We start from the raw sequence: 288,358 nt of genomic DNA, 5'->3' as shown, positions 1-288,358 counted from the left end.
TAAGACTCGTTTTAAAATTTGAATCATGCAAGTCAAGCATTTAAAACGCGTAATATAAATTTGTAATAAAGCTTATAATTCCGGATGATGCATTGCAATTTTTAAGCAATTCAAACTGTTGCTACAACTAAAATAAAAACAGATTTATTGTAATCTGTCTGCTTTTCCGGACGTATATCATATTATTTGCCTTCTAATAAAATCTTGAAAATTCGTATATTAGTATTAGAATTGTTTATTTAGATCAATATGTTGTTCTTGATAAATTAATAAATATTAACTAATCCAATGAACGATCAATATTATTAGAGTTCATAATTTATACTGTGTTGATTTAATTACGAGCAGTTTATTATTATATATAATATTATATATTTGCATAAATTATATAGATTTGTAGACATTTATATATAATTTATATTTTTAAAAAACATTTTAATGACACATCCGGGTTCTGACGAGAAAGCATATTAACGGTGTCAACAAAAGTCGCACACTGATTTTAATATTTCTTTTTTTAAAAAGTGGATCTTGATGTTTAGCTTTAAAGAATTTGTCACTCAAATACATATTCTAAGAAAGTGCCTTTTAATTTTTTTTTTAAAAATCGCATGAATTATATTTTATTTAAAGCTTAAGCAATGTCAATGAACTTAACTATATGTATAAGCTTTCATTTATTTTATTTTACAGTCAATTTGTATTATTATGCCATATTTTTTTTAAACCCAATTATTTAATAATAAATAAGGTCTAATGTCAATATAATAAACAGTTTTAAAATATAAAAAGTATATCTTGATCTCGTGCAAGATTAAAAGATAATATCAAAAATCATTTAAAAATATTTTAAGGAGCACCTCAAGATTTTATAGAAGTTAATATTGTTTTACTAGAAAATATCCTAGTTTATCTAGCCCCTATGATGTAAAGCATCTTATATTTTTACGCCAGGTTAGATGATGCTCTATTTACTTTTACTAGATATTTACACTCAGAATGTATGTATATTTATATTTCCATTTATACTGATATTTCTAATTATGGCTTACATCACCATGTGATTGAGTGTGAATAATGCATCCCCTTGCTTGACATCCGATTTTATTTCAAACTGCAGTCCTTTAGTGTTGTTCAACCAATCTTACTTAATTATCTGGGAAACTCGGTATTTTAATAACATATAATATCTATTTGAATACTATCAAAAACCTGCTTTAAGTCTTTAAATATGTGGTGAAGTGTTACATCTCATTGCATGGATATGATTTATGGTAGACCTGTTGCTTCGGAATCCAGACTGATATTTTATCAGTATTTCATTAGCATATTTTTTAGCCTTCTATATTAATACTTTGTATGTGGTGCTCCTTAGCAAGATCCTTCTATAGTTATTGCAATTTAGTTTATCTATCTTTTTTTATATGGAGACAATGATTACCGTCTTTCGGTCTTCTAAATATTATTTTATCATTCCAAAATGTGCTTAGTAGGTTTTTAAAGAACTTATACTATATTTCTATGATTTCGTATTTTTATAACCTGAAGAAACAAAAATCAATGTGCAACAAAAAATAAATATAAAACAACTAAAAATGTAGCAACACATATAAGCATATTAATAGTATTGCAAAAACATAACACCAGAAAAAGACGTTTAAATTTATATTGAAAAGAATGCACGGATATTGTTTAATCAGTTGCAGATGCATGCCTAAGATTAAAAAGAAAGAATGGTTTGCTGCAGAACGCCAAAAACCAAGCCATGCAAAACAATGCATCAAAGAAACTCTTTCTGTTGAAAATCTTAGAGAAAAAAATAAATCTCCCAAGTAAAGAAAACATGCTCAATGAAATCAAATATATATGCGATAAAAAAAAAATATATTATCGCGGAGTGAACCAGATAAACAATCCATAAATGAGGTATGCAGGTTCTCCTTCTTGATGTATTTTACAATTGAGTGTAAAAAAAGGGATCACACAAAAACCCTCGTTACACCCAGAAAAAAATTCACATAAATAATACGAAATTACTCTTCAATGCATTGAATGAATGTTTCTTTATTGCGAAATGTGGAATGGAAAACAATATATCACCGGACGATAAAAAGCAATGTAAAATCACAATATTCCCGTTGTACCATTCGACCTCAGACGCATCTCCATTAAGCAAATGTTATACATATTTCGATGTTCGAAGAAAGGAGTGTAACAATTGGCTGGATGGTTGCTGCATGTTAGTGAGTTTTGCAATTATTGATATTTAAGGCTGGTCCTCAATTAGGAGAGGTCAGATATGGACCGACTCCACCATACGATCGCCGTAGCAGAGAAAAACGAACATCCATTACACCATCGCTGCCACAACTACAAGACTTCTGAGGATCAAATACTAGACATTATCCCTCCGCCAGATTCTCCACCACTGCTCGGAGAAAAACGATATTCACCCACTATAGTTTGTCGCAATATATATAATATTATTTAATAAATTATTACCTGTCTGCAGGGCTAGAAACGTTGAAAAAGTGAAAAATCAATAAAATGTCTTGATAATAATAAAAAACTCTCAGAGATTTTCATAAGGGGTAAAGAGGAGATTCTGCAACGTATTTATAAAGTAATAAAAAGCATCTGGCATGAAGACATTATGTCTTCAGATTATTAGTCATATTATTTGACTGTTGTATAAAAAGGGGATCCAATAGAAAGAGAAAACTAAGCGTCCTAGTAATAATATTCCTAGGACGATCCGAAAAAATAAAAATGTAGTGGGTTTTCTAAATGGAATAGAGAAACACCTACGTGCATTAAGAAATAAATTATAACAATAAGTTTTTTATTTTCTATTTATGTTTATATTATGTATGTTTGGTTAAAATTTATTTATTGTAAAAATTAGCTATATTAGCTAAATAAATAATATTAAATAAAACATTGCTCAGACATGTGCTGACATTGTATGTACATAAATACATTTTATTATGTATATATATATATATATATATATATATATATATATATATATATATATATATATATATATAACAGAATCTTGTTATACATTGCTTTGAATCCCAAATATTAAATAAAACATCTCTTAGGTATGGTTAATTTATTTCTTACGTTAAATATAAATTCATGATGTATTATTATTCACTTGTATATTTTTTGCCATCTTGCCATAATCCAGTTGCCCGCCGAAAGGCAGTCCTCCAGTCAAAAAGCAAAGCGGATGCTGGAAAAAGGGCCAACAAAAACGAAACCATATCCAGAATAATGAGCACATTTGAGAATTGGGTGTGAGGCCGCATAGGGAATAGGTTTTGCCGATCGGAGTGTCGCTCAAGCGTTTCGCTTCATCTTCAGAATATGTGCTTTGCCCGTCGACTGCGATCGTTATCTGCAAAGAAGGGATACAAGAAAAATATTTTTAAGAAGAAGAAGAAGAAGAAAAGAAAAAATACGAAGAGAAGGGCAATTTAATTAGGATATGGGATAAATGAAAATAGCGAGCGTGTAATCTGCGAGTGTCGTGTTTTGTTTTTGGTCAAGACGTACGCTTTCTTGCACAAAGTTGCTTTCCGTGTTTTCAGCTTAATGTATATGCTTGTTTAAATTTCAGTTGTGTAATGTATCATTGTTAGGAGTTTAAATCTCTTAGTTATTTAAATATATTTTTTACATATTCATAGAATTACTAATTCTATTTATTTATGATTCTTAACTACTTACATGTGTTTAACAAACAAACATATTTTTTTTTTCATTAACTATCGTTGATTAATAAAACCATATGATTTCAGTTGCAATAAATATCAAAACTTATTTTATTTAAATAAAAATGAATCAATAAATATTTCACAAAATATAATAATTTAAAAAATAAGACGAGTTTGCCAGATATGTATTTTCAACTTAAAATATTAATAGTTAAATCGAAATTTCATAAAGTTTTAATATAAGGTCGCGTTATTAATTTAATTGAAAACTTAAGATTTTAGAAGTTCGTTATTTAAATAGTTTGATTAATTTAAATATATTTAAACTTAATGAATTATTTATTAGATAAAAGTTAATATTATTATCGATTTCATAAACTGTAATTGCTATCGAAAAATACGAATATAAAGTTAAATGTGAACCTTTTATATATCTGTAATTTTCTATTAATGTTATAGCAGGATTACATAGGCACATAAATATAGTAAATTAATGATAATTATAATTTAACTAACTTAATACACAGATTCCAGAAACCACGAATTACAAATACATAAACATAAAAATACTCGAAATGTATACTGATTTTAATACATTGTCACAAAATTTGAAGGCAAAAGGACCTACCTTTATGATATTTAAGAACGGTTCAAACAGGTTGTTTTATGTCAAGAAAAGTTATAAAATATTTTTATCGTTTTGATTTATGTCTATAAGGTGTTAGCTTTGAAAATATCCATATTAGAGTCAATAAATATGGATAAGGAACTAAATATTATTGTATTAAGCTAGTACTGACTTATATATTTGGGTTACCCGGAAATAATGAGGTTTTTATCGATAATATTTTTCAGTATTTTCGATTTTTTTCATCTTTTTATATAATTTATTACTGCCTTGTTAGTAATAATTTTCCAGTAAAGCAAATGATAATTATTCGATGGTTACTGTTTCAACATATATGACTATATTGTATATATCCATAAAATTAAAAACACAGATTTTTAAAAATTATTTCTGGTATTTTCTGACATTTAATATGCCGCTAATAATTGCACATATATGTTTTGTATTACATGTTGCATTTCTTTTCATACAATATGAAGTTCCGTATTATTTTTTTTAATTTTTTTTCGATCAAGTGAAAACTTTAAAATATGTGTTTACTACTCAACAGTCCTAAACGTAGCTTTTGAGTACCCCTAATATAATATGATCAAAACAGTAGTATAAGTTAATGCTACACAATAAGTTTTATTCATAACTTTTCTTTTTATCTTTATACATATAATTTCAGTTAGTTAAATAAATAAAAATAGCATTAAACTAGTCTACAATATAAAATATAAACCCGTCAACACAAACTAAATTATTATTAAATTTCAAAGCTTATTCAGAGAAACTTTAATGCGAGCAAAAGCATTATTTAAATTTCACAGAATTGCTTTTAATATTTAAATCATAATATAAGGAAGTGCATTTAAAAGTTTTATTTGATTTAATATAGTTTTTTAGTATATATATTACACTGATAATAATTGTTGTATTTATGCTAAAATGTGTAAATTAAGCTCTTCAAAAACGTTATAAAAATCTATATTTGCATTTAAATTTAATACATAATATACATAATAACCAAAGTACATACAAACCTACCGCTATTAAACACACAGAGTAGAGGAATATCGATTTCAGCTTCATTCCGATTTATTTCTGTAGACGCTCTCGGATAGCAAGTAACAATTTGACTTCAACACACGCTTCTTTTATACATTCGTAGCTTGATACATAAATTATCTTAGCCGAGTGATAAATTTGAAGAGTTTATTACTTTGCAGCCTTGTCATTCTTGACATGGGCATGATTATCTCGACTAACGTTAGCGCTGTAGTGAATATTTAATATTGCACAGTTAGTAAAGCTGATTAAAAAAAAACGTTATATGAAGGATATTTGTACAATACACTATACAAGGCTATTAAATTAAAACAATTTTAAAGGTTTATATGACCTTAGTCGCAGAAACTAAGTGTGTGAAATGATAGTGTTAATTTACTATTTTGCAAATTAAAAAAAAAAAAATTGTGTAAAAAAATAATCTTTGTTTATGTTAATAATAGTATGATCTAAAATAATGATGTCGTGAATTTAAAATTAAGTTGAATCACTAATTGTACATCATTGTTTAAAAAGCCTATTTGTAGGGGTTATGATCATGGCCCAGATTCAAAAGCATTTGAATTTGAACACTTGTAATAACATTCCATAACTCTGTATTTATATCATCTTCATATTCTGTATTTATGGCCCATAGTTAAAACAAAAATTAAAAAAAGCATGTGTATTAAAGTTTGATTAGGACACACCGATAAATATTACAGTATTTTTTGTATGTAATAATAATATAGGTAATATGAAGTGTTTTTAACATTAAAACCAGTGAAAAGTATGAATTAAAAATTATTTTCCGCGCGAAGTAAATAAATTACAAAAATACGTAAAAAAATTAGAAAACTCCTGATGATGCCGGAAACATCTTGACGAAATATATTGAGACTGGTTTAGTATGAGTGTGAACAGCAAATTGATTTTCACATTTTAAAGCACCATATAACTTCACTAGTGCGTATCAGTTATATTATATACTTGGTATACCAGAAAATATTACAAAAAAATCTCACGAAATCATATAAGCCCACTATTCTCGTGTATCAATGACTATGATAAAAACAACATTAAATTTAAATACAAGAACAACATTAGAGACCAAAAGGCATTTAGCAATAATTCCAGTTCTTCAATGAAATGTACTCAAATCATCATTTCATTTATTGCTTTTTTTTGTCTCCTGTATTTTATTTTTTTATTAGCTTAAATTGTGAAGGGTTTTGTAATCTTTTCCCTTAAATTATAACACTTTTTTTGTATATGGAATTTAGCTAATAATTAATTGTAAACACGAAAATGTGTATGAACCAATAACACGTGTCTGTAAAATTATGTATATTATTAAAATAAATTTATTTAATAAAAATATACTCTGCATAAATTCACTGGTAAAACACTTTCACTGTAGCATATGTATAATATATACCATTAGGTACTTCATTTTACGATTGTTTTTACTACGTTTATTTTTTTATCCGTTGATTTTGAACCGGCACGTTAGTAGCATTTGTACGTGCTCAAGTTATTTACCCAAATCAAACATTTGGGTATCATTGCTTAATTTATATTATATTTTTATTTTGTCTTAGTCGTACTTAATGTTAAGTATGTATTTTATGATAAATATCTTGTGATAATTATATAAAAAAAAACTAAATTTATACGACTATTATGTAAATTGTTTTTACGCAATTTTGTCATGTTAATTTTTTAGTATTACATTTACATTTTTCCGTTGCAAAATTGCTATTCTTGGCGTTGGTTTGTTTATCTCGCCTATGGCGTTTAAATGCACGGGCACACTAACTGAAATAAATAATTAAACTCAATACACACGGCTGAAAATGTAATTGTATTTGTGTGTGTATATAAATGTTATATCTGTGGTGTAACTAGATTTATTTCCACTGCACCGTGGTGCACCTAACGGCTCTGGATGGGAGCTATTCCATAAAAAGGCGCCTTTGTGTGGAAAGCGAGAATTTTTGTTTGCACTTTTGCTCTAGCATTAAACGCGAAACAAAGATCCGCAGTTTGAATAGAAAAGAGTATTATGGTTGAATTTCTTTCCATCCTTTAATTGTAATTGCGATACTTTTTTGCAGTTAGATAAAACACGCTCGCCGGTGGTAATAATAATTGCAACGTTGAAACATGCTACTACATAGTTGCGCTATCCGTAATTTACGGGGTAGTACCACAATTAATCTGATTTTTAACGTTTCATAGTGCATATTAATGTTATAACAGATAAGTAAAAGATAAAATTAAAAATATATATATTCAGTTTATTACTGATTATTTTTGTTAATATATTTGAAAGCAAGAACTAGTATGTGTAATTTTTACCCAGACAATATCTGAAATAAATGGGTTAGAAATACATATGGACCATAATGTTTTTTGAATTGTTTTAAAGATATAGGAATTAGTAATTAATATATAATTTAGTTCTAAAAGATGGTCAAGGATTAGGTTTTTATGGCTTTTGTGGGAAGTAAACACAAAAAAAAAATTGTGTATAATATTTGAGTGATAAGGCACAAATTTATAATTAAAAGAATACTTGATAACTTTCAATAAAAATAATTAGAGCAGGACAAATCCAAAGTACGTGAATTAAAATTGGTTTCAAAAAAAAGTAGAGCATTTAATTCTATTGTGTTACTAATTTGCATTAAATAAATGATAAAAAGTTACAATATATGTAATCATTTAGTGTATAGCAAATAAAGATATTTGATTTTATAAATAATAAAATAATTTGTAAGAAATATTATTTGCAATATAAATATGTGACAATGCTAAAAATACCTCTTGCAATATATCTCATTATTTAATTAGTATTTATTAAAAAACATATCTGGTAATAAAGTTGTATTGATTATTATAAGTACCAAAAATGGTATAAGTATTAAATATAAATTTAATAGCAAAAATAATAATTTAATTTATAATCTTTGTGTTACTAAAATCTAGTTCATGTTATTTATTATGAACATTCTTGAAACTATGCAAAATATGAGTCATACAGGCAAAAAGACCAATTAAATTGTATAATAGTTTTTACACCAGACTTTAGAAAGTACTTCAAAAGTTTTAAGTTTATAAAATTATCGTTTAAAAGGCATATTTATTATTAATTTGACGTAAACTGTTGATAATACCCAATTGAAAAGTAAATGCAAAAAATGTCATTAATGTCAACAATAAAAGAATTCGGCCGAAACCAACAAGCGTTTTCCTAGCGATGGCATTTGTTTCGCAGTAAAGAAACCCACATTTAATCTCTAATTGCTAAAATTGACGTAAGCCCCGCTTTTTATTTTTATTATAAAAAAAATCAATTGTAGTATTTGATTTATAATATAATAATGTGAAACTGTTTAAAAGTTTATATATTGCTTTATAAAGAACAGTCCAGTCTTGAGTTCTTAGGTTCTCGCTTTACTTCAGTCTGTAACTTGACTTCTTCCATAAGCATCTTCATAGTTCATGTTCCGCAATCCAGGAGATGATCTATTGAGCCAAGATCGAACAAATATAAAAAAGATCGTCATAAATATGGTTATAAATACAATATATATTATTTAGGCCACTTTAACTACCACAAGTGAATAGACAACCTAAAATAACCATAGTTTTATCTAAGAATGTAACCTAAAATAAACGTATAACCCTTGCTTTAATGTTCTTATTTTTATTTATATTAAAAAAATCACATTATTAGATAACAGTATAATAATTACAAATTAAACTTAGTATTCACTATATATTGTTTAACAATTTGAGCGTCGAATTTGGAATGACTTAACTTTGTGATATTTTGAATAGTAAAATGTATATCTTTCAAACTAAAAAAATAATAAATTAAATTATCTCAATTATTTTTAATTTAAAAAAATTTTATAGAAAAAAAAATAAAAAAAAATAAAAAATTAAAAAGTAAATTTTTTGTTTAATTTCTTAAATTTTTTATCACATAAGATTTTATTTATTATTATAGTTCTTAAATTAAATAAAAAAAACACAGTATATTTTTACAGTTTGTAATGTAAAAAATAGTATTTATTTATCAAATACATTTTGTTTAATTATTTAATTATAAATATTTGCAACAGTTAAAAAATTGAAAATTTACTATTTTAAAAATACATCAAATTATTTTATTTGCAACATATTATTAATCAAAATTGTATGTACAGCCATTAATAAATTAATATAAAATATTAAACTTATTTTGTTTGTATTCAGAAATGAATTTTGTTTTTATTCCTGCGCTACTTCACTTTGAAAGTTCGTGACCTGCAATTGAATCTTACATTTTTTACTGCAGTAGCATCGAAGAGAGACTTACTCTTGTCAAAGTAGTCTAGGTATTTTATTTCTGTGTAACTTTTTCAGCGAATCTTCGCTTAATGATGTGACCGTAATATTTTATTTAATTAAAAAAATGTTAGGTGAGTAGTGGTCATATTAAAAAGATTAATAATATTTTATTGCAATAACCCTTACTTTATTTTACATTAATTTTAATAAAAATTTCACGATTCAACAGTGTTCGGTTAATCTTTCTATTAAATATTATGAATGAACGTATGCAATTAAATAACTGCGATAATGTGTTATATTAATATATTACTTAGCCGTTTATATTTCGTTTGCCTTTCTTTCTTTCCTTGTTTTAATAACACTTCATACGCTTGGGAAATTACAAAACTTCCAGGTAATACGTTAAATTTTGCACGGTCGTTTTTCCGTAAAGGATTAACCTACATACATACTTACCATCGCGATGAATTATTCGCGCTTTTTAAGTACGCATCTGCAATATTTGGCGTAATATAATAAGATTATATTTTTTTATGTAATTATATGTATAAAAAATAATGTTATTTTCAATGAACGCGCGAACAAATAGAAATATAATTTTTAATAAGCTTTCCGACCATTAAAGCCTTCATCTGGAAGCCTGCGGATTCTCTAGGGGTAGTTTAGTCAAGAGTCGTCGGAGAGAAAATAATTAAATCGTGTAAGTAATTCGAAGGCTTCATTCTTTGTGTGGGATGCGAAGGGGCAAGTAGAAAAAGTTTTCTACATCCACACATCAGTATTAGGGAGAATGTTCTTGTATATGTGAGTGTGCGTTTGCTCTATTTACTGTGCGAAATTGTAAGGAATAAAAATATAGTTTTTGCTTGTTTTAAATAGTATAGCAGACTTTTATAAACACGTACCAAGTAATCGGTTATTAATGATGTTTTAATAGTATACAATTATTATAAATCAAGTTACAAAAAAAATTAAATATATATAATACAACTAGACTTTTGTCACAAATATACATAATCTGATTTAGTGTAATTTATGATGGTATTTATTTTTTATTTAAAACAAAACACTTGCACAATCCATATGGAAATCTCGTTAAGGAACACTTTGACTGGTTTCATGCTCTAAATCGTTTATTTACTGGAACACGTTTAATTACTAGGCAGTTAGTCGACACGTGTCAAAATTAAATGGAACAACTTTCAGACGTGTATTACTTAAATCGAACAATGCCTTATTGGAAATTGTGCCATACAAAATTTTAAACAATGGATAAAGCAGAAGACAATACAACTATGATATGTTCATTACACAATGGACATGTTTTGCACAATAGAAAATTAAAGATCGTAAAATGAAATTCTGTACGGATAAACAGTGTTTTATTAATACTTTGCAGTCTTACATTAATTTATATATATATATATACATAAGTTATAATAAATATTGTTATTTATTGTTTTGTGTTGTGAATACAATACAGTCTTTATATATTTTTAAAAATATATTTCCTAGAAAATGAGTTTTTTTATTGAATGGTTTTAAATGGTATTATCAATATTCATTGTATGCTATATTTTATTAAATACATAAAATAAAATCATATAAAGCGACAAGGAGAATAAAGCGAGTTAATTTATATACCTCGTCGTAGGAGAGCAAATATAAAAATTCGTTTCATAAAAATGGGCTAACTAATTAAAAGGCTTTACGTTTCGGACTTTTCTCGAGCAGGGAAAAACGAGCTACGTTTAAGGTTTTGAAGGCAGTATTCGTCATAATTCTAACCGCTAAGTAAAATCTTGATAACTCGGCGGTGATTTACGATTAACAAAGCTTCACTCAGGACCGTAAGCCACGTAGATGGTTTTAATGTTTTAACTTTAAATTGCTTTAAAAAAGTTACTTTTTATTTTTCGAGTGCGCCCTAAGAAAAAATTGCAATATTAAATATTTTACTCGAGGTAAGTAATGTTTGAGTTTTTTTTTCTTGAGCGTCGCCTGGATAAAAGTTTTACAACACACGTTTGGGGGTAGATCGAGATAGTTAGTATAAAATTTGGCTATCGCAATTAACGTCATGGAGTTTTTTGATTAAAAAATTTAAGATATTTTTGTTAAAATTTTTAAACTTTCGCCCGTTAAGGTTGTGGAGTTTTTGACGCAATAGTTAACGATGAAAACGCATGTATAAAAATTATATACAGGCGGCCCTCGACTTTCGCACATAATTGGTTCCTTAAAATGTGTGCGAATGTTGAATGTACGAAAGTCGAGGGAAGTAAAAAATTTGAAATTGTGTGTATTTTAAAATATTTATTTATCAAGTAAATATAAGATGTTTAAGAGGCGTTTAAGAGACACGTAAGTAGGGTTTGCGTGTTTTCTTTACAAAGTTATCAAGAGTTAACTGTTTTCCACTATTCTTTTTCTTTTCTTCATATAGTATTTTATAACATGCTATGTTTTTAATGATCGCCCCACGCACTTAATATATGCGTTCTTCACTGGGATCACAATCTTCCATAATATTTAAAAATTTGTCAAAGTGCGTGAAGGCTTCAATAATATTTTTCATTGTTAAAGAGTTTTCCAAAATAAACCTGTCTCATCTACATTAAATATTTGGCTAGAGGAATATTCTACATCTTCAATAATTTTCGATAACTGGGAAATAAATTCTTTTGCAGCATCTTTATCCGCATTAGCCGATTCTATAGTAAATTTAATATTATGAAAAGAATACCTCATTTTAAAATTGTAAAACCAACCGTTACTTGCTTGAAAAACCGTGTTAAAATATTTTTTTAATCTATCCTCTCAATCTTTGTGCAAATTAAGAGCTTTTGTTTGAATAATTGAAATACTCAGAGGGACATCTTTTTGTTGTTGGTCATCGATCTACGATGACAAAGATTTTCCATTTCATCTTTTTTTTTTGCTGTGTTTTTTTGGAAACATATCATTAAAGATTGTGGAAATATATCTTTATTTTCCACAATTTTGAACGTATTCTTTAATTATATTTTTATTTTGCAAAATTGAACATATCGTAGACCTGTTTGTATCATACGAACGTCCGATTGAAGCAAAAGATTCACCGCTATCAGAACGTTTTTAAAAAAAAAAAAAAATTTAAAAATTGTTTTTTTTTTTAAATGTGCGAAATAGCGAATTGTGCGAAAGTCGAACGTTCGAAAGTCGAGGGCCACCTGTACACATGCTTTATTTATATGAAAAATATATGTATGTTCTATTTAAAATATATAAAATTTATTTTATATTATTTATTTAGAAATACTTGTTGAAATAATAATACTAATATTTAGTTATAATATTTAAAAAATTCTGATCATCAGTACTGTAAATGGACTCTGATTTTGAACATCTTAGTGTCAATGGGCCAAAAGAGGTTGACTGCTCTCAAAATCTTAAATTTCCCGATGCGTCGTCCGCACGCCGCTACCTCTCGGCAATAATAGCCGGAAAGGGTTTTTATATGGATGGGTATCGGTTGTCGATTTGAGGGTTCCATAATGCGAAAACTTAACGATGACGTCACATCGACGCCAACGTTTCGCACGTTTCGTAACATTTAATAAAATATGCGTTCGGCTCTTGTCCGCACATGGTGCCCTCTGAAATTATAACCGGAGGTGGGGGTCGATGGATTTAGGAGGTTACCGAGAGGATGAGAGGGTGCCAGTAAACAAAAAGACCCTGGCCATATAATAAAAGTCCGTCACCGGTATGGAAAACGCAAACGGTCAATCGTACGCCAAACCCATGCTTCACGGTACAGACAAAAGAGCGCGGCGTATGCCCGGGGCGCGAATATGCAAATTCCGGCAAATCTGCCCCGGCGCTCTTTATATATTTGTATATTTGCGTTGGTGTGGGATGTAAATGGAAATTTTACGCGTCGTCGACTCCGGGGCCCAATATTTGGAATATACGTTTGTTTAATTTATAAAATATTTAAATTGCATAAAACGCCTGCGGGAGGGAAGAATTCGAATGTGTACCTATGTATATATTTTTAAGGTTTATCGGTTGATTAAGAATGTAAAATTAATTACGCGTTTTGATTTGGGTATTCAATAATATATTTAAGTATCATGCTTAAATAAATTTTATATTTTACATTGAACACGAGCTACCGCTAGCTCATGGTTCATTAAATTTTTAATAAATTTTATCAATCATAGCTAAAAAAATCAGTATTTAATTAAAACTCTTTTACAATTTAAGACATGTGACACTCAAACTCAAGTAAAAAAACAATATATAAATAGTTTATTTATTTTAAGCTAAAAGCTAATTTAAATATAAACCTTAATGTAAATGAACTTTCTTTGAGCAGTAAGGTGGACTTTAAGTTATTTTATAAATTTATATTTTCGTTTCTGGTAGCTTATTATATATTTTAACACCTTTGTATATTATATTTCTTACGTTTTATTTTGTTTTTAACTAATTATTACGTGTTTAATATTTTTTTATGTTCTGATAATAAATCATTATCTGATTTAAATAAGCATACAGTATTCTCTCTCTACACTATTTTTGTTCTATGGGCCACTTTGCTATTTTGATTAAAGCAAAAAAAGCTACCTCTTCTTGATATTTTTATTTTTTAAATACATATCAATATATAGACTGCTCTTTTTATATCTGTGGTATTTGCCAAGACAAGACGCATGTTGAATATGTAATCGATTTCGAAATGTTTTCTTTGTCACAAGTGTTGAAAATTACAATTTGCATAAATACGTTGAATTAAAACTGTAGTAGCTCAATTAATAATACATACTTTCAGGTATTACCAGACTTCTTAAAAAAACTAGAGCTTTATAGCTCAATAAATAAGTTATAGAATGTTTGTTCTAAGATTAAAAAGTTTATCTTTGATAAGTTTATATAAAAAAGAAAAGGATGCGACTAAACGGTTTAGCATTGATCCTTATAAAGATGGACATAACTTTTAATTAATTATGATATATTCACAGATATCTCTTTCGAAAAAATTTACAGAAAATATTATATTTTAACTCAAGTGCTTCTTTTAACACTGAAAAGTTTCATTAATGTTGGCCTCCACTTTTTTCTTCTAAAAATGCAAGCTTAGCCAAGAAAGCACACAATAATTTATTTGTGAATATCCATATTGGTGACTTCACAACTTTTAATAAAAATATTTTAGGTATGATAATTTACAGATAAAATTCTTTTATTCAAAATATCTTTCTTGTTCTATATTTACTATAGAAAAAGTAAAACATTTTGCCATAGCTTTAATAAAAATTTTGTAATAAAATTTGTGTATGTTCTGCTCACTTGATTCATAAAACTGTTATTCATAAAATTAATAACCTTAATCTGTTGACAATTTTTCTGGGTTGTTAAAGTGTTTTTTGCAAACTCATATCTGTATAAAATTTAATGAATGGCGAACACTAAAAAATCATATTTTTGTACTTAAGTAGGATTTAAATATGATCTAGTTCCAATTGTTTAACATAATTAAGACAAATCGTATGAAATTAAAGTATTTTCAAGATTTGTTTTAAAACAAATTGACAGAGAAACAATAAGTAAAAGCGGTTTTTGTGTTTACAAAAACCTTTATAAATAATTAGCATAATAATCTAGACTAAAATAATAATTTTTAGAAACTGAAAAGGTTGTATACAGTGGCGTAGCTAGGGTATGTGCCGCCCAGGGCGATCCTTAAAATTGCCGCCCCCCCCCCATACAATTTTTGCAGGGTCATAAAATCAGCATTTCTTAAAATAATAGATTGGTCATTATTAAGCTCTTGTTATTGGAGGATTTATATTTGTTTTAGTGTATTCAGGGTTAAGAACCACACTAGACAATCCCATCGCGAATATGCCACCCCCAAGCAAGTGCCGCCCGGGGCCCGCCCCCTCCGCTCCCCCATAGCTACGCCACTGGTTGTATATTAAGGTAATAACTTAGGTTAGGTACTTAGTTGGGTTATGTATCACATATAAAAATGAAAAAAAAATATTAACAAATTAACAACTTTTTTTAATAATAAGTAGATTTTATAAATCAGTGAACTCAGACCTTCACAAATCTTTGTATGAACCTCATTGAAAGAACACTTATCTTACATTAAAGCAGCTTAGCTTTGTTTTAAAAAGTGTATTTTATTTGTGTGAATAGTTGTGTTATATGTACAAATATATTTATATTTAACTTGCTTTACAATTTTAGAATTTTTACTTAAGTAATATATTACAAATAATTTTTAATTTAAATTTGATATAAACATATAATATTTATTAGTTAATTGTAACTCATTCTATTTTGTATCCATATATCATCAGTTACACAATATTTTAGTTATCTCTCTGAATATTTGCTAATATATGTTCAGTTTTTTATTTATATTATTTATTATTTATGTATTTTTTTCCACACTCACATGAGCTAAACTGTTTACTTCTATAATAATTCATAATATTTCATACTACTACGTATCTTATTATTTCGATTATTATTTGAACAATCAGTTTTCTTGATATTTAATTTAATTTAATGTTTTTATAATTTTTTTTTAATTTAAAAAAATCAAATCTTTTCTAATATTATCCCTTTAAAATGTTGCTAATTTTAGTTATGTACATATATATACACTGTATCAAAAATTATCTGTATAAAGAAGAAATAATATGTTAAGAGTATTAAATAATACGTAGTGAAAATAAAACATTTGTAGCTATTGAATATAACTTTTAAGTATACCATTTGAATAAAAATCGAGTCGAAAAAAAAACGATTTCGAAGGAAAGGATGTATCGAGGGCTGTTTTCATCTTTTGTGAAAACAGCCCTTATACTCTTTTCTATTTGACCCAATGCCGTTTCAAACGACACACTTTTCCATCCGTCACCATTCAATGTGAGAAATGTTCCTGTTTTTGTCTCACACTTTACGGAGACAAGGTTCAATAGGTTTGAAGCCAATAAGTCACGCATGATAGTATGCTGGAATCGACTCCCATATGTCGTACGCGTGTACATCGTTGATGTAATAATTATTTATAATATTATTAGTGTTCTAAAATAGTATTTTCAATATATACAGAATTTTGTCCTTTCTATTATAATTTTTAGCAATTATACAATTTCATCTTTGGGTAATCGGTAAATCATACATTGACCCAAACTGTATAAATATATCGATTCAATAAACCTAAGTTTTATTGATACATGATATTCATGGATTATAATACTTATTATTGCAAATACATAAGTCACGTATATAACATAGCTGTGCTAAGCTTGACGTTGTATCAATAAGAGGAAAAATGTATGTATTTACACATAGTAAATATATTCATAAGGTGTCGTTTATTGTGGTGCGCGCGCGTATAGTGTAAGTTTAATCAAGGACTAGATTCAAGGTGAATCCTTACGACTCGAAAAGCCCCTTCTTATCGCGCCAATGAATATTTTCCATGCTCGCTGTGGTTTCTCCGACAGGAAAGGTTTTCCGCCAGCCATTGCGTCGCGCCGTTTTCTGAATATTTAATCCTCGCGCCTATACAACGGGAATATCTTATCAAATTAGGCGCCTGGCGTTACATCCAAACGTGGAGTGCACGTGCGAAAATGTGCTCTCGCTCACATAATGCATGGCGATCAATAAGTCTTGATTTGGTATAATGGAATGGGAAATCGTGAGCGAGCCAAAGGGGAAACGCAAAAGAATGTGCAAAAATAAATAATCCACTTGTATCGTTTGAGCTTTCGCGAGCTTTTATGCGCGAACGTGGAAAGCTGAGGGTGTCGCGAGCACGCATCGAATACATACATATTCAAAGTGTCATTAAATAATACATACTGGTCCATTATGGATTTTATATTTGGAAATCAATATATTTTTGTGAAAATTATTTTGCTAACTAACGATACCATTAATGAAACATCTTTATTTTTCACTTAATTTTTTTGAGTTGTGTAATATCAATTCAGTTTTAATACAGTTGATATTCCAGGCATATAAATTGATATTTAGATTCAAATGCGAGTTAAGACGTTCATGCTGTGGTTCTGCATCGTGAAATCTATAATTATATTCTAAGCTCAAGTCAACTTTTTGCGTCTTAAGGCCTCAAGCAAAACATAATAGTAAGTTCAACCAACTGTCGAAAAACTTTGAGGTTTATATTATCAGAAAAAATATAACGAATTTTAATAAAAATATAACGGTAAAAAATATTTTAGATATTTTAATTTTGAACACAAAAACATAGGTAAAAACTGTTCTTATTTTATAGTTGCTGTATTTTATCATTTATTTTAGTATGCATTATATTTGTTTTTAATGTTTTTTATTTCTATTTTTATGATTCTATTTTATATATATATATATATATATATATATATATATATATATATATATATATATATATATATATATATATATATATATATATATATATATATATATATATATATATATATATATATATATATATATATATATATATATATATATATATATTCGTTGCGCTGTTTTGACGTGGCACCATTCTTTTTACGCTGTTTGACAATGCGTTGTTTTTTCGGCGTTATTTGATCCTGCGTCCTTTTTACGGAACATGACATATTCATATGTATTTACAAAAATAATTAAAATTATACATTTTGCTTTTTTATATGTTTATATTAAGCTAATGAAATTATTAACGCTTTAAACTATGCTTCATCCTCAAAAGCTTATAGCGAGCTGGGAGCAATAATGTAATAATATATTAAACCTAGTGCTAGTGTGTGCTTTTGTATTTTAGACGATGCAATATCATTATCGTACTTTTAATTAAAACATTTGGTGTCAACATTATAATTTGATTTTTATCAAACCCGTTTATGTAGCGTACTAAATAAATCTATTTACCATATGAAATATTGTATATTTTTGCCTTTAATCGAGATAATATAATTAAAATGACATCAGTAAATTAATCAGACGATAGTGAATTGCTATGCTATTTGCATTGCCGGTTTTTTTATCGGATGAATTTTTGTCGTTGAAATATATAAAAGCTAATCATAAATTAAATATTTTCGTTAAGTACTTAAAGCATACACAAGTCAGGTTTTTAATCAATATATTATCTAATTTATCTGTTCCTGGAGCTTTTAAAATTGATAATCGTTTAACAATACTGAGAATTTCTGATATGTTGGCTTTGTTATTAATTTTGAGATCTATTTTTATCATTAATTTTAGTATTTATATATAAGTTAGAAAATAATATATTACATGAGCATTTTATTAAGTATTTAAAAATAAATACAGATAGATTGATACTAGAAATAGAGAAAAATTAAGGATAGTTAGGTATAAGAAAACGAGTACGACCAGGTGAATTATGTACGGAGGTGTGAATTTGTAAAATCCGCAATAATATAACTGTAATTGGTTTCCTAAATACAATAAAAAACACTTTCATGCATTAAGAAATAAATGAAAATAATTAGTCTTTTTTTATTTTCTGTTTATGTTATTATATGTATGTTTAGTTAAAAATTAGCTACAAAGCTAAATATATAAATTGACCAGTTTTGGTTTTTTAATCAATTGAATTTTGTGTAAAATAATAAGATATAGAAAAGGCTTCTAATCTTCTGAATTGTGTTAGTTATGTTGTTCCCGGATTTTAAAGCTGGTATATTTAAGTTTTTATTTTTAAGTGATTTCGTCATTCTCAATATAGAATTGTCTCCCGGTTTCAATGTTTTTAAAAAACGCGACCACGAAACGTTTTTAATGTTTTAAATTTTAACGCGAGTTTTATCATTTAGTTTATTAATAACAATTTTAAGTTAAAATGATTTATTTTCATGCCGTTGCTGTATCATATTACTTTCAATTTCAATAAATTCAATTATTTCTGGGATAAGTTCTATGTTATCCCAAATATTTTGGCTTGCTCATTTTTGTGGGTGTTAAATAGTATATATCATATTCAAAAGTTTTAGTGTCATTTGAGGTATAAGTCTCTTAATTATTATCCAAGACTCTACTATGCTCCTAAATTGCTTCCAATCAGCCTTTTCATAATCAAAAATGACCTTAGACACCATCTCAACCTCAAGTGCATATTTGAAATCCGGGAGTAACTCTTGACTAACGTAATTTCACACCGGAGCAATTTTAGTGCATGCGTCTCGTGTTGAAGTCTCGAATTAACATCACAGATTCTGCAAGACTAAACACAGCATCAAAATCGCTCCGGAGCACCCCGTCACTGTGGACTGCGTAGTTAAGATAAACATTTTTATGTTATATAGCAAGTATTTCTATATTACTATTTCGTTGTTTTCAACATTACTTCTTTCCCTAATACTATTGTATATATTTCATAAATACATAGGTTATTTAAATAAATTATTACAATTGTTTATTATCATTTTTTTAATTTTTTAGAAATTTAATGAAAATTTACATAAAATAAAATCAGGTCGCAAATATTTTTGCAATGATACTTGAGGTGTACACTACTAACTGTAGCACAACTGTCACACGTTTTATTGAAAATCATATTTTTTTATTATACAAAAAAGTGTAAGTGCAAGCACTCTGACCTGACGTCTAAAAATAACTAAAAGTTGTGCAAACATCAAATTAAAAGTTTGGGTTTTGACGTCTCACGGTGCGCTCACATAACTTGGACGTTCATCCCTTATCAACCTCGGTCGAAACAATTCCACCTACGATGTTTGCTACCCAACATACAGTCGCTACTGGATTTAGGACAAACGTGACAAACACTAAAAGTAAATGTAATATTTCACAACACACCGAGTAAGCCGAGCGTTCTCACAATTGACACTCTGAGATTGAAAATGTTTATAAACAGAGAATTTCAATAACACATATGGTAGGTGAGCTCAAGAAACACCATTATTAAATGTAATACAAGTTATTAAATAACATGATACACACAGTAAAATAAAACTTATTATTATGCCGCTTTTATAAAAAAATGTTAAAAGAAGTTGCTTGAGCTCCAGTAGGATAGTTTGTTAATTGAAAAAACATTTTAATGGCAGAACAATAAGAGTTTCGGGAGAGACATGTTGTAGACAGTCTAACAATTAGTGAGCAATAACTTAACTCAATGGTAGCAAAAATAATCGGGTAAAGTTTTATAAAAAAATACTTTTATAAATAAATAATTTTAATATAAAAGCTCTAAATTAAAAGCAACATTATATATTGTTTGAACTACTACAATTATTACAATATAAATTATTTTATACATATACTTTATTTTTCCTTAATCAAAAATATTATATACTTCGCTAAAATCACCTAATTAATTTTGAGATAATGATTTTCTTAGCTTTTAAGATAACAGAGACAATGTTTTAAATAAGACGTAAACGAGTTATGAAAACGAGAAGTTATTTCGTTGAATATTTACGTTTTCGTTTTAAATGGAGAAAGCTTTTATTATTATTAAAAGTATACAATGTTTTATTCAACTGAAAAATTGTTATATATAATGTGTTAAATGAGCGTATTGCAAAATATTCAATATTATAATATGAAAATAAAAAAAGGATTAGTTTCTTATCGATACGTTTCAATATAACTTTATACTGTTACTATATAAGCAAAGCTCATATTCAAACTATTTATAAATTACTAATATGAAAATATCAAATCGTTTTATGTCACTATATATTTTATATAAGTTGATGATTGATAACATACAATAAAAAATAAATATAAAAAAGTAACATCTTTAAAAGAACGATACAAAATCTATGCATTGAAATGACGAAAAAAATTCACTAAAAGGTAATGTCATATTCGACAACAAAAATAAATCATCTGCTAATTTGATAATTTAATTAAAAACAAATAGTGACCTAAAAAATACATAAATATAAATAAACCGTTCTATTAATTCAAATTTTAAGAATTTTATTTTGCTATTATGAAAATATCAAATCGTTTTATGTCATTATGTATTTTATACAAGATTGATCATGATTGATAATATACATTAAAAATAATTGAACAATGATACAAAAGCTAAAATGATAAAAGACATTCACTAAAAGATAATGTCATATTCGACAACAAAAATAAATTGACAGCTCGTTAGCAAGTTTAAATAAAAATAAATAGCGACCTAAAATTTGCATAATTATAAATAAACAATTATATTACTTTAAATTTAAAGAATTTTACATATAAAAGTGAATATTAACCGTTAATACCCAATTAAAAACTGTTTAACATAACAATAATACTATTTAACACATATTTGGCTAAGCTTAACACAAATAAAATAGGAACTATGGAACACCCAAACATAAATTACACAATAAGCTGTACGTTTCTTTTGTCATTATTGAACAGTCGCCTAGTAATTACGTTTTCACTAATAGATGTGCTGGAGGCAGAGTTTAATAGTAACACGATTGGTTAGAAATTTGACTATTCTTTCATTTGTCAAAGCTTCGTCAAAGAATTACTATAAAAATCTTTCACTTACGATATAAATTTACTTATTATATATTGAATAGGCATCACTTACAACATGAACTCGCTGCTCAACAAAGACTCATGACTCACTTACTCAAGAATTAAATAGTCACAAAAGACTTGATTTTCACAACCGTAAAAATCTGCGACTCTTCAACATGTTTATTGTATATCAGTATATTTTAACATTTACATAAAAAAGCTTTTTGAGCGTCTAACTAGCTGAATAAGTTACACCATTCATTCAGAAAAGTCTGAAAGGAATTTTGTGGAAATTCAATTAGCGTCCCATTAGCTCTAATCTGTTAAAGTACACAGAGAGAGAGTAGCTTTTAATTTCTTATTTTAAGCAAATATTTGCCGAATTAAAGCTAATACTCCACGCTAGAAGCAAAATTACATTTCGATATTTGGATTCGGATTTTTTCAATGAAGGGTTACTCCCAGTTATATATATATTTATATTATTGCGTTGTTTGCAGTATCAATGTTATTTGTGTCAATCTGGCATTAGCTTCACTGGATACGAGTTCAGGGGCATACTTTCGTGTATTTAGACAGTTTCAATATAAATTAAGAAGTTATTTAGCTATATCGGTGTTACGGATTATATACAATAAGGGATATAAAAATAAATTAACAAGTCTCCTCTTTTTTAATTTATTTAATAATCTTTGGTGAGAACTAAAATTAAGATTAAATCATTGATATTATATATAACTCAAGGATATTCGATTTGATTTTAAACTGTATTATATCAATATATGTATGTATTCTTTGCAATTACATTCAATATAGATTACCAAAACAAAATTTTCAAAGGCGGAAATATTTCGATTGATGTTTGTGTTTGTTATAAACATAATTATTTTATTCCTAATTTATGTTTGTTCAGAATCAAACGATACGGATGCTATTTTTCAATCTATATTTATATAACGTATAAAATTAAAACAATAACACATTGGTAAACGAGAGAATTGGTTTTAATTATATCGTTTGTCCAAACGGTAGAAATAAATCATAAATTAATATCAAAACATGGTTTACGGTAGTCGATCAAACAGTCAAAATATTGTTTGACGTATCAAAGGTGTAATGGTTTTTGGCTAGGTAATTTAAGCGGTACATAACAAATCAATGTCGAAATAATTAATCCTCTCTCTCTCTTGGCGAAGCGAGGAGAATATTATAATTGAATAAAAAGGCGGAAAAGCTGCCGGGTAGACTTGAGCGAGCTTTCGAAAACTTATTTAAGTTCGAGCAAGCCAGGTTCAAAACTTTTAGAATTAATTACTGCGAATGTGGATGTTTTATATTCAATAACAATGCTGAAATACGAGGATCGCTCCTATTTGAAAAATCTTATCCTTGTTTTTATTTTTCTTTGTGAATAACATAAATAATTATAATAATTTAAATAAAACAATCTTCTAGTCTAAAAAAAATCAGCCACATATAATAAATTAAAATGCTTCTTTGAATGAATAAATTAATATGCTTTTAATACAAACATTATTAATTTATACTAAAAATATTAATTTATCTAAAAGTTTGTTCTCAAAAATTACTGCTTATAACATTATTGTTTTTACATCAGATAATTCATATTAGATTTGACTTAAGATTAAACCAAGTAACTAATTGCTCTAAGATCAAAAGTACGTCTACCCCCATTACGTTCCGACACGAATAAGTCTAGTTTATCAAAGTTTATTACTTTAGTTTAACACAAATTACAATCGACTTATTCATGTTTAGTTATGCGAGAACAATCACGGGTTAAATTTGCCAAACTTACCTAAAGCCGCGATTGAATCGAATTGAAACCAGTCCAATGTAATGGCTGCACAGTAGAAAATTTGCATTTGTGAATTATTTGCTGAATAATATATTTTTAGTATTGAATTTATATTAAATGAAGCACAGTTTTATCAATATTTTTAGCGACAGTCAGCAATGGTTTTATAGAAGAAAATACAAATGTCAGCTTAAAGTCGCACCGACTCAAAAGGCAGTTAATATCGACTAGATATCGTTAATACTAAAATAATTAAACTAGAATTTACTCTTGAAGACATGTTTTATATAATTATAAAAAATATATTTCACAAATATATTACACGTAAAGATAATTAAATATATACTATATTGAGTCTACTTACTACTAATTGTACTTTTAGGTAGTGAATAAAAGTTAAATTAACTTAATTGATTTTTAAGTTGAATAAGAATACATTTTTTTATTTGCACTAATATAAAATAAAAAATATTTAAACACAAAATAAATTACGCGACGTAACGCGAAGAAAGCGAATTTGCAATAAATTATGATAATAATACGCGCTCCGCATAACGAAATGGAGCATCCTCAACGCCTTAAGCAAACTTAAGCGATGTGCAATTTCTTTTTTATCCTTATTTGTCACTGTTTTCATCCAAGTATTTCGATTTTAAAAGGATTCTGCCAGGTAATGGGTTCTGAAAAATGTAAGAACGTGACACTTGGTAAAAGGTAGTTAATTTTTGCTGGACAGCCTAACTTTCAAACATCTCCACAAAATGGAACACGATAAAGTTAAAAGTGACAAATTAAAAAAAATAAGGTGAGGAAGAAGAATAGCTTAACTTTCCTTTAATATAAATTCAAGTCTTGTGGTGCTAGATGATTGGAGATTCAATCAACACTTAATTGCAATCGAGAGCTGCAGATGATTTTTAATAGACGGAGTAAAAATACTCCGCTAAAGCGTCATGCAAAATTCTTATAACCATAACAAGTTTTTTCCTCGCGATTTACCACAATCTCTAATTTTTTGAGATCACCGATTAAAAGATTTCTACATTCTTTAAAATTAACTTATTTTTAATCCATTATTCTTTTAGCTTGAATCCAGAAGGTATGAAACTCTGTTAAACGAGCAGGCGCTTAAATGTCTTCAAACATGTTTGGAAGCTTTGTGTCAGTATTCTATTTTAAGCCTGTTTTTGATTTATTACTAAATGTATTTGCTAGTTTTTATGATTGATTGATGACTGAATCTTTTGAATTTTAAAGGCGACTAAAATGTCATTTGACATTTATAAATGTTTGCATTTTACACGTTCTCTTTGATTTATGTTGTTGTATTATTTATATTAAATTATTGTGTACATATTATGTAAATTTTTATAAAAAAATATGTTTTTAGGCATCCTCAGGTGTTTTTTTATGTTTAATAATTGTTTATCATACAGCAAGTTAGTTTAAAAAACTATGTACATATGTATGTAGATATTTAATTTAAGAGATTTATTCTTTAAGGGTTCACTGTTTTTATTACTTTATTATCACAATTATTATTTAATAATTATTTAATAATGGTTTTTCAACAGTAATATTAATAGACAAGCTTTTAAAGAGATTTTAAGGTATACCAATTTACTGGGTTGATATTTTAAAATATTTTATTCGTCGTTGCAATTAGCTCAACAGCTTTCTGATTAGTCAGAATAAGGTTTTTTTTTATTATATTTTAAGGTCTTTTAATTTTCACGCTCTAATGTTTAGATGCTTTCTTTCTATCCTTATATTGTTTTCTTTGAAGCTTGCAAATAAAATAGATACCATGAAAATAATTAACCATACACTATTCTGTAACGCCTTTAAAGTTTTATAAAATTATTATTCAATTCTCAGACACAGCTTGAAGAATATATAACATCATTATGTACAATATAAGGCAATAAAAGCTCATTTAATTTTTTATGCGATGTAAAATAATATGTTACGTATGTAATAATAAATAAAGATTAACATAGATTTAATTTAAAAATAGCAATAATTTATGAAAAAATATATACGACTTAAATGGATGTTAGGGTTTATTTAATAGTATTCGTAAATATAAAAAAAAAACATAAAAACACATTTTTATGGGTTTTTGGAAGTTTGTGGAAGTTTAAATAAATGTCTGCCCATTTTTTGATAATTGCATTTTGGAACGCCAATGGCTTGGCACAACATAGTCAGGAAGTAAGAAAATTTATACAAATAATAACATAGATATAATTCTTATAAGTAAAACTCATTTTACAAACAAAAGTTTTTTTAAAATGCACGAAGAAGAAGGAAATATTATGAAGTAAAGGCTAAAATTATTTCTTCAGTTGCGAAGTGGCAACTCACCCACCTGTCACTAAACGGACAAAAAAATTGTTTAATGTCCTATAAGGACAGATTACAAATTTTTCATACAAAAAAAAAAAAGATTTTATACAAACGAAAATAATTAGGATAAAAAAGTTGTGACATAAAGTCAAATACTAGAGCTGCTATACGTGTGATAACTAATCGCACATATATTTGTTTGAAAAAATATGAGTAGTATAGTATATTTATAATTGAATATGTTTTATAACGAAACAGGTGTGATGGTTCATCCAACGATTGAAAAATATAATATTTGTTTGTGTTTGTATTGTTGAGTACACACACAGTCATTTAAGCTGCTGCGACACCTGGCACAAAAGGCAATGTTTAAGATTATTCTTTAGTCTATAAACGCTAAATCAACTATATCGACGTGTTACATACGTTTATACTTCACATTTGTGTGTGTGTGTGTGTTCAAATATGACAAATAAATGTTCAATTAGTTTGAAGTTAACTACGTAGTGGTGAAGTTGTGCGATAATTACTGTAAGCATGAAGGTGGCAAGGTTATTCGTTATTTTGGGAGTTTTGACGGTTGTGAGTACATTTCTTTTATCTTGGTTGATATCAAACGTAAAAAAAACGTGATACCTAATGTGAAAGTGATGATGCAATGGAAAAGGATTCACGTCATATCAAAAATAAAATGCGTCTCACATATTCTCATCGATATTATCTGAGGTGGACAATTCTCCCATCCATAAGTATAGTTTTTTCGTTGAAATATTTAAAAATGTTTGTTCAATCAGCTGTTACTAGGTGATATTGTCACATTGTCTACTGCAATAACATCTGTGCTAACTTTTTGTTTTACGGTAAATTTTGTCTGTTCAACCTCTTGTGTCAAACCATTTGACTTGACCAGCGAAATTATAATCTTTTAATATATATTAAATGGCCTAATTAGTGAAATTATATTTATCAATTATATAAATCGTCATCAATTTTATGTCTTGTTTTTTAATCTTGTTGTATAATTTTATAACAATAGAGTCGTATTAGATTTCGAAATAAGTTTATTAATTTATTCTAAATAATAAGGCACAATCACCTGAACAATTTTACAGCAAATAAAAATTCAGAATATTCTTTTTGAAGAACTTAAAAGACTTTTAATCCATATGTCGCCAATCAAAACAATATAAAAAGTTTGGGTAAGAGATAACAAACAAAAAACCTACACTTTTGCAAACCATATAAGGGAAATCTTTAAACCTTTAAGAAATTTAAATACAGGACAACGACACAGGAAGGGAAATAGAAAGCCATGAAAACGAAGAAAAAAAATGTTACACCAACAGAAGAAGCTATAGAACTCATAACAAATATTAATTCAAATAAAGCAATCGATAGTTGAACTAACATATTTAATTAAGGAAGTATTAAGATTAAAATATGTACCCAGTGCCTGGAAAATAGCAGAAGTAATAATGATTCCCAAGCCAATAAAACCATTATATGATTTGATGTATGATTTGCCACAAATAAAGAATATCTCAATTGCAACATTAACTGATGATAAAGCAATTCTAGTAGTGGGAAAATAAATAACAATTCTACCAAAAAACTTAAACAAAAAATGAAAAATAAAGTTGAATAATATAAGTCGGTACATATCTATTTCACTAATAAAAATATAACTAAGCAATTGAAAATATTCATAAAGTGCTAGTATAAAAGGGTTTGCTGTTAAACATGGAACGAGGCTTCGTCAGCACATCAACATCGAGACAGCAAGCTCCGCAATATGGACAACTTGATAAGACGGCTGAAGAGGACAAAGCCCTTTGAACTAGTCTAATTATCATTTCTGAAACTCATTTACTGTTAGTGATTGTGTAGTGTAGAACAGAAAATTTTGTACGCTAATGGGTGAACCTAATATTTAAAACATTAGAGTAAAATTTAATGTTTGTCATAAACAAGATCAGTATAAATTTAAAAAAATATATTTTATTGCTAAATATATATTGAAAAATAATTTCGTTATTGATAAAATTTTATAAAAAAATTAAATATTTAATTTAATTTTAAAATAAGTTGAATCATAGTTATCTATAATAATGTTGTCAATCTTAAACTAAGTTGTGTTCTGCGTGTTTAGGTTCAGTACAGTTTGGTGTGTCACGTTTAATTTTTTTGGTACATGGTCATGCGGGCCTACTGTGTCCCCACCACGTACGTTGGTAGAGATAGCTACTAGGACCGTAGGCATGTAGTGTCATGTAGTTTCGAGAAAGTTTTAGAAAGATAATGTTCATCTTTCTCAAATTTGAAACCTTAGGCATATTAAATACAAAAATAATATTAAGTTAATACATGTTAATTTATTATAAATACATTTATTTTAAAAAAAATGTATAATATTTTAAATGTATATATTTATTTATATTTTTAGATTAAAACTACAAATGCAGCTAAAACAGCGCCCCCATCAAAAACCCCAATTCTACCACCACCTCAAGGCAAACCTTTGATCAATAACATATTTGATGCATTCCAAGAAGATAGCGATTGTGCCCAACCGAGAACGTGGAAGGAGATTTACAAACGGATTAAGAAAATGGGAATACCGTTAGATACAAAAACTGTATATTATCCACCGGTTTGGAAGTATTGCATGATAAACCATACCAAACCTCGTTGCAGAGATTTTTTTATTAAGGTGCAAATTTACTGGCCTTGGTCAAAGAGGTTTTTGCCTAAATTTGTGTACTAAAAGAACGAATTTATATATTATATAAACGTGTGTGTATGTGAAGATACTAAAGTGCCTCGTCGAAGATTGATTAAAAAGTGGAAGGACCAAATTGAATTGTTCCATTGGAAATTGAATCGGCTTTGGCTGGGTGTTGATTGTCTTTGTGAAATGAAAGAAACGCATTTTAACGTTTATGTGAAAATTTGAAAAGAGAGAAAACATGTGCAAAGTCGAGTGCAACAATAAAGTTCATAACTTTATCGACATTGATAGTTTCATTGCGCTAAATCACATTTTAATGACAGAAGTATTATATTAACTAAAAACGTGTTTTAATTTATTGATATTTTTATGCCTAAATAAATTGTTATTTATTGTATATTTTTTAGCATATTTACATACTCGAATGCCGTATCAGGTTTTGTGATTATGTAATATTTTTTTGTAAAGAATGAATTTATGAGTTGATAGAATAAAGGTCTTGCTATCTGTTTATGGCTCATACATTTATGTATGAAAATTTTGTTTCGAGCTTTTGAAAATTGTGAAACCCCACGGCGCTATAACACCAGAAAAGAGATTATGAGTCAAATCTGATTTTTCTTTGGAAGAATGTATTTGCTACAGATTACACGTATTTTTTATATGTATATAAAATTGCATCATTTAATAATGAGATATTTTGTATATACTGTTTTAAATAAAACTTTATGTTAATGTATTTATTAAAATATAAAATATAGTAAAAACGTGTTTTGTGTGTTTTTCTGGTTGTTGTGAACATAAGCTTGAAATGTAGATTAAAATTATGTTTTTGAAAGGTGTGAGCTTAAACACTTAAGCTTTAAAAACATGTGTATAATTTGTTTTATTTTCATTAAAATAAAATTAATAAATATAGTAATATTGCTTGTGATATTATGAAAAATTGTGCTAGATTTTTTTAATTTAGTCACGTATACAAAACATTTTGTTATTATAGTGATACATATAACGATGTAATTTGACATATATGTATTTCAACTTATTTTATTTTAATCGAATAAATCTAGTTGTAGAATATTATTTGTGGTATTAGTTATTAATACGTATACTTATTTTATATAGTTTTTATTCATGTATTTGATCATTATGCCACAATTAATAATAATATTGTTTATTGTTTTAACACTGTATCTATATAATCGCACTATTATTATTTATATTACCAGATACTAGAAACGTCTAACTTGTTTTGGCTTATATTTCATAAATACATTATTACGACATAATTGACAATATGCTTCCTAGAAAAAACAGCTTGGAGATATCTAGCGTTGTATTGACACATGTCTTATTAAATCTGTACGCACTGCAGTGTGGGACTGTCAAATTTATTCCGCTCGACCTAGCGGAAAATTCTTGAAAAAAATCCCTAAGATCCGACGGGATCTTGGGTAAAAATGAAAACACGATATAAATCACAAAAAAGAGAAACCGAGAGGAATGCGCTAGTTTTGCCGCTATTACTGCCCCCCAGACGAAGTGAATTTACATCTTCATTTCGGGGTTTTGGGGGCTCGAGTCGCCTACCCCCGTCCGGCAATAAATATCAATAAGATTTGTAGGTTAAGTGACCCAAAAAAAGAACGAGTCCTTTGGCGTTTTGCCTTGTCCCCTTCGGATTTGTTACAAATATTTTCGAATATCCCTTACGGAGGTCCCTTGGCGCCGTTCGTGCATGAAGCGATTTGGAAAAGTCTTGCCAAGGACGCGGGTATATTCGCATTGTTAGAAATATATGCGATTGGAATGATAAGTACTTTTATTTTTAGAGAATATGAAAAAAAATGTAGCATTTTAATCCTAATAGTCTTCATTATAGTTTAATATAATAAAAAAAACATTTTTCTTAAACATGAAATAATATTTAAACTACGAAATTTATTAACTAGAGGTAAAAATAAATCTAAGGTAGGTTTTGTAATATATATTTTTAATTTTAAAAACTTGTACTTACTTTGCTATTATGACTTTATTATTTATGAAATAAAACACTCTATCCTATAATTAAAGTAAACTAGATAAAAAATGCATTTCCGACATCTTCTTTTCTACGAATTTAGTTGTGGCTGTAGTGCTTCACAAGCCACTCATAAAACTAGTGTTAAAATAAGTTTAAATAAGGCGATTGCAGCTCAAGTAATAGTCGCAGGACTTGACATCAAGCTAATTTTAGCGAAAAGCGTTTTGAAACTACATTTTCAGTGGATAACAACGCAAAAATGAGCTAAAAAATCATATGTTTACTGCAAACAGTGCTAACTTAAAAAGTTTGTTGTATTGATCTCTCATAACTGTCAAAATAGCGTAGTCTCTAAGACCTAGACTGGTAATCTAAAGGCAACGGGCTCGGGCCCCTGCAGCAGACTCAAATTGTTATTTATAAATATGCGCTATTATCAATAACCAGCACGAAAAACAAGTGGAATAAGTTTCTTGCTATTGACCTGAAAGTCCTGGGTTCGAATCTTACATGGACCTTGGTGTTTTTTCATTTTTTTTATCGTGTCTGAGAGATTAAAATTAGTTATTTATTTTCATAGATTAAGTTTGCCTGAATTTTCCTAATCTCACGGATGAATAACGTGATAATTAATTAAAATAGAGATAGGATACATTATACAAATTATTCAGAATTCTCTAATATTGAGCTACTTTTGCTTATAAAAAATATGTTTTATATGATAAACGAAAAATTATAAAAAAGCAGCTTTAGCTGTAAAATGACAATTATTATTTTTTAATTAAAAAACACATTATTATTTATAAAGATGTTACCAATTCAGTTAAAACTGATTTACTCCGTTGTAGCTGAGGTGGAAAAATTAAAATAAAATAAAATAAAACAGAAGCAATTATATTTACAACACGCTTAAACTTTGCCACTGTCCCCCTAAAATAAACAAGGCGGTAGCGTAAAATGAAAAACAAGCGGTAAATACATAAAACTTACACCTGGACTTTGAGCCTGATTTTAATAAAAATATTTTGGAACTTTGCTCTTTAGAACGAATTATTGTCCTTAGACTGATATTTAATAGAAAGAGCATGTTTAGTACAAAAAATGAAATTTTTGTGTTTAATATAATATTCAGATCTATTTTAACATATGCTTGCTTGGTGTGGAGTAACACTAGTGATAATTTTATCCCATATAAAAATATTTTGGAACTTTGCTTTTTAGAGCAAATTACGGTCCTTAGACTGATATTTAATAGAAAGAGCACGTTTATTACAAAACATGAAATTTGTATCTATAAAACAATATGCAGATCCAACTTAACATATGCTTGGTTGGTGTGTAGTAACACAAGTGATACTATTTTCCTTAATTGCAATTCATTCAAAATAAAAGTATGAAAATTATATATAATATACCTCTTTTGGATTTGAGGCCGAAAGGATGTAACTTTACCGCCTAAATAGACGCTGAAAAAGCTGGTAACAGTTTATATTTTATTATTTACAAATTACTACAAAAAAGTAGTTAGGAGTTGTATTTCATTACTTAAATATTGGTGAAGAAGCTGATGGATGACAAGAAAGGTTTTCTGATTCGCTAAGGTCTTTCGTGTTTGTTCTTGGTTTGGTTACTTTTTTGAATAGGTTGATCGTCTCGAATCAATCGATTCTTAAATCGTAGTGGTCATCTTGTCGCTCGATCGTCTGCTCTCGAATCGTGACGATCGTCTCTCGTCTGTGTCTGTGTAACATGTTTTTTACTTTTACTTTAACACGTTTCTGTCAAATCACAGATGCGGATGTTAGTGAGCCAAATGCATCGCTTGCATATTCAACCAGCAAAATATTTTCAAGCATTTAATTTATAAAGTGAACTTTTGAAATCATCAATTTAAATAATATATTACAATAGCGGTTTTTACGCTAGAAAGACGCATTGTATATCGCATTCTTTGCGCACACTAGGGTAGTTTTTTTGATGATTACAAGCGGTTTACGGGTGAATTTACTGAATGTAACCCAACAATTGCAATTTTGGTATTATGTATTCTCTAATTGTTTATTAAGCTTTTTGTTAAAGCAAGTTGCAATGTCTTTTTTATAAGTTTGAATGACCGTAGAGTTAAAATGCAGCTGAGTGGATCTCCCACACCTTTTTATACTTCAATTATCAACAATAAAAGAACAATGTCATTTTTATACCAAAAAAACTATTAAAAGATTTTGCATAACAATACTTATGGTTCTAGAACTAAAACTAATCGTACTCAAATTATCACTTTATTTATTGATTTTTTTTTCTATATTTTTACTTAAATTGTAAAAAGTTTTTTTTTTTAATTTTTTTAAAATAAATTGTAGCTATAAAAAATGTAAAAATTAAATGACATGTATTGTATAATAAACGTTTTATAAAATCAACGCAACGCATCAACAAAAATTTAAAAAAATTAGCTCGAGTCAAGTATTGTATAGCAATATAATATGAAATAAAATGGTTTAAGTTGTAGGTTTTTTAATATTTTTTTTTATGTTTAGTGTAAAATAATGTATGTACCTTAAAATTCAATAAATAAATGTATCAAAATAAAAAAAACGTTTTTTGTCAAATTTTCAAGTATATAAAGTTTCATTATCAAAAACAAAGATACAATGTATCTGTTGTGAAAATTATGTTTTAAATTATATAAAATAAAGAGATTGAAACTTCTTTTTCAAAATTAAAATACAACAATAATGTAGTATATTTATGGTATCACATTTTTTAATTATTATCTTTTTATTTAAAATATATATTTAGGCTAAACTTTAGGATTCGTATATATGTATATCCATATAGATTTAATTAATGTAATAAAAAAATATAATGAGAGATTCGTAGAAGTTATGAAAACCATGTTATTTAATTTGTATGGCTTACCGTTTAAATTTAAATACAAGTTACTTAAAACGTCTTAAGATTCGTCCAAGAAGTTTAAAGATCTGTAACCAGGTGATTACTGCTGTGACACCAGTAAGTCCCGGAGTAAGTTGCTCGCCGTTAGTTCCAAGACTCGTACATAAAACTTTTATTTTTTATATGTTCACTACTAGAATCAAGGACATATAAATAAATTAAATTAATTATTGTATTTGTAATTTTTTACGATTCACTAGAATTTATTGTGAAAAAATGTATAATAGAAAATAAATTACAATTTATTTGGATTTAAAGTAACTATCTAATATTATAATTATTACAACGTCTCTTATATATGCCAAATTTATTGTCCATTCTTTATCATATATTTAAAAAAAATAAAAAGAACTCGTCAGTCAGAAAAATAATTGTCTCTTAAATTATGATTTTAAAGATTTCAGCAAAGTTTTTTGAAAAATAATAATTAATATTGTGTATAGCCCTGAATAAAAAGTAATATTTTTAAATATCAAAAGATGGTATCATACTTGAGTATATGTAAATTGATAATTAAATACATATAAATTTATAATTACATATAAAATTAACATTTACATACAAAATATTGCTAAAAAAATCAGTATATTTCTACAAAACATAATCTTGCAAATCAGCTGTACTATGCTTTCTTATTCTGAAAAAAATAACTATAATTAAAAAGGCAAAAATATATTATTCGAACCTGATTTTAAGATCGAAATCATAATTCTTTAATAGCTTCTTTAAAAGTTTAGTTAGACTTGGTATTTCTAAAACACCTAAATATGCTTTTATCAAATTTGTTATTAATATGTTATGCGCTTTAAATGTTTATAAAATAAATTTAATATTTTTATAAAATACTGTGTGGTTATTATTATATTTGAACTGATTTTATGAAGAAATAAATAAAGTATAAAAAAATCATAATTTTTCTTAAAACTATATTATAAAAGTTAGAAGATTTTTATTTGAACTTGAAAAAATAATATTACAAATATTGCTGTATATAAGAAAAAAAAATTACTTATATGATATAAACGGCCGCGAACCATGTTAAGAACACCGTTAAGTATATGCGCATGTAAGGGAAACGGGTAAGATAAATAAACAGGGCTTCCTACATACTTATGTACATAAATACATCGTTAGGATATATATGTCGGATCTTTTTATACGAATGTTGTACGTATTACATATATTATCGTACGCGCTTATATCGAGTATGGGAGATATGTGCAAAGTGATAAATACGAAAAGTGGAACAAAACAAATTTTCCACTTGCGGTTTCGGCTTTGCGGGGGTGGTGGGTTTTAAAATTTATGCGCGACTCATCTTGGCCGAATTTATTCGAGTTTTTGGCTTTTGCGGTATTCCCCCCTTTATTTTAATAATGATGGCAATATTGGCCTGGGCCAACCCCTATATATCACCCCCCATACGGACATGATGTGGAACGGGAGCGGGTTATGGCGAACCGCTATGTGTCGTTGCGTGAGGCAAACACGTAAAAATCTCGGGTATTTGCAATGTTCGTATCTACGAATAGTTATGCGGTTACTCACGACTGAATTTAAATTATTGAAAGTGTTGCTGAGAGCAATGCTCCATTTCTCTGCTCTCATCGTAGTCTTTCAAAGGTCAACTGCTCGAGTAAATATTCTATTGGCAGCTGTATAAACTATATTCAGCTGAAACAAAAAATGTATTGCCTGAGAAAGACATGTAAAAAATAAATAGTTAATGATATAAGTATATTTTTTAATTTATTAATTTTATATATTAAAAATTATGTCATTAAAATTTAATTTTGAAATAAAAAATATATTGTTTTTATATTTATTAACTTATTTTAAATTTGTATAATTCAGTTTGATTCACTCGTTTATATATAAACTTGTGCAAAATCGTGATATATTTTAATCGACTCCTCGTGCATTAAGATGAACTGTAAGGCGATCCCCTGAGCGTACGTGGTCTAATCCGCGGTATTTATTTAATCTGAATTGAAAGAAACAAACGGAAACCACCAGACAAAAAGGATTCTCGGCAACTTTAGCAATAGCGAAGGAGAAGTAGCCTCAGTATCAAAAAGAAACTTGCTTTATAAATCTCCACTGCTGACATATGAACCTCTTATATTGTCCAGTATATTCGATAGTTTTATAAGGAATTTTATAAAAGGTGGTTTTAATAATATACTAGATCTGAAAATATCAACAATATGCAAGATGAGCTGCTTACATCTAGTAAGGGCATCAGATTTTTACATGAAGCGGTGTCAGTACATCTACATCTATACTAAAAACATTAATGAATATAATTTGTTCCACAGATAAGCGTTTAAATTAGAAAAGATTCATACATGTCTCAATGATTTTGAAGAATACAATGTACGACTTACCGTTATTATGCAAAGACAAGTTACTTAAACACGTATTTAGAACTGTTTGAGAAGTTTAATGATCTGCATCCAGGTCATCACTACTGTGATACCCGTAAGATGGTAAATTTTTTTTAAATGTTATTAATTATTTGTAGATTTTAAATTTAGTATGGACAAAAATGTTATTAAAAAATATTAAAAATAACACACCTACAAGAGTTTATTACCGACTTTTTCACTACTAAAAAAATAATAAAAGGGTAAGCAAATAAATATATTTTATTTGAAACTGAAAAGTATTTTAAGCTAGGTACTTTATATTATATATTTGATCTTTGTTTTTAAATTATTAGTAAGTTATAAAGATATGAATTAAATTCAAAGTCAAAGGTTCAAAAAAAGTATGTCTATGAAAATATGTATATAAAAAAATTAAGCAAATTTATAAATGAGTCAAATCAGTGAAGAAATTTTATAATTATATGTACAGCTGTATGCAACCAATACCCAGCCGACAAATATTTTTGTATAACTAATAATTGTCGTATAGCCAATAAAAAAAATTAACTGTAATATTTGCAAGGTTAAATATTTAAGACGGATTTTTTACATTCATTATTTTTTTCATGTACTAGATTCGAACCAATTTATAAAAAAACGTATTTTCTACCAATTATTTTTATCTGATTCAGACTGACGTATTGACTGGCGTAAAATTGAGCTACGGGTTTGTGACACTTTGATATTCGTGCGCTTTTTTCGGTTTAGGTTGTTTAGGTTTTCATTCAAACGTAAAGTTAAAATAAATATATAAGCAATAATAGATAAATCATAAACACATCTAAAGCGAAACTGGATATTTTTTTTTATCTTAAGCACTTTAACGAATATTGATTTTGATCTTGAATTTAGTTGCCCTTTCATATTCTTAAGTACTTTAGTGTTTTTTTAAAACATTAAAAGACAACTAAATTTAATGTTTTAATCGATATTCGTCTACTTGTGAGTATTGAGTTCGTAGAGAATTAATAATCATTCTTTTTATGTGAAGTTTAAAAATTTGATTTGTTATTGCTTTTTTTATTTGGTTAAAATCATTTTTTTTTAACATTTTTTACACCATGATAGATGCAAATTATTATTAAAGAATAAAAAAGTTACTATATAAAGTTCACACTTAATATTCTGGACGTCTCATTTGATTCATACATTATTTATGATATGTAAAATATATAAATATATACTACATATGTTGAAACAGATGTCCATTAAATCTATAAAAAAAACAAATTATAGATATATTATTTAGGAAAATTTGTTTTGAAATTCTGCAGTATGTGCCTAAAATTAAGGTCGTATACTTTATTTATTTAAGCAGCATTATCGAACTTTTTGAGCTCACTGAAAAGTTGTCTTATCATAAAAATTACAATCTGTGACAGTTAAAATCATATTTTTTTAAATATGATTATATAAAATTTTAATGTAATTTTTGTATGTCATTATTCTTAATATTAAAAAATCATTAGTAATACTAATTTTGGGATTTATAACCCTAAGGGGTGTGACTTTGCAGCCAGTAAGACGCATGTGAAAACTAGTGAGAATTTTATTGGATTATATTACATATTGCGAGATCGTTATTCTCCGAGCGATGTGGAGAAGCTGGCGCAGAGATGGTGTGCGTGGAGTTCTGGTTGATGTGGCAGCGACAGTATAGCAGAGATTGATCCTTCTTTACAACTAGCAACCGCGTTGCGTAAAATGCACCGGAGAGTATCACACATCCAGATGCACCGATAATCGGGAGAAACCAAATGCTGCAATTGCAAGAAAGTCCACCTTGCAAACTTTAGCTCCTGTAAAGCTAAAAGCCATTATAAAATTTCTGGCCGTCCGCAGCAACTACTAGAGACGAAAGAGAAGGAAGTTCGCCAGCTAAATGAAAGTGAGGAGAGATCAGTGTTAATGGGCAAGATAACGCACTTTCAGCCAGTTTCAGGCAAAAAAGATTGCAAAGGCGGCTCCTCAGAAAAAATAAGAGACAGCTCTCTCAGTTATCAGCCCGGAAGCTCATCCAACAGCATGCACCAACCTAATGGAAATAAAATAGTTGATGAGTTAGCTTATCGTACTTAAATATCGGTTACGCGATTGAAAATCGCAATTTTAAAACATGGAAATCTTACTAGATTTTCTTGACAAATTAGATTAAATTATTATTGGTTTAAGAAAGGTAGACGAAATGATGCAGATGGTTCACGACTCGTGCGTCGATATTATAATGCTAACCAAAACGCGTTTTAAACCGAAACATATTAATAAAATCGCATGTTTTTACTACTACCGTAATGCCTGTACTACACTCTCTGGAAGTTGGCCAAGTTTGGCCAAGGACGGAGAAGGTCGAGTTCGGTTCTGCCCGCTCTAAAATCTCTCGGAAGTTGTCCGAGGTTACCGAGAACGAGAAGTAAAGTGGGGGTAATTCAGTCGACTTGGCCAGATTCGAGCGCTTCCGAACAATGTCGGCAAACGGACCGAAGTCGGAGCTACTCTTTCGAGCGCGAGCGGTGAGCTTCCCCTTTCGCTTTTTCGCGTGTTAAATGACGACAGTGATATGGTTTTTTGCAAACTAAGATAGAACTAGTAACTCGGTTCAATTTCAATATGCGCGTAGGCGTCCTATGGTCAACACGTATATCGAGCGCTGCATCGTAGTCAAGTGGTCAAGTTATAATACCACATGCTTATCGGGGACTTCAACAGACTCTTACTGACATCTTTGAATATTTTAAGGCATCAAAAAGGATTAATTATATTTTTGATAGTATATTCTTCTAACAAATATCGTTATTATATTTTTTTCATATAAAATTTTATAATTAAAAAATAATTAGTGGTACTTGATTTTGTTAAAAAAATCGTTTCGAATATCCTTATGTTTTTTCCTAGATCGGTTTATATTAATGTCACACCATAACGAATTCTTATTTAGAATCGATCGCGACAATTTCTAGGATAGTCACACAATGTGGTGTTTGTATTCTGAAGTATCATTTTTATGCCTTATGGCATTTTGCAAAAGCCGATAAAGATTTTGCGTTAATTGAATATTTACGACCGAAAAGTTTTCACTGATATTGTATTGGTGAGTGTGCACACAAACTTTTATAATTATTAGTAGCGTAATATTATTAATATGACAATTCAAAAATGGCGATTATTTGGCACATTTTTCGATCGCGCGCAAATATGCGGGCTGTACGTGACAAAAGCCGCCGTCCGGACGTCATTCACGACCGCCGTCCGGACGCTTACTCAAAGTCGTAGGTCAAACAACTTCCAGAGAGTGTACAGGCATAACAATAAACCTAATGGAATCAGAGGCGGGTTCGTGATTCTAATATGAACAGAGATTAAGCATCGCGAGATTTCAACACAAGTCACTCGTTGTAAGACTGTTTAAATCAAAATGGCAATACCTTGCTAGATGTATTATAAAAACGCGACCAGCATTTAGAATTTCCTGACACGAACACATACTATCGCAAAGGCAGGCCATCAACGCTCGATTTAGCTATATGTAAAAACTTTCCCGGCTTGGCGTTGAATATCTTATAATCGGATCATCTGCCGGTTACTTTGACGCTAGGCGTTACTGCTAAAATAAATATATTTTTTTTGTATATTCTAAAGCCAATTGGCCCGGTTTTAAAGAGCAGCTTACATGTTAGTGCTTTCTTACTCTTTCGTGATAAATTTAAATAAATGCTGCAATAATTTTTTTTATTACTATATGTAAAAATAAATATACGTGTTAAATTAGATTTAAACTAAGCGTATCAAATTTGTTAACTTATAATAAAATTTACAGCAAAACAATTATTTATATAAAATATTATTTGTTTTTAAATTTATATACAGATTTTTATAACAAAAATTAATGTTACAGTTTTTCATCTAAATATATTTGCATGACTTAGTTATTCAGTTTCATGCTTTTTTACGAGCATTTTTTATTATTTATGTATGTATGTTAACAAGTGTGTTTTGATAGACATTTATGCGTACCATTGTATTTTTAGTGTACATTTTAAATATTCAGTTTTTCAATTCAATTCAGAACAGTGCACTTATTTGCGCTTCCTCGCGCTAAAGTTAACACACGAAACACATTTTTAACTGGGCGAAAAATATCAACAAACTGTAAAATAATATTTAAATCGTAAAGCGATTTGTTTACTTTTTCTTTTTAATAAAATATTCTCTTATGAAAATTCAATGGCGATTATGTGCAAAGTTGAAACACAGACGTCCACGGCCGCGGACAGATGGTATTTCAAAAAGTTGAATTTGGGTAGAAGCACCAGGTGGTGGCACACGGTACAAAACGAACGAAAAATGATATAAATTTTCAAATATCCACTGTGGAAAGTGTAGCACGTGCCGCCACTAGCTTCCCATAAAACGTTGATTAAATGTGAAAATAAACACAATGACTGTCTGATGAATTGCTAAGTGAACCAAATATAATTTCAAGTCGTAAATAGGAAGTTTATTTCGTTAAGACAAAGTTTATGTTATTATTTGTTGTGCAAAAATTTAAAAACGTTTTTCGTGTGCTTTGCACTGAATCAGTGCATGCGAAGAGAGAAGCGGAGGTCTGAAATTGGATCGGCGTCCAGATTGAGGAGCTCTCGAAGTTTGGATGCCTCGTAAAAACACCAACACACTAGACTATAATAAAAATAACAATAATTTAAGTATAATCACATATAATTTAAATGCTAAAGACAACTTATCAATTGTCTTATCAACAGATTTTCAGCTAATGTATTGAAATGGTTTTGCCAATCTTTTTATTTTTTTGTGTGGTGAAGTGATTCAATTGATAAACCTGCTAAATAAAAACATCGAAATACTATATTAACAAGCTTATTTTTTTTAGATATGATACTAATAAAATTAACACTTTAATAATTTTACAAAATATACACTAAGGTCAAGCTTAAAATTTAATATTTGAACCGTTCTAAATTATTTTTTTATTAATAAATGATTATATAACATATTTTTGCTAATGTTGATTATTGTTTTATCATGAGTAAAGTTAGTGAGGATTTTAAATTTAATTTAGCATTTTTAGTGATACTAAAAATAGTATTTTTTGCAAGATACTCTGATTTTAAATTATTTATATTTAATAATATGTATTTTTTAACTATATTTTTATTATTAATGTACTTTTACTGCTATCTACGTATCGATTAGTCGTTACAATTAAAATATTTTTTAATTAGCTGTGAATTAAAAAAAGTTCATTAACTATGATTTATGCAATAAGGCACTTTTTCTTGAAATAAATATAATTTACTTAAGGCTAGATTTAATCCAAATGAAAGTGGTTGCCTCACGCGTTACTTTCCTTAACGCTCCGTAAACCATACACTGAACACAAACATTTATCAAAGGACAACATCGAAGTTTGAAATATCGCGTGTGCCAAGAGTTTTATCTTCTTCAACAGAAGTTCGCCATGCTTTCAATTCGCGATATGTAAAGAAGAAAGAGAAGCATTCGCCCTGAGGCGAACGAACGAGCATCATCAGCCGGCTCAGACATTTTAATCTTCTAAAACAATTTCTCTACATTTTAGCTCAATTGCCTTGCCGTTTGTCATCTGAAAAGTCACGGTCGCTCACAATATATAACTCAGGAAATGATAAATGATTATAAGAAAGCTGAGTTCATCTTATACACGTGCCATATATATTTTCGTCTATCAAAGAGATTATTTTTTTAAATTCAACAAATATTTTATAGTCTGAGGCTGATGGTGTAGGCTTTATGGATCGTCCAAAGGAGGCTAGACTCGGAGACAAGTGTATCAGTGAATTGAATCTTTGCTCAAACAAGGAGCTTCATAGCATACAAAAGTTTGACATCTGGGTCAAGGGGTGATGATCAATCGATATTTAGAAGTAGTCAACTAAAAATATAAATAAATTTGTATGGTAATTTTATTTGTAAAGTATAGCTGTGTTAAAAGTAATTTTTATTACTAAATTATATAAATAATATATATATTTGTAATTTAAAACCTTTTTACAAGCATCAAATCAAATTTTACTCAGATAAATTATTAGTTTAATTTAAATGTTTCGGGAAATACGAATGATAAATATAGTTTTCATGCGATTTTTATTTGCATTTAAAAAAGTTTGTTGGATCCTAATAAAATCACAATGAAAATTCATTATCAGCCGTAGTATTTTGTTTAAATAAAATGCATATTTGACCCAACTTTATTGCCTAGTATGACTATATAAAAGTATGGCTTTTCGGCAAATTTACAATATAATAATAAGTTAATAATAATAAACAGTCATTAAACTACAAAATGGCAAACTTTTAATTGCAATAATATTGTGTTATTATAAATCCAAGCGTAAATTATATTTGGCATTTAAAACTAAAATGGAAAAATCACGTCATTATAATTTTACCATATTGGTATACTGAAAGTGTTATCAATTGTTATGTTTGGCGTTCTTACTATTGTATTTTTGGATATTTGACAAATTAAATCAAAATTTTTAACAATTCACAAATACACGTTGAGTCACAACTAATGAAAAAATCTTTACGATATAATTTGTATTTATCTTATTTGAATCATTACTTGTGTTAATTTAATCAATCAAACAGATATATGTTCAGACTAAGATAAAATGTTTAATTATTTTTATTTAATATTATTTTAATTGTCATATCCGATTGTTATTATAAATTTGCATTGAATATAGAATTTCTATTGAATTCCATGCAAGTAGACTACGCGGTTGAATTATTTCGGTTTAATTTTCAACCCGACTAGGCTCCCATCTAAAGTTACCACTTAGCCGAATTTATGCGCGTCCGCATCCGCAAAGTCGTCGGGTAAGCCATCAATTTCACTTTTCGTTTATTTTTCCGCGAAAACCCCCTGAAAAAAGCGGATATCCTGTACAAAAAGCGCTACACGTGCCATTATGCACGATAATAAATATGTCAATACGTCACGTTCGCATGAAATGTTGCCTTCTTACGTATAGATTTCAAACGTAAATAAGCGAAAATGTGAATTTTCATATTTGCCATTTACCACCCACAGAATATAGAAAGCAGCGATATGGAAATTGTTTTGCAAATAGCAATAAAAAAGTTTACTAATTAATTGTTTGCAAAAAAATGTGAATGTTAAATTAAAAATACGGAGAAAATAAATAATATATGTCTTTTGTATATATATGAACATGTAATATGTATGAAAATTATTCTGAAAATAAACAACGAAAATCTAGAATATTTTTATATAATTTTTTTTATAATTCATTTTTTAGGAAGTTAAATATAATTGTAACACTGTTGTAGTATCAATAATAACATTTTTCCTTGATTAAATTTTTTTTTTACTTTAATAAAAACGTCAGCGTTTTTTACATTAGTAAAAGTTATTCGCTCAAATAAAGTTTGTTTTCTATAGACTCACTAAAATTACTTAAGAACATTTCCCGTGCTTATTAAAAGTTAAAGTTTATTATAAATATGAAAAAATATATAAAAGAAATCGTAAAAATTTGAAATTTGCAATATATACATAATTAAAGAATTATTTCAGATGACTCAATGTGATAATATTATACTTAACATATACTATATTTCCACTGTGCCATCTGTCGATTTTCATGTAATTTATATAAATCTAAATAAACAGCTAGACTAAGAGGCGAAATTCAAGACTGATAATCTTGACAAATAAGTACGAATCTAAACCTATAATATTTAATTTTAAAATTGGAGTGCTTTTTAAGAACTATTAAATATTTATGTAATATAAAAAAAAACTCACTTTTTGGCCTTTGAGTCCGTCGCTGGGAATTCAAAATTTGATTTCATTACGAAGATCGTTTTATAATTGTTTATCTAATTAAATCAATGTATTCTTCTAATCCTCAACACATTATGTATATATTTATTTTCATAGTTATAACACACCTAGTTAATTTGCAATCCAATTATTTATATTCAGTAAAATGACGAATTAATGAAAATTATTGTCGCGTAGCAAAATTTTATTATTAAATAATAATTATTTAAAACTGTTGTCATGGTACTGTCGTCCATCTTGTTTTATATTTATATGCTTATTTTTCATTGGTCGAAACAACAGAATGCATTATTGGCGGCACGAAAATCAATCAAAGCAAATTAAATTTTTATTTATATTATTATAATTAAATATATATTTTCTTTGTTTTCGTGTATTATTATGTACCGTTCATACAAAGCAATACGATTTACAGAGTATTATATTGAGCATATAATGTTTCATTTTAAAACGTGCGCGTCCGGAAGCGAAAACGTAGAACAATAATATTATATATAAGATAAGTGTTTTTTTCCTATATATTTTTGACTGTTAAAAATATCGTATAATTCTTCTGTAATCGAACAATCAGTTTAATAAATCAACAACCATAAAAACACTATCCACAAATTTTTCATTTGATAGGGAAAGTTGTTGTAATAGTTTCTCTCAGAAGAAATAAATGTAATTTTATTTCATTATTTTTTTGTCTCTTTAACCAGTTTCATTTAACATTATATTTTTGTATTATTTAACGTATTTTATTTTAATTATTTTCTAAACTGTAGCATTTCTGTGATTTATTAGAATTTTTTTTAATACTAAAAATATTTTTTGGCTTTTCTTGCAATTTAAAAAAAATATAAATGTGAACTTCATTATCTTAAGATATTTAGTTTTTTTCTGTTTTCTTTTACTTATTTTGAGATATACTGCAAGTCGATGCAAAATAATATAGTAGTAAGTCTTAAATTCGGTTAAAAAACAATCAGCAGCATTACTAAATTTATTCAAAAAATGTTATCATACGTAGTTTTAATTACACTTAAATATTGGGATATATGTAGCTATTTGCTTAACAATCATACATTGTGTATATACAAATATCTTAGCGTAAGAGTTTATATTTGGTATATTCAAAATTTGCACAAAAAAGTATGCGGCGAACATTAAGAAATTGTAATAAAACCTTCTGCATAAGATAGTTACGTTACGTGATCCTTGTCGGTGGAAGCACATTGTGTATTTTATCTTTGGTACATGAACGGTTACGCTGAGAGGTCACGTCAGCCGGGATTTTCCCTGGGTCACCCGGTCTTTGGGTTCAAAAGCTCAAAGCTCGTGACCTCAGAGATAATAATTTTACAGCAATATAAATTCAGTATTAGTGAAAATTCATCTTGAGTGTAAAACAAGCGACCGACAATTAGTTTGTTCAAAGATTTAATAACAGTTTAATTGTGACGGTGCTGGAATTAAAAACTAGCTTAAGTTTTTTGCTTTAATAATATAGGATTATATAAAGAACGACATCTGTTTTATATAATCATAAATCGTTTGTAGAATGAAACATCTGTTTTTTGTACTAACATTTTATATAATTATAACAGTTAGTTATTTGCAACACAGATTACCTTATTAATTGAAATAATAAAAATATAAAACAATATATTAAAAATCATTTTAATATTGCATTGTAAGACATGCGTCTAATGTAGTTAGTATTGTAATTGAGCCAAATATGAGTTCCACTGCATCGACAAAAATGTAACTTGGACCCTGAGGTAAACAAACATTTAAGAAACAGGTCAGCGATATCAAATACTGTTGAATAATACAAATTGTTAATACACAATTAAATATTTGTGTTTTTATTTTAACGACAAATACTTATTAATTACTATATGTGGTCATTATGGCAGCTTCTCAATTTGTGACAATAAACGTAGTAACTTGAAAACTATGACAATAAAAAAATATCTTTTAATTTACAATGAAATAAACAATTTGTATTTTTATTTCCTGATAATTTTAAAGTAACTGGATGGATTTAGAAATGTTTATTTACTTTTTATAATTACCTTTACTTATTTTAATCTCATCTGTATGTTGTCACCACTCATATTTGTGAGCATATCTTCATTATTTATTTATTTATTTTATAGTGAAGAGCTTTCTCAAAACCTTGTAGTTAATACACATATTTATTTGTCTTTTTAAATTCTTTTGTCAAAATTATATCAACAATTGCGTACTGTCTATATCAATGGCCTCTACAAAAATTAACAATTATTGTGTTTTCTAATTTTCGATATATTCAGTCAATCATATGCAATAAAATTATAATCGCCATTTTAGTTTTACTTGAATCGCGTTTTTATAGCAATTTTAAATGTTTATTAAATATTTAAAGTAAATTATTAAATAAAATAATATAATGGCAAACAAAGGCCAAAATTGCGCCTAAAAACATCAAGGTCGCATAGGTGAGACTAAACAATTAAACCTGCACTCCTATTTTAAAACTCAAGTGAGCAATAAAAAAAATTTATAATGTTTTGTTTTAAAAACTACCGCTAATAGTACCTGCTAAAATATTTCGGTTAAACTAACAACTTGTAAATTGTAAATTGAAGGTGCCCCGTTATTAAAGTGAGGCACCCAGGCTGTAAATTAAAAAATAGGTCACAATTTTATTTTGAAAAATGAAGAAAACTATCATGATTAACAAACTAAGCAAAAATAAATACAAAATTTATATTTAAAATTTTTTTTTATTAAAAGTGCCGCAGTAATCGTGTTTTAAAAGCAAATAATTTAATAAAATGTAATATAAAATATTTTTATTTGCTGTTATTTTTTATATAAAACATTTTTGTTATTTTCATTTTTACTTTGAAATGTTTTTTAACGAAAATGCGACTTTTTATTTTTTTTAAAAGCCACCATTTTGGGACTAAGTAGTGGATATATCTCAATAATAAATATATTTGAGATATTTACAAGGTCTATTTTTTGGCAAAAAATTATGCTGATATAATAAAAGCAGCAAAAGTTGTCAAGTCCTTAATTTTGAGTAATTTCCATATTTAAACCTATTATTTTTAGGCAAAATGTGTTTTTATAAGGAATTAAGTTAGGTTAAGTTAGGTTATGCTATGATTTATCGTAGCATAACCTAACGTAGCCTAACTCAATAGATTTTTGTTTAAGAGAAAATAAAAATGTATGTACACGTGTTCTCAATTTTATACCTTAAGGTTCACATTAAGACGGTCACCAGGCATTGCAGTTAAATTTTAAAAAAAATTATAAATATTACAAAATTCAAAAAAAAATTTTTAATTTAAAAAATCTAAAAAAATATATATTATTAATCTTTTTATTAAAATTTTTTAATTTTTTGTTTTTTAAATAAACTTTTACTTTGCAACCTTTGTACCTTGCACCTTGTTGCACCGCCCTTGTTAAGGCCTTAATATATAAATAAACTTATTTAAAAATATGTAAATTAAAAAAAAAATTAATTAATAATTTATAAAAAAAAATAAAAAATTTTATAATTGGACCCCAGTATAATATGCAGCCTGAGAATCTTGCACCCATTGCACTGCACTGATGATCGCTCCCTTGTCTACCTGAAGATATAAAATTGCGAAGATGTGTACATAAATTTATATTTTTCCTTAAACAAAAATCTTATGAGTTAGGCTACGTTAGGTTATGCTACGATAAATCGTAGCATAACCTAACTCAACCTAACTTAATTCCTAATAAAAACACATTTGGCCTTAAAATAATAGGTTTATATATGGAATTTACTCAAAATTAAGGACACAATAACTTCCGCTGCTTTCATTATATCAACAGACCTTGTCAACATCTCAAATATATTTGTTAGCCAACTATATCTACTATTTTGTTTTAAAAAAATGACTTTTCGAAAAATTAAAAAATCATAACTTTGTTAAAACACTTTAGGGAGAAGAAAGTAATAAGAGTAAAATTGTGTTAAATTAAAAATAAAAGTGAAATAAAAATTGCAAAAAATTTTAAATTTGTTTTTTAAACACGATCACTGCCGCAGTTTTTAAAATTTAATTATTTTTTTTAAAAAAATTTTCTATTTCTTTTTACTCGGTTTGTTGAGCATTTTAGTTTTTTTCATTTTTTAAATTATAATTGTGACCTGGAGCCTGGGTGCCTTGCTTTAATAACGGAGCATCCCTTAAAATGGTGTGTAACTCTTTACAAGTTGTTATACTGACCGAAAGTTTGCCCTGTTGTAGGCTGTTGATATGTACAAATATATCATTTTGTACTCTCACTTAGCATTTGACATTTCTTATTGTGAGTTTCACTAAGGAGATTAGTTTTTTTAGTACACCCTACTCTATACTCCTTAGATTATTTCACGCATAAAAAATTGCGACGAAAAAATAACTACAAATTTTTAAATACCCACAATTGCGGAAAAGAGTATCATGTTAAATATAATATTAGTTTACTTTAATTACAATAATATGTTTAAGGTCATGTATTGAGTTAATAAAGTATTATTAGGAAGAGGTGCGAAAATATAGTTTTTGTCTAGGGTGCCATATACTCTAGGGCCGGCTCAGACCGAGTCGACTCTTAGAAGACAGAGAAAGCAGCCAATTCTCACTTCTGATGTTAGACAAAGTTTTCAGAAATTTAAGAGTATAACCTAGAAGCGATAAAGTGACGAAGTACTATCACAATAACAAATTCGTACATATACTTTTAATTGCCTAAATTGTATAGCAAATTTAGAAATAATCTTAGAACAAATCTTTGTTTTATTAAATAAAAATGCGTACAACGCAATGTATAGCTCTTATTTCTTTGATATGAATAGTGCAAAAAATACTTTTAATTAATATAAATATAAAGTGTTTTACATAAAAAACTAGTTACCAAAAAGCAAATATTTTTTAAAAGTTTTACTCTATATGTTAATAAAAAATTATACAAATATATTGTAAATAAACAAATATTTTTTTAACATATATACATATATTTTATAAATCTGTATTAAAAATTATTTTTTAAGTATATGTTAATTATAATATCACTTTTTATATGCACGAGTCTTAATATTTTTACGATTTTAAATTAAACAAAATTAGCCTAGACATGCAAAATTGTCTTATTTCCCGTTGAATTTTTCTAATGAAACTTTGTAAATAATCGACCAATAATAAATACTTTTGTAAATTTTGTTGTTATGTTGAGTCTTATAAAATGACTTAAAAAAATACAAGAATCATATATTAAAATAATGCACTTTTTTTTAAATTCTTAGAATTTTCAAAGCTGTTTATCCTGTTCTGAATCTTACCTAGAATAATTAAAAAACGTTATTTTTAAGTCGCTTGTTTTTTTTTAAATATTTTAATAATAAGTACTTAGTTATTTATGATTATTATAACTATTGTTTTTTTTTTTAATAATTTGTATAACGTGTCTTCAAGAATATTTATTTCAAGAAAATATATACATATAGATCAAGATTAATTCAAAATGTTCTTGAGGGGGCAGCGGAATCATTAAAGATTTATTCAGCCCCTGGTCCAGCAATGCCACCATCTCCAGCATGTTCTACTCCACGGGAAACGTCTCCAGCATTGTCTTACCCACAAGAAGAAACATCTACATCTTCTGGTCCACCAATATCTTCTACAGAACCCAAACCACATTGGATATATAAATCCAGGTGGAATTGGCTGAAGAGAGTTTGGATCAACAACATCTGTTGGTGGAGAACCATAAGTTTGTTTGTTTTGGGTCGCAGGCGGAGAATCTGGGACTGTCGGTTCAGATTTCAAGTTAGATTCAGAAGAAGTAATTACATCGTCGTCCCCTTTTGCTAATTCCAGATCATTTGGGAGCTTCACTATTGCTATCGAGGATTGAATCTGTAGATGTACATGTAAATATATTAAAAAGTACATTCTAGCAAAACACCATTATTTTATATATAAATGACATATTAATTTGCAATATATTATTATCAAAACTTGCCATAAAGTAGCATCCTAACAACACTAAGGCTATCTTGAGTGCCATGATTGCAAACTAAAAAAGAACTGTTAGAAATAAATTGCAGCCTTTGCTTAAATATGAATCAAATTATGCAAAAAACATTCTAAAACACATTTCTTTAAATAAATATTGACTTTTATAAAGATAAATTTTATATTTGAAATGTATAGTTGATAAAATTTCTTTGCGTATGGCAAATAGAGATGATTAAATATTATTTTTATTTTCTATTGTGCAAAATTACTTTTAAAATTATAAGTTATAACTATTAAATTATCTTAAACTAAGTGTTTATATACATTCATACATACATTACATACAGACACCTAGACATATATATTTGTATGTATATATATCTATGTATCTGTTTCAATTTACCGTTAGCTCACGTTCTTTGACGTATATATTTTTTTTATTGTATTATTTTTAGCTTTTATATTTTCTATTGTTTTCTTGTTTACCATAAAATGGTTAAAAGTTTGAAAACTTTATTTAATTTTAAATTTTTTGGACCTAATTCTTAATTTAGTATAAACGTTTCTAAAAACAAATACATATACAAATAAAAAACTATTTTAAAAAGTAAGTAAATCAATAAAGTGAATTAGTTTAAATCATTAAATTGTTTTATTTTAATATTTTTAATAAATCGTGCAAAGTTATAAATATAATAAGTATTTTTTTATACTTATCTTAAAATTTTATTTGAAAATATATTTATTAAATACTAAAGGTTTAATTTCATATAAAAAAACATGGACAATTTGCATTGACTGCATTTTGATTTTAATTTCAAACAATAAAGATGTTAATTTAATTTTTATTATGTAACGTAAGAGTCGTCATTTTTGTAACGAGATTTCGAATGAACTTTTGTAGTATGAATTTTTCGTTGTTGTTCAGGTGGTCATTATGGTGACTTTTCAGTTTATTACTATAAACGTAGTTAATTTAAAACCACCACAATGATAATATATCATTTAATTTACAGTGAAGTAAATATTTTATATTTTAATTCCTTAAAATTGTTTCATAACTGAATGGATTGAGAAATGTTAATTTAACCTTTAGAATTAAATTTCTAGTTTTACTCTCTTTCTTCATATTATTAATAATGCATCGTGCTCTCTAAATGATGAATTGAACTGCATATATTAAATATATTAATCATTCGTTATATGAAAATTGATATGTGTTTTGTAGTCGCCAGTCATATTTTTTAGCAAATCATCAATATCTATTTATTTATTTTACAATGAAGAGCTTTTGCCAGTGCTTACAGTTTTTTACAATTTCAAAAAGAACCGAGACTACTCAAACAAATTTAAAGGCTCGGTGCATAATTTAATGGAATGAAATAGTAGTATTAATTTCCTCTCTTACGCAGATTTCAGTGTAAGGGTTATTTGGTACTCTACAAAAGAAAATTTTGTTAATGTTAATATATTAAAAAGTGCATTTTAGCAGATCAATATTATTTTATATAAAAAATGACATATTAATTTGCATAATAATATTATCAAAACTTCATTCTAACAATACTAATGTTATTTTGAGTGCCATGATTGCTAATCAAAAAAAAACTCTTGGAAATAAATTGCAGCAATCGCTTAAATATTAATCAAATTATAAAAAATACATTCTAAAACACATTTCTATATATAAATATTGACTTTTATAAAGATAAATTTTATATTTGATATTTATAGTTAATAAAATTTCTTTGCGTGTGACTAACAGGAATGATTAAATATTATTTTAAATTTAAATTATCCTTAACTAATGAGTTTATATTCAAACATGCATAACGTATATATGTCTAGGTATTTGTTTCAATTCACTGTTAGGTCAAAATCTTAAATGTTCTTATAATTTCTGTTTACGGTTTTAAGAAGTAAATATTTTTTATCAAAAAATTAATATTCATGAAAGTAAAAAACTTTTATACTATAATTAATATCTTGTGCAAAGATCTGTATTATACAAATTATAATGCAATAAAAATATTTTCAAGGAATATTTTTGTTCAAAAAATAATATTTTAAAAATAACGATGCTGAAAAATTATAACTTAAAGCACTTGTGACACAAAAACAATATTAATGTATTTATTAATATTGTCTTCGAACAATAAATCATTGCTTTAAAATTTAATATCAGCGATACACTTGATAATATCGCAAGAAGCTATAATTAAAATTAAATTAAATTAAATTTATTAAATGCACACACATTTTCTCCCTATACATTTACTTCATAAAAAAATTCAATAATAAAACAAAAATTTTATTGTAAATATAAGTAAAACACATGCATAGAATAAAATAGCATTTTCTCCAAAAATAATTTAAGACTTCCAAAGTTAATTATGATCGTAAAAAATTGGCAAGAGCCTGGGAAAACATTCGCAATTTATGACGAATTGTCTAATACAGCCGCAGCAGGTTGTGCCAAAGGTGCTTTTCGCATTCTTACGATAAAAAGTAAGAAAATAAAAAAAAACAGTGTCTAAACCTTATCCATATTTCAATATGGTTCGTGATGTCTCCAAATAGACGCTTAATTTATTTTTTCTCTTTGTAGATGCGAATGTGCTGATTTATGCGAAGGGTTTAATTTAAACCTTGAAGTTCTTTGAAAAATATTTATTTTATTCTGAAAATAGCGGATCTGTTTGATGTTAACAATTTTACACTGCCTTAAAAAGGTGTAAGTGATATAAATATATAATATAATATATCCTCATTGTATAATAATAACCTCATTAGCACAATATTAAAAAAATACAAGAACAATTTAAATTTTATTTATTATAAAATTTCTCAAGAGTGCACAATAACACAAAAGCTGACCTTTTACATTTATACATAATATTTGATATTGTTTTTATGACTGGACTTAAAAGTATACAAAATGTTTAAATTGTTTTAATATTTTCTACCACCCTCATTTTTTAACAAAGCCAGTTAAAAATAGAAAAAAAATGATTTTAAGTAAACAAAAATGTGATTGATTTTAACTGTGTATTAAAATTGCAACAGAATGAAGGACAAATATTTTTTTATTTGCGTTTTCTACTAACATAAATAAATAATGCCTAAAATGTTTGCTTAGGGATTTGTATCTGTATTTGGTAGCACCTATATAAAGTTATCTTGAAAGATGATATAAAAAAAACAATTTTAGGTCAGCATTAAAGGATAACCACTTGTTATAAATTTTGACTAAAGGAAGTGACGAACGATATTATCTAAAAAGAAAAAAAATAACATTTTTATTAGTAAAGCTTATTTGATGCAAAAATTTTAATAGATTTGAGTAAATATAAAAGGATAATATATTCAAAAATACGCTAAAATTGCAAAGCTTAGAGAAAATTACGTTTTTTTGAGGCTCATTTTAATTTTGCTTTCTGGTCCGTCAAACCTGAAATATTTCTGATCCGACCCTTTACAAAAAAACTTTGCTGACCCCTGGTTAAGATGATATGACATGAATACAAATTATAATTGTTGTATGTACTGTATATTTTGAAGTGTTGAAAGGTGATATTATTATACTTGTTATCCGAATTGTGTTTCCGCGAGGAACGTGCAAAATATACACGAACACACACACACATAATAAATAACGCGTTTTCTTTCGACGACAATATCTACCATTCGTTCTGGCTATATATTTTCCTTTTGTGCACGCTCAATAAGGTATTTTCATGGAAATTTTCCGAGTCTTGTAAATCAAATAACTCGGAGTTTTCCACATTCACTAACAAAGTTTGCTTTTTGCTTGCCGACTGCGCCTATGTTTTACCATTGTCACACGTGCGAATTATTTAAACATCGTGAACGCTTACTAATATCCAAAAAAAGAGCGAAAGTTGGCCATATCGAAAAATATATAAATAAATAAATGTTGCCTCCTTTGGGTGCCCTGCGACAAGAAGAAAACTTTGATTAAATAACTTTATATGGCACTTGTACATAGTTTGCCCGTAAACGTTGTACGTTTTTGTCGAACATTCTAAATAAAATATAATTTGACGCACTTGTGACACTCGCGCCACATTTTTATGTCACAAACGTGACAGTCTCCCGTTTAGGTTTTTTCGTTTTGTAATGAAAATATGTTTTAACATTAGCAAGTTGTAGCCCAGATGACGTTTGAAGTTAAGACTGTTTAACTCATATTTTTATATTTTTTTTGTGCACTGCACAGTTAGGCGCATATACATATTTTATGTCAAAAGTCTCCGAAGCTAGCATTATATATTATATAATATATAAACATATGTTATTTAATTCATAAGCTAACGAATAAAACGTTTTTTATTTTTTATTTAAGCCATTTGTGTGTATGTTTTAGTTTCGTTTGATTTTGCAGCTGTTAATATTTTTTTGATCAACGTTTCTTTTTCGTTGTCTACATAAAAATCTATTATAGTATTTTAGTATAACATACAAATAAATATAAACTGCGTTTGTTTTACTGCTTTGCATCAATAACTGTATAAAATCATAGCAACATCTTGGCTATTAAAGATGGAGAGGAAAAAGCATAAAATGTATGTGCTTTAATTAATAAAAAATAAATGTATCAAGTATTATTTTTTTTTTAATTTATTTGAAATAATATTTAATGTATTTTTATTATATTAATAATTAAAATGTAACAAAAGAAAAAAATCGCGATGTTTTTTTCTGATATGAAAACTATTTTTTATTAGTATGTATGTATTTAAATGATTTTTCACTAATAATTTGACATTATATTAGAATTAGCATTTAAGTAATGCTATTTAGGCTATTATGTTATTTTATTATTTTTAAAAACAAGAGATTATATATTTTTTTCAATTGAAACAAAATTTTCATTTGAGAGTAGCAATTGATTCTTTACATGAACCAAAAATAATCCTAAAAGGGCATTGCTGTTATTTGTACAGTTCATTAAAGAACGTTATTATTTTACTAATATTTATACTGAAAACCACATAGGCATAAATTGTGTAAGTAAACACCTGTCCAGCCACTAAAGTGGTCTTAAAAAATAAAATTATAAAAACAATAAAAAATATAAATAATAAAAAAATAAATATCATTGAAATGTATAACACTTAATCCTTAAAATAGTGAATATAGATACAAAATTTTTATAGAAATACAGCATCAAATACAGCTTCACATTATTTACCTAAGATTATATATGTTAATTATGATTTTCGATTTTCACCTGCGCTGTAATCTAGTAAGCTTATTATCTTAGAAAGCGGAACGGATTGCGATAAATAAAAAATCAAGTATAAAACCTATCGAATAATTTATTAGTGGTAAGAAATATTTTTTTAATAAATTAAATATAATTCATTATCAAACTGCAATTCTTAGGTAAAAAATCCTAAAATAATTATAATATTTACAACCCTGGTTAAAATTGATGCGCAATTTTTTTATCATCTCTTCGCTTATTTGAGAAATCACACACACGGTAGGAGATTTTTATTTTAAATCCCGTGATTAGAATTGCAAAGTGTCAAATCAAAACGGTAAAACCTTTTGCGAATTTATTTTAAAACAAATAAAGATTTAAAAGCACTGACTAAGCTTATACATTATTCTACGCTACGAATAACAGATATTTATTATATTGCTATAACAAGCAATTTACTGAAAGCAACCGATATTGAAGTTAATAGTAATTCTTCTTTAGACTATAAATTATAAAATTTCTCATATCTTAAACCATTTAAAGTGAGTAAAAACTGAAGTGTGAAGAATTATTGTATTCCTCATTTTTAAATAAATCTTTCCTCTATCCTATCCTAGATCAATGTTAAAATAAGCCAATTTACTTAACTATCAAACAATCAATCAAAACCATTATAATTAAAAATATACTTTAAAAAAGATAACCACTGACTAAAACTAAAGCTTAAAAAAAATTAAAACGAGACTTGATAATTTAGTAAAATAATGTTTTAAAGAAGATTGAAGCAATGCTTACCAAATATTAAAATTCAGGAAAATAAACCCAAAAATAATTTCCTGTTAAACGTTACAAAAATTTCACATCGCAAACCTCGATAAATTATAAAAACATCAACCCCATTGCAAAATGTTGTTTAAATTAATGATAAAAAAATCTAAAAATATTACTGATAGTCTTCAAAATCAATGTAAAGTAAACTTACAAATAATGACTACTTTTAAAAATGCGTTTTGCTTATCTAGATTATCAAAAATGTTTAAGATAGCTACATTTTGTTTATTTAATAGAGCATAACCTTAATTGTATCATATTATTGTCGACCAATTACAGTTAATCAGAATTTGGTTGTTTTCATACAGATTCCTGCAAAGAGATTTAGAGTCGCTATTATAAATAAAAATGCTTCACTTTTATCGTAGAGCTGGGATTTACGTTCGAGAAGAGATAAAAATTTAGTATACATATCGACAAAGTATTCAATTAAGTGTCAAGGATGCTTGGTTACGTATTTGAAGAGCACATCACTTTAAAAATATATCAGCGATTTACATTTTGTACGATATGCCACTTATTCTCGTCTGATCTGGATTTATTGTCTCACTGAGATTAACTACTCTTTATTGGCAATAGTATCATATAAAGCAAATTTATTCGTTGACACAAAATCTTAGATTACCAAGAATGAATTCGAATTATATCTGGAGGCTTTTTGTAAACTTCGTTGTATAAAAAATTACCTAATAAAGTTGCGGAGGGGTGGCATTGACAATCTGGCAATGATCAGTGACCAAGCAAGTTGCGATTGCGTCCTTTATCCACACGTTCTAGTCAGTAAATTAGCGGATTAGGATCAGCAAACTCAATTTATCTAGCTCGCAAAAAATAATATGTTTTGAATTAAAGCTACTAAAATGTATATTAATGATTGTAGCATCTGTTTATATAAAATTTGCAAGCAAATGACATTTGGTGGTCGACTTCTATTAATATATTTTAAGTGACATAAAACAGCTATGTAAATCGTTAAGTGCATCATGTATGTAAAATACAGTATTTATATACCATATCCTTTGTTAGAATAATTTAAAATTCTTAAACAAAGGTACCTATAAATATTTAAAATTGTTTAGTTTTTAGTTCATATTTGGTAAAGAATATTTAAAAATGTTTCTTTGTATTATCAATATAAAAAATATAATTAAAATAAAATGATAAAATTATATAAAACAAACTGGACCAACTCCTTGTAGCTGACATGAGTCCGCAAGAATGGACGTCTTAGCCCCAACGGTCATCAAAAGAGGACGCGATCGTGATTCTCGAACACGTTTCGGAAGCCAAAACTGGAATACCCCGAGAATAGATAGATTGTCGACAGCAACCTTTAGCAATTTGAAGAAATGCTTAGCGACACCCTTCTGCGAGAACTCAGCGAATCGTATCAGCTGTTAAAAATATACGGAAAAAAGTGTCGAAAATTTTTGCCTATTATCCTCCAGGCGAAGAGTTGTTGAATCATCTACATGGATAAAAATTAAATGTGTAAAAAGTATTATATAATACGCAGACTTTAAGTTCCTTCACCTTTGCTTTCAGAGAAATGAAGCAAATGTTTTTTACAATATAAAGGAGTGTTAGGTAAAATGATAAAATGAAGAATTGGTTAATAAAATCATTTTTATTTTACTATTTATGCATAAATAATTATTACATCCATTATTTACTATACCTTTATAAAACGGTCTTTATTAAATATAATATGTACACAGTTATAAACAATTTTTATTAAAATCGTATATAATTAACCATAAACCCACAAGCTTAATATGTATGAATTTATATTCTGTAAATGATATTAAACTAACATGATATATTATAAACATATTCACATTTTAATCAAAAAGAGCTTGTGAGTTTTTGTAGTGGGATTATTTCATTTGGTTTAATACTTTTCAACACTTATACAAAAAAATTGAACAATACGATTTCGTGACAGGACATATTTAAATATATACGCATATTTACAGTTTTTTCCTTATTAATATTTGCAGTTAAAAAAAATTGTTACGTTTAACCTTGTCATCTCATTGTTATTAATATTGATAAATGTTTAAATATATAAATTAATATTATAAAATTAACTACTGATGCTATTTTTTTATCGCATCCGCCGTATTGCATAGCGTCAGCATGTTCACCTGTAGAAAAAGTATATAAAAATATGTTTTGTGTGTTTAAATAAAAATATAAATATAATTTTTTTACCACTTAGTACGTGCACTGATACTGTTGTCATAGCGGCTTCATCCAGGGAGCAGGTGTAATTCCCAGAATCATGTTTGTTGGTGTTCGCCACATAAAGCCTGCTGATGGCACCCTCTGGTTTCATTTCAGTTTTTACGCTATTGAGTAAATAAAAATAACGTGTATTATAATTTAAATTGTAATATACTAAACTGTAAAACAAAACATATATTTACCTAATGCCACCTCTCGTGGTGTCGTAATTTAAAGTTCTTAAACCGTGTTTCCATTGTACGTAACCGTTTGGTTGTGGAACTCGACTGATTACGCAAACAAGCTCAATTGTAGACCCTTGCTTGTAAAATTTGTCGTTGATGAGAACTCCTCGATTGTCTACGATTTCCACTCTTGGAACTATGAAAAAAATAAAAAAATAAAATTAGTAAATTGTAGTTTATATATTTATAAAATAAATAAATGTCAGCGATTAAAAAAACGATTTTTTCCTAATAATGTCTCAATTTATTTTAAAAAGCAATTAAAGTTGCTTAATTATATAACTTATAATTGGATCATAATGTAGAGGTTTTTCATTTGTGGAAATGTTTCTTAATATTACCAAAATTATATACTTGTACAGTCATAAATATCTATTGTTATTTTTTTATTAAAAACATAATATTTGTACGCAGTAATTTATACGTATTACACTAAAATTAAAAGTTAATGATTTTTATGTTTACTATCAATTGTAAATTTAATAAAAAAAATAACCCATGTTTTTCAAAATCAAAAGCAAATATTTTCACAACTGAAAAAATTGAGTCAATAAGGATAAAAAACAAATTAATAATAGTTTCATATCAAATAAGTATTCTACAAAATAACAACTAGTGTATATTTGTATTTTTAAATTAACGATTTGTACAAAATTTGTTATTTTCCATTGCATTACCCAAGTGTTTTTCATGGCTGCAGTATTTGTTGATTGCATTGACAATGTTAGTGCAAATATGTGTTTTGCAGAAGAAATTTAAATGTTCATCATCAATCATACATACGTTTATACACGTGAAAGTGACTTTATGCAGAAATATATTTTTTAATAAAAGGTTTTTAGAATAATCCATTAACTATTTATTTCGAAAATACAATCTTTAAATTACAAAGCTTAATAAAAAAGGGATGTTGAATTTTTTTATAAACACAAGGCTCTTCTTCTTTGCTTTCAGTTATTCTACGATATTTATTCATGTTTATAACCTTATATACTCCACGCTATGAATTAAAATTGTATGCTACAATTTTTTTCTATGAAATATCTTATCAACGCGCTTATATATACTTAAGTTGTATTTCAACCTATAAATTCACAAGAGTTTTATTAAGACAGGGCTGTACAGTCCGTCCAAGATATGAACGCTCATCGTCATAGTATTGGTGAGAAAATATAATAGGGTGACCACGTGAAATTACAAGTGCAATTAATTTTTACTTTTTTAATTTAATTTGTTGAGAAAAGTGTAAAATATCACTTTCTTACTTTTTTTGTTTATTTATATATATATATATTTAACTCAAAAACATGAGAGCAGTTTTGGTATCACTCTCCAGGTTGAATATCTGTTCAATATAATATTTTTTTAAATACCAATAGAATATTACAGGAATTGTTTTATTGATTACAAAATACCACAACATGACAATAATTTATAATAAAAATATAACACATTATAATTTTTAGCTCAATTTCCAACGTATGGTCACCCTACTCTTAAAGCAGCCCTGATTTAGTACTTGTAACGTACTCCTATCGGTGTAACAAATTCGCGGAAAAGTATGTATGTATGCATGCATGCGTACACGCACCCTTATTTCCAACACAACGATGATGAGCACTAACTAGGGCTTTCGAACCGGGTAGAACCGAAACCGGGTACCCGGGTACCCGCCATGTTTTTCATGGAACCGAAAACCGGGTAACTTTCAACGGGTATCCGGTTATTTCACTTAAATATTTTTTTCCGATTTAAAAATAAACAAATTTAAAAATACATTTTAAAAATTTAGAATCCACTGGCAAAAGAAGTCCAGTTTTGTAAAATCTGTATAATTATTTTTATGTATTTTCCGTGGCCAACAATTTTTGTTCAAAAATTAGAGGTTCAATGAAATACAACACATTAGATTCGTTAGTTTTTTTAAAATACTACTTTTTACAAAGAGAACATCACTAAAATATACTTTGTTTCTCTACCTACATATGATACATATAATAAATACAATCATCTAATTTCTTTTATAATTGTAATAAAATTTATTTCCTCTGTATTTTTTATGTGAAATTTGTGTCAAAATTAATATTTCGGTTTTGTACTGTTACACATGTAAAGTACGCTCGGGATAAGGATGCTGGTTTTTTATTGTGTGCGTGTACATGTATATGAGAGGGAGAAGCGATGTAGCGTGTACTTTGTTGTCTCGCTTTCTCTTTTAAGGACAGTCGCTGATTCGTCGACGCTGGTATTCTTCATTAAAGTGCAGTGTGGCACAGAAGTTCGATCTTCTCTAGTGATTTATTTTAAATAATTTTGTGTTGATATTACTATAACCCAGATATGCCTACTGTCCCATGGGTAGGTCACTAAATTCGTGCCACTGTTTTTTATTTATAAATGAAATTTTTGATATCAAGGCTTCAAATATACACTGTAAGTTATTCGTTCTTTTACCCGTAGATTAAAATATTTTAATTATTTTTCCATTAATCCCTACGTTGTTGGTTTTTTTACACTATTCTCTGTAGGGCTTAAAAAGTTATTATTCTTATCGTTGCGCCAATGATAATTTTTTAATTTATTCAATGCATTCTAATAATTTAATAGAGTCGTCCAGCCATTAAGCAATCTGCGAATAATTTTTTTCTCCATTTTATATCTTTTTGCTTTTGAAGAATAGCTAAAGACTTCATTATTTTTTTGACTAGTGAAAGATTTTGAATTTTGCAAATATTTAATTAATGACATCAATGTCTGGTTTCTTCGATTATATAATATATTTTTAATTGTCCGTTGAAATTTCCAGCTTAACTCAGATGTATGTATGTTAAATAAACATATATTTTCTTTTTAAATAAAAAAATTAAATATTCTGAGCGAAATTGTTTTGAGCCACACAGTTCACGCACACAATAACAAACCAGAATCCTTATCCCGAGCATACTCTACGTATGTAGTATGTAAGTATATGTATATACATATGTACATACCGATGGAATGTAAAAATATTTCGATTGAGTAAAGTATTAATAATTACATAATATATTGATTTTATTTTAATACACTATTTTTTTTTAAATTATATTAATTATTAAAGTAAAATTAAATATATCACGTCATATTTAATCAAAGATTCAAATATAATAAAAATTTGACTCTTAACGGCTTACAAAAGTAGTTTGTTTAATAGCTTACAAAAATTACCCGGAACCGAACCAGGTACCCGGTTCTTCATAAAAATCCCCGTATAACCGGGTAATGAATTGGGCCGGGTATTTGGATGCCCTAGCACTAACGTCTTGGATGGGCTATACGTGTATTTAAAACTTGTTTTTATTTCTAGTCCAGCCAAAACACAAGGCCAGGGAATTTAATTAACATAAAAATATGTCGTTTGTGGTTTTTTATAATAACAATTAATAAACTAGACTTACTAAAAACTTATTTATTTTCGCTGGAATCTTATCATCGAATCATATTTTTATCACACAAAATATATTTTTTTCGCAGAAAATAATAACTGTTCGTCATCTATATATTATCTATATATTTACATGATTATTAAGGTATATTCCTGAGTTTTTTCAACATTTTCTGAGTTTTGTCTTGTAAATAAAATAATTCAAAGTTTTCCTCATTCACTAACAAAGTTTGCTTTTTACTTGCCGGCTGCGCCTATGTTTTATTTACCATTGCTAGACGTGAGAATTATTTAAACATCGCAACCACCTACTGACATCCGCCAAAAAGGGTGAAAGTTGGCCACATCGAAAAATATATAAATAAATAAATGTCGCGCCCTTCGGGTGCCCTACGACAGAAAGAAAACTTTGATTAAATAACTTTATATAGCATTTGTACCATAAACGTTGTACTTTTCTGTCGAGCCGTAAATGTTGTACGTTTCTGTCGAACATTCTAAATAAAATATAATTTGACGCACTTGTAACCCACGCGCTACACTTTCATGTCACGAACGTGACAGTCTGTAGTTTACATTTTTTTATTTTATTTTTAAAATACAATCATAAACAGTAGTAATAAGCACAAAAAAGGTTTAAACGTATTTTTGTATACATGTATATTATATATGGCATTATAAACATATGTATTGTGTGGAACTGCAAGGTAAAAAGCACCTATTAACCGTGAGGAAGCACTTGTCGCACATAAACGTTAAAAGCGCAATAAACTAAAATGCTAATAATATTTACAACTAGCCGACAAGTGTAATTGTTATGCTAGGAATTGTATGCGTTCGTGACGACTAAAGATTTTGAGGGATTAGTATCACCAAATGCTAACAACAGCTGTTTGTTGCTATTATGAATGCTTTTATATTGACAGCAGATTGAACAAAGAGTTGATATTCAAACGGTTATGCATAAAATCATTAACTTTCAAATTAAAATCTGTGAAATTTAAATACGCGTTAAGATGAGCTAAATAAAGAAACCTCGCCGATCAGGACTAATTATTTAGGATACACGAACATTTATCTTAAATTGCATTAAGCTGAGCTACGCTGACCATCAACTGAGTTTTGCTTTACATCAGCCTTAGTCCAGCTACAGGGTCAAAAATCTGGAGTTCAACTTAAAATTTGAAGATAAATAGAACCTTTGACAATGCTACGAGCACATCCCCTACGTTTCTACAAGTAATTTAATGAATTGTTGCAGTTTTATAATAAATTATTATACATTAATAAAAACAAACAAGCTGTCAGCTAAATTCAAACAGTATTATTTAAAGCAAAAAAAGAATAGACTGCAGAGTCATGATGATACAAAGCTTGTTCTCACAAATAATTTTTATGTTTTTCGTAGACACTTTTTAAATTATTATAAGTTTGTGACGGTCAACATATGTTACATATAAAGAAAAAAACAAAATTTTAGTAGCACAGTGAGCTGACAAGATCAAAGAAACACTTATCCATTGACATTATGATAAGTCTTCCAAATCATAAAACGTCACGTAAGAGTCGATCGACCCACCGTACATACGCTCATAAGACTTGCAATTTAGTTGAGGTCAGTGTGAGCTTATTTATACATATTTAAAGTTGAATTTTTGTGACAGTATAGAATTCTTAAGCATCCTGTGTATGTTTGTTAGCAAAATCCAATGTGTCAATTTTTTGCAAAATGGCGACAAGTATAAAATTTTAAGCACTCGTAACACAGTAGGTTTAAATTTTAACGAAAAGATTGCTATACACGAAACGTTTAAAAGCATAAACTACATCCAAATAAAATATAAAAAAAATAGTTTTTTGCTTCAAAACAAGCGATGTATAAGTTCGATCGGACCGCCATACGAGCCATTTTGAGAATTTCAGAAGAGTTAACGCTCTTAACTGCTTGGTTTTAAAGATTAAAAATTAAATTTTTAGTATCGTATAGAACTACCGAGCACCCCCTATACGTTTTGTATGAGAAAAATATATATTTTTTTTTACAAAATGGCGGCCAATGTAAAAATACAAAGTGTCATAACCTTGCAAAATTATATCCTACTGAAAAATGTCGTATGCAAAAAGTGTTTAGAAGCTTAATTTGCAAAAAAATAATTTTTAATTATTTTTTTAAAAAAAACGAGTATTACTGTATATCGATCTCGACCGCCTTTTTGGATCACGTATGGCAGTGGTCTCCAAAGTATGATACGTTTTCTCCAAAGGATACGTGAGCTGATATTTGGAGGTACGCCAACTAACAATTATATGATTGTAAACATAAAAGATGCAAACGATGCAAATATTTTTTTAAGTGAACGCGCTTTATTTTTTCCGTTTAAAATAGTTTGACGACCATTGACATATGATATTTTGCGACCTGATACATTGTTTACTTCAATATAATTCAAAAATAATAAAATAAGGCTGACTCATTAGTAGACTAATTAACACATATTTAGAAGATACTAAAAAAATGTATATTGTGGTTTATAAATAAAAAATATGACTATGAACTAAATCAAATATTGCTTCAACTGAAAAAATATGTCAATAATGGTATAAAATTGTTTTTGTTTGATATTAACAGAAATATATTGTTTTTTTCCTAACTTACAGATTCATATGATATTTTTTCTTTACACAATATTTGATTGTGGCATTGTTAATGTAGATGATTTATATTGTATGCAAATAAGTACTATTAAAGGGAAAATATATTGTTCTTCATCAATCATATCTTTGTAGATAAAGGAGTGTCTTACGTAAAAAGTCGACTTCTGAATAAAAACGCGAGCGTCTGATTCTTCCGTATCGTTCTCAAGCAATAATTTATAAGATGTCGTCGCTCAAGATTATATTTTTAATTTTAGTATGTATTGTAATGATAAGTTAGAAACTTTATAAATGATGAAAAAATAATGTTTTATTTTAAGTATTTTAAATTTAATTATAATAAAAGGCTTTTTTCTTTATTTTGGATTGTATGTACGTAAGTTGAATTTTCAACTGGTCAATCCTATATTGACGACATTGATGACGGTGATAGTTTACCAGGAACTGCTTTATATGAACCATTAAATGAACCATTATATGAACCAACTCATTAAAACTAAAAATTAAGTAAATAGATTGAGAAAAAAGTAAGCATTTGGATTCAATTTGCAAAATAAGCTCATGAAAAATTTTATGAGTAAATGAGAGATAAGAGCATGCGGTCCACATGCCCTTATCTTTCATTCACTCTCGTCACTTAACACGCGAGTGATCGAGAGGATAAGTATTTCACCGCTCGCTCGTGTTGTCATATTTTGGGGTACGCACTATGTTTTAAATGTTTATGGGGTAAACGAGCAAATGAGTTTGGCAACGACTGACTTATGTTGTTATACAAGTTTTTTGACACGATACATTGAGCTTACTTCGATATTATTGGAAGTAAAAAATACTAGCTTCGCTTTTTTATAAAGTTTCCTGATTAGTTAGCTGATTAGCACTTATATCCAAAAAAATACAAAAAATATTTATTATGGTTTATAAATAAAAAATATGATTATGATAAACCAAAGCAAATATTGCTTCAACTGAAAAAATATAGCAGTAATGTTGTAGACTTTTTTTGCTTGTTATTACGAAAAATATATTGTTTTTTTAACTTGAAGATTTATCATTAATGTTCTTTTCTGCCGCATTACTCAAGTGTTTTTTTATGACTGCAATATTTGATGTGACATTGTTAATGCGGATGATTTATATTGTATGCAAATAAGTGCTATTCAAGAGAAAATATACTTTTCTTCACCAATCATATCTTTGTACATAAAGAAGTGCCTTTCGCCAAGAGTCGACTTCTGAATAAAAACGCGAGCGCCTGATTCTTTCGTATCGTTCTCATCCAAGAATTGATAAGATGTTGTCGCTCAAGATTCTATTTTTAATCTTAGGATGTATCCTAATGGTAAGTTGGAAACTTTATATATGATGAAAAAATAAAGTTTTGTATTATAAATTTAATAATTATTTTTTGTTGTATATCCTTAGGTTGAACTTTCAAATGGTCAATACTATGATGACGAAATAGATTCACTAAGATTTAATTATTCACCAGGAAATATTGATCCAGGAAACAATAATTTACCAGGAACTAATGAGACAGAAGAAACTAATGATTCACCATCAACTAGTGCTTTACAAAGAGCTAATACTTCACCAGGAACTGTTAATATTCTACCGGAAACACAAGGTGGTGGAAGCTGGTTTCCAGTACCACCAGAAGTCAAGAGAATACCACAGCCTCCAGCGAAAACTGATCATTTGTCAATCATGGACAAAAATGACGAGCAAAAATTAGCCTTTTTTGGTACAAAGCCTGCTGAAACATTTGATGTACCAAAACCACCTGAACAGGTTCGTGGTGTTTCGACTCGGTTTCCATTTATGAATATCTATAGATTCTGTAGCAGATGGTGGTGGTATCCTCCATGCCGATGCTTCTTTAACTGGATGATGTTCTGCTATCCATGGAACAGTAATCCTTGGTGTTGGTACTGGTATGGATGCTGGTGGTAATTTGGTTCAACATAAACACGATATTTGAAACATGTTTATCGTCTGCATTGTATTACACAATATGTTTTAATATATCTAATATAACAATATTGTTGACATATATGTACATGCTATAAGTTTTGAATATAAACCGTTTGCATTATACTATATTTTATTTATTAATTTCATGAAACTATTCAAAATAAAACGTATTTTTTTATTAGCTGTATATAATATATTATTGGAAATTAAAAAAAAACACCATTAAAAAACATTATATTTTCAAAATAATTTTTACAAATTATATCCCGGCTATACAATATTTTTTGTATATGTATATGATTCATTATAGTTATTTATTATAATTCATTTAAATTTTCAAAATCTAGTCAATTGTAGTTAAATCACTTTTGAGAATAGATTTGGAATTCAGAACTATTGAACTTTTTAGTTTTAGTTGCGCCACCTTAGACCCCCCAAAAGGTTCAAAGAAAATCCTGTCTCACAGAGATGTCTGAGGCCCTAGAGTACCAGCAGAAACAAACAGAGAACCCGCCGTTAAGCCTGCGCCACAGAGACTAGGCTACTAGATGACCTGACCCAATTAGAGAATAGCTGCATTATAACTCCTAAAACCTCTTAAGTTTCGACAACACTATTCCGTCTACTAATTACCGCAGCTTTCAAATGAAACGTTACCAGACAGCCTGTAACTCCGAGTTTTTGCTTTTAACAATAGTTATGTTTTTATATGTGTTCTAAGAATGCAACAATAATTGATTGCGTTTCATTTGGTAATAGTATTTTAAAATTTAAAAAAAAATACTAGTCACAACATGTATCCTTTAAATATTACTGTTAGTAATCTAAAATTATTATGTTTTTAGTTATTAGTAGTGTTAAATAATCATTAAGCTAAGACAGTTACAATATTTTTAAATATATTTTTGCTTATTTTTGTCATTATGAAGGTTATAATTTTTTTTATATATTTTGATGAGGAATTTGCCACAAAATTATTTTTTGGTATTTAAAAAAACAAACTCTTAAATGCAAAGTATCTCAAAAAAATTCAAAATATTGATTTCTAATTTTTTGAGAAATTTGCAGGTTTATCAAAAATTTTTAATAAATCTTTTTCTGTTAATAATTCATTTCATATTTTTTATTATTTAACAACCACTGTAATTAAAAAAATATTTTGTGGTTGCATACACAGCTGCATACAGAGCAGGTAGTGAGAGCGGTGTATCGGAAAAGGACAAGAAATTTATGTTATCACATCGAATATATTATTTAAGGATGATTTAAAACTTTGTCTATTTGTAAGCACATCTGTTTAAATTAAATTAGTAGTATTTTGATAAAAAAAAACTGTGGCTTTGCACACATTATTTTTTATTGATATCAAAAAACTCTTTTTTTTACATATAATGACAAATTTTTATATATTACTCTTGCGTCTACTTTAAGTTGTTGTAATTTTATTTGCTTTTCAAAAAAATATCGCTTAAAAATAAAAACTCAAATATACCACCCTTTGAGTAGTGAGTTAATTTATAAACATTTAGGAGTGAGTTAAGGCTGATTTAGCACCGTGTAAACGCTTAACGCCAGTCACTAGAGACGCCAGCGACAACAGAACAAATATTTTTGTTTTGCTGGCACGCCAGCTCCCTCTTCCACCCCACTACCGTACTGGCGCAAGGTGAGTAGTTCTTTTTCGCAACAATAATTCTATCCCTTTCTGGCACTGTGTAAACGGTAAGGCGCCAGTGGACTGGAATGCCAGTCGTCGTTTGCCAGTGACCTGCCAGTAAATTTCCAGCTGGCATGCAAGCAACTGGCAGCGTGTAAATCAGCCCTAAAATTTACGTATATTTCCCTAATTTTTTCTGTGGTTATTTATTTATTATTGCATTTATAGTAAATGATAATAAAAAAATCAGTGATTCTATTAGTTTTATTGCTTTAATTTATTTTACTTTTTTTGTGTCAGTATGTTTCAATAATTTATTTTAACACTTCTATTATTAAATATTGGAATATATTTCACATATTTATTATATATTATTCGGCTTTTGTCGATTTTTTTATATCAATACAGAGGCTTTCAATCTCTATTATAAAATATTTTTGCTAATATTTTGTATAGAAAGTATTTACAAAAAATATTATATAAAAATGTTTTTTATTTTTTATTTATTTAGTTTTATATGTAAATATATCACATTTATATTAAATTTAAATATATAACTATCTGGGCAGCCTCAAAGCAATGAAAGATCAGCCGCATGTTTTTAACCCTTTGAGAAGTATCGCCGTACATGTACGGCGATACTTCTCAGAGGGTTAAAAACTTTCAATATATGTTTAAAAAAATATGCAAAACCAATACTATGATGGCTTTAACTCGTTAATTCAATTTAATTAGGGGATTTAATGTAGTTAGTAAATAAAAATCATATTTATTTAAAAAAAATATTTTATTCACATTATATCACTATGTCAGTATATTTTATCAATACATACCTTATCTGTTTTTATAATATATCTTTATAAAACAGAGTTAAATAATATATACATATAAATAGTTATAAATATTTTAATGGATACTTATATATACATAATACCCAAAAGCTTCATATGTCATTTTATTCTGTTAGTAATATTTTCACATAATATTAGATAAATATATTATCAATTTAAATTGATATAATTTTGTGAGTTATGTAGTAGTACTTAATTAATGTTTCACACCAATCAAAACAATATTTACCCAATGTGATCTGGTGATAATACATTTAAATATATGTATGTAAATTCATATATTTACAGCTTTTTTCTTACTGTTATTTTCAGAACAAATTGTTTAACCTTGTCATCTCATTGTTATGAAAGTCATTAGATATTTTAATAAATATAATATTATAATGAAGTTAACTAATGACGTTATTTTTTTATCACATCCGCCATATTGCATGGCATCGGCGTGTTCACCTACGTATAAAAAATATTAATATATTTTTTCTATTTGAATAAATATGTTATAAAAACCTAAATAATATTACCATTAAGAACGTGCACTGATACTGTTGTCAGAGCAGCTTCGTCCAGGGAGCACGTGTAATTTCCAGAGTCGTGTTTGTTGGCATTCGCCACGTACAACCTGCTGATGGCACCCTGTGGTTTCATTTCAGTTTTGACGCTATTAAGTAGATAAAAATGCAAATTTGTCATGCGATAAAATTTAAATATTTAACGATTTAACAGTCAAACAAAGCATATGTATATACCTAATTCCGCCTCTTGTGGTGTCGTAATTTAAAGTTCTTAAACCGTGTTTCCATTGTACGTAACCGTTCGGTTGTGGAACTCGACTGATTACACAAACGAGCGCAATTGTAGAACCTTGCTTGTAAAATTTGTCGTTAATGAGAACACCCCGATTGTCTATAATTTCTACACGCGGAACTAGAAAAAAAGAGAATAAATAAAATTATTACCTTTTAGTTTGCTTTATTTTATTAAATTCAATTTTAAATAATTATTAAAATTTAAAAGAATTATAATATTACATAGTGAGATTAAGTAATGGATAACTATGTAGATGTTAAAATTGAAAAATCTCTACACTGTGGAAGTTAATTTCCATCTACGATTTTTTTTAAGGGAGTGTTTTATATTATATTACATCACAGTCAATCAAATCAATATAAAATATATTTTTTGTAGAAAATAGTGTCGTGTTATATTTACCAATTTAGGCATATTAGAAAAAAAAAGTATTTTAAGTAATCAAAAAAATTATACCAAATATAATTTTTTAGGCACAAAAAGGTCGTATGTGTTTTATTGTGCTTATTTTCAAAAATAAAACAATTCTTAAAAATGTTATACAATAATTATTTAAAAAACCACCCAAACATTAAAACTTTATTTTTTTTACTGTGTACACGAAACCAATTTATTCAATATTAAAAATCGATTAAAATTATAAGATTGCAATACAAATTTTATTTTCTGTCTATATATAAACAAAATATTTTATTTCTTATCTTTCTAAGATCGCACCATACAAAATTATATTATCATGGATATCACATACAATGAGTAAACTTTCAAAATGAATAGTAGAAAAAAACAAGGATTGCGCGGATATTGAATATCCGCGATTCAATCACCATATATCTTTGAAGAACAATGTGTCTGCATCATCGTGGGTCAATCGATTTTTGCAAGGATGGACTAGGCTTATTGCGATGAAAAGAAAAAAATATTCCATTACATACATGCGACGAAAAGAAAAAAAAAACAAATTAATAGCTGGAGGGAAATCGTATTAAAATTAAAAAATAATCAAATATATGTACATATAAATATATATTAAAAGTACTGGACAAAAATGTCACGATTCAAACATGACCTGTTGGTCATTAGATGTGTTTTTTCCATCGAATCATCAAAATAAATTCATCAGATAGCAGACAAATAAAAAATAAAGAATTTTTGCAGCGGAAAAAATCCATGCAGTAAAGTAAGGAGTAATTTAATGTGAATAATAAAATAATAAAAGTATTTAAAAAATTGCGTATGAATATTTAATATATAATATTTATTTAAAAATAATACATATATTTTAGGATTTATTTTGTATTTTTCAAATACTGTTTGATAACTTTATGTGTGAGTTTATCAAACATTTAGACATTGCCGGGTTGCTGGAATAATATTTTTTTTTAAATTACTGAAGTAGTGAGATCACATTGTATTTTTTTTATTTCTCGTAATGTCGAACTTTCGACATTTTTAATAGGTGATTACAGGACTTTCCAAATTTCTGATTTGTCAAATTAAAGTGGTGCTTTTTTACAATGTGGGAATTTCTGGCACGATGTATATAAAAAATAAATAAAAAAATACCGTTACCATGAAAATGTTTTCAATAGTAAGTAAACATTATATTTCAAAATAACTATTAGTAAGTTTTAGGGGGCGTAGCTCTAGGTGTGGTTAACCTCGCGACTAATGAAACTCTTGTGTGAATCCCAGTAGACTTTTTATTAGTTATAACTGACAAGTGACAATGGACGATTAACGGCGTGACGTTTCTCCCAACTGCGGTGAAGGTGGCGCAGGTGGTTATGCTCGTAGATGATCCTCCGGAGTCTTGTGTCTGCGTGTGGTGATAGTGTCAGGTGTGATTCTTCGGACGGCTGGTGATTTGGGAGTTCCTGTCTGTCGGTGAGGGCGCGTAGCTGGTCTTTCCGGATGGCTGCTGGTATATCGTCTCTCTCTACTGTCTCCGGCCGTCTGCTTGTCTGGTAGGGTGCCTCAGACCGTCTGCCATCTCCTCATTGGAGCTTATATTCTTTAGGGGCTGCACGCTTGCTGGCCAATCGTGTATGTGCATTGATTTTCTAACCAATCGCTTGTCCACAGTCTTTCAAATTCTTTGGAAAACAATCACGGGTGTGGTCATTTATGGCATCCGTAGCCGTTTTGTCACAAAAGAACTGTCTTAACGACTCGTGTTGTGTGATCAAAAGAAATTCTTCTTGTGCCATGATATTTGTCTCATTGTTAATGAATGAACGTTTTTGGTCACAGTCATTAACAATGAGACAATGGCAAATTTAAATGTGGATCTATCTGTGTGGTGGTCGCCACAAAAATTTTATTATTTAAAATCTTATTTATGGATTTTAAGAATAATTCAAATATCACGAAAAAGAGAGCTAATATTTTTTTATTTTTTGTAATTTGTAAGAATATATATAGTATTTTTTTTAAATATTTTTAATAAACAATTGCATTTAACTGTTATATTATTTCAAATATATATATACATTAAAATATATTTTTGAATAGTAATATAAAATTATTTATTTCCTACTTGCTTGTCGTCGGACTTTTTTAAGAATCATTAGTCGACCAAAACCATAGTATTTTATTAAAATGCGTAAAATTGTTCGTTTAAATATTTTTTATGTAAATATACTTAATTTTAAAATCCAAAAAATAATAAACGTATAATTTAATTGCTATTTTTAACGAACCACTTATTAAAAATTAAAAAATAATAGTTAGAATCGATGCATTGATAAAATATTAACATCTTAAAAAATCATTTAAATATTCACATTGTATCAAAAGATATACACATTTAAGTAAGAAATATTCATATTGGTCTTTTGAATGTCTATTTTGGTGAAATTTCAGTCGCCTATGCGGCAAACAAACATTTACTTGAGACTAGCTTAGTAATTCCCTGAAGTTGAATGTGTCTAGGTTTTTACAATATAATACGCGAAACATCGATTTAAATATTTTTTCAAATCCATAGATTTTAATTGCAGTTTGTTTGAATTCTGATACGCTAATTTAGTTTGAAGTTTATGCTCCTGATAAACATGCAGAAAATTAAAAAAAAATGAGGGCAATGTTCCGTGAGAATAGTCCGTTCATTATTTTATTCAAATGGTATCAAAAATCTTACAGATAGGTCAAATAATGTTATAAAAATTACTGAAAATTATATGAGAGACCATTAAATATTAAATAAATGTTTTATTTGTAATATTGTCCTTTTATTTTAACCGCTACATTTTGGTCCTGTATTTCTAATAAATACATATATATATATATATATATATATATATATATATATATATATATATATATATATATATATATATATATATATATATATATATATATATATATATATATATATATATATATATATATATATAGAGCCTTTGCCACAATAATAGGGAACTCATATGTTATATCTTTAAAGATCGTGAAAATGTAAATAAAAAAAAGGTTGATAAAAGAGTTTATTTTAAGACTATTTATGTATAGAAAATATGTAATGTTAAAAAATTCTTTTTGTTTGATATTAGCAAACATATATTGTTTTTTTCAACTCGAAGATTATTTGTTTTTTTCTATCGCATTACTCAAGTGTTTTTAATGACTGCACTATTTGATTATGGCATTGTTAATGTAGGTGATTTATATTTTATGCCATTAGGTGCAATCGAAGAGAAATTAGACTTTTCTTCATTAATTATATCTATGTACATAAAGAAACGACTTTTGCCAAAAGTCGACTTCTGAATAAAAACGCGAGCATCTATGTTTTTCGTATCGTTCTCAGGCGAGAATTGACAAGATGTTGTCTTTTAAAATATTATTTTTTATCTTAGGATGTTTCTTTATGGTAAGCTAAGAACTTTAAATTTAAAAGATATCGTTTTAAATTACGTAAATTTATTAATAATTAAATGTTTTTTGTCTTTTTTAATTGTATATATAGGTTGAACTTTCAACTGGTCAAGGTGATGATTATGGCAATGAATCTTTTAATACTGTTGGTTCACCGGCACAACAAAGTGGTGAAAGCTGGTCTCCCATAACAGCAAATGAAAGGGAAACACCACAGCCTCCACCAAAATCTGATCATTTGTGGATCATGGACAAAAATGATGATCAAAAATTATCCATTTACGGTTCAAAGCCTGCAACTTCATTTAAACCACCAAAAGAACCCGATTCGGTCCGTAGTTCTACATCTCGGTTTCCGTTTAGGAATATATATAGATTCTGCAGTTTATGGTGGTGGTTTCCTATGTGCCGATGCTTCTTTAATTGGATGTACTTCTGCTATCCTTGGAACTATAATCCTTGGTGTTGGTACTGGTATGGATGCTGGTACTAATTTGGCGTCTTGCACATTCTTGCACAGTATCGAAAATATATTTTTTGTTTGCAATATTTCTGATATATTAATATTGTTGTTAATTATGTACATGTTGTAAATATTGAATATAATTTGTGTGAAATTTATTATGTTTTATTAATTATTTGCCCAAAACTTCAGGATAAGACGTATTTTAAAATGACTATTGATAATATTTTTATTTTTATATTAAAACAATAAGTAAATACGTGTTTATTAAATTTACATTTTTTTTTAAGGTTATAATCTAAGCTATATAATATTTTTTATATATGCAATAATTTAATACAATGATTTTGCGTCAAAGAGTAACTAAAAGCAAGTTTTTGATTTCTCCTAGAATTTGGTTATTAACAAATCTGATAATAGGATTGTTTGGTTTTTAATGTCCTAATTTCGAAGGGTTGGACTAAATCGGTAAATTACTAATTTTATAAGCAATCCATACTCTTAAAGGGGATGATCTAGCGCAGACTTTTTATCTTTATACTTTTTCAGATGAGGAAAGAAGAACTTTAACAAAAAATGTTGCGTACATTATATTCTAGAAAATTTATTTCATTACGTTTAGTGGACTGTACAAATGTTGTTTAAACATATAATTTTTTACTATATTATATGTCAAGTAAAATAGTGCAAAATTTAGGCACAGTATAAACCAGTGTTTCCCATCTTTTTCTCACCGGTGGATCACTGTTAATATAAGAAACATTTTGCGGACCAATAAGGCAGAAATAAAAAACATAATTAAATAATACAATCTAAATTATCCGGCGTTTGTTCGGGAGGATAAAATGTAACTAATAAAAAATATATTTGTGTATTTTTTACAAAAAAAAATTAAATTTGTCGGTTTGTTGTGAAATCTTATCATATAAAACAATAATAAAAAGTATCAAACATTTACCATTTATGATCGCTTAGTAAATCAAATTAAACCATTTCCCACGTTTACTCTCAGCGGCTCTCGACAGAGAAGAGCGGTCATTAAAGAAACGAGCCATGGTTTTTAGGCAACCGGGAATTATTTATAAAGGAGAGATACGAGTATTACCCTTCTAGATATAGAAAAGGCCTTTGACACTGTTTCACACAATTTAAACAATGCGTCTTACCTGCGTAAAAACCGCTATTGTCATATACCCTTTGCATTAACAAAATTTTAAAGTTCGCCTGGTATTTTTACTTATTTAAGGCGTATACATCTTTCGTTGCTTAAATAATCAAGCGATGCAATTAGCTCACCGACATCCGTATCTGTGGTCCAAAAGAACTGTTTTTAAGTCTTAGTATGACATATATACAGAAAAACTAAAAGAAGACAAATTAATAAATTTGAAGTCTGTTTTTAGGAAACATTATAGACAGCAAAAGTATCGTAAAAGTCAGTTTTGTTATATCGGAACATATAAATAAACTTTTAAAATTTCTTTGTAGTTGTGATTTTTTAAAACAATTTTTGCTAAGAACTGCTGATATACGTTTCAAAAAAAATGTTAAAAGAATTTAAAATACTAGCTGTCGGTATCTCACTACCGCGAGGTACCGCAGCTAGTAAATGTGTGTAGGTACCGGACCCTTAACTTTTTGGGTTTTAAATTTTATTTTTGCTTCGTTCTGATTTTTGAATATGTTCTTAGTATTTTTTTGTTATTACTTATTTTAAAATCATTTTAAAGCTATTTTCAATTTTGTGAATTGTAAATAAGATAAAAGGCATTTTTACATATTTTATTGATACTCATCGGTTAGTTCAATTAATAATTTAAGTGCTCATATACTTCGGTTGAGATCAGAGTTTATCGTCAGAATAATTGGTCAAAATAAAAGTGGCTAATATATTTATGACAGTAATCTACATACTAGATATTTATTTCCCACTAATAAAAAATAATGTTATTAGCAAACTGAAATATGCTATAAAAGTATCTCGCAAGAGCATGCAAATTTACTAATCGCAAGAATCGTTGATTACGACAAAGCAAAACTTAAATTCAAATACAAACATAAAATGCCTAAGCACATATTGCTTTGATACAGTTAAGTCTATTACAATGCCATTAGTTTCAAGTCTACAGGGTCAGGTTTTTTTAATTTTGTATTCTATATTTTATCTATGTATATTTTTATTACTCCTTTCTTTTAAAATTTGTAAAAGCTTTTATGTATTTTCCTTGAATTTTACTTTACTTACGGTTAATTTTTATTTTTTTATTGTACAATTTTACTAAATGTAAATAATGATTATGAGCCAGTTTGTGTCTATATGTTATTGTACCTATGTATATTTATGAAATAAACTTTTATAAAAAAAAAAATACATTAGCTTAGTAACAGAACATGAACTAAGAATCTAATTTTAATTATTTCGGCTATATTGTTGTTTTTAAGATGATAATGCATAGTCAATGCTAGTGCATAAGAGAGAAAAAATATAATAATAAAAAAATTGTTGATAAAATAAAGTTTTAAGTTTTAATTATTTACAGAAAGCATGAATTTTTCAATAACAAAAATATTTTAATGAGTATGTGATTTAATAAATAAAATGATCTTTAATAAATATCATACATTAAGCACTAAAAAAATAAAAAATAAAAATATTATAGATAAAAACAGATAATAAATAGCATTGTATGAAATATTTTTAAGTGATAGTGAATAGAAATATATTTGTTTAGTTTCACAATATAATGATTTACACCATATTTGTTCTTCTCTGTCGCGTTACTTAGGTGTGTTTTTATGACTGCAGCATTGTCTATGCGGGTGATTTATATTGTATGCATATACTATGTGTTATTGAAGAAAAATTATACTTTCTTTCATCAATCATATCTTTGTACACAAAGAAGTGACCTTCGCCAAAAATCGATTTTTGAATAAAAAGACAGGCGTCTGATTATATAGTATTGTTCTTGATAATAATTAGGACGATGTTGTCTTGTAAAATAATATTTTTTATCTTAGACTACTTTTTATTGGTAAGTAAAATCATTAATACATTTTGATAGCAATGGAGCGTATATTATACATATATCTTAATTTAAATATACTGTACTTAACATCTCAAAAATATTGTTGTATTTCATAAAGCACAAGCGTGATTGTCAAATGCTCATAATAGATTATAACGTATTAAAAAAATATTATTAGACCAAGGTGCATACCATACCTTAAAATAAAAAATATATAAAGGGCAAAAAAAATTTTGGACGATATTATAAAACAACATTTTAGGAATAATAAATTTTAATATAAAATTATTATTGTGTGTAGGTTGCATATTCTACTGGACAATTTAATGGTGCAGGTTCACCAAGATTTACAGGATTACGTGACGGTCGTCCAAACAAAACATATGGTGATGGAAGTTGGAACCCATTACCGCCGAATCAAAATATAGCACCACCGCCTGTACCCAATATCACAGACAAAATTTATGATCAAAGAAAATCCCCCTTTGACTCAAGGCCAAGCGAATCATTTCATGGACTTCCAGGACCCTCTACGGTTCGTTGTGATCTTACTCAGTTTAAGGTTTTGGGTATATATAAAATGCTATGCTTCTTTAACCGAATAATATTCTGTTAATATTAGTGTCGGCACTGGTATGTATAATAGTACAAATTTTAATTAACACATTAACAGTATCTATTTTTATGCAATTCCTAGAACAAAGTACGTTTATACTGACAAACATCGATTTTTTCCCTTCCTCCATTAATATGTTTTAATTAAATACTACTAATTATGTATTTAATATAAATATATAAAAATATGTAGTGCTAGAAAAATATATTATTAAAAAAAATAACAAAATCTGAAACTACGATAATATTTATAAAACTTAAACTCAATAGTAATAACTTTGCCCGATAAACAATTTGGCTTTAGATGCTTCCATTCCTTAACCCAATAACTACATCGAATCGTTAAACTTATCCTTAGATGCTATTACATGAGAATGTTCACAGGAACAATATTCCTGGATAAAGTTAAAGCATTTGATCATGTTTGGCATGCAGGCATTAGATTACATTATATTGATATTGTTACATTCCAGGTTTTAAACACTGAACGTATTTTTTAGTGATTTTATTTTATGTATTAATCATATTATAAAAAAAATTAACCAACACTCTTAATCATTTAATGGTAATATATTAAAATATGTGTGAAAAACAAGTATTTTGCTATCTATCTAGCATTAAAAGTTTTTCACACAAAATATGTGTGAAAAATGTTTGATGTTAAAAAATATCTTTAATTTTTATTGGTGTGAATTTATTTGATATATATTAGAAACATTGGTTTATTGATACTTATGCAAACAGCTTATGTTCCTTTTAAAGTTATTAATAGCAAATAATCATAAATCTGCACGAAATTCTTATATATTTATGTTGTTAGGAATTTTTAATACTATCCTATTTATTTTTGTCCCTTAATAAATACACATACAATAGTAATAAAATCATTTTATATAAAAAAAAAATCAAGTGTAGAAGGCAGCAATAAACCATTTCGCCTAGTTTTCTATAAAAAACTTAGGCATTCAATAATTGTAAATAAAAGATACCTTTGTAATGAAACACATACATATAAAATAAATATTTGTTAATAGTAATAATAATATATTTTGCAACCTAATGTAAACTTTACATCGTATGTTTCGTACATCTGTTTCATGTTGTTTTGAAGATGCTATATTTTAAGATCATGTATAATACATAAATATATAGTAGTAGCCTATACAAATTACTAAAAAATTATGTATGTATTATTTGTATTTTAGGTTGATTATTCCACTAGTCCAAATGATGGCGGTTATCCAGGTGGCATGGGACAAACTGGTAGTAGATGGGCACCACCAAAAATAGTGAGACCACCACCGCCTCCAGTGAAAAATGACAATTTGTGGATTATGACCCAAAATGCCCCGACAATATTAGCTCTATTTGGTCGACAGCCTCCTGGAAAGCCATTCCTACCCCAGCTACCATCAAATGGAGTTTCATTTCCGTACGTGCGTATACATAGGTTTTGTACCTACTGGTGGTGGGTTCCTATGTGTCGATGTTTTTTTAACTGGATGTACTTTTGCTACCCAATAAAAAGTCATCCTTGGTGTTGGTACTGGTATGGATGCTGGTACTGATTTTAAATATTTGTAATACCCACACTAAACATATACTATTTGCATTACACTTGTTTGATCATTTATTATGTATTTCAATATTTATCAGATAACTGTGACCCACCAACAATCAGATTTTAAAAAGTAGTCTGTCATCAATTTATTTTACAGCAAAAAGTATACCATTTAGATTCATGTACTTTTACAATAAATACCGTAGCTGACCAAATTTATGATGTAGCTATAAAAAAACAAGGTTTACCGTAGAGCACATTTCATAAGTTACTGCTATGTTTTATTAAGTCGTAATTATTAGCGAAATTTTGTAAAAATATTTGAATAAATAAAATATACAGAATTCTATTATTAATGTCATATTGGGACCAATCGGCCAGATGAAAGATGCATGGACCGTGAAAAAAAACTTGTCGCATATACATGTTAATTCTTACTATTAATATTTACGACATCATATATCATATATTTAATGGGATTATAATTCATAATTGGACTATCAACAACAGCCGCATATATTTTTTACAAATGATATTGTATTGAATAAGAAATTACAGTGTTGCCAAACCCTTCATGTGCAAATTTAAATGATCGCAAATGGTTTATTTTATTACAAATAAATATACAATAAATATAATTTAACCCCAAATCGTCGCATTGATGCGCACGCGAAGAGGACCTCAAGAATTGCACCAAAAATTCTCTAATTTAAATAAAAAATAATTTTTACTTGGAAGATAAGTATCGACCGAGAACGAAAAAGCAGCCGCTTTCCTCTTTATGTCAATCCTGGCTCTACTGCGACGTCCAAAGTAAATACAACTAAATTTTACAGCTACGAGCAAGCCTACTGAGAATTTTTATATTTATTTGTAGCATAAAAAGGTTAACACCTATCTATTATTATTTATTCGAGAAATTATATAGCGATGTTAAAAAATATATAAAATGACATTTTTATCATGAGGCCCGGAATCATTGTTTTTCGAGGGCCCTGGCTACGAGAACAATATAAATAATTAGGCTGGTAAAATTAAATATTTTATTACACTATATACATATTTTATTATACGCGTATGATTTAAATTATTTAATAAACTCATAATTATAGACCAGCAAATTTTAACTAGAAATAATGCTCTTGGGGTTTATTAATAATATGTCTGACGATGTTAAGGTGACACTTAAGCACACAAAGTACCTTCCTGAAAAATCAAAACCCGTTTTGGTTACGTTAGAAAAGTTGTATAAATTAAGGTTTTAAAAGCTTAGAAAGCTATATTTGCAGTAAAGTCTCTACTCAAACGTTTGCTCTCAAATAACTCGACTGTAATTGTCTAGATTTTTTAAAAAGTGCAAAAGCGTTTTGTATTACTTTTAAAATTTTATCTTTTATTGAAAAAAATATATATTTAGTGATTATGTATTGACAAACGCTAACATGAGCTATTTAGAATTTAGAACTATTTTTTATGTGCGAATAAAGTTAGGGTCTCTTGGGAAATACGGGAAAAAATAACTAAACATTTGAAAGGACTGAAATCAGCTTACAAAAAGGGTTTTACAAAACCAGAAGAAAGAAACAATTGGATTGTAAATTCTTTTGAAGAGGAATACTACCGGGCAGCTAAATTATCAATCAAGAAAAAAATCTAAAATAAACTTTCAATTACATTACCGATATAAACTTTTGCGACATCAGCAGAAAATAGAATAGCTTTTTAACATGCCTCTAAAGTTTCTGTTACTTTTACAAGTACAAAGCTTGTGAAAAGAGCATTTTCTATTCTATTTTCAATAAAAACAAATACCATAAGTAGATGAGTTTTAAAGTTTTTTGGTAATATTTAAAAAACACAATAAAAATAATTATTAAAATAATAACAAATTATTTTATAAAATTAAGATGTTTATAAAGTTTAAAGAAGCATATTTAAAAAAAATTCTTTGGACCTTGTCACTGAAGTTGTTCTAGGCTTTTACTGATGAATCAAGGAATATGAATTTACTCAATTTTTATATAGTTTACTCACTGACTTACAGGTGTGTGTACTTTTGTTTTATGTGATCAGCATATACTTTGTCTTCTGTATATTGATCTTTATTATACGTTCAATCTCCTTCTGGAGGATTTATTTTGCGCGTCCAATTGTATAAATATCATCGGCATAGTCTAACAGTCTCATACAAACAGATTTTTGAGTCTCTAACAGATTTTCTAATACAATTTTAAACATTAAACATGCAAGTAAATCGCCCTACCTATGCCATTGGATGCCATAAAAGCTATTATTACCTTTTTTATATATATATATATATAGATTTTTTATCTAAATATTCTTTTATCCAAAAGTTAAACTGTATCATCTGCGAATGTCGATGCTGTGGTTATTACAATAAGATATCTCGCAGAACTTCAGAATTTATTGTATATAGTGATGGGTAAAAAATATGTATAAAGAAAAAATCAAAATCTGTTTCGTATCAAAAGTTTGCCGACTCCTGGTCTAGACGTATAAGAGTATTAGGTGCGATTTGTTTCGTTTGATAAATTGTTCCGAGTTAGTCGAAGATTGAAACAATTCGCAAGCACCTGCCTATTGGGAGTAACGAACGCCAATTAGTTAGTTGTATAATTATATAAGTGAAGCAATATTATCGCTTGAATTATTTTAATTTTTACTTTATTATAAAATCAGTATCAAAATAGTCAATGACTAATTGACTTTTTTATCGCTTCAAAAATATATCTCAGGACGTATTATAAATCAGATTGTGTATTTTAGCTGAAAATGACCCGATGACGTCACTCTCAAAATATATGTGATACAGTAAAATGTGTTTAAGCATGTACAAGCGCAGTTAATAATGTGTATATCCGCAAAAGTGTCGTAGCATATAGCCACAAACGCGTTCACAGTTGGCTAATGTTACATTCGAAGTATATTAGCCGTGAAGGAAAAGCGCCTGGCCGCTTCCGTACACTTCCGACTTTCCCGGAAAGTATTTCTGGCGCAGACGCCTATTCGATTATGTTACGTAACACGTAAGTAATTTGAATAGATTAAATTTTATATCTGTGCCGTAACATAAACGGTGAAATTATTCATGCCATATACCTTTTTACGCGAAACACCTTAACGAGCTTATAATATATGATGATCTCATTGCAACACATACTTATAAAAAATCCAAAACCCTGCGCGTGACGTCATCAATAAGAGGGACACGAATCGCTCTTATGTATAATTTTTGAACGTTTTTATATATGTATATAATGACTTTTAGATACTGTTTTATTATTAATAATATTAAGTTATGAATGTGAAATTAAATTAAAATTATGGCTTTGAATCTATTGCATTAAAATTAATACATATTCAATAAAATATCGGCAATTTATTTAATAAAAATTCAGTTTATTAGTGCAAATTTTTGCTCTACGCTGCCAAATAAATTTCGACAGCTTAGAAGGAAATGTAACACTATTTTAATTTTTACGCTCGTTGCCGAGCGTTCCCACTGCGACGGCGCCGACGCGATTTTATTGCTTTTGACGTGAATTTTTGACTTCTGAGAAGTGTTTTAGATTTTTCCTATCAATTTAAATATTATTAAATTTACTATTTAAATAGATAAAAAAATATTTTTTTATTAACATATTTAATATGTTACTGCACAGTAACGTAAAAAATATATTATCAAAAATTATAGTACATACAGGATGATGTATATATTCAACATTTGTAAGAATTTATTGGTATGTTCAGTACCTCCGGAATTAGTCGATCATCCGACAATGATTTATGGACCATGATGTGGAGGCTGTCGATAACCAGTCACCCCAGGGCTACTTTGAAAAATGACGTTTTATCAAGATGTAAAAATGTAAGGGGCCCTCTGAGAGAACCCTAGGTGTCCCTTCATTTTTTCACCTTTCAACACCGACTGTCGGCAAAAATAATGAGAACTGCGCGATAAAAAAGATGAAATCGTTTTTCACGCGTCCATGGGTCAAGGGTTATAAACAATGAACCTTCGCTTTTTACGACCTCAGACTGTCGTATATGCTCGCTCGCCTATCCATTACATGATTTTTTAAATATTTTTCTCATATTTAAATAAGAAAAAATATATTTATTTTATTTTTATACATATATGTAATGTGAAGACAACACGGCAACAAAGTTAATTTTTTCTCTGAAAATAGAAAGCGAAACGAAACAAAGTATTTAATGGTACGAGGAATCCACAATTTCATTTAGATTTTAAAAATAATTATATTTTGCGATTTTGAATTCTTAATGGACAGAATTATTTATATACCCAAAATAATATTTTTGGTAATAGATTAATATTGCTATTTAATAATGACAATTTTACTATCATAAATAAAAGCTTAAAGAGAGAATTTTAAATATTACAAAAGTATAGATTTTCATTATTTTTAGCTAATAAAAAATACATATTTTAACTTTAAAAGTTTCATAAGAAAAGAGAATACTGTGTTATTGACAATATTTATAAAATAATGTTACTTATTTAATTTTATATCGATTTAATGTCACGATTATTTGTGCAAATTGTACAAATTATTTGTGGCACACAAAAACCTCTATAATATAATATATTTTTCAAGGTTCAACCACCTTAAAGTAATAAAAATACTCGAAAACAATTATTATGTGAAGTTACTTTATCATATGTAGCCCCAAAGGCCATTATATATTTACTGATATTTTTATCAAAAATGGGCTATAATAATAATCAAATAAACTAAATTTATTATGTATCTTTCAAATAACAACGGCTAAAAGATGTAGAACCAGCTGGTAAAAAATAAATATTTTTAACATTTTTTTATGTGAAACGAATGAAAAATACAGCGAAAATATTTTAAATTGTATAAATTATGCTTTGTATGAAAATTTGTTTTTAAAACATGTCAATCATAATTCCAGCAATAAACTTTGTACTGTAGGGATCTAGTGATATTAAATTTTAATTAAATTTCACAATTTATTCGTTCATATCAATTAGCATATTCTAGTTATTTTTTATACAAATATTATATTTTCTTTGAGTTAAATTAGCTCAATATTAGAGAAGTTTTAATGCTTTATATATTTACCTGTGAGATTGAAAAAATATAATCTGTGATGATAGATCAAAATTATTAATCTTCAAGGTACCATATATAAAAAAAAACACTTACACATTGTATAAATTAGGACACTTTTAAAAACATGTTAAGAAATATTTTTAGTAAAAAATTGTGCCCTAGTATAATCTTAAATATGTACATCAAATAGCAAGTCAAATACACACTCTTTATACAATATAATTACAGCTTCATTCTATATATATATATATATATATATAAAATAATGTAAAATATACTATATAGTTTAAAACTGAGTATGAAATATGTGACTATTTTTTCTTGCAGTTTTATTATTGAATTAAAAATTGTAAATGAGGGAAAGCAGTTATTTATGAAACTAACAAATAGTACGTTATCGAAAATAAATAGTGACAGATCTATAATTAAAGTTATTGTTCAATTTAATACTAATGGCAATTTAAATATCTGTATTCTATTCAAAGTAATAATTTATAGTTCAATATGGGTATAGCACCCAATCTGTCACTCGCTCTCGAGCAATATACCAGCTGCAGACTTAATCCATTGAAAAGTTTCAATATAGCATTCATCTTGAATCTGATTTCAATTGAAAGTAGGTGATAAATTCTTAAGTCTTTTTACCATTCAACTGAATACCACTCTTTTAACCAATAAAGAGGAGTATTAAGTTCGTTTCGAATCTTTAAATTTAAAATTGCACTTGGGAATAAAACGTAATCTCTTCTGCTGTATCCGTCGTGTTAACTTCCCATAAATGTTGCAAGCGACGTGTCTGCTGTTTATACCGGAAGGGGATTTAACATTTCATAGCCGAGGTGAGAGAAAGACAAAGTTGCATTTCCTTTCTAGTGTCACGTCATCTCTCATCCTGTTATTTTCGCTTATGACCCAGAAAGGATAACGCTGAGATTTTTAAAGGAGCACATATATCAAATTGGAGATATTTTCATTGATCTATATAACCCTTTTTTATGCGTCATCAATCACGTTTAAATTTTAGTGTTGCCGTGGGCGAACCGCAAAAGAAGAGAGGGTTTCTGTGTAGCTTTTATATAATATAAAGATTGTGTAAAAAATGGCTTCATGTTGGGCAACGATATTAAAAAAACTTCAAAGTTCAAGATATAACGAAATACATATTTTTGCTTGTTATAAAAACAATATATGTATAAAGTATTTAGATAAATTTTATTTTGAAAACATAGAACTGTAATTATTATATTTTTCAAGCTTTTTTAATAAAACATATTATTCAATAAATATAAATAATGCTTAAAAATAAATGCAAATATAAGGAAGTTAAAATATTTTATTCGGTGTAAATTAAGGGTTGGATTTTTTTCGATTGACTTCGGTAAAAATATTTTAGACGTCATAACCAGGCGATGTTGTGATTCGAAATATTATACATGATAAAATGCTAAGAACTTTTTATTCAGAGAATTCATAAAACTTTATATTTATTTTGTATATTTTCCATTAAAATAAATTCAACTTTATCCATAGATAATATTTTCTAGAAATATATTTAATATGCTACTTTATTTACGAGCATGAGATATTCATTTTATTTTGCACTTTTGAATTTTATTTGATTGCTATTTATTTTGAATCAATTCAGGTAAATAAGTTACTTTTTATAACGCATGACAATTACTATTAAAAAGCGCGTGTTAATAAAAAACAATATTGACAATAAAAGAGTAATTAATAAAAAATACTATATTCGAAAGGCTGAAAATGTGTTCATTACAATATCCTTAAAAATGTAAATCTGTCAATCTTGTAAGAGTTTATTTTGACGCTGTAGTCATATGGTTATTAAAAATTAAATAAAAATATAAATAACGAATTTTCAGTATACCGAAAAATTTTCTTCGGTCCTGTGAGCTTCGCTATACTGAGATTTCACAGTATTTAGAAAATTTTTATACTCGATGGTTAGCCGTTAAATTATAGCGCATATTTGAATATTCTAAAGAGTTTGAAAATTTTAAATTTATTTTTAGCTCAAGGGTCGGATTTGGCCCGCTGGTTATAGTTTGATGACCCCTGGATTGGATAATTCGTTGTTTTAACACCTTTAAATTTTTTACTTCAATATCTTTTGGGTTTTCTCTCACGATTTAAATACACAGAGATACTAAAATTCTATTAATTATCAACGGATAAGGTAAATTTGTAACTACTTACTTATTATTATTATATTTTAGCAAATATAAATAGTAATAAGCCAGAAATTTATTTAGCGTATATTATTATGTTTGTAAAAATAAATATTATATTAATATAAACATTTTATTTAAACAAAAATATAATCCTGACGTATAGTAAGCCAATAAGCAATAAATTAAATTAAGGATGGAATAGCGTAGTCGGCAACGTCTCAGACTATTAACTCTGAGGTTGTGGGTTCGAGTCCCGGTGGTGGCACTCGAATTTTTATTTATAAAAATTGCGCTATTATTAAAAATCCGGCCTTAGCTGCAGTGACATCTATTGGTTATACCTTAACTATATTACACATAATAATTTATATTTATTATTATAGATGCCACCGATTCCCAGACTTTATCTAGTGGTTAATACTTACTTGTAAGTATTCATTATATATGATTGACCTACTCAGGTGCTACAGATTTACCCCGTTATAACGCATTGGGCTTAAGCCTGTCAGGTTACAACATAAGTTTTAATAAAAAATATCAATAAATAAATAATTGGATATTTTTATTATTAAAATAATATTTATTTAATAATAAATTTCAATAATATTTATTCTTTGGAAGTAATTTTGTTTAGCTCAAATATTATTAACTGATAATCCGTTTATGAGTACTTTACTATGATTAAATTACGCATTTAAGATGCAATTTATAGCATACTGTTAATCTAATTGGCGCAAAGTTGCCAAAGATGGAATCGGTTTTTAATTGCTTATAGTTGGCACAAAATAATATTTATTTACATAATAACTCAAACTTTCTTGATCGTTTTAATTGATATACAGTACATATTTAGCAAATTAACGAGCTAGTATTTTTGTAATAAACATGATTTTTAGCAAATGTTTATTATGTACTCTTTTTATTGTATGTTTTTATATATACGGAATCCTTACTACGTTGAAGTCGAAAACGTTTTATTACAAATATATTTTAACAGCAATGTGTTTTTTTTCTTAAGCACACTTTTTTATCATCACATAATGAATTTTTCTTAAAAAAATTGAAACTTTTATAATACGTTTCTTTCTTTATCTGATAGTTGCATTTCTATTTCACGCTTCTCTTTATTTTCAATGTTTCAATTGTAGTACAAAACAACTCGTGCCACTTTATACAAATTGGACGCAGAAATAGACAGCAAAACGCTATCACGCGAATGGCAGTAGTTGGACAAATAACAACGTACCGATGTGAATTTGATTTTTTTTATGAAATAAATATTTAAAAAACAATTTACTTACCAACAACTGTTAAAAAGACGTAAAAAACGAGCGGAGGATGACTTGAAACTTGACACTCGTAAGCTCCGTCGTCCCGTTCGTTGGCGTAGCGGATTAACAAGCGCCAGTCGTTCGGCGCCTGATAATCCAGAGAATATCTGTGCAAAAAAAGAAAACATTTATTTAATTTGTAACAGATCGATAGAGTAACGAATTTTGGCAACGAAACTCGCCGAATCGTCGGAAACTCCCGCAGAACACCTATTAATCAGAAGCACGGTAAGTTTGGTCGTAAATTCGCGAAACGCACGCGTGTATGGAAAATTAAATTGTTGAAATGAACAAGTTAGCAAATTTGCGTAAAGTGTGTATTTTCTATCGTTGGGTTGAGTCTGGAATGCGGTTACGAGGAAAATATAAAATCAAGTTATAATTGAGCTTGATTCTATGGTATATACAACCCTAATGAAATTTTATTGCTTCCTGATTTGTGGAGATTAGGGATTCCAATCCCGGGATCCCGAATCCCGGGATCCTGGGATCCCGAACGATTTTCAATACCCGATGAGTCCCGGGATTATAAAACATAATCCCGAATTTTTCGGATTGGTTGATTTATCAAGCACAATCGAATTATTATTGACAACATCGTTATATTTCGTGTACAAACTTGCGCAAGTTGCACGTGTCATCTGTGAATCTTTGAGGCTGTGAGTCTGAACGTGCTTTTTCAGCAGCAGGCTGCTTAGGAACCAAAATCAGATCAAGGCTAAATGATAAAACACTTGATGCTTTGATGTTACTTCGTGAGTTTTATTCAAAATAATGTTTTCAATTAATTGTGTCTATGAATGTACATACCTATGTACATACATTGTCAAAAGCTCATTTTTTTCTTCTCAAATAAATATATAAGACCTTCCCTTTTTTTTTTTTATTATATTATTTTCTATTTTAAGTCCAAGACTAAAATTATACGTACTTTATACATTGTACGTTATAAAAAACAGATGTAAAAATATATTGTATTATTTATTTTAAATTATTTTTATCGATAAAATAACATGAAAATTATCCCGGGACTGGTCCCGGGATCCCGGGATCGACTAATTGCAATACCGAAATCCCGGGATCAAAATTTTGGCCCGGGATTGGAATCCCTAGTGGAGATGTATGAATGTCACCTCAATCCACAAAAAGGGTAATAAATCGTGTATAAAAAAACACCAGACTGGTACCTGCTAAGTTTTTTTATATAATTATTTGCAGATATATTCACAATCACTGTCGGAAAGCGCTAGTAGACCAACAACACGAGTTTCGTTCGCGTCATTCCTCGGTTCTGATTCTTGAATCCTAGGACATTTTTGCAAAATTTGCAAGCCTTTGTCAGCGTTTAACAATAAATTACAGCATTAACTACAAGTAGTTTATTTGTACAGTATGATATCTAACTTACGTTTTTGTTTTTTTTAATATTATAAAATATATGTTTTGTTAACAATTATTTACTTAAATTAATAAAGAACAAAGTTTTTAAAAACACTTGTTATATATTACATATTAAATTTCAATTTAAACACAAATTTTCCATTCAAAATTTTGACAAATTATTGACAAAATTATAACGAATTAACATAAATTATTTACAAAATATGTAGTTGACTCAATAAGTTTACATGCATAGTAGAAAAAATTTAAAACAAGTGTCTGAACCAAAGTTGAGCGCTCCTGTACGAATATACAATAGACCAAATAGCGCTCCTACTTTAATCAGTCTTACAGGTGTCACAGAAGTATTCACCTGGATGCAGATCATTGAACTTTTCCGTCGGTTCGTTTTTTAAGATGTAATAATTTTTGTTGCTATTTTAACGTTGATTCATACAAATTATGTTTGTCAACATCAGTGAGAGAGGTGTTACTTTTCTTTATATTAATTTTTATTCAAAAAAAATATATTTTCAATGACAAGACTTGTCATTGAAAATATATAAATTTTGTTTATAAATAAACTTAGAACATACTCATTTTGGATAACACCTGTTTTACTAAAGTAACCATCAAAAGTGCTAGACTAAATAAAACTTCCATATATTAGCTATATTTTGATTTTAGATGTAAACTGCTAAAGTTTGTTTTTGTTGTTAAAATGGCTTTTTTTTCAGAATAATAAAGCTTAAACCGACTTTTTGACTGACATTTATCGTCTGTTTTATAATAAAGATTTAAAAAAGATTATTTTACAGTGTCAGGTTTATGAATTGAACCACCCTTTAAATTAAAAATGTTCTTTTTAAACCGTTAAAAATGGGTTTCTTTGTTAAAATGCGACATCACCACGTGAAAATAATAATCAGATTAAGTCAAAAAGTACATGCTAAAAATCATAGAGGAAAAAAAATCTGTCGATTAAAGAAAAGCGCGAAGATTTTTAATATATTTTTACAAAAATTGAATTTGAAAAAATCGCCAAACTTTTTTGAATAAGTCATTTTGCTCTAGAAGTTATGGATCACAAAATCTACCATGAATAATAATACTAAAACGCGGGTTATCAAGAATAACTGTTTTTCAGCACATTTTCTCACACATGGTTTAAGAAATCCTCATAAATATCCTCACAAACATCCTCACTAAAAATATCCTCACAAACGTAAAACCTATGAGCTATTTTTAAGATAATATGTATATATAATACATATGTATATATATATATATAAAGTCTAATCAGAAATCCCTTAAGAGAATTCTCGCAAAAAACGTCTCGTTCACAAAAATCTTCAACGGAATGGTTCCGCGTGTTTTTTTGTTGATTCATACGATTTTTCGGAATTAATTGCAAGGATTAACTTAATCAAGGCATAGCTTAATCACCATTAGTAATTACTTACGATAAAATATTGTGTGCTGACCTAGCGTTCTTTCGTTTATTTTTATATTATAAAAGGCAACGTTTTTTAAATCCGTACAATTAATATAATGATTTATGAATATAGATACGCAATGTTCGCATAGCATTTTCTACATCTCACAGAACCAGTCGTCTCCAAAAATTTCGCTAAAAATTGCCTGCTTCTTCGATTTTTTTAAATCTCGGTCAATGCTCTGCGTAGCACCGCTTATTGATAGTTCGAATAAACTCGCGTGTTTATTTTATATTAAAAGTACCTATTATAAGTTCGAGATGAAAGATCTTAACGAAAAGTTTTCAAGAAAGTGTCTGATTAGCGTGATGAATACACTTGTCTGGCAAGTCACAATTATTTAAATGAATTATGTTTTTTTAAGTATTTGGTTTATTAATACTACTTTTATGTATTATTTGTTGGTTTTAGCGGGTGAAATATTAGTTTAGCATATTCAGTAATAAAAATACAATACAATTTTTTTTCCAGTATTATGGCAAAGTGAAAGTCAAAAAAATCTATGAAATTGTCGATTGTTTTAAAATCGATCAAAAAACTTTTTTATTACTCTAATTTTTATTTTATTTATTACACATTGCAATTGCAATACATTATCACAAAATAGAAAGGTTTTTGTTCTATACATAAGTTTGAGTACATGTCATTAATTTTATCATAAAAAATCAGTTAAAAAGCTTTCTAGCGAAACCCTCATGTAAGACATATTATACATAGATATATTTATTTTTGCGGACTCTAATCCCGGCCAGAAGACGTTTTAGGACTCTCTAGAGGATTACGAGAGTGACTATTGAGAATTTTGAACAGTGAGCTTTGTTAAACAAAGTCAACAGAAGTTCCGTAGGATGATACGATTTGTTTTAGCAAAAGTTGTTCAACAGAAACTTTGCGTTATAAATAAATCGGTTACTTCCAATGAACTATATCAAAATACAATTATTTTTTATTAATAATGTTAATATTGCTTGATAATTATATTCTTGTTTTAATTAGTAATATTATATTTAGAATATGATTATATTGTGTAAATTACCAATTAGGTTATTAATTTAATTGAATGTACAAATTCTACAGAAATTTGAACCAATAATTTAAATGCCACCGCTATGTCACAAAACGTTGTTACGAATTAAACTAAATTATATTCACACAAAAGCTAACTTAACTTTAAGCTTTGAATTCGTCATTATTTGAAATGTTTGTAATAAAATCAAATATTTTATAATACAATTAAAATATTATAACTGTCTTAATAAACATAAATGTTTTAAGCAGACTTCAATCAAAAAATAGTATATATGTATTTCATAGGATCTCTTCTGGTAATGTTAAAATTTTATTGTACTATTTTTAAACATGCCTTGAAGCTCTAGATACTATTTTTTATTAAATAATAAATTAATATATTAAAATATATTTTATTTAGCTTAAGATAAAATAAAAAGTAAATTGTATTTTTTACTATTCGGTATCCTTCGGTTGTTTCTAAACTTTATTTGGTTAATTTTCGACTGACTGGTACATTTTTTTTGTCAGCGCTTGACTTTGATGTGTTGTTTCTCATACGTGGTTTTCACGAAATAATTAACTTTCTTAACATATTAAAAAACAGCCATTAAATTGGTTGAGTTTTAAGCATTTGATTTTTTTTTAATTTTGTAAAACTTTCATGGCAGTTAATTAAAGATTCAATTTCATATCTCGTATTGTCTAGTAAACATTGTCGTGTAAAATTAATTGTTTTTAATTTTATAAAACGACGCTTTAGATAATCATATATTATATATGTTTCTTTTATATTGCCAGATTATGGATTACAATAGAATTTTTAATAGATAATTGCACTATCAATTGATATTTCACGGTATTTTAACGTGGATTTCATTATCCTGTACTATATATTTTCTTCGGCAATTATAAAAACAGAATCTTAGTAAGCAAAAGATTCGATTTCGTCAGATAGCCCGTGAATAATCCGCACAACCGATCAAATCGACAGCGTTTCTTTCTTCTCCTCTCATCCCTAAAGAGGAAAAAAATCATTGCCGATTACACAAACCGTAAAATGGTCGTATTGTGTCGACACAATGCAGCCGAGGAGTGTCTCCTTTGTGTTCCTGCCAATCCGTCACAATAAAACGCCAAATAGACGATTCTGACCAATCAACCAAATTGCGTTCTATAAAATCTATCCGGCGGGGAATTCGAAAGACGAGCATTTTTTTGTCAGTTGAACCTCAACAGCCCCAACCCCCAACTGGGACCCAGCGGCCATTATTATCCCGTTTCACCACGTCTAAGTGGAAAATCGAATGAGAGAGGCGGGAAAAATAGCTGAATGAGCGTAAAATCAATTTATACCGTCCGAAAGCTCGGACGTTTAAAAATGAAGAGAGAGATTGCATTGGAATCCGCGGAGGTTCAATTATAAAACGTTTTATGGTAACCCATAAAAAAAATTAATAGCTGTCAAGTCAGATTTTATGATATTATATTTTAATATAATAGTTAATAAATATGTAATTAAAAATAAAGCAGATATGAATCTATGAAATCTAAAATAAAATATTTATTTTTATATACAAAATCCGTTTTTCATGATTATGAACTTTTCGAAACAGCAAAGCTATATAAGACCTGTAAAAATGTAAGCTAGGGTCACAGAGTATTTCGATAACAATAGAAAAGAGATCTCGTGACCAAAAATTTGAGTTAATAATCAGAAATATTGCAAGGAATACTTAATAGCATATCCGTTCCGAAACGTTAATCACTAATAAGTACTCCTGAAAAAACAACATTTTGTTTGGAAAGGATGCGCGATATATCCTGCGCATAATACTATTGCTCTTCTACCCTATGATTAGCAATCGCATCTAGACCCTTTTAATTTTAAGGCAAAACTACATTTCTGGAGTGTGTATAAAAAGCGATATAATTGGTTTGAAATTAAGCTAATGCTTGCATCAAAAAAACTCGACGAGAAACACCACAAAGTCACAGCAGCATCATCACGGTAGCACATTACATCAAATTACAGCAGACAATAATACAACTCGACACGCCAGCGAAGACTCCATGGCGTCCATGATCTGCCATTTTAACTCCTTCGCTTGATATCGGCATCTACATTCCTATAGATATGTGATAATTTATATATGTTATTAAAAACATCTTAAAAATGTGTTATTTTTAAGAAAAACTTGTGCCTGTATTTCTAGCAAAAAATATGAATCAGTTATGTCGAGCGTGACAAAAATTGTCAATATAATTATTGCTAACAAGGAATTAAAATTATTGTATTGAGATCTTCTCTTATTTAATTAAATATTATGTTAAAAAAATATCATCAACATATAACTTAATATTTTAAAGAATGTAAATTTACAAATGTACTAACTAAACTCATAGTTTAAATACATATTACTAAAATTCTAAAAAGATTGTATATATTTTAAAAAACTATCTGAAATTATGGATTAAGTAGCATATTTGCAGAAATATTTAATAATTTACAAAAATAATCACACATTTTATTATTAATAATCACACACATTAAAAATTCAATATTTAGATCAAGACTTTGTAATATGTAACAATTCTGAACTTTAAAAATGCCAGAATGAAATTATGAATGAACAGTGATAAATATCTTGACATAATAAACAAAACGTGACATTAACTTCCACAGATTTTCATGTATATATGATAAAAGTTGCGTTTGTTATTTTAAGTGAGCAAACATTCTCAATGATATACAGCAAATTATTATATGACAGTATATAATTTATTTTTGTAATTATATACATATGGTCTGACAGTGCCATTAAAAAATATTTATATTAAAAAAATGTTTATTTTATGTAAATTAAAAATTATTAAATACAATAAAAAAAATCTTTGATTATTTTAATATACATAAAACATAGATTTACGATTCTAGAATTATTCACAGAGTCGTAAAATAAAATATTATACATCAAGGACCATAAAAAGTAATTACGTTTCACGTAAAAAGTATACAATATACGAGATGGGCATGTGATTTAAACAAAATAACGATCCGATTGGATAGAAGTGATACATGTATATATTTTAAAGACAAAAAATAAAAGCGAACTGATTGGATTTCGCAGGTGCAAAAATGGGTTAAACAGAAGATGGGTTTTACTTTATTTATAATAGAGATTTATCAGAGCAATTTTCTCTCTTGGGTTAAATTGAAATATATATACGCTTTATATACATGGTGATGAATGCTTTAAATACATTATTAAAATATTAATATTTTTTAAGTAAGTACAAACTAACCGTAAAACAAACACTACTTTACATGAGTAGGTAAATTATCAAGATGTTTGACTTAACAATTATGTACATACTAGTTACGCAATTTAGTTTGTTTTTAATATTCGGTTAGTTAAAGTGCGTAAAATATTAATTTAGAAAAAATAGTCAAATATGTATGTATGTTATAATATAATATTATACCTATAGATTATCTGTATAGTGATAAATGATAAATACATCGACGTAATCGTAAGCAAAACATCAAGCGTGAGAAATAAGCAAAGCGATTTATCAACATGAAAAATGATCGTATGAAAGCAGCATCGAAAAAACATTAGACCTTAGAGAGGAAATTTCTTAAAAATACTCTACGAGAGTCAGTGGTGCAAAATAAAGAAAATCTCTTGATCAAATAACACCGCCTTCACGGTGATAAATTCTATTATTGTATCACTTTTTAGCACAACAACGAAGGATGTAAACAAATTAATTTATTTTAAAACGTTAGTAATAGTATATAAACGGAGTGATAATGGTGACTCGTATGGGATTAAATTAGCAAAGTTAAAACCAATGCAAATGAAAATTGCTGAGGTCAAAAGCCCGAAACTTTATTAGGGGATTAGAACCGGGCAATAAAACTAAATTCACGATTACGTTTCCAAATTTACGTCCATTATTATCGTTTATATTTAAATTAGATATAAAGAGGCGATTAATACTTATTTATTTTTATAGTGCAATTCTTGGTTTAGTGGTTTATTTATAGCACGGTAAATCTAGTGTAAAAGTATTGATTATAATAGTTTCAGTTTGACTGATAATAATATATTTTAATATTTCAATTAAATTAGATAAAAACTTAATAAATCGAATATAATGTTTAAAACAACATATTGTTAAAAAAGGTTTTATATATTTAATATAATAGTATTTTTAATTAATTCATAATAACCGTTCAAAAAATATTTTAAGTGCTTAAACTTCAGTAGTTAGAGATGAAGTTTATCGTTAAAAACACGACATTATTAAATAATACTATTATGTCCCATTTAATGAAATAAAAATATTTTTATAGCACAAGTATATTCGTAAGGCATAACAGAAAAATATTATCAATGTATTTTAGTGTTAAATTTATTTAATATGGTCACAATAGACCTCAATGATTTAAGCCAGCCTGGTAACGAGTGTCCTGCTTTCATTATCATATAAGTCTAACTCCTACTCTATATTCGGCACCCAACGCGTGCAGAGTTTTTTTAACTGTTTCATTGAGAATTACAAGCACAATATTGCTGCAACTGTAGCAAGGTGAGCTTGTCCATGTCCTGCGGAAACAGTCTTCAATTTATATCAGTCCTGTATCTCTACATTCCAAATAAGTCTCAAACTATATACTTATATAATTTATAACCTTCAGTCTATTTATCTTATTGAAGCAAATAATCGTTTTTATATGCTTGATTTTGTTCCCATTTTATTTTGAAGGGTTGCAAAGCAAATCTCGCTGCTTTTCTAAAGCGTATTTTTAATTTGATTTTCAAGACTTCATCATTTCCTGATCTTTGGAAATACAGAAAAGTATTTATAAAACAAGGAAAATGGTTGTCAGCTCCTGTTTAATTGTTCTAAATAATTATACATAGATACGTCTTTAATCACTTTCGGCATTGTTAGACCAACGGCATGGGTTTCGTCCCGCCCGTTCCACTGTTAATAACCTTTTGTCTTTCACCCACACGGTAATAAAATCTCTCAATGCGGAAATTAGAATAAACGTCGTATATACGGATTTTGAGAAGGTCTTCTAAAAGGTTTGTCGTCAGCTATAATTGAAAAAAAAATTGGACCTCGGTTGCTCGGATGATTTAACTCGGTTATTGGGGCGACGGTAACATTTTGTAAACTATGGAGGCCGCTTGTTAAAAAAGTATTTCACCTCTTCGGGTGTTCTTCAAGGGTCCAGCTTGATTCCTCTGCTCTTCATACAATTACTAGTATGCAGATAATTTACATTGTTTTAATGTATTCGATCTGTTGCAGACTTTTTCTCTCTACAAAGTGATTTAAATTCTCTATAAAGATGGGCTTTCGTCAACCGTCTGCTTTTTAGTGTCGGACCATCGTGACGATGGTCTTAGTTTAATTTAATAAATAAATATATTTTTTCAATAAATTAACTATGACTTTTTATTATATTTAATATAAAATATATTTTAGAACATTTTATTAAAAATCAAAAACACCAAAAGCCTGCTTTCGTTTACATTGCGCTTAGTTCAGAACACTCGTTTCCTGATGTTAAAAAAATAAATATGCTTCGCTGTTTTTATTTAATTAAAAAAATTAACTCATAAAATTCATACTAAATCTACGTTAATTTTCAATTTATAAATTTTTCAAAAACCGCAATTGATGATTTCATACAAAACATAGCACACAATGCGCACCGCTATATTTTTTTAGCTTTAAAATAACGCCTTAGGGGACGTTTTCATTGAGCGAAACGTATTTTTTCGTTGCGGTTATTTTAATTTCAAACAAGAAAAACACAGTGCAATAAATACAGATAGGAATTAGGGGAAATTGCGTAAAGAAGAAAAAAATATAAGGGATACACCGAAAAAACACGCTCATTTGATAGGCGCTACGACAATCGCAATAATTACAAAGACTTTGAGATTGTTTTAATTTATTATGTAAATATTTTTATAATAAAAGTACTAAATTAAAAGACCTATTTATATTTTTCTCTTGATCATTAATTTCTCTTAAAATAATAAGTAACAATATTTTTATTATTTTTTCAAGCAAAATTAAAAATACATTAACATTATTTTCGCTATAAATATACTTTTATTTAACTTGATATCATAATTCTTACTGCAAACAGTACGAAATAGTTTTTCAGTGGGAAAATATTCTTTTATATCAAACATACTTTTTTCTCCTAAATATTTACTTTCACTTTCACTTACTTTATCAATACAATTAGGTATAAAAAAATATTTTAAAAACATTAAATTCCCTTAATATTGATACAATAAAATAAAAACAATTTTACATAATTTACTTCTTGTGTGAAATATATATTTGGATATTATTTAAAAATATATTTAAGCTAAGCTAATTTATTTTACATTAAGCAAGTTCAATTGGGAGAAGTGTTTTGTAATCAATGATTGTATACAATTTCCTGAAATTGTTTCTCTTGAATTGCTTCAGAAGGTTAGAATAGTGCAATGCTTAAGAGATTCCTAGATTATTAAGATTAATTAAATTTGAATACAAATTAATTTTCACCATTCAATTCCTAATGATAGCGCATATATATTTCCTAATTTTAGCTGAATATAAATAAATCAGAAAATTTAAATTTAGGAAGTACATAAAACCATATACTATTAGGTATTCCCGAGAAGAGTGTTGTTTTTCATTTAAATTTAAGTTTAAATAGTCAATCATGCTCTGCCCACTGATACAAAACTGCATATTATTGAATATAATTCTCTTTAAAAAACGACCACTAAAAACATTTTTTAAGCGGTAGATGATTTTTTAGTTATTCTTAGGTATCAAATATTGTTTAAAAAAAATAGAATACGAAATTTCATATGTGGAAAACCAGCAAAGATAGACGATGATGTCCTGGCTGTAAAAATATAACCAAATTAAACAATCAGCTGGCCGATAAACTAAACCAGTCTAATTCAACATATAGAACAATTAGGAAGTAAAAATTATATCAGTTATACAAGTTTGTTTTTACTACTAATGCGAAGCCACTTCCCTTTGTTTCTTGCAATTTAAATGGGGGTCAAAGTAAAGACCTAGGTAGTCAACTGAGTTTGCCCAGGGGATCGCTTATCATAATATACGAGGGAAAGATCGCTTTTGATGTACGAGAAAACATAATATTATTTGTCTTATCGTTACTTATTTTAATTTTTCATTTGCTGGTAAAATTTTGTCGTTATCGCAAGCCTTTAAACAATATTATTTCTAGGTTAATTAAACAGTTATATGGTGCTGAAACGTTATGAATAAATAAATACAAAAGACAGAGGCCCAAGGATGTCACCATGAAGAACCCCTAGAACTATATGTTTGTGTAAAATTAGAATTAATAATTAAAAATACTACAAAATCGATATCAAAAGACACCAACAGATCACTAAATATATAATATATTTTGAGTTGAAGTGGAAATGTGAATTGGTGAAGAGAAATTGTGAAGTAGGAGTGAGATCGAGAAATGTGAGATTAAAGAACCACATAAAAAGACATTTATTAAAAAATCATTCAAAGTAATAACATTGATTTAGCATACATTGGAACTAACTATATTATTTAAAAAATAAAAATAATATTAAAAATTTCTGAAATATCATAAACTATTGATAAAATAAATTATTCACCAAAGCTATTTTTTTAATATTTATTGCCTTTTACAGTGTTATTTTACTTGTTAGTTTATAAATTTAATACATTAAAAGCATCCCACTCACACCTACTTATTTTTCTGAAAAGCTTATATATCATACAAGGGGTAATCCTAAATTCTATGCTGATCACACTAACCATAGCTAGAAGGTATTAGTATAAAATTTTTAGAGTTTTAATTAAAATTACTATTTAGTAAAAATAGTATAACTGTTGTTACTCCACACTAGACAAATATATGTAAAATGAGTTTATTTTATTTTTTTTAAATTAATATTTCATTTGTCATAGTTAGTGTGCTCTTTCTATTAAATATCGGTCTAAGGGCCGCAATAGTAGCAAGCTCTTTAGAGCAAAGTTCCAAAACATGTTTATTATATGTTTACGTTATTGCATTGTATATTTTGTATTTCTATAATTTTTCAATAAAACCGTCATGCCAAATTGTGTCAAAAGCTTTTTCTATATCTAACATTAAAAGACCCGCACTCTTTTTCATATTAAAATACGCTCTGTCAAATTATTAGGTTAATGTGTTGTCGAATGATTTTTGCAAAAGCCAGACTGTATATTAATTATTTTATTCCCCAAAGATTATTTTAGACGCTTAAGAATATTTTTTTAAATATTTGATTGAATGACAATATTAAACTGATAAAGCGACAGATAATCGGATTTTTTTAACAGATAAATTTTAGTGGTTTTCCAAATAGTTGGTAAATACCCGAAAGATAGATAGAAAGTTAAACATGTTTATTAAGTGATAAATGAAAATCCAGGATGGTGTTTAATCAATGTGTTATCTAATCTGTCAATTACAGAACTATATTTTTCAAAATTATATTTACCTTTCAAATTTTCCGTGGGTTTATTTTGAGATATATTTAACAGTGTTAAAATGTTTTAGTGAGTTCGTACGATATAGAAATAAGCTAATATCTCTACCCTGCCCTGTTCCGTGTTAGCTATGATATTTTTAGTTTTAAACGGTGGAATTTCTGTGTTTATTTTTAAGCGATTAAGTTACTTTCCAAAATTATGTGTCTGATGGTTCTAGCTTAAATTTAACGCAACAACATTTTTTTATTTTTAAAACTATATTAATCGATTGAGTAATTTAACTGTAATTTTATATATTTTTACGCGTCGGTATTAATGATATTTTAGCTTGTTCTATTACGGTTGTTAAATAATAAATATCATCTTTGATTGTCTTAGTGTCTGTTAGGGCATAGTACTCGACAACACTCTTGCAACCGTTTTAATCAGCATTGTTATAGTTAAAGACTTGGATAAAGATGTGTTATGGATAGCCTTGAAATAACCCATCAGTGTAAAAACACAGGAAGGTGGTCCGAGGACTGAGCCTAGATGCATTGTAGCATTTCCTTTAATTAAAGAAATATCCAAAATTGACGGGAAAGTAATTCGTTAGTGATTTTGGAAAGGGTACCCATCGTCGATATACGCTGAAACAATTCCAATGCACGTATCTAGCGTTGAGCAAGATTTGAACAGGTCAATTCACATCTTGGTGAACTATACTCTGCGACAATTATTATTATTATATTTTTATGATTATTTTTTACACCTAACTATTGTATATTTATTGGTCCAAATTATTTAGCTAAGTATAATATATCTTTGTTAATATTATATAATCCTATGTTACTTTTTTCTAATTAAAGTAATGATTTTAGTGATTTTAAATTGTTTTGAATATACAAGATTAATTAATTTTTTCGAGCTATGTTTGTAAATTTATTAACTTCAATGATAATGCGTGTTAATAATAAAATAACGCAAAGGGTGTGACCTCATAGATAACAATGGCAGGATTTGATTTAATAAACTTTTTAAATAAGTAAGCCCTCAAGTACAAAGCAAAATAGTTAATAAGAAGAGAAGCGAGAGTTTTGTTTGTACCTATGTATATAGGACACATCAATTTTTCTTTATTTTGTCGCTGGAATTGGGGTATTTCTCTGATGATTTATATTCGTCGACGTAAATACTCCCCGCATCCATATTTAAATAAGCCTCGCGCCTAATAGACAAAGGGTTTTTGTGTTATTCGCTGTCCGTTTTGTGTGAATGTATAATTGGGGTTGGGATAGCGCGGCGCCTGCAAAGTTTAATGCGTGAGAGTCGCACGTGTAAAATTGCGAAATTGCCGCACATTCTCAGCCAATTATTTCACCTGCAAATAGTTTTACAAGGGGTCGAAAGGAACACCTTGCAAGGGACAACCCTTCGCTGCTGGCCCTCTGTGAATCTAATTCCGGACCCAGACCGCCCGAAATTTCACTTGTTAATTGCGCCAAGGCAAATGATAATAATTTTCCATTTCCGTATTAATAAATTGAAGAGTATTAAAGTTTTGTTTATATATTTTTAAATTCCCGTGTGGCTTTATATTTTTTTTGGGGTTTTTACCGGATTTATTTAACGTGTTACTTAGCTTTTTGAGATGTGAGGTCTTTTGTATTGCGGCTTTTCTCACTCGCACTTCGTTTCGACCACTGATGTTGGGGGTCATCATCTTGAGCGTATTTATAGTTTATTATTTAAATGTTTGTTTGTTACTAAGGAAACAACAAATGAATTTATATTTGTATGAATTTTGTTGAAATTTAATTTAGTTTGCCTTAAAACCGATAACCAATTATCCAAAATTGCTTTCGCGTCGCTTCTTTAATTTAGTGCTATTTTTATTTTAATTCAGATTTTATTAGCATCTCTATCAATTTTTACAATTGAGTTTTTAAGTTGCCCTAAAGTTGTATTGAAGTTTATATGCTGATTTTTATTAAAATTTGCCAAAGTTGATTTTTCATCAGAGCATTTTAACGCGTTTCTATGTTATATCTTTCTGTGTAAAATTCTAGTTTGTTTGACTAATAAACTATAAAATAAATTAACTAAATATTTTAATAAACTAACTACTTTTATTTATTTTTAAGTAACTGTCCACAATCATTTTTATTTTTATTTTTACAAATATCAATATTATATCAACAAAATTATCCAGATTTTGCTTAAAAATGGTATTTATTTCTATCTTTGCTGAATGATTAAATTGTATGAGATAAATTAACAACATTACCCTAATGCTTACAAAAACTTTAGCAGACATTACTTCCCTTAAATTAGTGCTTTATACTAATTTTCACTGAAGTAAAGTGAGGAGTATTATATTTTATAACGTATTTTAAAAATTCAATATTGCCGTCGTTTTAATTGATATTTTTTAAGGAACATTTTTTTAGATATTATTTTTAATACTTAATGTAGAAAATACAGATGAGAACCGCTAAGTAGATTCTTAAAACAGTGACACCGACATATTATATTCATGTCACATATTATAAACGATTTTATATTTGCCATTATTTTATGTTCAGCATTGTTATCAACGTTGCTTATTTCCGACATTTTGCATTAAAAATAAGTTATTACCATGAATTTTCACATTAATCTTGATTAGATTAAATCTCCTATAACTTAGTTTGCCTTTAAAAATAATGCTGAACATTATATAATATATTATATTTTTAAATCATTAAAATATTTATTTTTATTCAATTTCTAGATTTCTTAAACATTGATATAGATATATTATTAATAACGAATTATAAAATAATACGTACAATTTATTTTGAAGGATAAACATATACGTAAGTTATGTTGATAATCGCTTCGCTCAAGATATAGCGCTAAATATTACAATATTATCTTTTCAATTACATTCTGGAATTCAGCGTGATCAAAGGCAAACTGATAAGATTACACTATAAGATATACGGATAATAGCATATTATGGTGTACTAAAACACGATTATTTTACTACTATAATTTTATATTGGAAATTCAAAAACAAGAAATAATAAAATATTTTATTATACAATATACAATAATAATATGAATTATGTAAATTTTAATAATAATTGTTTTTAGTAATAATTTAATTTATTATATTTATTAATTTAACATGTTTTGTTGCATCAAATAATTGCAATAGTTATCATACATTTATTGTAGTGATAAAAGAGTAATGTAAAAAATAATTAATAATAAATAAAATGATTAAATAATTTCTTAAATGTGTTTCCTATAATCTAAACCCGGTTCTAAGCCAATGACATCGGTTTATAATATCTGTTTTCCACCTAGCTATCGTACTGGTTTTGTATTATATTAACATTATGCAATATGTTTGATCATACTGAGACGAATTGGTAAGTACCAATCTCGATCAAGGCCGAAGAAACTGGTTTCGCTGGTACTTAAAATAACTTTCGTGACCCAAATATTTTAACCAACCTTTTAAAAAGTTGTTATTAGTAATATATTAGATATTTAATAATTTTAATATTATATAAATGATGTCTTTTATTATTTTCTTAAAAAACTTACATCATTTCAATAATGCGATTCGACAAAATACGCATAAATATTGTAAAATGTACGTAATACAGTATGATTTACACATATTGCGTTATATGTATTAAATAAAAAAAAGTGAAAAAATAATAAAATTCGTATTGTAATAATTTGTATGAAGATATATTTTCTATGATTAGTTTTTAATTAATAACTAATTTTTTTAACAACAAATGTTGCTATACTTTCTGATCAGAATACTATGTTATATATTTTTATGCATAATTAACAAGAACAAAAACTGTGCATTAAGATTATCAAGATTGGTAATCTATCTACATATAATTTTACGATAATTTTCATTATGTTTCAAACAATATTTCGTTTAAGGAAGATTGTTATTATTTTTTTTTAATTGATAAAACTTCCAAAAAACATTTCATTTTTATAACTAAATATAATAAAGTATATTACAAAGTATATTTATAACGCATTTAAACTTATAAAAATAAATTATTTTGTCAGAAAAAACCTTGTGTGAGACAATCTAAAATAATAGGCAGAATTAACCCTTTCTACGTCTTAAGCATGTTAACGCGCTCTATATGTCTGGCGCATGAGGGCAGCCATACATGAGCGCGCTTCACTTTGTACTCATTTTAATAGCTAATATCAAGTGTTTTATGTGACGTAAAATATTTTAATACATAGTGACATCTCTTAAGATAAAAAAAACTGCTCACGAGAATAATTAATTACAGTTGTAACTCACGCTTGGCATGTATTTACCGTTATTTTATATTTTACTATTTTTTTTTTTTAAATATGTAAATATTTTTTCACTAAATTTTATAATTATTATATTGTGACAATCCTGGCAATTGTTTTTATATATCTGTATTATTTTTTTTTTGCCACGTTGTATATTTATTTTTTATGTCGTCATAATATACCATCAATACATTTTTGACTAAAAAAGTTTTAATAGATTTTATTTTTGCTATAAAATTTCCGGTCTGTAGTGCACGGTCGTACTAATAGTTTGCGGCATTTAAATGGTTAAAAGCAAACATTTTAATTTTACGACACAATAATGCACTTGCTCACACTTTACTAATAGTATACATTTTTTCCAAAAACAATACCGTTATGATGCTATATATATATTAGATATGACCCTCTGCGACTATTGCATATTAATTTAAAAAAAAGCTGTAGCCATCAATTCTAATAAGTGCTGCACACAAAAGTCAACTAAAAGAAGCAATTGAGCGGTATAGTCTCATGGTTTCGACTATTAGTTACATTTATGGTGTGAATTTACTTGATCCGAATTACTTCTAAAACTATTCGAATCAGTTTATTGTTTTGAAGTATTTTAATACATGGACTATGTCATCGATATAAATGTGACATAATTCACAAATATATTACGATCCAATGTTATATAAAGCATAATAAATGTATGACGCTTTTCATACTTTTACACAGCTTCATTAACTCGTTAATGAGGTTGTTTTCTTTTTTAAATTATGTATTATAAAACACGCGATTTAATATATGTTCTCGTGTGATTTATGTTCAAAAGCGAGCGTGTTCCTGGCAAAATTTTAATTTTCAAATCTTGCACCGTTGCGAAACGACCGTCTCATAATAAATTATGTATACTCGGTTCCATGTAAACAAGGCTCGAGCACCGACGGTTCGCTACACCCGATAACCATATCGCAAACATGCACGTATGCGAAAAAAAATATACACACGCCTCAAGCAAGACCTTTCGTCAAATGTGTTTCGTAGCAATTAGGCTCATTATCAGTAAGAAACCGAGACGATTCGCATCGCCATTCGATAATTGCCCGTCGTCGATTTCGCTCGTATTTAAAAAATGAGATCAAATCTCAGTTGATTTTCAATAAGATAGTGTTGAATGGTTCAAAACCAAAATGGTGCGTTTGTGTCCGCTGTTTAAGTTCAAAGAGAGCGGTAACATCAAAATCACTTCTGATGTTCCATCGTCAGGAAATGGGGAAGTGAACAATACCGTTGGACATAAAAGAGGAACTTTTAGAGTAAGTAACTGATTTTTATGCAATGTTATCAAAATAGTCATGTTGGTAAATAATAAAACATATCCTGGTTTATGATTTTTATCGCTTGACATTGAAACAAAAAATATCATAACGAATCAGATTATAACTAAACAATCATAATGCTATTCTATAAAATGAATTTTGCTTTTGGTTGATGTGAATGAGTCATTACATTCTTGAACCAACTAGTCTTATCGATACAGATTGAGTCACTCTCAGATGATTAAGACGAATCACTTAATCATCTGAGTGTGACTTACTGCCATTTTACTATTTAGTTTGGTAAGAAGTAAGGGTGTATTATAAATAAAATATCAGTGTAAGTTGGTTCCTGATACTTAAAAGAAATGAATTAAAATACTTTATAGACCCTATTGTTTTTATTTTAGAGATCAGAATTAGTTATTATTATAAAATACTTCGAATCGATCATAACGGATTTTTTTAATCTTTTATGTGAATATGGTTCTTCATAGTGACATAAATTTAATGTAAGCTGCAATAATATTTTATTTATAATAAATACGCAGTGTCTAATGACTCTCATGTTGTTAAAATAAAGTTAATCATATATTTTTTTAACATTGTATTTTAAAATATATTTATAGTCTTTATACACCACTATAATTATTTTTCAACATATTTATTATATATACTAAAATGCATTAAGGCATAATAGAAACGAGTTTTTGTATTAAGAGTCATAGAAGAGTGTACTAAGCTTTTCATAATACAATACACAATACTTGTTTATGAAGTATAGTCTAGCTTTTAGCTGATTTATATACAAGAAGAATAGTCTAAACTTTTTTCCAGTATTTTATAATATTTATAAACCATAATTGTTGAATGCTTAAATAAAATAACTGCCGATTAGATTACCTAAAATTAAATGATTAAACAGGGCCACTTATATTGAAAAACAAGGCTGTTGCTATATTATATTATATTGTAATCTCATGCACATGTGAAATTACGCATTGGTTATATATTTTTTTCTTTGTTCGAATTTTGATAATAGTCACTGCTTTGTAATAATCGCGATAAGTTTTAAAAATTAAACAGATAATATTTATTTTGCATTTAATTGTAATTAAATAAATGTTTTGTAAATTGAGTACTTAATCAATATAAAAATAAAATAAATACTGAAGTCGATTGTAATTTAAAACATATAAGATAAGGAACTAACTATTAAAGCATTTGTAGTTTGAATCACGCTCTTGACATTAAGATTAATGAAAAATATTTTAATAACTTAGATAGCTTTTTAGCGTAAGGTAGATCAATTGCTTATGATGATTCAACCTTATCTTATTTGATATTTAATACAAACCGCTGCTGTGTTGATAAAAAAAAACAATAGCATTCTTCTTATCCTAATAATTTATCTAATAACATATTTTTAAATTAAAATTTATCTTTTACATTTTATTAAAATAAAATAACTGATACTGATTAGGGATTACTGTAGGTGTAAAAACGAATTCTAAAACCATATAACTGTTAAACCTAAATATATTGAAATACGGTTCATGAAAAACTTTTATAAATATTTAATAATAAGATTTTAATTATAATTATCGGTGTTTATGTAGATGTTAAAATAACGGGTGCTTAAAATATAATAGGTAATTTTACGCAATTATTTTTGATGTTCAGATTATTATGACTTTTAGTACTTTAAATAGCATTTTGTCATTCTTATTATATAATATTTTTTAATCAATTAATACAAAACAAAAATGAAAAATATTAAAAAAAAAGAACGTAAAGTTTTCTAAAATATTAGGGAATTTAATATATGTTTTTCACTAATTTTTTTTTTAAATCAGCAAAGGCAACAAAAATAATTTTGTTTTCTGAATATGAAAATAGGTATACAAAAATATTTTTTATTTAAAAAATTATTATACTTTTCCTCTAATTTTTTTTTAACTAAGCTATGATATTTTTATATTGCCGCCATTTTGCTACAAGATGATGGATTAAGCTGACAGATTAAACTAAAATATTATTCAAGTATTTTAAAAATAAAGCAACTACTATGTTCTAAAAAAAAATCTAAAATATAATTGACCTTTTTTTATACAAAACATATTTTTAAATTAATAATGCTAATTCCAAAAATTTTATATTTTCACTTTTTTCTTATTTTTTTTATAAAGCCGGCATTTTTAAACAATATGGCAAATACGACTGGCTAAAATTTTGAGCTAAGATTTATTTATAGGTACAATTTAATGCTAATATGACGAAAAAAACTATTTTTTTATCTCATTTTTTTACTTTAGGAAATTTATTCCGAAGTTAAAAATATGTATTTTTTAATTATAATCAATGTCAATTAAAATAAAATAGTATTTAAAAAAAATATTTTATATTATTAAAAATGTTGATAAAATTGATAATATTATAAAATCATATAAATGACGTGTACTGCTTATTGTATTATTAATATTACATTTTATTTAACGGTTGTTTAAAAAATGGTTAATTTGAGTAAATGGTCTGTATTTTTAATAAGCTGTCAGTAACATAAGTAGTTTTTTTACCTAAACGATATTCCTTATGAGTTCAAGTAGCTCATTATTAGATTGTTTTATATATACGTTCTAGTTTGTTTTAAATTAATCATCACAATATTCATCCGTAAGATAAGACAAATCTTAGAAAACCTAATCTGCGATGAGCAATCGGAATGTTGATTTATCTCTTAGACACGATAGCAATAAAAAACACAAAGGATTATATTTAATTCGTACCCAGATCATTTGTGTATTAGTCACCGACTTTACCACCCATCTATTTTGCTGATAAACGTTAGACAATATTTTGACATTATCATAGTTGTGTTCCTAAAAAATATTTTTATACAAAAATTACATAGTTTATTGTTGTATTTAAGGGATAGTATATTAAGTATTCAATTATAAGGTTTAAAGTCTTAACTAAGCATATATAAAAAAATGTTACATAATTTAAAAAGATTTTCATTTAAGAGTAACTGACTATTATATATTATATTATTAAAAACTATGTAATCTAGTATATATTTTTTAAATAAACAATGTTAAATTATTTTTTAACAATATTTTTAAAATTACAATCAATACACATATTTACAGCCATATAAAAAATAAAAATAATATCTCGTTTATCAACAGATCATACTTATCTTAAATAAGTCTTAGCTATGATTGGAATTTTGGTATAGCTTATGATTATATAGTATCGACGCGTTTTCAGCTGATAGATCACTTTAAATTACAATTCTAATCATAAAAATGCTATTGTTAACATGAAAAATATGTATATAAATATTTTTATCAGATTCTACATGATGAGAGCACTCAAGAGCAAGTTATACCTCCACAACCGATTAAAGAAGAACAGACAAAAAATCCAGCCGAAAATCAAGATTTAGATGAACTAATAGAATCAAAACCGATCAAAGAAGAACATCGTGGCAGAAAAAGTGGAGTAGTCGTATCTGCTATAGATTCCACAAAGACGTCCAAAGATATCAATTACGAGAAGTTTGAAAAAGATGACAAGTAGGATATATATCCAAATATATCAACGTAAATATTGGTACATTAAGATATAATTTATATTTTCAGATCGACAAAACTAATAAGAAATGCTCTCGCTAGTAACGAATTCTTGAGGAACTTGCTAGATGATGATAGATTAGAGGCTGTGGTGGAAGCAATGCATTCAGAAGAATACGAAGCTGGCGACTACATAATCAGGGAAGGTGAAACTGGATCGCATTTGTATGTCTCAGATTCCGGTACCTTGGATGTTATCAAAAGCAATAAAATTGTAAAGAAGATTAGTACTGGTGAAGTATTTGGAGAATTGGCGATTTTGTATAAGGCTAAGCGATTTGCATCTATTAAAGGTTTGTTGAGTAATTATTGTGCTCGTGATTTTTTTGTATTAATTGTTTGTTAAATTTTTAGCTAGTAACGGCGCAAAAGTATGGGTGCTAGAAAGAAGGGTATTCCAAAAGATTATGGTTAAAAGTGGAAAACAAGAGCTGGAGGATAATGTCAGATTTTTATCTTCTGTTCCTATTTTTGATGGCATTCACGAAAAAGACATTATTAAAATGTCAGATTTCTTGAGAAGGGTAATACAGTTTTATTAAATTAATTTATGTACGTTGATCAATGTTTTCCACTCAATCTAGTTATGTTAATTATAAATTTGGTAATCTTGATATTGTGAAATTCAATTATAACGTTCTAAGAAATTTGAGCCTAAACCTTTCAATAGGAGTTTTTCATCGCCGGCACAATGATCGTCAGGCAAGGTGAGAGAGGAGACAAATTTTACATTATCCGAGGAGGAACTGTTGTGATAACTCAACGACCTACTAACGGAGGGTCAGATAGATTTATAATGGAGGTATCTAGAGGAGGTTATTTCGGAGAGCAGGCTCTATTACACGAAGATCGACGTTTAGCAACAGTGACAGCCAAAGCTCCCGGAGTAGAATGTTTAACTATAGAGAGAGGGTATGTATTGTATTATACAATAAAATTACATAATCTAGGCGAAATTTATTAAATACCATATAAATATCTAGCTACATGTAGATCCATTATTAAAAATATATATGCTATATATTAGTATTTTTTTCTTTGCATATTATTATTACTAAGTAAGTCCTTATCTTGCTTTTAAATACAGATGTTACTCTTTTTAAATCCACAGATGGTTATTAATAATTGTTTCACTATATCAAAGTTTTTTTAATAAAATACAATAAATGCTTTATTGGATTTATTATAGATTAACATTTTTCGTAAAGTATGCAATAAAACGTTGGTTTATTGCATACTTTACAACAAAATATCATTTGTTCAATTAACAAGTGTCCGGTCTCTCAGACTCGTATATTATAGCTTCTGTTCAAGATTGTTTTAAACCTATCTTTTAATATTTCTCTTAAGTTTTGAGTCCAAGTCTTGTAACTTTATCAGTCAATGATCCTTCTGGTATAAATTTTATTGACATATTGCACAAACTAAAGAGAAGGCAAATTTATAACCTATCAAGTTATTGTTTAGCTACAATATATCTCCGCTACATCTTTTAATAAAAGCGCAACCTTAAAAGCGATATTTTAATATACAAAAATGATTTTTAAAACAGTTTTTTGCTGTCAATGTAAATTATAAAATATCTGCATGATTCTGATAAAAAATTCTCGAAGGTTTCGAAATTCATATTTTACTTGAAATAATTAACAAAGTAATATTATTTATTAGGAGTAGTCCTGTATTTATTTATTCTTTGCATTTGAAAGTTTTTCGAAATCTATCCAATGTTTTTTTGAATAAAATTTCCATTATGTAAAGAGTATATGCCACACAGCACATAGCAGTGAAGTTTAGTTCTGTCTATACAATTACATTGTTACGGTTTGCGAGTGTAAACAATCAGTTCAACAATCTTTTCAACTAAATAATCTACTGGAAAGCAACTATCGGTTTGCTAATAATGAACTGAATATTCTTATAGGACAAGACCTCGCATTAGCTGACCGGAACTTAGCAGATAGTAAAGCTATGTATCTATATCTAACTCGATTGCCATTGGATATTAAGATAAATTCGTAGAAATTAATGTTTAATTAGATTGCTGTTTTAATGATAGGCAAATGTACTTATATTTGCAGATATTTTTTTTTATTTGGTTGGCAAAAGTATGTAAAATACTTTTTTTAATTTTAATAAAAAAATAATTTTGAATATTCTGAATTTAGCAAAGTTATTGCTTGATTTTTACAATTCTTAAGCAAATTTTTTGCAATTAAATTTAAGTCTGTTCATTATAAATAAAATATGATGGCTTCTTCTTGTGTTAACATTACTGGTTTTCAAAAGTCTTTGATGTACATTTTTTGTGTTCTAATATAACTATTTATTAAGCACGTCGCTGTATTTTGTCTTTCAAATTATATAAACATTGTATGTTTATTTAGGAATGCTATAAAAAAAAATTTTATGAAGAAAATATGATTAATCCGAAGTATGTTGAGGTAGAAATATATATTATTTAATTGCGGAAATGCAAAATTTAATCTGTAGACCGATTACTGTTAAAGTAGTTTTAAAAAAGGCAAATAATACTAATTTGTGATGTAGCTTTTAATTAAAATTTATAGTTGTATATACATTATATATTGCATAGTCTGTGCATATGCAATTTAGATCGAGGTATAATTTTAACTTCCTATACAAATTGCAACAGAATAAGCTTCGTTATTATTTATATTCTAGTAAGCTCGGTATATAACAAAAGTTAGACAGTTTTAAAAATTGTTGAATATTTTAGGCCCTTTATTGAATTTTTGGGTTCGATAGCAGAGCTTCGCAGTAAAAGCTACGAGACGACAGTAAACACGATGGAAATTCAACGCAAAAAGAAAGTCGAAGAGCCTACAGGTTATTTTGTATAAATTAATATTCGCGTTGGAGAAACGTGTAGCACTCTAAACTGGTTTTTCGTTTGTTTCATAGAGTATCGCCATATACTGTTGCAGGACTTGGAAATTGTGGGAACTTTGGGAGTTGGCGCATTTGGTCGAGTGGAATTGGTTCAATACAAAAAAGACAAAAATATCACGTTTGCATTGAAATGTTTGAAGAAAGTCGACGTTGTGTTGCAACAGCAGCAGGAGCACGCTTTCAGCGAGAAAAACATTATGTACAGATGCAACAGTCCATTTATTTGCAAGTGAGTGTTTTAGTTTACACACGTGAATATATTATGCGCAAAAATGTTTCTACAGGAATGGAAATATATTTTTCAGATTGTACAGAACTTACAAAGACAGCAAGTACTTATACTTTTTAATGGAACCCATTCTTGGTGGTGATGTTTGGACTGTTTTGCAGAGAAAGAGATACTTCGATGAAAAAACAGCTAAATTTATGTCTGCTTGTGTAGTAGAAGCTTTAGAACACCTGCACAATCTTAATATTGTATACAGAGACTTAAAACCAGAAAATTTAATGTTGGATTCCAAAGGATACGTCAAAGTGGTAATTAAATAATTTACTTAAATAAACTAAGTGCTGCATGACTTAGTTTGTAATTTATTTTTGATATCTCTAATAATATTGCTCGCTATAAAACGATTTAAGCTCATTATCTTGATAACATACGACGTTCTAGATATATTAAATAAACAATTTAGCTCATTATCTTGATAACATACAACGTTCTAGATAGCATGTGAAATAAATCGGCTGACGTAAAATAATAGTCAATATGTATAAAATATAAAATAAATCAAATCAGTTGACATAAAATAATTGTTAATAAGTATTAAATTTTGTTAATTAAAACTAAAATATAACAATTTAAAAATAACTTTAACCTCATTTTCGTTAATTAGTCACTAAGTAAAAAGGATTTAACTTGGTAAATAGACAGATTACTTATCTACATATATCTCTTAGGATAAAACAGATCATCTACTACCTGTAATATTAAAAATAATCTGTGAATAATGAGTGCGAGATTAAAATCACTTTTTGTAAAATATACACCAGCAATCCTATAATAAAACATACAATATAAGCATTTTTATAGAATATTAATTTCCATAATTTTTCCTGCTTCTTTATAAATGTATATATTTAAATATGTATTTAAACTCTAATTTTTTAAATATATAGATTCTCAAAATATTATAATTCAGTACTTTTTTATATAAATATATTATATAATATAGTAGTTAGAGTCTCCAATTACTCGAACCTTCAACTACTCGAGTATCGAATATTCAAATTTTAAAATACTCGAGTACTCGAGTACTTTCGAGTATTTACCAAATGTACAAAATAGCTATTATTCATATTCGTGCACATATAAATAAATAAATAAAATACTTCGTATGTTAATTTTTACAATTATTTTAACTTCACGAACATACTTTTTAAGAACAATAATGCAAAAAGTGTCTCGAATTTAATATTACTGCTAACCTTTGGTTTTATTATTCCCGTTATAGAAAAAACCCTTTCCGTTCCTGTTGATGTTGGTCTTATTGTCATTAACGCGTTGGATAAGGCTTCTAATTTATATCTGTTCGCTTTTTATAGATATAAAATTTTTTGAACTCTCTTTTTATGTTCTCTTCTTTCATTCCCTTCTCTGCTTTTCTCTTATTTCCTTAGACTATTGACAAAATAGCATTTTGTAATTCTTCTTGAATAGATTTTTTTTCTTAACAATATACAATATTCTACTCCTTCTGATTATTGCGAAGAATTTAAATCTATATCCTTCGAAGATGTATTTGGGTGAATCCCTTTCACTCTAGGGCTAAACGGTTCGCAAAGAACTGACTTTACTTTAAATGCCTTTAAAACACACAATTGTTTTGATTTATATTTTAAGCTGAGGGATCAGTATAAACAATTTACAACACTTTACGCTACAACTGCATAGTCATAAAACCTAAAAAAAAATTTTTGATATTTCATATTGTTCATTGCCATAAATTAGATAAGTCGGGACTGTCGGACAGAAAACACAAAAGAAATTTCTCCGTCGTACCCACTAACATAGCCAACGACCGGAACTATACAACTATGTTACTATGAAAAAATTATACCTGATAGTAACCGCTCTAACTCGGGACTTCGGGCATAAACGCCAAATAAAAGCAAGACGTTAACCTTTACCGGACCGAGTTAAAGTTATTTTTGTTTCTGAAATATTTCAAATTTGTTTAATTTCGAGTATTAACCGAGTAATTTTCAAAATACTCGATTATCAAGTACTTGAAAAATAGACAAGTATACTCGAATATCGAGTACTCGATTACTCGAATTGGAGACTTTAATAGTAGTGCCACATTAAAAAATAATATTACATGAAGCAGATCATTTTGATTAAAACTTATTATGAATTATTGAATCCATCTAAAATTTGTTAATAGTTTGATTTGTTAATATATTAGCATAATAAACTGAAAATTAATGTATTATGTAACTAATAATTCATAATATTTCGATTTATGCATTACTTTCTGACAATAAATTTGCCACATACTAACATCTGAAATCTAGGAAAATCAATGCCAAACAATTTTAGATGCATAAAAATACAAAATTAAACTTTATAACCTAAAACAGACAAATGGTTCTTATATTGCCTTCGAAGGACTTGTGTGATATATATTAGCTTTTTTACTGTCAATTATATTTCTCTTAATTATCATAATTGGTTTTCTGTTTTGGTGTTGTATAGTACAATAGATATTACTTACTTACGTAAAACAGTATACTACTTTTATGGTGAGGTATAGTATTGTTTTACCCCAGCACGTTAATGTTTATGTTACTTTACTCTTTTCTTTATCAAAATATTTTTAATTTATTAGTAAAAATATTTTTAATATTAAATATTATGCTTATTACTTATCTCATTAAATAAAATGCTTTCTTATCTCATTAATAATTTATTTAGTAATTTTGTTCATAATAATTAGTGATGTAATTATAGTTGACTGTTAAGGCTTAATATAAATATCGATATGAATTAATTTATTATTAAACAAATATAATAATAATTTACAAACTAGTTTTAATATTTATATTTGGATTCAAATGTTTGTTTTAGGTTAATTATAAAACAGTAACATATGAATTAAGTATACAAAATATAATAACTATAGGGTGTATTTATTTAATTTTATATATTGAATTCATTAATATATTATTTTGTTAGTATTAAACCAGCTTTAATATTTTTCAGGTCGATTTTGGTTATGCCAAGTTCCTGTCAACGGAAGTCAAAACGTATACATTTGCAGGTACACCTGAATACGTAGCACCAGAAATAATTTTAGGCAACGGGCATGATAGAGCCGTAGACTATTGGGCTTTGGGAATATTCATACACGAGCTTCTGGTGGGAAAGCCTCCGTTCAGGGGAACAAATCACGTGAAAACATACAATCTCATCATTCGAGGCATAGACGCAATAGACTTCAATCCCAAAATATCCAAGATAGCACAAGAGCTCATCAAAAAGCTGTGTAAATCCCTACCTACCGAGAGGCTGGGCTATCTCAAGAACAAAGTCAAGGATATCAAAAATCACAAGTGAGATTTATATATTTTTTTTCGTGTCAAGCACTTAATCTTTCGGATACTTTATTGCTTACGTCTGTTTCAGATGGTTCTTGGGATTCGACTGGGATAAATTGAGGGAGCGTAAGATGCAAGCTCCTCTAGTCAGAACGATCGCAAGCAACAAGGATTTGAGCAATTTTGAAAAATACGAAAAGGAAAAGTTGCCCCCGGATGAGACGTCTGGATGGGACCTCGACTTTTAATATATTTAATATAATGACGATGTACAAAAGTGAACAAATATTTATTTAAATTGAGCTAGTCTTTATAAAGATAACAATAATCGTATTTATCTTTCTTTGGCTAAGATATAATTTTATGCCTCAAAAATAAATGTAACTATAACAACAATAATTCAAGCTTTTATACCCTTAAGCATTCAGTAATAAATTGTCGTTTTTATTATATAATTAAGCTTATATTATAGCTAATATATATAAAGGTTAATTGAATAAACGTTTTCATATCCATTTAATATCACATATATTATTAATATACATTATATTATTTCAGAAGGTTCAAGAAGATTTTAACACTTGTGTATAGGTTAAACTACTTCTCCAGATCGATTTTTTTAAGGGTTTAGTTCAAATGAAAAAAATAATTAGCATGAGCTTTGTATTTTAATGCAGTATAAACTTTATAAAAACCCTGAGTCGAGTAATTTTTATCTGACATAAACGCAGTTTCGTGATCCTATAATGTTTAGCAAATATAAAAGTTTTACTATCGTAAAAATGTTTTTTTTTTAAAAAAAAGATTAATATGATTTTTATTTTTATTTTATTACTCTTATATGTTTATACATTTTTATTATTTTTTTAATTAAAGTATTGCAGTTTATTTAACAATCACTCAATGAACTGTAACAACCCATTTATTTTGTTAAATGGTAGGTGAAAGCATTCCATTTCATCAGAAATAAATGCTAGTGAAATTTAATAAAAGGCATATTCAATATACATATATAAAATATCTTTCTTATAATTTTTGTTCGATATTTAAGAATGCACGATATTAATTAACATTCACAGATTTTTGTTAAAAACATGATAACTAAGAATTCATAGAAAAGTGCATGAAACATATTACGTATTTTATGTCTTTTTAGCAATAATGCTTTCGGGTATAATAACGGCCAGTGTGACTTTACAGTCATAAAAACGCAAATGGAGTATAGCAAGAATTTTATTTAGTTTATATTACATATTGCGAGTTACTATAATAGGCGAGATCGTTATTCTCCGAGCGGTAGTAGAAAAGCTGGCGGAGGGATAATGTTCTGCGGAAGATTCTCAGGGGTATTGTAGTCGTGGCAGTAACAATGTATTGGAGATTAGTTCCTTTATGGTACGATGATCGTGTTGCGGAGTTTCAGGTCGTATCTTCACGTCACTGCCGCTGGGGGCGCGTCTGCCAGATGGGCTAAACCTGCCAAGTCTTTATTCGAGACCGGCCTTAAGTTTCTTAGCACAACGAAATACGCATACGTCTTTTAAAAGTGACATTTACTCGATAAACATCCTACCAAGGTCGAATTGTGCAACGGAAATATCGTGGCCTTACGGTGCTTTTTGTCTTCCGGTGATATATTGTTTCCTGTGACCGTTTCGTAAAAAAATAAATACTGATTCAATGCAGCGGAGAATCCTTAGGTGTTATTTATGTAAAACCCTTTTTTCTAGTCATAGCGAGGGCTTTTTTGTGGTCCCATCCTTTACTCTATTTTATAGTTTATCCTATTGATAAATGGTCCTTTTCTGTGTTTTGGTAACAGTCATTAACGCGAGCTTCTAGAATAAGAACCCCCACAATGAAAACTGTTATAATTAGTTTTTGAATAAAACGTCACTTAATAATGTAATTACTGACTTAATTACCTGGCTTTGCCTGGTATAAATAAAACTCGTTTATTAGTCATTATATTTTTTTTTTCATTTTGTTATTAGAAATTTATTTTTATACTTAGCTGTATACAATATTTTTAGTCTCTTGTCTTTACGTATTGCATTAGCTAGTAATCAGTCATCAGCACGTCGCTGTTCATTTTATACCCCCGTTTATTTGCTACTTACTGCAGCAGTACGTAATCGCATATCGTTTTTAACTTAAAAGTTTAAAGTTGAAAAAATCACAGTTCACCCAGAAATGGTAGCCAAAATGACATGTGAAAATGTCACGTCGCTACCGTTGCTAGTGATTAAAAATAATTTAAATATAATATAAATGTACAGAAACGCTTTGGATGTCCATATATTTAATAAAACTATTTAGTTTCAATATATCTTTGTTATGAAGCTGAAAACTATGACATTTTCATTGTTAATTTAATAAAATATCTTTGGTTGATTGTAAATATACTGATCTAAGACTGTGTGATACTTTCTTAGTATCGTTTCACTATATTTTTGGAGCCTGTTGGGTATCACTGCTAAACATATTTTTAAGCTGTTTAAAGTAAGGTTTTTTGTCTATAGTTTTTATCATTTAATTTGGTAACTATGTAAAATATTAATATTGTAGGGTTCTTTAATCGAAACACTTTTTTATTTACAATTAAAGGAATTAACTTATTCTATTAAAAATATTTAAAAAGAACAATTTGGCATGTGATGAAAATCTTTTAACCGTCTTTTTTAAAATGGGTCAACACCGTGGGAAACTTTTTTAACAGCTTAAGTTACAAAGTACACACTATAAATCAGAAATAATTAAAATATTTATCGCTTTCTAGAAAAATGTATCATCGGGTTTGCCTTATGAAGTTTCTAATATGCTTTAGCAGTCAGCAGCAATTTGTTTCAAAATAACTTGTCACTTTTTTTGTAATTAGTCGTTCCCATCAAAAAAATATCATCCAAAATACAATAAAAATAAAAATGGTCTGACGTACAATGTTGCACAAAATATATTATTTCTGCGTTTCTTTTTATTATAAAATAATTGGCGTATACCGCTACCGGCGATCTGTTTCAAACTGAATACATGAATGCCAGATTAGCGAGTGTGTCCAATTTTCAGTCGGAAATGAACAAAAAAAAAGTTTTAACAGACTACGCTTAAAACGAACGCGTCGCCAATTTGCGATTAAAACTAGCTCTCTGTTCTGCTCTGACCATTGTATGTATAAAATCTAGCCATAATTCAGGCATTGATAAGCAAATAAATGTGTGTATATGTTTGCGAATATTTGAAATACAAACATTTTGAGCACGAACGTTTCAGGAATGTACGCAAATGTTTGAGGTTCAATTTTAAAATTACTAATACTGGAAACTATTCTGAATTCCAATAAATCATTTTTAATATAAATAAAATATGCCTATATATTACAAACATATATGTAAAAGTAATCCTTACTATTATTACTTCAACATTCTCTAAGATTATTACTGCATCGTGATAGCCTATGATTTTTTTTTAATTAATTTTAAAACCCATTACATTAGCTGTCAGTTATGTATTTCATCATACCTTATCAGCAATCTTAATGTTTATTCAGTTAATGAACTTAAAAACGCCTTCCAGCGGCAAAGTAAACAGTTTCGTATAGATTACGTCTCCTTGTCCTACTATTTGGTGTACTTTGATTTTATTTGTTTTAAGGTTATCGTCTTAGGCGTTTCAGTATATATTCCCAATTAATTCTGACTATATTAAATCCAATCTAGTATTATTCAAAGCATTTTCAATTGCCTGCTTTTCTATAGTATCAAATGCCTTTTCATAGTCTATCAAGTCTAAATCGTTTGCAAATAATCAGGCATATCAAAGTGTTATCTAAACTCAGTTTGTCCCACTTGTTAGTAGTGATAGTTAAATATATTTATTGAACGATTCGTTATTGTTAAAATTTTATAAAAGTTTTATCTTTTCCTGTTTTTGTCTAATGGTATTACATTTGCATTTTATTTATATTTATTATTTATATATAACAAAAACGTATCGAGAAACAATCTGATAATGATTACCACCTTCTCCAAAAAGAAAACCCATATATCCATTTTCGCAATAAATAAAGATATTGTTCTTATGAGCGTATCCCGTCCATAATGTAATCATTAAGGCTCGTGCAAATCCTGTGCGGATCTCCTACGTCTAAAAACCCGACCGTTACGAGCACTACGTGAGCATTGTAACAATGTTACGTAAATAGAACATAATTCTGGGGCGGGAATACTATCGGCAAAGCCTTTTTTACGAGCGTGCCCGTCCGAAATTTGAGCAATAAAAATTCAATCAAACACCACTTTGCCCTGTCGGATGAATGAACAGGAAGAAGTAGACCCGCTCGCATCTGATATCAGTCACTAAAGGTCTTCCGCATGCGACCTTAATGGAGATCTATAAATTTCATTGGCCCACTCACGTTGAGATGGAATATATTAAAATATAACATTTAAGGGCGATGCTGAAAATAACTTGCTTTTATTAATTTTGAGTGGCACAAGTAATTCCTCGACAAATCCACATCTCTATTAAATATAAAAATATTTTTTTTAATATCATCTGCAATTACTTGATTAATCAAAAGATTAGTAACACAAAAAAAAATAATAAAACTGTGGAAGATCTCATTCTTGAATCTCGCATCAACAATTTAGAGAACAAGACAATATAATGACCACACAAAGGCATTGACAAAATATTTCTACGTTGAGAAACGGTCACGGAAAACAATATATTACCGGAAGACAAAAAGCACCGTGAGGCCACAATATTACCGTTGCACAATTCGACCTCGGAGATGTCAGCGATTGCCTATTTGATCGCTGCATAATTTTGATTGGTCAGCGATCTGTGCAGCGCTGAATATATAAGGCTGGTTTTCAATATGGACCCAGCAGACACTCGAAGACGCGAGCAGATTCGACCCACCCGCGGACAACATACGGTCATGGACGCTCACATCCTGAGAAGTACTTCACTATACGAGCACCGCAACAGATAGCGGGCAACCTCTCCTATACTGTTGCTGCCACACCAAGCAAAACTCTAAGGATCTTCCACTGACATCATCCCTCCGCCAACTTCTTCACCACCGCTCGGAGAATAACAAACTCGCCCATCATAGTCTGTCGCAATATGTAATATATTCTAATAAAATTCTCACTAGTTTCCACCTGCGTCTTTCTGGCTGCAAAGTAACACTCATTAGGTCTAGAACCCCAAAAAAAAACATTTTTTTTAAATAAACAAAAAAAAATATTTCTTTAAATTTGAATTTTTTTTTCGAAAATTGCATCGATAATTAATAAGACAGAACGATAAAAAATATTGTAAAATTATTACAAAAAATTAAGATGTACATAAATATGTATTCTTTTATTTATAGGTGTTTCAACTATCTGTTATTTTTTATAATAAAGAGGGTCATTCTAACAATTATTTATAGCAAAAGAAAATAAAAACTTTCACGATTTAAACGTAAAAACAACAATGGAAAAGAGATCTTGTGACCAAACAATTGCGTTAAAAAGTGAGAATATTGTTTGGATCACCTAATAGCGCAGCCGCCACATAAAATTTATAACTTATACATACAGATAATACTACTCTTTATACTCAAAATATACACGTAAGATATTATATTCTAATCTGCACATAATACTACAGTTTTTATACCCTTTGGTTACCGATCACATGAGTAGACATTTCATAAGGCAAAAACGCGTTGAGAGACAAGACGCAGACAAACTATAAATCACAGCCGACAAAAATACAACTTCACATTCCAGAAAATAATCTGATTTCCGAGACCTTCCATTTTAATTCCACCACCTAATAGCGCCATTTAAATTTTTCTTTATAAGTCGTGATTAATATGTGTTTTTATAAAATACTTTTACTATATTTTTGCCAGCAAAGTTACATTTTTTCGGCTGCAAAATTCTAAGCAATATTTGTCCAAAAAAATGTAAAATAAAAAACATTTTTTATATCATTGCATTTTTTATTAAAATCATTACCGCCTTTTTGTATTAACAAAATATTTTCATTATTAATTTGCGGCATAACATTATAACATACCTCATATATAGGTAAGTATTATTGTTGTTGATAAACTAGCCCTGTGTTCTTAGTACTTCATTATATGCTATAATGTTTGTAAAATAGTTTCATCATTGTTTAAGGATCATGTTCATTACACTAATGAATTGGATACCAGTGTATCCTTTCATAAGCAATATTCTAGGTGCTTTATCATTAGTTCTAAAAATAAACAATTAGCAAAAGTATAAATCACTTTTATCCGATTTATTTATAACATTTGCTAAAATAATAAATAGTTATTCTAAGTGCTATAACCATATAATTAAAATACATGTTAACATATTTATTAAAATTTGATAAAAATATTTATCACATATATAATTTTCTAATACACAATTTTGTGTTAAAAAATCTGTATCTAGACAATCTTAAATCATCGCAATGTAAATAATTTATATAAGTTCTAAGTGATTTTATATCCGATGTACATATGTGCATAAAAATTACGTTTTAACGATCATGCTAAAAAAATGTATAGAGCAATAAATTTGTGATATGTTATATACTGCTAGACGATAATCTATTTAAATGGAAAAAATAATGTGAAAATATTCGCCGCTTTCTATGATTGACCATTTCGCAAAAGTATGAAAAACAGCCAGTGATGTATAGTTTCTCCGATCAATAAAAGTTATCAAATCCACTGTTGCTGGAAAATCTAAGAATATATATTTAGATTAAAACAGAGTTAAGTTCAAATCACTCGTAAGTTGTCAAGGAATCTGAGATAATGCGGAACGTTGATCTTTTCTCATTTCTTCGATTCATCTTTTTATACGTAAGTCGAAACGCTGCCATAAAAAAATTAGGTTTTTGCAACTGATGTATTAAAAATAATCTTATGGTCCTTTGAATCAATTAGACAAGTCATTTGTATGACTTGTCTAATTCATTACAAATTTTCAATTTATTAAAATAATAAAATATAGGCAATTAAATAATCAGTAAATAAACTATAACAACAATATTTATATTTATATTATAATAATTCATTTTTTAATATAGTTTAAAAAATATGCGTTAAATAAAATCTATACAGTCTTTTTAGTTGAACCAATTCTCTATTTAGAGTTAAATGTAATAACTCATGATATTAAATCATAAAAATGCCAGTCCGTATTGTAATAAAACGTTTTAACCGTCTACGAAAATATGTGTTTTTTCGTTATAATGGGACACCACCGTGGGAAATCTTTTAACAGCTGAATGCGTACCTTGGGGTTTGCTCCAGAAACGGCCTTTTTAATGACCAATGCCAATTTGCTTTAAAAAATAACTCGCAACCTTTTTGTATTTTGGTAGTGCCACCAGAAAAGGACACAACAAACTTCCATCAAATGGACTATGGATATAAGAACGAGAACGTAGGCAACCAGAAAACACTTTGCCTGAGTATTCCGATTCTCTCTTCGCATCCCACTGCTCCAGCTTTAAATCCAGAGTCGGAGCAAACAAATTAAATATTAACAAACGCTTTTGACTCTATGGTCAGGACATTTTTATTTATAAATAATTTATTATTTGTGACTATATATTGCGAGTAAAAGTTTTTTAAATTTTTAAATTCACTGAAAATGTTATTACTAAAAAAATTGCGAATATCGGAAAAATTAAATTAATCTATGTTTTAATATAAAAATTAAATCTTATTGCTTTGACAAAAAGTACAGTATTATCGATTATAATAAAATCAAAACACAAATTGAAAATAATTTTTTACTAGATATTAAAATTGTAAAATTTGATTATTTACAAGAATTTTTAATAATATTTTTATTAATTGCATTAATTTTAAAATATAAATATTCAACTTCTATTTGTTTGAGATATTGTATATAAACAAAAAAAATTGCATAAAATATTTTCAAACTAGTTAATTGGTCAGTATTACATTTATAAATTTATGAAATCAAGCAAAATTATAGTTTGTGATTTCAAAGTTATGACAATTAAATATACAAATTTGCGATCTATTTTTATACTAAAATAACATTAGGCACATACGCTTTTTATTTGAAATATGTCTTTGTTTTAAATATAAAAGTTTTATTAATAAATAAATTAATAAAATAGTAAGTGAATACATATAAATAAATTGTAGGGCACTTAGTATCTATTGTATTATATTTGAACTCTTGCATTTAAACCTATCTCAAGGATTTTCTACATACATATTTCACTCAGACATTTCGCTGTTTTACCATAAATAAACTGCCACATCTCAACATCAGTACCTTCATTCATAAAACTTTAACGGCATATAATGGAAATGATTGTCATAAAAAGGCTAAAAACGCTTGATGTAAAAATCAAATCTATTATTTTTGTTAGAAATAAGCTGTGATTTAACTTATTGTAACTAAAAATATTTATTCGTATTTTAAATAAAAAAATATTTCATGGCACTTAGTGCCTATTCAATATGCAATATTCAATTATGATAATGTAATATTCAAGATAGTCAAATCGTTATTTAAATAAAAAAAACGTTGCAAGATACGAAAATGGTTCATGAAATCGTTTATCTCAACGTAAACAGCGATATGATGCAAAACTTTGCCATGAACGTTGTTTTATCGCGTCTAGCTGAACGTATGGTAGTCTTTCATTTGGAAACGTACTACAGTGGCAATGTTTACATGCCAGTCTACGTTTCGTATAATTTTGCAGTTAGCGTTCGCTTCTCATCTCCGATTTAATAATGGATGCTGTACCGCTATCTGAGTCGCTCCGCCAACGCAGCAAAGAAGCGCTAACCGACACGTAATTCGATTTACACTATGAATTTCATCATAATTGCAATTTTATCTTTAACATTACTGACACATGTTTTAATTATGTGTAAGAAATGTATATATGTTACTTAAAATATAGTTGCAATTCAATATAAAATCGACAATTGAGAATATCTTGATCATACAAAAATTGAATTTAATCAGTAACTAATATTATGCTCTGCATATGATCTATAAGTTAGTATTTATCAAATCAAGATTGATGATCATCAATTTAATAAACTCTATTATTATAAATGTAAGTCTTTTTATATATTGTAAAAAAAATATTACAAAACTGAGAATACAGAAAAATAGAAACTGAAAACTTAAACCAGTACTGATTTATAGCTTTTTATTAGTTAATAAAAACAAGTGTGTAAGTTAATTATTTTATCTTTTAGAATCAGGACTTGTAACAATTTACTAAGGACCTGGAGCTAGTTGAAAAGTTAAATGTATACGCTTTTATAACAAGATGTGCTAAGTTATTTTATGTATATACTTTAATTTGGGCATAATATTTTCGTAATCATCGATTTTAAAGATTAATTGTTTATATGGTCTTGCGAAATATTTTAATAGTATTTTTCGGTATTATTAGAGCAATAATCTTTATTCGATAGAATTAAAAATATTCTATGAAGTTTTTAATGGTTAATAATAAGGCGTGTTTTTAATGGTTATTAATAATGCAAATGAATCTGAGTTTAGAAAAAAATAATTACTAGCTCTACACTAAGCAAGCGTATGTTATTACTGGTCTAATCAGCTGTATCTAAAGTAAAATTTTATTTTTTCTTGTTACTGCACTTCTTATGTTATATATAAGATTCAGTGCCGAAGTTTTGAATATATAGGGACCGTTGGATTTTCAACACTAGAGTTAAATGTAGCAATAAAATTGAATTTTATTCAAGGAATCATTTTTTTTTTTCAAAAAAATATCTTTTTTTTCTTTTAAAAAATCACTGAACCTGAAGTTGATTTTCCATTAAATAAATTTTGCAAAGATTTTTGCAACTTTATTCTAATTAGTTTTAAACCGTAAGAACTAGTTATGATGGCTGTGCCGTCAATTGGAATATAAATAAATGTTGTTTTTAATTTTGAACCTTTTGTCTCTGCTATCATAATCCACTTTTTTTAATGTCTGTAATAAAGACTCGTTTTTCAAATATTGTATAACTACACATAAAGTATTAATTTATATTTGTAGTAGAGCATTTTAAATATTAAAATTTTTAGTCTTTGTTGAAAACACAATGTTTTTTAATAACCTACGTAGGGATTTATTACCCCTGATGTACCGCTAATATCTACAGTTGTCTTTTTTATTTTGAAAATATATATTCTGATCCTTTTATTACTTTTTACAGCATAGTCGCATACAAAATATTGTGAGAAAATACCACTTTGTTACTGCAGAAATTCCATAAATTATTCAGATTTAATTTATTGCAACAGTAGATTTCTTAATGACTAGAAATGTTTTAATTCTATATGAAGAATGCTAAATTTTTGTGAATTTAAAATTATTTATTAGAGTAATATTTTTTTAATACTTATATGAAAAATTCCTAATATGTATTTTTAAATAGGATTTTTTTAAATCAGACTATATTTTTTTAATTGTAAAAAAAGGTATATGTTAAAACTCGAATAATTATATATATTTCGATACATTTATTTAAAAAACAGGAAAATTACACACATTGCTATCAGTGAATCTCACACGAACAGTATTTGAATGAATCTTTTCGGCAGCAGAAATAGTTAAAAAAAAATTTTTTTTTGTTTTATGACTAGATTTTTAATATATAAATATGTATGAATGATCCTTTATTTATTATTCAAAGTAATATTTTATAATCGAAATGTTTAGTTCAACGATGCACTTCTTAATCTTATGACTTTAAGTCACACAAATTATATACGATCTGAGAGTAACTAATTAATAATAAAAGTATTAACTAAAGGCAAGCGCTGCACTTAAAACTGGCATATAGCAGAAAGAAGTAGAATTATACATGAATATATTTCTTATTTTAATTCGTATTCACTTAAAAACATTCCCAGGGGAGCATTTCCAAAAGGTTAAAAATTCTCTCAGACGTGACGTCCGAGCAAGGGCTAATGTGACAAGTGACACCCCAGAAAAGTAGTAAAAGAAAAAAACAGGGATGACTCTTATCCGATGCCAGGGAGCACGGACGTGACCGCAATCCTAGACAACCTCCGAGGATGAAAGCCCACACTTCTGCGAATACAAATGAGACAAAGCCATGCAAATTCACTGGCAATCCTCAGACGCCACCTCCGTCGCAAATTTGCGCGAATTACAAATATTCAGTTTATAAATTGCACGTGACTTGAGCAAAAATGCATTCGGCTTCAAAATCAGCAATGCTAACAATATGGCATTTGGCGTGGTAGTAAATTTCTGAATTTTCACAGACGGGAATATTTTTGCATACACGTCACACATGTACTGGAATAGTAATCCCTCCAAATTACACCCCAGGGTCGTGCGAATCTTGCGTCGGCAAGCGAAAAAAGCTCAGGTACTTAAATCAAGACTCTAAACATGTCTGAGGTATGAGCGGCGGAAAATGTACGGGGTGTAATATAAAATACGAAATAATGTATGTAGCATGCTTAAAACACGTGCGATACGCACAAATTTATTTTATTATATTTAGCCAGGCCTTAGCGTGTTTTCTCCTTGTATTTATGATTTTAATCTCTACGTAAGAGTTGTTCATTACTAGAATAAGGTTTCACGTGTGTTTAATCTGTGTTTAAAAATTAATGACTCAATAACAAGAAGGAGATTTTCAATCCCTTTTATAATAATTTGTAAAAAATATTACTTTTAAACTTGTTAAATAAATAAGCATACAATTAAATATCACGATGTGGCAGTTTTATTAACAAAGCTTTGCAAGTAATTTCATTTATAAAATTATAAAACTTTCATACAAAAGTTTATTATTCTTCATTGTATTAAAGTCAAGGAATAGCGAAACTTTCAGTATTCGAATTATAATTTGCAGAACAACTTCTTACACATAATGAATCTCAAACTCTATAAATAATAAATTAACTTTGCCTTAATAATATTAGCAGTAGTAAAATCTATACAATTTCCTCATTGCGTCATGATACTTTATATTTATTTCGTGTCTGCCTGGCATTTGATTATGTCAATGCAGTGCTATTTCCTTTTATTATATTTAAACATTAAAAATAAATATTTTAATTAGTTTAATGCTGTTATTCTGTAAAAATAATATACATTGATGTTTACGATAAGGTTAAGTATTGTTGTTTGTTAACTACAACATTTGAATATTTTACTGCGCGTACGTAAAGCTTTTGAAAGGAGGAAATGTTTTATTAAAATCTACGGTTTATTTACGCTTTGTAATGTCTTAATAATAAATTTAGTGAGCAAAAGTCTTTAAGCCCGCTATTATGGTTGCAGTGGGATTACCTACTGTTTTAACTTTAGCTCCGTTAAAAAGGGAAGAGGGCAAAAATGGGCCAGCGCGGAATTTCGCAGGCGATCCTTATCGCCGAGCCCTCTGGGGAAGAGCCCTTTTCGTGAAGAAGCCAAAACGTGTGAATCCACAAACTCGCAAATAAAGCCGAACGACAAAGTTTAACCCAATCGAACAGGTTCAAGATTCAGCATCGATTCACCATTAAGCCTTCTTTCAAAGTGTTCGATATAATTGAATCACTGCTGCTTCGCAATCTTCATCTTTGAATTTCTTGTATTCAAAGGATATAGAGATATGTAAGTGATAAGCTTGAATGCTAAACACTTGTATGTTTACATAATGTATATATATTTTACATACACATTAGGTTTATACGATTAAGAAACTCTTTTCATCGTCGTCATGAGCCTACTCACTAGCGTTGCTTATTTTTTTATTACTAATAATATTTAAAAATAAGATTTTAATTAATGTTACCATTATTAAAGACGGAATAGCGTATTCCGTAACGTCTCAGACTAGTAACTCTGAGGTTGCGGGTTCGAGTCCCAGCAGCGGCACTAGATTAGCACTTAATTATTTTAATTGTAGATAAAAATAAATGTTCATGGATTGTCGTTAAAAATACTTTTAAACCTAAACACAGCTTTTATCAAATTTTAATTTTAAATATGTGTTATGTTTTTTAAAAAAAAATTATATTTACCCTTCGCAGAATAAAAAAAAATAAAAAATAGTCATAGTTATTTAGAATTCCTTAACTATTTTAATCGAAATTACTTTCATATAAATTAATGTTACATATATATGTACAGATTATATATTAAAAGCTGAATTAGTCATTTTAAAATAAATCTAATTAAATTATACACCTTACTCAAATATGATTACTTTTACATCGAAGGTATTGTAAGCGCTGTAATTCTAAATAATTTATTTTAGCATTCATATACATTTTGATTACACTGTACAACAATTTACCATTTATTTTGCCTCAAATATTAAATTATTAGATTAATGTCTGTTTTAATCTGTATGTCGTATTTTATATATCGTTTCTGAGATAAAATAAATTTTGTTTGCAAAATTTTAACAAAGTTCCTTAAATCGTTTTCGCTTATTTCAGATAATAATCATAATAATATACAATTAATATTAAATTAATTAAAAACTTAGTAAGGAGTAAGTGATTCTGTATTTTTTATGATTTAAAATAAATTTTATGTTTTTTGTATTTAAATCAAAATATTATTTTATTTTATATTATAGTAAATATATTTTATAAAAATAATTAATAATGCTATGTATCACATTTATTAGTAAAAATCAATTAAAAAAACTATAGATGTTATCATAAAACAATACTAAAATAAACATGTATGATTTATAGTAATTTTTTAACCATAATTTTCTATTTTTAAAAACATAAATACAGTTTGGAGCTGCAAACTCACAAAAGGAATTACGGAACATACATATTTAACATATAAAGCAAGATAACAAGTTATTTCAACTAATGTAGCAAAAATAGTAATATCCGATTACAAAATATATCGTCATTAGTTTATATTTAAACTTCAGAATATCCATTTCACTACCACGTTGCATATCTCTAAGGAATAGATTCACTAATTAATTCCTAGAAACTATGTAACTGTACAGCCACGGATTAAGAACAGCTAAAATTATAATCTACTATTAAAAAATAATTTGTAAATTATTGTTCAATTGATCTATTTAATATAAAAAGAAAATGTTTTAAAAACTTTTACTAAAATATCAGGCATGGGAATCTAAATATTATATGCTATTACATTAAAAACACTCAGTGACAAACCTAGACCATTTATTTAAAAACTTTTTTTTTAATTAAAAAAAAATACAAAAATCAATTATTTTAATTAAAAAAATTCGTACATAACGTAAATTATATCTCTGTTTCAGTACATAATAGTGTTAAAAAATTACCCGGAACAGAACCGGGTACCCGGTTAAGTAATGGAAAAATATTCGAGAATTTGGCCGGGTATTTAGATAACTTTGGTGTCACATATTTAGAATCAATAAAAGAATATTTAAAATATGCCCTTATTTTTTTTATGAACGCGTATTATTTGATCAAAATTGAGTTATTTTATCTTTGTAGCACAAAAGTGCAAATTTTTTGTAGTGTTATTTACGATCATTCATAGTTAAATTTTGATAAAAGTTTTTATAGACAGATGACATACCTAACCATGAGTTATGAATATATGTTTTACCATTCGCTAGCGCGGCTTCTGCAATTCCTTTTGGGAATCTTTTCACTCGATATTGTATATCAAGATTTAAAACGTCCATAAATAACCTCTATTATTGAATGTGTATACATCCATATATTTTTAGTCCTCTTAGAATCATATTGTATATTGGGCGTCTGTCGTCGCTCGTTTTTCTATTAGGGTAAAGAAACGTCAATGGCGCTGTAAATTTGCCAAAGATAAATGCTTTCCGCCTCCGCCACCATACAAGTCGAACGAATGGCTCGTGCATGTTGATAGTGGCGTTTTTAGAAAGAGTGAGATAGCCCTAGGGGTGGTTGTTTATGAAAAAGCATGAAAAGCTCAAGTGGAATATTCGCTCTCGAGAAATAAAGAATTGGACATGCGCCATATATTTGCGAAATGAGCTTTATGCATGAAACTCGCGCTTTTTTCCGTTCGGCCTAATCTTTTATTATAATTCCGTTTCGCAGTGTTTGTTCGCGTTGGCGTAATAAAAACATTTTTTCTGTGTGTACATTATAAAATATAATAAACCAAAAATAATCAAAAGTCTATATTTCCATAATCGCAATATAAGTACGTGACGTTCCCATGGTACAAAACCGTTTTTATGTCAGATTTTTTGACTTAATTAAATATGAATGAAACACAAAAAATTAAAAAAGAATGTATACTTCCAATTCTGGAGCATATATTATATTTAAATAGTATTTTTGCAAGTCTTATAAATAAAAAAGCCTAGATGAAATATTTGTACATATAATACAAGCTCGCGCAGAGAATAATAACAACGCCTATCAAAAGAAAATAAATACAGAGTTACTCAATTTTTTTTTAAAACGAAAGTTATTTTGCTTTTTAAGGCACTTCTTTCACAAATATAAACAGTCAAATCTTGTTTTGTGGTGGCCAAAGAAAAACACTCTCAACATAATTACAACTAAATTCAGTCGTATAAAAAGTGAAAATTAAAAATAATTAATGCACGATAATAAAAATAATTTACTAGAAGGTGTAATAATAACAAATTGGACTTCGATAAAAGTTGATGACAAACATCTAAGAGCATTGTGCAAATAGCTCTTCAAATCATCGGAAGATTTATTACTACGTCATTAATTATTATAAAACATTTTGAGTGCTACATAATATGATATAGTAGAATTTAATTGATACACTGAATACAGGCGGATCATTTATCGTTAGTCAAATTCTTAAATGGCATAGTAACATATGATGAGAAGTGAGTTGTGTATAAAATAATATTACACGTAAAAAACACTCTTTTCTGACTACAAGTTAAACTTACATTAGAAAAAGGTAATGTTTTATTTGTGATTAATTAATAAAGATTAAGTGTAATATCAACTTTTAAAGTAAAGAGAGACAGTAAAAGCCAATAAATAATGTCAATAATTAAAATTATTTATCCTGAGATATTTATTATTTTTTACCACGCTACATTGCATTCATCATTCATAATCCTGAAAACTTAGGTCAGCTGTTAAGTTAAATTACTTTTACACACACAATTTGTCGTTGATTTAGCTGAAATTCCGTTGTATAAATACTAATATAATTAATAATATTTTAAAGCTCTTGTGTAGTAAATTATCGAAAATTGACGTTCATAATTAATAATGTGAATAGCTTTTCATTGCGTCTAATTTCATGTTCCTCGCCAGATAATTACACACACTGTACACACCGAACTGTAAATTAATTTTATTGACATTTATGTGAAAAAAATGTCTGAAAAATGTCGATCTAAGCCGAGGGTTGACATCTATGTATAAATTAAGAGGCTACAGCATTTTTTAACTTTACTTCTTAATATCAAAAGTTATTTTGAATTTCCAAAACGTTTTGCAAATATAAGTACATTTATTGTACACAACTTTTAAATGGATCAACTTTGTGCTTATGTTGTTCCACTGCAAAGTTCTTCAAAGTAAAAAAGTATTACTTCAGTAGTTAATAAAGATAACTTTAAGATTACACTATAAATACATTTAAGAGACTAGTGTAGAGATTATATTCTTAACGCTTACACAATTATTATAATTTCTCAGAGAAAATTCTGAATCTCTCGTTTATGTAATATATGTAAGTTAAACTTGACTTTCTTAATTATATTATACTATCGTTACGTAGAGTTGTAGCAATTCAAGATAACTATTTTTAAAATTTAAAACATGTAGTAGTGAAACATTTGACCAAATATTAAAGATTTTAATAGGGTCAAAGTATCGGTATACGAATATTAACTCTGTACTCATATTACGCTTAGTTAAAAGCTTACGGATCGATAATTTGTAATTTTAACCAGAAATTTGAACCTTCGGACATAATGCCCAAATGTATACAGCGTTAGCTTAATTATAAAAAATAATAGGCCAAAAATGTTTTTTCATCGTTGCATATTATATTTAATTATGTATATTATATTAACATAAATTTACGGTTAATTAGAAAATCTATATCTTGCAATATTAACTATATAATTAGAGAAAATTAAAATATACAATTTACCTAATAAATGTGATTCGAAAACGGGTGAATTTTCAGTTACGATACAAAGTCAAAATACTGTGATTAATTTAATTTTATGATGACCTTTAAAACATTTTTTTTAATTTTTAACATAGTTTTAAACTTCATTAATGCATTGATTTTAACGTCATTAAAGTCTTGCACAAATTTTCTCGACTTTTACGATAGTCTAATAATTTGCTAAGCAGCGACAGACCAAAATAAGTGGGTCACTAATACTATAAATTCATATGTTCAAATCCCATATGTACCCCATTTTTTTAATTTTTATTACATTTGGGAGACTATAATTAGTGATTTTTATATATATATAAATTTTTGAACGTTTATCAAATATTATGTTTTTCTAGATTTTCCTGATCTCATGGATAAGTATTGTAAGTAATAATTTAAAATATAAAGTCGTTTTTTAGGCTCATATCGCCAATACAATAAACAGAAATATATCGTACATAAATTTTAACAGTAAGTTTATCTTTACAGATTAGGCAATTCCACGGCTAATAAAAGCACACACAAGCCCTAAATAAATTTACCAATCTTTAGTCATATTACTTTTCTACTCAGACCCTAGTGGAAAAGGCAACTGATCATAAAATATCATTTATATTCTACTACCCTTCTATTATTACATTTAGTACTACCTATGTTTGTGTTAAAAATAAAAATGAATATATTTTAATATAAAACAGACAAGTAAATTTTGCTATTTAACGAGTGCACTTGTGTTTTCTTACCTATAATTAGTATTTTATAGGACGGAATAACGTAGACTAGTAACTCTGAAGTTGCGAGTTCAAGCCTCAGCAGCGGCACTCAAATTTTTATTTATAAAAATATGCGTTATTAATAAAAAAACCGGCTTTAGCTGCAGTGATATCTATTCGTTATAAATTATATTACACATAATATTTTATAATTATTAATATAGATGTCACCGATTACCAGAATTTCAGTCTGATGGTTAATACTAACTTGTAGGTATTCATTATATCTAATTAACTTACTCAGTTGCTACAAATTTACCCCGTTGTAACGCATTGGGCTTACGCTTGTTAAGTTATAACGGAAGATTTATTAAAAATAAAAAATAAATCATACACATATGTAAATTTATCAAAATAAAATAATAATCCCCCTTTCTAAGTAAAAACATCTATCCAATCAGATAACATTAAGGTTAAACCATTTACGTTTATTGTAAACTGATAATTACTAAAAATGCGTTGAAGTCAACAATTTAATAAACAATATGAATTTCAATTGCATTTCACAGACAGATACAAAACCCAGAGACAACATTTTTTCTACATGAATATTCAAACTACACTTTACTTTTAACCGTTTGACTAAATCATAGGCAAACAGTAAGAGCATTTTTTTAAATGATATGACAAACATTAAGCCGCTTATCACACAGATAGATTTAACTAATGCGTACGAGAGACTTATACTTTTATCCCATAAATTTACATGCAAAGAGCGCCCCATAATAATGGTCTAACTATTATTAATAATTAACGTATATCGCTGACATAATATTCATATGCTATTGCAAAAACCATTATTACATATTTAAAAATAAATATATATGTATTAAGACTTTGGTTTGAGCAATGAACAAATTATTCAGGCTAGAATTCACCCCTCCCCGTTCAAACTGTTTTATAACATAAAAAAATGTGAATAAAGTGATCGCTATTTATCGATTTACTAGATTGGACAAAAATTCTATATTTTGAGATAATATGTTCCATAAAATCTGAAATATTTTTCAATGAAGATGACTTTGATTAAATATTTCACGCACCTGGCCTCATTGCTGTACGTCAGATGCCCGAACGTGATCAGATGCAGACTCTCGCCCTTTCGCCTCATCCACGATACCTACAAGAAGAAGAATAAGTAAAAAGGCAATAAACAAATATATAAATTCATATTTTATCGCCGAAATAAAATTACACAGGACCGACGAAGGATTTATGCGGCCGTTACGGGCTGCGAATGTATAAAAATGAAACGCCCTTACAACTTTTATATCCCCGCTCCGGCCCTTTGCAGTAATCGGTCGTTATGGTTATTATACGCGTAATACATTTCTCTATGCTAAATTGTTACCGTTTTGTCTTTGAGGTCGTTCACTCGGCAATGCAGATAAACATTCTGACCCAGTTGCGTGGTGACGTTGGTCGTGTTATAAGGCTCCTCGAAGAAGGGCAGCGACTCCTCGGTGGTGGTCAAGATGTCTTCTTCGTCTGTCTTTTGTTCCTGCGTGGAATGGCCGGAAGGCACGCTCGTTAGAGCCAGGGGCGTGTCTCTCACAAAGTACTTGGCAGGCACGTGGATTTGGATCTTGGGTGAGTTGTGAGATGCCACATAATCGCCTGGTGGTTTTACGACTAAAAGAAAAAAATAAACATTTTTATAAAAGAAAAATCAGACGCAATATTTTTTTTTAGTTTAACACTATGTATAACATATTAGGACATATTTAAATAATGGTGTTATCTCAATATCCCATCGTGGATAATGACCCTTATATCAGCCTAGTGCATAGAGCAATAATATTTTTAAAGACTTGTATAATCCTTACAAAAACATATTCTTAAGTAAATATTTGGTCCTAAAAGTGGTTTAATAAATATTCTGCAATGATTATATAAAAATAAACAGATAACATAAGTCAAGACACAAGCACACGCGCGTCTGAAATCTCGCGAGCAATACCCGCGGACCTAGCAACCATCAAGAAATACGCCTGCATTACTATGATTCCAATAAACGTACGAGCTTACTTGCAAGATGGTATATACATATATATAGCCCAGCACGAAAGTGTAAACACACTCAACTCCACTATACCTCAACGTTCGGACTACTACTTTGCTCTTAGAACAGACTTACGCCTCGCCTTCTGTTAAAAATTACCTCCAGAATATGTCGACTCGTAAGAAGGAGCTACAGACACAAACGTAGATGTATCTTTGATAATGAAATTCGTTTAATAATTTAACTCTATAAATTTTAAACAATATAATCAAACACATTATTTATTTTAAAAACACTAATTAGTTATTATTATTTAATATATCTTTAAGCTTTTGCTTCATTGCTAATTTATTTATAAATTTAGGAGAATTAATTATTGAATTACGTATACACAAAAAATATTTAGTTATATTTTATTCTATTTAAATAGTTATATTGCAAAATAATGCAATGCTTTTTAATATTATGTAAAAAATATTTTTTCTAACTCAACGCATTCCCAGGTTCAAAAAAGCCGACGAAGCACAGAATATATATTAATCCTTTTAACGAGAGCACTTTATCAGTTTTAAAGAATTCGACAGTTAAAAATCGACAGAATTATACATACCTACACAGTGCTGTAAATCATCCATATTTTGAGAAAATACTATTTAACAAATGGTAAAGCCTAAACATTAATATTCTCTAATGACATAATAATAAATAGTAAAATATAATCTTGAATCTGCATTCAAGTACAATGTATTGAAATGCAATATTATTAAAGGCTTTTAAGATTAAATAAATCATAATATTTATAATAACGATAAATAATACATAAAAATAATAAATTTTGGGTTTTATGTCGATAAACATGTTTTTTATATATTAATTTATCGTGTATTTTATTTTAAATTAATTTGTTAAGCGAGATGAAAATATTTAAAGCAATTATATCTGATAATGATTCTATACTTTTACTTACTAATCTAGTTAAGATATATATTATTATTAATAATATTAATTGAATCTGAAATAATTAGCTTTCACAAATATAATAATCGTATTTAATATAATTAAATAATAATGTCTTTTAAAAAAAAAAAAATTAATAAAATACTTATGTCTAATACTAATTATCATTCTTGTATCATAAAAATCTTAAAATATTTAGACATTGCTAGTGAATTCCATAAAGCTGTTTTTTCAATAAATACAATGGTTAAAAGTATATTAAATAAAAATTATCCTTTTGAATTATTTGAAACAGTGACTCATAAATTTTAAGTCCATTTTAATTACACTTTTTTTCATTTTAAAAGTCATTCTAAATTTAATCTTTTTATATACAATTTATATATTACATTGTTCTAAAGTTATGTATCCAAAGACACACTAAGCAATAAACTACTTATAAATAAAAACAATACCTGAATTAATGTATTAATTGCATCTGCTTGCAAATAAAATCGCCGATATTCACTTTAGTTTAATAAATAATAAATTTAAGGACTAGATCCTAATAGCTACATAGAAAAATATATATTCTCAGCTTAAAATAAAACATTGTTAAGATATAAATATTTATGTTAATATACATTTGTGTTTGTAATTAATTATTGCAAAAGCTAAAATAAGGCAACTAAAAATATAAAAACAAGAATTTTAATATTTCATGTATTTTTTTTAATTAAAATAAATATTATACTGTGTACTATGTTTATTTATACTAGCATCAATCTGAAACTGCTCTTTGGTTCCGATTTGAAATTCAACCTACATATAAATCACAGCCATCCGTATTCTACAGAGCAAAACGCCGACATATGGACAAAAATAAATAGTAAAACATATTTCACCGTTTTGATCCAACATGCATCATGCTATACATTCCAAAACGACGGTATTTATTCAGTCGGACGTTCTGGTAAATTTTTGTACATCCAATCGAGGGATATTCAAAAAGTTACGATACAATACGATTTTTTTACTTTTATACAGTGACAAGGCTGAAACCTCAACCGCAACAATGTTGTGCTTTATATATATTTAAAATGACGATCTCAATTCCTTATACCAATGTGTGAAAAGTTTTATGATCCTTCTATTTTTAGGGAAGGAAAACTTCCGCTAAAATAATATTAAGAAAAGTATTAGGTCATCCCGAAGTGAATGTCATTTTTTTTAATTTAAGGTTTAACAGTACGTCATGCTTTGGACGTTGATACCCGAGTACGTCTTTTAATTTATTTGTATATGTGTTAGTGCACATCTTGACCTCACATTTCAATATATAAAATAAAAATATGATTACAGAAGTTTTACCAAGTAAGCAAGAAATCCTTCCAACTTTGAAAAAAAATATAATAACATATTTTTCATAATTAAAATAAAAATAAACATTTAAAACGATTTTTTTGCTTCATTAAAAAAATTACATTTATTTCGGGATTATCAAATATAAAAGTGAGTGAAATTTTTTTGCGGCCAATTTATTATACAAACAAAAAATTTACTGCGACAGCAAGATAAGAGATGACGAATCAATAAAAGTTCCTAGAAGTTTTTATTCATAAATAAAATAAATAAACGTAATACAACCAATATGTGTTAAAGTGTTGCCCTAATAAAAATAACTATTTTATGTATATTAAAACAAATTTATGAGCATTTGTTTTTACATATTATATTATACATTTGTTTTTATCATATATATATATATATGATTTCTTGATATATGAGTTACAACCCAAAATTAGGGTGATTTCTATATTTTTTTAACTGGTATTCGTAAAAATATGTAAGTGAGAGACGAGAAATTTGCTTATCTTGACATACAAAATAATATCATAATATCATAATAATTAAGAGATACTAATATTGTAAAAGTTGTTCTATGTTTTTACAGAACAACTTTAAATATAATGAGATTAGAAAACCATTACTTTTTTAACCTTGAAAGAATACTTTCAAGAGCAATGTATTGGAATAGAAATAACGAGACATTTTGTTACAGTTTTAATAAAAGTAAGTCAAAATAAATTCAAGATAATATTAGTTCACGAAGTATTAAACATACTCTTAACCTCGTAACAACATATTAGTATTTTCTATACTAACTATATAATACAAATGACGAACAAGCTGCATCCTATACATTACTAATGTAAACTTTACGATAGTAAGATTTAATGCTGTTGTCATTATATTTTTTTAATATTAAATTTATACATTATTCAAATGGTTATGTCTATGCAATTTATTTAGTTTTGCTTTGAATAAAAAAACACTAATTTATTACGAGGAATTATGATTCTTCGAACACTAATGTTATTTTGCTAAGCGACGTCACGTCACATATACAAAAAGTAAACAGCTGCGCAAACCCTATCAAGACTAGAATTTTATCAAACATTAAATATGTTTGTTTTGTACGCACTGTGCAGCGTTTTTTTTAAAGTAAATGAAAACGCAATATTAGTTAATTAATATTTAAGCTGCTATGGTGGTTAAATAAACTATTATTACTTCACACCAGCATTTGGAGAAACCATAAGTATATTTATTTGTATTGTATGATTTAAAATAGGTTGCGCAAAATCGAGTATTTTAAATGTTACTTCAATAAAAAATCTTTCTATGATAAAATTTATTCTGATTTTTTGCATTTATATAGTAGTTTTAAAGTTATAAACATATCCACATTTTTTAAATGCAATATACTTTTTTATTAAAATACCTGAGTATTGAAAAGTCTGAGTTTTGTGTATGAATTTTTCTAAATATTTTTTACGCTGCGACTATTTAACTATTTTTGAAAAAGCATGGTTTTAATATGTGCTTTACGATTGATACAATTTTTATAAACCGGTTTCTAAATGATTTGCCCACGTTGAGTGTCGTAAAAGAGATTAGGTACGAGAATATGCTTCTGTGATTTCTATAAATTAAAAAACTAAATTCACTAAATACGTATAAGTTCCTAATAAGAGGTGTTCTTAAATGGTTTTAATCAAGTTTTAAACATATTTTTAACTTTTTGTATCTCCACTTTCAGGATATCCCTCGTATATGTGTTTCGATTTTTTCGGTTGTGAACTTTGATCGATGCCGTCGCCGGTCGTTATCGTGACCATAAATAACTCTGGAAGGGAAGCAAATTGAAAATTGGTATTTGGCTGTAACGGCGGGTCGTAAACATTAATTGGAGCCCCGTGTATCCAGGCGCCCGGTTGATCCGCAAGTACGGCGCCTTGCGGCGATCAATGGCAACACAATGCGCAATTTGGCGTCAAAACCCGCACATAATTGTGCGAAATACGGCCGAGCGCCATCAAATTCGACTGTTGGTTGTATTGATTGAATGTTTGCCGGACGCAACCATCGACGGCAATAAAATATAATATGAACTGCCTACTGGAATTCGGATAGTTTGGTTGATAATAATAGTAGGAAATAAATACTTTTGGGATGTAAAATCGTTGGCGATGAAAACTGTTTTGAACGAGACTAGAAACTGATTTTACTTTGGGCTCTTAAATTTACTTTTTTATTAAAATATATTTTGAGTAATTAAAATAAAAGAAACAGCAATAAAGTATGTTTTAGTTTTAGTTCAACCAATTAAGTCAGTGCTGCGCTACCTTTGGTAGTAAAAGAATGTGTTTTGGTACATTTTTTTCAATGAAACAACACATCATATGCCACTGATACATTTTCAAATAAGACTATAGCTTAATAAAATGCTACTCCATCAAAAACTATCCTCGTTTCAGAAGGTTAATTTCGGTAACAAACAAGAAAAATTTAGAATGACAAAAAAAAATTTCGATTGACTCTGATTAAAAATATTTCTATTTCACATCGTTTGCATTTTTTCCCTCTAAGTGTTGCATTGATCGAAATAAATGGTATTCGGACGAAGCGAGGTCTGGAGATTCAGGTAATGAGTCCTTATGGCCAAGTTTCCTTGATTTTATCGAAAGACAATTTGGTCACATTATAGGGTTGTAGAACTATTCGACTTATGTTGCCATATGCAGGCCTATTTTTTCACTTCATTATGTATACAATCGAACTGATCACAATAAAAGCTTACTGATACAGTTTGGCCGGGTTTAAGAGTTTAGTAATACACAATTCCTTTACAATCCTACCATACACACAAAATACTTTTTTTATAGTGAGCCCGGGCCTCGAGGTTATTTTTGCTACTTGACCTTTGGATAACCACCGTCTTTTATGACAATTGTTGTACAGCACCTATTTCCCATTTAGGGTTATTGAATGATCGAAAAAAGGCGTTTCAGCTTTAAGACAAAGAGAGTTGTTTTCTTCGCTTTATTCGCGTGGTAACCATACACTTTGTCTCCAAGCCTTCCCAATATGTTTGATGTGTCTATGCATCGTTGAATCGTACTGGTTTAGATTATCGATCAGATAATAAATAGCTTAAGTATGATTTGATCATATTTCTATATCCAGAACTATTCTTGGTATCGTAATTTCTCGTTCAAAAATGTTGAAACCATCTTTGACATTAATGGATATGCATATAATGGACCATATACTAACTATGGCCGTAGTTGCCAAATTTCCTATAGAAAATTCATATAACATGCAGTTTTATATAAAAGTAACCTTCATTAAGAGTTTTCACCGGTTACTCCCCACTTGAGAAACTTAGTGAGAATTAATTTTAACTTTTACTTAACGGAGCTACGCCAAGTACTGGCTGAGGCTTAGAATAGCAACAAAAAAAACAGCTGCTTCCCTCTTCATATCAACCCTGATCCATCTACGATGTGCGTAATTAATAGTTCAACCTGATATTTGGAGACGACTGGATTTTACAGATGCAGGGAAGGCTACAAAAACATATATTTATAGTAATAATACAAGCTATACGTGAACAAAATATTTTTGCACAATTTAATAATAATTTATTACCAAGTAACTAAGCCATATAATTATTGACTGTTTACTTAAATTACTGACCTTAATCGAACAAAATTCCGACCCATTAAATAGAGACCCTAATTTTAACTAGCTAAAACTGTTCATACATGATGATATGGCTAAAATAATTCAAATTCGTAAAGATCCTGTATCGTACAAATTTCAAGCTACAAATTTTACATTTAAACTTTAACCTTTTTAAATGTTTATTATACTTGATAGTGAGATCTATCGCTTATCAATTTTTTCGTGTGAAATCTCAGTATAATGAAGCTCACGAGACCGAAGAAAAAATTTCGTTATATTGAATGTTAGGAAGATGATATATTTTATTTTTAATTACAATATTACTACAGCATTATTATAACTTCTAATAAGATTGACAGATCGTTTTATGTTCATTTTTAAACATACTGTAATGAACACAAAAAAATTGTTAAAAAAATTATTTATAAAAAAAGTTTGAGGGTCGGCGAAACACCTTGAATGTCGCGTAAATATTTCGTCGTTACAATGAAAACATTTTGTATGAAAGTTTTTCGGAGACAAATTAAAGATTCGTTATACTGGGAATTTCGTTATTTCGGTATTCGTTATTTTATGAATTGTTTTCTAATTTTAAAATTTAATAGATAAAACTGTATATTAGTATTTAGAAATAATATAAACTTTGACACTCAAAAATTTTTTCAAGTTCTATTTTATTCATGATGTGAAATGAAAAATATAATGTCGCCTATTTAACGCAACTGGCACCATATTTTAATTTCAAAGAGAGTTAAAGCGGAATAATATTTACACTCCACATGGTAGTTACTTTATGTTGTCATATTTATAGTGTATTTTTTTCTATATACACATGTTGTCCCTGTAAATATTACATTTTACTCGCAAAAATAACATATTATAGTTTTTAATGTGTATACATTGTACATAGACAGTAAAGTGCAAATTTGATGTAAAAAATATTTTATTTCTTATATTATAAGACCCTAACAAAGAGAGGATTACGATAAATAAACGCGATAAAATACATAAGTGTATGCTTGATAATATCGAGGATTTAGAGAATGTCAAAAACATATACGGCAGGAGTATCGAAAAATATAAAGGTTTATATCCACATCCACTCACACGATAAAATAAATATACGAGCTAATATTTTGCTTGGAATGCGACGCGGTTAATATATAATATTATACATAAAATCCACTTTCACTTCCCCTATAAATGATATATTTTATTTCAATGTGTAGTATGTAATGTAGAGTTAGAGAGGGTGGGTTGACCCTTTTAAAGCGAAACAGGCAATCGCCCCAAGGCGCTAAAATCTGAAAAGATGTAAATTCTGGAGTGAAAAATGCAAATTTTAAATGGTGTCTCTAGCTTTAATCACAGCTTTGGAGTGGAGTGGCGAAAGGCTAATAATGTTGCTTTGGAAGCGACGATTGGTAAATGTAATTATTGTACCATTTAAAAAGATCTGTATCATTTTTTCGCCCAAAATTTATGGATTTTTCTACATAGGGACAAAGAAAAAACTCATTTTTTTACTCCTAGTCCTAAGATATTGTTTTTGAATTGCTTAGATTTAAATTGTCCAGTAATATTTAAGAGCATCTGAATAATACATTATATTTTTTTTAAAAACATACAAGCGGCTCTCGACTTTTGAACGTTCGACTTTCGCACAATTCGCTATTTCGCACATTTAAAAAAAAATTAAAATTTTTTTTTTTTTTTTAATAAACGTTTTGATAGCGGTGAATCTATTGCTTCAATCGGACATATGATACAAACACGTCTACGATATGTTCAATTTTTCAAAATAAAAATATAATTAAAGAATACGTTCAAAATTGTGGAAAATAAAGATATATTTCCACAATCTTCAATGATATGTTTCCAAAAAAACATGTATGAAATTGAAAATCTTTGTCATCATAGATCGATGACCAACATTAAAAAGATGTCCTTCTGAGTATTTTATTATTCAAGCAAAAGCTCTTAGTTTGCACAAAGATTGGAAGAATAGATTTAAAAAATATGTTTGCACGGTTTATCAAGCAAGTAACGGTTGGTTTTACAATTTTAAAATGAGGTATTCTTTTCATAATATTAAATTTACTGGAGAATCGGCTGCAAAAGAATTTGTTTCCTAATTATTGAAAATTATCGAAGATGTAGAATATTCCTTTAGCTAAATATTTAATGTAGATGAGACAGGTTTATTTTGGAAAACTCTTTAACAATGAAAAATATGAATGAAGCCTTCACGCACCTTGACAATTTTTTAAATATTATGGAAGATAGTGATCTCAATGGAGAACGCATATCTCAAGTGCGTTGGGCGATCAATAAAAACATAGCATGTTATAAAATACTATATGAAGAAAAGAAAAATAATAGTGGAAAACAGTTAACTATTGATAACTTTTTAACACCCGCAAACATCCGCAAACCCCACTTAAACGTGTTTCTAAAACGCCTCTTAAACATCCTATATTTATTTGATAAATAAATATTTTAAAATCCATACAATTTTAATTTATTTTACTTCCCTCGACTTTCGTACATTCAACATTCGCATACATTTTCAGGAACCAATTATGTGCGAAAGTCGAGGGCCGCCTGTAGTTATATTTACTTTTTGGTAAACTGCTTATGCCACCTTTTAAAGTTGTTAGCAATATTTTTCAACTGTTATGCAAATATTTTTAAGAAGTTATCACTATAATATTCCTTCAATTTCCCTTTAAACACAAATACTTTATTTAGAAACAATTACATCTGAGAGTTATTCTCAAGAAATCAAAAAAAAATGACAAAAAATCCCCATACTAGTAAATCAAAAAGGTACAATCTCTCGAACGACAATACGCAATCATACAACTGACCCCTCAAACTTTTTATGTGTTAGGTTATGAAATATTGTATTATAAATATTGAATAAATACGTAAAGTATTTAACAACTAAGCTACTACTGAAAATGCATTTCAAGATGATATATATTCCAAATGTTAAGAGATACTATTAAGCCAACAATATAAACATATACAAAAAATGGTATGTGCGTTAATTAATTATCAATCAACATGTTTGTACATAAAATATTTGTTTATTCCAGGGCAAATTAGAATCACCCATGAAATGTTTTCATGTTAATTTTGGCGATGTCACAAGATTGTGTTGGTAATTACTGCATTTATTATTTATTAGCGTGTTTTTAATTTTCTATCTAGAGCGTTCGGTTAAAATTACTTCATTTATAATTACCGTTAACCTTTTGTGTTGCGAACATCGTCAAAGCTTAGCCACAACAAGGGCTTACTGCGTCATAATAACCTTTAAAATTTACCCTAGTCGAATTTTAACAAAGAGCACTCTTGACTTGTGATGCGTAAAGATTTAACCTTTGCGGCCCAAAGATCCGTCCACAGGTACCAGTCGATTCGCATCGAATATATATTATATATAATTTGACAAGACAGTCGAAGCGCAAATATATATTGGTATAATTTATATATAGTATATTGGCGTTTTCGCATTATGACCAGCTGAGCGGAATCGTGTCTTTTGCCAATTAGAGTTATTTCCTTCCCTGTTATTTAATTCGGTTAGGTTCGCTAATTAATGAGGGCATTGTTTTGCCCAAGCAAGTCGATAAAGAAAGTTGTGTGTGTAAAAAAAATAGAGTTAAACCCTCAAGTGAATTTATTTTAGAAAAAAAATATAAAAATATTTTCTGGGGTCGTTTTCTTATTCATCTGACTAAACCGCAAACTCATAAGAAAGTAATAACTTGGAAAATGGATATTGATTTTTTAAAATACACACAAACAAGATGGTTCAAATATTCAACAAGTTTGTTAAACGCTTATGCTACTGTAAATTAAATATTTTCATAATTTATTAGGTATATTCACGTGCATATTTATATAATTTGACAGCTCAATAGACTAGTGATATATGGTGACTAATACTTTTTCATTACAAATTTCACCATTATAACTTGACAGGTTTTTTCAATGCGTCTATAATAAACATTTAAAAATAATTAAAATAACAGTAATGGTGCACATCTATAATAGTTTTCAGATCCTCATAACTATTGTCTAAGACATCCTTGTGTTAGATCAATAATTTAAATAAATAAAAAACAGTTTTTTACTATTTTCTCATTAAATATTGATTTTTTATCTACAAAAAAATTCAATCGTTCAGTGCTTAAAAATCTTACTTAGTAGCATTTTTTATAAAGGTACTTTCGTAATGTCTATATTTCTAAAAAAAAAACAGAAATGCTGGAAGGCGTGATTCGAAACTCAAGGCACTGTGGAATCTCAATACGTTAAGATAAATGAATACAAGCAAAATTGTCAAGATATTTTATCTGAGGGAATATGAATATTTACATTTTGCATATCCAAGCACGATTATTTTAGGAGCATTTCTATATGATTCGCCGAATTCACAGTAATATGTAATTAAATATTTATAAATAATACAGATTTGCATTACGCATTATTTTTTTAACTATTTATTAAAAGCAGTCTACTTAATTTAGTACTTTAAAAATATAAGCTCTATAGTATATAAATAAACAATTTTTAATTAAAAATCGATTTTTATTTTATACTTTTGTGTCGGTTTTTAACTATTGGGGCACCCATAAGTATTGACGCATTTTCAGAAAGCATAGTTTTAGGTTAGTTGCATTCAGTTATTTGACTAAGAAAGTAGTATCCGAATATTTGGTGTGTTGTGAAAGGTCTTTATCTTCATTTTGCGGAGATAAAAAAATTTTTACGTGTCCCTTTTAATAATGATAGAGACGTGTCCATCTGAAGAATATTTGCGAAGTTGCATGCTTTTTCAGTTTTATGCAAAAAAAAACGCATTGGAGGCAACAAGAAACATTTGCGAGGTTTATTAAGGCGCATTAACTATCCAGGAATGGAAAAAATGGTTTAATAAATTTAAATCTGGAAATTTTGATTTAAAAAATGAGCTGAAAAGTGAACAACCCCGTGAAGGGGTTGAAGCAGCCCTAAGAGAAGACATGGAGAAAAATCCTAGTCTCACCATCAAGGAATTATCGAGTCAAGTCTGTACTTCATTGTCGACAACTCAAAGGTGCTTGAAAATATGGAGAAGATTTGAAAAAAAGGAATCTGAGTCCTACATGCGTTGACCGACCGTAACAGGCACTCGAGGCGCGATATCTGCGAACTATTGCTTAAAAAAAAATAGTCGAGCTCGTTTTTGCATAATTTTATCACGGGAGACGAGAAATGGGTACTCTATTCAAACGCTACAAAAAGAAACAATGGTTAACTCAAGGAGAAAAAGCAGCCCCGATCCCAAAAATTGGATTACACCCAAAAAAAGTGGTATTTTGTGTATGGTGGGATGCAAAAGTAATAATTTATTATGAATTATTAAAACAAGGCAATATTTTACTATCACAAGAGTACTGTGACCAATTAAAACGCTTAAGCGCTAAGTTGCGTAAAAAAATACCAGCTTTAGTGAATATAAACGAAAAGCTAATCCTCCTGCATTACAACGCTCAGCTGGTTTGACCAAAAAAAAATGGCCGAATTGAATTTGAGGGCTTTATTGCTTCCGGCCTATTCTCCAGATATGGCACCAACTAACTACTATCTTTTTCGCTCATTGGAACATTTCTTAAAAGAAAAAAAATTCAAAACACAAGATGAGATAAAATCGACCCTTTCGTCCTTTTTCGACTCTAAACCTACAGAATTGTATAAGAAAGGAATTTTTGATTTACAAAATAGATGGAGCAAAGTCATCGCAAATCATGGAAATAAATTTGTATAAATATATTAAATAAATAATTAAAAAAATTAATTTGAGTTTCATTAAAAAAATACGACATTACTTATGGGTACCCCTATATTTTGCATTTTAAATGTATGTATCTGCTTGTATAATTAAATTGAATTATATTTATAAGTATTTTTTTTGTAGGGCTGTTAAGCCTTGAAAATATTTTACAAATTATCATTTCAAAGGACCATATTAAAAATAATATCTGTGACAATTTAAGTTATTTTTATAAATTCAAAAGTACAAATATGTTTATAAAAAATGAGCCAAAAGTAACTTTTGAGTTCAAAAATTAAATTACTTTAACAGGGGTGAATATTATTTAATTTTAATTATAAATAAATAAAATCGGGAAATATATTACCACCAAGTTGTTAAAAAAACAGGTAAAATTTATTGAGTTTGACCTTAAATATCAGCGCTCAAAAGTACAATGCATTATTTTAATCATATAAGTTCTTCATTAAACCAACGATATTATTATTTTTATCGTTTTCTGGTATTTTATAAAAATCAGAAGACCAACCACAAATATTCTAAAATAACAAATCATAAGCAGATTACTCTATAATCACTAACAGACTCAAGGTGCACTAGATCTAACCAACATTCCGGACGATACAGTTCCTGTCCGGTCACATAGCCTTCCGGGCCTATTCACCCGTTTAGTTTAATAGATTCCCTAGAATGCCCCTGCGGCTACGATTGGCAAGATTCCGAGTAATATCTGTCCTGTGGGAATGCCCCATGCTTGGAGTAGAGCGAGCTACCTTTTCTGCAGCACTTAATTTGGAGAAAGAGAGAACTCCGTGCTACTGATACGTAATGTTGTCCAAACTAGACTTTTGTGCATTCGAACGCTTTTACAAGTCTACGTCTGCCTATGAAACATAACAAAAAACTTATTTTGGCTAGCGATTTCATTTTAACATTATTTCACTCCCCTAGAACGATTTTAGGCAAACGACTGCCGCTTCTAACCTCCTTAACTTGCTTATCATTCTTTAACAAAAATAATGATGCTAAAAAACTATCAATAAATCTCTCTTGTGCCATGATGTTTGTCTCATTATTAATAAATTAACGTTTTTGGTCACGGTCATAAACAATGAGACAATCGCCCTTTTAAATGTGCCTATATGTGTGGTCGCCACAAATAGATGAAAATATAAAACATTGCAGACTTCCGTGTCAATAGAGTAGGGTATTCAAACACATGCTTATTCACGGCACGTACATTGAACTTGGTGAGCGAAACCTTCATTTTTTGCCTAATAAAAATTTAAAGAAAATCCAAACCAACGTATGAAAATTTAAATTTATAGTATAGTACTACTGCGATGTGACAGTGTGCATTGCGGTTTTGTGACACATTGAGATTACGTTTCTACAACCATTTAATTAAACTGTTAGTCAGCTATGCGCGTACGTGAAATATGAGTTAATTAATTTTAAAATTAGCTGTATTCTATCTAAATATCAACTTACATATATATCACGCAAGTTTAAATATGTAGTTTAATAAAAAATGTATACATTTTAAAAAATAAATTGCACTTCTGCGTTTGTTACATATATTTAGATCATAGAATGTAGCAATTTAGATTTTGGAGTCGAATTTTTTAATACTATTTTTTTCTAAAATTAATTTTTAAATTTTCATAAATTTGTTAGTCAAATATGGTCAGTAGGGTGAGCCTACTTTTGATAGAAACCATTGCACTTGAATAAGGTAATGTTGTGTATCTAATGTGGTTAGAAGGTTACGTGTACTACGAGCTGTTACCACTAAATCATACTATCGATTTTACTAAGTACTGCTTACAATAACCTAAACTTTAGCGAATGACACTATATGTATACTCAGGGCTTTTTTTAAAACAAAAATGGTGCTGAAACTCACTTATTGTCAAGCGTTTTACTAAAAATAAATATTTTTAAATATCGTTTATATTAAATTTAAAGCAGCTTTTTTATGCCATGAAGCGCATAAAATATTAAACAAAATTTATATGAGAGATTTATTTATTTCAAAATTTATTGATATGAGAGTATTAATCGAAGTGTATTCAACCCGAATTTTGATCAATAGGAGGGCACAAAAAACAATTATCATTTCTCAGAAGTCAAAAATTCACGTCAAAAGCAATAAAACTGCTTCGACGGTTTTTTTTAACCACAGGTTATTTTGACGGGTCATCTATTATTATAATTATTTATAGAAATGTTAATACAATTATTTTAATTTTTGTTTATCAAAACAGTATTTAAAGAGATCAATGAAATAATTAGCAAAAAAATAATAACAAATCTATTATATATATTTACATATACCACATAAAGTTGTTTGATCTTTGTGCATAAATATTGTTGTATAGTGAAATCAGTGTATAATACAAAGCTTCAATGCATTCCTTTTAAATAAATATTCTCAGAGAAAATATTAAATTGGCCCTTAAAATCAAACGATGCTTTTAAACGTATTCTGTGGATGCAACAAGAAAAGTTTATTTAAAATATTTTACCACAAATGTAAATAGTTGATAAACTTTATTTATTCTGTTGCTTGAATGATTTTCGAGATATCAGCATTTAAAGAAGCATTGGTAATTTTGGACGACTAAATATACCGATACGTGTGGGTTTCAGTATTCAATAATCTTGAGAATTTACTATATATTGATGGACTTACGTGTAAATTTCCCAATTATTTGGTCGCTAGGAAAATAATTGCGGATTACGACCTTCAAACTCAAATAAAAATTTATTGGGTAATAAAAAACTTAATTAATACATAAGCACTATTCGAATCGACATATGTTTAATAAGTATTTAAAAGTTTATTTATGTATTATGAAGTTATCTGAAATGCACTCTCAGTTGTTGAAAACTTAAGACTACGAATGCTATATCTTATAGGCCAGCTTAATTCATTATCGTTCAATAGAATTGGACCTTTTTTATTAAAAAGTGAAGGGACCAGAGATCGCATTTCTTTGTGCACTTTGTCGATTTCATGACAATGGTTTATTTATAAAATAATATAAGCTTTAAAGCATGCTCTAGGATCTTATTGTTGTCCAGCTTTAATGCAGACTGCTTTTTTGCCATAAATAAGTGGTGTCAAACACGCGGCCCGCAAAGCATTAGAATGCATCCCGCAATGACTTAAATTGCAACACGCTTTTCAAAGACTAAAATTTTATAAAAAAACTGTGAGAGTTTCAACCAGCTGCACAATTTTTAATATTTAAGAGATCATTCTAACAATCAAAAGACGTATTAAATTACTCGAAAGTCAGACAATAGACAGTTCTTCACAAAATTGTATTAAAAGAGATAAATATTATTTCATTACCAGTTGCGGTAATAATTGAAAATATTTCACGGACCATTTAATAGAACATGCCTCAAAACGTTAATTTAAGTGCTTCTATAAAACATATCTGTGTCATACAATACGTTCTACTCTGCGCATAATACTATTGTTTTTCTACCCTTTGGTTACCAATCGCCGGAGGAACCGTCTAGACATTTATCTTTTAAAACATTTCATGGGTGTCTAAATAAGCAATGTATTTTACAAGCAAACATCCCCATCTATAATCTACTAGATCTGTCTTAGTCAAAGAAATCTAAAAGATAATAAATTTGGATTAAAAAAAAAACAGTATAAAAGCAATCAAAGAGTCATAGCAGCAGAAACACTGCATTTACACGTAATTCAAGACACATTATTAGATCGTCCAGCATTAATATAAAAAAATCTCCACGAAATCACAGCTGACAATAATACAACTCGATACGCCAGCAAGACTCTTTGACTTTCAAGACCTTAGAAAAGTAAATCAAATTTTTGATTTATTATATTGCTAAGCTTTAAATGTGTAATTATTTTGATATATTTTATATTACTTATAGCTTGAACCACTTACTTATCAAGGAGCAAAGTGGTATTTGTATGGTCAGGATGAAAACGCCGACGGCTAGATTCCTAGCAATCGACCCGCAGCCACACTTCTGCATTTTTTTTATTCTTTTCATCTCAGACCATCTTTGTAGTTTGTGCCGCTACCGCTTGCCTCCGACCTGAAAGAAGAAAGCGTAAAAAATAAACACATAATAACGCACATAAATCGTTCGCGAAACGTTTGTTCACCAGTGCACAAATACATTTTGCGAGTTTGGCGGTTTTAGTCGTATATATAAGTATAACATTTTTTTATTCAGAAAAATTACAGTTTTAAAGGCCTGAAATAGCTCCGTGTTCCAGTTAGAAATGGAGTGAATTTAATGAAAGAGCCCCCGAGAGAGACGAGGGTCACGGAGTCTGCAAACCGAACGATGTCTAATACCCAGATAAGCGCAAATAAAACAAAGATTCTCTCGCTGCCTCCTTATAGGTGTCGTGACCTCCGGCTGAAGATCAATTACGCTAATTGTAGTGTGTTTTATGTAAAAACAACACAAAAGAAATATTCTCTAGAAACGCAAAAAGTAATTATCAAACTAGACGGCACACGTAATCGGCTTATTATCATGATGGGAGAAAGTTTATTTTGGAACATAAAGTTATAGATAAGATACACATTGTATCTGAATTTAAAATAAAATAAAATTCAAGGATCTGCCGTATTCTTGTGAAATATTGAATAATAAACAACATTAGAGATTTGGTAAGATAAAGTATGGCTCTCATATTCAATTTCGATATATTTGCATCTCACATTTCTTATAAATATTCTATGATACACAACTTACAAATCCATTAAGTTTACATGCTTTTATATTCAGTTTAGGATCATTGTATAAAAAAAAGCAATATATTTAAAGTACCGTTAGATTTTTATATGTATGGATCTTTTAAAATTATTTGGTAAAAAATATTATCATTTTTCACTTTAATAAATATATATTCATTATATTGACTTTAACCTAACTCGTACTATATGTATATTATTTGGCGTTGCAATTATAAAATACACCTGAATTAAAAGCAAGAAACTATGTTCTTAAATAATATCATCGTTAATACAACTCGATCTTTCTAGAAAGGTAACATTGCATGCTAATATATGAACAAACGTAATATTAGTTATTCATATATCAAGCCACGGATAAATTATGTAAAAATACGTAACGTTATTTAATTCCAAGTAGTTGATTGGGATTTATATCTGATTTCGGTTAATCGGAAACGACACACTTGGGATCAATTCAACATTTAACTCTTCCCCCGAAGCGGTCATTGATGGTCCAAACTTTGCAACTTTCAACTCTGAAAACTCTGAAAGGTATAGATAGAGTCAAGTGCTGCGTATCGTCCATAATAAAATCGAGAATTTCATTAAAGCGCTAAAAATAAAAACAAGCTGATTTGCATTCAGGCCAGCTCTCTTCTTATCTGGCTCACTATTTCCCCATACGGCGAATTCCTGACACGCTTCCTTATCTTCCGTTCTTCATCTCCACTCTCATTCGCGTCTCATATATTTTCGTAGCCAATCTCAGGTTTGCTGCTCATTTCGCAGCCGTTCCATTGTGAAGATTGATTCCATATAATATTTTCCTTTTGTATCTGCCGTTTGCGATATATATGGGTTAAAAACGACGTCGCAATTCAAATGACACTATTCAAATGACATATATATTTCATCAAACTTTTAAGTATGGCGTTAAAATAAAATCAAATTTATATAGTTTTAAAAATGTTGTTATCATGGACATTTTTTTACTAATTTTTCAGTTTATTTTAGCTGAACCCTTAGTTTTTCTATATATGGTCCATATTTTGAGATAATAATTACTAGGTAGTTTCATCTGTAAAAAATATATTTTATAATTAAGTGAATAAGGTTAATTATATATATATATATCATTGTATCTTAATCAATTATAGTACAAATGTATTTAAATTAAAAAATGATTTTTAAATACTTACTTTTTATTTAAATACATTTTTAAATAAAAAGAATATATTCAATTAATTTATTTTGCTTAATTAGTTATGTAATTCGTTTAAATGACAACGTATTCATAATTATTTTTTTACTAAAAATATTTAATGTTAATTAATTTGTTTGTATTTAACCACTAAGCCTTAATATTACATATAATATTTAAAAACGCCTATTACAAAAAGTCCATATGCTAACAAAACACTATAATAAACTATTTATTTTATTTTATTTATTATTAAATCTTCCGTTGTAACTTGACAGGCGTAAGCCCAATGCGTTACAACAGGGTAAAACTGTTCTATCTGAGTAAGTTAATCAGATATATTAAAAAAATTAAATCTTTAAAACCCGCACTTATTTTATCTATTAACTTTAGACGTGATTAAAATACACTAAAACTTTTTTTTTCGCAGCTGATCGTTTTTTTGTATATTTATATTTTTTTAAATACTTGACTATAAATATGAACAAATAGCTAGACAAATATTTTTATAAGAAATAGTTTAAAAAATAAAAATAATAACTTTACTTGTCAAACATAAAAAAATTCTGAATGGCAGATAAAATAATTTAGCGAACAAACAGTATTCATAAGGAAATTGTCAACAGATCTGGGGCCCAGCCATTCCCCTGTTCGCAAACAAAACATGCTTCTACTTTTCGTCAAATAAAAATTAAAATTTTATATGTTCACGTATAAGATAGCAATAAATAAATATAAAAATTTATGAGTTATACTAACAAAAAAGTATGAAGCGCAAGATTGAGCGCAAAACGCGAATTTATGAAACAGCGACCGGCAATAATTAGTTCATATTTAGTATTTTTTTTACATTTTGTCAATAAATATAGCCATAAAAATATTTATACACTCGAAAAAATTCAAATTAAAGAGCTTTGTTGTTTTTAAATTAGAAAACGCTGTTAAAATATTTCGTGTAACCAAAATAACCCATTAATCGCAAATATCAGTGCTTAGGATGAAAACTATATCTAGTTTAGATGTAAGCACATAATGTTAAACATATTAATAGTTTTATTTATTTTTTTCTTATCAAAATTATAAATGGTTTTTATTTTTTTTTAATTTATATTTTTATTATATTGATATCACAATTGACATTACATTAAAATATGATACAACAAAATATGATAAGCTTCGAAGTTGTTACTACAATATATTTAAAATAAACATTTTAAATATAAAACACATACCTTTTATAAATCTAATGTGTTATTGTGTTTGCTTCATAATACTGAGTAGCATATGTAACTCAACTAGAACCCATAAAATTGATTTCGTTAATCCAAAAGTTATATAACTTGCCAAAATGTCGAGCGAGATTTCAGCTTTAAGACGAAGCGAGACACATTTTGTAAATATTTTATTAATTGTCCAAAATTTGTATTTATTCGTTTTGGGCGAAGACAAAACTTTTGACGGCTTCCACGAATTATTTGTTCTAACTTAATTTCGGGTTTTGCCACAATAACTTGACGGAGAGCGCTGCGTTGAATGAAAACCACATATATTAAACGCCGAGGATGCTGATGCGAAGGCTGAATTTATGTTTCATATCAAAAAGGGATGCTGGAGAAGTTTTCCAGGACGGAAAAGTCCGGAATACGCACACATATACGTACTTAAAGTTTAACTTTAACGAAATTTGAACTCAAAGTTGAACTAACTTATATACATATATACCTAATTATATGCATGTGTGACCTTAATTATGACCAGATAAGATCATATTTAACAGTGGTTTAAGTTTAGCCGCTAATTTTCAAGTTAGCTCTAGATTATAAATAATCCACGCAAAAAATAAATGTTAACATGCATGATTAGAATGACTATATATGTATTGTATATAACAATAATATAAAACATCGCGTAATTGAATTTACAAATAACACTGAGAAAGAAAAAGACCGTTGCTAATGTGGATGGGTAATAAAATTCAATAAGTTAGAAAAAGGGCTAATGCACTAGAGAGAAAAATAACATGTTATATAGTAAGTCGTCCCAGTGGAGATGATGTGTTAAATGACATCTCTGATGTAGGAATGTAATTATCTAAATGTATGAGTTTTTGAATTTATAATTACTGTTAAGTTGGATTCATAAATTAAAAACTCATATAGCGAACGAACACACGTCTACAAAAAACTTTCTCACTGAATCTAAAAGCAATTTAGTTTTTCATTGTTTCAACTAGAACTTTGTTAAATTATTAACTTCCGACTAAAGAGATGAACTTTTCTAATTTAAGCGAATGTGTACACATGTACAGGGAATTGTATTTTTTTAAACGTTTTATACAGTGGTACTAAATATATAATATAAGAAAAGTCTTTTCAAATAAAATTAAATTATAAATCATAAAAGTGATTTTGCAGCTAAATAGACTACATATGTATATAGAAAAATGTAGATGTTGCTATTAAGTGGTGGAGTTAAAATGGCAAATCAGAAAAAAAATTCTGGCGTGTATAGTTGTATTATTGTCGGCTGTGATTTCGGTGGAACAACCGTAAATTATCGTAATTTGTTCTCGTGATGCTATATGGACGATTTGCAGCTGTAGTACGTATCAATGCAGTTTCCTGGTTCATATCTGTCTATTCTACTGTGACTGTACGTCCAAGTATAATGCTTGTTCGAGACAGCTCTCGCAAATTAATGATGAAAATGTTTGTGATTCAATTGTATTGCTTTATTACCACACTCCTAAAATGTGTTTACGCCTGAATATAAACTGTTTAGATGGCCGCTTCGGCGTTCGGTTACCAAAGAGTCGAAGAACAATAGTAATGTGCGCAGAATAGATGTATTGTCTAGCGAGTGCCATTTTAATCAAAAAATTGTGTTCTTTGGTAACGCTTTTCGGCTATTAACATCTCTAACGGGATGAATGTGCTTTTAAGTATAAAATTATTTGGTCACGAGATCTCTCTTCTATTTTAGTCAATATACTATGTGTGGCGGACCTTTTAAACGGGTTAATCTCTTTTTTAGTTTGTTTAAGCCGTCATAAGAGTGATTTCTAAACAAATAAGGCAGGTGATTTAAACCCATACAAAGATTTTTTTACAAAAATATATTAAAAAAATATATTTTTTAGTTTTAAATTTATATACGTATTGTACAGTTTATTTAAAATAATTACAGGTTATCGTTCAATTTTATGCTTTGCCTAAATAGTAAGAAAAATATATTTTTACTATCGATTTATGACGAGAAAGTTTGACAAATGGGAAAAAGGATAATTAGGACAAATTAGACCGTATGGGCAAACTCCGCCTCTTTAATGTACGCCTTAATGAGGCGTAAGTATTTCTCTGATGAAGCCATTTATCAACGAATCTATTGTGGTTACTATACGATCCTTTTACGCGAATGTATAGAAATAATCATTTGTCGATCAAAATAGTGTTATTTTTTCGCCGCGTTATACGATGAGTTCAATACATTATTTAATGTGATAAATTTTATATGTTAAATTGTGCTATGATAAACAAAGTCTGTTTTAATTAAAATCTCTTGAGGATGACATAATTTGTGGAGACACAATTCAGCAGTATGTATATTTAAACCAAAAAATTATGTTAATTAATTTATCAAAAAAATATATTAAAATAAATTAAAATCACTTAATGAATATTTTTATATCTAAATTGTTATAGTTTTTGCATAAATATTATTACAATATTTATTTTTTATTTAAATAATGATATTATAAATCACTTTTGACAGTTGGAAGTTCTCCAATTTGAATTAAATATAAAAGCTATGAAATAATATTTCAGAATAAAATTTGACGTAATTTATTTGGACGTAATGAAGATAGATTTATTGCTCACAAAATTGCGCATATTTATATAAAATATTTATCTATTATCATAACGAATAAGCAAATATTTTCTTTTCATGAACAATTTAAACGAACGAGCTTTATTCGGAGTGGTTCAATAAAGACGTAAAAAATCATGGATTTTTAATCATGTATGCTTCGTTTAGCTATGATAAAAATAAAATATTAAAGGCTATCCTTAATTATGTTTTTCATCACGTTGCATAAAGTTATATTTATTCCGGCATGATCCCGCTTAAGCTTCCGGAGGTAATAAATTAAATATTTTTCCATGCAAATCGAGCACGATCTTATAGGATCCGCTGGATGAGTGGGCCAAATTACCTTTGAGCAAAGAAACCGTAAATTATCTTTGGATACATAGTCGCAGAGAGAGATTGGTATATAGGTGAGTGGGTGCCAAGACCTGGTTTGTTTGGTGACCAGCTCGGATTACTATGCTAATGTAGCTGACATGGTCCGGACGAGGGTTGAGAAAAGCTACCAAGTTTAATCCTCTACATAGTTTTTTGCTTCCCACGGCATACCCTTAAAATAGCCCTTTGCCACACTTTTAATAATACTTTATAGAAGTTTCATCCGCTTATTGCTATCCGGGACACGCCTCGTAAAACCGCCGATCCTTATATAAAAATACTTGTTTTTTGTACTATGCCTTCTTATATACTCAACCGAGCAGATTTCATCAAACTTTTATAATAAAAAATGCGTATGTATGTGTGTTTTGTTTTTAATTAATTTTTTGGGCGCGCTTTTTTACGGTCTCCGCACACTTTGCTTCGAGAGTCGAAAATGGCGTAAAGACCTTTTAATATCACAAGACTCAAAATACAGCTTTAATCAAACCCAAATCAAGACGAAACGCTTAAATAAATAACTAGGTTGAACCCTTTAGACCTAAAGTTCTCTCGCCACTTGCTTACATGTAACCTAGGTTCAAGATAATAATATAGAACGGTTTCAAGGTTAAAGTATTCACAATTTATTTTATAATGCAATTTAATTACATTTTACAAGCCACCAAAGAGTCTAACTACATGTTAATTTTTTAAGGAATCATAATTATGGTTAAATTAACAAAAATATTTTAATTATAGATAAATACATGATACCAGATTTTAACTTATTTTAAGTTTAGAGATTTGCTATTTAATAGAAAAACAAAAAACCTTAACTTATTTGAGTGGAAGATAAAATAAGAACATATGATTAGTTCAATGATACTAAGCTGTTGAAACCAGGGCATTTTTTAAACAAAAAAGGTGCCGGAACTCACTTCTTGTCAAGCGTTTTACTAAAAAATGTGTAATCAAATATCATTTATATTAAATTTAAAGCAGCTTTTCCTACTTCAATATGAGAGATTTATTTATTTAAAAATGTATTGATATAACAGTATTAATCAAAGTGTATTCAAACCAAATATTGGTCAGTAGGAGGGCACAAAAACAATTATCACTTCTCAGAAGTCATAAATTCACGTCAAAGGCAATAAGATCGTATCGTCGTCGTCTCAGTGGGAACGCTCGGCAACGAGCTCTATACGCTCGGCTAAAAATTTGTAAACAAGTGTTTTAAACTTGTATTAAAAGTTTATGTTTTATGTTATGCTTTATCTAAAGCAAATTACAAATAAGTGAAAAATTAAAAAAAATTATAAACATATATTTAGCCTTCTAGTATTATTTAACCCTTTGAGTAGTGAGTTAATTTATACACGTTTGTAATTTGTAAGTATACATCTGGGATTGAGTTAATTTTACATACTTTTCTACAATTATTTTATTTTTAACAATATTTATTGGTACTGTTTTCTATAAAAATCATTTACATTATTGCAAATTAAATAAAATAATATATAATAATAATGTTGTTTAATTATATAACTATCTGGGGTAACTCAAAACAGTAAAAGATCGACCGCCGTACATGTACGGCGATATTCCTCAAAATGAGTTAAAACAAGTTAAATAGAAATTTAATAACGTGCAATAATTTTATTAAGAACAGCAATAATTTTTTTTTTCACTAAATATTAAGATATGAGCTTTTCTAATGAATAAAATAATAAAAAAATGATCGTTCAAGATATTTTTTAAACATTTTCTATTGCTAATGAAACAAACCAAATTTACAACACAGATATGTTTGCCTATCACTCACGCTGTTCAACGGTAGTAAATATGTAGCAAAAACGACTGGCAATGACTGCAGTGATTGACTCGCAATTACCTACAAATTTTCAAAAAATATCAGTGGCGTTCTAAAAATTATAATAATATTAAAAATATATTTTATATTATAGTACGTACTTTATAATATAATAAATGTATAGAGAGAGAAAGTTATTTTAATTTAAATATATAATTAGAGTACGTGAAAAGATATATTTAAAATCATCTTCTTAGAAATAAAATTGGTATGCACTGGATAAACTCGTTAACCTGAACTAATGAAGTGATGAAGCCTTCATAATGAAGTGTGAATTGCGGTAAATTTAAAATATAAAATTTATTATAACCAATTAACTTTTTTTCACAATTTATTAAATGTATATAATTAGCTAAGGATTTTTTTGTATAATATATAAGATTTATTATAACAAACACTTATCATAATACATATTAAATAATTAGGTATTATTTTTTAATCAACTTATTATATTTTTTAATTATTCAAATATATTATAATTAGACCTAAAAAACTCAAATTTATTTTTATCATTAAAATCCCATTTACATTTCAGACTTTTGGCGGTCTTGCGACATTTTCGTTTAAATGGCGTTTTTAATTGCGACGTAAACCTTATTTTTGCTCCCGAAATTAAAATTGAATTAGCAAAATAAATTAATGCTAATTTTTAATTTTGAAAATATCTTTTACAAAGATTTATCCGCATCAATATTAAGAGTGGACTGAAAGATATAAAACTCGTGCAACTTCGTAAACATTTTACAACTAGTAATGCAAATAATAGTCTTATATTTTTGGTTTTGACCTAAATGTGGTTGTTCAGATAATAAATTGACATATAAATATATAAAATGTAACATCATAATATGTCATAGGTCATTAATTCTGATTAACAAAAAATTTATATTCATACCAATAACAAATGTGCTGTATATAATTTTTTTTCTATCTATAAACAATATGCTTATGTATATTATTTACTCTATTAAAGTTATATATTGGCCATAAATTTATTGAGTAACATTTGGCGTTCTATGTAGAAAAGTATTAAGAAAAGAGGAAAAAAATATTAAGCCCCAAAAACACTCGATAGTCTCGGAAACGTAACATTTTTTTGCACTATGGTGTCGCGAAATGAATTCCGAGCCGAGGAAATATATGGAAGGCATTAGGACAGTAATGTGTACGAAAATTATTTTCTTCCATTTACAGAGGGTAAAATGCGCCGTAAAACCTTTTATGGTAGAAATTCCATTGGTGAATTTTCGACTATTTTCTATATACGTTGATGGCTTCTCTTTTGAAAAACGTTTATATGTAAAAAAAAAAACAATATTTAGTTCGTAATTTCAGATGAACCGTTTTATTAATATGTATATACATTGATTCAACTGGGGATGAATTGTCAACCCGTAAGAACCCCTCTGGGTTAATCCTCGTGTATTTTCTTTTCGGTGGCAAGTGTTTGCCCTTTACAAAGTGATATTGTTTACGTTAATTGGGTTATAATAACAATTCTGGTTAATTTTCCGCAACCAACCGCGGTTCGGGTGAAAACTTTACCGAGTTTACCAATCTCAAAATTGTGAACCCTATGTAGCGTTTAACAAGGGCGGATATCTTAAATGCTTTTGTTCAACTTTGGCAACATACAAACAGAGAATATAAAAACGACTTCATTGAAGAGCTTAATTAAAAATATTCATGGCTCATAATTCAAGGTTTTAATGTGCTACTACATATTACACGTACAATATGTATTATGGTTATAGAAAAAGCTTACTATTAGACCAAAAAAAATTTTAGATTTTTATTCAAACCTAAAATAATGCAAAAGGTTCAAATTTATATTTTACTATTAATAAACTTTGATTATTAAGAATTAAAACCTATGTGTTTATTTGATTAAATATAACACTAAAGTGTTTCAATATGTAATAATCATGTTTAATGTAGATACGTAAATTTGAATAAGTAACTTTTAGTAATGATGCAATTAAATAGAGACGTTTTATGAACGATTAATTCTATTCAAAGTAAAGTTTCAACACAATCTCTAATACTTAAGATATGTTGTCATTAAAATTAGAACACTGAGTGACTCAAATAATATTGTAATATACACGATATACATTTCTAATTAAATTGAACATTACATGATCTAAAACATCCCGTGATACATTACCATCGTTTTAAGTAGCAGTTACAATAATCTTTCTAAGAGATACATTACATCAAAGTGTTATTGAAATATAAAATTTGTTAATAATATTTGCATTTAAATATTGTTTTAATCTCGCATACTTAAAGGTGACACACACTGAAAATTGTTGCAGTTTGAATATCTCACTATGTCAGTGAGCGTCGCAGACTTGATCAGCTGACTGAGGTCGGTCAATGAAAAGAATAATCGGTCGACGAGAAGGTAATGAATTTAAATATACGTCTCAATTTAAAAGTCGACATCCAATTTTCATTAAAAAAAATAATGCACTACAAAAAGTCTAAACCCATATATTACTGACTTTTGGCAATACTATAGCGAAATAACATATTTTAGTCAAGATTTTGACCACAAAGTAGGTGTAAAATAAGCTTTTTAGTTGATTAAAGAATTTCCATTTTAAATTATATAATAAAATAATCCGTGACTTATTGAAATTTAAATTTTACTTCTTATTTTTGCCAGATAATTTCGGTTTAGATTAGTATTTTTTAATAGTTAGTTTGTTTTATTAAATTATATTGAAAAGGCATAAAATTATACTTTTAACCTTTGTAATTATCACACATTACAGCAGGTGCGCGCGTATACGGAAGGTTATTTTAATATGAGAGAATCTTGTGTGCTTGATTCAAGATTAATATATATTCTTACGATATTTAACAACAGTGGTAGATCGTTAGCAATCACGTTTAAATTTGTTTCTATATTTGTTTATTAGACACCATAATTGTAGGTTTAAATTGAAGGTAAATCTACAACTTTTAACTAAAATTTATAAATTTAAATATATTTTAATTCACTTCAACTTGCTCTTATATATTAAAAATAATACTATAAGACAACCAAAAACAGTGCAAAGATTTACAATGTGCATCTAATTTATTCTCCGGAGAATGCCGAATAACATTTTTGACGAAACGTTGAAAGAGAGAAACCTAAGCTTATAATAATAAACGCATTATAGTTCGCAAATAAAATAATTTTAAAATATCTTATATATAATATTAGTTTTGTTGTTAAAAAACGATAAAAAATTTATAATTGCTTAAGCAAATTAAAAATAGTTTCCTTATTTTTAAATAAATTAATTAATGAGCAATTTAAAAATATTTAAAATAAGATTGTTATTTTTAAAATTACATATGTATAAAAATTATTCTTTAAATATAATATATTTTGATATATAAATATTTTTCATAAATTTAATATATTTTGGTTAATTAGTATTTAATAAGACATACCATATTAGAAAAATTTGATAATTTTAAACTGCTGTGTAATTTTACACATGGTAGAAAATGATTAATCGTTAGTGCTATGGCAAAATTCCAAAACAGCAGTATAAAAGGTGACTAATGAATATGAGTTCTGGTGAATTAATTTGAATCCTTTGCTACAAAATATAAGAGCAGTCCATACTAACAGTCGCAGTTAAATGGAAATCGAAAATAAACGTAGGAATAGTGCTCACCGTCAGAGCTCTGCTTTTATTGCCAAAAAATCTATTATAAGACCTGTCTGATGAAGACGTCCAGTGCCATTAGAGCGCCCGCAGAGGACTTTTCATCAGGGCTACGCCCTTGTTGGATCGGGCTTCCTAAAATTTTAAAATTTCTAAAAGGGTCTCTAGAAACTGCAAACCTTCTTATATGTATTTATAATTTAAACTTGAAATTAATATATTTTTTTGAATTTTGAACGAGTAAATTTCTTAAATTTTAAAATTCAATAAATTACAACTGTTAAATTACAAAAATGATGTTACAAGTTCACACTTTTTTCAACGACTTACACCTAAAAGTAAAATCTCAGGGTTTACAGACAACATTAAAAGTATAAGCACGAGTGTCAACTTTTTCGAATATTTAGTGCTTTTATTACACTGTAAAAAAATTAACTATATTATGTAAATATGTATAAAAAGCCTACTTTGTACTATTAAGAGCAAACCCACGCGTAGCAATAATACATACTGTAATAATTCTTAGTAAATGTATATGCACGATCGTAATAAACAATCGAAAATATCAAGCTCGGTTTTATTATATAGGCAATTTACATTTTCGAAACAATCATAATAAAAACGATGACAAGGGTCTGATGGTATAATACACATTTTGTATTCGCAAACAATGCTTCATTATACGATTATGTATGGTAAGAAAACATTTTCGGGCAGGAATGGAAAACAAAGATAAAAAAAAACATATATTTGATATGCAAGCAAACTCATATTATTATGTAAATTCAATGTAATAAATATTAATATTAATTGAGTGGGCAAATATTTTTTACATCGATTAATCAACTCAAGCTGCTAAAGCTGTTCGTATAAAATGAAAGCTGTTTTATTCTCTATATAACATTACTTGTGAGCCAAGTTAATCCTGTCATCTATCATGTTTAATCGTTCAACATTAACATTCACTAAGTTCAATTGATCAGTCAAGTTGACAGAATAAATAAATATTTATTTAATTTTAATATATTTTTTTATCCATAAAATAAAATGTATTCATTGCTAATTTCTTTAGCTGATTTGTCTATCTCAGTATTACTTAACTCTATCCATTTATTATTTTACATATGAATATTTTTTGTATCGATCTATATAGGCGACTTAATCATCTCTCAAACACCAAAAACGGAACTACTCCCTGAAAAGTTACAAACCCTAAACTAACCCAAAGTGATAAATTATTTTTTGCGCCCTAGCAATATATTACTAACTACCTTATCATCTTAATAATACGTTCAAATTCTAAATTTAATATCTTTGCTTATTTCTATTCAACCCAACTTAATTTGATAAATACATACAGAGCGACTTATAATTAATTCTAGATGTTATATTTAATTAATTTGTTATACATACAGTACTGGCTTATATAATTTGGGGTTATTAATAATAATTTCATATTCATATTAAAATCGTATTTTATATACCATGAGCGACATTGACGTAAAATTTATTTACGTATTAGTAGAATTTATATATCTTAATTAAACATTATAAACATAAAGAGAAAAGCGGTAAATTAATTAACGCAGAACGAAAATCAGAACATGGATGTTTTTTATGCTAAAGGTGCATATATCAAGTATTGCGGCTAACTGTGGCTATTTAACTGATCTGGTTTTCAAAACTTGACAATAAAAATTGTATTGATGTACCTTACAGAATTTTTTTCCTCAATCAACATCAAGGAGACACAGTATTACAAAAATATCATAACTTTATCATAATTTTTATATAATTTACCAATCAAATATTTATTACTAATATCATCTTAATATATCTTTTTAATTGTCATTATATTTTAAATATTTAAATTTCTCAATTTATTGTTAATTTAAATAAATAAGATTCAATGATTTTAAGCCGAAAAATATTATCACAAATTATTATTTCTTCTTAGAAAAACCAGATCAGGGTTGTCATTATTTGAATATAATTTTTTTATAGAATCAGTATTGGCTTTTTATCAATCTATTGGTAATACATAGTTGATGAAGGCGATCTTTGAATGTAAGATACACCTATTAACAAAACTAGCTATATACTACTGTATTCTATTACTGCTGTTGAAAACAGACAATACTGTGCAAGGAAGGAAGCTGCAGAATCAAAAGCTTCAATTCTAAAGGAGAGATACGTGGAATTCACTACACACGTTTAGATATATTGCAAGATGCTGTATCACTTTAACGAGATTTAACCTAAACCAGTCGAGTGCAATTATACATCGCCAAATTTCAAGGAGATGCATCGCACATTCTGCACAATATTTGTTTTAAAGAGCTCTAATACAACATGTTTTCTTATAAAATAATCATAAATGCCATATTTGAAATATAAAATACAGTAAATAAAAAACATTATCTTAATTTTTTTTTAAATATTTCAGTTATCAAATAAAACAATTTAAAACGATACAAAAACACACTAAGAAATTTAAAAAAAGCTGTGAAATATTTTTTTAGGATAACGTTTCTAATACATAAATAATTCCAATAAAGCCAAAGGTGCTATATATCCAGTTATATAATCTGCAATATTTAAGTATTTAAAACTAATTTCTTAAGATAAAATAATAAAACAATATATTGAAACAGTCTAAATACATTCTTTCTTGATAAATAAAAGTATATAACCCATGATGATCAACTGTTATATAGAAATAATATATTGCGAGAAAGAAATATATTTGAAGACAATTATATATGTCTTAATTTCAAAGATATTTGCCAATATATAATTGTAAATATATGTGTGCGACGTGGACTCAAAATAAAATTTTACTGTGAATTTTTAAATTTAGTAAGTCTGAAAACTCATATTCTGAGAAATAATTAGGAAAATAAACAATTTTTGAATTAACAAAGAAGAATATATTACCCAATTTATAAAACAAAGACTAAATGAAAACCCATTTCTATTTTTTATCTTGGTTTACGAATAAGCACAATTATAGTCTATGGACTTTAACATCCACAAAAATCTAATGTTTAATGCTGTTTTTTCACTAGTAAAGTAATTTATTTTTTCTTAGCCATGAATTGCAATGATTTGATTTGTTTAACAAAATATTGCCACATGCCAGATTTTTGCTTAAAAATTACTTTATTGAAATCGAAGTTCAATAATTCATTGATTTTTAAAAATGCAGCTTAATGCGATTACATTTTTTATTTTATCATGCTTATTTCGTTTATTCCAATAAACTAAATATATAGCATGATAACATATAAAAAAAATTGTAAAAACTCAAAAAAAGGCATGACAAATTTTAGCGAAGGCCTTTTCAAAATCAGTGTTGATAATCGAGATTTTTCGTTAAATTTAATTGCTTAGAGAGGCAGTAGCATAAATCTGGCAACCTATCCAATAGATGTTCGGTTTTGCTCCATTTTTGGAAATTGTATTTGCGTATAGCAATTCGCAAGCGGCGATGTGTAAAATCCAACAATCCGCGGCATGGTTCCGTGCATTCGTTTATTTTTTTAACCAAGCGGATAAACGCTGACCCCGAACGGGTTCCGGAGCGGATCAGGGTCGGTCCGACAAACGCAGGTTAACGAGCTCTTCGACCATTATCTTCCCTGTTCTACCGTCGCGACCTGTGACCCTAAATTGATTAATAAAAGGCACACGGGCGCATTTTTTCGTCGACGCCTCCAATTACGAGCGCTTTTCCGCTGCAAACCGAGCGTTATTAAAAGCGACGCCGGGTCAATGTTTACGGTGGCAGTGGTATTAAATTAACAAAAATGTACGGGTATATTATATGGGTTGAATGAGTTGAGGTAAGAGTTAAGTACAACACAAATTAAATGTAGGCAATCTATTCTTAAATAAATAAAAAAAATTTGATGAAAGAAAGCAATGGAGTCAACGGAAAAATATTATTTAAATTTAATGAGTCGTTTTTAAGAAACGTCATCTTGCTAACACAATTAATCACAATTAGTTTTTTGACTCTCTCTTAATTTTTAAAGCGGTTTATTGTTAAATATTTTAAAAGCGGACTCAACAAATATATGTTTGGAGATGATTAACTACAAATTATTTGAGTGTCTTAAAATATTAACGGTTAATTACACTCAGGGCTTTTTTGTCATGTAACGCGGTGAAAAAGTATTTTTAATTATTAAAAAACATTGACAATCTGCGTAACATTTCATTTCTTTATTATTACGGAAATATGACGTCTTCATTTTCATTTTACTTATTTTTAAATGTAAAAGTTTAGCCCCAAGTTTAAAAATGAAATAAAATTTCAGTTAATTTTCAATGAGCCGGTTTCACTAAAAAAGGACCAAAACAATAACAGAAAATATGGAAATATTAGTACGATAAAAATCCATGTAAAGTATGTATGTAAAGTGCAAAATATGGAAAGATAAGAAACTACAATTTAATTTACGCCTTTTTTTCAATATTACGATTTTAAATGAAGAACATCTAGACCGAATTTTGACCAATAGAAACACAGTGGGAACGCTGGTTGCCGAGCGTTCTCACTGCGACGGCGCCGACACGATTTTATTGCTTTTGACGTGAATTTTTGACTTCTGAGAAGTGATAATTGTTTTTTGTGCCCTCCTATTGACCAAAATTCAGGGTTGAATACACTTTGACCAATACTTTCATATCAATAAATGTTGAAATTAATAAATCTCTTATATAAATTTTGTTTAATATTTTAAGCGCTTCGTGGCATAGGAAAAGCTGCTTTAAATTTAATATAAATGATATTTGAATGATTTTTTTTTGGTAAAACGTTTAAAAAATAGCCCTGACTATACTTTTGGGTCTATTGACCATCCTTCAATTTATGCTGGTAGTATAGTAGCTGGATGAGTAACTGGGAAAAGTAACAAAATTGCAAAGTCAGACATTAAAAATTATGTGTGAGTTTGATAGAACAAATAGAATTCGTAATTCTCTATCTATCACTTTGCAATAATATTTCCTTAAAAAGCAGCCAAATGGATTAAAATTATATTATTTTTTTAAAATCACATCTAAAATATTTATAATGAAAATTAAGAGCTATTAAGAGCTATTAAAAACATCATCTCGTTTATTAAGCTATTAAGAAATTGTGAATTTGTCACTTGATCACTTAAAGCATCATAGACTTTTTATTGTGTCATTAAAAGCAGAAGTGGAATAGTATATTTTAAATGATTTCTTTTTTTGGGGTATATTACAATTAAAAATTAGTACTATTTTGAGTGTTAAATATAAAAATAAAGGATAGTAATATTTTTTGTGATTTTTAAGGAATCGTCTAAATAAAAATTACGTTTGCAATGTAAATATTATTGATATGTATTATTATAGGGTAGCGTAATCTAGCAATTGTTTAATATTCACGAGTATCCTGGAATTGACAGATTATATAACACATTGATTAAACCAATTAACCTTCCTGGATTTTGAATACATTTACCTAACAAACATCTTAACGCATGCTTATATTTTGGGTACTTTCCAATCGCTTAGAAAATCAATAAATTTACCTGATAAGAATCCTATAAACCCTACTAGCTTAATAAAACATTTAGAACAATGAATCTTTGTGTTTTTAAAATAATTTCTAGGGAATTTAATTTTAAACAATAATTTCGACCTCCACAACAATCACTCGACAATAAAATAATAGTTTATTGGAGCATATATGCGCCAATTTTAATATAACAAAGTACGGACATTTTAATGGTACATATAGCAAAAGCTTTCGACAAGGTATGAATGTTTTAGTATTTATATATAAGTTAGAAAATAATATGTTACCTGAATATTTTAATAAGTATTTAATAAGAAATAAAGATGTACATAAATATAATACTAGAAATAGAGAAAATTTAAAGATAATTAAGTATAAGAAAACGAGTACGGCTAGGGGAATTATGTACGGAGGTTTTGATTTATATAATAGTCTTCCAAGAGAAATCCGAAACAGCAAAAATATAACGGGTTTCATAAATGGAATAAAAAAACACCTTCGTACATATAGAAATAAATTATAATATTAAGACTTTATTATTGTATATTTTTATTTTTTCTTTCTGTTATGTATTTTTTATATATTTTTATATATGTTTACTAAATTTGTTAGATGTAAAGATTAGCTATTAAGCTAAATAAATAAATAAAATAAATAAATAAATAAAGGTATGGCATAACGGTTCGATTCATAAATTATTGAAATACAAAAACCCAAACGCGTAATACCCGAGAAATAGCGCGCTCACTACAAAAAATTAAACAAACAATCAATCAGACATATATTAACCAGGCGCGTCCCTTGAGATACTTTCCCTTTCGCTCGCTCGTGTGTAAAGTGACGAGAGTGAAAGATAAGGGCGTGTGTTACATACGTTCCGCACGCCTTTATCTCTCACTCACTCTCGTCACTTAACACGCGAGAAGCGAAAAAAAAAAGTATCACACCATACGCGTCTGATATTAACATATGCTTGCTCGTGGTGGAGTAACATTAGCAATACTATTTTTGGTAAATTGCAAGTCATCTTTATAATACACCATTTTATACTTATTTTAAGAAAAACTACTATATAAACAACCTTAAATGTAAATATAAGTATGAAATAAAAGTTTTATGTTCTTAAGAGAGTATATTATCATTGAAATTACACTCCTAATAAAAAATATAGTTCCTTCAAATAAAAAAATATTAAATTCACTTATTGTGAGTATATAAATGCGAATTACATTGCAGATTACCATTCAGATTTTGGCTCAAAGTACCGCTAAGCTTGGCCACCTTGTTATATACAAACTTGTAATAAATCACGGTCTACCGAGCAGTCCGTTTACATTTAAGGTCTCCACTTAAGAAGATGTCTTAGACTTTGGTCAATTTATCATTTGCCATCCAGGACATCTGACTTGCCCATTGGAGATAGTGCAACATACAGTTTTATATTACCACTAAAACTAAATTGACGGCGTATTATTCATTTTTGATGTTTGCAAGAATTGCTTTAACATAAATATTATTGTTTCCGCAAGTTTGCATTATTATGATAGACAAAAGTTATTACAACATTGTTTAGATACACACTAACTTTAGCTAATCGTAATACGCTTCCGTGACTCGCAGATTTGACAAAGAGAATCTACAACCTAGAGAGTTGATTAAACTCACTATTATTATAATTATATACTTTGCTAACTGTCCTCAGGGTTTCCCTTTGGTTTTCAAGAGCCATGGGCTATACCATCTAAATGTACTATTAGTTTTATTTTATTAATGAAGTAAATATTAATTATGTAGTCTATTTTACATATAACATAAAAAGTGCTTTAAATTATATACATATATGTTTTTAATATATAACTAAACCTATTTCTTTAATATTTTATTTATATTAAAATATCATTTAAAATAAAGATAACAATTTTCTGGAAAAAATGTTTTAAAATGATGCCATATATTTGGCCGCGCAGAGATAAAATTTTTTTCTTGTGAAAGCCTGAAAAGAAGTTATTCATTAATTTTATTTAAATTGCATTTTAAACAGAGTTGTGCTTACGTTTCGTTATTCCACCTTAACTGACATCAAAAGCAACTCATCTAAAGTTCGTACGGTAAATTTTGATATTTCAGATGTAATGAACCAGAAAAGCAAGTTTCATGTACGCATGTAAAATTCTGATAAATTTATATATTTCTAACGTCAAATAATATCCACAATATTCGCATAAGTGAATCAAATTTAGACTTCATTTTCACCTCTCATTGATATTTTCATGACATCTTGTAAATATTCGAACACTTACTCTTTAGCATAAGCTATGTAATATATAATATATATTTTACTAGTCCAATTTACTTCAGGGTCATAGTTTTCACAATATTCTTGGCAAACTACATACTTCTAAAACATAAGAGATTAGCTATTTAATACTGATAATAATATACACTAAAAATATTCAAAATTCAATTAGTTCTGTTTTAATTTGTAAGATTCAATATATTGTCCTCATAGCCACATACTGTACATTTCTTTACATACATCTTTTTAAGAATATTATTTAAATATACATTAAATAAATAAAAAGTATCTTTGCTAGTAAAAAAAATATTAGGAACTTGCATCTATTCATGAAAAATAATCAAGCTTTTGAGGTGCTCTTTGCTGTTATATTTATATTTTATTTCCGTTTGCTTTAATGCAAAATATGACTCAAGTCGCATTTGATAGACGTAAGAAATTGAGACGTTTGTGACGTCAAATGAGCGATCGTCGGAAAAGCAAAAGGATGTTTTTATATATCCGAACAAACTAACAGACCCACGATTTTCACAAGGTTCCGGAGGCCCTAAAAAAATAGCAGGTCTCTAAATAAAAAGGATTTTTTGTTTAGACAGCGACACCTCCGGGAATAATTGTTTGGGCACTTCACCCTTTTCGCGCACTCCGAACATCAAAAGCCTGCCGGAAGGACTAAGGAAAATCTGTAAACGCATTCGTCCCAGGCAACGAGCTGAAGTCCTGGAATACCTTTTGTTTTGGCGCACCCGGTTCATTATGTACAATTAAAATTGTTTTTCACCTTATCTTTAACCTCCCTTAAGCACCCTTTCATCGTGTTTACGCTTTTGAAAACAAAACAATAATATGAATACACAGAAAAGTTTTTACATAAAATAAGCCGCTTAGAAATTGCTGTTGCTTTAAAAACGGTGCATGGATTTGTAAAGAGACAATAAAGATGATGCAAAAATATTGAAACAAAAATAAATATTTGCATGAAAACCGAAAATATTTTTGTTGATGTATAAAATTGGATTCCGAGTAATAATTATCTCTATAATTTTAGGTTTATTTGACATATACTTTATATATGGACTAACTGAATCGCTTACAATCGAATTCAATCGTTTCAATCGTCAAAGCGATTATCAGTCGCAAAATCCTGGCCTTTAAACCGTCTTTGCTGATGGAAAGAGAACCAGATTCCGCCTACCTTCTATTACCGGCTAATTACAATTCATAGGGTGTACAACATTTTACACAAAAACAGCTTTAAAACACGTAATTGATTTCATTAATATTTATAATTGTAGACGAAAGCGGTCTTCGGCCATTAAACAAACTTGTTTTTATTGGCTGGTTTTTGCGTTAACAAACGAAAAGAGACAATAATAGCTCTGGAATTCGTTATTTAATCGGATGACACGTATATTAACTAGTCACTCTGGTTCATATTTATGCATATAAGTCTATAAAAAATTCACTCGAGATTTCAGTAAAATCAGCAAACCTTTTAAAGTGGAACGCGATTTTGTTCCAGAAATTCATTACAAATTGTTTAATGGAAATTTATTATAGAATAGTTTTGAGTGGTTCAAGTATTTTACTTCGCAAGCTATTTCTTTTTGTGACATATTTTAAGTACATACGTTATTATTTATAATAAAATATCAAATAAAAATATATCAAATAAAAATAATATGTTTGGAGAATAAATAACTAAATTTATACTATCTTGTTAAATTAGAAATCAATAATTAATAACCTATATACATAGTAGTCTTTAAAGATCATGGAAGAGAACATTTTTAAAATTATAGTATAGATAATATACCTTATTTGTGAAGGTACTTTTCATTTTATTTTACTTTAAATTATTATTTTTTTACTTGTAATGTAACTATGAAAAAAACCTTGCTCAAGTTACTGGACTTAAGCAGACACTCGAAGAGACCAGCAGTCGCGCCCCCACCGACAGACGTAAAGATACGACCTGTGACTCCCGAACGCGATCATCGCAGCAAGAGAAACTGCCTTTAGACACTCGCTGCAGGCATCTACAAGACTTTCGAGGACCTCCCATGGAGATCATCCCTACGCCAGCTTCTCCACCACCACTCGGAAAAAACATCTCGCTATTTATCGTCTGTCGCAACATATGTATATAAAATGCAATAAAACTCTAACTAGATTCCACCCTAAGTCTAACTGGCTACGAAGTCATCACTTCCTAGGGTTATCAAACCTTAAAAATATGTATTTTATTATATTTCAAATATTGTGATGGATTTAATATAAAAAAAAACACAAAAAAATGAATAAGAAATAATATTTTTCGGCCGGAGTTTATTTCTAGGTTTTTAGAACTTGAACTATTTTTAATAATTTAAATTTTAAATAAAATGTATTTAAAAAAATTGTAATAAATAAATTTTAGTTATTTGAATTTTACATAAGCTGAAATTTAAAAAAATGTAATACTATTAACTTTGGCGTAACTTTAGGCACCCACTATAGCTAGGTTAAGCCACGTAATTTGTACATACTTATTAAAGCAAATTATTGCTGGAATTCGAAATACGAAATACCAACAGGATAGATGATTGGTATAAGTCTATGCTATCGATCTAAAAGATCTGGGTTCAAATTCTATATGAACCTTAGTGTTTTTTTTTAATTTTCATCATGTCTGGGGGATCGGATTTAGTGATTTTTATATAAATATAATTCTTTTTGATCATCACAGATAAGATTTTACGATTGCAAGAATATCGAGATAATGAATAAAAATTCGAAATATTGAAATTCTCTAATATGAAATACTTTAGCTCATAGAGAATATCTTATATGTATAAAAAAAATACCACTCTCTAATTTAATATTTAAAAATAATCTAATTTAAATAAACTAATTATTAAAACAGCTTCTAAAATACTAAATTGTATTTTTTATGGAAAAGTGTATTGGTCATGATATTTGATAGATAATTTACAATAGTTTTTTAACATAATTCATATTGCTAAAAAAAAGTAATGTTACCTTCAAAATAAATTGTTTGATAAGACATTATTATATAATTTGCAAAATTATGATTGCGCAGGAATTTCCATTTAATATAATTGGACATTTTTCTCAAATTTGGCACAAAAAACTACCAAATAATAGTATAATAAAAAGATTAACTTCATATTATAATAATATAAACTTGATAGTATACAAATTAGCAACAAAATACCTCTACTGGTCGAATAACACATACCAATTTGTGATATTTATTGGGTGCCACGTACTATTTCATCCCAATAAATTATAATAATAGTCTGAAATGGACACTCTGTCCATAAACGCCAACTGCGGGACTCGTATTTCGACCTAAGCCATTCTGGGCAACTATTAAACAAGCAATAGAGCGGCGGTCATCGCCTGAAAAGTGTTAAAAGGCCACCGAGCAGTGCGCGTCGGCCATTCCGATGTAATGGTCAAAGTAATTGCCTACCCATGATGACCCATAATATAAAAAAGAGAGAGCATTCATATAACTTCAATATATTTTTATCGGCATTCGCAAACGGCCGAGATTAAAGTATTAAAAGCGAAAATTAAAAAGAGACCATATTTATTAAGCAAAGAGAGTAATCGACGCCCCAACCTGTGCGACAACTTTTACATCGGACTCGAATGAGATCGTAAAAAATTTAAGTACCTTCAATACAGGTCGAAAGCCAGGGATAATGTTAATTACTTCTTGGATAACATATGATAATATAGAAAACACACAATTTTTTTCTATAATTAATAAATACATATAACTAGAAGTGCAAAATTAAGAGCAATCAATAACGATATTTTTTACTGCAATAGTATAATTGTAATAAAAAAACAATTATTATTTTCATTGCATAAACAAATCTATAAAACTTGAAATGTATACAATTTTGGAGTCTAATATTTTAATAAAATAGAAATATTAATCTGAGATCTCGTGGAAGTGATCTCGTGAAAATCTCGTATACGTCATTTATGTACATTTATATACAAGTCTGTGGCGTTGTTTTAGTGAAAAAAAACGCACGAATATCTATATTTAGTAAAACTGTAATTTTCAAATAAAATAATTTTATTATATAGAGAGTATAATTTAGTGAAAATCTTATGTAAATGCGCTTTACTGACCAACATCGATCATTAGAATACTATGGGTAATATGTTTGTCTGTAATTCATCATAGTTAAAAGAGAACCATTAAAAGGGTATTATGAAATATTATTTTTTGAGTCCAGCTCTGCAATAGTAAATCTGCGTCCAGATATATTTATGGATAAATGTTTCAACGCAATGGTGACGTTTCGTGGTGAAATTATTTTAAATCGCCGCCATTATTCATTATTATTTATGCATTATGTGTCGACGCATATTTTTCATTGATAATGCTCATGTTACCAACAAATTATATTGCAAATGTCGTTTCGAATACATACAAAAATTCTAAAGGGTCTATTTATTATGTTAATTTAACATATTACATAATAAAACGTATACTTATAATATTGATACAATTTTAATCAATGTGAACATCAAAGATTTGTTATATTATTTAATTATATATATACATATGTACCTATTGTCCAATTAAAATCAGCAATTATTCCATCAATAATTTTAGTCAGAGATATACTAAGATAAACTGATTGTATATATTTTTAGTAATAATAAAAATTATTACTAAAAATATATACAATCAACAATAATTCTAATATGCAATTTGAGGACAAAATTAAAATAATACTTATCTTATTCAATTTAAGGGCAGCGCCTAATAGAACTCTTTAATAATGTTTACAAAACTCTAACATGTTTTACTGAATTTGTATCTAAATACTATTTATTTTCCAGATACGCCTACTAGGATTTCAACAAGTTTAAGCTATTTGCATGTTTATAAAATAAAAACATCTCTCTACATTTTTTAGAAGTGACAGTGAAACTATTTATTGCTAAAAATGTAATGAACAAGTTGTTTTAGTATATTAAACATAAAATAATGCAATAAATGCTATTTAATTTAATAAATGTTAACAATTTCTGATTATTTTATTGACTAATTTCGATATATATTTTCAAAAGATTATTTCGTTTTACTAATATTAACACGTGCTGTTTTATTTGATGATCTTTATTGCCATTATAATATTTTTACATCATAAAATTTGTATGTCTCTAGAGCATGGTTTCCCAAACTATGTTCCACGGAACACTGGTGTTCCGCGGATCCAAAATAGGTGTTCCGCGGAGCCTAAATAGATATTTCACAAAAATTTGGAGTAAATTAAAAAAATTGTTAGTCTTGCTAATACATAAAAATTGTTCATAAATCTGATAAAAAAGCTTGAAACTATTGTAATTTATTGCGTTAATACAGGATTGGGTGTATTCTTTTGGAAATATAAATGATTTAAATAAAATTTGCATAAAAATGAATCGATTTTCTTGTACATTAATTTAGTCTGGTTGCTTATAATACAGATTTTTTCCATTTTGACAAAAAAAAATATTATAGAATTTACATATTATTCAAAAACTACCCATGAATCTTTGGTTGAAAACAGGAAATTTGACGAAAGAAAGGCCAAATACTTCTACTGATACATCTATCATCGAAGAAGAAAATAATCTAAAAACTGAGAATACAACTGATCAATATTATGCCTGATATAAAAAAAAATGTAATTTATGAACCTAAAATCATCAGAGTCATTAGGAGTTTTATTTATTTGAATTTTTATGTTTATTAAATAAGTGATATTTATTCTTTAACATTTTTTATTTTTATTTATACTATTATGAATTACCCAACCTAAAAAATAAGCTAAGTGTTCGGCCAAAGTTTTCGGAGTGTTCCGTCGCTGAAAAAGTTTGGGAAACCCTGCTCTAGAGGAACCGTCGACTAAGACAAGGCAGTGGAGACACGATATTTATAAATAACACGAATGAACACTAACACAATTAACCTAAGAACTGACGTGACGCAAAAAAAACATTAAATAGGATAATTTGAATTATCTCAGGATGTAAATTGTCCCGTCGCGATCTCGGTGCAGTGTTTAGACTTGGAAATTCAGTGATTTTAACCGAGGATCTCAACGCTAGATACGTGCATTGGAAGTTTTTACCGTGAATAGATCCGGGACGATGCATTTTAACTACTTTCACGAAAAAAAAACACCAACGCATATCCCTACAAACCGCACTAAAGTCAAGGTTATCCATAAAATTGTCTTTGACCATAAAAATGTTGATTGAAATGAAAAAAAACGACCATGGTAATTATTATTTAACAACTATAATCGAACAAGTGAAACTATCATTGCCACAGAAGTGTAAAAATATACATACTTATATTGAACTTACTTCCTCTATTATTAAATTTATTTAAAATAGAAATTTTATGGGAAACCAGTGGCAAAACACTTGATTTTCGTAAATATTTTATTGCTTCAACAGATAATTCATAATGGAAACAACTAATCATTTAAAATTAAACACACAGAAATTCCACCACTAAATACTAAACTTATAGCTGACACGGATCAGGGCAAGACAATGTGTTACCAGCTTACGGATAATTTAAAATGTCATTAAGAGCTTGAAAAATTGAAAAGGCAGAGTAGATAACACGTTGATTAAAAACCGCATTCTTCTTTATACATCTTTATCGCATGCTTATACTTTCGATATTTTCTAACCATTTGGAAAACTGCTAAAATTCAGCCTATAAAACAGCTTAATAAAGATACTTAAATTCTAATTTGTTATCGCCTTATTAGTTTATTACCGTCATTTAGTTAAATATTTGGAAAAAAAATGTTTCACTATTGAGGGAAAAATTAATTACGAACTACACGAAAATCACTCGACAACACAACAACTTAATAGTTTGGCGAAGTATATATACGTCAATTTTAATATGAAAAACAATACAGGGCATAAAATACACAAATACAAAACCCCTGACTATTTAATAAGCTCAATAAGCTCATACCTGAGAAGTAGACGCTATGTTGTTTCACTAAATAATGAACACTCCACACCGCGTAAAATTCCAGCTGTACCACACGTACCACAGGGAAGTTTGCTTAGGCCGTTTCTTTTTATCTTGTATACCAACGATATCTTAAAAATAAAAAAAAATACATGTTTATCTATGTACGCTGACGATACAGATATTTTAACATATGCTTACGGTCTTAAACCAATTGCGAATAAATTACAAAAATCATCTTAAATCTTACATCAATATTTTAAGTGGTGGAAAATTAAAATCAATCGAATTAAAACAGAATCAAATATGTTTACAAAACGTAGACTCTGCCTGCACCTCTCCAAAATAAACAGTACAATAACGTAAATTGAATAAACATATTTTGTAACCTTGCTTCAATCGTAAATAAATTACAAATCTCTTTTGAAACCCTAAATAAATATTTTAAGAAATAAAAAAATTAAATCAGCTGAATTAAAACAGCAGCATATTTTTACACTTCGCACAAAAAGGTTTGCCGCTTTACGGCCCTTAGACCGATATTTATTAAAAAATAATTAATAAGACTAATTTTTACATATGCCTACCCGGCGTGGAATAGCACCAGAAATTATATTTTTTCTTAGTTGCAAGTCGTTAAAAATAAAGCTTTAAAAATAATATATAATACTTACATAATATAGTATATACATATATATATGTTTTTTTTGTAAAATTATTTATATTATTGAATTAAACGTTTTAAATAAGCAAAAATTATTTCCAGGTAGACTGAAGTTATAGTCACTCAGTTATAAAAATATGAAAATATTATTTTAAATGTACCGTAAGTCAATTCTTAAGATAAAATGCTTGCGAAATATATTTCTAGGCCTCATATTTTTACTTTCCGAAATCCCTCGTGTAACTACTTAAGAAATTATGCAGGGTCGTTTTTATTATTAAATTCCAAAATCGTTTTTTAACTTTAATAACGATCAAATTCGCCCCCTCGTCTTTTTGAAATATGCCAACGGACATCGAACGATATGGCGCTCGCAGACAGGGCAGGATCGAAAAGTTTTGTGCGCGAATCCAATTATGTATATTGGTATTACAGTTCATCGCAGTAGACTTTTCAATTATGTATTCAATTAGATGTTCACTTTCCTTGGTTTTAAGTTCTGGCAAAGATTTGCCTTGAGGCCTCGGAAACGAGGTTAAGGACTAGGGATCCAATTCGATTTGTATTGAATCCAAGCGAGCACACGCTGCAAAAACCTACGCACGTACAAAACTGTGCCCTCTGCAATATCATTGTCGTCCGTTTGAAGTATCAAGTTTTTTCCCTTTTTTGAAATTGTCAACATAATAATGTTGGCCTAACAAGCTATGTTGTTAGAAGGACTTCTTTTCTTCAGATGATTGTGTCAAACGTTCAAATCTATAATTAACAAGCTAAAACATATTGTACGTTATTATGAATTGCCATCGCGAAAAATATTATAAAATATCGAATCAATAATAATCATATTCTTAAGTAGCCCAAACAAATTATGATTAACAGATAATGATTTACCGTATGATAACAATACATACTATGTGTATATTCTGCAAGCCTGTTATAAAAATAGATTTATCATTTGAAAAAAATATGTATATACATATGTATACTATATATAAAGTATATGGTATATAAAGGAATCACTGACGTTTTTGAATTTTATATTTTTACTATATATATGAGGATTTATCTGTCACTGTCGTTCGCAACGAAAGCAATCTAACCTCGCGATCCAGCTGGTCATCCGTATTATCTATAAATGAAGTCGACATATTCGACATGAAGCACAGTTTTGTGGAACTCAATTTTCGTAGCTTCACAGGACTTTATATTAAAGGATTGTCACGTCAACCTTCTTTCTTTTATGTATTTTAAATTTATCAATTAAAAAACAATGAAGTTGTCAGTGGTAAATTAAATTATATTGCACAACAATTCGTGGATATGTGCAAATTTTATTTAGATTTCCATCATATAATACATCGAAAACTTACTATGTGTTTTTTATAATTTTCTACAATAGCTATAATCACCTTCAGCTTTAGTGGACCAGCAACCTGGTTTTTATAAGTGCATTTCTTAATAAAAAAAAATTCTGCAATAATGGTTTAAATTTATTTTTCTGTAACCAACCTATTTTAGATAAATAACCGACTGCATCACAATCATTGTGACGCGGTCGTCGTGAAAGATAATATACCCAAATATCAATAGATAAAAATACGTTTTATAAGCATTTAATGGTTTGATCGACATTAACCTCAATCTTCATACGTATTAAGTATATATTACATGTTCACGTTTAAAATGTACCTGGGTCAGTCAAATCGAACGTATATGTGCAATAAATCGGAAGCAATGATAATGTTTATGTACTATAAAATAAAAAACTCACTTTTCGACCTCGGAGCCCGTCGACAGGAATTCAAAATTTGAAGATTTCATTACAAAGATTGTTTATCTAGTTTAATCAATGTATTATTATAATCCGTACACACATTATGTATATATTTCCTTTTCATAGTATAACATACCTAGTTAATTTGCAATCCGAATATTTATATTCAATCAAATCGAACAACGCACATGACGGTTATTGTGGCGTAACAAAATTGTATTAATAAATAATAATTATTTAAAATCGTTGTCACGTTACTGTCAGCCATTTTGTTTTGTATTTGAATGCTTATTTTTTATTGGTCGAAACAACAGAATGCATTACCGGTGCGTCGGAAAGCAATGAATCAAATTCAATTTTTATTTTTATTATTATAATTAAATGTATTTCCTTTGTTTACGTATATTATTATATAAACCGTTCATACAAAGCGATACGATTTACAGAGTAGAAAATTGAGCATAGAATATTTCATTTTAAAACTCTGTGACAACCCAAGCGAGATAGCGTCCTTTGGACTACCAATGACGAGCAAAGCATTGCATTTCAACGCCAGCTGGCCAAAAGGGCTCGGCCCTTAAGGGAACGAGGGCTAAAGCATGTACAAGGATGAAGCGCACGAAATGCAATAGCATGCAAAGCTAATGCTATACAAAATCAATTCAACAGAATTGCAAGTGGTCAGGATAGAGCTTCCCAGAACGCTCGGGAGAAAAACTACTGGATCCCGCTCAACCAGCCCTTAAAAGCTGGATGTCGCCCATTGTGTTGGACTCGTAGGGCCCTAGTACTGGTAACGGCAGTGGTTCTTGCAATGGAAGCCAAAAAGTAGTCACTCTGTTAGTCTTTTCGAGTGACTGCTGATGACTTGTGACTTCGTGACTCTAACTGCTTGTCTGCCGTATCGGAGTCCGGGCTTATATATTTAGGGCTACAAGGCTTAATAGGGCATTTTCATTTGCCTTAAATCTCTACTTTTCGAATTCCTCTCATACAATCACCGTATTCCATTTATTATAAGACATGTTTTTTCTGTTTTGTTATCATTGAATTTAGGGATGCGTCTTATGATCGATGGCGTTTCAAAAAAACGCTGCCTTGCTAACAAATCTCCCAGTCAATGGTGGAGTGCGATAAGCAAAATAAATCACTAGAATAAATCGCGTTTAATGCAATAAAAAACGATATTTGATCGGATAGCTGAGAGATCAACGACCTTGAAAAATCTAAAACTACATTTAATGGTGATATTATAGATGAAAGTACAGAAATATCATAAATTGTGTAATAAAAAGGGTGCGTCTTATACTTGATGAAATACGGTATTGTATTGTATAGATATAATAAAAAAAAATATTTTGAATATTATCTATAATTAACAATATTACTTATGTGGACATAGATTTTATGGGTTTTTTTCGCCAATAAAAGCAGAGGAATTGTGACATAATATCGGGCACCAGAGGAAATTACAGCACTAAGCGGGTCTTGAGCCTCCCCCATCCGGTGACTTAATCACGGTATAACAGCGTCTTATGAGTCCCGTATAAATTTTAATAACGAATGGATACAATTTAACATTCCCGTTTCCGTTTCGTATATTTTACCGGATAATGTTTTATTAGAGGAACAGATTTAAAACGTAATACGAACAACTGCTTCGCGCACACCACGTACTTACATATTATATATACATACTCATATTCGTATAATATTTTTGCACTGCGGTGGAACTCGCCCCGGTAATTTCCAAATAATTTATTGGGCAATAATATCTGACTTTTGTAAATAATGTTCAGATTTATGATTTAGATTATTGTTTTATTTATTATTTTAATAAGATTTATTTGCTTGACTATTTTAGCCCCATTGTTTTGTTTGCGGTTATTGCTTTTTAAGACAATTATTCAAGGAACATCAATAAATTATATAAGAACAACTATTATATTTATATATAAAAAGAATATCTAAGACGTTGATTATAAAGTCATTTAAGTAGCCCACGGGGGTGAAACTAAGAATGAGTCAGTCTCATACATTATTTCACTAAAAGTTTAATCATAAAAAAATGTTGCATTAAAATTAATATCATTTAATAACTGCATTATAAGCTAAAAAATAGCTAGAAATAGTTTTAGTATATATACAAAAATATATAAATTGTGACAAATTAAATAAAATGAAAAGGCAGTAAAGTAAAAATATCAAAGCAATATTTAAAAACAATAAAATTTGTAAAAAGTTTTTTATAAACAGTGAATAAAACTACTTTTGTGCAAATTAAAAAAACAACTATTGTAGATGTTAATTATATTTAGTACAAAATAATGAATTGAGCTTTTGTTTATATCGTGGGTGTATTGCACATTATCATAAATCAATTCACTTACTATACTGATCCATTCGCTTTAAAGTACAAGTGTGCGTTAAAATATATTAAATGCTTATTTACCATTTTGGTAAATAAGCATTTATTATTATTTTAAAGATTAATATTAAAAAATTCCATATATTGGATAATATTAATTTAATTAATCAAGATATTAATGTGAATGGACCATCTGTTTTTTCTATTACATTTTCTAACATAATTTAAAAAAATTGTATATTTATTTTAATACATTTTATAAATTGGCCTAAGGTAATTCGACCTGTAAGCTGTGTTTGTTCGAGCAACAATATGTATGTAATTTTTAGATTTTCCTAGTTTGTTTTTCTAATATTTATACTTTGTGAAGCTTTAAGCTTTCAACTGCTATGTTTATCGTATGTTATTCACATCAGTAATGATCATGTTTACATTATAATCGCTGGGTGCTTATCAGTTCTTCATTTTACGACTTACACACTGAATACCTTCAAAAATGCCGATCGAATGCAGTTCTAGACTGATTTTAGATATGTAATCGATTGGCGATAAAATAATAAAAGAATCACTAATCTTGCTTGCATAATAGAAATTAAAAGAACACTCGATCTATATGCGATTAAAAAAATTATATTTAAGGCATTAGTTAATGACCCATACCATTTGATGGTATGGGTCATTAACTAATGCCTTAAATATAATTAAATATAAGGTGTGCTGGTTGGTTATAAGTAGTGATTCTTCCTGATAATTTCTCAAAATTTTCTGATTTCTGGAGGTATTTTATAAAATATTTTTTTATTATATAAAACTTAGTAGCTAGTACAATTATTTATAAAAGATTACAACCACTGCTATTTTTATAACGCTGCAAAGATGGTTTCCTATCTAATATGCATACTTTTTGGAACTTTTTAATAAGGGTCTGGAAATGACAAAAAATTGTTTACAAAATTTTTACCACTGGAACTCACTTTATTTTAGCTTAAGTTATAAAATAAGACACTCAGAACCTTAACGAATGTATTCCTGCCAGATGTTTTAAAATATACATACTTTCTCAGAAGTTCAAAAGTATTTGAATGACCAACAAATTTTAGCATTTTTCTATTACTCTAACCGGCCGGCGGTTTTATCTTAACTTTGGTGATCTAAGAATCCGCTCCGATAAGAATAAATAACGCTTGGAAATCTGAAGAATGAAAAACAATTTAGTACTTTATTTTTTGATAAATCAATAAGGTTTTTTATATTGTTTTTGTAAGGTAGCAACAGGTGTTATTGACAATTGTCTCACGATTATTATTGACAGCCGAAAGGCCTTAAATTTTTTTGTTAAAATATTTGGAAAATATCAATTGTGAGCTAAGCTCAAAAATTCAACGGGCAAATAAAAATAAATTTTATAATTAAAGAAACTAGGCGTTGATGTCACTAATTAAATATTTGCAAAATCCAGCATCTTTCATTAGTCAAAAAAAATATTGTTTTCAGGATTTCTTCAAAATCAGAAATATGTAAGATATTTGAATTGACGGGCAAGAGAAAAATAAATTACAGTGTCTATTTAAAACATTGTTGTCGATTAAACAGCCACACAAAACGATTGAAACTTTACTACGGTCGAAATTTTTTTAATAAAAGTATTTTGATTATACTTTAGAAGGCATGTGTTTTTTAAAGGGTTATTTTCAAAATAATATGTAATAATGTATCTACAATACTTTAATGTATTACATACATTTTTTCTTTTATAAAAAATTCTCATTTCTCAAAAAATTAAAATCATTAAAAAATCAAAATGCCTAGTTATAAATATAAAACACGTCTTTCTGTCGCGTCGCCAAACGAGTAAGTTTTTTGCTCGCAAGCCCCTAGGTTGGCTAATTATCATATATCGGCTATCTACAGTATATTTATCTTCCGAAATTCCATCAACAATACATAAACGTATATCGGCGTCAAGTCTTAAAACAAAAATAGCCGACATACTTTTAATACAAAGGATGGATCAAATCGGTATGAATTGAAATATTAGGCTATTAAATCATAAACATCAGTTACAAAGCAAACTAAAAATAATACAATTTTTAGCAAGTGATACAAAGACAGGTTTTAAACGTCAACTCTACACCATAAAATATATTAGCTATTAGAACGTGATAACATAAATCATAGCATCATCAGGTCAGTTTTTTCGAAATATGACATTTAAGCCCCAATAAAGAGACAAGTTGATTTCGAGAACTATTTTAAATATATGACACTAGTAAAACAATAGCTTCGTTGGGTTTTTCCTGTAACATCACCGTGTCAAATTTGAATGGATACAATAATTTCAACGATAGACTGTCTAGTCCTGTCGTTTAAATCTATTAAAGTCTGAAACTTTAAGCCTAAACTATTTTGAACGGTACAAATAGCAAAATAAGGCAAAATAGATTTCCATGCAAATGGAAAAACTAACAAATTTCACTGTTTCCAAAAATCAGGTATAATAATATTACATAAATACAAAAATTCTAGTTTGATTAATCAAGCTTAATCTTTTAGATGACTAAAAAATATTAAAACGATCTAGCACGTATTAATACTTTTAAATAAATTTATTGTACAAATTTGGGTATCTAAAATTTAAATTGATTTTATAATAAAATTATGTGCTTATTTTCAATCTGCTATTTTTTATAGTATGTGTAATCATACATGCGAAATCCTAAAATATTTTACCAATAGTCACCACTAAGTAAATCTACTTTTACATGTGTACATATATGTTTTTTTTATTATATATATTATATGTTTATTATATAGTAACAGGGTATTCAAGAGGTAGAAAAAACTATAACACTACCGTTTCGGTCGGTGATTCGGTCATTTTGTCATCACACCGCATTTCCCCGACGGCTCTTTAATTCGACTTTTCCCTTCGCGGAACTTCAGCACCACATTGACCCAGATTCATTTAATATTACACTAGAAAAAGATATCGGAACCTCTCTTTCTCTATCTCGTTTTCTCTTCCTTCCTGACAATTTCAATCAAATTCTGATTCGCGCCATTTAAATTGAGTTTAATTGGCCCGACGGAGGAACACGAACGAGCCATTCTGCTCGGCTTTCCCCTCCTGATATGTAAATAATTATAATTTATTTGCTTTTATAAAAATATAATATATTTCTCTGTAAGCAGGGGGTGCGTTATTAATGTTTCTTATTAAAAATATAACGTCGCTTCGCCGAGCTCGGTACATTATTCCTCGATACCACTGTAAACATTTGCGATCAGATAAAGTCGATGAGTAATGTGGGCGCGTATCAAAAATTTGAATAAAACGGAAATAAAAACGACTTTTAATTTAAATTGTTTTCCTGGCTCGTTTGTATGTTTATCAAAGTTGAAGATTCGCTATGGATTTAATTATTTGAAGCAATTAAGTAGTTACTATTTATGTTTTTTTGATTACTTTTCTTACTTTTAAAATCATATGTAATATTACTACTTATATAAATATTAAATGAATTTTTATAAACTCCGCTACTATAATTAATTGAAAGCGCTTTTATATTTAATGGTTTTATAATTTAATCGTTTGACAATAAAAACATACTTAATATATCTCAAAGCCTAGTTTAGTGGTGTTTTTTTAGTTAAATAAATAGGTTATTTTGTGTTATATGTAAAGCATAATGTATGCTAAAAAAATATGTTTGTTATATATTCAATAAATAAGGCTACTATCAGCAAAATTACCGTAAAAATCCCATAGAGAAATTAAGAAATCGATCGGCTAGTGCGTCTTTTTAGAAACATGGAACAACAATATGTTACAACTGAATTATATTGAGATAAATTTGGGTTTACATGTGACAAATCTATAACGACGACAAAAACACGAGTATAAACACAAATGGCCATATGTTTCTCAGTTGACAAATATAATTTACCTAATTGGTATTCTGCAATTTATAGAATATGCAGCCCATCTGTCTTTATTAATTGTAATAATTTTTAAATCAATTTTATTTTATTACTGTTAATTCGTAGGCCTTGTTTTGAATATTCCTTATTTACACTATCCAGAGATCTTTGAAAGTCGTATCGTCAACATAACAAATATTGCTAAATTTTCATTTCTTTTTCTCATTGGAGTGCTTCTTCGAATATGATTTCCATGTATACATTGAATAGAGTAGGGGAAAGAACACACCCCTGTCTGACAACCTCTTGGGTTGAAATATTTTTGAATTGCTCTCCCTATTAATCTTACATCACTGTCATCTGGCCCGATAGAATTTTATGCATTGGATATTTTACACGATCGATTGCCTTCTTAAAATCAATAAATCAATATAAGTTACATACATAATTATAATTTTCGTTTATTATTCTTTTAATTTATTTAACTTTATAGCTAATTTTTACATCAACAAATTTTAACTAAGCATATATATAATATATAACATAAACAGAAAAAATAAAAAAATAAATTATTTCTTAATGCACGAATGTGTTTTTTTTTATTCCATCTAAGAAATCCTTTATAGTTTTATTTTTCGGATTGTCCTAAGAATATTATTATACAAATTAACACCTCCATACATAATTCCCCTAGCCGTACTCGTTTTCTTATACCTAACTGTACATCGTGCAGGTATGCCATATCTCCAGTACGTACGTTGAAAACGATCGTAAGAATGCGGGTGTAATTCTAAACAATTGCTAGATCCGCGGGCACTGTTCTCGGAACTTCAGACACACATGTGCTGTACTTTTGAATATATATACATAGTTTCATTTAACTATTCCAAATCGACCGAGACGACCTTAAAAAATCTGAGAAAGCAGCCGCTGTTCACTCAATGTCTGAACCTGATCTTCGATACAGTAATATGAAGAAAATAAAAACGTATTTAATAGTTTATTATTATACTGCAAAATAATTTATCGCACAAGAATAAATAGTAAATACATTTAATCTTGAAACCATAAAAAAATGAATTATTATTTAATTCACAACTAACTTCACGCATAGATCAGCATGACTATTAAGGCAAAAACATTATTCTAAATACAAATATTTCAAAATAAAATATAATGTTTGTTGTGTAAATATTTAAAATGGTTTTAGTTTCGCCGCATACGGGCACGGTGAAATTGGAAAAAACATCACGTTAGGCCGAATTGTAAAACGTATATTGTATGTATGTGTGTATATATATGCATATACACAGGGCCTATTTGAGAGACGAGTAAATGGGGCAAGTACTCAAGGTTTTTTATTGTGCAAGTATCGCGCTAGAAAGTATTTTCATTTCCAATGTCGTTTACAAACATTTTTTTGTCGTTTCGCTATATCGACGGGGTAGTAAAGATATACAAAATAGTTTCACATGTAATAACAGTATGATTGACATCAAAGCGTGATCAGAAACGATTTAAGATCGTAAATTTTATTTTTTCAAGGTCCAATTGCCTGAGTTTCAAAATATGAAAAAGTTTTTTCTATAAATATTACTTAAAGATATTCATTTCACTTTGAATCTTTACTTTTTAAATATTTCTTATAATAAAAGTTTATAGCAGTAATTTATTATTTTCATTGCAATTTATTTATAATATTAAGTAAACTTTGAATTACTTCAACAATTTTCTATACTACTATTAAATTAAAAAGTATTTTTTATTTCTCTTATACTTATTCACGAGCAAGAAAATCTTTCAGACGTCTTAAGAACGTTACTTTAATTCTAGCTATGTTTCCACCGCTTTGTGAATTGGCAGTTGCCACTTAGCACTCCACGCTTTAACTGCTAGTTACCATGGTCTGTTCGTTCCGTTAACTTGTTTGCATTTAGGCCGATAATGTTTAACGAGATGGAGTCCCGGCGAATAAAAAAGCTCATAATTCACGGCACGAGTTCGGCTCTTTCCTACAAAATGGAGCACTTTTCCCGAAACGGCGGTTCCTCTAATTTCCCGGGGAATCACCGAGCTTAGTTGTCGTTGAGGCGGTAGTAACACGAGTCATCAGCGACGAAGTACGGATCGATTTTTGACCTCACACCCTTATTACTCCACACATACATTTGGGAACCATCCCTCGCGGTAGTATCTGGTGCCAAATCACACTCGAATCGCAAAGTAGCGCTATTTTTTTACCGATTCCCAGAGACATAATCGAATTAGTGCACGCGCAATTTGACAAGCGATTCGGGAATTGAACCCCCTAGGGATGTTCGCGATACAACACAAAAAAATTCAAGCACTTTTTATAGCTAAATAACACGAGTGTTAAACGCCGTTGAATTTAATGGATCGGCGTTTCATTTAATTTCAGTAATTTATTGAAAGCGTTTTATGTAATTAATTACACTGTACAAAAAAAACGTATTTTTCGGACTTTTCACAAAAAACATAACTCATTTATATGTATATCATAATTTAAAAAAATGATAATAAATGATTGTAATAATAGTACATATTTTATTACTAAATAGCTGATTTTTATTTTTAGCTCCGTGTAAATGTTTATCATAGTTATCTTCCATAAGGGCTTTTCATTATTTTTTACTTCATGGTTGTTTGTCATGACAGTAATAAATCAAATTTATTTCTGTAATTCAATATATGTTAACACAAACCGTGTTATTTTCAGTTGACTTTATGTCTTTATATGTACAACTGGATATGGGGAATATTTACATATACGCGATTTTTCGTCGGGAATCTACTTTATTATTTACAACTCTCATTGTGCGCTATAATATGTATATATAATATTCAACACAATCAAAAATTGCAAAAATAATGTGAGGTACTTAACAATCTTTACCCTTAATCACAAATTAAAGGTCAGCATAACGACCACCTAAACAACAAAAAGAGAATTCTGGCACACTATATCAACACGTTATGAAAGTTTTAATTACACATCACATAATATGATAGAGATTTAGTCACCATAAAAACGTCAATAATTTACAATATTTCACATATCACTTAATATCACAATTTGTCCCCAGACATTAACCACTGCAGAAAAAACTTCCTTTTGTAATAAAAAATACGGTCTAGATAGTAGAATCAGCCCCGCGTTTATTACTAATATTATTTGAACACCCGGTTTACGATCGCCAAAGTAGCCATCTGGACCATGTTTTATTTTAAGGCGTGAACCCATTTTAGAAGTGTGTTCAAGAATCAATATAATTGCTTCATAAACACCTGCATCTATAATTCGCCAGAGCTCTCTTGAACAATTAATATAAAAAGTGTGTCACATTGAGCAGACTGCAGCAATATAGACTAGCATAGGCAGACTCTACAGAAACATAAATTCAGTTTTAAAAAAACTCGCATACACACAAATAAAAGTTAATCGTCACAAGAGACATCAGTGAAACGTCCAGAAAACATTTTAGCACTCAGCCGGCAAATACAACTAGACACACCAGCAAATACTCTTACTTCATAGAGCAACATTCGTGATACGAAACTATTTTGATACTGTTATTAATTATATGTATTAAATAAACTGTAAAGTCACATCTTTTAGACTTGAAAGGCCAAAAATAATATATTGTATCTAGATGCTGCACGCTAATTTTTATTAAAATGTTTTTTTTTGAGAAGTCAATGTAAATAAAAATTGAATTTCAATGATTTAAGCCCATTGAGAATTCACAAAACTTGAATATACCATTGTTTTTAAATACACCATAATGCCACTACAATAAAAATTGCTATATATTTAATCAAGCTCACATAATATAATAAGAATCGCCTCAGTTGCCAGCAGACGGTTTATTTTTACTTTGTGATATTTGTTTTTATTATTTGAAATGTCAGGTTTATAATTTAAATCACCTTTCTATTTAGCAGTTAGAATAGTAGAGCAGGCAGATCGAAAAACGGTCGAAAAGCTCTTAGCTAAATTTATAGGCCTGAGAATCCAAATTATATGCTCTGGTGGCAAAGCATATTTTAGCACATAATATACAAAGACAGGATTTAAATTTATAATGCAAAAATATACTTTTCTGTTAAAATGTAACATTACCGCGAAAAACATTTTTTGAAGACTAAGTTAAAGTACTCATAAATACTCATTACATAAATCGGAATGAATAAAAGCATTCCTCGCAAAAGCTTTTATATAAAAAAATTACAATACTCAATACAATACCTACTCAGTTCGTATAAACTTCAAACAGGCGAAGGCAGATCTAATCAAAGATCACAGAAGCCGCCGCTTCTCTCTTCGCCTACAATGGTTTCGCCATTTAAATATTTTAACAAGCTTTTGCAACTATAAAATATATATATATATATATATATATATATATATATATATATATATATATGCTTTATTAATTTCCAATTAAAATAGTAATTTATTTGGGGTATCATTTTTTTAAATTGAAACCTACAATAAAGGATAATTAATAAAAGCATAATGGTTTTCAAAATAGTACAAACAAATATTTTTACTTTTAAGTTCAATATAAGATACTGCTATTATAATAACATTTTTAATCTAATAGAGTACATACTATGTATATATAACATAATTTACCATATATTTAAATAATAAGTAGCAACAAATATATTTTCATTTAAAACCAATTCCACAATTTAAACATTGTATGTAAGTATATAGTATGTTGGAAATTCTATGAACTTAAATGTTAAGATTGAGTGGTTGATTTAAATTAGTAATATTTTTTGTATGTAAATTATATTATAAAATATTGTTATTAACTAAACATAAAATATTAAATATTCTAGAAAATGTTAAGCCTTTGTATATAAATATACTAACAATTCTATGGAACAATTATTTATTAGCAATGTTAAAATAACAATGTTATTGAACAAAGATTTTTTTTGTATTGCATGCTTTAAGAATATTTACTTTTCGATATATGCTATATATTATTTTACTTGTTAAACATGATACTCAAAATTCAATTTGAAACTGTTTTTAACATGTCTTCATAAAGCTCAAGTATTAAGAAATAGCTATCTAAGCCATAAAACATCTCTCCTCTCCTAACTTTTAATGAGATTTTCTCTTCTGAGATAAAATTTTAAACCCGATTTCAAAACTATATACAAACACATACATTTTTTGATAAAAAAAAACACCTTACAACCTCATTAAACTCTTTCACTCTTTTGCATTAGTAGTAACAACGTTACAATATTTTGTAACTCACATTACTTTCGGCACATCGCTAAGCGTACGCCACTCTCATTTATCGATAGACGAGGGTCTAATGTTATAGGCGCTTAACAAACGACACTGTGTGCTACGCCGAATTCGTTTGAAGTACTGATTTCGGGTTTAAAATATACTACGACAATACGTTTTCGTTGAAGAGGGTACACTATATATAAACCTACATTACCAAATACTATCGTATAATTTTCACAATCGATATTTCTTTAAATTCCATTTTCTATAGCCAATTAGGTGCGGCTGAAAGTATATATTAAAGGTTTAGATTGATAACCGCAAAAGCTTCTTTAGGACATATCAATCTGATTCTAATTGATTCGCTCAGATAGATTCGAGCTAATTGGATTAATAGACCGATACTGGGATTTGCGAGAACTACTTGTGTGTCGTTTAATCTTCATTTAATTTTGCTTTGCCTTATTATTTAATATGTATAAAATAATATTAAATCTGTCTCGTAAGCAAACAAACGTGAAAGGATGTAGTGTAACGACAGTAACTTTGAACACTAACTTAAGTAATTTCATATACGCTAATCCACACATATATTAACAAAAAACGTATATGAATACAATAAGAAATGTTTGTAACGAAATGTTTTGCAGAGTTGTTGAAAGTTGTTTGTGTGAACATTTTGGGAAAATTGCTTAATTTTCATTTAATATGGCAAACAGCAATTGACTGTAAGAATCTTTTGAAACTCATTTTTAGTATATTACAATAATAATAATATTTTATAAGCACGTATAGTATAATATTCATACAGATGTAATCAAGTCTATATTTATATTTGAAATGAAAATGTTTCTTTGTAATAATATTTTTTTGTAATATTATTAAATATTTGTAAATAAATTACTTTTAATAAGCTATAATTTATTGTACGTATGTACCATTTTACTGTGTAATTAACAGTTCACAATATATTTAAGAAACCACAAATTTGTATTCTTTAATTTATTATTGCCCTAAAAAAATGAGATGCCCTAGAGATGTCAAAGTTTATATAATTTAATAAATTAATTTAAATCTTTACCTATGCTAATGATAATAATAAAGTTACATTATCAAAACATGTATTAATGCTTCTATTAATATAAGTATTTAACTCTATTGAATAATTCGCTAGAGATGTGAGTTATATTATGTTTATCTTAATTCAATAAAAAAACACAAAGTAATCATTATAATACATTATAATATTATTAAACTAATTACAAGAGATTGAAACTTTAAACTGTATCATGTGTGCTAAGTTATATTAACAATGCAAATTAATTCAAAGTAATAACAATTATATAGCAATAACATCCATTCCTATAAAATACCAATTACATTAACGAAATTATGATAAGTGGCAAATTACATTTGTCAAACGATATTACCAAATTAACTAATGAAATAAATACAAAATTAACTACATTTTATATTTACATGCAATATGTGATATAACTTAATTACTTGAAAAACATTTGTATACTAGCCTGTTTGCGCATATTAAGAAGGTTGCTTAAGCTTTAAATAATAGCAAACACATTACTTCTAAGACCTCTGCTAAAGCTTGTTTTTAGAAACTTTATTGTTGCTTACCTTGGTAACAAATATAATTGTATACTTTAACAAACAAACATAAATTGTATTTTAATATTAATTTTAATATATATTTTATATAATTAGACGTTGATAATATTTAGGACTACCTGAAAAAATAGATGTTTGAACATATAAGATTTATACAATTTAGTTAATCTTACTAAAATTTACTTCTGAAGAATATATTGCTAAAAATAATAAATTATTATGCATTAAATAATATTTATTCAGGTAAATTATTGATATTTGCGTGCCTATTTTTTACTACCAATAAACATGTATTCTAATGGTTTTATGATCCGATGTAACTAATGATACGTATGTTCTGTAAAAAAACTTATATGTTAAAATTGTAAAAGAAAATTCTAAGCTATATTTGGACGTGAAGATATAAGAATATTTTCATAAATTTTGATTTTATTTTTTAAAGCATTTTTTTTTTAATATTTTAATAATAAATTTCTATTAAATAAAGCTGTTATATTGACTAATTAACAAAATTTAAAATTAATATAATATTTTTACATTATGATTTTTCTAATAAATTATTAATAATATTGGGTTCTCAAGTGAAAATTTTATTTTTCCTTTCTATTATAATAAATTAAAAATTATAAAAATAATATAAAAATTATAATAAATTAAAATACATATTGTATGTGATTATAATAATAAAAAAATATTAGTGTCTTATCTTTATATTATTGATGAACAGAGAAATAGATGATCGTTTAAGAAAAGAAACTTCAATAGGATGATGATTTATTACAATTGACCAGAATTTATCTACTTTTATTGATCATAAAGCGCTGATTTACTAAACGAACTCGTAGAGAAAATTTCCAATATCAGCTGCTGCTATTTTATATTTTTCATATTTTGAACAATATAAAGATTATTGAAAATAAGAGATTCTCTGACAAGCAAATTTTATAGCGTAACTCTTTTTTTTCTAATTTAATTATTATTGTAGTTTTTACATTATCAAAGCAAAAATAAGACCGATTCAAGTAGTTTTGAATACTTTCGACCCCAATAAATAAAAACTTCAAAGATAGCATGCATAGTTTAAAACATTTGACACGGATTCACCCTTTTTTATGCACAGGTTGTAAAAATAATTTTATAAAAAAGCACTGAAAATTTTTGAATAATTTCTGATTTTCGAGGATCTACATAAAATGAGAATTCTCAAATTTACATTTTTTCGAGAAATTCTGGAAAAATATTTTTTTAAGAAAAACACTACTTGGTCGTGCTTCAGTAATTAGCTCACATAAAAAAATATTAATGAGACTTTATTAAATACTCAAAAATATTTGTTTGCATTGACTTTACATCGTTCACAAAAACTTTACCTATGCTGTAGATTTTATTGATGTTGTTATTAATTAACCAAATACAAATCATGCCGGTTTTATAAGAGTTCGATGCGATAATTTGTCACAACCTTAGAATTTTCAGGTTCGTAAATTTCTATATATCATATGAAACATATGTGCATCAGGTAAAAAGATAATTTTGTCATCACTCTAAATCTTTAATTTTTTACCATTTTAAAATGTCACTTAAATTAAGTACGTCTCAAAAATGTGTTCTTCATGAGTTTGAACTCCGATCAAAATTTATATAATTATATTCTAAAATACTGAACGCCTAAATATCATTACAAAAAGTTCCTTTTGCGAAGAAATGCACCACATATAAAAAGACACTTATGTTAAAAAAATATTAAGTTTACCTTATACATACTCGCTCATATTTTTAAAGTAGGTACAAAAAAATATTTGAAAAAATGAAAAATTATTGAAACTTGATTGAAAATGCATTCCGCATACATTTTTGTATTATTTTATTTTTTACACCATACAAATATATCACCTTTTTTTCCCTTGCATTCTTGCGATTAATAATCAATAAATGATCTGTTTTAAATGTAATTTTTCTTCAGAGAATTGCAACCGATATTATCAATTTGTTTCTTGTCAGAAGCCAAATAATTACTACTAATATGCACTATAACATATGCAAGTGGTAGATGTTGTGGGAGTTTTTTTTTTAATGAGTTACAAGAAGAAACATGAACAAGCTTTAAATTTTTTTACCTGAGTATATAAGACTTAAAAGCTTTTTAGATAGGCCGTCGTGCGTTTAAGTGCGCATCAGAAATGCAGAAGTGATTCACTCTTCTTTTGTCGCCTTCAAAACTCGAGCCACAAGCTGTCGACAAAATAGTAAACAGCAGCCTCCAGGATGATAGCCTACCTTCCTTGACCATCCAGTCAAATTTAGAATCCACAGAGATTCTGCGCATTTCTTAGAGACACAGTCCCAGTATCACACCTAAACCGAAGGCAGAGGCGTTCGAGCACCCCAGACGCACGCAGAGCCTAATCCTCGTATGAGAATACAGAGACTGGGCCCCATCATCAAGGGTTTCTTCTAGCACCAAAGATCTGCGGTATCGTCCGAGCTCCTGCAGCAGGTGCCGACTAATAAAACGTCCAGAAATCATTCAATTTAATTACAATATTTTTTTTAGAATTTGTTTCACAGCAATAATGTAAAACTAATTTTTAATTGCCGAATTTTACAACCAGCAGGTAAACTGTGTCTTAATATAAAATGTTAAAGCTACTTCAGAAATAGCCAGAGCTAGTACTATGGGGGGTAAGTTTTATTCTAGTAACTTATTGCAATATTAAACAAGATCTCATATTGTAAGACATATATAAATTAGAATTGTAAATCTTAATTGATATTTCATATTCTATAATGATATGCCAATGGTATAAGCTAGTGACTTTTGACCCTGGAGTTATTTTATGTTTTTAATTGTCAACAAAGTTTTACTTTAATTGTCACATATGGTGCTAAAAATGCCGCTTCGTAAAACAACGCAAAGTTTGGTGTAAAATTATTTGAGAAAGCTTTAAAGGTCGCTGTTGCTATTCGGACCATAACTGTCTCTGGTCTCTGTCGTAACTAAATCCCTTCAGTGGATATCTAAGAAAATTAATTATGATTAAAGTGCGAAGAAATTAAGGGTGATAAAATCTAGTTAAAATGTTGAGAGATGAAAAAGCTAACGTGGGTGATCTTTTGTTACTATTTTTTTAATATGAATTTATATCTTGCATATTTTCTTATTATTATTATTAAATAAAATAAATCGTAAATGAAAGCTTACAAAGAAAAGGCGACGTTTTCCTGTTCGTGGACACGTTAGCTGAGCAAAATGGGTACGGTGTGTACCGTAGTAGAACAAAGGGAAGTGTTTAGTCCCCTTTGTGTCGGGTTCCCTAATTCCAAGGCGGTTCGTTGGTCAAGCATTCACAGTCCAGTCACGATTAATGATCTCATGGTTTTCGGTGAGATTTATTGACCTTATCGACGACAAAACAGGGTCAGCTACGGACCCGGGTGTGAAACGGATTTGATCAGAATGTCGCAAACAACGCAGGCGACCGGCACAATCGTGCTCTAATATTTCTTCTGAAACTTCTCGTGCCCATAATCCAATTTATTGCTAGGCGATCAATCATGTTGTCGTACTTTATAAGCGTATCTTTTAATGCGAAAATAATATAAATCTTCATTTGCTGTGTGTAATATCGCAAAAAATATATTGCCATTGCGAAATAAACGTTGAAGATGTTTATATAGATGTGTGTAGTGTGCTACAATAAGGTCTTAGTAAATAATGAGACAGCAAACTGAAATCAAAGTCTTCAAATCAATATCACCTTTGAAAATCGAATGCATTAAAATAATTTATAATAGGATGAAGTACAACATTTTTTTTTGTGGTTTTTATAGCATGATATACATATATGGATTTAAAAATATTTCCTTACAAGCAACCTGTATGCATCTAATTTGTTTTTTTTTGGTGCACAAATTGCAATTTAATTCGCCATATGCGTAACCGCAAAAAATAGATTCGATCTATCCTACCCCGCATCGTAACGAATCGTTTTCTAGAATGTTTGTACGACTGAAATTATTTATACATTTGCTGCGATCCAATGCATATTAACGTTCCCGTAAACGTATACGTGTCGAGGTAATTCTAGCTTAATGGCATCCATTTAGAGTCATTACCGCTTTGAAAAAAAATATGCCTAAAAGCCGTACGAGTGAGAAGGCGTAAAATAAAAGCTACAATCCGAACCTCATCATTCGTAAATCTTCATTAGAAAAACGAGAATTATCGAAGGGATAGATAAATGATTTTATTTTATGTATGGTTTTAAAATATATAATATTTATATAAATATTTTGTGATAGTAAAAAGCTTTGTTTTTGCAAAAGCCGTTATATCTGTCACTTTTCCCAACGCCCTTTTTATTTTTTCTCGTTTAGCACGACGAGGGTGTTTTTCCAAGATTTTTTTCTGTTTCTCTCCCTTCCTATATATATATATTTTCACCTCGTCATCAGCATGAATAATTAATGAGTATCTGAAATAAAAAGACAACCTAATTGGATTTCGCATTAAATGTTTATCGTTTCTCAACATTGACTATATTTTATTTTTATTTTAACAAAAATAATCATTTATTAAGACTAAGTAAAATTATTCTAAAAACAAAACTTAGTTTCTAGATTTTGTTATCTTTGTGTAATTGAGAAACTACTTTATTGTAACTGATTGTGTGATCTGATATGAAAACAAGTTGAACTAAAATTTTTATTAGTAGAGCATTAAATAATGCCATCGTTGTATATAGTAATAAATTTATTAAATATATCAATAATTCGCACATCTTAATTTTTTACTAAATACTAAAATAAATTTATAAAGTTTAGATTTAGGTACAATTTATATACATAGATTTTAATATAAAAGAATAACTAAATTTGTTTCAATTGTAACTTTGAATATCACATGTTTTATAAATGCGTATACGTATTTTAAAGCTTTTTGTTTGCCATCAGTTCAGTTTAAAGCAATTTTTTCATTGAGAGTAAAATGTAAGTTAGCAACGAAAAATCATATGAAGCACATATGTTTGCTTTTCAAAAATCATTGCATAGAATTTGGCCAGAAGATGTTCAATACTGCAATAAATTAAATTACATCACTTCATTGTTGAAATTCTGCGAATTTTATATGAAGCTCTCTCTATATTTACCAGGTAATCGAATCATATTTCATATCGATATTCCGCATTTTGAACAGGAACAATTTATTGTAATTTGATTTGCTTCAAACTAGTGTTACTATGTTTATAAAATCTAATCTATATTATAATTGCATTGAACTGTAAGCGATATATTCGTGAATTTAATTTTAACGTAACAAACAGTAACATTGAATAAACTAGTTAAAAAAACACACGTTGACATTTTAACGATGTAGCAATTCATAAATCATATATATCTATATAAGTATTTTTTCAATAAAAACGTATATCTCAATTACACTGTGTCTAATATATTACATTCCAATTATAATATTAGTTATGCAATGATCCCTTAATGGAATTAATTATGACAGGAAGCAAATCGCTGCTGTTATATCACTAGTTATAACTCAAGGCTTATGTCTAAGGGTTTCGCATCGGGTCATTGTTATATAGTGGCACCTGCTTTAATTCACCACTTTGTTCAAAATCCATTAGGTAGACACTTTAATAGGATTGAGACAAAGGACAAGGCGTGCAAAATTTGGATAATTGGCAAGACTCTTCCGACACGGTCCAGACATTCGTATTCTAAGCTGATTAAATTGTTTTGCGAATTCTGAAATTCTCATAGAGTAAACTTTCTCGCTCACCTGTTATTTGGTATCAATTGTAAGGAAATCCTTTTTAGGGATCGCATGGGGCGATCTAATTATTCTTGAGGTTTTTAATGTCATGAATCTGCCACTCAATGTTTTAGTTGTTACACTATTCGATAGTTAATCAGATTAATGGCATAAATTAAAATTTTAACCTACTACACTTAACTATGCGAACAAACTTTGAGCGAATCACTTTATATGTAGGCACACACAAGTTTCTAACTGTACTTTAACTACTAAACTTATTATATATTTGTCAACTTGGTTAACATTTATACATAATTAATTTTAATGAATTAACACATACTATAAATATGTTTTGAGGGTTTTGTTAGAAGGCAGAATATTACAACCGCAGGATGAAAAATTATCTTATCCTATCTCTCTGCTGGTTTTTGGTTAGGAGCGAAGGTCAATTAAATAATTCCATTATTATTGTACAACCTTGAAGTTTTATGGCGAAAACTAATTCAGGAATGTTTTCCTCTCTTATTATTAAGATAATTTTTAAGGAATCGATATATATATAAGTCCAAAGATTTAATGAAACTATCAAATTTATGTGACGAAACGCTTGTTTTATCATTATCGTATTACAAATATATAAATATAATAATACAATTATAACCTTTGTTGGTGGTTGAGAAAGAGGCGATGTTTAAAGGACTAGCTAGTGTTATTTTCATGTAACATTGTATACATACTGTTAAAACGCTATTCAGAAAAAGTCTATGTATTAAATTGTTGTTGTTTCTTATTATTTTTATATATTAAAATATTACGTGAATAGCCGAATGCGCATCAACGATTTATGCCTGCACTACACTCTCTGGAAGTTGGCCAAGGTTGCCCAAGGATGGAGAATATAGTGGGTTACCTCGGTCAAGCTCGGTTCTGCCCACTCCAAAGTCTCTCGGAAATTGTCCGAGGTTACCGAGAACGGGAGATAAAGTGGGGGTTACTAAGTCGACTTGGCCAGCTTCGAGCGCTTCCGAACATTGCCGGCAAAAGAACCGAAGTCGGAGCTACTCTTTTGAGCGCGAGCGGTGAGATAATTCCCCTTTCGCTCTCTCGTGTGTTAAGTGACGAGAGTGAGAAAGATAATGAAATGGTGTTTCGCAAGCTGAGATAAAACAAGTAACTCAGTTCATTTCAGTATGTGCGTAGGCGTCCTATGGTTAACACGCATGTCGAGCGCTGCATCGTGGTCACGTGGTCAAGTTATTATACCACATGCTTATCGGGGACTTCAACAGACTCTTACTGACATCTTTGAATATTTTAGGGCACCAAAAGGGATTAATTATATTTTTGATAGTATATTCTTCTAACAGATATCATTATTTTTTTTTATATAAAATTAAATAATTATAAAATAATAAGTGGTACTTGATTTTGTTAAAAAAAATCGTTTCGATAAATATCCTTATGTATTTTCCTAGATCGGTTTATATAAATGTCACACTATAACGAATTCTTATTTAGAATCGATGGCGACAAATTCTAGGAAAGTCACAGATGTGGTGCTCGTATTCTGAAGTATCATTTTTATGTTTTATGGCATTTTGCAAAAGCCGACAAAGATTTTGCGTAAATTGAATATTTACGACCGAAAAATTTTCACTGATATTGTATTGGTGAGTGCCTACACAAACTTTTATAATTATCAGTAGCATAATTTTAATAAAATGACAATTTAAAAATTGCGATTATATGGCACATTTTTCGATCGCGCGCAAATATGCCAGCTGTACGTGACAGAAGCCACCGTCCGGACGTCATTCACGACCGCCTCCGGACGGCATATGAAATTTGCGGCAGTGTGGTTGCTTACTCGAAGTCGTAGGTCTCGGCCGATTTCAGTTGTAACTTCGGTTCGGACAGTGTAGTTCAGGCATTACAATAATTTAGTATATATATTATATATGTATATATACATTTATAATTTCAAGCTTTTTTATCCACTAATCTAATGATAAATATTGTGATAACTAATTGAAATAAAATCTACCTAGATAGTCATTGTACCATCTTTTGATTGTAAGGCTGTAATAATAGTTTATAATTAATAAAATAAATGTCACTAATTTACATGCAGATTTCGTCGTGCATATATGATATTTAAATACCCTAATACCATGCTATAATAAGCTTATAGAAAATATTTTATATGTATGATAAAAAAAATAATAATATCTATTAGTAGTATCTATTTTAATCTTTAAGTGTTTATAATTAACTTGATGGAACGTCTAGATCAGAGCTCAACTTCTAAGGATACAGTTTTTTATTATGGTTTTTGCCATGCATTCACTATATATTATACATGTTTTTAATCGATAAAGAATTAGGTAGAGTGTCCCTATTAGAATGATAAAATACAGTAATACAGACAATCTATAGTTGGAGGTTAACCCACGTCTCTATTAAAATCTGTTCATATCTCTTCTAAAGATACATACCATTCAACTTACATATGGACTTATTTAAATGTATCTAAATAAAATAATTCAGTCAATATGATTTCATTACTATCATAAATCTTCCCTATATGAACTTCCTGCATGCCTTGAGAGTTAACGGTTAGGTTACATGCATCAAAGTCACCTTGATTCGATGAGCTGTACCAAGGTTACGACCCGGTCGTAATAAAGAGTTGTAAACTTGAAGGGTTATGTGACACGTTTGCCACTGTGCTATGACGCCCTTTGGTCCTATATAATACTTCGACCCTAAGAATGAAGAAGGATATATTTCCAAAACGACCGAACGATGAAAAATGATTCCAACAAGTGAACCGTCAAAACGTAAATTACTAGGTCCTCGGATAAAGGGAATAGAAGAGGCTGTGCGAGGCTGACAAGAGGATAACCAGAAATTGTAGCTTCAGACAAATGAGTAGCTTTAGCCCTTTCGAATTGCTACCGATCAAAATAAATTTGTACGAAATACTGAAACAAGCGTGACGGGACCGCAGTGTTTCTACAGTTTTGTAACCTTTTAACCTTATTCGTTTCATTCCGGCGCTTTTGAGTCAATCGGATAATACATTTTTAATATGATATGGGTCACTTTTATTAACTTATTAATTAAGTTTAGACGAAGCGAAAGTCAGATATTACAACAAAACTAATAATTCATTTAAACGTTTTGTGCTTAAATATTAATATTGTCTCTTAAAATCAGGGAGTAATAAATTATATAATAATAATTATTAACTATCGGAAACTTATAATTTATGTTAAAGTAAGTGCTTTACATAAAATGTGTCAAAATAAATATAAATCACAAGAAAATCTTTTTTAAATAATATTATTATGCATACTTTTTTGAGCTTATTACATATGCTTTATATTTTATTATTTTATTAAATATACGTTATATTTTTTTATTCATACTTTATTTCAGTTCAGATTCAGTAATCTATTGAACATAAAAAATACAAAAGAACGTTATTTTTCTACGTAGTCCCTTGCCGTTGAATAAAAGTTTTTCAACACTAAGAAAGTTCATTGGTATTTAAAAATAAAAATCTTTTCACTGAATGCATTAACACGCCTGCACCTCTTTGTCAGACCTAAACTTTTTTCCATTCACAGCCTCTTTGAGAAGTCATAGATGTGAAGATCTTTTAAGACGAGTTCTAGTCATTGTGTATAGTGGATGTTTTCGAAGTAAGCAACTGTACTTAAAAATCCGAGCCATGTCTGTATGTATGTATGTTTATTATAATATAATAAAAAAATAGAATCTGCTTATTATTTATCAACTTTAAATTTTATTTTGGTGAAAATTGGGGTGAAATTCTTGACTATTTTACTTTAAACTGCTTTTTTCCGTGAAATAAATTTTAAAAATACCATTATGTAACAGTATTAAAATTAAGAATATTTTAATTATTTTCATGCTATTATTTTAAGTAAAAATATTTGAGGCCGAATTACCCACAAAGCACGTAAAATATTTTCTTAATAAACCGGTATATTCTCTAAGGATAATGTTATTTTATTATAATTATTTTAATTCAGCTTATGCTTATGTCAGTGAAATATTGTAGACCCAGAAAAAACCTTGGAAAAATTAATATTTTACGAAATGGAGGGTGTGGTTCCTAATTTAGTGACCTAAATTAAGAACATACATGGGTGGTCTTTACAACAATTTAAGAACGGTTTATTTATTGTGAGATAAAAACTATGGATCATAAATATCTTTCCATTAGAAAGTGCTATTCAAATTAAAGTTATTGATAAACAAGCCCTTGGAAGAAATCATTATATGAGAACACACATGAGCCAGATATAAACAATGACTACCACAGATTTTTAATAACCATAAACATTATAAAATCTAAACAAAACTTCAGTAATTGTTTGTTACACAATTAAGCGCAAATATTTGTACATTTGTGTGGGATCTTATTCTTGAAACCCGCATTAATGACCATAAATATATATTAAAAAATTATTATTTAGCAATAAGGATAAACTAGACAATAATGTAAAGAATGAGACCATACAAAAGCCTTCGTTGCGACGTCGCAGTGGGAGCGCTCGGCAACGAGCGTTCCCACTGTGACGGCGCCGGCACGATTTTATTGCTTTTGACGTGAATTTTTTACTTCTGAGAAGTGATAATTGTTTTTGCGCCCACCTATTGACTAAAATTCGGTTTGAATACACTTTGATCAGTATTCTCATATCAATAAATTTTGAAATAAATAATTCTCTAATATAAATTTTATTTTATTTTTTATGAACTTCGTGGCATAGGAAAAGCTGCTTCAAATTAAATATAAATTATATTTGAATATATCTTTTATAGTAAAACGCTCAACAAGAAGTGAGTTCCAGCACTTTTTTTGTTCAAAAAAGCACCGTCTAGAATGTTTTTACATAGTTTTAACGACATTTGACATTAAATATAATAATTCGTATTAGAAAACATATAACTTCCACATCAATATTGCAATCATTATTCAGAAGTGAAATTTAATTTAATTTAACAGTTTTAAATTAATGATCTTGTCTAGTTCTCTATATATAATGGCATTTTTTATTGAAAGGATATACGTGTATTATTTCAAGAAATAAACAATAGTCACGATTCAGGCGATTGACTTATATTTGTGAGCTTTTCTAAAAACAGCTTTTAAGTGTTTTTTCTCCACAGTGAAAATAAAATAAAATCGATTTTAATAAATCATGCTGTCAATTTAATATAAACGTATGTCTCTATTAATAAATTTTTTGACATACAAATATGTTTTTTCTGAGCTTAATTTGGTTCCCGATTTCATTTTTCAGGGTTGTATTGTCTTGCTGCTTCTTCAAGACGGATTTTAATTGCATCTACTGTATCATTAAATTTTAATAACGTATGATTTTTTTTCTCTATTTTACTATGTATTATTTTTAATCTTAGTTATAAAGGGTGTTCCACAATTAACGCAAGATTTTAATTAAATATAAAACACAGTTTTTAGTCTTTAGATTGTTATTTTTTTTATTGAATCATAAAGTAAATAGGATAGGATTATTTATGGAATATAACATCAGGCAAATGGCCTCCACGGCTTTGCTGGCACATACTCACTCTTTTATCGAAATTTTCTGCACAAATGACGGTAAATTCAAATTTTGCGTTAATTTTGGGACACCTTGTAAATATTATAAATTTATTTGTATATTAAAACGAAAGCAAGTGTGGTTTTTTCACCAGTATAACTTGTTAGGTTGCGTTTAATAAATAAATGTTTATTGGAATATGTGTAGCGATTTATTGAATTGTGGCTTTGTATTTCTGCTTTCATGTTCATAGGAAATCAGAGCAACGCACTTAATAATTTCATTGATTACACATAAAAAAAATTATTACCACCTTTCATAAGCATGCGTTTGATATGAATGTACCTGAATTTTAATACTTTTATGACAAAATTTCATACAATTTTAGACCCCAAATTGAGGGAATTTTTGTCGGGCCACAAATACGTAAAATATGACAAGTTTTAAAACCACCCTGCTCCTATATAAACACGTTAACTATGCCGATTTAGTAAAACAGCTTTTACATTATTACTTGAAAATCTAAGAGTATTTTTTTTGTTTATTTATTGATTTATTTCTATGGATTTTAGGGTAATAAATACTATCTATGTAGATATAATCATTACAGTGATGCGATGTAAAGAAAAAATAACTAAAGATGCTTACTCTTAAAATTAAAAAAACATTGACTGAAATTTCTATTTATATACATTTGTAATGCTTATAAATATAAAGTCATTAAAATTCATTAGAAAGTCATATATCCTTTACCTAAAAATACAAATAATAAAATAACCATAATGTGCCAATTATATTTTGAGCAATTAATTACTTTTTTTTTAATAATATATTTATATTTAACAACATTTAAATACTAAATATTTAAACTGGTTTTTTTTTGCAACTAAAAAAAAACACTATATAATTCAAAAAAATAATAAAATTTACCTGAATAGCTTATATAAATATATTGTAAGAACATAATTTCAATTTATTTCAATTAGGTTTTGTGACGAGTATTTAATATAATTTTTTTTTATAGGAATATTTACCATTGGTGAATATGATTCGAGTTAAATTATATACTAATTTATGTCAGGCATCATATTTACCAATTAATGTCGTATTTATGACATCAGATTTTTAGACATGCAGCATGTAAGCCGCAAAAAAATTGTTTTTCAATTTGGTCCCTGACAAGGGCAAGACGTTGTTTATATCCTTTTATTACCCAGTGGACCACTGACTAAAGTTTTAAGTACGATAGAATTTCATTTTGTATTCCGCCGCATACCTTTATATTCCCATCGTTTGTTTGTATATTTTTTTCCTTGTTCATCCCGCGATTCCCAACGGCTTTTTAAGGAGCTTTCACGTGAAAGTTTAAGATACGTTTCCTTTCTATTATACTTCGTGGGCGATGGAGAAAATGAAAATTAGAGACTCACCTGCGCGTAAAAGGGAAATTTCATAAACACTAACTGTCGTATCGTATATTTTGTAGGTAATGAAAAATTCTGCAGTTAGGCGCCATATTTGTAGTTGGTGAATTTTTAATATTTATTTTTTTACCGCGGTGAAAATTCCAATTCTTATCTCCCGTTGGGACTAATAAGCTACGATTTTTTCTTGTACTTTTTTGTTTTCGTCGCATTCTTTCCCGTTACTGTCAGAAGGGCGGGCCCTTCGTGTACATTAAATTGTGCATTATCCAGACAGCCCATATGATAAGCGGATCATTTACTTTTTTGGACTTGTAGATGTAAGGAGCGATATAAGAACGAAAATGACCCTATATGCATTTAAAATGTTTCTTATACAAAACTGAATATTCTTACCTTATACTTATTTTGCCATTATTTGTGAAGAAAATACGAACTCAACAATTAGTTTTTTTCAAAGAACGAATACATTCTCTATAAAATTTAGTGCTAAATATTTCATTTATAATTAGTATTTAAGAGCCATTTATTTATATGTAACAGTATTAGTTACACAATAAAATCTCTTATAAATAGATAAAGTTATCGTAACCTAACTATTAATAATATATATTTATATATGATCTATGTGCAAAAAAACGGTTAAAAACATAATTTACTGCAACCCAAACTTACATATTTAAACATGTTGTTAAAATATGTGATTTTAGTGTTAGTTTTTATATATGCACAATAAATTCATTCAACAAAAATTTTGTTCCATTTAATCTGTAGTTTTTCTGATTCAAATTAGTGATAAAAAAATTTTTTTGTAGCTCTGCTGAAAGAGCAAAGGAATTTTATAACATACAATTTATGGTGATAATATATAAAAAAATAAGTAGTAACTACTTAATTTATATACAAAATATATTACTTTTAGCGCAAATTGTATGATTATTACTATATAAGATAAACGTGAAATATAATGAAAGTAGTTTCAGCAGAATTTAAAAGCACGAAAAGCAATTTCCTTTTACATTATTCGTTCATGTTATGTAAATTTCATATTATATTACATTATTGGGATCTTTCATTAGGCTTCATAGCGTGCCATACAACAACGATTACTAAGAATAAAAAATATTCTAATTTGCATACATACAATTTATATAAGTATACAATTCCACATTTATATGCATAGTGCGTACAGTTGAACTAACGGTAAGGTTTTAACGGAATTAAAGTGGGCCTGCATATGTTTACCATATTCTTGCTGTTCTGTTCAAAGTATGCAAAATACATTCTCGTTATTTACTTTTAACAAAGCCACGGATTATATACGCAATAAAATTCTAATCATTATAGTTTATATACAATGACAAAAGAAAAGTTTATCTAGTTAAATATTTAAGAGCTTAAACTTATAAATTCACGTTTGTATAACTCCAAACGAAAAGTTTACCTTTTCACATATGTTTGTAAAATATAATGTCTGGGTACCATATGAAAGCAAAGCTCACATGCAATTAAAACTTGAAATTATCGCTAACGATACGTTATATATTATTACACGCGTGAGTTATTTATGTTCACAGTTTAGATTTAATATAAACTTAAAACGAAATAACGATACGTTATCGTCGTGTTTGAGAAACAATCTCAACTTGTTAGGGAGTTAATGCGATTGTGATTTGTTTGGGTGGCAAGCTGGATCGTAATGGATTTTTCATGGAAAATGTTTGTTGCGATTCGCTTGTATAAATTTGTATCGAAGTCCAGTATATACATATATATGTATATGTATGTCGGAAGAAAAACTCGTATAATTCTTCAGAGCAACAATGAATGGGAGATATCGAGGCGTTTTCTGTTTATATTCGGTGGGAGGACATTTTCAAGATGGATGTCCAGCTCGAGCTCGACAAAAAAACCAATCGCGTTGGGCGTGTTTGGGGAAAAGTATCCATTAGGAAAGAACAAAATTAAAGTTTGAACTCGCAAAAAGAGGGATAAAATTTATATTATGTCGGATTCGGGCGGAAAATAATGGACGATTTTAAACTTCCAATCTGAAGAAACATGACTTTTTCTTAACTGTAGGACGATTAAGGAAATTATATATTGCGCTATATTTTATACAGTTCATACTTCGTATATAGTTAATTAGTTTATACTTCGTATATAGTTAAATGAGTTTGTTATCATCCGTTTTTCTTAGGAGGAACAGATGATAACAAACTCATTTAAACAAAAAATTTAATAATTTAATAAGCTTTTTAAGCGCACTGTCAAATTTAGAATAAAACTATAAGGGATAAAAAATATACAATAATAAGAACAATCTAAACATAGATGTAGTAAAATTCATAATGCAATGACGCGACTCTTTTATATTTGCTCAATATATGTTTTTTATTATTCTCATATATTATACAATACAAAGTTTTATTAACCAAATAATTTTTTTCACATTAATTTAGTTTTAAATTAATCTATATAATTTTATAAAATTTATTGATTTTACTCTCATACTTATCATGCTTAAAAATATTACAGCTAATTAAAATTTGTGACATATAGTCTATCCTAAATATATATTTTTTATAATAAAAATTGAGAAAGAAAAAAAGAGTAAAAACGGTTTTGAGGGCAACATTATTTTTCGGATTTGACTCAAATAATCCAGTCATGAAACGCCTGTGAAATTTCAAGCGGAGTTTCGATGTTTTAGATTAGTGTCGAGGCTTCAAACTTAAGGCTTTGAATTTCATATTTGCGCTTTTACACACATACATATGATATTTTCTATATTTAATACAACAACAGTATTGCTTTTTAAATTTATATAAATACATGGGTGTGTGTTATTGAGGCGTTATCAGGAAGTTCGCGTATCGATTTTTTACCGTGATATTTAGGCTGGATCACACCAACCATCTTCATCCGAGGGGTTACGGAAAAATCAGATGAGCCCTAATGAAGCACGATATCCTACCTATTTTCTAATCTAAATTGATTTAATGCTTTAAAACGGAAAAGAGAAAATGCGAAAAAAATAACATTGGACAGACTTATCACACAAAAATGCTGTCAAAAAAATGTATAATAATTCGTCTCTGCCTGAACACAGCTTTAATTCTAATGATTCTTTCAACAATGCTAAGTTCAAAATTTGAACCCAAAACTATTTAGTATTATTATCTTAAATGATAGGATTTCTTCGGCTTATACAGTAGTCATACCGAAATGTTAGCACATATGTGACAAAAAATCGTGGAAATAAAACATTTATTTCCACGATTAATAAATCACAGTTAGTAGGGCGTTACCCCTTTCATCAATATTTATAAATAAAAAAGAGATGGCAATATTTGCATTAGACTCCTATAATTTACTTTGCAACAAAATAAAGGTACATAAATATCATTAGTTAGTATGTTAGTATGTATTATTTAATTTAATTATTTTTTTAGTGTGTTGTTTTTAATAAAACATTATTATATAAAAATAAAAAACAAATTAGGATGTCAAGTTCATTTGCATTAACTTAATATATATGTTTACTGTTTATCCATAACTTATTATTAAAATATATGTTATAAAAAAAGCATAAAATGTATTTGTTGTATGTAACCCATGGTCAATAATAAAATCTAAATTTATTTAGTAAGTATTTTTATCATAAAACTTTTATTTGTTTTTGGTGACAGATCTCCACCCTGTAATTACATATTTTGAAAAGTAATAATTTGACTCTTCAAAGAAAGTCTTGAACACAACGGAGGCCTAAAATTTCAACGTTTTATAAGAGGTTCTCATTTAAGAGTAATTGAAATTTAAATCATAAGCATGACTTTTTAATTAATTGTTAATATTATGATGAATATTTGTTGTACAACACCATTTTATAGTTATATTATATTAAGGCAAACAATAATTATTTTTATAAAATACGTATACCCTAATTTATTAAAATAAAATATTATTTATCGATACATATATCTAATTAATTTATATAAATAATAGGTAACATATTTTTTGTAATACTATCAGACCGCTGTATCTTATATTATATTTCTGGAGTTTTATGATCAATATATGCTATCGAAATAAATGGTGTTTTAGTACATATATATGTAAGTGAGAAAATTGTAATGAAATCAAACATTAAATCATTTATGTATATCAATGGTAATTAATTACGCACTCAAATAGATATAAAAATATTGTCTTAGTATAACAAGCGCTGGATAATTAAAGCACAAATCCAAATAAGGCTCTGACCTTACACATGTGGGTTTGTATTGAGGAATTGTATAGGGTGAACAAACAGCGTTGCCGACAAAAGCCCTCCAGATTGATTGCATTGTTTCGTTTAAGATCCAATTTCGGGCGTGTGCCTCTGGATAAATAGGGATAAAGATATATCTCGGAAGTCACTGTTTACATTTCGGTTTGACTCTCAAACTATCCGCGGTTTCGAGTCCTAATTTAACGAATTCTAACGAAGGGAAAGATGGTAGATGGATTTTTTTGTTTACGCAAGCGAGGGTTAATTGAGTGGATTTCGGCGAAACTTTGTTAATTACGCGCAAAAATGTATTCTGAGAGTGTATTCTGTGAGTTAACATTTGTGCAATTTGATCCAAAAATAAATTACCTATTACATGTATATACCCAGTAAATATAAATATTTTAATAATATATTTAATGTACATATTTATTTTTATTTTTTTATATTTTAATAATATATTTAATTGACGTGAAAATTTAAAACATTTAAGATATTCTAATGGAAATAACATGTCATTGACATTTTCGAACTGTCACTTACCGATAACCTTAAATCAGACAGTAATTCAAAAATTTAGATTTTGTGCTTTAAAAAAATAATATCGTTGATAACAGCAATCTTGAATCATATCTTTGATGAATGAAAATAAACAACTGTGTGAACAGTTGTTTTTATTTTTCTTAAAACTGTATTTGATATTCAAATAAGAAGTATCTGTTTTTAAAAGCATTTAATGTTTAATGAACAAAAATTAAAAGATTTAAAAAAACCCATAAGTCTTTTTCGAAAAATGAACTTTTAAACTAATTTATTAGTCAAGGCAAGTTACATAGTAGCAATTTTTTTGTTGATATATCAAAGCCGTTTATGTCGGTGATTTTTTTGGCGAGTATCTTAAAAAATATTTTTTTTTATTAATGAGTCATCTCTTATCTCACCGCTGGGACCATTTTGCTATTTGTCAGCCGCCGCAAAATTATGTTTTTTTATATATAATGTTGAGATTGATTGTATGGTATTTATACCTAATTGCGGTCAATAATTTTACATTTGTTTCTGCCAAAATAAAGTGCGATGGTGCAAATAAAAATATTAATTGTTGAATATAAATGTATTATTACCATTATTCGATTCACTGGCATACACAATAAAATATCTGTGTCAAATTTATCAGCAAGTAATATTAATAGTAGTTTTCTCAAAAAATATTAGATTCATAAACATTTTTGGTGTTTGGTATCGAATCATGCGAAAAATCAATATTGCCGGAACTGTGGCATAAAAATCCTTTCTTAAAGTTTGCCTTTATTTCGTATTCAAAGCGTACCGAAAGCAGCTCATGTGGTAAATTCTAAAAAAAGATGATATATTATAGATATACATATGTATATAAAAGTGGCAAACTTTTAGAACGCGAAAGGAAGGATATGCACGTTGGCGGTTCGATGAATATTTTAGGAAAAAATCATATCCCATAGACGAGCGAGCGAACAAATCACGCGAAAATTTGAGTGCAAAAGCTTTTGTGGAAAATTTGCCAAAAGTAACAGCAGAAAAGTGTTCGCATTATCAAGTCGTTTACCAAATGTTTAAGACTCTCATATACGAGTTCACGTATCTTAAAAGTTTTTTATGGTAAAATTTATTTAAAACATTAAGTAAGTTAGAATTATAAATTACTTTCTCTTTAAATGAGAATTAAATTTGTTTTTTTTTAGATGCGGTTACGATTTATTATTTTATTTAATAAATAAACACACATGGTAACTGATTTTTTATTAAGATTTTTACTATCACACCTAACCATATTTTTTAGACCCGGACCCGTCGGGTCCAAGAACTTGGGTTTTCTCAAACGCTAGTTATAACAAATTTTATATACATAGGTGTCAATATTTTTGTAGCAATATCAGTGCTTTCCAAGCTGGTTAACTTGATATTTTAATTATAATATGCTGCATAGATTCGCGTGATATCAATAAGGTTGTCTTTTTTATTATGAAGCAGTAAAAGTCGACAGTAAAGATTTAACGCAGAGATTCGACTTCATTGCTCGTTTAGTACTGTTTATCCGACGGATTTTAAATGACAAAACAGTCGTATAAGTTATACAACCCATTTAAGCCTCATTTGAACACCGCATCAAGAGAGGTACATTTCAAAGTTTAATATTAAATAACGCATGACTTATATGATATTAAATTTTGACTTTTTAAAGACTCATTTCTGACTGAGATTTTTTTAATGAATGAATTATTATTATTTTTTATTCAGTCATTAAAGGTTGTTAATAACGTGAACAAATAAATATAATTGAAGCTTAAAACCAAACATTAACTTACATGGTGCATAATTTTAAAAATTATGACGTAACCTACAATGATTAATTATAAGTGAAAATTATGATTATTAAGGATACATTTAGATACAAAGCAATATCATCCACAGACTTCTTTTGTCACTGATTCGACTTCAAACGATATACTGTTATTTAAAGTCGGTATTGTCGGACAGATTTAAAGCTTGAATTGTATTAATGGCAAAAGCGAATAAGCATTTTGCTTTTGAAATGTAGTGGTATAAATATATATGAACAGTACTAAATATAGTAAAGAATAAAATCATTAAAAATTGCACATTATTTTTTAAAAAAAATATAATACTATCAAACGTAAGTTTGTCACGTAATTCGAAAGTAAAAAATTCTTATAAATATATTTTTTTCACATTACCTAACATTTAAGGGATATTTATAAAGTAAAAGCAATTGGTTTAATAAATGGAAGCGATATGTTTATTTGCTTAGTAATACTCCTATTTTCACTAATGTTGGCGTGTCATAGCATAGTTTATCAGGTATCGTTCGGTGTCGTGCTTACTGTGTGTATTTAAGATGACTGTCAATTTCTAAACTAGTAAAGCACACAGTGGGGTTTGTTTAATGATGTGTTTTTTTATGCGAAAAAATAACTCCTGATAAAATTTATTATTATGATAAAAATTGAAGTGAAAAGTCATATGTTATTACTAATGAACTGGTTTAAACAATTTTAAAAAAGTGTTTGTATTATAATAAGTTAATATAAAGTACTTAAAGGTGCACGTTCAAGTTTCAGCAAAATTTAGGGAGTCGAAGGTTTATTTACATCCTCTCAAAAACTAAACTCACTAAAGAGAGAGAGTGGCGGTGTTTTAGTTAGCCGGATCACAAATCTGAACTTTTTTATTAGAATCGACGTATTTACATATCTTGAAGGTTTTATATTAAAGTCGGCGAACAGTGTATATTAGCAGAGTTGTGGTCCAGTTAATAGCGACCGGAACAACTGACTGAGTTCGGTCGACGAGAAAATGAATCTCTTGTCGACCGGTTATACAGTCTTGATCCAATAATCTACATGTAACTTGTTGTCAAAGAATTGAGTACGAATTCTTCTAACAATTAGCGGGCTTTCAGCAATATTGTTGCCTAGTATCGGCTTTTTCTTAATATTTTAATATTCAAGCAGTCGCGAGACTCACAATATTATAATGTATCTCCCACTATCTCGGCTCTCCGTGAGTGTTAGATTTAATTCACTAGTTTCAAGATTAGTAAACCATGATATATGAAAACACTGGTTGTAAATCGCTGATCAACATACGTTATTAACTTTACTGCGTGCATCAAGTGGCAAAAAAGCAAAAGTTGGATTTATAAATTAAACCAGTTCTCTATTAGCAATTGAAATGATTAATTTATGGAATTTAATAATAAAATAGTCAGCTGAACCTGCATTTAAAAAATGGGTTTCTTTCTTAAAATGCAACAAAATTGTTGGAAACTTCTTAACTGCTCAAGTTACAAGGTATAAATCGCTGTTAATCAAATAGAATTAAAATGCCTATCATCTTAAGAAGAGACAACTCATGCATTAGTGTTTTTCTTCGAAAGAGTCATTCGTAATTTATTTTTAAGCCAATAGCAATTTTCTAAAAAAAAACGCCACCCTATTCAGTTTGGTATACCAAAAAAATTGTGGCCAAAAAAAGTCTACGAAGGAGGCAATGCGGGAATGTGGGCAACTAAAATCCACTTCTTCTCAAACACTTCGTCTGAAGACTTACTATTTACTGTCAGAACAATATTATGAATATACCTATTGACTATAAAAAAATATGTGTAAAATATGCGGATTTTAATTTTTGTTAGTTAATTTAAGCCTGGTGTAAAGAAAAACATAATAGTAAAACAAGTTTACAAAATTTTGGTTTTTTATTGACTAATATTCAAGTTTCCCTCAAAAAAATGTGAAATTTATATTCCTAATTTTTCTGAAAAAAATCACTTAAAATTTTGAATATTTCTGCATTTCTAAGCTAAAGAGACCAGTAAAGTTAAAAAATCTACAAATTTTGGCATTTGTAAGCATTAATGTATAAAAAACGGTTTCTAATTTGCAATTTTGGTTTAAATAATTCGGCGTGTGAAAAATAACCTCAGTAAAGTAAGCTTAAAAAAATCTGTTTTATTTTTTTCTGCATTTATGTGCTACGTAGATCAGTTCGATTTTCGAATTCTACGAGAACGAACATCTGTCAAAATAATTTTAATATATAATTTTAAATAATATTATTGACTACAAAAAAATCGAAATATGCGCAAAAAAACCGAGTGTAAAATAGGCGGATTTTTAAATTTTTGTCGGTATATTTAAGCCCGGTTTTAAGAAAAACATAATATAAGCACTAGTTTAGAAATTGTTGGATTTTTAATTGACTAATGTTTGATATACCTTAAAAAAATGAAAAATTTATATTCCTATATTTTCTGTATGTAATTTGAATAATTAATTTCAAATATTCTTATTGACTACAAAAAAGTAGGAATATGCGCAAAAAAACCGAGTGTAAAATATGTGGACTTCTAAATATTTTTCTGATAAATTTAAGCATGGTATGAAGAAAAACATAATACATATTACTACAAATTTTGTTTTTTTTTTAAATTGACAAAAGTTTGAGGTTCTCTCAAATATTCCTAACTTTTCTAAAAAAAATCACTTACAATTTTGGATGTTTCTGCATTTATATGCTAGAGAGACAAATAGGGTTTAATAATTCTACAGGTGTAAGAAAGTGTTAACATTAATGCATATAAAAAGTTTACTAATTTTTAATTTTAGATTTAAGAATTCACATTCACAATTATCGCACAAAAAAAAAATTAACAACAAACTTTGTCTTAACAAAAAAAAGCCCAACAGAAAACCGGAACAACTTTATATAAATTACATAGCATATTTAAGGCAGATAATTAAAAATTTATGGACAAAATTGTAATACAGAATTATATAATAAAGATATTAAATAAAGATATGCCTAACCCTCATACAAATTACAAAAATACAAATATATTTATATTGTATTATGATAATAAGAGTAGTTTTGTTGCCAAATTTTCATTGCGAAAACTAAAAAAAGCTTTGACGGTTTTTTGTATAATAATAGACAACATTAAAACATGAATCATAGAAGAACTAATGCGTGTAAATTTACATATAAATATAGAGTTATCGTATTTTTGTAGAAAAAGTTAGGAAATTGCTGGGCTGTGTTATTCACTTACCATTCATCAATTTTTTTTAATAGCTAGATTAGTATTTTAAGCTTATTATTATTATACCATTATTTAATTTAAATAGCCATTTTTTTATCACAAACGTAAAAAATTACCCTAGATCCTAATTAGTTTACTGTATATTCATCTTAAATGTATTATTTATGTTCTATTACGTTTTTTTTAAACTATATATCAGAAACACATTTTGTAAATCTATATATTAATTAAGCTATTGTTTCGAGCATATTTCTGATTAAACTAATAATTTGTATAATTAAAACGCTCCTTTTAAATGTATTTTAAAGACAGATTTTAATAAAGTCTTTGTTTTCTTCTTGTTGATATTAATTATTATTTTCATTAAAATATCTTACCGATAAGCTTGTTTGTAGGTGTTGAACGATGCTCAGCTTCTGAAAAAAAACACAAACATAAAGTATTTAATGAATCATAAAAATGGGATTTAGATAAGAAAAAATATAAGCTATCATTATGGTCGATGTAGGCAATTATTACCCACAAAAACAGATACCTTTTTATTTTATTTAACGTATGTACATATATCTGATTCTGTTTTATACTCCGCGTACGACTGAAAATTCGCTTTTACGACACGCGAACATAAAAAAATAGGGGCTGGAACGAAAATAATAAAAGCTTTGTTTATTTTTACAGCGGGAAATGCGTTTGATATCGTGATTATATGAATGGGTTGGTATAAATATTTATAAAATCAAGTGCGAAACAATGCGTTGAACGCGTTGTGAATTTTTATTTCCTCTTTTCGCCAACTGGAAAGCTCTCTACTACACAAATAAAATAACAACGCGTGGGTGCTTTTTTCAGCTGCGGCCAAACACAAGTGCTGGTACAAAAATCCGTCCGTAACGCTTAATATAATACGTTTCATCGCAATGCTTACAAGGTGTCGCGCGTCACTTGTGACGGCTTGAGCCTCCCCATGCACGTACGATATCGCAATAAACATTTTTTTGTCCATATTTGGAATTGCTTTTATTATTCTCGCTGTCCCTATCTACTCATTGAATTATATATTGTATTTATTTAGAGTCTGAATAAAGGAGAAAAAATCTACTACTTGCCAGTCTTTTTTAGATCGACTAATTGTGTTTCTTGCATAAAGAGTCCAATCTAACTGATTATTATTATTGTTGTTTTAATTGATATAATATCCGCAAAACTATTTTTTAGATATTTTTATTTCTTCAATAAAATCTACTTTTTTATGGTGTTCTTTCCATGTTCACTATTGCTATTGTTATATGTGTATATATTTTAAAATACGCCCATAATCTAAATTTATTTTAAATACAGCTTATATATCGTTTATTTTATTTTTAAATATATTTTTAATAAGAATTGCTCTTAATCCTCTATTCGAAATAAGTATTATAAGATTAGTATATACAACACAACGTGCGTCATTTACATTACTGTCTAACTATTTTTTTCAATGAAGAGATTATAAAAGCTTTAAAATATATTATTTAATAGGAATAATAATATAATAGGTAATCAATAAAAAAATAAAATAAAAATTCAGAACTAGACTATTTTCCTAATATGTGTAGAATAATCACGTAAATTGTTAATTATTTTTTGTTCTCTCTCCTTTGTTGTTATTTACATGAAATTTAATATTTTAAGTCGGAATCAAGGTTAAGAAAAATTTCCAACGACTACATAGCCCTGATAATATCTATCATGACGCATTGGTTAAGCCTGTCAAAATATGATGATCATATCAGATTTATAATAAAAATAAATCTTAAACGTTTCTTAATAATTACCTAACTAAAGGGGCAAAAATATTTTTATTTATATATTTTATCATTTTTTCTGCATAGCGTGTGAAGCGTTGTCGTGCAGAATTGTAACCTTTTACGATCTTCATTCGCTTTTAATTATTCAAAAGCGTATGTATACAAGTACAGTCCGTCCAAGATATGAACGCTCATCGTCACAGTATTGTTGAGAAAATATAATAGTGTGATCATGTGAAATTACAAGCGCAATTAATTTTTACTTTTTTTAATTTAATTTGTTAAGGAAAGTGTAAAATATCACTTTCTTACTTATTTTGTTTATTTATATACATATTTAACTCAAAAACATGAGAGCAGTTTTGGTATCACTTTCCAGGTTGAATATCTGTTTAATATAATATTTTTTAAAATACCAATACATTATAATTTGTAATTCAATTTTCAACGTATGGTCACCCTACCCTTAAAACAGCACTGATTTAGAATTAGTAACGTTCTCCTATCGGTGAAAACAAATTCGCGGAAAACTGTGTATGTATGTATGCATGCAAGCGTACCCGCACCCTTATTTCCAACACAACATCTTGGATGGACTATATATACATATGTATATGTTAAAAAATGTATATCGCGATATGTTTTTTGATATACCTTTTTAATGTTTTCGAATATTAAATAATATTTTAAACTGCTGCGAAAATTTGTATTTTCACATATTAACTAAATACAGAATATTGAATACACATTTCACTTAAAATTCTTTCGTAACGCACTTCTGCAGAACAATAGCTTACCCCAAAATCTTTCAGATATTAACGTCTATAGAAACATAACACGCTATTGATTTTAATGCTTAGCCTTTTCCACAAACAATACATCCATTGTTTGCGGCAAAAGCAAGTAGAATTTAATTGTATGAAGCATTCGTTTTTATAGCAATTTAATAATAATAAATAATGACGATTTTAAAATAATAAATAAAAAATATTCATACATATTATTTATTTTTATACTTTTGAAAGAAATCTTAAGTTTATAGAAAGAGGTGTTGGAAATTAAAATTTTATAAATTTAAAAATCAATAACAAATAATAACGCGTAATGACATTAGTTCAAATATTTACAACTAAAATCATAGAATAATATTAAAATAGATTTAATACACAATATAAGAAACATTTAAACTTGGGTTATATAACAGTAAAATTATAAATTCTATTTAACATTCATATCTAAATATTAAAATTAATTTAGAAATAATATAGCGTTATTGCGAAAATAACTGATGCAAGATTATTATCAACAACAAATCCATCAAATATGACTGTTTGTATTATTTTGAAAAATTCCCAAGAACAATAACAATTAATGATATAAACAAATCGAATCAATTTATTATTTAGTTCAATTTTAAAATTCTTAGTCATAATTTTCCTTGAACAGATTAGGCTTTTACATTCAGATGTATATGATATACGTATGTGCTACGTATATTAATGATAGGCGTATATTCGCGCGAAGAGCCTCCCTCAGCGGTGAACAAAGTGTTCAAAGGAAAAGTTTAATCCGCCATTACCGGGTGTCGTTTAAGGGTAACTTTTTCGTAAAATCCCACTCGAAAGTTGGGTTAATTTAGCCAACAGCATTCAGCCCGGTTATCGACGAGAAAATCCGCGCCGGCCATAATGTACAATTTCATATATAAAATATTTTATTACCAGCATTATATAATATTATATCTACTATATATGTTTTTGCACAGCCACTATTTTTGTCGTTGCTTTTCTTTATATTCTGCATGGGAATATAAGAAGTTACTGAGAATGTCAGAAAAATAGATTTCGGTAAGACACAAACATATCGAATTGAGAATCCGTCATCCATCTAACAGACCAATCGCAAAAGGCAAAAAAATATTCGTTTTTTTATGGTTATTATTATTTCGCATATTTTATGTAATTAATTTTTTTAAATATAGAATTTCCTCTTTGCGATTATAAGCAAAGTTTGACAGATTTTCGGCCTGAAAGAACACCGTCATAACAATAAATTAATTAACTTTCAGCAGAACAATTTAAAATTTACATAATAATAATAAAACACCTACATCCTGACAAACAATAATAGCAAGCGATTTTGTGTGGGATTGGGAAATACTTTTAACTATTTGCGGACTTGTACTTACATTACTCCGTTTTCTTTTAATAAAACTTTTTAATTAATTAAAACACAAAATAAACATAAGCATTTAAATTAAAGTTGAATATTGTCATGTGTTAAAATACTGTTTTATGCTTTCATCCATATATTTTTGTGATTATTGGGTCTTAAATATGTTTAATTATATCTTATGGAGTTGCTAATTTTATTGATCGAATCATTTAGTTATGTGAAGTTTAGTTACACTATACGTCGCTCTCAATATTTTGAGAGAAGCAGTTAATTTTAATATTGTTAGGAAATATATCATTTCATTTCAGAATGTTTTGAGCTGCTCTTAAGAGGAAATGAATAAATACGTATTTTAAGACACCCTTTAGTATTTCAACCTGTTTTCAGTCCTAAATTAAATATGTAACAATAAAACTTTATTTGCAAAATTTTTTACAGCAGATAAATTTAATTTAATCTTTCCTTAAAAAAATCAATAGAATTATGCTACACTAATAGAAAACCACTTAGAAAGCCCATAAAGTATCAAAATAAATAACCACACACAAGCCCCCGTTACGACCAGTCACAAGCAGTCACTCAGAATCAGGCAGACATTCGAAGAGACCAGCAGACAACATACTGTCATGAACGCTCACATCCCGAGATGAACTCCTCCATACGAGCACCACCATAGCAAAGAGAAATTATCCTCCGCTGTACACTCTGAGGACATCATCCTTCCGCCAGCTTCTCCGCCACTATTTAGAGAAAACATCTCGCCATTTATTGTCTGACGCAACATATGTAAATATAATCTAATAAAACGCTAACTATATTCCACCTGCATCTCGCTGGCTATGAACTCACGCTCCCCTTCGCCAAGGGTTCTTATACCTTAAATACTTCTATAAATAATTCTAAAATAAATGTCGTTTTTTGAATTAAACAAAAAAATCACTTTTAGATATTTCTTTTTATTTTAACGATGAAAAATATAATTTATTTTTAAAGATTTTCCCACGTGTCAATTTTTTAATTATATTCTGCATTTTTTGCCCAGGGCATGTTTTATCAAACAAAATAAAGAGTAGTCGAAATGAGCAAGGTCTATAGAATAAAGTGGATGAGATAAAATCATTCATTATTTTTTATTTTATTAAGAGTCAAAATCGCCACATGGAGACGCGCACTATCGTGTTCAGAACTATATTTTTACTTGAACGAGTGGGTAATTTAGCTGATCACAATAAAAGCTTGCTGTTATTGTGTAGCCATGTCTAAGAGCTTTTTAATGCACAATCATTTGCCTTAATTTTATTTTTAAATATCAGATTATGGAATTCAGATATGCATCAACACAAATATAAAAATACGAACTTATGTAACAATGACCAAAGAACATTTGATTATTCACCTGAAATTAAAAATTCCGGAATTACCTAATATAGCTTCAGAGAAGTAATTAAATTAAAAACTTTGCTCAAATATGATGTAGTTAAACTTAAAAAATATTTTTTTTAAGAATATCAATGATTTAAATAAATCAATAACAAAATATTTTTAAGCAAAGCTTAACTTTTCTTAAAGAATAATGAAATTGTTTTGACATAATATATTTTTCGGCGTTACTTCATATATTGACGTAGTAAAATTGTGCGGATGTAGCCTTTATTCTTGCTTTATTAGCTGTTTGCAATTTCGCACGGTTAATTACCCACGAGGCACTTGTACACCAGCTCCTTTCTACAAAGGTAACTTTTTAATTAAATAAACGTTTTCAAGAAGCAGCCAGCAAAAAGTTTGCCCGATTAACCTGACTTGCCGAGATTTAACTACAGTGCCAGTCTTGCTCAAAAATTTGTCACAACGCTCTAATCATTACGATTGTGACTGTATGCTAAAGTCTGAAGATAAAGGCAAAATGTGTACAATATATGATGTCGCAGTAGGTTTCATCAAGATGTTTTTGCTTGTTAAATTCTGCAGCATAAAATTAAGCGAAGTTTTGCTTAAGATTTCTTGTTTTGTAATAATTCATTGTTGTAAGGACACAAGTATTTTGTTAAAAAATAATAATAAGAAAGTTGTGAAATATTTTTATCTTATTTATTAAATTTACATTTTCTTTAACGGTTTAATGTAAGTTCTTGACAATCTTGACTTCTTAACAATAAATAACTTAGTCAACACAGAGTCTATCAATTCGAAACTTTCGTACCTTGTTTTATATAAATCCCACAATATAATTTAAAACCAAACAAAGTGTCATACCTGATTGATGTTGGTTTTTAATTAATGTAATTACCATAAAAAATTTAAAAAAAAATTAATATTTATTTCTGCAAATCTACCAACGTACCAACAATATTTATTTGTAAGATTAAAACAATTTACAAGAACCTAATATGTAATGAACGATTGGAATTTAAATTAAATATACACACTAAATTTAATCTTTCAATAATTAAACCTAGATTTTTTATAATTATTATTATCAACTTATACCACTGATATATTGTGCTAATATATTTATACTTATCTAGTTAGGTTATTTATTTTAAATCATTCGAATATTAAAAAGTATTAAGAGAATTTTACTACTTGTTGATTTTGTCATTCTGGAAGCTATTTTTTATTTTTATATATTTTTATTTAATTTTTTTTACAAAAAAGTGGCAAATCGGAAAATTATTTTACAGTTTTTAAATGTAAGTTATTTAACATTAAATATTCTTATATCAGCATTTACTAACTTTTAGTTGTATGTTTTATGTCTAGCAATGGTGCTTTTATATTAAATGTATTAAATTATGTTATAGATTACTATTTTTGTAATATTGTTTTTTTTTATTTATAATATAAGTCGTATTATAAATTGTATTACACGTATTTTTAATAACTCCTATTAAACCATATACTGAGCTTGTCTTAATAAATGTTTATTAAATGTTTCAAAAAAGGTCAGAATAACGTAGTCAGTAAGATCTAGACTTGTTACCTAAAGGCTGCAAGCTCAAGCCCCAGCAGCGGATTTAATTATTTTTATAAAAATACTTTATAATAAATTATTTTGATGTCACTGGTAACCTGAATAAAAATCACAAATTATTATTTATTTGTGGGTATTCATAATATGTAATAAATTACGCTTTTTAAGACACACTGAAAGATTAAAAAACAACTTTCAAGAAAGCCTGTCAAATCATATGGATAAGATTTGTAAAGATAATAAAATAAATATCTAAACGCTACAAAATTCGATGTACGATATGAAGCCAATTAGAAATTTACAACAAAATGTTATTATATATTGCTCTTACATACAAAAGCCTTCAAAGGGTTTGAAGATAAATAAAAATAAAAAACATTGTATATAAGTTCCTTAAAGTTCAAGTTAGCTCATGCTAGATGTTATACGAAAAATTATAGATTAGGCTACATTATACTGAAGCATAACTCATAGTTTATTAAAAACATTTTTTAATATTTAAATATTATTCAAAATATTACATTTTTTAAATGTATCATGATTAAGGCTAGGTTGGAGCACATTGTTACATAGCCTAACTCAGCCTAACTAAAATATTTATTAGAATACATTTTTTAAATAAAAAAAATTTTAATAATAAATATGTTTTATTAGTAAGGTTACATTATACTGTACACTAACTATGCTTATGTTAAAATTTAATTTGAAACCATTTTCAAACAATAATAAAAATATTTTTATTTTTTAATACGTATTATGAGTTAGTTTACGTAGCCTACCATAAATCGTATAACCTATTTAATAGTAAAACTATTTTATTATTTAAAATTGTGGTCAAATAAATATTCGAGTTAAGCTGAGTTAAGCTACGTAGCCTAAATCTTATAACATAATAATTAATAAAAATATTTAACACTGTACCTATAATTTTTATATAAAGACTAAAAATGTAGACTAGAATAATATATAATTAATTTCAGAAATGAAAAACCATTTTCATTAAAAAAAAAAAAGAGCAAATATATTATTTATAGTACATAGAGGAAATAAAATTAGAATATATATGTATATGTATATAATACAATATCATATAAAACGACACTCCTACTCATCAAGAATAGGAAAATAGCTGGAAAGCACGGATAACCTAAAAGGAGAAGTTCGTGACTCTAAAAACTTATGAGGGCAACTCAGGGTATTGGCTATAGATACCAACGAACGGTTTTGTTAGAAATATCAATAAAGTGCATATTGTTATGAGCTTTATATATTTTACTATCAGAAAAATGAATATACTGTTATTTAATATGAAAAAATAATTTTTAAATTAACTAATCGTATATTATGATTATGTAGATCGTACATAATTATGTAGATAGGGCTATCGTCTTTAACAAAGGTAATTGTCATAATACCCGAAGGACGAATCGTGCGAATGCGCGCGAAAGCGTCGCGAAAATTTTATTAAAATCCTTTCTCGCAATAAAAGCTCCTTCATAAAAATATCTTATAATCTGGCATTGCAGAAGAAAAGCACTGAAACTCCGTAGTGTGAGAATGGGGAGGCAAAAAACCTAATTTCTGTTCGTGTTGTCTCACCCGAGCGGTGTGGGACTAAAAGTCTCAGATATTAAACAAAAGTTCTAATTGAGTCAGATACGCAATCGCAGATGACATAATACAGCCCCTGTGTTTTTGCAAGAGATATTTTTCAGGGGGTCCAGTTTTTTAAACTCGGCCCTTTTTGTATTTTAAAGCGACTCTGATTGCACACAGCGGCAAGCTCATTATTTTCATAACAAAGGTTTAATTAAAAAACGCTGATGTAATTTTACCATAATATTTGTGAAACTTTGCACATATAAAAAACCTCTTAATGTCATACATGGAATTGACGTTGCCAAAAATTAACGAGTCTCTTTGATAATTTTGTCGATTATGGAGTCGATTCCTCAAAGCCTGTCATAAACTCGAAACCCAAATTTAGGATATTGACTTGTGATCCAGTCTAGATTAGTTATAAAGTTACATGTGAAATACGTATATTCAATATGATATTATGTATATATATTTACATTTACACATAAACTTTATATGACACAGGTATTCCAAAAACCGTACAGATTTAGGTAGCCAATATACGATATTTTAAATACCAATTTTCATAAACTAATATTATTATTAAAAAAATTAAATGTTTTTTAAAGAGAATGTCTATTACAGATAGAGTAAGTATTGGATTAACTTCATTTGGATTAAAATAACTTAGTAATCCCACTTTGATTTTATTATTCTAATACATATGCTTTGAAAACCCTATTGTAAAAGTAACATTAAAATATAGTACATACTTAATAAACATATTAGATATTTATTGTGTAATATATAAAATAGTTTTAATAATAAAATTTTGTGTAAAAAATTTTAATGTTATAATATATCAAATAACAAATAAATTTTAATTTATTAAATTAAAATAAACCATAAACTTTTTTGTTCCTTCGTGTACTTGCTTAAAATAAACTTTTATGTATTCTATCAAATCACCAACAAATTAAATGCAATTTTTTATCATTAACAAATTATTTTATCTTTTAAAGTTACTATTATATTCAAAGTTGATAACCTACGGCATTGTTATATTTATTTGTATACTAATGTAAAAACCTCATTCATATTATTTATACAAGTACTTTTATTGCGGTAAAATGCACGAGTGATTTTCAATCATTGCTGATTGAATTGTATTAAATATTTGGATAGAGAGTAATTGAACTGGAACATGAATTTTAGTTTTGGTACGTTATATTTAATTTTCCAGGCCAAAAAGTTTAATTACGAAAATTGTATACAATTATTCTTAACTATAAAAATGTATTGATAAGCATATCTATACATATATGACTGTATTTTTGCATTTTTATGCTTCAATATGTTACTAATTTCATATATTAAATAAAAAACACAAATACTCATTAATTTTTGAGTGACATAAAACAACATGTATCATATATCATACTCAAAAAGTGCATAAAAAAAAAAATTACATCTCAAAATTTGTATTTTTTAATTCAATATTATAGTAGTACAGGCGGCTCTCGACTTTCGCACAAAATTGGTTCCTGAAAATGTGTGCGAATGTTGAATGTACGAAAGTTGATGGAAGTAAAAAAAATTGAAATTGTGTGTATTTTAAAATATTTATTTATCAAGTAAATATAATATGTTTAAGAGGCGTTTAAGTGGGGTTTGCGGGTGTTTCCTTTGAAAAGTTATCAAGAGTTAACTGTTTTCCACTATTCTTTTTCTTTTCTTCATATAGTATTTTATAACATGCTATGTCTTTATTGATCGCCCTACGCACTTATAATATGCGTTCTCCATTGGGATCACAATCTTCCATAATATTTAAAAAATTGTCAAGGTGCGTGAAGGCTTCATTCATATTTTTCATTGTAAAGGAGTTTTCCAAAATAAACCTGTCTCATCTACATTAAATATTTGGCTAGAGGAATATTCTCCATCTGCAATAATTTTGGATAATTAGGAAATAAATTCTTTTGCAGCATCTTTATCCGCATCAGCCGATTCTCCAGTAAATTTAATATTATGAAAAGAATACCTCATTTTAAAATTGTAAAATCAACCGTTACTTGCTTGAAAACCCGTTTTAAAATCTTTTTTTAATCTAGCCTTCCAATCTAAGAGCATTTGCTTGAATAATTGAAATACTCAGAGGGACATCTTTTTGATGTTGGTCATCGATCCACGATGACAAAGATTTTCCATTTCATCCATGTTTTTTTTTGCTGTGTTTTTTTGGAAACACATCTTTAAATATTGCAGAAATAAATCTTTATTTTCCACAATTTTGATCGTAGTTCTTAATTATATTTTTATTTTGCAAAATTGAACATATCGTAGACCTGTTTGTATCATACGAACGTCCGATTGAAGCAAAAGATTCACCGCTATCAGAACGTCTAATAATTTCCATCTTTGTCTTGAATCGTGTGAAGTTTATGAGTCCTTGATATATTTTTGTTCGTATCAACACAAGTTTTACCGTTTCTCACTCGTCTTTATATTTTATTTAATTTTTTTTAAGAAAAAATTAAATTTAAAAAATTATTTATTTTTAAAATGTGCGAAATAGCGAATTGTGCGAAAGTCGAACGTCCGAAAGTCTAGGGCTGCCTGTAGTTTATATAAAACTTGCCGTTAACTTATTAACCCAGTTGTAACTAGAGTTTTCAATTATTCGTTATATTTATTCGAAAATCTGTAACTGTACATTATTCAAATATTTTACTAAAATTGTAAGATAAATGAGATCTTTACAGGCATCATTTTATGTTACAAAAAATATCAAAACTATTTAGTTTATCTTTAAAAATAATTGAGCATTTAGCGTTTTAATCTTTACATTGGTGCAAAGTTTAATTTTAATTATACCTGCTGTCGTAATAACTACAACTCGATATTATCATAATTACAAAATAAAACACTATTCGTATTAATTTAAAATTTATAGTAAAAAATCCATACTAAACATTGAAAAAGTCCTCAGGTACACTATAATAACACGGAAATATGAGTAATTTTTGGATTTTCGGGTATTTTTTTTATAATTATTTTATTAGTTGGCTATTATTTGTTATATTTATGGCTGCTATAAATAACGTAAATATAATAATATAAATTTTGCAAAGCAAAGGGGTATAATTTGGCTGTACTCGAATATCGTGCAGTACATCTAAAAATAACCTACGTTGTTCTATACAACTATTCTTGTAACTGGTATCCTAAGTGATAACTAAAATTCAGTCGGTGCGGATTTAAGTTGCTATTTTTTAATCGTGATTCATGAAATCTAGCTCAATCAGACTTATATATGTATTTAAAATTCGGCAACGGTTTTCGTTTACAAAAAAACTTTTATAAATCCGAGTGTTTTGCATTTTATCAGACTTGAATGAAGACTATGTAGATTGAATACTATGTTAAAAAAATATTAAACATGTTTATATTTATTAACTATAATAATAATGAAAACGACATATTTAATAAAATGCTGAAGCAATAATCCGCGTTTAAATATTAATATATATTATATTTATACTGATTTATATAATATGGCTAAAAATTAAAATGTATCAAGTAACTTTCTATATCTTTTAAATCCCTAAAATAGTTCCTATTCGAAATAAATCTGAAGACCACTAGACTGAAACGGAATAGATAGAAGGGTATGATTGGATCTTCCGCACTCAGCATGACCCAGAATCGAGAGGAATTGATATGTACAGTTAACACGATCCAATACACGTCACGAGACTACGACGCTCAGGCAAAAGCACCACGAACGAAAGTAAAAGGATAAATCACATTAAATTTACGATTTTTTATAAAAAATATTTTTTTAAAAATGAATGGATGTATGTTTTAAAAAAAAAAATTTATATACAATATATTATTTGATGAAATATTAAAAATATAACTGATAAATATGGAACATAGTATTTTAATAAAATATATAATGTTATGCCAGTGATAACGGTTTTATTATTAATATTTAACATCAACATCTTATACTGAGGGTTTCAATGCCATTACAACTTTAAAGACAAAAAAATATGTGTGATAGCTGCATACGTTTTTTTTTTTTTTGGTGTGTATATTTTCTCAAGTGTGATAACGAAGCTTATATAAAAAAATCAAATTAGGTCATGTTACGGATTAACTTTGTTCGATTAATCGGAACTTTACTGTATATCACAAAATATCATGATAATAGTTAAGGGTTAATCGAATATTTCCGTGCTACGTTTTTCTTTTTATATTAAACCCGCCTCTCTTTTCAGGCGCTGTTATTAAATTTAAATAATGTTATCATCACAGCCGTAACGTAATCTGTCTGTGTATAAGTGAACATTTAGACTTTAATCCGTAACGCGATGGCGACATACAAACGAGCAATAAAAAGGGGGGCAATTATGGAATCGCGTCACGGCCGAGATAACAATTATCGTCAAGTTTTCGGCCAAAGCCGTTTCTGAACGAGATGGCAAAATAAACATCTAACCTCCCTTTCATTATCCAAGCGCTTCCCAAACTGTGGTCAACGGAGTACCGGTCTCCAGAAATAATTAAAATAATTGTCTTATGAGACCCATGCCGCTCCAAGCAATAATTAAATAGAAATCCTCCCTATAAATGATAAATTTAATAAGAGTAGCAATTAAGAATTGAAATAATAATAATTTTAAATTAAATTTGTCGCTGTAAATGTGCCGTTGTAATATTACAAACGTAAGACTAAGGCATAAGTAGCGTTGAATTAAATTGTTTATATAAAATAATCAATATAATTAAATATATGTGTTTTTATTAGTTAATAACTATTTTATAATAATATTTCAGATAAAATAGTTTATAAGAAAAGAGCTCGAACGGATATTTAAACAATAGTTAAAGCGTTACTACATATGCTAGTTATATATTAATATTTTGTATGATCTTATAACTTATTCTACGGCCGGATCACCCGTTGAACGTAAGATCAAAATTCCTCGCTATAATAAATTTGCAAAATGCAAAACAAGTTTATTCGTCACGCTGATTTTGTGGACCGCTTTTTTGCGATGACACCAATTACAGAAATATGGCGAATGTTTTTAAAATAAAATGCCGTCGGCTGCTAAGGCAAATTAAAAACGACTGAACGCGGTATCTATCCTCAATGCGATAGCTATTTAATCATTAAGATTTATAGCGCGTACCTTGTGACTTAATCTGTGAAAAGGTTTCCCACAATGTTTCATTTTAACGAAGAACCCCTTTTTCTATAACGGTTAAAAGGCTTTAACACAAGTCGAACGGACCTTTTTATGATTAATAATCATCCCTCTAATTGTGAATAGAAATGTGGTTCATTTGATGAACATGACAAAACTGCTCAGTAAATAATATTATTTTTTTATATCAATTACTTTCGCATAGTATAGTTTTAATATCACTCTTCGATATATTTTTTGAAATGAATGTTTACAAAGTTACTTATTTTTATTAAAATAATAATAGCACTGCCCAACATTTTTGAACTATTTTTTGTAACTTGCATAACAATCAGACGCGTACGGTAAGATACATATCCTTTCTTTCGCTCACGTGTTAAGTGACGAGAATGAATGAGAGATAAGGGCGTGCGTTACATGCGTTCCGCACGCCCACTTCTTCTCGCTCATTATTGTCACTTAGCACGCAAGCAAGCGAAAGGACATGTGTCTCACGGTACGCGTTTATACATAGATAAATTTAAATTTGAAAACAAAAACTCTAGCAGATCAGATTTTTCAAAATATTTATGTAGGTCATAATTTTTTATTTTTGCAAAAATCATGACAGATACCTCGTGATCTATTGTCAATTTTAGTGAGAAAGTGCACTTAGGAACCCTCAAAATAATACGTAAAATCAATAAAATGTTCTAGCGGTTGACAGTTTTTGCTACATAAGTGGAACATATGTATGTATATATCATTAAAACTGCATATTTTCACTACTTCAGGTGATCAAGACAAATCATGGGCTCTTCATGTTTGCTGCACATCTCGTAACCTAACTGTGCTTACATGGAAAGGGAAGAACGATATCATTTAATGTTCCAATGGTGTAAAGCGAACCAAGACATCGTGCTACTTCTGCCTTACTAACGTCATAAAATTCTCAAGTAAAAATAAACATTTAATTTCGTATCCGAACTTTCCATCTACCATAATACCAGTTTTTAGTTTTGACATTCCAGTGCCTACTATACCATTTAATATAGAAGATATTATATTTCATGATTACCATATAGACTTTGAATATATATGATAAACTTAGTCCAAATCAGTCATGAAAAACCTAGTTGCAAAATCTTTGTTGGCCAGTGTAATGTGGCGACATACATAATAACACCAGTCAAGATACATGGCGTACACGCGTCTGAAGTTTTACGAGCAGTACCCGTATACCTAGCAGACGGCAATTCGCCTGCGTTTTTCTATTATTTGAGCCATACATTAAATCAAACACGTGCAATAAAATTTTTTAGTAAAATAAATATAAATAATATAGGCAGAAATAGTATTATTTTAAGCAATTTAAAAAAAAATATTTTCAATAACTATTTTTCTTTTACAACATAGATATTTTTTTAGTACGCAAAATTCAGATATAAATGGTTACAATTAGGCATTGTTAGTTACATATAAAATACAGTAAGGTTACTTTACAACGCGCTTATTGCTTAAAACTTTTTTTATAAAGCAGAACACAACAATATAAATACATCTAAAGCATTAGTCAAAAGAATCGATATTCTTAAACATACACCGAGTATCAGACAATACAATTAATTAAAAATGCATGCCGAACTTTTTGTCGACAAGTATTTTTTTAAGCCTATTTTTTAAGTGATAGTAATTAAGTTGTATATAATAAATTAAGATACAAATACCGTTATTAGTTTCGAAAGAATTTTAATTTAGGATTGCCTTATTTTATTTTTACTATTTTTACTATTTATATTTTAACAGTCACAATAGAAATACAGCATACTTTTAGATAAATTTTATTTTTCAGTAACCATTGTATAAGAAACTTTTGGGATTTCTTACTAAGGTAATATTTAACAACAGCTATCATTTGACTGTCATTTTGTTTATGATGTTATTGCCATAAGTGAAAATAAATTTGAGTCTAATTTTAACAGAGTTCTAACTTTCACATAGATAAAGAATGAACCTTTATTTGAAGATTAAATACATTTTTATAGTTTAGGAAACGCTACATTATCCAATACTACGACAGGCGATTGTTGGCCTTTTGCGGAGTGCGATTTTTTTTCTTCTACTTTTATACAAAGAGACCGGAATCAACCCAAAGACTACACAATTTCGATCACGTCGAAGACCGAAAACTTCGTGGCAGGACCGAGAAATAAAAATAAATAAATAAAACTTTTCGCCATGGCATCATTAGGATTCTTGCGTCGGTCCGTGGCAGAATTTCGACGGTTTTTGTGCCGGCCTTTTATTAAATTTTCTTCGTAGAAGTCGGTGCGTTTCGAATTAAAATGCGTAATTCGATCAATTTTGCGTCCGGTGCGCGCAATTATAAGATATCAGATTCAGTACAAGATTCATCAGATTTTAATTAATAAAATAATAATTGAAGAACTCTTATTTTCACTTAAATTAAGGAATTAGTTAAAACGTAGCGGTTTTTCGCTGTCAAACGAAAGTACTAATTCACAGACTGTGAGTTTAATCTATTGGTAAAATTTAGTATAATATTAATAATAAAGATTGCTAATTAAAGTTATTCATTGAAAATAATTTATATTTTTAAAGAGTTAATTTTGTTAATATAATAAGTGTTTTCTAATCACAGTACATCACATTACATTACATTTTTTGTACTCATAAATAATACAGTTTATTTAAAAGATAATATAAATCTCAAATAACATTTCCAAATTATTTTAGTTATATATCTTTGAATGTGAGTCAAAAATAAGTACATAAAATGTAGTCTATATTCAAGTATTTTATACTTTTAATTGTCAAAATTACATAGCATAATAATTGCTTCTGCTTTTTAGTGTATTTTTCTTTTATAAGAACTTTTTTACAATAATATAAATAAAAATACTCTTTTGATATGAATTTTATTGATACGACGAGAGATAATAAATAAACAAGAGTTTTACACCAACCGTCGCCAATGGATCATTAGGATTCTTTGGTCGGTCTCTTTAGGGTATTTTTCTGTTCTTTTTTGCGCCTTTTTATTAAATTTTCCCCCAAGTCCGCAGTGCTCAAATTAAAATGCGTAATTCGATCAAATTCGCGTTTGCTTCGCCTCTTTTTTCCTCATTGTTTCTCTTTTGCATTGCATGTATGTATGTGTGTATTTTTGAACATTTTTTCTACATCGACGTCAAACTTCATTAGGTCTTCATTCTGCGATCCGCGGGGATAAGATGGAAATTGAGCTTATTATGAGCAGCGGTGAGCTTACCGTGAAAGTGTACACAGTACATATTTCGAAATGAAGCTTTCCTTGTTATTATTATGGGAAGAAATCCTTTTTTTCCTGAACGAAGGATATAACAAGAGGCACGCTCGATAATCACAGCCGTTTGAAATGCGGGTAATGTACCACGATATGAAAAAAAGTATCTTATAACACGAAACATATAAATATTTTCTACAACTTATTAAAGCTCTGATTTGATGCTTCGTGCCCTTAAAGAATGTTTAAATAATATTTGTACCCTATATAAAATAATAATCACATTATAAGTTCATTTATTGAACGAATTAAACTTCAATAATAACTTAGTACATAACATAAAAATATAAATTAAACGAATAGAAAAAAATAGAAAATAAAATTTATCTTAAATGTAAACTTAAAATTCAACAAATTTTTTATTTAATATTTCAAATTTTGAGTTATTGATATAACAAAAAAATTTAAATTGACGCTTAATTGAAAATATGTTTCTCTTTGTTTGTTAAAAATAATATTTGCACGAGTAAAAATTTTGATTAAGCAAGCTACCGTTGGGGAGAATTTACATGATTTCAACACCTCATTGAATAAGATAACATTGAAGCTGTTTTAGAAATATACATAGATTAAACGCCTTTATTTTATCAGACGACCCTCAGCTTTTTTAATGAAACATTAAAACTAAATGTTTCATTGATGTTTACAAAATTATTTGTAGATTCGATTGTTCATAGCACACCATCTAATTAAGTTAAGAATAGTTTTAAAGTCTTTGCAAAATGCTGTATTTCAAGATCTTTAAACATATGTATGTTTCAAAGTAATAGAAGAAATGGTTTCGACGGCAAAATATGCTGACAAAAAAGTAATATTAAAGTTGCAAGTAAATAATCAGAAATTAATTTTAGTACCCCTCTGTGAATATAATTGGAGAACCCTTGTGTTGAAGCATTTTATAATTTAGAACATATATCCATATTAATAAATTAAAAGATAACGGTTGATAAATTTATCATAGCATTTTACCTTAATATAGATTAATACTTTTTTACCTTGACGAATAACTAATAAATTATCTATAATTGTATTTGTATTGTTGATTACCACATGTTTTTCCAAGAAAAGTTATATAAAACCCAGATGAGTGAAAACAATCAATCAAAGGTCAACACTTGACCGAGTGATCCGACATTACTTTATGGAGTTTGTTTGTTTCCAGAACGCCATTGTTTGCTAGATTGTGTTCTATTTTATACCTAAATAAGACAAATCGAGAAGAGTTAGTTTTATTTTTCAGACATATCACACCCTTATATAAATATTATTTTAAGTATTAAATTGTCATTTTAGAGTTATAGCTATAATTTTTTATTCAAATAATGTAGATTTTATAACTCTTATAGTGTCAAAATAAAAAATAAAAAGACCAAGCTTTAATTGCAATATTATCTTATATTTTAATTACAAAAATATATTATTGTATATATGATGTAATATATCCAAAAATATATGATATTTTTACTGTCTTTTGATGTCGTAATATAGGTGGTAAGAGCTTTTTCATATAAATTTAAAATTAAGAATTGCCAAATTGCTTCTTTTTTTAATTTGTCTACAAGATTATTATATTTCTGATCGAGCAAATTATATAAGATGAAAGCTTTCACTTTTAAATTCAAGATTAAGTTTACATATTACAAATACATGTATTATTTTATCGTGTATATTATGAGTATAATTTATTATATTTCTGATCAAGCAAATCAAATAAGGTTCTTCTAAATATTTTTATTAGCGTGAATAATGATAATCGATTTAACTTATATTTTATTAACTACTAAACAAGCGGCTAATATATGTCATAGTTTATTAGTGATTTAATGTATATTTACGTAATATTTTTTTTAAATAATTAATTTTGTATAAAAACTGCAACAAATTTATAAAATATATTTTACAAACTTGATTTCGTAGCCAGTAAGACTTAGGGTGGAATATAGTTAGATTTTTATTTAATTATATTTACATATGTTGCGACAGACGATAAATAGCGAAATATTTTCTTTGGCGGAAGGATGATGTCGGTAAACGATTCTCAGTTCTGATTGGTGTGGCAGCGACATTATATTCTCCGAGCAGTGGTGGAAAAGCTGCCGGTGGGATGTGTAAGTCTATGATCATATGTTGTCTGCGGGCGGTGGGCGTCTGCTGGTCTCCTCGAGTGTCTGCTTGAGTCTTCAAGAAGCTTTTTGTGACTGTCTTCTCCTCGTCGGAGTCCAGACATAAGTATCCAGGTTATTATTCAAAGCTTCCTGACCAATCTCAATTATTCAGCGACTATTCAGCCAATCGCTGCAGTCGCTTTTTTAGAACGACGAAATAGATACACGCCTTTAGAAACATTGTCCAATATCGTATATGCAAGGGGAATCAGGTAGATCCGGTGATTTATTATATCCGTAACCGTTTAGAGACAAAGAAATATTCTCTCAATAACGGAGAAAATTTACAGAAATAACAAAACTCGTGTTATTTATGTGATCGTAACGAGGGCTGTGTGGTATTGTCTTGTTTCCTTGTTGATGAATGATCATTTTGGTCACAGTATATTAACGCTAGTTTTGACACAATGACCCTTTCCAATGTATGGTGGCTACAAATGTGTCAATTTTTTTTTATTATGTTGGAAAGAGCGACTAGACCCCCGGTATTTATCGTCAAGCAGCAAACAGTTTTAAAGCAAATATTTGCGATAAAAAAGTATTATTAGCGTCTTTACTACACGGCTATTGGTTGCTTAGTCTTTGTGCACACCGAAAGTGACAATAGGGGGATTAGCTAAATGCATTTTTGTACATGCCGTTCTATTTTTAATGTTGTATATTTGTGTGCTTTTACTTGCGCACAAAAAAAGAGCAACTGAAATGACAAGATGTTATGTTTTTGAATCTGACATTTAGGTCGTGACAGTTACAATATCATTTAATTTTAGAATATTATGCTTAAAAAAGTAGTAAATTTTGAGAATATATGTGCTAGAAAAATCGTAAAATATAACATTATTTTAAATACTGCTCTATTTTAATTGCAATTTTATTTTTAAAAAGTTTGAATATAAGATGTAGAATATGTGATATACATAACATTAAAATTATGTATTTTAGTTAAGTAAGCAACATAAACACAGGCAAAAAAATCATTATTATAATATATTAGATAAAAGAAACGGCAGTTCATGAAAAAATGCATTAACAGAAAATAACAGTCATTTGCATTTAATACTGAACAATAATTGTATAAACTGAAAATATAATTGTGTCATTTGGAAAGCTTTTAAGAAACCGACACTGCTCGAAGAATACAATAGTTTCTATCGACCGAAAAAACGTAGGTACATTAATAAACACTTAGGATTCGCTTTTTAATAACCGAATTTAAAAAATAAACGTAAATTAAGTAAACAAAAAAATTCTCAGCAGCTATTAAAACTGTTTCGTTTACAATATAACTACAACAAATAAAATCCAATCGCATTCCATATGCTACTGTTTAAACATTAATTTCTTTATATGTTGTTTAAAAAATGCTCAATCACATTTAATGAGCTGAGTTAAATTTTATTTTTATTTTTTATTACAAATTTGACAATCATGACTTAGCAGGTTTCCATGATGGCATAATTACGGATCGCAAAAATACCTTGCTTCATATTAGGGATTTTTTTAATTTTAGTCAATACTCGCATTAGAAATAATATTTGGGCATTGGCAGTCGATCATTATACAGTTAGTTATATTAGCCAAATAAATTAATAAAAAAAATAATCATTTTAAACTGCTTCGTATGAATCCAATTAATAAAATAGTGTTGCAATCTGTGGGATAAATATTGAGATACGCATGCGCATCTCAATATGCTCTCGGGGTGCAGCGCTATCGTTCCTTAGTAATGGACGTCGTGTAAACACAATTCGCGTGCTTTTGTCAGTGATGATCACTACTGTCTTACATCTGGTTGAAGAGTCAGCACGAAATCCAGCGCCTCCTCTCTCAAAGACATGCACAGTGTGAGCAGACGGCTTAGTCTCGTTTAACTCGGCCGCGAAGGTGAATCCGTGAAGGCCGTGGAAGTCCGACTCCACGATTCCTCCGCGATTTCTCGACATCTTGATGCAACTCTTCCGACACCAGTGTTACGTGACCTATGTGAGGCCGACGCACCAGGGCCTTGAAAAATTAAAAACACGCGAATTGTGTTTACACGGCGTCCATTACTAAGGAGCGATAGCGCTGCACCCCGAGAATGATGATCTGCGCGTGAGTCGAGCCGAAAGCGCAAAGCCCGCGCATGCGCATCTCAATATTTACCCCTCATATTGCAACACTATATGTAGAATTTTATTCAGTTATATAAATCTATAACTGAGGACTAATAAATATGATAGTGTAATAAAATGCACATGATTTTATAATATTTTATCAGAGCAACAATAACAAAAAATACTAAAAAATATGTTATTTTTGGATTGTTTGCTTTACTAATTTTATGTAGTTATATAGTAAGTTAATATTAATGTATGTAGTATATTTGTTATGTTCTATAAACCTAATATTAAATTACTAATAAAAAAGTATACTTGCATATAGAATATTTTCAAATATGATATTTTTATTATTATAACGAAAACATGCATTCCATTTAAATGTTAATTTTATTATCACGCGAATGGGATGAATTCTGTACAAATATTGGGTTATTAAACTTTATTGTGGAGTTTTTATAGCAAATACGTTTTTTTTTATTTGCACTGTGGAAAAGTACAAACTTTTTCCATAGGAGAAAGCTTGCAAAATTAATATTGTATTATTATTTATACACACATTTAAAAACGCAAACATGTAAGACGCTTATCTCAAGATTCCATTGTACAAACTCAACTTTTCGAACACAATTTCATACAGAACGTGAAATTCAATTTCTACAATAACCTCCAAAGAAAATAGAAAAGCTTATATATCAGATTCATTAAAAGTGCCCCAAAGCGAAATAAAACAGTTTTTCGGCAAATATTTGTTGTTCGTATGTAAAAATCCGCTCCATAAATTATTATTAAAATATATAAACGACCTTGCTACATTATTCGAAACGATACATATTAGGATAGTCCCAAAAGGATTTTTGGACTAAATCCAAGCATTTCTTATATATATTTTTTTTATTAATACCCCTTACGGACCACGTTATCCAATACACTATTACAAATGTATCTTTTCGCATCGAATTTGGAATCCATTTGTGCGAGTAAATAAAACGCAAAAGATTCGAATTATATTAGATGGACTTAATTTATTTAAAAGTATACTTAATTTAGTTGATTATTTGGACGTGCAATTGACCCAATCACATTAGATACTGCTCTTTGACTGTAAGATCGATACTGTTGAGGGTTTCATTTTGAATGTTACGTGTAAGGACGCCATAAGGGAACTTCAAGATCAAACGGTTAATCTTGGTCGAATGTTTGATCGGTCTATATGCTCATTATACAACATGAACTCAATCTTATATTAAATTCCTATCCTACCTTCTAAATCCAAATAATAATTAAATAGATTTAGTATTTTTTTATGTTTTTCAAAAATTTATGAACATACAAAATATTTAATATATATATATTTACATACATATATATCATTTTTTTAATATGTACATATATATTTTTTTATAATTCTTATACTTATTATAGTTCAGAAGTCACAAGGTATTATAAATGAAACACAATATATAAAAAAAAGATCAAACATATCAAGGCTTGGATAAATACTAGTAGAGTTTTTTTAGGTATTATGGATAGATTGGTTCAACGAATATGTTATTTATAAATATACAAATTAATCATAACAATAGACCAGTGGTATAAGTCGGTGACTAAGCTTAATAAAATATTTTCAGAGGCCTTCAAATTAATTGAGAAATTTAAAATCACGAAAAATATTTAAGAAAAAACACTAGTTGCAACTATCCAACTTCTAAGTAAAAGAAAAGAGGTTTATATCATATTTGTCTAAAAGGTATACATACACATTCCAAACTCTCAATAACTTAAATTGAACGATATGTAGACAACGTAACAAATTTATATAATTTTTTATCTTTGTCGTTCAATAAACTTCGATATTATATATGTATGTATATACTACTTTTTCGATTTAATCGATAGAAACAATCTAAGCTCTATGTATTGTATCATTACTAAATCGCATTTCCGTGACTATGTATTGTTGTAGTGGAAAATTGGCCATTATGTGGTTCTCATTATCTCTAGCAGGCATTAACGTGATTCAACGCAGTCTCGGCGATGGCAACAATTTCCAGATATCTCCACTTCCACACAAAATTGCTTAATGGCAAATACATTATCGACGGTTGTTCTCTGGTGAAATAGGGAAATTCGCAAAACGAACGATGCTCTTCCGTTCGATGTTTTATTGTTAATTTGTCTGCGTAAAACCGCTCAAAACAGTTCGACAGTTAAAAGCTTATTTGTTAAGCAAGAAGTATTTAATTGTGTCTGAATTTGTAACTACCGTATTTATGTCATTAATTACTAACCTGAAGAGCAGAGGTCCTAGATTGGACCCAAAAAGATTAAATATTTTTTGACAATTGCCAGCTATAAGTTACAAATCATCTACGATCGCTTAAATAACTCCAGAATAACCGAGTTAAATCATCCGTTCGACGGAAGTCTGACGATTTTTGTAATAATGACCCATGACAAACCATGTCAAAAGCCTTCTCAATATCAGTATATACTGCATTCGACATTTCCGCATTCCTGCACCGAGGGAGGTTCGCCGTTTTGGTAAAAGACAGAATAAAGTAACTGTAAAACGAGCAGGACGATATAATTTTTTTTTATAAAATCCATATAGTTAAAAACGTATATGTTATCAAACAAATTTGTCTCCTATTTTATTTGATTTTAATGTGTCAATTATTTGATAATTTATAATGCTATTTTAAAATTATTTGAATTTAAAGTTTTATTTATTTGGCAACATTACCTAAATGAAGCTAACAAAAAATCAGCATTAAAAAATCGTTCGCTTTTTTAATATCAAATTTTATATATTTATTCAATTAAATTTTTAATTGTTATTATTTTAATACTAAGGATTCGTTTACATTTTTTCTCTAAATCACCTTAATAATTTGCCGCAATTTATTTTATAAAGATCATAATTTTATATAATGGGCTTAATGATACCTCGTTAAAATTAATTACACAATAACAAGATATCTGTACAAACAATATGAAAATCCATAAACTCTTAAAAATTGTTTTAATTAAAGTTATAGGTAATTTATTCAACGAACCATAAAAATCGGATTATAAATATTGTACCTGTTGATCAAGAAATATTGTTTTAACCGTAATTTATGAATTATCAAATTTTCTAACCGACATTTTTTTGTATATATTATATTGTAATGATATGCTGTCATTTAAATTCACCAAATAATATAAACGAATAAACCGTCTGGGCTTTTATAAGTTATTACAACTAGCTAATAACAGTCACGCGTATTTACTTTCAAAATATATTATATACTAATTCACGCGACACTCTATCAATTTAACAAAGAGACGTCTCGCAAAATTGTACAGTTTATATATATTTTTTTGTATTTATTTTAGAAATGGAAATTCGCAAGCGTTGTTTATTTATGACAAGGGCATAATTCCCAAAACGAAACGAAATAATGAAATGAAATAAGCTCCGAGATGAAGTTGTATCTTGTGTATATCTGCGGACAAAAGGAAGAGATACATAATTCATTCGCCATCTTCAGATATAAATCCGGTTGTCACGCGGCTGGAAATTCCGGTAATATAATTAATATATTCTTTAGTTTTCAGATAAGGATCGTATTGTTTTTTTTCCTTCATTATCTCTCTACAAGGATATCCGATTACGGAAGCTGTGTGCGAGATAACGGCTGTAAAATGAGTTGAACCATATATGTATGTACATATTTATTGTACCTGACAGGTCTTGACCGAAATTTGTTGGTTTTATTTTTAACAAACAATATCGTATGTGAGAGATAAAAATACACTACAATGAGATATTTTTAGAGTTGATATATTACGTAATTATGACAGCGATCCATGTCACATAAATCCTCTTTTATTATTTTATGGTTGTATATATTAACAAATAAATATCAATTTACTTTAATAAAATTGATAAACGTTACCATAAAATTTACACTTAATTATTTTTAATGCTTTAAAATTACATATATTTTTATTCTTAGAATACATATAATATATTTTCCATATGCTAAAGTGAAGACTAGTACAAAATCCCATACCCAATTTGAATACCTTAGTTTGATTTTAATAAATCATCCGTGAGATTGAAAAATCTAGGTACCTAATCTGTGATGAACAATCAAAATTATAATTATTTAATAATTACCAATTTTGATAGAAATTAAAAAAAAACACTATGGTCTATATGGAATTTTAGAGATTTTTCAGGTCAATAGTCAGCGACTTTAAATATATGCTAATAGTTAAAACAATATTAGAATAATTTTAAATATATATAAATAATTTATTCACCATAGTAACTAACTAAGTAATTCATATAATTATTAATTTATTTTACTCAAAAATTAATTGAATAAGAATATTTACTTATCCACTTGTAAATGAAATTAATCATAAATATAGATATAAACCAATAGTCAGGCTTATTTAAATAAAACCCAAAAAGTATATTGCCATCAATTTAACCATAATTTTGGTTTCCATGACTTTATTTAATTTTTCAATTTCTTAAGGCCATTTAAAATTTCCAGTGAACTAATTTTGCGAGTTGAATCCTTATTTACTGCGGATGCTTTTCATTTTTTATTTGATCTATTTACTTTATTTTCAATTTTAGTGTTTAAAATTTAAAAAATTGACAGCTTTCTATGATCCGATTTAGCTATAATATATTCAGTTTTTAACGGTAAAATCGATTCAGTTACTTTTACTGAATTTTCAATTTTGATTTTTTAAATTTTTAAATCATATATTTGATTAATTATAGTTGAATTAATTCACGCCAGAATAATTTCAATGCACGTGTCGTTGAGATCTCCGATAAAAATCACTTAATTTCCAATTCCAAGCACTGCATCGAGATCGTTACAGGTTAATTAAAATTATAATTTTTTTATTTGCAACAATTATAATTATTTTATTTCTATATTAAATTTCCATTGCAACGCTAATTGTGTTAGTGTTTATGTTATAAGTAATTTTAATATAAATATGTTCATATTATTCACTTTAAATTTAGGTTTTTGGTTTAACTGTTAAAATATGAATTATTATATTAATCACATTGTCTCCTTTATATAATAAATAATAATAGCTATACAAGAAGTTTTATGAATAATAGAAACGCGTTAATTATATTTTAATATAATATTAATTTTATTACGAATAACTTAAAGTTGGCTCATTGTACACTGATTTTTAACTTTAAATGAATTGTCTGAGTTCTGAGCCATTACTATTAACATTTTAAAATATAAGCATGGCCGTGCTCGTAAGCTTTCGTTATTTAATTATATTATTTCTTAAAAAGACATTAAGATATCCGAAAATTTGTTGAATATTATTTCTGCGAGCTTTCGTTGTTAATTTATGCGCTCGGTTCGGTCGTTAAACGTTAAATTTAACGTCCGAGCTCATTGCGCAAGTTAAACATTATTAGATTTCGTTAAAGCTACAACGACGGCCACCATTGAAATTCTAAGTGTACATCGAAATAATGGCAGAATTATCGATAAGTCCTGAAAAGTAGTAGTACAGAGACAGCGCTATCGGAATATTACATGTTACAAAGTTAACTCAATTACAAATACCTTTAAACGTTATATCCGACAAAGGACTCATTCCGTCGGAGTGAATTTTATAACGAACTTAACGCGAATCCGTAGACGTTCCGTTCGTTAGAACCTCTCACTAATTACAGAGGTATTAATTTTGAATGGCATTATTGTAAAACTAGCAATTTAATAGATTCGCCTTTGTAATGGTGTTCGAGAAAAACAAACGACACCTGCCTTAACGACGTATTATAAAACGATTTGCCATTTGTTACAAGAGGATATAACAACGTAGTTTTGGAAAGTAGCTCAGGTTTATACAATATTTGCATTAAAGAGACATTAAGGACCGTTACCTAATTATGTACCAAACGTTCTGTTTTGAAGTTGCAAAAACAATGAGATCATAAAAATAAATAGGTCATGAATTATAGGGATATTATATTCTATCTATTATTATACTAATATGAGATATATGCTTCATTGATTTAAAAAAATATTTTCTCAGGTAAACATAGCCTTATGTTTTAAAGCTAGCAAATCAATGAAATTATAAAAATAAATAGGTAATCTATTACATAAATATATGAGAAAACTTAACAATTTATTTTATTAATTAAAATCGTAAAACACTATAAATGTCTTTAAAATTATAAAGTTATACAATAAAATCAAATTAGGTCAAAATATTTTTTTAACTTGAATAAATTATGGTGTATTTTGCCACACTGCAAAACCTTTTTTTTTATAAGAAGAAAATGTGTAAGATGCAAAAAAAATTTAACAAAAGTATATAAAAGTCTCTAAATTAATAATATTTTTAATCACGTAATGCGCTTACCCTCAAGTGTCTATTTTTGGTCTTAAGCAACAGATTGGGCGGTCGAGTATCATCATTCATTTTTTCTACTAATTAGTAAATGTAATTAAATATCTTCTTTTATATTTCCGGATAAAACATAATAAATATTTTTATTAATTATGAAGTCACTTAAAGTGTGATTATTTAGTGTCACTATAAAAAAAACTTATGACCAAAATTTTAATTTATGATTAATTTGTGAATATAATTGTATGTATATATTACGTAATTCATATAACAGCAATAAACTAGCTGTAATATTTTAATACTGGTACATTTTATTTCAATTATATTTTAAGAAAGCGAGCATTCAAAAACCGAAAATGCGCTACAACACAATCAATGACTTATAATTGATCAAGTTTAAATAAATAAACGAGGGCTGAGTTTACTTTGTCTTACAACAGTGACAAAATGGCATTATATTACATATCTGCTTCCTTGTTTTTATTATAAATACAATCGTATAAAATAATAAAATTATATGCTCTGGATATATATCCATGCCCTGATTTTTATTTAAAACTAATATTATATAAAGCGATTGAGGTTAGAATATAAGTATTTTCCATTAGAAGATATTCATAAAAAATTACAAGAGAAAAATATTATAGAGAGCAAAGTCATTTACATAAACGGGGGTACACTTTTATTATTAAATTTCAGTTTACGGAATGCGAAAGTTATTCACGCGGAAGATAAAATGGATAAATGCTGCAGTTTAAATGCAAATGTGCAGGGAAAAGTTTTACTCATTTTTGCACCGTGCAAAGATGACAAAGGGTACAAACTAGTGAACTAGTTACTAAAAATATGAAAATATTTACGAACTTAAAGTTTTAATTTATGATCAGAAAGTTTAAAAAATGGTTATTCTTATAAAATATATCCAATTAAATTATGTGTTAAATCATATAGATATATATTAAAAACACATATGTTTAACAATAAATTAGTCAGAAAACATGTCTTTAAAAGATCCCTTTTTAAACATTTTTAGAACATAAAATTCTACATCCAATCTTGTTACAATATTTTATGTCTTTTAAATGTTGTATTAAATATAAATTATTTTAATACTTTTGATTTGATTATTAAAAATCTTTATAGCATTCAGAATTATATTTTTCTGGCGTACGTATGAGTTTACTAGAAAATCAAATAACGTGTAATGCATGGGTTTTATTTTTTAGTTACTGCCAAAAAATATATGCTAACAACAATATGACATCATATATATTTATATGGCCTGCAAGCTGGGAATAGATTTTACATTTTTAAACTGTTTAAATTTCAAAGTATGCATTTTAAAAAAACAGCTGAGAAGTTGCGAGATGACAGTATGTGGTTCTCTTATTGCTTTGTATTCCGCCGTTACGTTACGCAGTAATAATTCGACTGCATCTTCAATGCACAGTAACGATTTTTGTGATATTTTGATCTCATTACCCGTGAATATGCGCTTTTTTATTTTTAAAACCAAAAATGAATGATTTTAATGTCATTTTTTTATAGCAGAGTGGAATGCAAATTATTTTTCTATCGAATAAGATGTCAAATTAGTATGCTTACTGTGCGATGATATAATGTCTGTACTAAAAATAATACAATATACGACGTCATTGACTAAGCCCTCGACACGATATTAACAACTTGCATAAAATAAAGAATATTAGACTGTAATTAAGTTAGTTTACAAGTAGCTCATTTAATAACTCATAAAATAAAGACATTTGCCGATAGTAAATTAATGAAGTCGTGTATAATTATTTTAGTATTATTTCAATATATTAGCTAGAAGTTTTGAGCACATTGTGAGTAACATCAATAGGCTATTTAATAGCAAAGAATTTTTTCGCTCAGTAGCTCCTTTTTTTTACTCTCACTGCCTTTGTAAATACATATTTTTTAAGGCGCGTTATGTCAAATTATATCAAGTGCACTTTCTGAAATAGGAAGTATTTTTTATAATTAAAGGGCTAGATAAAAATAACAACAATCAGTCAAGTTACACAAACAGTTCGTTACTAAATAAGAGTCTGGTGTGTATCACATTATAAACATATAAAAATAGCAGCGCTCCTGTCAGGAAGTCGGAGCACCATTGAGTGCCGCAGCGACACTTATCCCTTTAAGTAGTATCGCCGTACATATTCAAGTAATCACATTATTTTTATAAATAAAACTTATATATTTTAATCAATTTGCTACAAATGCCAAAAATTATAACAGATTAAAATACATAAAACATTAAAATATACGCAAGACTTCTAAGTTTTAGAAAAATTGCGTATAATCTAGCTTATAGTTTGCTTTCTGGCCCGCCTACCCTAAACTAGTATCGATCCAGCTCTTACAAAAAAAATATGTCTGGACCTTGACCTATACTATTGACGGAACTGCGTTGTTTTGTTATTACAATTATTTGTGGATTATGTACATTTGATATAAATATTATTATTTGCAGCAAATATAGCAAACACTAATTTTAGAAATATCTACAATCTAAAACATACTATATAGACTCACCCCTACTACATAACTTTGTAGCTTTCGCGATGCAAATGTAGTTAAACTTAACTGCAGCTAATTAACTTCAAAGTAAAAAGCAAACACAGAAAAATTTCATTCTTACTAAATAAAGATCGTATACATATACGTATACATATATGAAAAATAAAATATTTTACAAATTAATTTAGATTTGTTTTTTAAGTCTTTGTATTTATTATTTAGAATAAAAATGCTTTTTTTTTATCACGGACAAAATAAATCCGACGAAACACCTACGCCTATTTACAGAATCCATCCTTCTCATACACTTATTTTTTACCATTCAAAAAACAAACATTAATAAACATGCAGACCGTTTCTTTTTGACCTTTTAGTAAAAAAGCCTTATATCCCCAGAATCTAATATATTCATATCAAAACGTCTTGTACGGGACGTTACGCTTTATGCTCAAGAATCGAAAGCGACTCGGACTTACCATGTAAACGTATAGACATACGAACATACACACGCATTTATACTGTATTAGACACAAAATCGTGCCGTTTTTCCGGGCTCGCGTAAATTGATCTGTTTTCAGGAAACGTGGTGCCATAAACGCAGATTGGGACCATAAAGCGAAACGATGGGAAGGCTTTTCTGTGCCATGCCATGCCACTCGTGATATGAGAGTGGTGCAATTTTTTCACAGACAATTGCATGCTTGGATGCACGCATCGGACCCTGGTTCTGTTCAAAGTAAATAGGTTATTGCGGAGGATGGACGATGTGAGGTTGAATGGTTTGTTTTGAATATTTTACTATACAAGTATACTTGGTGTATGTATGTACAATATATTACATAAAAGAATATATACATATATATAAGATAACGAATGTTCTTGATGGATTCTTGGAGATCGTTTGTGTTAAAATATCATTTGCATGCAAATATTTTATTAATATTTATAGCGTAGAAAAAATGTGCTAATTTTGGAAACTCACAAGAGCACATTAATATTGGCATGAATATTTATTAGTTTTAAAAAATTTCGTATGCGTGGTTTTTTAATTTTAAACTAATTTACTATTCGAATTTCGTGTATAGCATCATAATTATTATTATTATTATATCATCAATAATCATAAGAAAATCAAAGCTTAATTTTTTAAATTATGAATAAAGCAATCATTGAAAAAGTAAAAAAATATATCAAAATATGTTAATTGTACAAAAATCTAAAATCATATATTTATCAATTATTTGGTTGCCTAAAATCAGAATAAATTAATTAAGGCTGAATCTTATAAGTTACATGAGTATAAACATATAAAAAATCTAAAATAAAAAAAGTGGAAAAAAATTTAGTACATTGCTACTTAAAATATATATTAGCTAAATATTATAAGATTTAAAATACATATTATATGTTTGTAAACAACCTAGTTTATTATTTTAGTTATGAAGTATATGTATTTAGTTACTTTTTATGAGTTTGTTTACAAAGAAAACGCTAGTTTTACGATCCTCTTCGTCCATCAAATTTATTATTTATTAAATTTAAAAATCAAAGGCAATTTTTACGCCAAACTCGGGTGAATCATTGAAAGAACTTTCAACAAATCAACACCATATTGATGTACCAAACTCGAGTGGTTTTATGTATAGATATATATGTTGTAGAAAAATAGTTTGGCGTAAATAGGGACGTGTGATTCGTAACCGAATAATTAGGTATCAGAGCAGTAATCACTTAGATACAGATCATTAAACTTCTCAAACGGTTTGTCGCATAAATAATATTTAGATAACTTATGTTTGTATCTAAACGGTATTTCCAATATAAGTGAGCCAAATCTTTGTTTTTTTTATAATTTTATTATTTTAGTATAAAAGTTAAAAGTATGTCTATGCCGAAAATATTTCGCAACCTTCCGTATTTTTTTGAAATATTAATGAATTAATTTTATTTTACGAAAGGAACTATCGTACATACGCTTTACATTTCAGTTTATTTAGATTATTGTTTTGAATCCATTATAAGCCCTGATTTCTACAATTCAAACGAAAGTCTTATTAAAAATCTGGATATTTTATTAATAGTTTCATTATTTATTATAATATAAAATGGAACGCATTTTTTATTATTTTATTCAATATATTTTTACTTCATTAGCAAATCTATATGACTATTTCATCCACATATAGCGCATATCAATAATTTAGCGACGCTGTAAGTAAAAAATGAAAAATATAAGGTCTAAGGATAAATAGATTTATTTTCATACAAAAGTGATTTAAGAACAATGAACGTAAACGAAACTCAGTCGTTAAATGAGGAGTACCTTAAAATTATTATTTATATGAATAATCATAACCTTACCTACCTGGGTGTTTTTTTAAGAAAATTATATTTGTAAAGTTGATAACTAAACTTGATAATTGATGAAAATGTTAAATGTATAAAAATAGTAATCGCTAAACGTTAACTTTAAAACAATATTTAAATTATTTTGTGAGTTATTAATGTATTTTTATCACTGCGGTTAGAAAACTTATCAGACATTAAATTATACAATCTATGTAGTAAACTTACTTTACTTTTTAATAAGCTTAAAATTAAATGACATAAATTTTTAATTTAATGAAATTAATAAAAATAAAAATGTTTTGATTTGTTAATGTTTAAATATTCTAGATTTCTTAGGTTGATACTTTTATATTTTTATACAAGATATTTTACAACGCATGTAAAATGTATATTATAATTATACATTTACGATAACACGATAAAATCCATCAACATTAAATCTTACTCATCTTGAATTTATTAAAACAATTTTTTTTTTCTTTCATTACCGAAAACATGAAAATGTGTGTGTAATATTATACATAATTTTCTGATATTTCGCTCACATCACGTGAAAAAAAGTACTTAAATTACGTTAAAGGTAATATAAGATATTATACTGAAGTGCTGTCTAAAGATTAAGCGGTCTCGTTAGGAAAATTTCTACACACGCGAAAATTTTCGAGTAGCATATTTGTACATATGTACTACCTAACTTTACTTTTTCTATGTGTTACATGTACGTTCGCGTCTTTGTACACAAACATTCCGTGCTTTGTATTTCTTCTGAACTACACCTGAAAGTTTTGAATTCAACTAAATACTTTAGGTACATATGTGTACGAATGTTATTTATTTAAAATTTGTTTTAGTGTTTGTCTTTAAAAAACTTTCCAAATAAGTACAAAAGATTTTCTTGAAGATAAATCCTCTTTAAAAGTATAAGCATCATTAAAAACAAACTTTTAGGAACATAGATATTAACTTAATGAATTCTAATCATTCAATTGTATTTTAATAATATTTTTATTCTATTTTTTTAAATATTATTTCTATTTGTATAATTGAGATTAATTTGTCAAATAAACAATTTTGGATTTATTTTGTCATGGCTCAGTCAATAAAACAACAAATTTCATAAAATAGCAATAAGAAAATTTAGCTATTTTTTTTTATAAAATAATATGAAAACTCTACCCGTTTTTATATGCGCATATCTCATAAACTAATAATGTTTTATATAATAAAAAAAACGTGAAGACTGTGAGCGTGTCTCAAAAACTAACTTGATCAAAATTTTATTGTTATAAAAATGCTCTGGAAATAGACGAATTTTGTAAGAAAAAAATAAAGATAAACTTTTAAATATATACTTAATTTTTAGCATATGTACATAATTAAATTATAAAAATGCTAAAATAACACGTATTTCATATACTTCATTAATAGTCTACATTACCCTACCCTTAAACAAATTATAGGGCCAGATATCAAACAATGGCAAAAGGAATCTTCAATACATTAACTCAATATACTTATTTAGCTTTCGCCGAATAAAAAAGTCGATAGAAGTAAGACAGTAATTTAATTTTGGCGTCTGACTTTTCGATCAGAGCTCACAACCATTGCAAGTGTATTTTACATAGATCGAAAGCTTTTCGTTGAGCTTTCTCGTGTAGTTTTTTCTAATTTAATTAAGATTAAATACTACGTCGAAACGTGGAGCTCTGCGCTAAGGTCAGATAATCCTTTTTTTCGCTGACCAAAAAGAGAGACGCAGCCAAAAAACCTAAAAAAATTGGCTCACCGAATTGTTAAAATAATCAATACGTATGTAAAAGCTACTGCTTATATAAATAAATATTATTTTATTCTTTAGATATGTTAAATAATATATTTAACAAACGATCGAGTCAGATAGGCCGTTTATTATATTTTTTATCTGTATTCTTATTCAAAGAAGTTCGTTCAATTCCCTCAGAATTTGCTCTATTTTGGTGTGTGTGTTCTATGTCTATATACATATATAATAATAATAAATATGGGCATTTTCAATGTGTCTTCTTATATATGATATACAGTTTGCATATTGCTTTGCGGCTTGGCTCATATTGCGAAAGAGCAACCTCGCGGTAAAACAATCCGTTCTCGGTACTGACTTTTCACGCATCATTGAGATAAAAGATATATAAAACTCTTTCTCGATACTATATTTCCCGTCTTGTGATGGGAATTTATTTATTTTTCCACGGAGCAAACAATAAAGAACTGCGGAATTGCACAGGCTCCGGAGGCGGAAGGCGAGTGTAAGCGCCTATGAAATTTATTAGAGGATGAGATGGTCGCAAAGTGGAAAACTAGAATGATATGTGGTCGCTTTTATTAAGATTTTGCCATGCGGCCAACTTACAAGCGACGAGAATTTCTTTATAAAATTCACATACTCGGCCTTCAAACATTTATTAAGATCTTCCAACCATACCATCAATGCACTTACTAATGCAGTGTGCGTCACAGAAATGCAATTTCCTAATCTATGATATTAGTGAATCTAATTCTTAGCACTATTTAAAAAAATGTGCGGAAAATCCTTTCTTTTGTAACGCTTGAATTTTTTTAAATTTTGATTTTTAAAATAAATTCAGTTCAAAATTAATATTATATATAATTGTATGAACGGTGTATAATAACGTAAACAAAAGAAATATATTTAATTATAATAATAAAAATAAAACTTGAATTTGCTCCGATTGATTTTTGTGCCGCCGGTAATGCATTCCGTTGTTTTGACCAATGAAAAATAAGCATTCAAATATAAAACAAGATGGCCGACAGTAACGTGACAACAGTTTTAAATAATTACTATTTATAAATAAAATTTTGCTAAGCGACAATAATTTGTCATGTGCGTTGTTAGACTGAATATAATCAGATTGCAAATTAACTAGGTGTGTTATAACTATGAAAATTAAATATACACGTGTGTCGAGGCTTAGAAGAATACATTGATTAAATTAGAAAAACATCATAAAACAATTTTCGTTACGAAATCTGCAAATTTTGAATTCCCGTCGATGCCGAAAAGTGAGTTTTTCCTTTTATAATAAATAAATATAATCATTGCTTTCGATTTAATGCACATATACGTTAGATTTGACTGAACTAGGTACGTTTTAAACGTGAACATGTACGTATTAAGATTGAGGTTAATGTCGATCAAACTGTATAAATGCTAATAAAACGTATTTTTAATCTATTTTTTGAAAAACACAATGTTGTTATAAGACTTAAATTATGAAATTAATGTTTTTTATATTAAATGTATAAGTAAAATAATATCATAAATGAGGCTGTCTTAAAATATTGCTTTATTATTTTATATATTTTAGATAATTGCAAACCATTATCTTTGTTGCGCATGACAAAAACGTCAATGGAAAAGTCAACACAAAAAATATTATCACTGATAAAGTCAAAATAAAGATCCATAACAATATACGACGGCTCAATTTAGTATTAAAGACGCCTGTAAAATTACATCTTTGGAAAGCTTAAGTGCTAATTTGGACCTGATTTTAATGAAACATGTTAAAAAGTCATCAAAGTAACAAACAGGCGACTCGGGTGGCTTAAAAATCTGACTACGTTTTGAAGTATAAATATACAATATAGATGTATAATATTATAGTTATAAAATCCTATAAGCGACATATTTTAAAGTAGAAAATTATAAAATGCGCTTAAATTCATTGTGTTTACAATTCACACTCACCAAAAAATTACTAAACACTACGTGAAATCTACGTCTACGAATAAATTATCATATTTCTAAAAAAGTAAGAGTATAAGCTTTACTATAACAAACATATAAATCGAACCCAAATATTTTTTTAATTTCTATCGTTTCTTAAAAATCTGATTTGTTTTATATTAATTTTCCCAGCTTTCTTAAACGAATCGCAATTGTGCTCTCTACTTAAAATCTATATGTAGATTATTAGTGTTTTATTATAATATATTATATATGTCTGCATAATTATTTTATTATCCTATAAATATTTAAAAAACATTATTAATGTAAAAGATTAATTTGCTTCTCCCTAAATGTATATAAAACTCAAATTTAGATCTTAGTATCTGTAGATCTAGCAAAAAGTTTTAAATGAGGAAATAAATTATACTTCAATGGTAACTTTTTGCATTAAATCTACCAATGTATTTCGGACAACTTCTGCTACCTCTGTTAGTATTATATATAAAAACATGATTAATCGCAAATATCTTGCTTCCAGGTTCCATTGTAGTATTTGATTATTGTTTACGTAACAACAATTTAACTTTTCAACTCCACAGTTGTCGCTTGCTTTTTTTATTTGTTGTCAACGACAAACGGAAATTTCTGCGAAAGCTATTCGAAGAAATGGACCAAACATGCCAAAACCACATTTACACTCTTCCTTTTGGTGCCATTAGATATCTTGCCAAGTTCGTTTGCTCTAGAGATGAGAGTGAGAATTTGTATTATTTCCGAATCATAAACAAACTTGTTTCGCTGTTTGGGTGATTAATATGTTTTGATCAGGTTATAAAGTTATGCTGTGCCTTTTATTTTTATATTTTAATATACATGCTATCTAAAATGGAACAATATTTTAAACGCTGATATTTTGTAAAAATCTCTTAGCATACTAATTAAAAACAACTTATAATCTTCTCTAGTTGACAATGTTTTAATTTGTTCTACAGCAATAAAGATCTAGAAAATATTAATATTTAATTTTTTTAGGGATCCTAGTACATTAATTATATTTTATAATATAGCAAAGTTACGTTTAATAGTCTGTATTGTATAAGCTGGATGGTATATTATTTTGGTGAATTCATTAGGAGTGCTCTATTCTACTATATTATATTTAACACATGAGCGTGTAATAAGTTAATGTAGTTAAAATAACCACAGATAGAATTAAATTACTTGAGGTGAATTTTAGAAATTCGCTCGATTTTACCACAGTAGCACAATGCTCGAATTCTAAGTGCGGTCGCTAAATCCTCTTATCAGAAAATTAGAACATAGTTTGAGGCCTGTACATAATGCGCAGCTTAATAAATACACAGAAGCTTCTAGTACCTACGAATAAAGCCTTTAATTAACGTTTTCAAAGCAGTGTCAAAGTTCAATTACGAACAATTAAATAACGCTAGATTTTAATTATTTTCTACCGATCGGTATTCTTTCAAGGAAAATGTTGTCACCAAAAGCTATTATCTCAGGCTTTTAACTTGTTATCTTGTCTGGCATACGAAAGCGTGCGCTTTTGGCAAAATTTCAACTTAGCCAACGCACCTTGAAATTTGCCATAAATTTAATTTGCCTGAAAAACATTCGCGGAAACAATCAGAGCGGATCGGCAGCTCTGAATGACTTTATTCATACGAAAGTTATGTTAATTGCTGTGTTAAGCTTATTGCGATATATTTTATATGTATATTAAATCCAATTCGCTGTGTGGTATAATAAAACAATTTATAACGTCAATTACCGTAACGCGCGCGAGCTTAAAACTTTATCGAACCGACTCTAATTTGACAAATGACTACTGTTTAATAAAATAATTATATACTGAGAAATGGTACAGGTTTTCTAAGGAAATGGGACAATTAAGGACCAATCGCATTTACGTATGAACACACACTCTAGTAAAAGCAATATTCAAAGTTTTATGTTAAGCAATCATCGATAGTTATCAAAAGAGTCCGCACAAAAATGATATCTATTTTTTTAAGCAGCAATACTTAAATATTTAAAATAGTTTTTTCAAGTTAAGGTGGCTATTGTGCAATACTGGGTGCTCCGCACGATTTTTAATATGTATTTTTGACTACTATTTTAATATTTATTTTATTGCTTAATGCCAAACCGCTGTCATTTCGTTATTCATAATTTATTGTTAAATCGTAACAGCAACAATACATATAATAACTGTATAAAGCTATGTGAATTTACAGTTAAAGAATTCAAGGAATAAATTAAAAATATAGTATATGCCGAAAAAACAAAATACAATAATAAAAGGTAAGAGTGAACTTGATATTTTTTTAAATATTGAGTGGCTATTGTGCAATATTGTGTGCTCTGCGTGATTTTTTATATTCATTCGTTTATTAATTAGATGGTACACCGAGAATTTAATGAATTATATTCCAACGTTACTAGCAAAAAGGCACTAGGATACAAATACAGATATGACAAGTACTACCTCTTGTAGAGATATCTCAGATATTTTCTTTAAATTCTCTTCAACAACGACTACTCTACTTCACTCAGATTATAGACGGCGTACGAACAAGCGTATCGCAAATAAATAATTTAAGAGACACGCGCTCCGCATAACAAAGCCGAGCATCATCGACTTATCTCAAACTTTAGCGATATTTCTGTGCCTGAAATATTTTGGCCTTAAAAAGCCAGCCATCTTTCAGTAGTTGCATAAGGCTCATTAGCGACTACGATTCTTACCTAGTCGGGCTTGGTTTCAGTATATTGCGCGGATTGAGGTTAGGCCCGACCTCTTACCTAGGCTGTTGCGATTAGCCGCGGTCAATTAAACCGGGCTAACCAAAAACTATTAATGGTAATCAACATTATTAATCAATTTGAGTGAACAGATAATGATGCTGTTTCTAACATAGTTGATTAAAATAAACACTGTTTCAGAACTTTTTAGTCAACTTGTACATCTGCTAGATTGAATGACATGCACATTTCATCTTTAATCGTACTATTTTACTAGGGTTTATTCTCAATCAATTAAATATTTTGCATGTTTTATTTTGTTAAACAAAAAGCACATTTTAATTGATTCTCATCAGTAAATATTGTAATACTATTAATATTTTTATTTAATCACCTCTTGCTATAAGCATCAGGTGAATAAAAATATTAATGAAACGAATTAATGAAAATCCATTTAAATTAAAAATAATATAATTAAATGGACTTAACACTTGAATTGCTGAGAACCACTAAATAAGATAAAGTATTCCATTAAATTATAATTACAAAATACAAAAGCAGAGATTTATGATTGATATTAAAAATGTAGATCTTTGAACATTTCTATAAAAACGTAATCCACTAAGTATTTCGTATTTAATATATTACACTTGCTTTAAATTAATTATACTTAAGGATTATATTGAGAAATATTAAATACGTTCAAACAATATAAATAATTTATTGGATATTACTATAACACTTAGTATTACCAAAATCTAAGAGAATTTATTAGGGATTACAAAAGACAGATTCCCCTAAATATTAATTGTTTTCCCAAAATGTAAAATATAGCATGTACATAATGTTAGCATATCATAAACAAGATATTTAGTATATTGTGTATATTATTAATCACACCAAAACAAGTCAACCGAAACATCATTTTAACAAAATAGTGCTATGTCATAAACATACTTTGTCTTTGTATTTTTATAATTTACAGTAATTGACTTCCCAGAAACACTGGTATTATTTATTATAATGTTTCTCAAACAATGTAAAACGCAGAATACAAGCACAAATTTATAGAATTCCTGACGAAATGTGTCCAAGATAAATGTCCTCGGTTTAAAGAATGCTACTGCTAGTACAGATGACATTTTAATAATGTATTTTCTTACGCCTCAGTTTCTAGAATGATTTGTATCTTAAGTTTATTTAATATATTATTGATATTTTAAAACTACTTTACAGATAGGGTAAAATAATCTCTTGTACTTTTTAAATTCAAAATTTTCATTAGTTCATTAAATTAAAACTTTTTTTCACAGTTATTATTAGTTATTTTGCAGTGACTTTAGCGTTATTATGATAATTTTATATTTAAGACATGTAATTATTATAAAATATGTATCAGAATTAAGTATTTTTTTTTTTTAAATAAAATGATTGATATTATACTTAAGGGTGAATTTTTAGTCAGGTTAACTCATTGTTGTTTTTTTAAGGTTGCTGAACTAGAACGTTTTTATATATAATCAATTTATGTGCTAAAGTAATTAAAATATAAGGTACGCTAATGAAATGGTGTCAATATTTTAAAGCTCAAATTGAACGCGTAATTGAGACGGTGTCAGAGAATCGGTTGAAGTTCAATTTAAGTTAACAAAATAATTTAACCTTTTACTACAATTTAGTGTGTCGTCGCCTGTCACAGTGTAGTACGTAATTTACTTAGTCGTATTTAAGGTATAAATTCAAAGAACAACAAATTTCCAGGAATAGATTTGTTAACTTTTTGATCAAACACCTTCTAGGAAATAGCTTTCGCCACATAGAGCAAATATGTAACGTGTGCTTATTTCTTGGGTATTCATTCTTCATTATGAATACAGGAATAGTACATTTAAATCGGAAACTTGTAAAAGATATGATAATTTAATACAAGCACTACTTAAAAATATATACCTGCCTTAATTTATATGTAAAAATAAAAATATAAACCTTTATATTTTTTTACAGAACTGAAAGATTTTGTTGCACTAAATAATTTACTATCTATACAAAGTAAAATTCAAGCTTAATTTAAGGGTCTTTTCTTTTCATATTATGTACAAATCAAAAAACACTTGCTTGTTCTAATTAATTGATTTTTATCTATTTTTCAACAAGCGCAGAAATAAATGGCTCAGATATTTGGTTACTAGTTTATAAACTTAACTCTATTTATAAAGTTAATCGATTGTTGAAGTCTTTCCCAAAATATTATTTCTTATTTTTTTTAATGAAGCTATCAGTGCAAATGGATGACCTTTTACTTAAAAGCCATTATTTACCATATGCAATATAAATGTTTTATATACGCGTTTAATAAAGTTTAAAGTTCTTCATTTCTAATCCAAAATAAAAGTTTAAGGCAATATATGCTTGGATATAACTAATTTTGAATATAATTTAATCCTAATTCATTTTTGTTAATATTGCGTGTCCATCGTCTTATTACGCCCCAGTGAATTACTGAAATTCCCTAATTTTCTACGCAACATTCCCAAACTCTTATGGAATTTCTCCAGACCGACCTCATTCTAATTTATTTGTTTACGCTTATATGTGTGCCTTCGCCATGCACAAACAACAACAACACAGCTTTCGCCACAACCATTAAGCATCAATCTTTAGCCAGAAAGTTCAAACATCACTTAACACAAACCACCCAGTCATTTGGCGGCAATCGCTCATCAGCACGTCAAATATTAGTCAAAATCTAGTTACGTTTGCCACTCAGACAGTTTGTCTTTAGCACATTTGAATGTTGACTATATAAATTAATGTCACCGTGGTACCATTATCGTTGATGGTTTACATATACCGTGCATAGTAATATTATACTACATTAAATCGATCGTATGTAAGTTGCTTTAATACAATTATTATGGGAATCCGCCAAGAAGTTCAGTCGAAATTGGAAATCGATAACATTTTCCCTTGCAGATGATTTAATTAACGTGGAAACTCAAACGATACATATTATGCATATGAGTCTAAGGCGTGCAATGAAATATTAATTAATTGGGCTAAATGTATGTCATTGAAAGCCTATTTGTATGTATCTACATAAATCATATTAAATAAAATACTAAGGTTATACCGCATATTAACAAGCAGTATTTAATATTGTTTTTTAATATATTTTCTTAGATATACACTTATTTTAACTTTCAATCAACGGGGATATTGATAAAAAATTAATTTGGTATGTATGCCTTTTATGAACTTCTAAACTTCAAAGGTTATGGCTACATTTTTGGTGTGATTAATTTTATTACTTTATGTTTAAAATTTATAGATTTTATACAAAAAAAGTAAATGGCTTAACTGAAAAAACGAGCTTTTAAATACCACATAAAAATATACGTTAAATAAAAAATTATACATATATTATAACATACCTAAATAAAATCTACAGCGATAGTCAGAGGCCGTAAAGAAATGATAAATATTGTAAAAATAGTAATATCGTCTAATAATTACATTAAGATTTAAATATTAACTATGAAATATTATTTTAAGCTGGGAATAAAAAAAATTAGAGACTTTAAATGGATAAAATAAATTAACTGAATTATGTCATTGTGAATTGGCAATAAAAAATAAGTTGTTAAATATTTTTCTATATATTTGTATTTTAAAAATATGCTCGTAGAATATTTATGTACAAATATTAAAAACTATTATTTTATTTCATATTTTCTGAAATCTAATATGTATTGCAACGGTTTAAAATATTGCTGAGGATTTTGCACAATATTTCAATAATAAAAAAATCATGTTCGCATTCCGCTATATTCATTCATATTCATTTTTTTAATATACGAAATTATGAAACATAATCGCTCAGAAAATCTACTACAACAACCATACCGAGGGAACGGCTAAAGCTGACTGCAACGCGGGTTGGTTAGCTTGCTAGCTGTATTGCGCAGTCGATGCGCGTACGCCATAAATTGCTTATAGGGAATTGAATTGGTCGCTCATACGCTCTAGAACTTCAGCTGTTCAATTAAATAGAATTAATTGTATTCAATTGAATGATAACAATTTTTATCTTTAAAAGTCTGATTTAATAGACTTTATTTTTAATTTATAGCTTAAAAAATGTAAATTATTAAAAATATTATTAGAAAGCGAAATTTAAAAATGTCTATTTACGTTATGTTTTAAAATAACATAAATACATTTTTGACAAAAAAAATAATAAGCACAAATGTAATAATGTTATTTTATTTTACATACCTTTTAAAGCGCAAATTAAACGTCGAAAAAATGAAATGGCAGAAACACACACACAAAAATTTGAACTTTGGTTTATTTTTAAAACTCTGTTTCAGCTAATGTCATTTTGGAAATGAGGCTATGTTATGTTACATATAAAATCCTTTGAGCTTATATCCTATACACAACAAACAATACGAGACATGTAAAAATTCGCCCAGCAATGTTGTTTTCAAGGCAAACTGAAATAAAATACTCGTACGCTCATTTACATTTATATAATACGGAAGTATCAACGGAATAATATTATTAATGCAAAACTGAAGAAAAAAGTTTTACTTGGAGATCAAATTGTATAAGGCCAGATTCTTAACCAAATAATATATATAAGGTCAACGTTGGTAATAGAGGGGAAAAAATGTTCAAAATATGAATCCCCTATTTAGAGTCCCTCGCATATTTTTCGTATTATTCACAATAATCAAATAGCCTCGGTCACGTATGCTTTCAACGTATGATACACAAGTATGGCGAAGGTCTGTACGTGTGCACCAGCAGAGCAAAAAATGACAAAAAGAAAGAGAGACAAAAAAAATAGCCTAACTTCACACGTACGCAGAAAGAATTTTCTCGCGGAGACGTGACACACAGACTAAAAAATAAATTTCGGTTAACTTTAAACTTGATTTTAAACGCACTGTTGTCAAAACTCAATGAATGTAGATCACGCGAGGGACCTTTATCATAAAACGATTAACAATAAAACGACGTTTACAGGTGAAAACTATTTAATTTTAGTATATTAGTATATGATATTTTATTGTATACAGAGTGATTCAATGAAATATATTTAACTATTTTTTTTTTATTTTTAAAACAAGATGGAAACCACTAAACTGTAATTCACTCCCAAGTTACAAACGGGGAAACACGTCGCATGCTTAACGATTCTACATCGTACATGATTAATGACCTTACTAAATTGCGGGACCGAACGAATTGTCACACATTCGAAGATCAGAGGTGGAATATTTTAGTATTTAATAACCATTTTCCTGATCTTCTTATAGTATAAAAATGTTCCTAAACCTCAACCACTTTACTGGTTTTAATATAATATTATATTATAACATTTAAATATAAGCACATTGCTGACCTAACCAAAAATATATACTATAAATTAATTGAATGTAAAGTATTTGATGTATTTATATTTTACTTTCTTATTATAAATCTGACTATTGTGACTTAACAAGCTTCCCTGATGCGTTATGATGTCCATAATGTAAGTAATTATTTTAACATAAAATAATTATAAAAAAATAAAACAATTAAAGATAACGCTTAAAATATATGAACAACCCATCATAGCTATCGCCAAAAACATCCTAGACAGTCCTGACCACGAGCAAGAATAAGGGACGCGACCGCGACTCTCTAGGGCAGAGGTTGCCAACCTTTTATACCTCATGTACCACTAAGCTCAAAATGTTGTATCCCGCACCCACTGCCATGTTTTTATATTGTGTCATAGATGTTATTTTTGTTCATAATTTATATTTGTGCAATAATAATAATAATCTTTGGTAATTCTTCTAACGTGCTAGTTTATTATCTAATATATAGTAATAAAGGAAACACATATCAAAAACATTAGTTTTTCAAATTGACGGTCAGATAGATAGATTGAACACAGAATCGTCATAAAACTGTAATGAAATGTCAATTCGATTTTTACGATATTCTTAGATTGGTACATTTTTATAACTTTATTTTTTTATCGAAGACGAAAATAGCCATCGTAACCCTTTATTTGTTTCTTTAGTTAACGATTCTAAAAAAGATATTTTATAGGAGCTACTGACGAAACTTTCTTTAGACGAATTTATTCGAATTTAATATATGTATTTAGGTTCGTATATCATTATGCTTTTTATCACAATACATTATTATTACTAATAATTATATTTTATTATATTATATATATGTTTATCTATATGAGATCTACATATTCAATTACAAATAATTTCAATTTAAAATGTTTTCAAGGCTAACCATAAATATTAAAATTATGATAAATTGCAATTTGGTTTTCAGTCACGATCAAGTCATCTGTCATTGTAATGAATTAATTCTAACGAATTGAACACGAGCCAGTCGTTAATCACGAAGGGGAACTCATCGATAAGCTAAACACGAGTTCGTTTCGATTTTATTAAATGACATGCCAGCTTCGATGACGTCACGCCTATATAATAAATATATAAATAATATTACGTAATATAATATAAAATACATATAAAAACTCTTCCATACCCAGCGTCATTAATCTAACGACGTTCGGTCATATATCCAAAGCTAATCCGCATTTGGACGACAATCGTATAAATTATTACTTAGCTTAGACTGAGCTGAAGATTGTTTTATATAATATGTATAAAAAGTATTATTAAGCGTTTATTGTCGTAAACATATCATCAAGGCCGACCAAGTTAACTGAATATTTATTTTTATTGCTACTTATTCTATATATGCACAAGAGTTATAAGAGCAATCCTGATATCCAATACACAATGGTTTGTATGTTTGTGTAAAAATATAAGAATCACAAGAAACTAGTTTATTTAACTAAGCTAAACATATATTCATAAGATTTACTGTATAGACATATGTATATCATTTACATATATCTCAATAATGACTTTAATTCGACAACAGAAAAAGCTAGTTTATTTTGCGTAAAAATAATGCCATGTAATGTAGCAAAAATATATTATATATATTTTTATTGTAAAGACATATTAAAATATTAATAACTTCTATAATCAATTCGATTGGTATTCGTATTTACATACACTTCATCTATTGTGTGGATGCTGTCACTCTCAAATTCTTTCAATATAGATATCAGCTTTACTCAAAAACACCTGTGCAGCAAAAGTTGATAAAACTGCATACAAAATACAATTTGTTTCTTGTTCCATTGTGCTTTGACTGAGAGACTTCTAAAAAGTCTATACATGTCATGAAAGTATTTTAAAGAGCTGAAAAGCTCGAAATATATATCACTAGATTAAATATAGATGTATAATATTTTTTCACAATAGTAGTTAAAAATAGAAACTGGTTAATTTACTTCTAAAAGAGAGACTTCCATTGTTATATGTATTTAATTCCCTTATATAAAGCCTTGTGAATTTACTATTTTTAGCTAAAATATACTGCGAATTTAATGATGCTTTAGTACAAATAAGTTACTTTATTTTAATTATTCATCGCTGTCTATTCTACAAAATCACCATTGACATTAATTAGTAGAGATGCTTGTTAATCTTGATCAAGAATATACCGACCACGAAACGCGATTTTTTAACTTTAACCTTTTCGCCGCGACGCTTGTTTGGTGCGAGTGTTCTTCTAGTGCGGCTGATATTTTATCGAACTCAATTTTAATAAAATCTTTTGATTGTATTATAAATAAAATAATACGAATAAAAAAAAGTAAAAGCAATAGTGTGAATATATAGATATTTATTTATATTCACACAAGCTATTGAAGCGACTAAGCCACAGTTTGTAAATGCATTAAATACGCAAAGTTAGAGCATACTCAACTTTACAGACACGCTTTGTCTTTTCTATTAAAATACATATATTTCGAACCCAATTAAAGTCAAAAAGTTTACCCATATCAAGACTATATCTGTTAAAAATATTGATATATTAATATTAGCTTACAAAGATTATTTTTTGCCTTAAAAAAAAATCTCTGGATTTATTATATATACCTTTTGATCCAAATTGCACAACTTGAACTCAACATTATGCAAAACGATAAAAAATTGGAAATAAATATAATAAAGATATTTTAATTTCTATTTCTGCAGAAAGTTTTTTATCGCTAAGCATTTGTTCAACATACTAAAAGATGCTGTCGACAACCAAACTATTCTCGAGGAATTGTAGTTTTGGGTTTCGGTACGTCTTTGAGAATCACGATCACTCCCTCTTTTGATGACTCTTAGAGCCAAGATTTTCGCACTAGCCCACTCGCTTATGGCTCTTAATTACGCTGGCATTGAAAATATATATGTTTAATGTCAGTTAGGAGGAGCTGGTCCGGTTCGTACAATTGAATTGTAATAATTTACGATTTTTTTTATTTATCACCTATATTTTTTGTGATTTAAAATATTACTATATAAATAATATGTAAATGTTTTTGACCACCGTGATGCATTAGGTTAATTTGTTAGGTGACGATAGTTTTGATTTAATTTATATGAATAAATAAATATACAAACGAAAAAAATACATATTTTAGAAATTATCAATTTTTCCAATTCAAGAATCTAAATCAAGTTAATGGAGTAATAATTTGCTTATTGCCTCTAATGCAATCAGCTACACAAAGTACTTATCATCCTCACTGGCCAACGTAAATATTAGAAAGTTGATTAGCTCAACAGTAAAAATTAATGCAGACAGACGAGCTAAAGATGAAAAAAAATTTCAGCTTTTATTTTAATTTATAACTTGTCTGCTTTTATGTATCATATTTACTATATGTATGGTTTATTATGTTTTAACAAAATATTATTCACTAAGTCAGTTGTTAAAATTACGTTATAAGTATGACGGTAAATGCCAAAAAATGAGATAAACAGCTAACAAGTGCGCGGTCGGGATCGTCATCAACCATTTCGACCACCTAATAAATACTTAAACGACGCTCTTGATTTTGATTTTGCCCTTAAAAAATCATATGTGGAATACTATAAACATAACGTCATACATCATAATTTTTAAAGTAACAAAATGAAAGAATAAAATTTAAATATTTTGTATTTGTTTTGTATATGAATAAGTTTTTACCGTCTTTTACTTCTCCGAAACTCGTTCTCAATTTTGATTCATACAGCTTTATATGCCCACGTAGCAACACTTTATTTTTTCATCGTCACTGTATCGTCGCTGCGTGCACCCTTAGCTTTAAGCTTGATTGGTCAACTTTGGGTGTAGGCGTATCGCCGAGACAATGTCAAAGTCAATGTGAGCCCCGAGAATCTTTATTAATACCGTTACGAAAATCATTTAGAATTTAATGAGCGTTATTAAGTCATAACGAAAACGTGGCGAGACTATCAAAGCGATAAAATTTTAACGCAACACGTGTATGTATATGTTACAGTATTACACTGCACGCACAGAAGACTCAAATTTATTACAGCATCTTGCCTGATTCGCGCCACTTAATTAGAGCAAACCAACGGTATGTGCTTCACAGAATTGAACACGTTCGCGGAATTGAAAGCTTCAAGATTAAATGGATTCTTTAGGATAAAAATATATATTGAAAAGTAACGTAATATATCGGCAAAACAAGAAGTGAAATCCATATACGGAATGGGGTTTGCTGTGGGTAAGACAAAAGGATAAAAATGAAAACTTTAGTGGAAATGTGGAATGGGGCAATAAAACCGCGTACGCATTGCGGTATTGCAAACGGCGTTATTGGATGGACCTAGAATTTTTTTTATTAAAAATATTTATTTATTCGCATACTGAATAGGAGCTTTAATAACTGCGCCTTTGATTTGAAGCTTCAGTAAAATTGAGATTTTTTTTTTAGTGTAGAAAAATTAAAAATAAATTTCGCATATGTATTATCAAAATATGACATTAAACAATAAAATCAATAAGATCTCCTTGATTTAAATTCACGACTTAATAATCAGTATTCATAGGGCATAATGCACAATAAAACCATTTTTATTTGAAACACGTGAGACCATAAATTAAATACTGCCGAAATTTAAAAATATATAATATGCTAAACAGTTTTTTAATACATTATCTAATGCTATTTTGTAAAAACTGCTTTTAGTTTTTTTTATCTTAGTTTTTTTACTTTATCTATAGCAATATTAAAAGACAATAAAATGTATATTTAACAGAAGGTTTTCTACTTTCACGTTTCGACTTTTTTTTCAATATATAAGTGTAACTAAAGTTACAATTTTTAGTTAAGGTTTTATTTTATTATTTTTAAATTAAAAACTTTTAGATTTAACAATGTTTTACTGTATGAGTCGTTAATTAGATTATAGGATACTAGGCTACAGTTACATTGTAAGCTTACTATGATTTAGATTACAACGTAATGCTCTCTGCGCTAATTATATTGTTATTTATTAATAAACTAGAAACAATTAATAAACATTGGTTAAACGACCTACATTTTATATAAATAAATTATAAATGCCGGTTCAAATGACAGGTTATAATTTAGCCGTCAACGCTATAGTCGTTAACTGATCGAATTTTGACGTGCTACAACGTTCGAACAAAATTCGAACGAAAAATAATTTACAAGTGTGCACTATATATAGTGTATATTTTAATAAAAAAGTATTCATTGTGAATATATTATACATATATTTCATGCGTATAATAAATAAAAGTTGGCACTCATTTACAATTAAAGCAGAATAAACTTTCTGATATAGAATTTTTTTATATACAATTTATTTTAAATTTCACGATAGACAAGTGTTATATTATGTAGATGACTAATACATGAAAGACATAAGTTCGAATCCTATATGAAGTCATGTGTTTTTCAACTTCTGACGTATCTGGGATATTGGAATTGACGATTATTATATAATTATACTTTCGATGGATCATAACAATTTTTCTAATTTTAAGTATTATTGATTAAATTCAAGCTAGCTCGTACATTAATGGTAAAATTACCAAAATTTAACAGTGATTCTCAAACTTTTTTATATTATTAAATTGTAAAAGGCATTTGAAAATGATTACCACTTAATTTTATTATATGACTAAAACTTGTGTATATGCTTATATATTTATTATTTAAAATTATTTTTAAAATGTCACTCACCAGAAACAAGCGCCTCGTATTTTTGTACACGGTAGACATTTAACACTTTTTCACTTTTTACATCTATGTATAAACACAAACACAAAGTTTAGCTATAAACACTATTATAAACACTAATTTGAATTATACACTTCTTAATTCTAACACATACACTAATTTATATAGTTATATACACTAAAATTTATTATAAACACTATTTTTTATTATACACTGCTTAATTCTAACACATCTGAAATTTGTTTAGTTTCCTCTGCAATTGTGTGGAATAAATCGTCTCCAATATTTTTTTCCGCAAATCCTTCCGGTGCAAATTCACATCGCGTCTTTGCGACGTCTCGCGTCTCTTTCTAGCGTCATGGTGATGTCTTTCGAATGATCGTCCAAGCGATCTTAGAATTGTTGGCATATTCCTTCATCCATTGATCCAGGTGTTCGGCATTTAACAAATTAGCTCGATAAGTATTATTTTCGAGCTGAATGTGTTGAAAAAATGCGCGGGCGCAGAGAAGCACGCGTGCGAGGACGCCGCGCCGCATCCCCACCCCCGCGGTCACAGCAGCGCGGCGTATGAAGCGACGCCTGTGCGTATTTGTGGAACTGATGGCGGCGACGGCGGAAGCAACACCATTCTGTATTATAAGGCCGTCGCGTAGGATTTTCCCATAGCCGTGACGTCACGGTCCAACGGTATAGAGCGCGACGGTCGGCGGCGGCCAGAACTAAACCGTCCGTTGGCGCGCGACGCGTCAGATTCACGTGCGCGTGTTTATTTACCAAAAATCGGTTAAATATCGCAGTTAACCATTTATCCGTGTCGTCGTGTGTTATTCAGTGTTATTTGGTGTATTTGCAACCATGGTTTATACGTGTTGTGTCCCAAATTGCAACGGAAACTACAAGAACGGCCCCAAAGTCAGCGTCTACAAATTTCCTCGAGATGAAGCGACTAAAAACAAATGGATCCGGGCGATTCATCGAGCACATTTTGCTCCTACTCGACATTCTAGGGTACGTATTGTTTTTACACATATAATATGATGATCGATACACACACCTAACCTACAATATAATGGATCATAACATAACATAGGTATGCGAGCGCCACTTTACCGAAACGGATTTCAGACGAAATAGTGAATATTATGACGAAAGAACCGGACGTCATCTGAGCGTTCCCTTGGACAAAAAAGCATTGAAAGAATCAGCAGTTCCGACGAAGCTACCCAATTGTCCAGATTATCTATCTGCTTCGGCTTCTACTTCGACCAGAGAGAGTGCAGAAGAGAGACGCACGCGTATCGACAATTCCAATATAGAAGCTGCAATTGCCAACAGCTATCGTTCCAAAGCTAAATATGATAGTAATAGAGTATTTTCCAATTTTAATCAATTTATTGTTTGTCTAGATAGCCATAATGTCGACGAGGAGTGGACCATAGTCAAGAAAAACGGCCTGGTAAAATTTATTTTAATAGAAGACGTTCCAGCCCCCGTCATTACGCTCTCTGCCGTATTTAGCCAAGACTTAAAATTAACATTATATAAAAACAAAACCCAACTAACTCGCTTAAATAATAAACAAATCCCATTAGCGTTTCAAAATATTAATGATGTAATTGAAACATTAAATACTTTTAAATCTTCTCACCAAAATGTAAACGAGAGTTCCGTCGATGACAATATTCAATTGATCCTCGATACGTTAGCATCGACTCGTACATTAATAGATGAAGATAAGAGGAAATATATCGATTTTTTAAGTGAGCAAGTAAAACTTTTCAATTGTAAAAAAAATCGTTATAGATATTCACCTGATTTTGTAATATTTTGTAGCATTTTGTTCTCAATATCTCCCCACGCATATAGATACATCAGAAGCTTTGATTATATGATTTTACCTCATCCGACTACAGTTCATAAAATTTGTTTAAAATATAATACCGATCCTCAGATTGAACAAAATGAGGCAAATTTTTTAACTTATATTAAACAAAAGTTTCATTTTTTAAAAGATAGTGATAAAGTTGTTAGTTTAATGATTGACGAAATTTATATTAAGCCATATTTTGATTATAAAGGGGGAAATATTGTAGGTATGGCTTATAACACTGAAGAAGCAGCTAAATCTGCTCATGTATTTATGTTACAAAGTTTGCTTTCTTCGTTTAAAGAAGTTGTGCATATTTTACCTGTAAAAACGATGAAAGCAATGGAATTATTTAACTTCATTAAGAGAATTGTAGTCGGTCTACAGAATATAGGATTTAATGTAGTCTGTGTCGTAAGTGACAATAATTCTATAAATCGTAAAGCGATGTCTTATTTTGCTTCACCTCCTCAAGTCAGTATAGTTTACAAACATCCTTGCAAAGATAATGCACCTTTGTTTTATATTTTAGATTCTGTTCACGTATTGAAATGTATACGAAATAATTGGATTAATCAGAAAGATACCGATCAGTCGATTAAGTTTCCATCTTTTGAAAATGTAAACGATGATACTTTATCTGTAGCTTCCTTTTTAAATGTGAAAAAATTGTATCAAATGGAAAATAATCAACTTGTCAAATATGCTCACACATTAAATTTAAAATCTCTCTCACCTAGTTGCTTTGAAAAACAAAATGTAAAATTAGTATTAAATATATTTAACGACAATGTTATACAGGGACTGTTAGAAATAGGTCAGCAGCATAATTTATCTAACCACCGATCTACTGCTGAATTTATTAGATTAATAAAAACTTGGTGGGAAATAGTAAATGTAAAAACACTGCACAAAGGTGACAGATTTAGAAATCCTCTTCAAAATCCTCTCGTACCTGCCGAAGAAAATTCAAAATTTTTAGAAAAATTTCTAATATGGTTAGATTTTTGGAAAGGATTAAATGTAAAATGTAATAAACTAACCAGAGAAACGCACGATGCAATTTCCCACACGACACACGGGCTTTTACAATTAAGTGAATATTGCAAGGCAGAATTAAATTTCAAGTATTTGCTTCCAGGCAAAATTCAGACAGACAATCTTGAAGCCCGTTTTGGTAAATATAGGACGATGGCAGGTTCTCAATATTTAATTACAATAAGACAAGTGTTTGAAGTTGAATCCAAAATTAGAATCCAAAATTTATTGCCATTAACGTTAACGTCTGAAAAATTTGGAAATATTAATTTAGAAAATAGTATAGAAATTGATAATGAACCTAACGTAGAATCAACTAATTTTATGTCAGAAACAACAGACTTCGATTTAATTTATACTGAAGAGGATTTTAATATGATTCAACCACAGTTACCTATATTTACATATTTAGCAGGCTATTGTGCAAGAGTAGTACTAAAAAGAGTTAAGTGTGATATTTGTAAAAAGTTTTTAGTTTTAGACAAACATTTAAATTTTGCTAATTTAGAAGAAAATTTCAATTTTATTAAAAATGTTGATAGAGGCGGTTTATTGTATCCGCACTCTGATTTAGTAAATGTAATTATGCTAAATTACATTACAATAAACAAATTAATTAGCACTAATCATGAAAATAAGTTTTTAAAATGTAAAGCTCAGAGGGAATTAGTAATATGTTTAACGTTAAATACAGTCGAAGAACATGATTTCTTTCTATCGGAATTTTATTGTCCATCATTGAAGCATACCGATTTTAATATTTTAAGGCTATTAATAAAAACATCTACAAATATATTTTTAAACAATTATATGAAAAAGAAAAATAACATAATATCGATTAATTCTGATGGAAAGAAAAGGAGAAAATTAGAAACACTCACCTCGGGTAGTTAGTTTTAAGATTTTTTTATTTTGTAAATATGTTGGGTTTTGTTTTGTATCATACCAATTAATTTTAATTAGACATATGTCAACTTACTTTAAAAGAGATCAGCTGAGCTGCAAAAAAGATATGTATTCAAATATTAATTTGTATGTATAAATATGGCAATGATTGACTTAATGTATTCACTTTTCCAGATCAAAACAACAATAGATTGAAGTAGCGATTCGAGAGAAAGCTGTTATATGTCAAATAAAATTCAAGTTTTATAAGTGAAATGGAGAAAAGTTATATTTATAAACAAATTATCTTGAACTATAAGAATGAAATTTATGTTAAGACCATGTACTAAAATTTGTTATATGTTTTATGTAATTGAATATGTAAACTCTTATCAAATAAACAGTGAAAAAGTTTTTTCATTAACATACAAATAAACTAGAATTTTCGGACATTCCTTAAATGTACTTTGTTTTAATTATATTTTTTTTATTGACCTATTTTTAAAAAATGTTCTGATAATTTTCAAAACTAGTAATAAAAATCATAAATGAAACCTTGATTTTATTAAATTTAAGAATTATTTTTATTCTAAAAAGGCTATTAAAAATACCGAAATCGTAAAAGCGCGTAGATTCTCTAGTACGTTTGCCGCGCCGAGTATCCCTACACCCAATGACGTCACGCGCGCTGCTGTCCGGCCTTCTATCTAGGTGGTGTTGGCGGAAGCGTCATCGTGACGTCACGTCCGGGTCGGAGACCCCTGCCGTAAAATATAAGACGCTTATCCTGACGCTGTGTCTTCTCGTCCATCTCGGGGAATAGTCGCCGAACCGTCTTTTCAAGCTCTTTCTTTTCAACCTCTTTCAAACTCCGCTAACGTCTCCGATTTCCGCCATTTTGTAATCGCGATGTGCGATCTCCGAATCTCTGCTCCAAAGCTTTCGTCAGCGATGACCACTCCTGTCTCACCTTTGGCTCTGAGACGCGTACAGTGTTCGATCAGACGGCTCGGTCTCGTTCAACTCGGCCGCGAAGATGAATCCTCCCAGCGTCCGCCTTCGAATGTCGGATACTGCACGAAGCTCCTACGAGAGGCGTTCAGTGATGGCGTCAACTCCGACTTCACAATTCCTTCGCGATTTCTCGGCATCTTGATGCAAAATGAGAAATGAAAAATTGCGAATTGCGTTTACATGGCGCAACGTCCATTACTAAAACCGACGCGCCCCCCACTCTCCACTTGCGCGTGAGTACATGCGCATCTCAATATTTACCCCTCGGGTAGCAACAATACATAGCAATGGTTATATAATATTTAAAATCGCTTTATAATACACAATAATTTAATATATAGGAATAAATTAATTATTTTAAAAATATTAATGAAAACACTAGAATAATAATAACACAAAGTTAAGCACTTTTGTAGTTTAAAATCTATTGAAATGGTTAAACATTCATTATAGTCACTTTATAATACACAATAATTAAAACATTAAAAGGAATATTATAAAAAATATGAACGAAAACACAGTGTACACGCCCGTTTACCACGGCTTTCGCGAAACTACTGTTTTTTTTTTTAATATTTCTAAACGCATCCAGATAAGTTGAATTTTTTTTAAATATTTCGAGATGCATAAACAAGTTCAAACTAGTTCAAGGTTTTGCTTCGTGTTATGTTCATATAAACCATAACGATTAAAATGTCGTGCATCTCGGATTACAAAAAAAATATTTTTTATCAAAGGTTGACAATTTGTCTATTTTTAAAATATCTATCTCTAAGTCGAATTATTTTATTGCAAGTGAGTGTGTTTATTTTTAGAATATTTATCTCTAATTCGATTTATTTTAATGAGAGGTCACTCGAGTTCATAATGCGCGAAGGTCACCTTTGTAATAATGTTGACGTTCTAAAAGTTTAATGTCGATGATTTGAAGTTTATTTATATGAAAAATATTATTTAAATCTAATTTATATGTATGTGCCAAACTTACGAAATTTTCAAATGACGCTCTTCCATTGAAAATATTAAATAAAAAATATACATTTTTATAATATATTGATAATTTCTTGAAGAAACTTGAAAAAAAACATAACCTAATACATATTTTTGATAATGAAATCCCATACGTCAAAGGACGCCAACGTGGCGTATGCAGTGGGTAACTTGATAAGATAAAGTATTTATTTATTTTGATTTTCTGCCTTATATAATATATTGATACAATTATCAATAAACTGGAATTGGAAATAAAATGTTCTATTTTCAGTGCTAGGTAAATTAATATTTTGAAAGCTATAAATCTAAATAGAAAATATAATTATAAAAAAATCGTAAATCAATATATTATTTATTAGCAATATCGCTTTACAAATAAATTAAAAGAAACGTAGTTCTAGATATTTCATAAGCAGTTTTTATAACAGAAAAACTAAAAACATTTTTATTATTGTAAATATTTAAAAAAAAATTCAAGCTAACGAATCGCATGGTAATGAAAATAATAAAATGCTTATATATGAGTTTCAACTTGTGTGTATATTATTTTTAAGAATTGACAGAATCCAATTTAATTTTTATATTAAATTTTAAAAAAGCACATTAAAACTTATAAATTACATGATAATTGAATTGTTAAGAATTTTTATAAATGAACTATCAATTAAGTTCCATATTATTTCGGATTATTAGCAGAAAGTAATAAATTTAACTTTAATTTAATGTTTTTATTCTTTCTTTATTACGACTCATGAGATGACTAAAATATATTTTTTCCTAATTCTACGTAAATTGGATTCTACGTAAGGAAACAAATTTTATCAAGTCTGTTAAAATCACATTTCTTTCAACATAATAACATTTTCAATAAAAATATTTTAATAAAAGTGAATTAATTATATTTTTAGTGAGGTATTTTTTTTTCAATAAATATTGCGCAGCATTTAAATATGTTATAATATGTTTAAAAATATATTAAAATAACAATTTAGAAAAAAATACGCTTTGAACCATCACATTGATTTAAATTAAAATATCAATTAGTTAAATAAATATGATATTAGGCATCTTAAATTAGTACTTATATTATTTATTTTTAATTAAATTTTATAAAGTCGTTAATAATTAGTTCTTATTGGATTAATTTATTTTTAGTCAATATATTTGCCCTGTTTTTTGTGTCTGAATGATAATTTTGTTATGACAAAATTAGCTATAAATATTATGCAATCTATTGTGCAACAATTGCGAAATGTTTTTTGTATATACATACATACGTCCGTAGACTCCATACGTCTCCAAAGTGGGTTGAACTCTGGATTCTGGATGTCGATCTGTACCAGTGAAGGTGAAGAGAGAAGCGGCTGCTTCTGCGATCTTTGCTGCTTTAAATTTAAGTTGACTTTCTCTTTCTTGCAATCCAATATGACGGGCTGTTTAAATTTGAATGCTTTGAATTATAATATGGATATTTAAGTGTAAATACCGGTAGTTTTTTAATGCTTAGACGAAGTGTGAGTAAGTGAAAGTAAGTTATTCTCAATTATTTTTAGTATATATATTTTACAATTTTGTTATCCGTGCCTTTTCGGTAGTATGACCATTTGCAGAATAGTGTCGAGTTTTTTGTAACAAATTGCGATTGGCCAATAAATAGATTATGAACGGGCATTTTGCGGGCATACTTGAATGTGCAAGTTAAATTTTCTCAATACAACATATATTTTAATATTTTCTGGTTTAAAGCGTGTACCCTAAGACTTAAGCTTGTAAAACATTTCTCACGATAATGTCTTATTTTAACTGTGAAACCCATTTTTCTAGTTAAAACGTTTTATAATAAGTCGAACTGCCTTTTTTATTTTTAAATAGCATTAATTAATTCGTCCAATTGTAAATAGAAGAGGTGTTTAATTGACGTATCCGACTTACTAATATACTATGAGCTGTTAACTGTTAATTAAATAGAGTTAAATTATATATAGCTTATAAATATTAGTAATTATGATCTTCTTTCTTATGCTAAGCTTGCACATGTCAGTGAACGATTAAGTGAAAGTATTAAAAATCTATTAAAAAAATTATATATATATATATATATATATATATATATATATATATATATATATATATATATATATATATATATATATATATATATATATATATATATATATATATATATATATATATATATGTGTGGTTGAATGCATGCCCAGCATGTGGTTGTTCAGATCTGAACAACCACATGCTGGGCTTTGCCCACACCGGATGTTCATATCCTCAATTTTCCCCTGAGGATGGCCGGGCGAATCTGGCCGAAACGTAGGGACCATGATTCCACACGGAATCAAAAAAGTACGCGGAGTAATCCGACTCCTAGAAATATTAACCATATATATATATATATATATATATATATATATATATATATATATATATATATATATATATATATATATATATATATATATATATATATACATATATATATATATATATATATATATATATATATATATATATATATATATATATATATATATATATATATATATATATATATTTATAATACTTCATAGTAAGCTAGCTAATGAAATATAGCATAAAGTAAATTACTCGCGTACAAAATAGTTATTATGTAAGAATAAATAATATTAAGGTAAAATGCTATATAATTACCACGTAGCTACATTAATAAATACTATGTATGATGTTGGTTCAAAGGTAAAACTCCATCTCTATTTTTCTAAAATATCTTTCAAAAGAGAAACTCATTATGTGTATAGCCATCTTACGAAAAAACCTTTTCAATGGCAAAATTCAGTATCTGACTTTAAAATTTAAATCGCATGTCTAAAACATACGTTTTAACAGCATTATCTCGTTAATATTAAATTGCTATGTAATGAGTTTTACATTTAAACCAAAGCTATATATTATTTATTATTATACCCATATTCTACGATTACAAATGCTGCGCCATATTGGCATTTAACTTAAATATATAATTATAGCACTACTTCTGATCGCATTAAAAAAATAGTATAACCAAATGATGAATATATATGTACATAAATCTAATAAAAGATCAGATAAATGAGTTAAATCTCATCACCCAAATGTCCAATATGAATCAATGAACCCTTTGAGTACATTATATATAATATTTTAGGACATTCTGTACATGTATTCATCCTAGCGGTCGTAGCGTTATTAATTTTATACGGTAATTAATCCAGAACGATAGTGAAAAGACGAATTAAACCCTTCGCACGTTGGCCTCTGAATGATTAATAGTCTAGTATCACCGATCGTGCACCTTCGTAACAACTACGGCGTCGTTAACCCTACAAATGACGCGAGGGGACAGAGACTTTGTCACATCAAATGCACACACGCATATGTCGCAAATTTCGCCAATCTGCGTTTCCATTTGTGTTACAAATGACTGAGTTGTACAAATCGTGCGTGAAATTAATATAATTATTTTGGTATCCGCATTGTTCAGTCACGTAATCGTGTCAAAAACCACTCATTTGGTTAAAACAAAACGTGCACACACAATTGAGGCTTAGGGCGCTTTAGGGGTTGATTTGTACATATTAATCTTTAACGCAACGTTTGCCTTTTTCTGAATGAGATATGCTATTTATGGATATTTAGCTCTTATATTATTGCGCTTAGCTTACATATATATATTTTTTAAGTCACATTTCTTGCTAAAAATCTTAAGTATGAAATTACATATTATTTTTAAATACCATGTATTTCTTGGTACTAAAAACATGTTTTAATTTGACACTCCAATTAGTGTTACACATATGTACATATCATTATATATTCAAAACATATATATTTTTTACAAGAGACATTAAAGCATTTCTTAAGCATTTTATTTTGAGATTCATGGTTAGACTTTTACTTACTTTTTAACATATCAAAAAGTATGTTAACGAAGTTGAGAACAAGCTTTTTGATTTCAGCATCGCAAACTGTCTTTCTTTGTACCCAACAAGCGCAACTCAGTTCAGTAATTGTTTTAATTTACAGTTTCTTAAAATAAAAGGCTATAAAAACAATTGTTTGTCGTTCAATTCATGTGGTACTCATTTGTCAAGCTTTAAAGTGCTCCAAAACTGCTATTAATTACTAACGTTTAACTGCAAGCTCTCGAATGTGTATGGTTTTTATTTAACTAGCGTCTTCAGTTTGTCACTATCAATTAAAGAAGGACACCTATGACTTTTCTCATTTTCAAACCATGCGTCTATTAACATGTGTGATCCTCAGACTAACCCATGATCAATTAAAGGCAAATGTAAAGCTTTTATAAAAATTTACGCATCGACCGTGAGAAAAAACTAGTCGCAAATCACGCGTTAAAAGCGCAATAAATCAAAATACTATTATTATTTACGACCCGCTGAGACTTTTTTTATGCCGACAAGTGCATATTGTATATGAAAATCATAAATTTTGAAATATTAGCTATAAATATGTTCTGATACATTGACAAACAAGCTTTTTTAGTAATCTTCCGTAACCTAACAGGCATACGTCCAATGCGCTACAATAATGTACCAACTAGGTAAGTAAATCAGACATAAGGAATATCTACAAGTAATCACCAGACTGTGAATCAGTAACATATATATACATAATTAATTATATGCAATATAATTTTTAATCAATAGTTATCACTTTGTAGCTGAAACCGATTTTTAAATTAAAATTCAAGTATGCTGTCGTGGCTCGAACCCGTGGACTATATTAATATGATGTTAATGAACACAAAATTTTATAAAAACTTTTGAAAATAATTTTTATTAAGAGCTTTATACGTTTTATAAAAATATAAATCATTGTTTATTTTATTTCTAAAATATAAAAGCTTATTTAATAAGATTTTTTACTAATAAGTATTTATTTTTAATTATTAGAATAATATAGTAGGCTTATGGTATATAAAGTTTTTTTTCTTGAATTATTAGGTTTCTTATACTTTATTAGATTCTGTTGGAATTCTCCCCTTCGGAGCTTTTTAAATATTTATTACTATATTCACACCATAACTCTTAAGACGTATATGCTGTCGTACATTTGATCTAAAAATACACATGGGAAATACTTACAATATAATATATTTTATAAAAAATAAAATTTATCGTTTCTATTATTATTTAATATATTTTACTACAAAGCAAAAAATATTAAATTTAGGAGAGAGTGTCTCGCTCGGTTTGCGGTTTTCGTCAGGTTCAAAGACAAGACTTTTGATACACGCGACAGCTTACAGAAGATGAAATTGGCGAGAAGGAGAGATGGAAATTTAATCCAAAGATTATTTATCTCTCTTTCTCTTTCTCCTTACGTGTGTGTGTATGTAATTTATATATGTATAAACATTATGTAATGTAGAACGTCTGATTTCGTCTTGTGCTTTTGTGGCCTTTCACCCAAGTACAATTTACTGCGGTAGATATTATATGTTCATACAAGTGACGCGGTTAGGAATAATGGTTTATTAATTTTAAATGTGCTCTGTTTACAAATATAATACGCAAGTGGCGAATCTATTCATAAATTCAATTTATACATATATGCTTTAGGGCTTAGGTTGAAAATAAATAAGAAAATTGATTACGGAAACACTACAAAGTTTTTCTCGCTCGTTGAACTTTTAATTTAAGCTCTAACGCATGTTTAACATTTTTCGGCTGCAAGTTTTGCTCAAGAAAACTTTAGCGATACAATATAAAATAGCTAACTTAAAGGCTTAATTAACTTTCTGATACAAAACATGTACAAGCAATGTTCGTGAATGATAATTTAGTTAAATGTTGATATAAAATAATATATGTATTTTGGATATATTTATTATAGTGCATATTTAAAAAAAATATATAACATTATATATTTTAAAACATCACATTTTGTAGATTAGTTGATATGATTTTAAATATACAGCAATAATAATTATAATGTATATCTTACTTATATTTATTATTGAAACATTTATTTAAGTGCTTTTAGATTATGAAGTAATATAATCAATGAAAAACGCAAGATAAAAAATATATCAAATACATAATAAAATGTCACATTTCATTTCAAAATGTGTATCACAGCAATTCCATTTCCAATTAATAAGTTATCAAAACTATATTAAATATCATTTCACTTGAAATGAATGGGTTTATTTATTACCTCTCGCTTTTGACATGAAAAGAAGTATTCATGAGTATTTAATCAGATTAATATGAATTAATAAAAATATTATATATATAATATTTATACATTATCTGGACCAATTCAAAAAAATTCTTATTAAATCAATGATCTTCGTACAATTATATATATATATATATATATAATATATATGCAAATTCACATGATATTTATAATTGATTTAAAATAACGCCTATGACATATGACATTGAATCGGCAAGCCATTATAAATACGATTTATTTTTTATTAATTTTAATGGTTCATTAGATACTAAATTATTTGTTACAAACATCACTTATCCCTGCTACAAATGCCTCATCTTTTAAAATAACAAAAGATTTTTGGCATTGAATTTCAACAGCCGTTTCTATTTTCGCACAAAAGAAACGGACCACTGAGCGAACCTCACACTTGACGGAATAAGAAATTGACTGTTTCCAACCAATCTATTTTATTGGTTCTGAATCTTTACCATGCAATGCAATCAATATGCTATTATAATTTATAAATATCGAGGCTGTATTTAATATATTGTTTAGTTAAATATTTTGCTCCAGATACTCTTTGACCTATCAGTGTATGTAATAACTACAATACGACAAAATACAACACAAATATATTTATTATTCGGAGCAGCCGTTCAATTCAGAATTATTCATGTATCAAACTTCCATTGTTGCCCAAATAAAATATATGAGTAAAAGGGTATAATCCTGAGTTAAATATTCAGCACGCGACACTTCTTTTTCTAGAGCACGCACATGTACCATGTACCTAGTCGGTTGAGGGAACCGAGTTATCCTGCTAAATGGCTTTAAAAGCCGGAGACAATAACGTTTTATCAGACCTGTACTGGGGACAGGAAGACAAGCAGGGATAAATAGTCTGGAGCGCACACACATGGGCGCCCCATAAAAAATCTCAAGAAGCAACTCTCCAGAGACGCTAAATACCGCTCTCGAGATTTATGACCAGATATAATGTGAAATCTGTGTCAAGTGTTATATCTGGGATATCTGGAGCTTTTCACTTAAATAAGCGATGTATTATAACTCGTTGATTGAACACTAACATAAATCTACGTTGGCCTAAGTAATGTGTAGGACAAGAAAATTTATGTTGCTGCATATTAAGATATCTTAAATCCTAAAAAACATATACTATATGATACTGCATTAAGTTTATAAAAAAAGAAGCTATATTAGAATACTTGTGGTTTAGATTAAGATACATTTATTTAAATATACATATTTTTAACCGTTTTTGCTATTAAAAATTATAATAATATATCTATGTTATGAAGCTCAACCAACAATTATAAAAAAAACTTTATTTTATGCACACAACATAAATATTATTATAACAACCAACACATGCATTGAAAGCTTGAACTAAGCTTTACTGAAGAGTTTTTTCTGTAGCGTTAATGGTTCAAGAGATATGTATATTTAAATTTTAATGGATATATATCCACTTTAAACTACACAATTTTTTAAAAGTATAACATATTCACAAAATGCGGATATTTTATTTTTATTCTTCCGTTGTAACATGCCGAGCGTTAACCCAATGCGTTACAGTTGAATAAACGCAATCAATACAGAATTTATTAAATTTAAAAAGTTAAAAAATATTTTTATAAATATAATATATATCAGAAAAACGGTTTTTATATTTGCAACATTATTAGTTTTTTTTTTATTTTAGATACAGATGAAAATTTTCTTTAATTTTTCTGATATTTATATTTTAGAAAGAGATTTATTTACTCAATATTGTAATTTTAGTTTAATGATTTTATATGTATCTTGATTTTTTTATATTATACTTAAAAGCCTAATATTTTTTTATTTTATATAATTAGCATAAAATACAAATTAGTCCGTTATATTTTTATTTACACCATGCGCATACCTCTAATTTTAATATTTCGTTCAAAACCAGCACGATGGAAGTGGTATAAATCGCTGACTATCGACCTGCAAGACCTGGGTTTAGTGTTTTTTTAAATTTCTGACTAAGAAAATGGATATAATTATTTATTATAATTCCAATCGATCATGACAGATTTGGTTTACCTAAATTTTCCTAGTCCCACGGATGAATATAGTGTGAATAATTAAAATCGAACTTGGTCGTACATATTAGATATCAAAGATTCCCCATTAATAAGCTACTGAATCTAATAGAGAATACCTAATATGCATTCAGCAAAAAAATAAATAAAAAGGTTTCCTTACATTGCATTAAACCACATGTAATATGCATGTTCTATAAAAGTATAAATCTAAAATATATTCAGTAACCAGCAACCATATTTTATATCTCAAGAATATAATTAATATATTATTAAATTTATATATAGGCAAGTATAAATATTATAATATGTTATAATCATGTTTTCTGCTTTGGTTAAATCTAATAAGATATGAAAAACTATTCTTTTACTTTACACCCACTTTACTTACAAGATTTAGGGGCGGTTATCAGTTACAGAGCTCCAAATTAGAGAGTGAGGCGATTGATGGGGGTGTAACAAAAGGCGCTGAATCGCTCCAGTTACATTATAACTTAAACCGACGTAACACGAAACGGCCTGAATTTGTATTCGACTTACGTAAGTTATACTCTCTTTGGCCGGCTAGCGCGTCCTGACTTTTAGCAGTAGTTCTAGTATTACAAGGAGTGAATTTCATAAACATACATATATTTACACCCACAACACTTCCGACTCTATTTACGTTAGTTACGAGAGCTTTTGAATCTATATGCAGAAGTTGAAAACTATTACAGAAAAGATAGTTGAAACGTGGATAAAACTAAAAACACATTGCGAGCAGTTGAAATGATAGGAATATTTTATTCAATAATTTAAAAATATTGAAGTGTTAAAAATATATTTTTTTTTATATAATATTTATATATAGTATTAAAAAAAATATTTAAAACTGACTTACTTATTAAAAATGCTAATACATATAAATTAAAATTAAATTTTAAATGTTTTTATTTACTATAAATTACTTTTTATTTATACATCCATAAGAGATCCAGGGATTTTAGTTCGTATAATCCTGAAACTGGTGAAATTTTTTTGTCAATCATAATTGAGTTAATCTGTAGATAAATTTTACACGGGCCGGATTTTTTAATGATCGAAGATTATAAATAACACTTTAATGAATATAAAACATATGTATAAGTTTACAATAATATATAAAATGCAAAAAAAAATATTTTTTTAATATAAGTCACAATTGAACAAAAGAATCACATACTATATAACTTCACTTGATTTCAACATAATAACATAAATAATTACAACTAAAATAATAACCATTAATTATTAATACCTTTAATTCAATATAATATAGCTTTTTAACATAAATTGGTTAAGCTAAGAAATAGTTTGACTAACTTACATTTTATTTTATCAAGTAATAACCTCTAAAAAAATATGATACGTTTTTATCTAAAGGTATAATCGGGTACTAATACCCGAAATAAATGGTTTCAAAACCCGTATAAACATAAGTGTTTTTCTGGTTCTTTTTATGTCTAGAATATCAGAATTAGTGATTATTATAAAATTATAATTTCGATCGATTATCATAGATTAGGTTTGCCTAGATTTGTCTGATTTTACGGATAAATATCGTAAAATTGCAATTCCGTTATATTGTATTAATCTTATGAATAAAATTTTGGCTCAAGATTAGATTCCTTAATTAAAATGGGACCTTAATGCATTTGGTGAACCTAAGAACGATTTTTTTGCTCATTAAAGTCTTACACAATTTCTAATGATACGTAGTTTCCGATAATCATTTTATTAAATTTGTAGAATGTTAATCTAAATAAATTATTTTAACCATTTTAAATATTTTATTCTTAGAAATGTTGGTATTAATTAATAAAATTTAAATAGTGTCACTAAAATACAACACTAAACCCTTAACTTTTAGAGCAAAACAAGTGGTTTAAAAATATTTTTAGTAAGCTTTATATAATATATATATTCCAAAGTTATTTTGCGTCGTTTTATTGCTAAAAATATATAGTTTAAATCTAGCGTTTATATTATGATAGTTAAGCTCTAACAACACAACATTGTTAATGACAACAGGCATTATCTCTAGTCTGTGTAGCATTTCAAATTTTAAGCCCTGCGTTAATATAAATATATGATTTCATAAGATTTTCCAATATCTAGATGATAACAATCGTATTCAATAAGTACTGCGATTGGCACATGAAAATATGAAATTTTATCAGAACTTTTTTATATAAAAGCCTATTTCTGGCTTGTTGTCATTTACAACAATAAGTTAATTTATCTGTAACGAAAAAAAGTTTACATTGAATGTAATCGAAACGTCAATCGGAGACAAATGTAAATGTTATTTTTAGAACTCAATCAATTTCTTAAAACCAAACGACACACACAAAAGGTGTCGCAAAATAAAATTGAATTTATATTTATATGTATTAATAAGATAGTTGAAGAATATTAAATATTTTATTGTCTCAATTTAAATACAATTTGATCCTTAAAAGCTACCAAAACTACATTTAATCTATCATATATTTTTAAATGCATAATCAAAGATAATCCTTGTGTAATATATATGTACATACATATACAGATTTTTTATTATTATTTTTTTCACCCATATTTTGCAAATTTTTAATGATTTTTATTCTAAATATAATTTATTACATACTAACCATAGCACAAGCCCTTAATCAGATTTAGATAGAATCAATAAATTTTAGGTAATAATATTATTTCTGGCTTATATATCTCAATAAATTTACTATATTCGAACCTTTTTTATCACAACCATCTATATTTTATTTAAATTCCTAATAGCAATAAACGAGACTTATTTTTATTGCATCGCCAAATAAGGAATAGCCATAATAAAATTAGTCCTTAGCACGATAGATCATTGTTTAGATATAAAAATGTCACGTTTTATAAAAAAAAATATTGTGTCTATATTAGTAATTAAAATTACTATTATAATTTTTTATATAAAACTTTTATCTAATTCCCCAAATTAACAAGTCAAACTAAAGCTTATCAAAACATTATTGTATTTTATATAATTTATTATATACATACATATACTCATAATAATCATAAGATAATTATTATTAATAGTATAGGATGTAATTATATTTCTTAATTAAATATAATCTTATAAAACGCAAAGGGTAATTGCTGTAATGAGAAGCAAGGGGTATTTGAAAATATCTGTACAAAGTTTTTGATATAACGAGTTAAAGTTTTAATGATAACCCGAAAAAGCGTAGAGGCTATCGTTATAGCGTTTAAGGGTTAAATTTTATTCGCCGGATAAATATATAATGTCGATAAAATTAATTGCGGCTTTTAAATATGTCTTGCCAAAACAGATTCGATAAAGTAATCACTTAAAATTCTCCTTACCTTATTTATGGCCGAACTTTACTCGGTTACTCTCTCTTTGAAGTCACAGTATCAAGTATATATAATATAAACTAAAAAACAATAATATTATTTTTTTATAGTTAAGACTGTATTATTTATATTTATTATATTTTTTCACGACACTTTATTTATATTTAATAAACGGAGAAAAACAAACGATGAACTTTTAAAGTTGTTTTAAATATGACATATTAATCAATTGTTTTTAATCAATAGTATTATTTAAAACTTTAATGAACATTGATAATAATTTACCACACTTAAAAGTTTCGTAACTTTTCTATATAATTGTTCACAGAAGCTTATATTTGCAGGTTGATGCGAAACAACCGCGCTATACGAACGACGGGCGAGAACTGAGCTTACGGAGCTTTCAATCAGGTGTCGCCAACTATCTACGCCGTTGCGTACTAATACAATAAAACTTAACATATGTAATAAAATATATTTTAACTTGCTATAATTATCATTGTATTTTATAAATATTATTTATTAATATTAATAATATAAATATATTTTTTATTATTTAGACGCTATAATCGTATTTTAATATATATTTACTATTATTTTATTATTTTTCAATTGAATATTTATTAGATATATATTTTTATCAACGCATAAATTGAACACATTTATGTAAATATAAGACACCCTTTTATATTTATTTTGTATTTAATTTTTTTCCTATATTTTCAGTTGCTAACCCCTGCTTGGTTTCATACAGCTTACTGAAATCTCTCGGCGAATTACGTAGAGCTTCGTATAATATCGTATGTTGGGAGACTTTCGAAAATACAATTCGGATTTATAAAGCTAATAAAAATATATTTCAATTTTAGACATCGTTTGGTCAACGAATAAATTCAATATTCGCAAATATTTACTTAGATGCCAATAATAGTATAAAATATATAAATCCCCTTGATCTAAAGTAATTACATTATTAAAAAAATATCTATTCAATTTATATTATAGCAATAGGTGGTGAATTATTTATCACAAGGCTCACTTTCTTCATCACGATAGATGAGATTACAATAGATTTACTAATAAACAAAAAGGTATTTCGAAATCCGTGCCTAATGTGCCTCTCGAGATCAAGAGAAGAATTCTCATGCAAGAAAAAGAGAAAAAACTGGAAAATTCGACCGACCGTAAACGGGACACATCATCCTTGAAGATAAAAAATCAACCGAGTTAAAAGTCTTTCAAGTGGATTTCTTTTTCCCGAAAATCTTTTCCGTGTTTGGACCCCTAATGTATGACCGTAAAAAATTGCCAAAAATATACTATTCCATTATATAGAAAGAGATCATTTAAACATGCGCGTGAATAGATATATATTATTAGACATGTAGTTTTGTATATTATACAAAAATATAATAAATCTCGTAACAATATCCTAGTTATTAGATTTATTTTAAATATGTATTTATTACAGGTTTATATATACGAAATGCTTTATTAATATTTTTTGCACATTAATAAAATATACGTCAGATAAAGCATGCATAGTAAATAGTAAGTCCTCGACTTCCAATGGTTTTAATATGGTTAGTCCTTAAGAATAAGTGAAAATAAAATAGTTTTACCTACACTTATTAAATCAAAACGTAAAATAAATTATTATTTATTACATAGACGGCTTTCAGATAATAAATATCAATAAATAAAACTCAAAAATTAGAGTTTAAATCTGACGATTAAGCGATAGTCATTTGATCTGATAAATCCAACTTAAAAAAAAATTTAAACTGAAATTAGTTAATATAAAAAAAATATAAAAATATAATTTATTTAAAAATTTCTAAAACAATATTTTTTTTAATTATTATACTTTTTTATTATTTTATACGTGCGTTAAAGAGTCAGAGAAGAATATCTAGCTGATTGCGTGGCACTCAAAGTCAAATATTGTGGCGGAAGCGTTATGGCCTGTGGTTGCATGGCATCTGTACCTTTCTAATAAAATGCTGGATATGGTACAAAAAATCCATTTTTTAAAACTTATTTAATTAACTATGCTCTATGATTAGATTCGTATACAACAGATAGCATTGTTCTGGAAATATTTTTAAGCGGTTTGAATTTGAAATTCCTAGCAGCAGTTTTTCAAAGTAGAAGTGTTAGATTATCTTTAAATAAGTTTTTTTTATTTTTTAGTATGATTCTATATTTAATACCTAGTATTTGATTTCCAAAATCGTTTCTTTATTAAGCAGGATATGCTAAGGTCTTATAGATTCTACTTAATATTTTATTTAAAAAAATGCGCATCGTAACAATGCGCAGCATAATATGAAAAATTGTTTTAAATACAATAAGTACGAATTTACGTATGTACTTTAAATACAAACTTACTGTAAATATATAAATACATAAACTTAAATACACTTGCACAAAAATGTGTTAAAAAATAAAATTAAAATAAAAAAGATCAAAAAAAATTATAGAGGCGCACGATAAAAAATGGGTACCATTTCAAATAAATTATTCCAGCTCCTCGTAGCTATCGTCGAAAATATCTTTGTGTTTTGAAAGCTCGTTAAAAAGCGTTCTTGAGCCTTGACGCCATAGCCGCAACGTGAGAATCGTGATTGTGAACTAGTTTTTTTTATATTTATTAATTTCCGACCCCCCCCCAACCCTTTTTTTCAAAATATCGATCGTTTTTTTAATAATTAACACAGTTTAAGTGAAATATTTGTATGGGTTACGATTATGCTTCTAATTAAAACACATAATTTAATAAAACAATGGTTTTATTTATGCATGTGAGTATAAATATATTTAAAATAAAAATACTTTAATGTGAGTTATGCACTTGTTATAAACTCGTATTATTGTATTGTAAATCGCAAGCTATAAGTCACAATCGATATTTAGTTTTAATACCAACAAACTTTGAAAATCCGTTTTATATAGGTCGATGAGAGACTGAGAAAGTACATGATATGGTGCGTCGCTTGGCACTTCATCCTGTTCGCTTCGTTAATTTTATTTACCAGTTGAACTAATACTTCATTATTGTTAAATCAATATTATATATTCTTACATCCCAGAGCTTTTCTTTTAGGTGCGTTGGGATACGATTCGCTGAGTTATGCTAAATATTTCTTCAAATTACTAAGAGCTTCTGTCGACAATCCAGCTATTCTTGAGAAATTCTAGTTTTGGGTTCCA

The 288,358-nt window shown here is 28.1% G+C and overlaps 9 protein-coding genes and 1 long non-coding RNA gene across 12 annotated transcripts; 6 read left to right on the top strand and 4 right to left on the bottom strand.

Annotated features, from left to right (window-relative positions):
- Nucleotides 1-3,079: 3,079 nt before the first annotated feature.
- On the bottom strand, nt 3,080-24,287 carry LOC148235240 (uncharacterized). 2 transcript variants are annotated; one of them, XR_015809642.1, is made up of 2 exons: nt 24,068-24,287; nt 3,080-3,406 (listed from the first exon to the last, which is right to left on the bottom strand). XR_015809642.1 is itself a non-coding variant. In XM_088186257.1 (2 exons), exons 1-2 carry the CDS (start codon nt 5,425-5,427, stop codon nt 3,143-3,145), a joined length of 309 nt encoding a protein of 102 aa, XP_088042383.1. In that variant the 5' UTR covers nt 5,428-5,453; the 3' UTR covers nt 3,080-3,142. The 2 variants fall into 2 exon arrangements, 1 of the variants encoding a protein (XP_088042383.1); XM_088186257.1 differs by lacking the exon at nt 24,068-24,287 and adding an exon at nt 5,383-5,453.
- A 2,513-nt stretch (nt 24,288-26,800) lies between these two features.
- LOC148235239 (uncharacterized) lies at nt 26,801-29,768 on the top strand. The gene is made up of 2 exons (XM_088186339.1): nt 26,801-26,998; nt 28,860-29,768. Exons 1-2 carry the CDS (start codon nt 26,954-26,956, stop codon nt 29,178-29,180), a joined length of 366 nt encoding a protein of 121 aa, XP_088042465.1. The 5' UTR covers nt 26,801-26,953; the 3' UTR covers nt 29,181-29,768.
- A 20,117-nt stretch (nt 29,769-49,885) lies between these two features.
- LOC148235238 (uncharacterized) lies at nt 49,886-50,728 on the bottom strand. The gene is made up of 2 exons (XM_088186060.1): nt 50,446-50,728; nt 49,886-50,339 (listed from the first exon to the last, which is right to left on the bottom strand). The coding sequence occupies exons 1-2, from the start codon at nt 50,488-50,490 to the stop codon at nt 49,983-49,985; spliced, it is 402 nt and encodes a 133-aa protein (XP_088042186.1). The 5' UTR covers nt 50,491-50,728; the 3' UTR covers nt 49,886-49,982.
- Nucleotides 50,729-58,110: 7,382 nt separating this feature from the next.
- Nucleotides 58,111-60,075, bottom strand: LOC148235237 (uncharacterized). The gene is made up of 4 exons (XM_088186731.1): nt 59,651-60,075; nt 58,932-59,109; nt 58,717-58,853; nt 58,111-58,649 (listed from the first exon to the last, which is right to left on the bottom strand). The coding sequence occupies exons 1-4, from the start codon at nt 59,823-59,825 to the stop codon at nt 58,531-58,533; spliced, it is 609 nt and encodes a 202-aa protein (XP_088042857.1). The 5' UTR covers nt 59,826-60,075; the 3' UTR covers nt 58,111-58,530.
- A 6,242-nt stretch (nt 60,076-66,317) lies between these two features.
- LOC148235236 (uncharacterized) lies at nt 66,318-67,144 on the top strand. Its single transcript, XM_088186732.1, has 2 exons — nt 66,318-66,391; nt 66,475-67,144. Exons 1-2 carry the CDS (start codon nt 66,344-66,346, stop codon nt 67,000-67,002), a joined length of 576 nt encoding a protein of 191 aa, XP_088042858.1. The 5' UTR covers nt 66,318-66,343; the 3' UTR covers nt 67,003-67,144.
- A 2,573-nt stretch (nt 67,145-69,717) lies between these two features.
- On the bottom strand, nt 69,718-268,292 carry LOC148235232 (zwei Ig domain protein zig-8-like). The gene is made up of 9 exons (XM_088186729.1): nt 267,671-268,292; nt 217,768-217,806; nt 152,438-152,591; nt 136,055-136,335; nt 135,747-135,823; nt 88,499-88,635; nt 70,278-70,455; nt 70,053-70,189; nt 69,718-69,981 (listed from the first exon to the last, which is right to left on the bottom strand). Exons 3-9 carry the CDS (start codon nt 152,544-152,546, stop codon nt 69,863-69,865), a joined length of 1,038 nt encoding a protein of 345 aa, XP_088042855.1. The 5' UTR covers nt 152,547-152,591; nt 217,768-217,806; nt 267,671-268,292; the 3' UTR covers nt 69,718-69,862.
- On the top strand, nt 74,136-74,835 carry LOC148235235 (uncharacterized). Its single transcript, XM_088186733.1, has 2 exons — nt 74,136-74,209; nt 74,306-74,835. The coding sequence occupies exons 1-2, from the start codon at nt 74,162-74,164 to the stop codon at nt 74,705-74,707; spliced, it is 450 nt and encodes a 149-aa protein (XP_088042859.1). The 5' UTR covers nt 74,136-74,161; the 3' UTR covers nt 74,708-74,835.
- LOC148235234 (uncharacterized) lies at nt 77,481-80,226 on the top strand. Its single transcript, XM_088186730.1, has 3 exons — nt 77,481-77,712; nt 78,008-78,241; nt 79,527-80,226. The coding sequence occupies exons 1-3, from the start codon at nt 77,665-77,667 to the stop codon at nt 79,887-79,889; spliced, it is 645 nt and encodes a 214-aa protein (XP_088042856.1). The 5' UTR covers nt 77,481-77,664; the 3' UTR covers nt 79,890-80,226.
- On the top strand, nt 82,453-117,260 carry LOC148235233 (cGMP-dependent protein kinase, isozyme 1). Of its 2 annotated transcripts, none has more exons than XM_088186725.1 (10): nt 82,453-82,929; nt 109,953-110,176; nt 110,243-110,526; nt 110,588-110,757; nt 110,904-111,145; nt 112,971-113,080; nt 113,156-113,372; nt 113,449-113,680; nt 116,406-116,755; nt 116,829-117,260. In XM_088186725.1, exons 3-10 carry the CDS (start codon nt 110,334-110,336, stop codon nt 116,986-116,988), a joined length of 1,674 nt encoding a protein of 557 aa, XP_088042851.1. In that variant the 5' UTR covers nt 82,453-82,929; nt 109,953-110,176; nt 110,243-110,333; the 3' UTR covers nt 116,989-117,260. The 2 variants fall into 2 exon arrangements, with proteins under 2 accessions (XP_088042851.1, XP_088042850.1); XM_088186724.1 differs by lacking the exon at nt 82,453-82,929 and adding an exon at nt 106,137-106,598.
- On the top strand, nt 268,293-271,921 carry LOC148235231 (uncharacterized). The gene is made up of 2 exons (XR_015809711.1): nt 268,293-268,678; nt 268,761-271,921. It is a non-coding gene; the product is annotated as an uncharacterized LOC148235231 (long non-coding RNA).
- Nucleotides 271,922-288,358: the final 16,437 nt, after the last annotated feature.

Source organism: Plectrocnemia conspersa, unplaced genomic scaffold, assembly GCF_051122295.1.
Source record: "Plectrocnemia conspersa isolate PC_06_02 unplaced genomic scaffold, ASM5112229v1 ptg000005l, whole genome shotgun sequence".
Taxonomy (NCBI): domain Eukaryota; kingdom Metazoa; phylum Arthropoda; class Insecta; order Trichoptera; family Polycentropodidae; genus Plectrocnemia; species Plectrocnemia conspersa.
The sequence above is the reverse complement of the archived record's forward strand: the minus strand, read 5'-3'. Positions and strand labels throughout refer to the sequence as shown.

Bases quoted from the DNA above. Each gene is read 5' to 3' on its own strand.
- LOC148235232 (XM_088186729.1), bottom strand. From the start codon at position 152,546: ATGAAAAGAATAAAAAAAATGCAGAAGTGTGGCTGCGGGTCGATTGCT. The intron at 70,456-88,498 runs GTAAGTAAATTG...CTTTTTTTCTAG, and splicing joins CGTCTTTTTAACAGTTGTTG to TTCCGCGTGTAGAAATTATA. The intron at 70,190-70,277 runs GTATATACATAT...TCTACTTAATAG, and splicing joins ACCACAAGAGGCGGAATTAG to CGTCAAAACTGAAATGAAAC.
- LOC148235236 (XM_088186732.1), top strand. From the start codon at position 66,344: ATGTTGTCGCTCAAGATTCTATTTTTAATCTTAGGATGTATCCTAATG. The intron at 66,392-66,474 runs GTAAGTTGGAAA...GTATATCCTTAG, and splicing joins TCTTAGGATGTATCCTAATG to GTTGAACTTTCAAATGGTCA.
- LOC148235233 (XM_088186724.1), top strand. From the start codon at position 106,473: ATGGTGCGTTTGTGTCCGCTGTTTAAGTTCAAAGAGAGCGGTAACATC. The intron at 106,599-109,952 runs GTAAGTAACTGA...TATTTTTATCAG, and splicing joins ATAAAAGAGGAACTTTTAGA to ATTCTACATGATGAGAGCAC. The intron at 110,527-110,587 runs GTTTGTTGAGTA...TTAAATTTTTAG, and splicing joins GCGATTTGCATCTATTAAAG to CTAGTAACGGCGCAAAAGTA.
- LOC148235240 (XM_088186257.1), bottom strand. From the start codon at position 5,427: ATGAAGCTGAAATCGATATTCCTCTACTCTGTGTGTTTAATAGCG. The intron at 3,407-5,382 runs GTAGGTTTGTAT...CCTTCTTTGCAG, and splicing joins ACTCTGTGTGTTTAATAGCG to ATAACGATCGCAGTCGACGG.
- LOC148235239 (XM_088186339.1), top strand. From the start codon at position 26,954: ATGAAGGTGGCAAGGTTATTCGTTATTTTGGGAGTTTTGACGGTT. The intron at 26,999-28,859 runs GTGAGTACATTT...TTATATTTTTAG, and splicing joins TTTTGGGAGTTTTGACGGTT to ATTAAAACTACAAATGCAGC.
- LOC148235234 (XM_088186730.1), top strand. From the start codon at position 77,665: ATGTTGTCTTGTAAAATAATATTTTTTATCTTAGACTACTTTTTATTG. The intron at 77,713-78,007 runs GTAAGTAAAATC...TATTGTGTGTAG, and splicing joins TCTTAGACTACTTTTTATTG to GTTGCATATTCTACTGGACA. The intron at 78,242-79,526 runs GTTCGTTGTGAT...TTTGTATTTTAG, and splicing joins GACTTCCAGGACCCTCTACG to GTTGATTATTCCACTAGTCC.
- LOC148235235 (XM_088186733.1), top strand. From the start codon at position 74,162: ATGTTGTCTTTTAAAATATTATTTTTTATCTTAGGATGTTTCTTTATG. The intron at 74,210-74,305 runs GTAAGCTAAGAA...TTGTATATATAG, and splicing joins TCTTAGGATGTTTCTTTATG to GTTGAACTTTCAACTGGTCA.
- LOC148235237 (XM_088186731.1), bottom strand. From the start codon at position 59,825: ATGGATTATTCTAAAAACCTTTTATTAAAAAATATATTTCTGCATAAA. The intron at 59,110-59,650 runs GTAATGCAATGG...TTTTTTTCATAG, and splicing joins CAGCCATGAAAAACACTTGG to TTCCAAGAGTGGAAATCGTA. The intron at 58,854-58,931 runs GTAAATATATGT...TTTACTCAATAG, and splicing joins ACCACGAGAGGTGGCATTAG to CGTAAAAACTGAAATGAAAC.
- LOC148235238 (XM_088186060.1), bottom strand. From the start codon at position 50,490: ATGGCACTCAAGATAGCCTTAGTGTTGTTAGGATGCTACTTTATG. The intron at 50,340-50,445 runs GCAAGTTTTGAT...GTACATCTACAG, and splicing joins TGTTAGGATGCTACTTTATG to ATTCAATCCTCGATAGCAAT.